Source organism: Culex pipiens, chromosome 2 (assembly GCF_016801865.2).
Source record: "Culex pipiens pallens isolate TS chromosome 2, TS_CPP_V2, whole genome shotgun sequence".
NCBI classification, from domain to species: domain Eukaryota; kingdom Metazoa; phylum Arthropoda; class Insecta; order Diptera; family Culicidae; genus Culex; species Culex pipiens.
The window spans coordinates 17,616,609-17,904,966 of record NC_068938.1 but is presented as its reverse complement, the minus strand read 5'-3'; the positions used below and the strand labels follow the sequence as shown (position 1 = coordinate 17,904,966).

Below are 288,358 nucleotides of genomic sequence, written 5' to 3'. Positions count from 1 at the left end.
CACACTGGAAAGGAAAGTTAGATAGAAAACAGCTGTCTAACCGTCGACTAACTTACATGTAAACAAACATTTCCTATTAGAATTTCAATCAACGACGAAGCTAATGAAAAAAGTACGCTTGTTTCTGCAAGATTTATTTAAAATAATTCGAAATTGAATTAAAATAAAAAACTAACTTAATCCACCTATGTGGTTGATGCCTTCCTCACTTTTTACCAACAATGGGTAATATGAGTGGTTTAGACACATATTTCAGCTATTTTTTTTAGGTCCAGAAAAATAAGTACACAGATATAACTTAAGTGGTCAGAACACGAGACAGGGTTGTCAGATCATCAATTTTATGGACTCGTTAGAAAGGATTTTCGATTACCTAACCAACAATGGGTTGGATGATGGATCCGGACATCGTTTACATGCATTTAAGTGAGATCCGGCTTCAAAAAAGTACATAAATATCACTTAAGTGGTCATAACTCGAGACAGGGTTGCCAGATCTTCAATGATGTGGACTCATTAGAAAGGTCTCTCGATTACCTAACCAACGATGGGTCGGATGATGGATCCGGACATCGTTTACATGCATTTAAGTGAGATCCGGCTTCAAAAAAGTACATAAATATCACTTAAGTGGTCATAACTCGAGACAGGGTTGCCAGATCTTCAATGATGTGGACTCATTAGAAAGGTCTCTCGATTACCTAACCAACTATGGGTCGGATGATGGATCCGGACATCGTTTACATGCATTTAGGTGAGATCCGGCTTCAAAAAAGTACATAAATATCACTTAAGTGGTCATAACTCGAGACAGGGTTGCCAGATCTTCAATGTTGTGGACTCGTTGGAAAGGTCTCTCGATTACCTAACCAACGATGGGTTGGATGATGGATCCGGACATCGTTTACATGCATTTAGGTGAGATCCGGCTTCAAAAATAGTACATAAATATCACTTAAGTGGTCATAACTCGAGACAGGGTTGCCAGATCTTCAATGTTGTGGACTCGTTGGAAAGGTCTTTCGATTACCTAACCAACGATGGGTTTGATGATGGATCCGGACATCGTTTACATGCATATAAATGAGATCCGGCTTCAAAAAAGTACATAAATATCACTTAAGTGGTCATAACTCGAGACAGGGTTGCCAGATCTTCAATGATGTGGACTCGTTGGAAAGGTCTCTCGATTACCTAACCAATGATTGGTCGGATGGTGGATCCGGACATCGTTTACATGCATTTAGGTGAGATCCGGCTTCAAAAAAGTACATAAATATCATTTAAGTGGTCATAACTCGAGACAGGGTTGCCAGATCTTCAATGATGTGGACTCGTTAGAAAGGTCTCTCGATAACCTAACCAACGATGGGTCGGATGATGGATCCGGACATCGTTTACATGCATTTAAGTGAGATCCGGCTTCAAAAAAGTACATAAATATCACTTAAGTGGTCATAACTCGAGACAGGGTTGCCAGATCTTCAATGATGTGGACTCGTTAGAAAGGTCTCTCGATTACCTAACCAACGATGGGTTGGATGATGGTTCCGGACATCGTTTACATGCATTTAAGTGAGATCCGTCTTCAAAAAGTACATAAATATCACTTAAGTGGTCATAACTCGAGATAGGGTTGCCAGATCTTCAATGTTGTGGACTCGTTGGAAAGGTTTTTCGATTACCTAACCAACAATGGGTCGGATGATGGATCCGGATATAGTTTACATGCATTTAAGTGAGATCCGGCTTCAAAAAAGTACATAAATATCACTTAAGTGGTCATAACACGAGACAGGGTTGCCAGATCTTCAATGTTTTGTACTCATTGGAAAGGTCTCTCGATTACCTAACCAACAATGGGTCGTATGATGTATCCGGACATAGTTTACATACATTTAAGTGAGATCCGGCTTCAAAAAAGTACATAAATATCACTTAAGTGGTCATAACTTGAGACAGGGTTGCCAGATCTTCAATGTTTTAGAATCATTGGAAAGGTCTTTCGATTACCTAACCAACGATGGGTTGGATGATGGATCCGGACATAGTTTAAATGCATTTAAGTGAGATCCGGCATCAAAATTCCAGCACCCGATTCGCAACTTTGACACTTTTTTATACGTAACTTTTGAACTACTTATCGGATCTTCAAATAATTGAATAGTGCAGTATGGGGCACCAAACCGGACCGAATGCAACTTGTTTGACTCAAATCGGATCAGCCAGTGCCGAGAAAACTTGGCAAGAATTTTGAGCACCAAGGGGAATACGCACACACATACACACACACACACAGACATTTGTTCAGTTTTCGATTCTGAGTCGATAGGTATACATGAATATAGGTCTACGAGCTGTTTTTCAAAAGTTACTTTTTCGAGCAGGATTATAGCCTTACCTCAGTGAGGAAGGCAAAAAGAAAAAAAATCATGGCGCGCATGTGATTGGGGTGAAATTTCTGCATGGCGAACTTTTAGATTTTCCTTTTTTGATGAACTTCCTCTTTCCCAAGATTCGATCCGACGACTTCGACGACTTGTTGTTATCTCCACGGCAGGTCCAGGCGCTCTTCCGCATTGCTCCACGGGGCTTCATAGTAAATAAGCTGACCTAATAGTCAATAAGAAGGTTGCTGTCTGTTTTGTTAGCTAAAGAACGAAGGCTGTCATTGGAATTGAAGTCATATAAGTTTGTTTCAAGGCAGTTTTTATAACTCCATTGTATAACTTTGTTATAACAAACCGTTTCAACTGTCATTTCGATTACCGTACCACGGAGTAATATTGAAAATCGGTTTGATTTTGATTTGTCGTTTTCTCTATCATAAACTCTATAAGCTGATAATTTTTGTAGCTTTTACCAGCGATATGTTCACAAATGAATCGGTCAACAATCAAAACTATTGTAATCTTCAATGAATAAACATTATTGAAACTCTAAATTCCTCATGTACAAATTTACACCACTATACAACACGCAATGTCAAGTTGAATATGTATGTTGAGCATCAGTTATATAATCTATTCTCCGATAACATTTGTGTAACAAAGCGAGAAAACCTAAAGTTATTTATAGAATGGTTGGCCACGTCCATTTTGCAGAAGATGCCGTAACATGACAATGTTGGATAAGCAGTGAAACAAACAGTGCAATATTGTTTTTATTCAACAAACTGTTTTCGAGTCAAACATTGCGGGAACAGCATCTTGGCATATCAGCACTTGGACGTTCAATTACAGCTCATAAAAAGTGTTTTCGAGTGAAATAAAGTGATAAATAGCTTAATAGGAAGTGAGCAAGTAAGTTTCTATCAAAAGTGTTCCAAAATAAATTGTTTTAATAGTGATAATCAGCAAATTGGATGGAGTTAGGAGCGAGTGCATATTCCCTATGTTGTGTGTAAAAGTTGGAAAAGAGTAAAGTTGACTGTGTTTTAACACTTGTATGGCACACGTCTCATGAGTTACATAAGTCAGTTATACAAGTAGTGATACAAACTGATATTTAACTAACGTTGACATTTTTTCTCGTATGTTGATCCAAAACAGCTGTCTAACTATTATTCAACAGTCGACAAGTTATGAGTGCTACTTGGGCGCGTCCCCGTGGTCAGCGCACTAATGTTGCCATTATTTAATTATAATAACCACGCACCCAAGCACACAAACAGCGACACAAAAGAAATGAAAATGAACATGCAAAAACAAGACAACGCGTTTCCGTGGTCAGCGCACTAATCAAAACAGGTGCAAAAATTTTTTTTTCACAAAAATTCGAAAATTTATTTCAAATAGAAGACTAAACTAAAAACAATTTGATATGCATTTTCCTTTGAGAAAATCTAGTTTTGCAACGAGTCCCACACAACATTTTTTTTTTTGCAATTCCAAAAAAACACCTTTTGAATAGAATTGAATTGAAAAGAAGTCAACCTACCATTTGAATAAAAAAATGTTGAAAAATATTACTTTTCAAAATAAATCCTGAAAAGTTCAAGATGTCAACATCCATTTCAGTGCTAAAAAGTAGCACTTTTCAGCATTAGTTTTGAAAAGTGTTTCTATTCGATTCTGTCTTTTTATGTAGGGAAAACTTGTTCGTCGTTCGAGAATGACTGGAAAAGTGAGTAATTCCACGACGTAATTGCAAAAGTATATTCTTGCATTTAAAATCATATTGCACTCTTCTAGGCATTACACTCCTTCTATTTTGAGACTGCAATTTAAAAAAAATACGTGAAAATTTAGGAAAATGTCTGTCCATGAATTCATTGCATTTTTTTTGGAGTTTCATATCTGTAAAAAATTGTAAACACATTATTTACCTTTCACAATCCTTTCGACGTCAACGAGCCAAGGGATTAAAACTTTAGAAAAAATGGTTTGTACAATTTTTTTAAAAATAATTTGCTGTTTGACTTATTCTAGTTTACTATTGACAGCATTTTTTAAAAGGTCTTAATAAAAAAAACAATTTTTTAATGAAATTTGTGCACTTAATTATTCAACATTTAATTAAGGAATAAAATCGCTACCACCCTAAAAGAATTTTAAATCAAGAGTAAACAATAAAATTTATACTCACCATGAGAACAACGAAAAAATAAATTTTAATTTCAAGACATATTTTTTTGTTAATCATTATTATCAAATTATTTAATTTAATTTCATTAAAACATCATTTAACCAAAAAAATTAAAAAGAATATAATAAATAATGTTTTCAAATTTTTCAATATTTTTTTTGGGAATACATTTTAAAAACATAAAATAAGAAAATAATAATTTGTAGTAAAATTTAAATTTAAAATTTAAGTTGAAGAAAAGAAGCAGGATTTCAGCAAAATATAAAAAAAAACTAAATCTTAAGCCTATGATTTTAATTTAAGGGAGGATATTGACTGTCAATATATTTAACACAATCGCAGCAGCAAAAAATATATTTTTTCATCTATTCTTTGTTTGAAAGATGAGAATATTAAATAAACTTTCAAAATTTTTAAAGGCATTCTTGATATTAGAAGATGATTAGAAGGTGGATGGAACGTAACATTTAGTTAAAAAAAAAATGCTTAGAAAAATTTATCTAATTTCTGAAATAAAAGGCTATAAGAAAGCTTTCTAGACCACTTTGGAAAGTCGGCTATTTTTGGAAAGTCGGAGTCAAATGCATGAGTTTCAAAACCGAATTTTTATATTCATTTGGTGGAAGTCGCATTGAAAAAAAATTTAACTATGAAAATTAAATATTAAAAATATTAGGGCGAAGCAAGTATTTTTCCAAGTTTTTGACCCTCGGACCCTGGCCGAAAGAACAAGCCATAGTTTCAACATTTGCATGGAAAAGGTGTTTTATAATGCATTTTACACTGGTTCAGTTGTTTTGCAATCATTAGTTTTTAAAAAAAGTTAGATTTGACAAAAACATAATTTTAGCGAAAAAAAAAGTTTTTGCGATAATAAATATCGTAAATTTTCAAAAATTCTAAAGATTTTTAAATCAACCCAAACATACCGAAAATTATTCCAAACGCAGGGAAATGCATTTTATTTTGATTTTAGCTGATTGCAGTTCAATTTTTTTTTGAAATTTTGAAGTTTTTTAAAAAACATATTTTTTTGCCCCGTGACTTTTCGGGCCATCTTTGGTGGGGGGGGGGACAAAAACTTTAAATAAAATTTATAACAGCTTAACTTATTTTCATCAAAAAAGGAAAATAAAAAAAAGAAATAAAAGCTCTCAATAGTGCGCAATTTATTGCTTTTTAATGCAATTTATTAATATAAAATACAAAAACAGCGGTAAATGAAATATTGTATAATACATAAAAAACGGAAATAACAATTTTCGTGGGTTCATAATTTTATCGTTGTAAAACGACGTTAATTAATTTCTTGTCATATGTCACTTTTTGTTATTTTGAGAAGCAAATCATTTTCAATGCATCTGCAAGTTGCAAAACGACTATATATTTGTGGTAGAGAGAATTCTGATTATAGAAAACAAGCCTTACCCGACAGATTTCGTTCTGCCTTTTTTTGTTTATTGACGTTTTTTGCTTTGTTGCTCATTCAGCCTCCTTTGATCGAAATTTGATTTTACGTAGCTTTTTCCATACAATTTGCGATGTTCCGAAATCGGTGGCCATATATTGATATAGATTTGATTAGAAAAATGGTTTAGTGCCCTTGGTAGCTTAAAAATTTTCCAACGAGGATATTTTTTTTCAAACAAAATTTCAAATACAACTCTGTCCATCTAGAAAAAAACTCACATATCAAAAATGGTCACCAGCATCCCGCTGGTCTTCGGTGACCATCACGTCGGTCACCACAAAAGCCCCACACCGCCAGCCAGTCAACGAGAGCGAAAGCATAAACTCATGTTTTACGACAAGTGATCAGAAACGGTTCATATCCGAGTGCAATCGATGTTATATGATACCGTTTTTCCTCCCCTCCCCCTGAAAGTATGTTACACACCGCGAGGGAAGGAAGAGGCAAATGTAGTGCAGCATCCAACAACCTCCAGAGTCTGTGGACAATAAATAATGAAATAGAAAGTTTTCCTTCCGTGCATTGAGCGGGGCTCACACAAGCCGCGAAGCAATTAAAGTTGCACCGCCAACCAGCCAGCAGTTGTGTGCATCGCTGCAAGACCACAAAGAGATCGATTGGACTAGCGAGTGAGAGTGAAAACTGGTTCACCCAGGTGTGCAACGCGGTGTGGTCAGTTCTAATTGAATCACCTGGACGAGATGCGGCCGCCGCCGCCGTTGGCCATACTCTCTGGACAAGTGTCCCAAGTGGGGTCTGAATCGCTTCTTGATTGCGCGATACCGCCGCCAAGCCAAGCGCCCTGCCAAGGAGGAAATTCATTCATTAATCACTACGTGAGTTGCGTGGAAGATGCAAAAGTGCATCTCTTAGTTCTTTGGTGGAGCTGGTTTGCGCGGATGTTACGAGGGCATGATTCAACGCACTTGGAGTACTACGAACGTACGCACAGCTTCCAGGTTTAGAAGGACCGGTTTCGGAATCTGTTACAGTTAACGCAAACTGAGGAACCAGTTTCTTTTAAATTAATTAATTCAAATGAATCTTCTGCTTCTTTTTAAGGCATAAACTCCTGCAGAATCTCTTTAATATATTAAATCATACTAAATATTTTTTACACTTTCGACGCAACCCAAACAAAACTCCACGAGAAAATCCATGCTACGACCTACCAAAACAATCAATCTCTACGGCGCGTTATGCCACCTATCGCCCGAGGGCGGCACAGTCTCCAACCCTACGACATGTGGACCAACCACAGTAGGAACCAGAAGCATCATCTGCATCGGCACCACCACCAACTTTACTTCCAAATTCCATTCCCCGCTTTGCTGTTCACCTCACCGACCCCTAATCTAGTTCAATCTTGTGACGGCCTTCCATTAGTCTGTCTACACGACTCATCAAAACAACATAACTCGTTGGCGATGGTGGCGGCCAAAAAATGTCTACCGTGTCTACTACTAAACAAGAGAGAAAAAAAATCAATCAGAAATATTCGACGAAACAGCTCGCGTTTTCAAACCCCACACAACAATCATGGTCTCAGTTGAATAGCTGGTTGACAAGTAATCGCGACTGCCTCTCTCAAGAGGAGCTTTTAGGCAGATCCCTTTCAGGTGACCCACCCGTGTTGACCACAGACTGCAATGAATTACACTAGTCTGTAGAATTTTATATTATTTCCTCTCACAATCATGAAAATTTTAAACATATTCTGAATTTACACTCAAAATAGTGACTTTGAAAGAATTTTTCTAATAATTCAAAAAGTTTATCAGAATTAATAAAAACTAAAAACTAAAAACTAAAAACTAAAAACTAAAAACTAAAAACTAAAAACTAAAAACTAAAAACTAAAAACTAAAAACTAAAAACTAAAAACTAAAAACTAAAAACTAAAAACTAAAAACTAAAAACTAAAAACTAAAAACTAAAAACTAAAAACTAAAAAAAACTAAAAACTAAAAACTAAAAACTAAAAACTAAAAACTAAAAACTAAAAACTAAAAACTAAAAACTAAAAACTAAAAACTAAAAACTAAAAACTAAAAACTAAAAACTAAAAAACTAAAAACTAAAAACTAAAAACTAAAAACTAAAAACTAAAAACTAAAAACTAAAAACTAAAAACTAAAAACTAAAAACTAAAAACTAAAAACTAAAAACTAAAAACTAAAAACTAAAAACTAAAAACTAAAAACTAAAAACTAAAAAACTAAAAACTAAAAACTAAAAACTAAAAACTAAAAACTAAAAACTAAAAACTAAAAACTAAAAACTAAAAACTAAAAACTAAAAACTAAAAACTAAAAACTAAAAACTAAAAACTAAAAACTAAAAACTAAAAACTAAAAACTAAAAACTAAAAACTAAAAACTAAAAACTAAAAACTAAAAACTAAAAACTAAAAACTAAAAACTAAAAACTAAAAACTAAAAACTAAAAACTAAAAACTAAAAACTAAAAACTAAAAACTAAAAACTAAAAACTAAAAACTAAAAAACTAAAAACTAAAAACTAAAAACTAAAAACTAAAAACTAAAAACTAAAAACTAAAAACTAAAAACTAAAAACTAAAAACTAAAAACTAAAACTAAAAACTAAAAACTAAAACTAAAACTAAAAACTAAAAACTAAAAACTAAAAACTAAAAACTAAAAACTAAAAACTAAAAACTAAAAACTAAAAACTAAAAACTAAAAACTAAAAACTAAAAACTAAAAACTAAAAACTAAAAACTAAAAACTAAAAACTAAAAACTAAAAACTAAAAACTAAAAACTAAAAACTAAAAACTAAAAACTAAAAACTAAAAACTAAAAACTAAAAACTAAAAACTAAAAACTAAAAAACTAAAAACTAAAAACTAAAAACTAAAAACTAAAAACTAAAAACTAAAAACTAAAAACTAAAAACTAAAAACTAAAAACTAAAAAACTAAAAACTAAAAACTAAAAACTAAAAACTAAAAACTAAAAACTAAAAACTAAAAAACTAAAAAGTAAAAAGTAAAAACTAAAAACTAAAAACTAAAAACTAAAAACTAAAAACTAAAAACTAAAAACTAAAAACTAAAAACTAAAAACTAAAAACTAAAAACTAAAAACTAAAAACTAAAAAACTAAAAACTAAAAACTAAAAACTAAAAACTAAAAACTAAAAACTAAAAACTAAAAACTAAAAACTAAAAACTAAAAACTAAAACTAAAACTAAAAACTAAAAACTAAAAACTAAAAACTAAAAACTAAAAAAAACTAAAACTAAAAACTAAAAACTAAAAACTAAAAACTAAAAACTAAAAACTAAAAACTAAAAACTAAAAACTAAAAACTAAAAACTAAAAACTAAAACTAAAAACTAAAAACTAAAAACTAAAAACTAAAAACTAAAACTAAAAACTAAAAACTAAAAACTAAAAACTAAAAACTAAAAACTAAAAACTAAAAACTAAAAACTAAAAACTAAAAACTAAAAACTAAAAACTAAAAACTAAAAACTAAAAACTAAAAACTAAAAACTAAAAACTAAAAAACTAAAAACTAAAAACTAAAAACTAAAAACTAAAAACTAAAAACTAAAAACTAAAAACTAAAAACTAAAAACTAAAAACTAAAAACTAAAAACTAAAAACTAAAAACTAAAAACTAAAAACTAAAAACTAAAAAAAAAAAACTAAAAACTAAAAACTAAAAACTAAAAACTAAAAACTAAAAACTAAAAACTAAAAACTAAAAACTAAAAACTAAAAACTAAAAACTAAAAACTAAAAACTAAAAACTAAAAACTAAAAACTAAAAACTAAAAACTAAAAACTAAAAACTAAAAACTAAAAACTAAAAACTAAAAACTAAAAACTAAAAACTAAAAACTAAAAACTAAAAACTAAAAACTAAAAACTAAAAACTAAAAACTAAAAACTAAAAACTAAAAACTAAAAACTAAAAACTAAAAACTAAAAACTAAAAACTAAAAACTAAAAACTAAAAACTAAAAACTAAAAACTAAAAACTAAAAACTAAAAACTAAAAACTAAAAACTAAAAACTAAAAACTAAAAACTAAAAACTAAAAACTAAAAACTAAAAACTCAAAACTTTTTTTTGTTGGGTTGAGACCACTGCGACTAAAAAACTAAAAAATAAACTTTTTGTTTTTGTTTTTGTTTTTGTTTTTGTTTTTGTTTTTGTTTTTGTTTTTGTTTTTGTTTTTGTTTTTGTTTTTGTTTTTGTTTTTGTTTTTGTTTTTGTTTTTGTTTTTGTTTTTGTTTTTGTTTTTGTTTTTGTTTTTGTTTTTGTTTTTGTTTTTGTTTTTGTTTTTGTTTTTGTTTTTGTTTTTGTTTTTGTTTTTGTTTTTGTTTTTGTTTTTGTTTTTGTTTTTGTTTTTGTTTTTGTTTTTGTTTTGTTTTTGTTTTTGTTTTTGTTTTTGTTTTTGTTTTTGTTTTTGTTTTTGTTTTTGTTTTTGTTTTTGTTTTTGTTTTTGTTTTTGTTTTTGTTTTTGTTTTTGTTTTTGTTTTTGTTTTTGTTTTTGTTTTTGTTTTTGTTTTTGTTTTTGTTTTGTTTTTGTTTTTGTTTTTGTTTTTGTTTTTGTTTTTGTTTTGTTTTTGTTTTTGTTTTTGTTTTTGTTTTTGTTTTTGTTTTTGTTTTTGTTTTTGTTTTTGTTTTTGTTTTTGTTTTTGTTTTTGTTTTTGTTTTTGTTTTTGTTTTTGTTTTTGTTTTTGTTTTTGTTTTTGTTTTTGTTTTTGTTTTTGTTTTTGTTTTTGTTTTTGTTTTTGTTTTTGTTTTTGTTTTTGTTTTTGTTTTTGTTTTTGTTTTTGTTTTTGTTTTTGTTTTTGTTTTTGTTTTTGTTTTTGTTTTTGTTTTTGTTTTTGTTTTTGTTTTTTTTTTTGTTTTTGTTTTTGTTTTTGTTTTTGTTTTTGTTTTTGTTTTTGTTTTTGTTTTTGTTTTTGTTTTTGTTTTTGTTTTTGTTTTTGTTTTTGTTTTTGTTTTTGTTTTTGTTTTTGTTTTTGTTTTTGTTTTTGTTTTTGTTTTTGTTTTTGTTTAAATTTTAAACCAGTGTATTTTGTCGCTCAAGTTTTGTCTTTTTGCTCCAAAAATAAAGATTAAAACAAAGAAACAAGTAGTTGCTCGCTCACTGGCTGGTTTATGATTGATGGACCCCAAGCAAAGATCTGTTTTTGTTGTTATTATATTGTGTTACGAAGTCACCGTGTCGCTTCACCCCTCGAAATCTGCTCCAGTTTGCTTTATCGCCTCTGCTGCTCAAGTTGATCGATTCAGAAAGGCGTAGTTGTGAGGGGGTTTCCAAGCCCACGGAGATGGATCAGGGTGGGCACGCGCGTGCGTTGCATCGAAGTCTCCTATCTCCTCTCCTTTGATCTATCGAGTTAGAGGAATCTACAACCCGCACACACCGTGATGATCGCCCAGGGTGTGTACCATCAGTAGTAGTGGTAGTAGTCGTAGTAAAAGCAATCAGCAATGCGACGACGATGACGACAAGGTTGTCCAGAGATGAAGTAATGTGCAACCAAATCGTGCGTGTGTTGTGAAGCGATTTAAAATAGATTGAAAGTTGCGTGTACGAGCGACATTTCTAAGGAGACACGACAAAGCCACCCTCAGGCAAGGAAAGATGAGGTGTTGTCAAGGTGTTTGGAATGCTAGCTAGGATGGGTTTTTTTTTTTGCTGACAGCAGCGTTTAAATATCCATGACTTCAACTCACAATTTGTCTCTTTAATTGCGTTTTTTTAATTTTTATGTATGTTTGAAGTTAATAAAGCAATGTTTAAAATAAATTTGAATGCTTATTTTGTTGAATATTATTTTAAATAAAAATACTTTTCAATGGAAATAACCTCTCACAACATCGATTTTCACATGTTTATTCATTTAACTGCCCCATGAACGAAGAGCAAAAACTCTTTTCCCTGATATATGCAAGATAAATAAACAGCAGAAGCCAAGCCAGAAAAAAACTGCATCACGTTCCTTGGCGCAAAGTTGAGTTCCATCGCGGAAAAAAAAAGTAAAATCATATCTTCAAGGAAAAGTGAAAACTAGAGTAAATTGATAAAAAGGAGAAAAAATACACCCGGTGTTGGCATAAGTGATGATTCCGAGGGAAAAGAAAAACAAGCCCACATGAAACTGGATCAACGCTGGACCAAGTCCGAAGAGATTGTAGATATTGGTGTATGGAGTTGGGCCGCTCACCACCCGATTCCTTATCGGGGCTAAATGCTCACGATTTTTTGGTCCTGTCGACACCTTTTGCACCCAAAAAGCGTTCTCGCACGAAGCAGGGGAAAATTCCTTGTAAAACGTTAAAGCTTATCAGCAGCTATCCCGTGCTGGAAACTCTTCCTTGAAAGTGAGGCGCAAAGGCGTCTCTTTTCCGCCGTCAGCTGTCAGATTAACCCCCAGCCAGTGGAAAGTGAAATCTGCCTCGCAACTAAGAAAATGAAATATTGTAATCAAGCTGAGATAAATAAATAAATAACAGACGGTTGGACGTTTGATCCCCACACAAACAGCACACACGTGAATTAGCAAGGAAAACATCCAAGTCGGGGGGGTTTCGCGCCGTTGAGGTCTCTTCGAGCAACACGTAGCCGAAGCTGCGGAATCAATAATCAATGCAACTTGCGCTGCACATCTTGGCCGGACTCTTCTGAGCTGCAATTCGATCTCCTTTTTGCCAGCTGCTTTTTTTCCTCTCCTCCTTTGAAGAAGAGAGTGATTGAAGGAAAAACTGAGCCGATTGCATCGACCTCAGCTGCCGCTGCTACTCCACTGTTGCAAATGCAGCTTAGCCATAATTTCCTCTTCAGAAGACGGCCGGTGGTGCCAAATGAGGTAGGAGGTTGAACAGAGGATGTCCAAACCATCGTTGTGTTACGCTATGCCGTTGCTGCAAGGAGTTCGATAGTGATCAAAGAAATTAAAGGGTTGTCATTAAAAATATATTTAAGAGATTCAAAATGTGAAAAAAATTCCAATGTTGCATTCAAAAAACTAATCATAATTTCAAAGAAAAAAACGAATGAAATACAAATGTTGACATCCCTATTCCCTAGTTTATAACATCCTTCACGAAGAGAGGAACCTATCCGCTACCTTCTGCCTGCCGCGTATGTGAAACATTGCGGATGAACAAGCAATATCGTATTACGCACGTTGTTGGTGTAATTAGATCAGTAGTAGAAAAACTCACTTTTCAAAGCAATTATACTGCGGCAAGAGGGAAATTATCGACCATCTTGGCCGAATTGAACGTTTGGAAAAAGTAGAGCAATTATGAAGATTTCAATTTTGTATTTCTTATTTCTTTGTCAATGTCGAGACTTTTTGCCAGATTAATTTTTATCTTGGCAAAACGTTTATCTAACTTGATTTAATGCAAAGAAGTAGCTTAGAAAAATATATTTCTGTGAACAACTAAAATGATAAAATATAATAGCAAAACTTCCATACATCAGCCATTTCATATATTTTTATATCCAAACATTCTTTAATCTGTATCATGAGAGCGGAAACACTGATCAATTAGTTTCTTCGGAAAAGACGAGATTTTGGTTTTGAAAGTATAGGAAGACAGAAACATTTTATAAAATATCATCTACCTAGTGTTTTATTTTCATTCAAACACTATTTTTTGCCTTCCACACTGAGAAAAGGCTATAAAATCGCTCCCAAAAAGAACTTTTTAAATAAAACAACCTTCTGCTGGATTAACTAATGCTATTAATTTGAATTTTCCGGTTTCATTGTCCAGATAATAAAATATTACATTTTGCATGTCAATTAGGCCGATGCAAATATTTGTCAAAGCTTTTGCCCCTTGGTGGCCGGGGTTGAGAGGGTTTGGGGCAAAAAAATTAAAAAAAATAAAACTTTAAAATAACAAGAGAGAGAATGTTACTTAAATCACTTATTCAAATATTTTAATTTTTTGGATCATTATCATTAAGCGTGTTAATGTGATTATTTTACATAGAAACACAAAATGTTACCAAAGATCGATATTTTGACACTTTAGCACAATTCTGCACATTACACAGAAAAACAGATAGCTGGACAATTTTAGAATTTTTTAGGGTGGTCCCATATACATTTCCCCTGAAAATCATTCATTTTCAAATTAAGATACAGTGTTACATGAATCATGGTGGTACATCTTTTATGTTAGAAAAAAGGTGTTTGGTACTTTTTAGTTGTATTTCACCTTAACATTTTACACTTTCCAAATATACACATTATTTTTACTGTGTATCTCTAAAAATACCCCTGAAATTTCTCAGCTTTTAAAGTGCCAGATCTCTTTTTGCAAATGCAACCAGGTGTTTCATGTTTGATCTGCACTTTTTCGAGATATTTTAGTTTAAACATTGAATTTGCGGCATTCGGGGAAAATATTTTTAAATTTCTAAGAATTTTCGGCGGGACATTTCAAAAATCACCAATAAACAATTTTTCAACAAATTTGTCATATTTTTTAAGCTTGAAATCATATAATTCGTTAATTACTACACCTTAAAAATATGTGTAAACTTGATAGTTGTAAAATTGGAAAATTTAATATTATTTCTTTTATGATTTTAACTATTTGGAAAGAAAAAGTGTCTTTATATTATTGGTAAACATAAACATTTCAACTGACTTTGAACTCATTCTCAGTTGTAATATTTCCGAGCATGGGTAAATAACAAGGGAAATGCGTAATAATACCTTTCTCTGGTATCAATACCAAATTTTGGTATTCCTGGACCCTTTAAAATTTGTCTTGAGGATTATGCAAGAGCAAAATGTGGTATCATACCAATTTAAGGTATTGTTTTGATATTGCAAAATTGCAGAATTTGTCAATGATCGAACACCACATTTTGGTATTCTTTTGGTATTACAGTATTTTATCAGATTCCTTTGCAACTATGGAAAAATTTTGACCAATTTTGACAAAATAATGAATTTTGCGCTAAAATGATGTCTCAAAGCGAATGCTTTCATTGAAAACCGGAAATTTCAAACTTGATTTTAAACATTTTTGATAAACCCCCTACAGAAATGACTTGAAATTGTGGAAAATTTTCTTAGTCAGGATGGCACATTTTGGTATTATTTGAATATTGAAAGGTTTCATCAATTTTCTCTGAAACTATGGGAAATTTGTTAAAAAAATTTTACGAGTTAATTAATTTTGCGCTAAAATGACTTGAAACCCAAAAATGTTAAAGATGATTTTAAAAATTAGTGTGATATACCCACTAATATTTTTTCAAAAGCGTTGAAATATCTCTAAGTCGGGATAACCAAATACTTTGAAAAACGAGTCAATCGACAGATTAATGAATTTTGGTGAATTTCAATTCAGTTTCATTTTAATAATACTTATTTTTCAATCTTGTTATTTTTCAGAAGCTTCAAGAACTTCAAGCACAGGCCGTAAATCAATGACAAATGCATTCGATGTGTTGAAGAATATCACTAATAACAACATGGAATCATCAGGTGAGTAGATTTGGCTGTTGCATATGAATAATTTCCGTTTTTTCACTAACTGCAACTGCTGCACTAAAAATGGTATGAAAATACCAAATTTTGGTATTACTTGTTCAAATACCAGCGACCATAATGTGCTCTTGGTTGCCCAGTAATAGATGGTAAAATACCATGAAATCATACCAAAATCATGTATGTGAAAGACCACAGAAATACCAAAAACTGATTTTCCAAGGGCGCGGGAATACCTAAAAATAAAACCATGGCAATACCAAGTTTGGGTATTCAAGCAATGTTCAAAAATCCAGAAGACCTCAACTTGGTATTGAAATGGTTTTATTTTGAGGTATTATTTTACCCTTGGAATAACATGGTTTGGTATTGTTGTGCCCTTACACATACAAGATTTTGGTATGATTTCATGGTATTTTACCATCTATTACTGGGCAACCAAGGGCACATTTTGGTCACTGTTATTTGCCCAAGTAATACCAAAATTTGGTATTCCCGTGTTATTTACCCCTGCTCGGGTTACCATGATTTATTTTACTGTTTATAAACTGGTGATGATCTAAAGCAGGGCTGCCTAACCTACGTCCCGCAGGCCGGATCCGGCCCTAAAGGTCTTTTCATCCGGCCCGCGACACCTTTTGGAAACTGTTCAGTGACTGGCCCTTTAGGCCCTTTTTAAAGAAAATACTTGGTTTAAAAAAATATATTAAAAAAAAATAAATAGCATGTAATTTTTTTAACATTAGAATCAAAAATTCTTATTTTCAAAAAATTTAAGTGCTGATGAAACAAATTTTACATAAACTTTCAAATATATTTGAAACGGCCTTGTTACTAATAAACAACGTTGTTTATTTTCGTTGGAATGAAATGTTAAAGCTTTGAAAAACATTCCCAGATTTTTTTTCAAACTAAATTTAACAAAATTGATTGATTTATGCTTATTTATGAATAAGGAATGCGAAGTAAATTTTTATCCATTTTATCATACTCGAGACAACTTTTCTTTGTGTTCCTTGCCTTTTCCGGATCTGTGATCGAAACATTTTTTTATATGAGTTGAAAATTTCCCATTTGCAATTTAAAAATTAATATTGTAATATGTTATTGAAACAGTTTACATTCAATTCGATCAGTTTATTTCATGGATTTCCTAATTAGGGTCTCTTAAAAAAAAATACTTGGAGATGTTTAATATTTATAAGCCTCAATTTAATCTTTTTCACTTCTTCAAAAACATTTTTTTCAGATTCAAATTACAGAGTTATTTAAAAAAATTATTTGTTTGCAAAATACTTGCACACTTGAACTTTCTAGAATTCAACGATGATGTTTTTATTCTAAATTTTAAAAGTGTTTCAAAAATGCTTCATAACTATTTCCAGCACTTGTTTCGAATAATAATAATGAATGTATTAAAAAATAAATATTTTGTCATGTCTTTGATAATTTCTAAACAAAAAAAATGCAAAAAAGAAAATAATGGTAGCAGAGAAAATTCCATCCATTCAATGTAAAATTGTATACAATAATAAATATAATTTGGTGTGATTTTACATACGAAAATGTTTAAAACTATATTTTATTTCCCTCCAAGTCAACTGGGGAAATACTACAGTCTGATTAGGGGTGGTGAATTTTAAAGCAATAAGTTTGGAAATCAGTTAACGACTTTTGATATTCTGTTCCTGTTTTTAAAGAAATGAATATTAATACATTGTGCAAAAAATATACTCTATTAGGTTATTACGAAATTGTGAATTGATTATTTACTAATAAAAACTTATTGAAATTGTAAATATTGAAATTCTATGAAATACAAATTTAAATTTCAACGAAAAAATTGAAGATTCGAACTCGGTTTATTCAAACTAAATGGCATAGATGCATAGTATAAAATTAAGAGTAGGGGAGAGTGGGGAGACTTGATCCCCGGGGACACTTGATCCCAAGCCTGTATGTCGTCAGCATGTGGGTAAAACAATTAGCTTTGTTCTAGAGAGTTGTGCGAAATTAACTAAAACTCATTGTAGAAAACAAAGCAAAAAATTATAAAAATGTTTAGATTAAGTTACACACATTTGTCTAAAAAGAGCTGCAAAAAACTTCCAAGAGATCTTTTTTTCTTTTTTTGATATGCATAGAAAACACTAAAAAATCATTCAAAAAAATATTTTTTATATATGAATTGTTTGATAAACTTATCAACTCCAAAACCCTTACGCATTTGATGTTAAATTTATCGTCATACTATTTTTACAATCAATTGTTTAAAAAAGTGCGTTTAGGGAGACTTGATCCCTGCATTTTTACAGTCACTAGAATCAGCCTCAAGATTAATTAATTGGGCTGGGTTTTCATACATAGTTTCCTTTAGTATAGTTGTACATAACTTACTGCAGTTTGAACTTTTTTTCAAAAAATTTGTTAACAAAAATTTCCAGCTTTTGTAAACATGCTTAATTTTGGTCTAAAAAATAATATTTTAAGTTTTTTAAATATTTTACATACTAAACTTGTTATATTTTGAACACAGGTTTTATGTGAAATTGCTGTAACTTATAGAAAATTAAAAGTTTGGATGAATAAGAAACAGTTTGCTTCAGATTTCTTCAAAATGTTGAAAGGGGGATCAAGTTACCCCTAACATTTTTAAAATGCCGGTTTAAAATATTTTTTTAAACGCTTGGCATGATTTGAAGAGTTTATCTGATGAAATACCTTTTTAGCCAAACATAGATGGTTGTTTAAGATTTCAATTTATGCAAAAAGTTTCTAGTTTTGTGAAAAATAGACAGAGTTATGTGGGATACAAAAAAAGGGATCAAGTCTCCCCACTCTCCCCTACTTGAATCATTCGGATAAGCGAATTACAAACAAATTTTTTTTTCTGGTTCTGCAACCTCATTTTAGTCAAAATTGAATGGTTGAATGACTGTAATATTATTTTTTTTTTAATATTTCATCATCGCCATTTTTGCCACCATCCTTAATTTGAGCAAATTTTTGATCTTTAAAAAGCATTGAAAAGTAGTGCTCTTAAAATTTTAGAAAGTTTTATGGATGGATGTTTTACATATTTAATGTGACTTTGCCAATGTTAAAAAAAAAATTTTAGGGGTCAATCTTGGCAGTGTTTTTTTACCAAAAGTTTCTATATAAAAAAAGTATGCAGTAATTTTTGTAGTGTTTCAGACTATGCTTTTACGCATTTGTTTACAATTGAAATGATAATGGTGCAATTCTATAGCAGAAAATGCATAAAAAAAACAAACTTAAAAGTGACTGTAAAAACATGAATAGGCAAAATGCAATGATAGGAGGAGGTAGAATAATCCTAATACTACCAAAAACAAACGTAAACTAAACAAGATAAATGCAAATTAAAATACTTAAAATTTAACAAGAAAAACATAAAACAAGAAAAGAAAAGATTTTCTTAGAACAACAGTTGTTCAAAATGCCGTCCTGAAAAATAAAAAATTTCGAAAAATAAATCGGACAGTAGTAGGTTAAGTATCATACTAGAACTCAACAATCAAAAATAAGACAACGAAAAAAAACCATGATTCGATTATCCTAAGTGAATTTTTTCCAAGGCCTTCGGATAATCGAGTCTGGACTGTAATCACATTATTTTGCTGAATAAGCCAAGATAATCGAGGGGTATTCTCATATGTTTGGCAGGTTAAGCACTCGCTCCTAACTTCATCCAATTTGCCCTCGATATCAGTCGAAAACGCTTTTTATGAGCTGTAATTGAACGTTAAAGTTTTGATGTGGAAATATTAGGGACTCGATGGGGTTGGATGCTGTTCCACTACATTCGACAATTTTATGCCAAAAAAACATTGTAAAGAGACTCCTGAAGGCAGTTTACAGAAAAAATGAACCATCTATAGTATAGACGCATGCATCCGATGACATCAACGACCGCTGATAAATTCCAGCGAAAATCAGAGCAAAAAAATGCCCACGTCATTGCGGAACAAAGTTAAAAACAAACCATCTATGATTTATGAAATTGCAGGCACCACTTTGCTCTCACAACACACAACAGCAACAACAACACTGTTGTGATGGAACGCGTTGGAATTTCTGCAGTCATCCTCGGCGTAGCTACAGGCAGTTGCAGCTTAGCGGTGCAACGGTAGCACGACCATCGACCGCGCTGCTGATGATGATGGAAGCTAGTTCGCGTCGTCATAGCGCAAAACAAGCCCTTAACAAACATGCGAGAGATCTCCGAGCCATATGGTCCGGTGTATCACGGCAGCGAGGATGTTTCGTCACGAGAGTGAAAACACGGCTCAGAAGAAAAAAAAAACTGGTGCAGCTCGCGAGTACAAGAATCTCGCGCGGTGCAGCCATCTCCAGGGAGCTCACCCTTAACTCCGTGTGTGTACATAGTCCGTGGCACCACCAGCATAATATAAACGTAAAGATAATTACAATGGTGGCTCTCGAAGAAGGTAGGGTAGGTTGGTGGACGATCAGCAGCACTACCGCGAACAACAACTGGACCACGGCGACCAACTGCAAGCAGAGCAGCGTTTAAGAAGAAGTGACTTACATGATAAATTACGTAATCACGCGCGTATCAGCTTAAATAGCATGTAATTAAAAATGTATACACACCGAGAGCGCAGAGCAGAGGTGGGCAAGCAGGGCCAGCAGATCTAAAGAATGGCTTGAAGATTGAAGGCTTGAACACCATCCGTGATTCTGGGGGCCCCCAAATTGAGTGACGTTGATGCGACGAGGATGTAATTTGGGGCTCATGAAAACGGTGTACGGTGCGACGGTCTTAAGTCGTGAAAAGTAACAGTTTCGGTGAGAGGGGGTAATTTAGGCCGGGTTTGGATTGATTTTGTTTTACCCTTTTTCAGGGAAAATCTTGCCGAGGCTGAATCTGAATTGCAATCATCTCGATCGATTCCCTTCGAAACTAACGAGTTTCCAGTTACAATCGTTCCAAGCTCCACGCTGCTGCTGCCTCATTTGGACAATTAAAATACCTCACACCAAAAGGGATCCCGCGGAGCCGTGGATTGAACCTTTTCGATCATTCCAGGAACGGAATTGCCCATCATCTACCCAGCACTGTCAACTGCGGTGCCGCCGTCATTCGTCAACCGCTCCATCAATCAGACCAATAATAATCGTCATCAGCAGGAAAGAGACCCTCTCTGCCTACCTCGTCAACCTCCACGTGACATGGATTGCCCACCCAACCGAGGCGATGGTGCAAAATGAAGCAGAAATCTTAATTATAGAGAAGCGACGCAGCATCTCTCGGACGCCAGGTTTTCTTCCGTGGAAGCCGCAGAAGCTTCAAAGAAAAGTGAAAATGAATTATTTAACTAGCTGTGGAATGCTGTTCCGTGGCTACCGGAAACACGCCGATGACCGTCCGTCCGGCCTTCGACTCGTGGAAAATGCTCGGCCAGTGAAAAGGGCCGTTTTTTTTCTCTCCCCCGTGGAAGACCTATGAAGTCGTTGCTCGTTGGTGTGATGATGCTTGTTTTATATCACGGCCTGAAGGGGGTGGAATTCCGTTTCTCGTTAGCGCGACTAACTGCTGTTTGCCTATTTGTGCGAGCTGTGATGCAGCACTTTGGGGATACAGAGATATTTAGAGATGCTGTGTAGAGTTGCAGCAATGACCCCTAGTTGTAGTGTCATTGTTTGACTTGGCGGGGGACGATGACTTCGTCTTCCATGGCCCTAAGAAAAAATATTCTTATTCATTTCAAACAAATGAGCGATTTACATAAAGTTAAAAAAAACTATTCCAAGCTTTCTTCAATTATAAACAAGCTCAATTTCACGAACATTGCCTCACCATAAAAATAAAATTATTCGCACTCCAAGTGCACTCTCTAACGATGCACCCATCTCCCCGCACTAACTGCGTAAAAACGTGAGAACTCGCACCAATTCAGAGCATTTCTCCGCGCGATCCTTCGCGGCCCAATCAACCGAAAGCGTATCAGCCAGCCAACGCTCTTCAAAAAAGGAATGTCATCACTTTGCACGCGGGTTCGTCGCTTGCAGCCCAAGTCCCTCAAAATTCGAGCCCATTACTCGGGCATGCATTCCACGGTGCGGCCACCTTCAAATAGCAGAATAATGCCTTTTCCTTTCCCGCGCCAAAGGAAGCCATCGTCGTCGATGTCCCCCGGGGGCACCTCAGCCGGGCCTGATTCCGATTCGATTCGATTGCCGACGAACGCAGATCTCCGATCTCGAGCGCATCTACCAACATGTTCAGCTTTCGCGGTTGGAGCTGAAAATCACATCATTATCGTCATCGATTCCGTCGCAGGGAAGTAAAAATTCAGAGCAATGCAGATCAGGCCGCGTCGATAACGAGGTCCCGGGCCGTAACAAGTGTGGCATTTGCTTGGGCACGCGAAAAATGTGCACCTCTGCTATGCCACTTGGTCGTTGAAGTCACCGAAGCCAGCAGGAAGCCAAAAATGTATCAACACGCTGCTGCAGATGTTGATGCACTTGGATGTGGCGGTGATGACGAGTCTTGGACGCGCCAATTGGTGCAATGTGATGATGCACCCGATTGCCTCGAGCAGATGCACTTTGAGCGTGCAGGTACGGATTCAGGAGACATTTATTGTTAAAAAATAATGGTTGATTCATTTTTTTATATAATTTCCAAAATCACGATTATTTTAAATGAAAAAGTTATTTTTATTCGAAAAAACAGATAAATTCAAAAAAGATTCTAGGCCAAATGCTAACTCGAAAACCTTTTCCTTAATACTTAAACATTTTTTGGAAAAATATATTGAAAAGTAGTGTATCTAACTTGTATCTAACCCATCTGAACTAAATTTAAAATAAACTAGCAAAATATCGTCGCTTGAGCGCTATCTTGTGACACGTCTGATGTAAAGAGATAGGACGTATCACAAGATATTTTTTTCAGTTGATTACATTTATGTGAAAACATATTATTTTTGACACCTGATTTTTCGGGTCAATTTTGAAGCTGATAAATAAACAAAAAAATATTTGCATTTAGAATATCTGCTGATATTGAAACATTTATTCATTTTATTATTTCATTAATTAACAACTAAATTTCATTGCTTAAGCCTGATTTTGGAAATTTGAAGGCAAATAGATTAAAAAAAAACTTTTTGCAGGAAAGATCAGATAAATTCATGTGAGATTTATTTTTTGACATTTAAAACCTTGTTTTTTTCCTACTCAAAGCTAGTAAATCGATGCATTTGTGCTCTCTTATAATAAGTTTGCTGGTTTTCCTATCTAGTTAGCATATGAGAGCACAGAGACATCGAAATATTGAAAAGTTGCAAATTTGTCAAGCTCTCAATCTCTCAAAAAAATCGAGTTTCAGAGTTTTAATTTAAAAGTTCAAAGTTAAAAGAACATTCTAAAATAATTTAATCTATAAAAAAACCTTAGATTCCAAAGAAATCAAATTTTTCTGAATTGCATGACAGCTATTTTTAAAGTGCAACTATCTTTAATTTATCAATTTTTTTTATTCAGCTTTATGAAAATTTAATAAAAAATCAATATATTTTTTTGCTCAAAATAATCATCAATTCAGAAAAATGCACGATTTCTGTTGATTACATGTCTATTTCCACTAATTTTTGCACATTATTTTTGTCTCCTGATCTTCGGGCTGATTTTAAAGGAAGCAAAGCCCTAATAATTTTTAAATGCAGATTCAAAGTTATACCTGCTCATTTTGAAGTATTTATCAAATTAAGTTTGATTTTGAAAATAAGCAGGAAAAAACAATTATAAAAGCTTTTTTGTCATTAGAGCAATTCTCTGAGATTTTGGTCATTAGGTTTTTTTTTGTATTTTTTAATCCGGCTGAAACTTTTTTGGTGCCTTCGGTATGCCCAAAGAAGCCATTTTGCATCATTAGTTTGTCCATATATTTTTCCATACAAATTTGGCAGCTGTCCATACAAAAATGATGTATGAAAATTCAAAAATCTGTATCTTTTGAAGGAATTTTTTGATCGATTTTGTGTCTTCTGCAAAGTTGTAGGTATGGATATGGACTACACTGAAAAAAATGATACACGGTAAAAATTTTTTGGTGATTTTTAATTTAACTTTTTGTCACTAAAACTTAATTTGCAAAAAAAACACTTTTTTAATTTTTTTATTTTTTGATATGTTTTAGAGGACATAAAATGCCAACTTTTCAGAAATTTCCAGAATGGGCAAAAAACCTTTGACCGAGTTATGATTTTTTGAATCAATACAGATTTTTTCAAAAAATCGAAACATTGGTCGCAAAAATTTTTCAACTTCATTTTTCGATGTAAAATCGAATTTGCAATCAAAAAGTACTTTAGTGAATTTTTGATAAAGTTAACTGTTTTCAAGTTATAACCATTTTTAGGTAACTTTTTTTTAAAAATAGTGCCCATGTTTGCCCACCTTTAAAAAAATACGTTTGAAAAGCTGAGAAAATTCTCTAGATTTTGCTTTATTGAACTTTGTTGATACGACCCTTAGTTGCTGGGATATTGCCATGCTAAGGTTAAAAAACAAGAAAATAGATGTTTTCTAAGTCTCACCCAAACAATCCGCCATTTTCTAATGTCGATATCTCAGCAACTATAGATCCGATTTACAATGATAAAACATGAAACATTCATGAAATTTTCTGATCTTTTCGAAAAAAATATTTTCAAAAATTTAAAATCAAGACTAACATTTCAAACGGGCCAAACAATCAATATTACGCCCATATGAAATGTTAGTCTTGATTTTAAATTTTTAAAATATTTTTTTCGAAAAGAATTTCACGTATGTTTCATATTTTAACATTGTAAATCGGACCTATAGTTGCTGAGATATCGACATTAGAAAATGGTGGGTTATTTGGGTAAGACTTAGAAAACATCAATTTTCCTGTTTTTTAACCTTTGCATGGCAATATCTCAGCAACTAAAGGTCGTATCAACAAAGTTCAATAAAGCAAAATCTAGAATTTTCTCAGCTTTTTAAACATATTTTTTTCATAGGTGGGCAAACATGGACACTATTTTTATAAAATGAAAAACTGCGACTATTATCAAAAAAGTTACCTAAAAATGGTTATAACTTGAAAACGGCGCACTTTATCAAAAATTCACTAAAGTATTTTTTGATTGCAAATTAGATTTTACATCGAAAAATTTTTGCGACCAATATTTCGATTTTTTGAAAAAATCTGTATTAATTCAAAAAATCATAATTTGGTCAAAGATTTTTTGCCCATTCTGGAAATTTCTGAAAAGTTGGCATTTTATGTCCTCTAAAACATATCAAAAAATAAAATAGTGTTTTTTTTTGCAAATCAAGTTTTAGTGACAAAAAGTTAAATTAAAAATCACCAAATTTTTTTACCGTGTATCGTTTTTTTTCAGTGTAGTTTATATCCATACCTACAACTTTGCCGAAGACACCAATTCGATCAAAAAATTCCTTCAAAAGATACAGATTTTTGAATTTTCACATATCATTTTTGTATAGACAGCTGCCAAATTTGTATGGAAAATTATATGGACAAACTTATGATGCAAAATGGCTTCTTTGGGCATACCGAAGGCACCAAAAAAGTTTCAGCCGGATTAAAAAATACAAAAAATAAAATTTAAGAAAAAAGACCGATTCCGTAGAGAACTGCTCATTACAGTTTTGCTTCTATCAAATTTGTGAAAATTGTTGTCTGCAAAAATAAAGATTTATTATTAAATGTGGCAGATTTTGAGAATTCACCTATGCTTATGCTTATGCTTATGCTTATGCTTATGTGGCAGATTTTGAGATTTTTTTTATTTTCATTCAATTTCAATCAATTTAAAATGAACGATTCTTAAAAAAAGATAAATTATATTTTTTTCTAATATCATGTTAATTTAACTTTTTTTGATGCCGTAAATTCATTTAAATCAAACAAACTTTTGATTTTCTGTTAATTTTCACTCTTCTCACTATTCATAATTGCAAGATTTGATTTTTTTTGTATCGGTACTTGGAAGATTTTTTGTTTTAATTTTGATCTGGAAATCTTTTGCGGTCTCAAAATTTATTTTTAATAGCCAGGACCCGGTGCCTGCAGTTCCCGTCCCAGGTAACATTTTTTCCAGGAGTTCTACAAGAGCTCTTCAAGATAGCTACAGCATAGCAGTTTGGACCGCGGTAGGATAAAACTCTCTTCAAGTACTCTTCCAAACTCCTGAAGAAGTTTTGAAGAGAATTTCATCCTACCGCGGTCCAAACTGCTATGCTGTAGCCATCTTGAAGAGCTCTTGTAGAACTCCTGGAAAAAATGTTACTTGGACGTTTTAGTTTACATTGAATTCCAATAAGAATATAACAGAAAAATCAGGCTTTGGGTCCAGACTGTTATTCAGCCAAATGACAACAATTTAAATATTCATTGGAAAAAGTTGTGAAATCGAATGTAATCTTAAATTCGATTTCACATTATTTTCCAATGAATAATTAAGTTGTTGTCATTTGGCTGGTACACATTTTATTTAATGTTTTTGTCTCCCCCTCCCTTCAAAAGAAGCAAAATCAGGAGGAAAAAAAATATTTTTTTCATAAATCTTCAAAATTTAATTGTAAGTTTAAGTGCAATCGACCGAAATCAAATTTAAACTGCGTTTAGAATCATTTATTGCATCCGTTGAATTTAGGAAAATTTTCGATGTTTATTATCGCAAAAAGATTTTTATCGCTATAATTTTTGTTTTCGTCAAATCTCACATTAACATGAAACCTTATGATTGCATAACAACTGAACTAGTGAAAATGCATTTTCATACACTTTTTCCATGTAAATGTTAAAGCTATGACTTGTTATTTTAATATTTGCATTTTTTATAATTTCAAATTTTAATAACCAGATGAACTTTCAATTTATTACGTTATTTTAAATAAATCAATTTTTATTTCATGTTTATCAAATAGTTACCCCTGAGTTTGTTTCTGCCCTTTTCAGTCATTTTCGATCGGTGCCAGATAAAAGCTCGGCCAAATTGGACCATTGACGACCCGGCGAAAGCGGGAAATTTTTGCCGTTTTGGACCATCTCCACCAGCTCCGGCAGCAGCAGCAGCAGTTTGAAGAGCGAGGAATTACGCGTGCGAAAGCGGGCAGTTTTTTGAATTAAATCAAATTAAATTGTGACCATAAATTCGCTGGATCTGGTCCAGTGCGCAAGAGGAAATCGTCATCGTCGTCGTCGAACGGATGGAAAAAGTGCTCTCGAGCGTGTCTCTAAGATTTTGGAGAGACGACTCAGCTGAGAAAGGTGGACGGAAAAGCGGCAGACGACAGCCGCCGCTCTCTGCCGTTTTGGACGGGATCGTTTGTGCGTTGCGCTAATTTATATGTAAGACAATGATCGTGTTATGCGTTCTGCATGATCATCTCCGGTGATGAATGGATGGATAGGCGAACCGATGCCCAAGTGACAATCAACTGAAAACACTTGGAAATATATTAGTGAAAATCGACGTCGTCGTGCTATCTTGTCGCACCCGCCATTTTGACGATCCGAGAAAAACGCGTTTTAATGTTTGACCTTGAATATACAAAAACGAGAGCACGCAATGTAAACAATAACAAACACGTTTTGTTTGGCTCACCATTCTGTGCATTGTCCCGAAGTTTGGATGAAGTTGGTTGCTGGAGTCCCGAGTTATAATTAAAAATGTTTACGATAGTCTAGCTTGTACGTGCGACAAACGCATCCTGACTTTCCTGGCCTGAAATCCCTTTGGCCTTTTGTCGCACTTACATCAATTTTCATGGAGTGACAAGATAGCACGACAAGATTGAAACGACTTTCATATGTAAAGTGACAAAAATGCACGGAGTTTTTTCGGTTTTTGTTGAATATCTCAGGATTGAAATCGAATTTTGGGGATCTGTGAAGGTCAAAAGGTGAGGCATTGTGAGCTGCACAAAATGGCGTTCTTAACTCAATTTGGCGCAAAATGCACGTACGACAAGTTAGCACGATGGCGACGAAATGGTCAAAATAGAATCCAATTTTAAAAAGTAATTTTTAAATTTTAGAGGAATCATATACAATTTTTTAAAGAAGACATCAGTTTAAAACGTCGTACATTAACTCGATCCTCTCTTCTCATATGGTCATTTTCAAAGCAAATCATGGAGAATCAGCTATAATAAGGCTTTCTGAATTCAAAGATTTGTTTTGATTTTTCGTGGAGAAAGATTCTAAAAGCAGAATATTCTGGGGACTTAAAACTAAGATCTCTACATGATTCACTTATAAGAAACATTTTCATTCATCTGTGGCACGATGTTCAATTTGAAAATTTTCTTGAGTAAACCCCACTGTCCCATCAGCTGATCTCCAACGCACACGACTCGAGTCACCACAAAAACACCCTTCCTTCCTTCGACTTCATGTTTTGCATATCGCCCCAGCTGATTGAAAAGGGAAAATTTATGGATCCACACCACATCTGACTACCATCCCCCTCCTCCCCTTTCCACAGTGCATGGCACCAAGACGCCGCAAAGACGCTCCACAAAGTCTCACTTTCCGCGTTTAATCGATGGAACGCGATGCGATGCGAACTGGTTTCGGTTGATCGGTTTTGCGTCTTCGGTCGTCTCTAATCTCAACGCCGCATCGAATTGCATTTTGCACATTGCTCGGGTGCATAGTTTTTCCTTCGTTTCCTTTGCATTTCTCCCCTGGCTAGCTCTCGGAAGAGAGTCGAACCAGAGCGAGAAAATGCATCTTCAAAGTCGTGTAATTACCAATAATACATCAAATTTCTCCTTTATTTTTCCATTATTTCTATTCGCTCCCATTTTTCTTCCTTCTTCTGTCCCATTTTATGTATTATTTACATTTTCCGCTGTTGGATTGTCCTCCTCGTGGACCACTTCGCCGACTTCGAGCTCGAACATCTCAGGCCAGAGATCATGATTCGTTAGCTCCCATTAGAGATATGTCCTCACTTGCTGTACGGATGTGTGTATTCGCACACAACCTCACAAGAGGGTGAGGGAAAGCTGGCCGGGGAAAAGCGCAGATAAAAATCAGCATTTTTCTATATAAGGTGTCAGCTGATTGTGATGCGGTTTTTGTGTGTTGTAATTTTTTATCGTTATGTTTTTTCTCTTTTTTTCCAAACGTACTTCATTGAGCACATTGATCTGCTAAAGTAAGGTTAGTAGCTGAATGCAGCTCTGCTGCTGACGATCGGTGCAACAGGATTTAGTTGTGCTCCACTTGTGCCCGCTTCTAATGAGCATTTTTCGTTGTGGGTTTTTTCTAGTCTGAATTTGGAGTTCGGTCTGGCAATGCTGCACGTTTCCGGTTTACGGAGTTGGACTTGGGAAATCCCATTCGTAGTTGAACAGTTGGTGTTCTATGATTCAATTTTATTTTTTTTTCTGTGAATATAAAAAATCAAAGAAAAGAGAGCAAAAATGTTTATTTTCCTACCAATATTCTTTAAAATGTACTGTTGAGAATTTCTCTAGAATGTCACATTTTTTGCGATTTATGAATTTATTGAATTCATGAATAAAAATTGAATTTTCAAATTCAGTGTTTTTAAATTTATTTTTTTATTTTTAGGGGATTAAAAAACATCTTTTGAGCCTAAGGGCGAGATGGTGTATTTTAGGAAACATTAAAATATCTGTAAAAAAATATGAAAATCATTTTTAAATCGAAATTGAATTTTCAATCGAAAAAAACTTCACATTTTTTTGGAAATGCACTGCATTTTTTTTTACTGTTTCAATGTTTAGCTACTTTTAGATTTTTATAATTCTTGAAAAATAAAATATTTTTATTTTGAAAGGCTAAGATTTTGTTAATTTATTTCCGAAACTTTGAAAATAGTTCAATACGTTTCTAAGATACAACCCCACAAAGAATTTGAATTGATGATAATTAATTTATTTGAGTGTCATCAAATTAACCTGCAATTTTACAACTGACGATATCTTGTTAGCTTTTGGTCTGATATTCATAGCCAAAGATTGTTTTTTTTTGCGAATTGAATACTTTAAAGCCAAGCTTTACTTTTTTAAAAGTCTGAAAAAGATAAGGAACCCAATTTCATATTTTAGATCAATTCATACTATTTTCAAAATATTTTTATGAGATAATCAAAAAAAAAACGCAATAGTTTAAATATTTACATTGCAAATCGGACCAATAGATTTCGAGATTTCGTATTCCAATTCATTGTGAGGCTGGAACAAATTGCCCGATTTTCAATGTTTCAAAGTTTCTCAGATTAAAAAAGTAATAGTTGAGTTTATTACCTAAAAGTAGCTCTGACTTCTAAACAAATGTATAGTTTTTATCGATTGCAATATTGATTGTGCTTTTTAAAGGGGTTTTAATAATTTTCGTTCAGATTTTCAATATTTTTCAAAAAAAAACATACTATTTTTCAAAAAATCATATTGTCAGATTTTGCATCAACACAAGATTCCGTCCCGAGAATTTCCGAAAAAAAATATTTCCCGTTTCCCGGGAAATTTGTATACAGTCATGCCTCGGTTTTGTACGCCTCGGGTTTGCACTGCCCCGGTTTCGCACCGTTCAGCTGCATCGGTTAAGCACGGCCCAGTGCTTAACTGAAGCACAGAGCTTATGGGTTTTTGGCTATATGGGAGACATTGGCATTAATCTTATGAAAAATCATGCAAACAACCAAAAATTATAGTGTTTTGGTATCGGGATGATGTCAGTTATCCATTAAAATTAGTATTTCATGAATTTTTTTTAACAAAAATACGTATTTTTCCTGTATTTTGAAAATGCATTTTTTTTCTCTAAAGAATCCAAAAATATATTGTTATTGGAATATGGGTATCAAATGATCAGGTTTTTTCATACATTTCGGATATAATAACAAAATTTTTAGAAAATACTCCAAATTTTCACAAAACTACGTTTTTTCGAAAAAAAAAATACTCAAAATTTCAATTTTTACAATATGGGTATCAAACGATCGGGATTTTTCAAACATTTCGAATTTAATAACAACATTTAGAAAATACTAATTTTTTTTACAAAACTACGTATTTTCGAAAAAATACTCAAAATTTCAATTTTTACAATATGGGTATTAAACGATCGGGATTTTTTCATACATTTCGAATGTAATAACAACATTTTTAGAAAATACTCTAATTTTTCACAAAACTACGTATTTTCGAATAAAATACTCAAAATTTCCGTTTTTACAATGTGGGTATCAAACGATCGGGATTTTTTCATACATTTCGAATGTAATAACAATATTTTTTTGAAAATACTCAAAATTTTCACAAAACTACGTATTTTTGTAAAACTTTTCAAAATTTCAGTTTTTACAATATGGGTATCAATAAATCAAATCATTTTCTTTCAAAAATACGTAGTTTTGTGAAAATTTTGAGTATTTTAATTTTTTAATAACTTTCAAAATGTATGAAAAAATCCCGATCGTTTGATACCCACATTGTTAAAACGGAAATTTTTAGTATTTTTTTTTTTCGAAAATACGTAGTTTTGTGAAAATTTTGAGTATTTTCAAAAAATATTGTTATTACATTCGAAATATATGAAAAAATCCCGATCATTCAACACCCACATCGTAAAAACGGAAATTTTAAGTGTTTTTTTAGAAAATGCGTGGTTTTGTGAAAATTTGGAGTATCTTCAAAAAAATGTGTTATTACATTCGAAATGTATACAAAATCCCGATCGTTTGATACCAACATTGTAAAAACGGAAATTTTAAGTATTTTTTTCGGAAATACGTAGTTAAATTAAAAAAAAAATAAGTGAAAGAACTTAATTTAATTTTATTTGATTCAATTTACTGTTCTTATTGAACAAATCAGTTTCATTTCAATGTCATTTCAGATGATTTTTATGGCTGAAGCATTCACAACTGGAAATAGATCTTGTTTATTTATTGGGTAACTCAAAATACAATATTATGGAATGAAAATCAACTAATATAATTTTGATGACTTTTTTTAAGCGAAAATTGCGTAGCGAAAATTCAAGTACTCCTACCTGCCAACTTCAAAATTGAGTTTTCATTTACCAAATTGGTTATTTATTTTTAAAGTGTTCGAGAAATTTCAGTTTAAAGTTAAAAATTTATTTTGCACTAGAGCTATCAAGTGCGAAACTACTTAACTATTTTTTTGCCATGAAAATTCATTTGACCAAAGTCATTTATTAGGTTGAATCACTAAAATATCAATGGAAAAGTACTTTGTATTAAATAAAAGTGTCAAAAAATTAAAAAAATTAAAACGTTACTTTATCCACCATCAGGTGGTTGATGCCTTCCTCACATTTATAGTGTAATGCTAGGTAATATCTAAGATCCGGCCTCCACAAAGTTTATAAATAACACTTAAGTGCTTATAACTTTTGATAGGGTTGTCAGAACTTCAATCTACTGAACTCGTAGGAAAGGTCTTTCGAAAACCTTTCTAAAAATGTATAACATGAAGAGGTTTCTTACAAAAACCACCCTTTTTACAATCTTCCGGACTTTTGTTAAAATTGTTTTTTTAGCATAACTTTTGAAGTACTTAACTAAACTTTATCATTTTCAATAGCGACTTATGGGACCCCAAGACGGATTAAATGAGACCAAAACGGTCCAAATCGGGTCAGCCAGTGCCGAGATAACTCAGTGCAATTTTTTTTTATCAACATCCCACACATACACAGACATTTGGTCTAGGTTTAGGTGGGTCTAGGAGGTCAAATTAAGAATTTCGTTTTTCAAGTGATTTTATAGCCTTTCCTCAGTAAGGTGAGGAAGGCAAAAATAGCTCCAAATAATCGAAAAATTTGGGTTGAGAATGCATAAAAATGGGTTTTCAATTATAAAAGCAGATTTTTAAGGTTAATTCAATGCTTATCTATTTATTCATGTGCTCAAACCAGTATGCTTAGTACTGGAAAAATATTTGGCATGTAAAAAATATTTTCTGCATTATTTTTTTTTCATTTCAACTTAATTCTCGCTTAATTGTTCAAATGGTCCTATGTACTGTACATAGGAAACCAATGGCGCATTAGTGGTTTTGAAAAAGTAATCTAGAATTATCAATATTATTCTTAATTGCATTCTCTCAAACTGGTCACTGTGCAATTTAATGAGCATTGTACATTGTAGTTAAAATAGTAATACCTACTTCTTAAAAAATACTGATAATTATATTTTCATTCTTTGTACGAAGACAGCTTAGAAATTTAGAAAATTTATATTTTTTGAAGTTTTATGATTTTTCACAGGTAGTCAAGGCATTATTGGATCCTCACACTTATTTTGACCATTTTGTGTTGCTATTCTATAATTTTTTTGGCAAAATAAAAATCAGATCCAGGATCAGATCAATTTTCGCTGTTGATAATTTCCCGTTTTCCGGGAATTTTGTAGCCCCGGGAATTTGGACGCTCTAATAATTACTCACTATAGCTTAAATGTAATCTTTATTATTCCTCAAATACAAATTAAAATTGAAGCATTTTCATACCCATTTTGTATGACCAACACCCAAAATTGTTTGAGGATTTGTATGGAGATGATGATGCAAAATCACTTTTTTTGCATCCAAATCTTAAAATGAAAAAAAAAACTCTGTTTCCAAAAATCGATCACATTGTTAGTCAAATTCAGGTCAGTTAAATGTACTTTTGATTCCAGAAACAATAAATGTGTATTGATACATAATGCTTCATGAGGCGTTCAGAGCTCTTATTTTTTATGTTCGATTTCCCATCCTTCCCAAAACGTGTGATTTCCGATGCTCTCCATCCGAAACCAACACATCTCATTACACGAAGCCCACAATAAAGACCCTTATCCCCCGTGATTACAATTTATTTCCAACTCCGCCCCATCTGTGTCGGGCGGTAGTCCCCGGGAAAAATGCCACCATGTTGTCCCTCATCGTCGTCATCTCAAAAGGTACCGCCACACCACGTGTGTGTGTTGTCTCTTATTAGCTCTTCTCATAAACCTATAATAGCACCCGCGCGCGCCATCACCAAGGGCCAATTGCTACTTCTAGGTTTAGGTTGGCTGTACTAGTTCACCCATACACACGGCGCCGAGTACTATAATTCGCTATCATCCGAACGTCCAAGTCGTGTGTGTCGTCCACTAATAACTATAGCACATCTCTCCAGCAGCAGCAGCCCTGCCCTGGCAACCTCCGCAATATCCGCGCGCGCAAATGTGACCTGCGCCTTCTCTCGCTGTCTATTGGCAAGAGATCTTGTGCTGCTGGCTGATCAACCGGCTGGCCTCGTCGTCGATAACGTGCAATTACGTGCATGTGGTCGATCGAGAGCTCAACCTCTCTCGCCCCAAAATCCCCTATCACAACACAGAGGGAGGGCAGGTCGTGAGGTGTTCAGGGGACGAAGCTGGGGCGCAAATTTATTCCACCTTTGATGGAGGGGGGTCTGCGGTGAGACAGGGAGTTATGAAGGGGGTTGACAAACGAGAGCAAAACTCGTCCGCTGAAAGGAGACTCAACTAGGCTAGTTGCTGTGATACTACTAGTAGAGGGTTGTGATTACTAGAAGAGTGCGCTTACACCAATACCGACGAGTGGAAAAGTTTTTCATCTTCTCCTACCACACCCAAGAATGGAATGATGGCGAGTTGCACAGCCAGCTTAGTGAAACGAGTGGTACAGGGAGCCTGAAATTTCAATCACTTGATTTTATTTAAGGTATTAAAAATACTCTGAAACTCTGAGCAAAAATTTAAGCGTTTGGCTTTTCTTGTCAGTGTACCATTCCCAAGAGATCACTATACCAGTTCAATATATTAGCTTTAAGCTTCATCTACAAAGAGTAGTTTCGCTGGAAGCTGCATCACACAGCAAGGATCGTCAGGGTGGTTCCATCACCACACCTCAATACCTCAGAACTAGATCAACAGATGACCACCCTGCTTCAACGTCGGTCGATGACGATGGACCACGCTGCAGGGTGTGGGCCTTTCTGGGGTGAAGGCTGTGTAGATAAAAGAGGCGCATTTTATGCCTGTGGAGCAGCAGCTGCCTTCGTCCCTTCGAGATATTGCACGACCCCTTCCACTTCATCGCGCGGGTTCGTCACTTCACTTTCGCTGCGCGGTCTTTTTGCGTCGTGGACGTGAACACACACTCATGTATGGTTGGTCGTAGTATGATATTACTTGGTCGGCGATTCTGGGCCACTACAAGAGCAGTTATCTTTTGGCGTGGTTCTCCTTTTGTAGGTTGTAAGAGAAGTGGGGCGGAGGAGGAGGAGTTGGTTGGACTTTTCTTCTTTGTTTTTGTTGCTAATTTGCCTGTTTACTTTCGCAAAGCGCAGTCAAAGCGTATGCAAATTGATGACGAAATGGTTTTGATTTGTGCTTGTGATTGTTTGTTTTTGCTATCAATTTTTGACTTCTTTCTTCAACTAGTTTATATGTTGCAATACTTTGCTCTGTCTCAATGTGGTTTTAGTGGTCAAATTGGCAATGTTAGATACAGTAAACTCTCTGGTTGTCAATATCCAAGGGACCGTCGAGGAAGAGAATCATCAGTTTACAGAACGATGCAAAAGGAAGACCCGATTGAAATTTTTGTTTTCTTGATACCCAGCCATGAGAGAGAATCATGGCAACGTCTATCAAACAAAAACAAACTAATGTCAAACACCCTTCAAAGCTTCGTATCGCCAAGAAAAATGTCTATGCAAGCCATGAGAAAGTGAAATTATTGACAACCGGAAGAGATTTTTAAAGCAAACAGAATCCAAGGGACCGTCAAGGAAGAGTTACTTCAAGCAAGGGAAAATATCGAGGAATGAAGATAATTGAAGTATGCAGATTGAAGGGACTGAAGAACCCAAGTAACATTTTTCCAGGAGTTCTACAAGAGTTCTTCAAGATAGCTACAGCATAGCAGTTTGGACCGCGGTAGGATAAAATTCTCTTCAAAACTTCTTCAGGAGTTTGGAAGAGTACTTGAAGAGAGTTTTATCCTACCGCGGTCCAAAATGCTATGCTGTAGCTATCTTGAAGAGCTCTTGGAAAAAAATGTTACTTGGGCTGCCAGATCTTCAATGTTTTGGACTCATTAGAAAGGTCTTACCTATCCGATAACTCGTGATGATTAAAAGCAAACCCCTTATGGTTATTTTTATTTTTTTGTAATTGTCTTATCTACAACTTTGTACAACATTGTTACACTCTAAAAAATAACCCTACAAAATTAGAAAAACAAGAAATTTTAAAAGGAAAAAAAAATGTTCTAGATGAAAAAAAAAATATACCCTTTTGGGTTAATGTAGATTCGAAAAGAACATTAAATTTCCTTTATAATTACATGTTCCAAAAAAAATTAAAGTTGAGTAACGAGAAATGGCTCTGTATTTTTCGATTAAAAATACATTTTCCGGAATTTTGAGTAAGACATCAAATCAGGCGTCCAATTTTAAATAAAAGACTTTGACATAAAATTTATATGTCATCACCTTTTTAAGCTGAAATTATTCAAAAGCATTCCTTTTTTCGCATGTTCAAAAATTGAAGGGGTCGTATCGCCCCTCCGTCACGAGATATCAAGAAACGAACCTCAGATTCGTGATCTGGGAATCCTAAGGACAAAGTTTCACGCAAATTGAAGAGGGGTCGGGGCAAATTTTCCCGATTTCGTGTGAGTTGGGATTTGTGTCCAAACTTATCATATCAGCCATTTTCGAAAAGTGAGGAAGGCACCAACCACATAGGTGGAGATAGTTTTTTTTATTTGCATGGGCATCCAATTTTCCCCGGGTTTTGAATTTTTCGGGAAACGGGAACAACATTTTAAGTATCCCGGGAATTAAAAAAAATGATATTTTAGAAGCTGTTTAAAATCTATGTTTTCATTTTATTTTTATTTTATTTTTCTAGTTTAAAATCAAACTTTTAGCTAAATACTATTATTTGGTTATAATCTTAACAGTAATCAAAAAATTATAGAAGTTTTAAGACAGCTAAAATTAAATTAAAAATGGAATTGTTGTGCTTTGGATTTTAAATGAACCACAATTTTAAATGATTCAAACTCAATAAGTATCTTTTAAATATATATCGTAACCTAGGATGATATTGATAGAATTTCAATTTTAGAAATATTTTCCAACTGTAAAGATTTTTCTCAAGATTATTATTTTTTAAACATGTACTGGGGTAGATCTTACAAAGTCCATGCACTAATTTTGAAAAAAAAAAGTTTTTTTCAATAGTGCTTAAAAAAAGATGCTTTGAAAATTCTTATTTTGAATTCTGGGGTGACTTTGATAGTCATAGTTTTTCTTGTTAAATTCAGATTTAAGGTGTTTAAATTTTATTTTTACGTCAAATATACCATCGATGAGGTTGCTAATATAGCTTCTTAGAAAAAGAAATCAATTTTATATTTTGTTAACCAAGTTTTATAAGCTTTTTAACAAAATGCATATAAATTTTAGGTAAAATTGTTAAAAAGTCACAATTTTGTCTAAAATTCTTTAAAAATAGTTTTGTTTATTAAGTAATCGTTTCCAATTGCATTTCCAACTGAATTCAAAGCACGAATCAAATGTTTCAAAATTTATATAAAATTTGTTCTATTGAAAATACCGTAAACCGGGGTGACTTTGATAGGATTTCAATTTATTTTTGGGATATTTCGCAACTGGCCAAGTTTTTCTCAAGATTATTATTTTTAAAACATGTAGGGTAGTAGAGGTGGGCAAAACCGCTCTTTTTTAGGAGCCGCTCATTTTCGTTCGCTCATTAAAAAGAGCCGCTCTTTTGAACGGCTCTTTCGCTCTTTTTCAGAATATGGATGAAAAGGATATTTTTAAGAATGGTATGATTTTTGAAGCAATTTCACATTAGAATTAGCTTGAATAAAAATATCTAAAAACGAGAAGATGCCCTTGAAAACCAAAGGCCTTAGCAATCTCTATGTCAACATTTCTACTCGAACCTTAACGTTCGAATAATTGAATGGCATCCAAACATAAATCTGGGATTTTAAAGAAATTGCTGTTAACCTTAAAATTGCGTTTATTTCCGCCAAAATTAAAATAATGCTGATATTTCATGAAAAAAAAATTCTGTTAACTCTTTGCTTTATTCTGATTTGATCGATAAGGTCTATAAACGCTAAAGTTTATTAGGGCAAAAAAAAATCAATTGTTTTGTATTTTTTTTCAACATCTCCAAGCTATTTAGTGGATTTTTGGTAATAATTTACAAGCTATTGAGAGTCTTTCAATATGTATTGACGAGAAAGTTTCTATAAACATCTCAATGAAATCTGACGATTCAGCTCTGAAAATATCGGGAAATAGCCCCTCTTTAACCTGCCGTTTTTTATATTAAAGTACTTGAAAAAGTACACCAAGGGACAATGCTGGGATTATTTTTTTATTAGCATTGCAATATTTGAAATTGTATTATCAATTCTCAAAAACAAATTTAACAATACAATTTGTTGGAAATTCAATAAATTTTATTTATAATAAATTTAAAAATTATTCCATATTGGACCGATTCGTTCAAGACCGGAGTTTAAAAAAGAACCGCGGTTCTTTTTTTGTGAGCCATGGTTCGTTCGCTCTTTTTAATGAACCGGCTCTTTGAGCGGCTCGCTCTTTTTTTGCCCACCTCTATAGGGTAGGGTAGTCATCAATGAGACACTTTTGGTTTTCAACTTTCAACGATTTTTCTAATTTTTTTATCAGCGTGTTTTAATGCGCTTTTTATTGCATTTTCTTTCTTTTAATGTGTTCTAATATTGACCAAAATATGAGATCGATCTGACATCTACAGCCAGAGTTATTCAACTGTCTCATTGTAGACGCACTTGTCAGGAACAATGAGACAGCTGGGGAACAATGAGACACTCTACGAAAATCAACATTTTTCGAGTAAAACATCATGTTTTTGTATTGTTCCATTGCAGGTGACTTGCCTTGAATATTTCAGGGCAATTTTGTCAACATGAAACTTTTATTAACAAAAGTTACACTAAAAAGTATTAAAATTTTGTAAAATCCATATATTAATACCAAATATCTTTGTATTGCCTTCCTCACTGAGGTAAGGCTATAATCCTGCTCGAAAAATGAACTTTTGAAAAACAGCTCGTAGACCTATATTCATGTATACGTATCGACTCAGAATCGAAAACTGAACAAATGTCTGTGTGTGTGTGTGTATGTGTGTGCGTATTCCCCTTGGTGCTCAAAATTCTTGCCAAGTTTTCTCGGCACTGGCTGATCCGATTTGAGTCAAATAAGTTGCATTCGATCCGGTTTGGTGCCCCATACTGCACTATTGAATTGTTTGAAGATCCGATAAGTAGTTCAAAAGTTAAGTATAAAAAAGTGTCAGAGTTGCGAATCGGATCTCACATAAATGCATGTAAACTATGTCCAGACCCATAACCCGACCCATCGTTGGTTAGGTTATCAAAAGACCTTTCCAACGAGTCCAAAACATTGAATTTCTGGCAACCCTGTCTCAAGTTATGACCACTTAAGTGATATTTATGTACTTTTTTGATGCCGAATCTCACTTAAATGTATGTAAACTATGTCCGGATCCATTATCCAACCCATCGATGGGTAGGTAATCAAAAGACCTTTCCAATGAGTCCAAAACATTGAAGATCTGGCAACCCTGTCTCGAGTTATGACACTTAAGTGATATTTATGTACTTTTTTGCAGCCGGATCTCACTTAAATGTATGTAAACTATGTCCGGATCCATTATCCAACCCATCGATGGGTAGGTAATCAAAAGACCTTTCCAATGAGTCCAAAACATTGAAGATCTGGCAACCCTGTCTCGAGTTATGACACTTAAGTGATATTTATGTACTTTTTTGCAGCCGGATCTCACTTAAATGTATGTAAACTATGTCCGGATCCATTATCCAACCCATCGTTGGGTAGGTAATCAAAAGACCTTTCCAATGAGTCCAAAACATTGAAGATCTGGCAACCCTGTCTCGAGTTATGACCACTTAAGTGATATTTATGTACTTTTTTGCAGCCGGATCTCACTTAAATGTATGTAAACTGTGTCCGGATCCATCATTCAACCCATCGTTCGATAGGTTATCGAAAGACCTTACCAATGAGTCCAATACATTGAAGATCTGGCAACCCTGCCTCATGTTATGACCACTTAAGTGATATTTATATTTATGACCACTTAAGTGATTTTTATGTACTTTTTTGATGCCGGATCTCACTTAAATGTATGTAAACTATGTTCGGATCCATTATCCAACCCATCGATGGGTAGGTAATCAAAAGACCTTTCCAATGAGTCCAAAACATTGAAGATCTGGCAACCCTGTCTCGAGTTATGACACTTAAGTGATATTTATGTACTTTTTTGCAGCCGGATCTCACTTAAATGTATGTAAACTATGTCCGGATCCATCATCCAACCCATCGTTAGATAGGTTATCAAAAGACCTTTCCAATGAGTCCAAAACATTGAAGATCTGGCAACCCTGTCTCGAGTTATGACCACTTAAGTGATATTTATGTACTTTTTTGCAGCCGGATCTCACTTAAATGTATGTAAACTATGTCCGGATCCATTATCCAACCCATCGTTGGGTAGGTAATCAAAAGACCTTTCCAATGAGTCCAAAACATTGAAGATCTGGCAACCCTGTCTCGAGTTATGACACTTAAGTGATATTTATGTACTTTTTTGCAGCCGGATCTCACTTAAATGTATGTAAACTATGTCCGGATCCATTATCCAACCCATCGATGGGTAGGTAATCAAAAGACCTTTCCAATGAGTCCAAAACATTGAAGATCTGGCAACCCTGTCTCGAGTTATGACCACTTAAGTGATATTTATGTACTTTTTTGCAGCCGGATCTCACTTAAATGTATGTAAACTGTGTCCGGATCCATCATTCAACCCATCGTTCGATAGGTTATCGAAAGACCTTACCAATGAGTCCAATACATTGAAGATCTGGCAACCCTGCCTCATGTTATGACCACTTAAGTGATATTTATATTTATGACCACTTAAGTGATTTTTATGTACTTTTTTGATGCCGGATCTCACTTAAATGTATGTAAACTATGTCCGGATCCATCATACAACCCATCGTTGGGTAGGTAATTGAAAGACCTTTCCAACGAGTCCAAAACATTGAAGATCTAGCAACCCTGTCTCGAGTTATGACCACTTAAGTGATATTTATGTACTTTTTTGAAGCCGGATCTCACTTAAATGTATGTAAACTATGTCCGGATCCATCATCCAACCCATCGTTAGATAGGTTATCAAAAGACCTTTCCAATGAGTCCAATACATTGAAGATCTGACAACCCTGTATCATGTTATGACCACTTAAGTGATTTTTATGTACTTTTTTGATGCCGGATCTCACTTAAATGTATGTAAACTATGTCCGGATCCATCATCCAACCCATCGTTAGATAGGTTATCAAAAGACCTTTCCAATGAGTCCAATACATTGAAGATCTGACAACCCTGTATCATGTTATGACCACTTAAGTGATTTTTATGTACTTTTTTGAAGCCGGATCTCACTTAAATGCATGTAAACTGTGTCCGGATCCATCATTCAACCCATCATTGGATAGGTAATCGAAAGACCTTTCCAATGAGTCCAAAACATTGAAGATCTGGCAACCCTGTCTCAAGTTATGACTACTTAAGTGACATTTTTGTATTTCTTTATTGAGAAACAAGCCTTACCTGACAAACTTCGTTCTGCCTTTTTTCGTTTGTTGACGTTTTTGACTTTTTTGCTTATTCAGCCTCCTGCGATCAAAACTTGATTTCTGGAGTTTTTTTTTGAAAAGGTCCAATAAACCAAATTTCAAGTATTTTGCTTTTTGGGTGTTTTTGAAACCGCCTTGAGTCAGAGGTATTAAAAACATCCAAAAAGCAAAAACTGAAAAATTGGTTTATTGGACCTTTTCAAAAAAAATCCAGCACCTCGATCGGACGTTCCGTGTTGAATTGATTCGCGTTCGAACAAAACCGTCGAAATTTTGTATATATATAGAAGATAGATAGAATTTGTGTCCAAACCCATCACATCACCAAATGTTGGTAAAAAGTGAGGAAGGCAACAACCACATAGGTGGGTCAAGTTAGTTTTTTTGGTTAAATGAAGTTTAAACTCTATAAATATGCCAAAAACCACTTTTAATTCATGTTTTGAAAGATTTACATCGATTTTGAAAAGTTTATCGAAGAAAAATCAATGTGTCTCATTGTTACCCATGGGCTGAAATGAGTGGGGAACAATGAGACAGCCCTGGATTCTGGGCATATTCAAAATTTTGGCCAAATCTAATGAAAGGACATTGTAGCCCAACTCAATCCCTATGGAACGTCGAAAGAAATTTGAAGAAGTATTAGTTTTGGTGTAAATGGTAGCCTACTAGCGAAAAAGTATTTTTTGTCCATAATTTACTTTTACACCCCAAAATCAAACATTTATGAATAATTTTTAAAAGAGCGTTCTTAACTAAAGCCACTAATATGGCAGACGTGTATCCAGTAGACACACCTTTCCCTCAAATATGAGCCTGATTGGTTGAAACTACGATTTGTGAGAGCCATTTTATCATTGTTCCCCGTGTCTCATTGATGACTACTCTACCCTACTGGGGTAGGCCACAAAAAATCAATGCACTATTTCTGAAAAAAAAAGTTTTTTCTATAATGTTTAGAAAAATAGTTACGTTATAAATTCTCATTTTAAATTCCGGGGTGACATTGATAGCCCTAGTAACATTTTTAAACTTACTGGTTTTATCATGGTTCTGACAACCCTCATACGACCTAAATAGGCTTTTATGGCCTACTTAAAACCTAAAATGTTACTAGGGAGTCATAGTTTTTCCTGTTAAAATCAGATAAAAGGTGTTCAAACTTTATTTTTACGTTAAATGTACCATCGCTGAGGTTGCTGACATAGTTTTTAAGGAAAAAAATCGATGTTTACATTTAGTTAATTAAGTTTATAAGTTTTTTAACAAAATTTATAGAAATGTTAGATAAAATTGTTAAAAGTCGAAATTTTGCCTGAAATTTGTTAAATCTAGTATTTTTCATAAAATTATCGATTTATATAGCCGTTTAAACTGAATTCAAAGCACGAATCACAAATTTTCACATTATATATGAAATTTGTTTAACTGAAATTGCCTATAAATTTGGAGATTTTATTGAATTATGTTTCAAAAAAATATATTATTCAATATTTACAAAATTATTTTACCTTCTCCTATTGGAAAATTGTCCAACAAATCCGAAAATGCATTTCATTTTCCGATTCAAAATTATGTTCATTGAGAAAATCATGACACTTTGAGAAGTTTGGAATAATGCCTTTTATCAACATTTCCTTATTATTAGTTAACTAACTTTTCAAACTTTTCAATTTGTTATGAAAAGTTCTTGTTGAGGTACTTTGAGTACTTCTCTACCACGGTCTGTATGATTCCAAACCATTCCGTACGTATTTAATTTGTACTCTTCATTTTGCGGAAAAATCTCAAACCTATCAAAGTCACCCCGGCTATCAAAGCCACCCCGTTTTACGGTACCTATGGGTAATTCTCCGCCAACTCACATAGCAGTTGCCCCGACCCCTCTTCGATTTGCATGAAACTTTGTCCTAAGAGGTAACTTTTGTCCCTGATCACGAATCCGAGGTCCGTTTTTTGATATCTCGTGACGGAGGGGCGGTACGACCCCTTGCATTTTTGAACATGCGAAAAAAGAGGTGTTTTTCAATAATTTGCAGCCTGAAACGGTGATGAGATAGAAATTTGGTGTCAAAGGGACTTTTATGTAAAATTAGACGCCCGATTTGATGGCGTACTCAGAATTCCGAAAAAAACGTATTTTTCATCGAAAAAACACAAAAAAAGTTTTAAAAATTCTCCCTTTTTCCGTTACTCAACTGTAAAAAATTTTGGAACATGTCATTTTATGGGAAATTTAAGAGGAGCGGCCGTGGCTGACTGGTTACGGTGTTCGCTTTGTAAGCGAATGGTCCTGGGTTCGATTCCCATCTGCTCCCAACGAGAAAGTATAGGAAATATAAATCATGAAATTCTGAACATGAACGAAAAATCAGAGTTCGATCCCCCGTCCTTTGGATTGGTAAGCAAAAATGCTAACCACTAGGCCATCGCAACTTGGTGAGATATGACTGGAATTAGGAATACTGTTACTATCAACTATATACGCGCTGGGTCCTTGTCCATTTGACAAGGGTTCGGAAGTTCTAAATAACGTTTGAATCCGATTGATGCAAACGTTCTTCAGGGCGGGGCTTTTCGATAAAGCTAAAGTACCTCGCGCTCGGCTAGCCAGCGTAGAAATGGGCCACCGAAGCTCGGCAGAGCTAACACCTTCCAAATGCCTATGCGAGTTATTTGCATGTATAGAATGTAGATCTAAAAAATACATGAAAACAACTCAATTTGTAAGAAGCGGCCGCGTGGTCCCGTTTGGTTGGTTGCACACACACACACACACACACATGTCATTTTATGGGAAATTTGATGTACTTTTCGAATCTACATTGACCCAGAAGGGTCATTTTTTTCATTTAGAACAATATTTTTCATTTTAAAATGTCATGTCTTTTCTAACTTTGCAGGGTTATTTTTTAGAGTGTAACAATGTTCTACAAAGTTGTAGAACAGACAATTACAAAAAAATTGATATACAGACATAAGGAGTTTGCTTATAAACATCACGAGTTATCGCGATTTTACGAAAAAAAGTTTTGAAAATGTTGGTCGTCATCGATCATGGCCTTTCATGGTCACCCGCGACAGACACGGACGACGAAACAAAGAGAAACGCAAAAAGTAACTTTTTCGAAACTTTTTTTCGTAAAATCGCGATAACTCGTGATGTTTATAAGCAAACTCCTTATGTCTGTATATCATTTTTTTTTGTAATTGTCTGTTCTACAACTTTGTAGAACATTGATACACTCTAAAAAATAACCCTGCAAAGTTAGAAAAAACATAACATTTTAAAATGAAAAATTTTGTTCTAAATAAAAGTATATTAAATTTCCCATTGAATGACATGTTCAAAATTGTGTACAGTCAAGTAACGGAAAGTGGGAGAATTTTTAAAACTTTTTTAGTGTTTCTTTCGATGAAAAATACGTTTTTTTCGGACTTCTGACTTTGACACCAAATTTCTGTCGCATCACCGTTTCAGGCTGCAAATTATTGAAAAACACCTCTTTTTTAGCATGTTCAAAAATGGAAGGGGTCGTACCGCCTATCATAGTCACCCCGTTTTACGGTATATTGATTATATGCTCAAAAAATGTTTTTGAAAACGTTAAAAAATAACCGCAACAGTTAAATTACATCCAGTCAATGCTATATTTTGAATAAATGATGAAGTTGATTTTTAATAAAAAAAATATTTTACAATTATAATCATTAAGTCACTACCGCTGACTGCCAAAAACGGGACTACGATCTGAACAGGAACAGATGATTTTTGAAAATAAATTTGGAAATATTACTATGTTCAGTTTCTGTATTAACCGAAATTAATAAAAAAAAATCAAATCATGCACTGAAATCGGTACATTTGTCCTGATTTCCTTGAAGAAAAATTATAAAATACGATATTTTTTTATATATTTAAAAAAAAATATGTATATAGATGTAATACCCGAATTAAAAAAAAAATAGTTTACATCACAATATTCAAAGCACTAGCAATTTGGTGGATCTCTAAACTATAACTTTAACATTTTCCTTAAAAAAACAAATTAATGCTGATGTATGCCGAATACAAAATTTTATGTAACGATTACGAAGTATTCCACTGTTCATCCTTTTTCACGAACAAATATGAATTTCCAGCCGAACATTTATTTTAGTCTTTTTTTCAAATTTCTAGAAAACCGGGACAAAATATGCAAAATCCCAAAATTCAAGACTTCCCGATTTTGCCAAAAACCCGGGAATTGCTTATAATTTTTTTTTAATAAATGGCCATATCAAACCCAAAAATGTAGTTTTTTTCCCATATTCCATACCACCCTAAACAATGTAGTGATTTCTTGTGATTCTAATAGAGATTTTAACAGTAATTTATTGATGTTTTACCCTCTTGTGCCTTCCAGATTCCTTAAAAATGCTTCTTTAGCCTGTGGAACAGCAATTTTCTTAAAGTGTGCAAATTACCACACATTTCCCTATTTCAATCTTTACTGTTTCTGTCATTCAAATATTATGTCTTTTGCAAGAAATGCAAAAATTTACCATCAAACTGGAATGGATATATTTAATTTATACAACAAATTTTTAAGTATTGTCGATTTTTTACCAAATCTCTACACCAAGTAAATTTTTTTGTTTCAATTTCTAACGTTTCCATTAACATTCCATCACAAATCACCACCCAAATTAATCGCTCCCACCGGAAATGAACCCTTTTTTTCCCCCTGTTAATCCGCTAATCAGCAAATTTATTCCCCAATTTGCAAAGCCAACGCCACCGGCTTTCACTTTCAATTTGCACATCTCCGAAATGTCGGAACCGCGTCGCCTAACCCCGCATGAACTACATTTGCCGTCTTTAGTAACAATGTTGCGCCACCATCCCCTGCCCATACGACGTGACGATCAACCGCGACGGCGGTGCTCACGTGCCAAAACCATTTAGCCCATCAATTGCCTTGGACGGGAAAGAAGGAGGAGGTCTGAAGAACTAATCAAATTCGCCATACATTATTTGCCCTAGGTTCAGCTGCTGCTGCTGCTGGTCTGCAATGACATTTTTCTGGACCCCAGTAGGGAGGTGGCTCGAAGGGGGGGAGTGGATAAAATGCTGTTTCACTAAACCGCAAAACGATTATTCATATTTTTTGCGCCCTGGACAGACGAGGTCCTCCTTCTGCTCTTAGGGTTGCTGCAGCTTTGGACGAGCGCTACGATGGAGGAGGTTGATGATGATGATCATCATCTTCAGTTTCTTTAATTTTGTAAGGTCTGTAAGGGGTGAGTGAGGAGTTGGTCACCGAGGTTCGGATCTTCCAATTACAATTTCCCTGGGCCGGCCCGAGACATCCAACGTCTAAGCAGCGGCGCGTATTGGCTTTATTAGAAATCGTAATGACGATATTAGCTGGCTACCTCTGAAATAGGCTTTAGATAAGTGTGGTGAAGCAGGGAGTACGACAGGGGAAAGACTTTGGATTTAAGAAGACAGTCGAGAGAGGCGAGTAATTCGAAAAGATTTAACAAATTGAGAGGCAAGATGATTAGTCGAAAGAGGATGAATTGGAGGAAGGTTGAAAAAATAAATCTCATAATGATACAGTTTTGAGCAGAGAAAACACACTCTCTGGGGGACCTCCAGCTGGTGAGAGAATGTCCGGCACTTGGTCACTGTTGTTGTGCTGTTAATACGAGAAGTACAGTTACTGCCAGATTATGTTTGCCAGCGCACAGGACAAATTGATTTTATTGACACTAAATATGAGTTGCAAGACCACACAGTGGGTTCGTCGCCTGTCGATAATTAATTTGTTTACCGACCACCATTACAATTGTGCTGCTACAAACATAAACGTAGACAGTTAAAGTCGAACTCAAGGTTCGTTGAGGCGAAGAGGAGGGGAGGAGACTCGTCCGACAATCACTCCACAATCAGGCAAGGTTTGTTATTTCTGAAATTAAACATATTAATTCCATTTATCAACCCCTCGACGGGGCTCCCCTCATCGTTCAGTAACGGCTAGTGGTTAAGAGTTGCAGCTCCAAACTGCAATGTAGGTGCACCTCGGGTAATGTGAAGTGAAGCAAACTTCAGAGAGTACAACCGGCACCGCCCTGGTCAAAGTGTGGGGTGCACTGATGAAATAAATTATTGAGAAAATGGTGTGATTTTTGATGGTGACAAATAGTTATTGTTCAATTCAGACCTGTAGTCAATAATTAAATTTATTAATATTAATTATTTTAACTAGTAAAACAACCAATGATTTTAAGTTTCATTTTCTTGAAAAAGAATATTTACATTTATTTTGGCATCAACTCATCTCTTTTTTTCAAGCAAATTTGTCTAATCTTGAAGGTTCCCTAAAATATCCGATATTCTTTTCACAATGAGCCTGTAACGTCATGATTCGAAATCCGGACACTTAGTAGCATATCATTTTTGTTAAAGCTGACAAAAAACCATGTAATAAGTTGGAAATGTAGAAATATCATCCGGATGTAGTATTAACAGTCAGTTTTAGGAGAATGCATGCAAAATATGTCTTTTCTAACCATTTTTCATCAGAATTTGAAAATTAAAATGACTTGCTGTGTTTCAAATCCCGGACACTGATAAAAGCTGATTCGAATCCGGACACTTTTGCTTCTAATTCCAGACACTCGTTTTTGCTAATGAATTGCACAAATTTGGACTGAAATGTTAGTGAAGGGCACTCTTTAGGTCTTAAATAAGCTGTTAACATTAAAAAATCGATATTTTATGTAAAAAAATGCTTGAATTTAAGGAAATCAAAACCATAAATTTCTACTTTGCCTTCCCGGTGCTTCGGACGCCTATGAAATATTTCACATGAAATGTTTCGCATTTTTGGTAATCTTATAATTTTATTTTATTTAATTGTTTTGACATTAACTACAGCGTTCAAACAAACTTTAAATAAAAGTTGATGTTAGAATTCATCAAATAACCCATTTTTGACATTTATAATGCGAACTTATATCCAAATAATTGATAAAACAAGATGAGGTGTCCGGGTTTCAAAGCGTCCGGGAATTCGAATCATGAAGTTATTTTGCAAATTTTGCTGAGATTTCCCAGATTTTTCATTGCAGTTTTACTTACATGAAAAAAAATCACATTAATACGTATTTTTCCTGTAAGCGGTAGATCGGGGTTCAAATCCCGGCTCGGACCAACACAACTGGTGATCTTTTCCTTTCTGGAATCGATTGCTTAGTAAAGGGAAGGTAGTGTCGTCACAAACTGGACCTTATCACGACACCTTAGGGAGGCGACCTATGGAATGTTAACATTAACCTTAACATGTTAACATTAAGTTGAGAATGAAAATGCCACTGAATCCGCTATGTAAATGCCGGCCCCGATACTCTTCAAGGGTGTTCCCCTCAGGAACAGGGAAAGATTTACTTTTTACTTTACTTTAAAAAAAAATACTCCTAATTTCAGTATTTTACAATATGGGTATCAAATGTTCGGGATTTTTTTATACATTTCGAAAGTTACATCTATAATTTTGGAAACACTATAAATTTCCACAAAACTACGTATTTAAAAAAATACAAAAATAATCAGCATTTTATAATATGGGTATCAAATGATTGGGATTTTTTTATTGATTTCGGAGGCAATAACACATTTTCTTAAATACTTTAAAAATTTCACAAAACTACGTATTTAAAAATAAATCAAAATTGCAGTATTTTACAATATGGGTAGATGTAAACATTTTAAAAATGAAATGAAAAATGCATTTTATAATAGCTTAGTTGTTTTGCAATCATTATTTAAAAAAAAATGATTTGACGAAAACAAAAACAAAACGCGAAAAAAAACATTTGCTGTACTATACAAAAAAAATAAGAAAAAAAATCAAAAGATTTTAAAGTAAACCCAAACATGCTTAAAATGATTATTAACATTAGAAAATGCACTTGAAATTGGTTTTAGCTGATTGCCCTTGACATTACTTTGAAATTATGAAGTTTTTTGAAAAAAAAAAACTATTTATTTTGCCCCTTGATTTTTCGGACTAAGGGGGGGACAGAGGGATGACAAAACTTATAAAAATATTTGTACCAGCCTTATGGTATCATATATATTTATTTGAGGATAAAAAAATAAATTTCAATTAATTCAAATTTATGCCAAATTTGTCAAAATTTTCCTACGGTTCCTAGGAACAATTTATTACAATCCGATGAAACACTTTAAAAATCACAACATGCTTTTCATCCAAATTTCATTTTCATCCAAATTTTGAAAAAGAGCAAAAGAGCCGTTCAAAAGAGCCACTCTTTCTATTGAGTGAGCGAAAATGAGCAGCTGTTAAAAAGAGCGGTTTGCACACCTCTAGTAAAAACCTGAAAATTTTAGTACTTTTGTGAAAGTTTTGATTATTTTCAAAAAAAAAAATTGTTATAACCTTCGAAATGAATGAAAAATCACAGATATTTGACAAAACTGAAATTTTGAGTATTTTTTAAAAACACGTAGTTTTGTGAAAATTTGAGTATTTTACATTTTTTTGTTATTACTTTCAAAATATATGTGAAAATCCCGATCATTTGATACCCATATTGTAAAAAACTTAGATTCGGAGTATTTTTTCGAAAATAAATAGTTCTATGTAAATTTTAAGTATTTTTAAAACTTTTTTTTATTACATTTGAAATGTTTGGAAAAATCCCGATCATTTGATACCCATTCACAAAAATGTTGAGGTTTTTTGTTTTCAAATTACAGGAAAATACGTATTTTTGTGAAAATGTTCATGTAATTCGATTTTACATCGGAAAATTTAGTTAAAAATTGTTGCGAACAAAAGTTCAACTTTTTGGAAAAAAAAAACAGTTTTGATTCCAAAATTCTTAACTCGATCAAAGATTTTGTGCATTTTCTGGACATTTTTGAAAAGTTGGCATTTGATGTCTTTAGGGGACATATCAGAAAATGGATAAAAAAAGTGTTTTTTTTTTTTTGCAAATCAAGTTTTTGTGACAAAAAAATGAAATAAAAAATCACAAAAAAATGTTTACCGTGTATCATTTTTTTCAGTGCAGTCCTTATTCATACCAACAACTTTCCCAAAGACACCAAATCGATCAAAAAATTCCTTCAAAAGATACAGATTTTTGAATTTTCATACATCATTTTTGTATGGACAACTGCAAAATTTGTATAGAAAATTATATGGACAAACAAATGATGCAAAATGGCTTTTGTTTTTGACAAACCGAAGGCATCAACCATTTTCAGCAGGATTAAAAATACAAAAAATCGAATGTTCGAAATCTCAGAGAATTGCTCTACTGTATTTGATTATTCTTAGAAGTAAAGATTTACAAAAATCTTTATTAAGAGATTTCAATTACAAAATTGCTGAAGCTAAGAAAGTTTCTCACCGTGTTTACCCCGATCCACCAGATAAACAAACTGGCAAACCATTCCTGCATCGCGCGCGCGCCTCCCCAGGGCAGCCTGTATCGATACTCATTCCACATGCCCCACCCCACAGCAGGTCGTCCCTTAAATAGATTCTAGGCGAAATAGAAAGTGAAAACCCCGGCGCAGTTGCTGGCCGACGATGGGGCCACACATCCATCCACTTAGTGCCGGGGTATTATGGGGGGGGGGGGGGGCAAGCAAATAGGCGGCTGCCTGGTCCTGGCCGTGGTCAGTTCCAGCGCTCCATCGACAACCTACAAGCGAAAAAAAAGCTACACACATAACAGAGAAGAAAAATGCCCCAGCTGAAAGATCGCTTCGATCGCCGAACGACGACGTTCACTTTGGTCCAGTTTTAATCTATTCCATAAATATATTTGTGTAACTCCCTTTTTTCGCGCTACTCCATTTTCGATTTCGACTGAACCTGGCTCGAGCGCGGAGTTGCCGCTTCGAGCCAAGCTAGGTTGTTTGATATTGTTATCGCGCGCAAAACCGGACTTTGAGAAGGTGGTCGTCCAACGGTGTGGAGTTGGTTGTCTGTGGTGCAAATTCCGGCTTCGAGGGTAGCCCCCATTAGATCAAACATTGCTCGAGAATATGTTCGGTTAGTTGTAGAGAGCCCTTTGGAGCGGACTACAAAACCGCGACTACCTCAACAGGAAAAGTTCCACCACCCCTCGAACCAAAGATACGGATAGTGTGATTGTACACAATTTATGTGTTCTCTCCCCCGCAGTACCTTCAGGGAACCCCCCCGCCCTTAAACTAGCTTGTTGAACCAACTAGGCAAAAATAACACCCACTCCAGTTAAGTTTTGGCTAATATGTTGAAAATGGCCACCAGGTGATGGAGGATATCGCGGGTATTTTCGAGCTCGCGTCGGCTACTGCAGTTAAGCCGGGCTGACTAACTGCATCACGTGTGAAAATGTGATTTGTTTTGCGGTGGAGATGTTAGTGTACTTTATGCTTAGCTGTAACAGCTGCAACTGGAAATTTATCGGAAAATTACGAGGGAAACGGGTATTTATTTTGTAATCGTTTGATATGTCTTGCATAATTTACACTTTAATACTTGATTTCTAAAGTTGCCCGCAAAAAGAAAAAAAAGCTTTTAAACATATACTTCAAAGACAAGGCTAAAAAAATTTCATTGGTTTGTGGCAAAAAATAAATATGCAGAAAAACAAAGCCTCAATTAAAAAAATTAATAAAACATAAATCTAATAATTGACATCTTTGCCAAATTTTATGAAAATTTGAGTAAAAACTATTTAACTTTTCAAGTCTGTATATTTTGAAGATCATTGCTGTCAATTGGTACGGGTTACTATACCTGTCTGGCTAGGTCTTTTTTATTTACTTCGATGAATCGTGATCTTTTTACTTACAACATACCTACTTTTGAAATACTGCAGTTTTTCATATCAAACTACATTGTTTTTTTTTTTTCAGATTGATATGAGTGTCAAAATCTCTTCAAATAATTTATAATTTTCGTTTCTAGGAATAGCTTTAAAGAGGTAACAAGCAATAATTTTAAACAAAGCTATATCAGATCGGTGTGATTATTACTACTGCATTGAGCATGCATTTTAATTTTATTTGCTGAATTTTGCATTTTCTTTTAATTTTGTTGAATTATGTAAGTTTCTTAATTTTCTAGATTTTTTAAATTTCTGGATTTTTCTATGGTTTTTTGAATCCTATAAGTTTTTGGAATAAAATTCATAAACTCAATTGAATCATTTGAATTTAGTCAAATTATTTTTTTTTTCCTGTATTTTTCAAATTTTACTTCGTATCTTTGGATTATATTAAAATCCTCATTTTCAATTTATTTTCCATTTCTCAAAAAAAAAAAAAATCAATAGCATTATAATCTTATTATGTCACATTATATTTTGAAACTTGGTTATTTTCCAAATAATAAAATTAGTTTCCAATGTTTCTTGTCACCGCTAGCTAGAATTACTTTTTGTTGAAATTTCCTGAATTTTTCGGATATTTAGAATTATTTTGAATGTTTCGTTTTAATTTCTTGAAATTTATTAAACAAAATATACCACAAAAAAACCTAGGGGTCGTTTAAGTGGAACTTTGATTCTTCGTAAAATTTTATTAAATTTTCATAATTTTCCGAATTTATAAACAAAAATAACACCTCTTTACAATGAATAATTTGTATTTCATGAAAATATTTAAATTTATCTAATGTCGTCAATCCTTGGAAATTTCAAATTTCTTAAATTTCAATTTATAAGTTTTTTAAGCTCTGTTACTTACAAGCAAAAATTGACCTTTTCGATAATATAATTGAATTCCTTGTTTTTAATCATTTTAATTTTGCGGGTTTCTTAATTTTTTAATAATTGTTTTATTAATTTAATTAATCTTAAGATATAATTTGAATAAATCGAATTATACTTAATTATTCGAATTTCTTAAATTTCTTGAACTTAAAATATTTTTAAATTTCATCAAATTGGCATTTATTTCAATTCCTTGATATTCGAATATTCTTAAATCCTTGAGGGGTTCTTGAGCGGACAAAAAAACTTTTTTATGTTTAAATGTTTAATGGAATTTTTAGTGCAATCAAATTAAATAAATTTAAAATGCATTTTCCACATTAGGAATTATTTTCAGCATGTTTGTAAAATTCAAAATCTTTGGAATTTTGTTAAATTTTCAATGTACATGACAACAAAAAATTTTGTTTTTCGTCAAACCATACATTTTTTTTTTTGAAGATAAATGATTGCATATCATCTGTACGGGTGTATTATGCATTTTCCAATAATTTCGTCACTGAAATGTTGAAATTCGGCACGTTATTTAAATTTTTATACTTTTTTATATTTTTTCCATTAATTTCCATTTTCAATAAAGGTAATAAATAGCTTAAGGGATGTGACCAAACATGTTTCTATTAAAACATTTGAATAATTTGTTAAAATAGGGAAAATTTACGATTTGAGTCTTTAACCTTCCAAACATACAAGAATTTCCCCAAACATACAATTGAAAAGTTGAACTTTTCAGCACTTGTTTCGAAAAGTGACACTTTTCATCATTTTTTGATTTAAACGATTTATTGACAAAATCCATGAAAATTAGACTTAAAATTTCACTCAATCGGTGTTTTTCGGAATAGCAAAAAATGTTGTATGGAACTCGTTGCAAAACTTGATTTTTTCAGCACTCTTCGTATTTATCCAACTCGGTGAACCTCGTTGGATAAATGTACGACTCGTGCTGAAACAATCCTCTTTTTGCAACTTGTTGCATAAACTATTATTTCAGTTAAATATCCGTACGAAAAATAAATCCAAAAAGTATCAGAAAATCAAAATATCACCTATTGAATACTTCGAAAAAGATTTTCTCTGAAAAAAAAACAGTAAATTGATACCAGCTACCCAGAGTCTCAATCTAAATTTATAATCTTCACTATCGGGGGCACCGTGTTGGTGTATATTCTATATTCATGAAACCATTAATTAAAGAAATTGGCATACTTCTGTTTTTTTCTGTTAGTTTTAATTGAAAAGATTTTACAAACATAAAAATCCATAGTTTATAAGCAATCATATTAAAAAAACCGAAATTTGTTATCCAAAATTAAAAAAAAAACAAATCATTTCAAAATTTCAATCTTGTCACTAAGCACTTCATCGAAATTACTTATCAACGGTTGAACTTCATCCAATTCCCTCACAATCACCGAAAAATGCACCTCTTCCGGCTGTCGTTACTCGCAATTTGGGCTACAAATCTCCACTCTCAACTTCTGCCAACTGGCCCTAATTTCACTGTTTAAAACAAACATCGACAAAAAAAAGCACAACACAGCAGCAGCACCGGAAACCGCCAAACGACCTGGACAGAGTGAGAGCGTGAGGCAGTCACACGTCGTTCAAGTGACGAACTTCATTTCTCATTCCTCGGCGCGCGCAGTCAAAACATGGAAATTCGAAAGAAAACCATGCTGTTACGCGTGTATTCCACTGCCATTAGCTTCATCGTTTGGGCAGGTTTTTTTTCTTGCTTTAGTTTCTCTCATTTTTTTTCTTTTTGATGAGTTGTCATATGTGGTCCAAAACGGATGATGAGTTCAGCACCGCGTGGATTGTCTGACCATCAAATTCCATTGTCAGCTTGAGTTAAACGCTTCATTTTGAACTTTTTCAGTGCGATCGTCGTCATAACGATCGCTGCTGGTTTCGAACCAGGTTCGGACATTAACTTCCCCACGAGCATCGTCAACTTTTTTCCCTTCTGTTTTTGTTGTTAATGTTTAACTCAATCGAAGCAAAAAAATTAAACTGTGCTGCTCGCCCTAATCGCTGCTTAAGCGGCTTGGCGAAGCCCAAAATCGGTAAGAGAAGACAATTTCTAACTTCCGTTACATGTCGTTTGGCGGGCAAGCAGTGATTAACCGCACCACCGATGGTTGGCCCTAATTTTGACGCGTTTTTGTTTTGGATTTGAGTGAATTAGTTTCAATGGTAACTCTTGGAAGCATGTTTTATAATTGGAGCAAGACGTTTAAAAACTTAGTGGATTAATAATTTTCGATTTCATAGCAAAACTATTTAATTTCGTTGACTTATTGAAAGCTGAATTAAAATTTCTTTGGAATTTGAGAAAAAATGCTCAATGTTCCACATTTTTAATCAAAATTAACCAAAAATGATTACGGATGGTAGACATATTTTCAAAACATCTTGGGAATATCATAAAAAAATTGCATTTTGTTCTTCCAAACACTTTTTTGCATTCCTTATCTTACTGAGGAAAGGCTATAACATTACGATGTTACAGAATGGATCAATTTTCTGGACATTTAATAAAAGCTAAGCAATATCAAGTTATCCCGCGATGGTTTTTTTGACAAAGTTTTACAGAATTTAATTTATTATTAGATCTCATAAGACTTATTCGTTTGGTGTGTTGATATTAGCGCAATTTTTTTTGACGATTAACCAAATTATCTACTTTCTATGATCCACTAAATCTCTAGTCTTTTTGAAAATGTCTACCAAATAAGCTCAGCGTAAGTCATTTGATGTTCTGACCATTAATGTCAACCAAATAGCTCATAAATTCCGGCCATCTTCCAATTCCAATTGGCTATCTCTGGGAAATACCGCTCCGTTATATTTCCATTACGCCTTCAAATTGCTCTAGTACGTACACCAAGCCGCTAGTCAGAGTGTCCATTACGCTAGAAGTGGGCTTGATGTGGAGATTCCAATTACGGTGTCCATCACGACTCAACCACACACACACAATCTATCTGGCCACACTCTCCAAAACAAGATATCATCAACCGTCAACTCTCTTCCATCATAATCAGAAAGACAGAAATAGTTGATGACATCTCGTGTGTGTGGTGGATTGAGTACCAACCCTGCTGTTGCCACTTTTCGCCCTGATTTTCGCGAAATTATTACTCTATCCTGCTCGTGCTGAAACCCCTTTTTCAAACACGAGAGTGCTATGTGCAGATTAGCTATCTTCATCGTGGGTAATATCCGGAAAAGGCCCCGACGCAAGTCTTGGGCAGCAGTCCAGAGAGGGTCCCACCCAGCTAGTGTATACACCCTGAGCGAGTTTTAACGATCGCGCGCAATATGTCAGGCAGAGGAAATTGAAACTGAACATTTTTACTCTCGTTTCAAACGATCATGTTTGAAGCCATGCCCGAGCAAGGTTCCGCCCGACGATCAGTGCCGAGCGAAAGCTCGTGCCGAACTGAAAATGATAAACCGAGGGCGCAGCATCCCGAGCCGACCGAAGGCGAGAGTGAAAGATGATCGTGGCCGCCGAACACAGCAGCAAGGCAGAACGTGAGGAGTGGGAGAACCTGACTTGATCAAAAAAGCATGCGCGCGTCCGCGACTTGAATCCGCGAGAGGTAAGGAAGAAGCGAGTGATGAGCGATCGCGCGAGAGAAACGTAGTTGTGAGAGAGAATGGAATTTCGAGCAGTTTGGGGGAGAGTAATGAGAACAGAAACTGCTCGAATGGGGCATGATGGGGTCTCTGAAGTTGGAAGTTGGCGGTGAGTGATTTTGCTCTCGTTTTTCTTTATTGATGGTGACTTCCTTCTTTCCATGTATGGTGGAGCGAGTTTTTATGGTAATAAGCTTGTTTTGCAGTGTTGGTGAGTGATCTTGTTGTGATGTGTGAGTAATTTGGCTGCTGAGTGACTGCATTTGAAACGAGTTTGTTGTTTGTTTTGATTGCAATTTATCAATCGAGGCTTAAAATTATGAAAACTTGTTTTCTGTTCTCAATTATCTCTCAGAATATTTTAAGGAATAATGAAATTTAAAGAGATTTTTTAAATCTTTGAATTTTGGAATCTTCAAATCTTCTAATCTTTATAAATTCAAATTTGCGAATTATGTAGTCTTTACATCTTAAAATTTTCAATCTTAAATCAAATTGTTTAATAGTTAAATCTTCAAATCTTCAAATCTTCAAATCTTCAAATCATCAAATCTTCAAATCTTCATATCTTCAAATCTTCAAATCTTCAAATCTTCAAGTCTTCAAATCTTTGAGTTTTCAAATCTCAAAGACCGCAACTTTTTCAATCTTAAAAATCTCTATATTTTTAAAAGTTCAAATTTTCTAATGTTTTAATCTTAAAAACTCCAATTATTTGATTTCAAATCTTCATCTAAGTTGTTGTGGTTGTTGAAAAAAATAGAAATAATAACAAAAAAATGTCTGAAATTTTTTTTATTGCAATGAAAAAATGAATGCAAATGTTTGATGAATTATTTTGAAAATGAGTTTTTTTTTTCGTAATAGGTTTAAATTTGGACTTTATCTCACAACTTAAAATTATTATATGACTCACCAAAAAAATACAAGAAAATATAGTTTTACTAGAACAAAAAAAAATATGCTTAGGCCGTTGCATAAATTTCTTTGAAGTTTATGTCCCAAGACTCTGACCAAAGTCGCAAATAAAGAAAAAAGGTATATAAATTGAAATTACGAGCCACGGTTTAAACATTTTAATGCAAAAAATATTTTAAAATGCAATATTAACTTGTTAAGTTGTTTTGCCATCATTAGATTCCAATATATCAAAGAATTGCAAAAAACAATTGCGAAACAAAAAATTTTTGCGGTGATTTTTATTAAAATTTAATAAAAATTCAAAAGATTTTGAACAGTTGCAAAGTAACCGCCGACCTTACAAGTCGCATTATCAACGCCAGTCCGCAGTTTGTGTGCGCGTCGCCGCTTTTTTTAAAATGTGCACCGTAGACAAAAACAGTGTGGTTCTGGATTTTTGTCAACTCCAAAACCAACCAAGCCCAAAGCTTGTAAAAAAATTTCTCGCAGACCTTCAAGTAAACCAAGAAAACTTGCGAGCATTGCAATTATGCAATAGAAGAAAAATAGCCGTGTTGCAGTTCGCCGACTCAGCAATGGCCTCGTCCATCATCGACAAACCTCTGGTTTATCAGGGTTGCAAAATTCCGATTTACCTGGACAACAACGCTACGGAAGTTCGTGTGCTTGACCTACCTCTAGGCATAAGCAATGACGACGTAGTAAAAGTGATGAGTAAATACGGCGAAATTTTGACCATCGCCAAAGACCGCTGGATTAACTTCTTCCCAGGAATCCCAAATGGAGTTCGGACCCTGCGGATGTTGCTGAAACAGCCAACGCCGAAATCAATCACTGTAAACAATGCTGCTGCAACAGTGACGATTATAGGCAAAAAATCGCTTTGCAAACTCAAAGCAAAGAACAAAAAATGTGCGGATTCAACTAAAAAGGTGAACCAAAAAAGCAGTACACCACCGATTGAACCTGAGCCAAGTAGCAGCAGCAGCAGTAAAAGCAACAACAGTAAACCAGAACAAAATGCAATGGAAACAAGTGAAATTGACGAAGAAGACAACGATGGATTCGAGACCGTGCTTTCTTAGCACACCCGCCGCCGAAAGCGCTTACAGGCATATTTGGACGCGGAAGACGAACTAACAAAAAAACGAAGAGAGATGGCTGCAGAAGAAACAGATGAAGAAGATGAAGATGTCATAAAAGCAAAATATTATAAGAAAAAATGTTGTGAGATAACTTCTAAATCCCTGGAAGAAGAGGACGAAGATAAACTTGAAGAACTTGATAATTCACTCTTTAACACTGGAACGCCCAACGCATGTCCAACTTACACGGACGCCCAAGCCTCCCAAAAAAGTTGGAACGGTAACTTCAACTCGCTGGTTCTCGGGCATTACTCAACCAATCGGGACGATTCTTGTTTCCAGTGATTTGTAAGAATGTCTAGATGATCCTAAAATTTTGCAGAACTTGATTTGAACAAATCTGTAATTTCTGCGACCGAAAACATCGTTCCAACTTTTTTAAAACGACAGCCTCCGCGGAATTTTTGGCGAATTTTTTTTTACACGCGAAAAAAAAAGTTGGAACGATGTTTTTGATCGCAAAAATTACAGATTTGATCAAATTGAGTTCTGCAAAGTTCTAGGATCATCTAGACATCCTAACAAATCACTAGAAAAAAGAATTGTCTTGATTGGGTGAGTTATGCCCGAGAACCAGCGAGTTGAAGTTACCGTTCCAACTTTTTTGGAGCCTTGGGCGTTGGAATGTTAAATATTCCGCTAAATATTTGAAACATAGACAGAAATCGTTAGAAAAAAGGCATGGTAATAATTATTGAAGTGATTTTAAACTCTGTAATCTTTCCTCTTTCACTATCCACCTTGAAGAGATGAATGCACAATGGTGTAAAGTCTCTATAATAATAAAAAAAAAGATTTTGAAACAAGCTCTAAATATGATTATTAATACAGAAAAAATAATTTAAGATTGTTTTCAGTTGATAAGACTTCTATTTTTATGGAAATTTTGAAGCTTTATGGAAAAGTATTTTTCTGCCCTCTGATTTTTCAAACCAATTTTGGCAACGATGAAATTAAATAAAACTTTTTTGTTATTGAAAAGTAAGTTTTTTCACTTTTAAAATTTGACTAAAATAGGATATCAGATCACGAATTTGATGTTAAAAGTAAGAAAATGAAAAATGTTCATGATTCGATTATCCGAAGTCCCATACAAACCTGCGAATATTCGAACATCTTATAAACTAAACTTCTGATAATCGAATTTAGACCTCACCAGAAATATTAAACTTATTTTGTTTGGTTAGAATATAAAATAAGGTTGATTTAAAAAAAAAACTATTGGAAAAAAATTGATGATTAAAACTATTGGAAAACTAACAAAAATATAACAAAAAATGATAATTATGAAAGAAAACAAAATCAGATTCAATATATTTGAAGAACTGTACTGTTCCTGTTTGAAATAATGGAAATACTCGCATAAATACTAACGTAAGAATACGTCCGAAAGATTAGAAAAAAAAGTACAGAAATATCCCAGAAACAATAATATGTTTCAGTTTAGAACATTTTTTCAAAAACTATGTCATGAACTGATTATGAATATTAGGTAGAATGCAAAACACAATTATATATTTGAAACAAGAATAAACTTTTTTAAATAATATAAATTTTATGAAAATATGTATTTTGTTCCGACTTCTCTCTCATACAACATTGTTTATGAATGTTTGAAATAGAAGAAAACCTTAAAAAATATTGTAATGTTTCAGCTTCTTACTAAAAAAAATTAAAAATAGTTTTTTTCAATTTCCAACTTTCGACCTTTTTGACCTTATTTGACTTTTTAACTTACATCTGCGCTGTACGATTTAGAATATTTTTTTTTTGAATTTATTTTTAATGATTTCATTACTTCAAATAAATATTTAAGTGAGGAATTCGCATTGTTGAATACTGCTGGAGAGTTAATGAAACAGATTCTTATCACGAATTTAAAAAAATATTATCTTTTGTAACTCAGTAACTCTAAGTTACACTCAAAGACTCTCTCCCATTATTGCGCGTCACTCTTCTCTTTTGCTCCTCACTCCTCTTTTAAAATCACTATTATTGCGCACAGAGCTTCCAAGGTGGGGGTGGAAGCTTCCTCCTCAAATACACAGTACACACGAAACCGTTCAAGCATGCTCCTAAGGTGGACCCAACACACAACCAAAACATTCAGAGAGCGGGAGAGTTGCGAGAGCGCGCGCATAGGCAAAGAAGTCTTTGCGCGATATCAACGAAACAGCTGCGCGATTCTCTCTCATTTTTGCAGCTTTCCTTTCAAACAACCCGACAGGATCCTGCGCGCGCGCGCACGCTCTCTTGCGAGAGTGCGCGATCGCGAAGAGAAAACTAAAGCACAAGAATCTGTAACGAACTCGCGCGCAGCATCCAGGGCGAGGCTGTTTTAGCTGCTGCTCCTCGCGAAGAAGAGAGTCGCGCGCGGCTATCATCTCGTGCTCTGCTTTTGTTTGATCGTCGTCGTCGTCGTCGTCGGCGATCGGGTCGGGTTCCACTCCACTCTGGATCTGGCGTGTGGATTGGCACAGCTCTGCTGCGTTTGTCGTCCTCAAGCAGCGGGCACATCGCATCGTCTCGTCGTCGCTGTCGGTTTGTTGTCCGCGTTTTGTGTTGCGCTCGTGAGCTTCTCGTGACACGGGGGTCCTCGTGTGTGTGCGGGGTACTTCCTTGACGGTGACGTTTTTTTTTTGTTGCGTTGGTCGCGTCTAGACGAGAACCTCCTCGTTCAATCTACGGAAGTCGAGACTTGAGGAGCTAAACGGTGTCATTATCGTCGGCAGTGACTGTAACGTGTGTGTTCTTGGCGAGTTCTTCCGTGTGGTACCTTCGTGCAAGAAGGAAGAAAACTACGTGTGTGGGTACGAGGTACCCGGAGTACCGGAGCAAAGAGTACGAGAACCTGTGTGGTGCGAGCGCGCGATCGCGCAGAAACTGGATCAGTAGTGACGAGAATTCCTGCACATTCTACCTGTTTCTGTTTCTGTACGTCTTGTCCTGCAGTTCAAGAATTGCGCGCGGGGGTACACGTGTGTGATTGCGCCTGTGAGTGTGTGGCATGTGACCGAGTTCTGGTCAGAACAGAGCGGAACAACGGAATTGAGGGAAGCAAGAATAAAAATCGCAGAGTGACGTACAAACACACACACACTCGTGCGGAAATGGATTAAGGTGATCGCGCAAAGTGGGGATTTGGAGAAAATAAAGGAAATCAATCATACTGGATATTATGATGGAAGTTAATTGAAGGAGGAATAACATCAGTGGAAGAAAAGGAATCAAAAGGTGAAATTACGTTAAAGCTTCTTTGAGTGACATCAATGATTGGAGAAGTGACGAACCCCTCGGAGATTTTGCATGCAAATCAAAGTCGTCGCAAGGATCTTCAACAGTGTTGATTTCAACTAAAATAGACACAGTTTGTGGGCTGCAACAGTACGAATAAATTGAGTTTTGAGCAGAAGTGTTATTTGTGCTAAAAAAAACATGGATACAAAATTTAAAACACAAAAAAAATAAAAAATAACAAAACAGATTTCGTGAAAGTTTCAAAGCATTGAATGTTGGTTGGATATCATGAGCAAATGGAGGTCCACCAATATGGACTGCTTGGCGCGCGGATTTGCAATGCCGACGGAGTTATGTGGTTTGTGCTGAAGTTATATTTTATCAGTTTCCATTAGCAATGTTGTGTATTGTTGATTCTGTTGTTACAATCGATGAAATCTTTGTGTAAAATTAGACATTCAGAAAAATCTTAATTTTTAAGGAGTTTTTTCATAGATTTTTTTTAATTTTCGTGGCAGAACTCTAGTTTTGAATAGTGAAAAGTGCCTATCTGATTTATTTCGCATAATTTTTTGATGGATTAAGGAATTCAAAATTGAGTAAAACTTGAAATTCTGATTGATTTCTTACTAGAAAACTTTTTTTTTCAATTTTACGATCTGTGGTTTTCACTGTTTTTTTAATGGACTGTTCTCTTGATAAAAATTATAACTCACCCAAAATTACCCAAGAGATGTGTTTCAAATTATTTCAAAATAATCAAAAAATGCAAAATATTATCTTATGGAATCGACAATCCTTACAGCGTGGAAAAAGCCACTTAGGGTTCTTCTATTTGAAATTGTTTTTGTTTTGCAATTCACTCTTCGAACAGCTATGTTTTCCAGTTTTTTTTAACGGCAAAACGGCCTAATTTTTTCTTACAAAAATAACAAAATAGAAAAGTCATACTTTTCGATACAAGGGCTGAAAAGTTATACTTTTTAGCACTGAAATAGGTGCTGAAAAGTTGAACTTTTCAATATTTTTTTTTATTTAAACGATCAATTAACGAAACATGTGGCAATTCCACTTAAATTCAATTCCAAGATTATTTCCTGGACTAGCAAAAAAAAATTTCGTCAAATTTTAATGTACTATTACTGAAAAAATCAACTTTTTGCAACTTGTTGCATAAACTACTATTTCAATTAAACTTGATTTTTGAAATAAGAAAATGTTTCTTTGTAACCAACATTATTTTATAGATTTTTACTCAATTCATGCCAATTTTTAATAACGAATTTTAAAAAGCCATTTTGAATAATTTTTCAGTTAGTTCTATAAATAATATCGATCGAGCTTGATTTTTTTTCCAAAACAACTTAGCATTCGATCATACTTTAGTAATAGTAGTTTATGCAACAAGTTGCAAAAAGAAGATTTTTTTCAGAACTAGTTTTACATTTATGTATTTATGGATAAATACGACGAGTGCTGAAAAATCAAGTTTTGCATCGAGTTCCATACAATATTTTTTGCAATTCCTAAAAACCCCCTTTGAGTGGAATTATAAGTTAAATGGTCATGTATTTTGAAAATTAACCGTTTAAATCTAAAAACATTGAAAACAATTACTATTCGAAACAAGTGCTGAAAAAATCAACTTTTCAGCATCCATTTCATTGCTGAAAAGTAGAACTTTGCAGCATTTATCTTGAAAAGTGTTCGATTCTGTTTTTTTTTGGTCCAGAAAAGTAGGCCTATTCGTCATTCAAGAATGACAGGAAAAGAAGTAGTTACATGACGGAATTGCACAAAAGTAATTGCCATACACATATTTTTAAAATAAATTTTGCCACTTCAATATGACTTAAACATTTATAAGAAATACCAGACTGCAGTTTGGAAACAGACATTGCAAAAACATTGTAAATTTATTTAAAAAAATCAGGTAAATCTGCGATCCTATTTTTTCATGAAACTTTTCTACTTACTTGTTATTTATCATTTATTGTTATTAGTTCCTAAAGCAGTTTACTAGAAAACAAATGATTAAAAATTACCAAAGCTGTACACAAAAAACAACATTTCAAATCGTCGAAATTGTAACTATGCAAAAAAAAAAAAACCTTGGTGTTTAATCGATAGAAATTCAGAATAATGGCAAACACGACTTAACAATATTTAGCTATCTGTTCAATTCAAAATTTGAAAATTTGTTTGTACCTCAATAAAAGGGACGAGTTAAAATTTTAAGTTAACAAAAGTTGCAAAAGACAATAAACAGCGTTACACATTAGTGAACACAACATAAATATATTGAATTATTGTACAATATTCATTAGGATGGTAAAATTTCAATTATATTTGAGAATCTTGAAACTATGGCTCGTTATTTAATTTTTAATTTTTCATCAATGATTTTTTTAAAATTTGAAAAAACATTAAAAAATTTTGATGTACAGTCTAGACTCGATTATCCGATGTTTCGATTATTCGAAGTTCAATTATCTGAAGTTTTGTATGGGACTTTCGGTAATCGAATCATGCACAAATTGTGTTTATTTTTTTCTTGCTTTAATAATCAAAATTCTGTTTTGTGACACCATTCCAGTCAAATTTGAGTCATTTCCTTTACAAAATAAAATCTTATCATTTAATAGTCAATCAGCCTACAGATTATTAAAAAATTATAGAACTAAAAAAATCCGGAAACTTTCATTTAGTTGAATACTAACAGTAATAATGAACACTGATTAAAAGTAAAATACACATTAAAATCAGAAATACAAAAATAAAATACAAAAAGCAGGATTTTTTTCGCCGAAAAAGTTGTTTAAATTGACATGGTTTAAATGTGAACAAACAAATATATGTTATAATTCTAAATTTATCAGGTTTTTTGTCTCTGATTGAGGATTTTTTTCATTTTGGATTTGAAACTTATTTGACATTAAAGATTTAAATAGTATCATAACCAATATATCAACTCAGAAAGTATTCTGATTTTTCTCCTCTTTTTTCAAAGGGGTATAAGGTCATTTATAAGATTTGCTTTAAAATTTTAAAACATTTATTTAGTTTTCAGTAATTCTGTAAAGTTGCTTTTTCAAAAAAGCTATTTTTCAAAATATCAATCTTAGCTCATAAAGACTTCATTAATCATACGAAATCATGCGAAAAAATTTCTTCAGTGAAACAAACTGATTTTTGTATGAAACTGATTATTTCATAAAGTAGTTTATTTTGTTTAGAACAAAGTAGAAAATTAGCATGCAACTAATGTTGGCATATTAGCACTTTGACGTTCAATTAAACATTCTAAAAGGCGTTTTTAACTGAAATCGAAGGATAAACATCTCAAAAAGAGTTGAGCATGCAAGTTTCTTTCATTGCATTCGTTGCTAAATAAGTTGTTTAAATATTTGAAATCGGCAATTTGTATGGAAATCGAAATTTATCCTTAATCTGCTAAACAAACGAGATCTTCCCACACTTCTTCAATAAACGTCGCACCAAAAAAACACAAAGCAAACTGCACCATCTGCCGCAATGATTTCGTAATGTTGCAGTGCCCTCAACTGCCTGGCGCCCCCCAAAATTGGTCTTGACATAACACCATCTTTACCCTCGCTATCTCTTCCAGATCGCCCCTCGTCATCTTTACTCCCATAAAAAGGAACTAAACCATCATCGTCAGCCTGTCTGTGGCAGAACAACAATCAAACTAGCAAAAAACAAACCTAGATTTCAATAAAACACACCAGCGCAACACTCAAAAATAAACAACCTGGTCATCATCGTCTTCGTTCCAAATTAGGACTGAAACCATTAAAAAGTGACGCTCGGCGCAAACCTCCTCCTCTTCAGAGAGACTTCAATGTCACTCGGCTTATCACCTGGCGCGCATCACTTGAACAGAGTCAGAACTGTGTTAAGGTCTTAAACGAGAAAAAAAACTACGTCGAACGAAAGTGCAAGTGACCCCACCGGTCGTCGTCATTAGGCTAATTAGGAGAGACTTGAACGCGTGGCGTGCCAAGCGACGAACCGGTGCTGAGGCACACGCATCATCGGGATCATCGTCGTCGGCAGAAGCGACTTCGGAAGAAGTGAAAAAAGTGGACCCCGGGAAAGTGTTTCAAGTGTGGGCAAGTCGGGTAAAAACGCGACAAGTTAGCGCACGATTAAAGATAATGACAAATGATTACCGCTGGGGTGTAGTGAGTGTGTCGTAAGCGAGCGCTGCGTATCAGTGAAGAAAGTGAAACTGTAGCACCGGGGATCTGGTCGACATAGTCGACGAAGCAAGTATCCCACGGTCGGATCCGTCGGATTAAGGTGAAGAGCGTCCGGCAGCCGGTTTGGGATTAAATTATTAAAAAGTTATTGGACGTGGACGTGGGCTTATACTAATTAGCCTGAAGATCGCTGAACATCAAAAACAACGAAGAAGACGCTGACTTTTCTGAGAGAGGTCCTGAAGTGATCGTCGTTACGTGGTCCTGACCTTTGTGGTGATCTTTTGTGGCGAAATTCCTTGCACGCGCAAGAAGGCCATCGAAGAAGGGCAGAAGACATTCAAGTGCGCTCGTTCAAGAAGTGAAGATCGTCTCGAAAAACAACAACGGAAAAAACAAGATCATACCTCGTTCAGTAATCAGCTCACGTCGCGGGACTGACCTTTCCCGGCGATCTCTCGCCGTAGTGTTTCTGTGTGTGTAAATAAAAATTTCCAGTGATCCTCGCGATCGCGCCGCGATCCCGTCGACCTCCGAAGTGACTTTTAGCGATCCTCGCGGACATCCAGTGACATTCACGGACGATAAGCCCGGCGTAACCGGGAGGTCGATCGCCGAAGAAGGCCCACACACCTTGCCATTTGGGCAAAAGTCAAGTGCGCGCGAGGAAGATCCCAGCGCCGAAAGCTCGAGGGTCCCTGGCTGAAGATAAACAACGCACACGAGTGAGGACCTCTCGAAGTGGTTGTGTGGAACACGGCTTGAAGAGTGCGCGCGCGCGCGAGAAGAAACGCGCGAGTGTTTTTAGCTTTTTTCGGGTGTTTCGTCTGGACAGATTTTGGAGCAAGCGGCGCGCAACGCTGAAGGTGAGTAGCAAAGTGTTTGAAAGAGAGTTGGGAGTTGTGATGAACAGAAGTAAGCGCGAAGAAACTTTGGACACTTGAGGCGTTTTGGAGATGTCCGTCCCGACATGTCGGAGTTCATCATTCGTGTCGATGTTTTGTGTTGTGTTGAAAAGATTGTCGAGGCGTTGTTCGACACTGCTAGGTTGTTTGGAGTGATAATATTTGGATTGTTGGAGCGCTACATGAAAAGTGATTGGATAAAGAAAACAGTAGCACGGGGAATTATTCGGACCAGTTGGTCCGGGGCTGAAGGAGTTTTGATTGGGGGATTGGCCCGTGCTGAAATTGACAAAAGAAGCGTTGTTTATCTTGGAGGTTGCCACATGTGGGCTTGGAACTGGACCGTGAGAATTGTCTTTCGGGTTGCGTAAGGAAATGCGTAGACTTTTTAGGTGAGGCTCCCTGTAGGTCTACGGTACAAGAAGAGGTGTTCAGAGACGGTTAATCTTCATTTGAAGGCTCTAAAGAGTTCCTGGATGGCATAGGACACCTAGTTTTCGATGGAAACCACTCAGTGTAGGTTACTGAAGTTACCAGAGTCAAGAATACACGGAGAAAAATCCGCTTCAAAAATCGTCAAAAAACGTTCACGAAAATTAGGACCATGAACACTTTGTTTAAATGTAATGATACGTTTTCAGATAACTTATCATGCAATTTGAACACTTTGTTCATGGTTCTGAATTTCATTAACGATTGTTCACACTTCTGAAAACGGATTTCTTTCCGTGTAGATGATCAGTGTGCCAAATTTTTGGAGGGACTTAACTTTGTGTAGATTACTGAAGTCAATCTGGTTGATACCATGAGGCGAGGTGACCTCCAAGACCCGCGTTTATTGCCATCAATCGACAACTTTCGAGATAACAATTTACATTTTAAAACGACCGGTCGCGGAACTCCGCACTTCCTTACGACCCTCCAATCTGCATCCCAAAAATAGCAAATTGATCTATTTGGCCAATTTTTCGTCCAAAACTAGCTGTCCTCGCCAACTTGGCTGCACTTTTACGACCTGTAATTGAACCTGAACGTCGCAAAAAAAAAAAACTGACTCCGTAACGGATCTAGACCATAAATCAACCTTAAATCACCCCTCCAAGATCAGCCTCCTCTCGCGACGGCCTAATTGATTTGTTCGCGTTGGAGGTCCTTGCCTGGCAGGTGATTGCCATCTCTCGGGTGGTCAATTTCGGCCTTAGACGCGTATCGCGGAGGTAATCGCACCCGAAAAAATGCCAACCTTGGCGCGCAATCTACGGCTCTACATCTGCACGCAGTCGAAATGGTCGCGCCTTTATTAGATTTGGAGGCCTTGTGTGATTGATTCTTCCAGGGCATCTCGCGAAAGTCCACCCGTCCCCACAAAAGCTGAATAAATCAATCTCCTAGGGGGCGCTCGCGCGCAGGTCCCCGACCTGCCAGCGAAAGCCCTGCTCCAAAACGTTAAACTTGATTAATGATTCGCCAATCATGCCCAATAAAACGTTGTCTAATAAAATAGCCATTAATTTCTCATCGCGACGTCGTCGGTCGCCGGTCACCACCGGCGAAGTCTCGGAACTATCTCCCCTGCGCTGAGCGAAACCTATCGATGATAAATCAGATCATTTCATCCCTCCACCCTGGTTCACGGTCCTACCACAAAATATGCAAATTTTACGTTTGAAAGTTCAGGCCCTCGGCCTCGGAGTTCAAGTCCGGAACGGCCGGATCGATTCCCTGGAATTGCAATCTGGAGCGAGCGACTTTTTCGTTCGGATTGGGTTACGCGATGTGGTTCGTCAACTTTGAAGACGGTTCGAGATTCCCGGGGGTTTCGGGTTGCAGTTTTGAGGGGCGCGAGCAAAGACTATTGCATGCAAGGTTTGGGTTTTGGGGCTTGGAATTTTGAGGTTTTTTTTGGATGGCAAGAAGAGACAAGATAGCTTAGTGCAAGGTTGTTTGAGGTTTGAACTTGATTGATTTAGGCATATCTCAGGTATCTTAAAATCATCCGTTTCAATAGTAAACTATTTCGATGTATTCAATCGGGGTTCGATATTAAGGTACCTTAAACCTGGGTGACATTGAAAGGATTTCAATTTATTTTTGGAATATTTCCCAACTGTTAAGGTTTTTCTCAACATTGTCATTTTAAAAAGTAAGTTTTAAATAATATTCAACATTCAAAAATTTCACCTTCCAAATTTATTTTTTTTTACCATGTACCATGTACATTATTTTAATGACAATCTTGAGAAAAACTTTAACAGTTGAAAAATATTCCAAAAATAAATTGAAATTCTATGTTGTAATTTTACCTCAATTTAGACTAAAAAAGTTACATTACACCAGAAAAAAAGTTACATTACACCAGAAATGTGGTAAAATTTCACATTTCCAGAGGTAAAAGACATAAGGGTAATTCTCCGCCAACTCACACAGCAGTTGCCCCGACCCCTCTTCGATTTGCGTGAAACTTTGTCCTAAGGGGTAACTTTTGTCCCTGATCACGAATCCGAGGTCCGTTTTTTGATATCTCGTGACGGAGGGGCGGTACGACCCCTTCCATTTTTGAACATGTGAAAAAAGAGGTTTTTTTCAATAATTTGCAGCCTGAAACGGTGATGAGATAGAAATTTGGTGTCAAAGGGACTTTTGTGTAAAATTAGACGCCCAATTTGATGGCGTACTCAGAATTCCGAATAAACGTATTTTTCATCGAAAAAAACACTAAAAAAGTTTTAAAAATTCTCCCATTTTCCGTTACTCGACTGTAAAAAATTTTGGAACATGTCATTTTATGGCAAATTTAATGTACTTTTCGAATCTACATTGACCCAGAAGGGTCATTTTTTCATTTAGAACAAAATTTTTCATTTTACAATTTCGTGTTTTTTCTAACTTTGCAGGGTTATTTTTTAGAGTGTAACAATGTTCTACAAAGTTGTAGAGCAGACAATTACAAAAAAATTGATATATAGACATAAGGGGTTTGCTTATAAACATCACGAGTTATCGCGATTTTACGAAAAAAAGTTTTGAAAAAGTTGGTCGTCATCGATCATGGCCGTTCATGGTCACCCGCGACAGACACGGACGACGAAACAAAGAGAAACGCAAAAAGTAACTTTTTCAAAACTTTTTTTCGTAAAATCGCGATAACTCGTGATGTTTATAAGCAAACCCCTTATGTCTGTATATCAAAATTTTTGTAATTGTCTGCTCTACAACTTTGTAGAACATTGTTACACTCTAAAAAATAACCCTGCAAAGTTAGAAAAAACACGAAATTGTAAAATGAAAAATTTTGTTCTAAATGAAAAAATGACCCTTCTGGGTCAATGTAGATTCGAAAAGTACATTAAATTTCCCATAAAATGACATGTTCCAAAAATTTTTACAGTCGAGTAACGGAAAATGGGAGATTTTTTAAAACTTTTTTAGTGTTTTTTTCAATGAAAAATACGTTTATTCGGAATTCTGAGTACGCCATCAAATCGGGCGTCTAATTTTACATAAAAGTCCCTTTGACACCAAATTTCTATCTCATCACCGTTTCAGGCTGCAAATTGTTGAAAAACACCTCTTTTTTCGCATGTTCAAAAATGGAAGGGGTCGTACCGCCCCTCCGTCACGAGATATCAAAAAACGGACCTCGGATTCGTGATCAGGGACAAAAGTTACCCCTTAGGACAAAGTTTCACGCAAATCGAAGAGGGGTCGGGGCAACTTTTCCCGATTTCGTGTGAGTTGGTAGAGAATTACCCATAAAAGATGTACCCCTCTCCAGATGTAATATTTCCATGATTTATTTGCTGTGTAGGCTACACAAGGTCCATGCACTAACTTAGAAAAAAAGTTTTTGAATAATGCTTTTTTAAAATAATTCAGTTGATAATTGTTATTTTAAATACCGGGGTGACTTTTATAGTCATAGTTTTTCTTGTTAACATTAATAAGATGTTTTTATTTCTATGACAAATTAACCATCGCTAAGGTGGGTAAAATAGTTTTAAAGAAAAAAAATCTATTTTTATAATTATTTAGCTAAGTTTATAAACTTTTTAACAAAACACATATTAATTTTAGGTAAAATTGTTAAAAGTCACAATTTTGCATGAAATTTGTTCAAACAAGTTTGGTTTATAATATTATCAATTCAAATTGCATTTTAAACTGAATTCGAAGTACGAATAAATTTTTTTCACATTTTTAAAAAATAAATTGTTTTATATAACGGCCTATTGATTTGACGATTTTTTTCAATTATATTTCAAAAACACATAAAATTTATTAATTACAAACATAACTTAACCTTCTTCTAATGGAAAATTGTCCAAAGAATCTAAAAATGCATTCCGTTTTCTGATTCGAATTCATGTTCATTGAGAAAATCATGACAATTTGCTATTCATCAATAAGCTGAAAGTCGATAAGCTGAAAAAACTTATTTTTTAAAATAAAAAAAACACAACAACTAGATCCAGAAGCATTTAAAACTTGCCAGTCTGCCAATTAATAACTTAAGTTACTGGATCCAAACGTACACATTTTTCAAAAATAATATTTTAAAAAACATCCAGGTGTTTCCAGATTTGATTCCGCAAATATTTTGTCTAATTTTGTTTGACAATATTTTAGTTTTTATTTTTTTCAGAAAAATCATAATTTTTTTACCAGATTATCGGGAATTATTTTTTCAGTAATTTCGGGAATTATTTTTTCAGTAATAAAAAGTAAAAAAACGAGATTTAGAGCCTAACATTTCAAAATGGCACATAACTTTTGTAACCAATAGTGTATCCCTTTCACTCTAATGACAGTTTACATAAGGTGTGAAAGGGACACACTCTTGGTTAAAAAAGTTATGTGCTCTAATGAAATGGCAAGCACGATTTGTCCCTGTACCTTACACTAAAAACGTACAGACAAAGTTCCATCTAAATAAATCAAAATGATCGTAAAGACAAAAATAAATTACAAAAAAAATGCGGAGTAAAAGTTGTAATTGTCAAGTTGATTTCAACATCAGTTTCTGAAAATTAATCTTTGCTTGCAGCGAAGTGAAAAAATACTAAAAATATTTTTGAAATTTGAGGAATTCTAATAAAAAAAAACCGTGCTCAAAAATATTTTAAGTGAATGGCTTGATGAAAATTCAAAGAAGATGTAGTATGGCATTGTACATAGTTTTTTCGCAATCTTTGTGTAACACTCTTATTTAAAATGAAATAAAATTAATTATTGATAAAATATAATGTTGACAGAAATTAAAAGATTAAACGAATCTTTTTCAATAAAAAATTACTTCATTAACTCAATAATAACTTGAATTACCCCTTTACTACTTTAAATTACCACAATTTATAAAAAAAAACTAACTTAATCCACCTATGTGGTTGGTGCCTTCCTCACTCTTTTCCAACAATGGGTGATATGTAATATGATGGATTTGGACACAAATTTGATCCAAAAAAACACACATATCACTCAAGGGCTCATAAGTGGTCAGAACTCGAGGCAGGGTTGCCAGATCTTCAATGTTAGGGACTCGTTGGAAAGGTATCTCGATAACCTAATCAACGATGGGTCGGATGATGGATCTGGACATTGTTTACATACATTTAAGTGAGATCCGGCTACAAAAAAGTACATCAATATCACTTAAGTGGTCAGAACTCGAGACAGGGTTGCCAGATCTTAAATGTTTTGGACTCGTTGGAAAGGTCTTTTGATTACCTAACCAACGATGGGTCGGATGATGGATCCGGACATTGTTTACATACATTTAAGTGAGATCCGGCTACAAAAAAAGTACATAAATATCACTTAAGTGGTCAGAACTCGAGACAGGGTGGCCAGATCTTCAATGTTTAAGACTCGTTGGAAAAGTCTTTTAATTACCTAACCAACGATGGGTCGGATGATGGATCCGGACATTGTTTACATACATTTAAGTGAGATCCGGCTACAAAAAAGTACATCAATATCACTTAAGTGGTCAGAACTCGAGACAGGGTTGCCAGATCTTCAATGTTTAAGACTCGTTGGAAAGGTCTTTTAATTACCTAACCAACGATGGGTCGGATGATGGATCCGGACATTGTTTACATACATTTAAGTGAGATCCGGCTACAAAAAAAGTACATAAATATCACTTAAGTGGTCAGAACTCGAGACAGGGTTGCCAGATCTTCAATGTTTAAGACTCGTTGGAAAAGTCTTTTAATTACCTAACCAACGATGGGTCGGATGATGGATCCGGACATTGTTTACATACATTTAAGTGAGATCCGGCTACAAAAAAGTACATCAATATCACTTAAGTGGTCAGAACTCGAGACAGGGTTGCCAGATCTTAAATGTTTTGGACTCGTTGGAAAGGTCTTTCGATTACCTAACCAACGATGGGTCGGATGATGGATCCGGACATTGTTTACATACATTTAAGTGAGATCCGGCTACAAAAAAAGTACATAAATATCACTTAAGTGGTCAGAACTCGAGACATGGTTGCCAGATCTTCAATGTTTAAGACTCGTTGGAAAGGTCTTTCGATTACCTAACCAACGATGGGTCGGATGATGGATCCGGACATTGTTTACATACATTTAAGTAAGATCCGGCTACAAAAGAGTACATAAATAACACTTAGGTGGTCAGAACTCGAGACAGGGTTGCCAGATCTTCAATGTTTAAGACTCGTTGGAAAGGTCTTTTAATTACCTAACCAACGATGGGTCGGATGATGGATCCGGACATTGTTTACATACATTTAAGTGAGATCCGGCTACAAAAAAAGTACATAAATATCACTTAAGTGGTCAGAACTCGAGACAGGGTTGCCAGATCTTCAATGTTTAAGACTCGTTGGAAAAGTCTTTTAATTACCTAACCAACGATGGGTCGGATGATGGATCCGGACATTGTTTACATACATTTAAGTGAGATCCGGCTACAAAAAAGTACATCAATATCACTTAAGTGGTCAGAACTCGAGACAGGGTTGCCAGATCTTAAATGTTTTGGACTCGTTGGAAAGGTCTTTCGATTACCTAACCAACGATGGGTCGGATGATGGATCCGGACATTGTTTACATACATTTAAGTGAGATCCGGCTACAAAAAAAGTACATAAATATCACTTAAGTGGTCAGAACTCGAGACATGGTTGCCAGATCTTCAATGTTTAAGACTCGTTGGAAAGGTCTTTCGATTACCTAACCAACGATGGGTCGGATGATGGATCCGGACATTGTTTACATACATTTAAGTAAGATCCGGCTACAAAAGAGTACATAAATAACACTTAGGTGGTCAGAACTCGAGACAGGGTTGCCAGATCTTCAATGTTTAAGACTCGTTGGAAAGGTCTTTTAATTACCTAACCAACGATGGGTCGGATGATGGATCCGGACATTGTTTACATACATTTAAATGAGATCCAGCTACAAAAAAGTACATAAATATCACTTAAGTGGTCATAACTCGAGACAGGGTTGCCAGATCTTAAATGTTTAAGACTCGTTGGAAAGGTCTTTCGATTACCTAACCAACGATGGGTCGGATGATGGATCCGGACATTGTTTACATACATTTAAGTGAGATCCGGCTACAAAAAAGTACATAAATATCACTTAAGTGGTCAGAACTCGAGACAGGGTTGCCAGATCTTCAATGTTTAAGACTCGTTGGAAAGGTCTTTCGATTACCTAACCAACGATGGGTCGGATGATGGATCTGGACATTGTTTACATACATTTAAGTGAGATCCGGCTACAAAAAAGTACATAAATATCACTTAAGTGGTCAGAACTCGAGACAGGGTTGCCAGATCTTAAATGTTTTGGACTCGTTGGAAAGGTCTTTTGATTACCTAACCAACGATGGGTCGGATGATGGATCCGGACATTGTTTACATACATTTAAGTGAGATCCGGCTACAAAAAAAGTACATAAATATCACTTAAGTGGTCAGAACTCGAGACAGGGTTGCCAGATCTTCAATGTTTAAGACTCGTTGGAAAGGTCTTTTAATTACCTAACCAACGATGGGTCGGATGATGGATCTGGACATTGTTTACATACATTAAAGTGAGATCCGGCTACAAAAAAGTACATCAATATCACTTAAGTGGTCAGAACTCAAGACAGGGTTGCCAGATCTTCAATGTTTAAGACTCGTTGGAAAGGTCTTTCGATTACCTAACCAACGATGGGTCGGATGATGGATCCGGACATTGTTTACATACATTTAAGTGAGATCCAGCTACAAAAAAAGTACATAAATATCACTTAAGTGGTCAGAACTCGAGACAGGGTTGCCAGATCTTCAATGTTGTGGACTCGTTGGAAAGGTCTTTCGATTACCTAACCAACGATGGGTCGGATGATGGATCCGGACATTGTTTACATACATTTAAGTGAGATCCGGCTACAAAAAAGTACATAAATATCACTTAAGTGGTCAGAACTCGAGACAGGGTTGCCAGATCTTAAATGTTTTGGACTCGTTGGAAAGGTCTTTCGATTACCTAACCAACGATGGGTCGGATGATGGATCCGGACATTGTTTACATACATTTAAGTAAGATCCGGCTACAAAAAAAGTACATAAATATCACTTAAGTGGTCAGAACTCGAGACAGGGTTGCCAGATCTTCAATGTTTTGGACTCGTTGGAAAGGTCTTTCGATTACCTAACCAACGATGGGTCGGATGATGGATCCGGACATTGTTTACATACATTTAAGTGAGATCCGGCTACAAAAAAGTACATAAATATCACTTAAGTGGTCAGAACTCGAGACAGGGTTGCCAGATCTTCAATGTTTAAGACTCGTTGGAAAGGTCTTTCGATTACCTAACCAACGATGGGTCGGATGATGGATCCGGACATTGTTTACATACATTTAAGTGAGATCCGGCTACAAAAAAAGTACATAAATATCACTTAAGTGGTCAGAACTCGAGACATGGTTGCCAGATCTTCAATGTTTAAGACTCGTTGGAAAGGTCTTTTAATTACCTAACCAACGATGGGTCGGATGGTGGATCCGGACATTGTTTACATACATTTAAGTAAGATCCGGCTACAAAAGAGTACATAAATAACACTTAGGTGGTCAGAACTCGAGACAGGGTTGCCAGATCTTCAATGTTTAAGACTCGTTGGAAAGGTCTTTTAATTACCTAACCAACGATGGGTCGGATGATGGATCCGGACATTGTTTACATACATTTAAATGAGATCCGGCTACAAAAAAGTACATAAATATCACTTAAGTGGTCATAACTCGAGACAGGGTTGCCAGATCTTAAATGTTGTGGACTCGTTGGAAAGGTCTTTCAATTACCTAACCAACGATGGGTCGGATGATGGATCCGGACATTGTTTACATACATTTAAGTAAGATCCGGCTACAAAAAAAGTACATAAATATCACTTAAGTGGTCAGAACTCGAGACAGGGTTGCCAGATCTTCAATGTTTAAGACTCGTTGGAAAGGTCTTTCGATTACCTAACCAACGATGGGTCGGATGATGGATCCGGACATTGTTTACATACATTTAGGTGAGATCCGGCTACAAAAAAGTACATAAATATCACTTAAGTGGTCAGAACTCGAGACAGGGTTGCCAGATCTTAAATGTTTTGGACTCGTTGGAAAGGTCTTTTAATTACCTAACCAACGATGGGTCGGATGATGGATCCGGACATTGTTTACATACATTTAGGTGAGATCCGGCTACAAAAAAGTACATAAATATCACTTAAGTGGTCAGAACTCGAGACAGGGTTGCCAGATCTTCAATGTTTAAGACTCGTTGGAAAGGTCTTTTGATTACCTAACCAACGATGGGTCGGATGATGGATCCGGACATTGTTTACATACATTTAAGTGAGATCCGGCTACAAAAAAAGTACATAAATATCACTTAAGTGGTTATAACTCGAGACAGGGTTGCCAGATCGTCAATGTTGTAGATTCGTTGGAAAGTTCTTTTAATTACCTAACCAACGATGGGTCGGATGATGGATCCGGACATTGTTTACATACATTTAAATGAGATCCGGCTACAAAAAAGTACATAAATATCACTTAAGTGGTTATAACTCGAGACAGGGTTGCCAGATCTTCAATGTCATAGACTCGTTGGAAAGGTCTTTCTATTACCTAACCAACGATGTATTGGATGATGATGTTTGGTTCAGTTTACTGCCATTTATTCATCTTCCGAAAATATGCGAAAACACATTTTTATACATAACTTTTGAACTACTTATCGAAACTTCAAACAATTCAATAGCACCGTATGGGACCCTAAACCAAGTCGAATGCGACTGGTTTGGTCAAAATCGGTTCAGCCAGTGCTGAGAAAACTGAGTGACATTATTGGTCACATACACACACACATACACACACACATACACACACACATACACACAGACATTTTTTCAGTTTTCGATTCTGAGTCGATATGTATACATCATGGTGGGTTTTCGAGCTTTTAATAAAAAGTTCAATTGTAGAGCAGGATTATAGCCTTACCTCAGTGAGGAAGGCAAAACAAAGCGACGAAAAACAAAAAAGCACTGTAATTATTAACTTATTAAATGAAGCCAGAACTAGTGTTACATATTTTTTCATCAGTTAAAAAGTCGAATATGTTGAAAATCTGGCAACCCTGTCATCAATCATGAGTTTCATAAAAACTTACAAAACAATGTATCGAAAACCTTGAAAAGAACACTGAAAGTTGTCTTATTTAAAGAAGCAAGAACTAGTTTTAAATATTTGTATGAAATAAACTGTCAAACAAGTAAAAAATCCGGCAACCTTGTCTTAAACAGAGTTCGGAAAACCACTCACACTCACAAATTGAGTAGGCTTCCTCTCGATACTCATCGTGACTCTTAAATGATGAGTACTTTGCATGAAAACTAACAAAACATTGTACGGAAAGTCAAAAAGCGCTCTGGAAATTAACTTATTTAAGAAAGCAAGAACTAATTTTAAATATTTGTATCAATTGTACCCTAAAAAAGCAAAGCAATCCACTTTACCCACAAACAGGCAAAAAACTGGCAACCATGTCTTATGTTATGAGCACTTTAAATGAAAACATACAAAACAAAGTGTTAACTTATTTAAGGAAGCAACAAAAAAACTTTTGCAAAGTTGTATCAATTTAATTGTCAAACATGTTGAAAATCTGGCAACGCTGTCTTAAATTATGAGAACATTTAAGGAAAACAAACAACTAAAGAAAATAAAAAAAAATCTTCAATTTTGCTTTTCCAGCAGTTGAATGTGCATCTTTAAACGAGATTTTTGAAGAATATTGCAGCATTATAATTCAAGAAGTATCAACTCAGAAGGGTTGGCAGCTCTTCTTAAACCTTTCGACATAACTCAGATTTTCATTTTTTTTTTTTTTATAATTTGCAAAATCATATTCCTGCACTAGTTGACGAATTGAATAAACCAATGAAGACTTCCATTTTGCTCTTCACTGTTGGTTAAAAGTGCATCTTTGAACAGATTCTTTGAAGAGTCACTCAATGAGTTATGATTTCAGAAGATCTGGCAACCCTACCATTACCTAACTACACAATTCAGATTCATTTGATTGTTTGAATGAATTGCATAATCATATTTCTGTACACGTTAGCTAATTGAATGAATTACTTACACATCAATTCTGAACCTTTAGAATCTGAAATTTTGACGATGTTTCCGAAAAAATTCAAATCCTTCAAATGTTGCAAACGCGGATCTTGCAGGTCTCGCCCAACCCGGTTACATTTTTCGGCACCCCGTTTTTACGACCCCCTGATTGATGATCTGACACGACGATCCGGCAGCAGCAGCTGCAATCTGAACCCCACATGGGTGATGTGACGGGAGACGTTTAGGGCGCTAATAACGTTATCAACCTTTTTGCAATCAGCTCAAGTTTTAGAGCTCATCCGAGAAAAAGCTTTTAGAGCTGCTGGGGTGGTAGCACAGCTCCACTTACGCTTTATGGCTTGATGGTTTGATTGGCGGCCGAAACAGTATGGTTTTGTGTTCAGTGAAAGTCTTGCCCCTTCTGCAGCTGCGCTGCATCTTCCCCCGGGGGCATCTCTAATCGGGCGGGAAGAATCATGCGAGGAGACACCTCGGTCCAGATTTATCACTTTATGGGCGCTGATTTTGAAATGTCAATATCGCGGGGCTAGGGGTTATAAAGTGCAAAAAAATGGTTGTGCAGTTTTTCGGATACGGTTTGTTGTGGGTTATTAGGGGTTCTGAACGGTGAACGGTTGTAAAGTCATCACTGGGAGAGAAGAGCGCATGTTTTCGAGCGCCACGGCGTTGATTGGATTTTTTGCGGAGTTTTAGTACATGCAGTTTGGGGTGGAATTGGGTCATTCGGGCAGGTTGATGACTGTTCGGGCAGATGTCGAATAACTGTGGTTTGGGATTGAAGAACTTTGCATTTTATGATGGTGGGTTATTTTTTGCTGCAGAATTTTCTAATCAAGCTTTACTAAGTTATAGGACATAACAATACAAAGTGAGATTGGCCCAAATTATATGACTTCAATATTTATGTTCTGCCATTTTTTTCGATTTTTTTTTATGAAATTAGTGTCCCCAACAATCTTGAAGAGTCTTCAAGAGTTTTCAAGTGTCTTCAAGAGTCTTCAAGAGTCTACAAATGTCTTCAAGAGTCTTCAAGAGACTTTAAGAGACTTCATGAGTCTTCAAGATTCTGCAAGAATCTTCAAGAGAAGAGTCTTCAGGAGTCTTCCAGAGTCTTCAAGAGTTTTCAAATGTCTTCGAGAGTCTGGAAGAGTCATCAAGAGTCTTGAAGAGTATTCAAGAGTCTAGAAGAGTCTTCAAGAGTCTTCAAGAGTTTTCAAGTGTCTTCAAGAGTCTTCAAATGTCTTCAAGAGTCTTCAAGAGACTTCAAGAGACTTCATGAGTCTTCAAGATTCTGCAAGAATCTTCAAGAGAAGAGTCTTCAAGAGTCTTTAAGAGTCTTCAAGAGTCTTCAAGAGTCTTTAAGAGTCTTCAAGAGTCTTCAAGAGTCTTCGAGAGTCTTCAAGAGTCTTCAAGTGTTTTCAAGTGTCTTCAAGTGTCTTCAAGAGTCTTCAAGAGTTTTCAAGTGTCTTCAAGAGTCTTCAAATGTCTTCAAGAGACTTCAAGAGAATTCAAGAGAATTCAAGAGTCTTCAGGAGTCTTCAAGATTCTGCAAGAATCTTTAAGAGAAGAGTCTTCAAGAGTCTTTAAGAGTCTTTAAGAGTCTTCAAGAGTCTTCGAGAGTCTTCAAGAGTCTTCAAGAGTCTTCAAGAGTCTTCAAGAGTCTTCAAGAGTCTTCAATAGTCTTCAAGAGTCTTTAAGATTCTGCAAGAATCTTTAAGAGTCTTCAAGAGTCTTTAAGAGTCTTTAAGAGTCTTCAAGAGTTTTCAAGTGTCTTCAAGTGTTTTCAAGAGTCTTCAAGAGTTTTCAAGTGTCTTCAAGAGTCTTCAAGAGTCTTCAAATGTCTTCAAGAGACTTCAAGAGAATTCAAGAGTCTTCAGGAGTCTTCAAGATTCTGCAAGAATCTTTAAGAGAAGAGTCTTCAAGAGTCTTTAAGAGTCTTCGAGAGTCTTCAAGAGTCTTCAAGAGTCTTCAAGAGTCTTCAAGAGTCTTCAAGAGTCTTCAAAAGTCTTCAATAGTCTTCAAGAGTATTCAAAAGTCTTCAAGATACTCCAAGAGTCTAGAAGAGTCTTCAAGAATCTTGATAAATCTTGAAGAGTCTTCAAGAGTCTTGAGAGTCTTCAAGAGAAGAGTCTACAAGAGTCCTCCGAAGTCTTCTAACAGGCTGTCTATCAACCCAGAACGGAAATAGTCTTTGATCTCTGAAATTCCACCCCAGCTCTTAACCCTTATCATCACGCGTTCAAGCACCCCCAAAAGCTCCACGTGTTCACCCCAAGATGCCTATCGTGTGCACGTCACCTTGTAAAAGCTGGTAGGCTCAACCGGGGGCCGTAAAAACCGAAACTGCTACCGCATTTTTCCTCGAGAGCCCCAGTTTATTTCTACCATGTCGATCTTCATCAACCCCCTCGAAAACTGGCCCACGGGGTGGGCGCGGGGGGGTGGGATGCCAAACGACGCCCCGGAGACAAGTGATTGTAGTCTGACAGGTCGCGTCGGCCCCAGTTTTGCGAGCAACTCTGTTTGAGGAACAACAAAAAAAGGATATCGCGCGATCCAAGGAGAACCTGAAGCGCGCGCGTGGCGTGGCACATTTTTAAAGACTCTAAAATTAAATTAAGCGAGACGAGTTTCGGGGTGAACATTTCTGGTTTAAGCATTTTATGGTCATTCTTGTGGGTCTAAATGGGGGTCGTAAAAATGGTTTGGTTTGGTTAGCATCGATAACGCGACCATTAAATCATCGTGGTTAAGCAGATTTGAGGGCAGCAACAAAAAAAAAATGACATCGAAGATCAGGTGACGCTGAAATCAATCACCCGATTTTTGCGCGCCAGGTTTAGAAAGTTTTTCGCGACACGGCCTTGTCGCGCGGTGAAAAACTACCCCACAATTTCTCCACCGGCGAGAGGCACGTGCGCTAGGGCCGAATCGATTTCACACTTTTGGTTTTCAGGCGCATTTCATAACCTCTGCGGCATTTGTCGTGGTAGCCTCTAATACCGGTGATTTGCCTGAATGCCTCCAGATTTCCCTGAGCGCAGACAGAGAGAGACACTTTCGGTTCGGTTTGTCATTGTCGGTGAAGATGACTGTTTTCAATTTTGAAATCAAATTACTGTGACGGCGATGCAGACGACGCGACGGATGTCGTCGCTAGTTGGTGGATTGTGGGTTAGATGGAGACGAAAATTGGTCAAAATTACTCACAGTTGAACTATTACGATATTTGAACTCGATCAATACCGAAGAATATTGCACCCAATTCCTCAATTCAACTTACCGGATCTTTGGAAAGGACTATTCTACAAGTTGAACTACTGAGTACATCGATTAGTTAAAATTTAAACTTCAGGTCGAGATTGTAGACAATTTTAAGTCGCTTGAATAACAAACGTACTCCACACCTCAACTACTAACCACTAGAATGTCCCAAATAGTTCCAGATATGCTCGAGAGCTCTACCGAGATCCTGAGTACTCAACCACTTCATTTGATCAAACCCCCTTCGATATTGATCGACTTTACGAAGAAGACGCCCAATATCTCAATCGCAAATTTGCCCAAATTCCACCCGATTTCCTCCAACAGTCCACCTAACCGCTCGAGCGGCCTGATCATATTGGCAATGGTGTCTCCGCTCCACTCCGCAGCCACCGGTCGATCTTTTTGTAGATCACGAGCCACTGACTATGGCCGAAGACGACGACGGTGACAGTGATTCGCGGTAAATTGAATAAATTTGACAAAAATGCCTTTTCGTCGCTGGAAATTGATGGGTTCGCGCGACCGGCCCGGCCTAGGAGGATGGACACTTGAAAGATGCTGCTCTGGCTCGAGGGTCTGCTTCTTTTTTACGACCCGGGTAATGTGCCGCCGAATTGTGGTGGAGGAAGCAATAAAAAGCTGGCACGTACGAGCCGATCGAGCAGCAGTTTTGTATGGAACGGATCAAAGGTGGGCTCACGTCAATCAGTAGCCGTGTGGTGGCCGCCCGAGACGATCGGATCGGGCGTGCTCGATATGTATCAGCTGGCTGATTATGTAAGATGGAGCGGGGCTTCTTTCTTTTAGGGGGTTGGAATTTTCGTGTAAAGAGCTTGTTTTGGCAGCAGCAGTTTGATCTACCGCTTGGGGGTAAGGTTTAATTGATGTGATGGGTTTTGAGATTTCAAGTCTCAGGCAGTCTTGTTTTTAAGATTCTAGACATTCACGATATATCTGGGAACCCTGCTCAAAGATTGGTACTGTTGTCAAATTTAATAAAACGATTTCACTGAGATGTCTCAACTTTTCATTTGAACCACTTGTACCTGCGATGACCACATCCCGAACTGTTACAATTCGCTGCCGCTACCAGCTCAGCATCCGGGTTCGTCGATGTCACCATCTTGGTCAATCGCTTCGTGCCCTGAATCTGTAGCAGCGAAAGACACTCTTTCTCTCGCAGAGTTCGTCCGACATGTGCGTGCTTTTGGCCTGACGACGTCCACGCACGTCATACCTGCCCGGTATCTGCGATACCTTCCACGGTCATGTTCATGCTTGTTCACACCACCGCCGTATCTTCACTTTCGGACGCAGTTGATGAAAGGTTTCACGCAGCTAACAAATCGAAATCATTGTTTCAACCTGCGGACTTCCGCCATGTCAACAGCACACACGAGTGACAGCCGCCTTCGGAGTGAGATAAAGAGCACGGGTCGACAGGGAAGAAGTGTTCGGAGGCGCTCTCTTTTTCGGTCGAGATATTGCGCGCCGTGTCATAAAAGAAATTCGGGCTCTCTGCCCCGATAGTGAAAGGTTTTTTCGCGCGCGCGTCCAAACTTTCATGTCGCAACCGAACCAGATCTTGCGCAGACCCGGCCATATCTTGACCAACATTTCGCCGCCGCCACCGAGCAGCTCTTGTTTCCTTATTTTATGATTGTTCAATAATCAACCAATTTATGGGTGACTGCATTTAGCCGGTCGCGTCGCCATCAGAAAAGGGAATTATCGTCAATCAGTGACTTCTTCAACCGCCGTGTGCTGCCGTGTGTGTGGACTAATTGGATCCGTAACGAGAGATCTTACGGAGTTGCGCTGCAGAAACTTTGCTCAAGTTTCTTCAGCCGAGCACCGAGGACAACTTCACGTTCTGCCAAAACGGCCATCGGTCGTCATATCCGACGACGATGACCACAACAAACTTTACATTCGTAGCGGCAGCAATCAGGAAAATCAAGTTACACAACTCGCGGTGGCGGCGGCTTAAGAGCAGTCGTAATGCCCTTTCGGGCACGTCTTCGGTAAGGGAAGAGGTTCGCGCTCTTAATTTTCGATATTAATCGTCCTTGTGCGGCAACCAAGTTGCAGTGCTCAGTGGGGCTTGGCGGGACGTTTACTGGTGTGACCCAGATTCAAGTTTGTTTCTGTCAGGGATTTTAAGTTTAATTTTACTTTGTTAAAGTCAGGTAGAATTTTTCTAAATCTGCAATTTCAAAATTTTAACCATAATCGTTATTTTTTAAACATAAACATATTTTGTAGTTTACTTTTCAAAATTATGAAATAATAAGCACTAAATTTAAATCAAACTATGATTTGATTTTTTTTTATACTTTAAATATTGGTAGAGGAAATATACCCATTTTAATCACTCTAAGCCGTTCGATCAATTCTCATCACTTTTGCCGTTTTCCGCTATTAAATCAACATTTTCAGAATTATCAACAATGGAGAGTTGCTTGCTCACTTTTATTTGAGCTATTTATTACTTTGGAACAGTCAAGAACGCTTTATGATAGCTGTAATTCATGATCTATGCTGATAGGTCGATAATAGAAATAGGCTGAAAAAGGGTATATCAAGCAAAAAATAATAAAAAGGAACAAACCTTTAATTTTTGAATTGACTCCACATTTGACTAAAATTCGAGAAAAGGTCTTTATAAAGTACTGAAAGAATATTTAAATTCAGTTGAATCCTAAAATTCGTTCGATATTACTAACTTATTTTGCTAATTAATTAAATATTAGGGTAGGGTAGTCATCAATGAGACACTTTTGGTTTTCAACTTTCAAAGATTTTTCTCATTTTTTCATCAGCATGTTTTAATGAGCTTTTTGTTGCATTTTCTTTCTTTTAATGTGTTCTAACATTGACCAAAATATGAGATCGATCCGACATCTACAGCCAGAGTTATTCAACTGTCTCATTGTAGACGCACTTGGCAGGAACAATGAGACAGCTGGGGAACAATGAGACACACTACGAAAATCAAGATTTTTCTAGTAAAACATCATGTTTTTGTATTGTTCCATTGCAGGTAACTTGCCTTGAACATTTAAGAGCAATTTTGCCAACATGAAACTTTAATTAACAAAAGTTATACTAAAAAGTATTTAAATTTTGTAAAATCCGTATATTTATACCAAATAACTTTGTATTTTTGGTTAAATGAAGTTAAAACTCAATAAATATGCCAAAAATCACTTTTAATTCATGTTTTGAAAGATTTCCATAGATTTTGAAAAGTTTAATGAAGAAAAATCAAAGTGTCTCATTGTTACCCATTGTTACCCATGAATAACTTTTCAAGAAAGCGTCCATAACCAAAGCCACTATAATGGCAGACGTGTATCCAGTAGACACACCTTTCCCCCAAATATGAGCCTGATTGGTTGAAACTACGACTTGTGAGAGCCATTTTATCATTGTTCCCCGTGTCTCATTGATGACTACTCTACCCTACTCATTTTACTCTGTTTTGTTTAATTAGGAAACAATATGTGTTGACTACAATTCAATTTAATTGAAAAATAAACCATTTATCATTTGAGTTTTTATCAAAAATTTTGAAATTTTCCTGAGTTTATTTTTTTTTCTATTTTGATAAAAAAAATCCGTGCATTCCCTGTACGAAATAAGCCATTTTGGATCATTAGTTTTCCAAATAATTGAAATATATTTGAACAACATTGGAACAACTGTGTTTTGAGAAGAGATAAAAAAAACGTCCCAATTGAGCTCTTTTTTCATTCTATTTTTTATGACTAACAGGGTTGCACTTCCTTTACACTATTGCACTTTTCATAAATTGCAAAAAACTCAGTAGATTTATTTTGAAATCCCAATACTTTGCTGAATGTTTTGAAAAATGCAGAAAATCAAAGAATTTTTAATTCTAGAAAAAATCAAATCAAAATCAAATTATTCGCTCTACAGCATTGCCTTGGCGTTCTCGATTACGAGATTCCTACTCGAAACTAAGTGTCCAAAGGCTTGATTGTTGAGACAATCGCAAACCTCTTTTTACACCTAAGCTTCCATCCACCCAGGGATTCGAACTGACGACCTTTGGATTATTAGTCCAACTGCCGACCAGCGACTCCACCGAGGCAGGACCCAGGGAGACGACTCCTACACCTGGAGTGAGCTAACGACCTAACCTTTTTAGGTTAGTCCGGGGCCAACATTTACTTCCCGTCCGACGGAAGGCGTGATCAGACAAATCTCGTCTCGAAAAATGCCACCGGGACCGTCTGGGATCGAACCCAGGCCGACTGGGTGAGAGGCAATCACGCTTACCCCTACACCACGGTCCCGGCTAGATATATATTTTATTAACTTGATATCAAAGAGGTGTTCATATTGAATATAAACAAAACCTTACAGAAATGAAACAACTTTTTTTCTAAAAAATGTAGAAAACATACAATTGTAAGTAAAACAATCTGGTAAAAATGTTTTTCAAAAAGTTGTTAGATTTCAAAGTATGCAATACATGTGAAAAAATGTTTTTTTTTCATGCTTCTTTGATTTTTAATGAGTTATTCATGATTAAAAGAATACAAAAAAATCAATAAAATCTCTTTATGTTATTCAAAGAACTTTTCACAGATTTTTTTTTGTAGAACAATTGAATTACTCAAAAATACATAAACATCATATTGAAATAATTCACAGCACTGCTCATGATATAGTAAATGCAAAAAATAAAAGAATTTATTTTCTGAAAAAAAAACCATTTTGTTAGCAATGAACTGTTCATATGGAAGAATCAAAAACTCTCAGATTTTTTTTATTGAAAAAGCTGATTTAATAACTGAAAAATAAAAAAAAACATCATTTTCATAAGTTTTAATGAAAGCAAAAACTCTTAAGAGTTATTATTTTGAAAGTAATAAATTTTTCTAGAACTGCTTTTTTATGGAATATTAAATCTTATTTTAATCTATTTTATTTTAACTCATTGATTTTCTTTTAAACGGTTTATATTCAAAAATGTGGTCATGTTTTAAAAGATTCAGAAACCTGAAATGAATAAAATCATTTTTTTTTGCAATAATAATGCTTGAAAGAATGTAAAAACTCGCAAAAAATATATTTTTAACTACCGGCAACTGAGGAGACACTGGTTCTAGAAAGTGAGATTGAGGTAAAGTGATTTTTTAAGATTTTTGCAAATTCTCTGATTTTTTACAATGAAACTTTATTCTGTTTGAAGGGTTGTGATGGGGACATCTTTAGGAAACTTTGCTGAAAAAACACATTTCTAGAACAAATTCTGCAATTTTTCAGCCATTTAAATAAGAGGTACGTTTCGACCAAAAATTTCCTCACGAAAAATCATTATTTGAATTTGTGTTTTTTAATTGTTCAAATGTATAACCTCTTCAAGGGGGTTGGATTGGGTAGATTTTTAAACAATTGGCATTAAGGCAGGATTCATCAAACTTCAACAAAAACATTAAGAACCCCCTACTGACGGACGGTGCATTTATTTTTAATTTTTTTTTTTCAATTTTTTCCCATCCGGTGAAATGACCTTCGACTAAAGTCCCATTCAGCAAAATGTCCGTTTGGTGGAATGAATTTAGGTGAAATGTCCCTCACACATTTGAAAATTTATTCAGGTTTCAAATTTGATTAAAAATCTCAAAATGAATTTTTGAAATTTTTTTGGCCATTTGTTCGGTATTTTCCAAAAAGTTCAAGTACAGTACATATATAAATTGATAAAGTTTAGATAATTTCTTTGAAAAAAATAAATTTTAATTAATAAAAAGTGAATTAAAAAAATGAGAAATTGTCTTCTTACGGTAACTGTTTAACTGAAAAGTCTAATCATAACCTACAACTTAGCCAAGTACACCAAATCAATTAAAAAATTCTTTTTCAAGGTTCAGATTTTCGCATCTTCACTACCTTCTTTGTATGAACAGTCTGAAAACTTATTTGGAGACTTCTATCCAAATAAAAAAATAATAATAATAAAGTCGATTTCAAAAACGTAGATGATTACACAGAAGTAGATTGTTCAATCGTAAATTTTGAAACAAGTTTTTAATTTGGAAAACAAATGCATAGAAAATCGTATAATTTTAAGACATAACAGTTTGGCAAATGACCCGATTCTTCAAAATTGAACTTTAGATTTTATAATTACGATTGAAAAATCAACCACCTAAACCACTGAAACTAAGTTTCATGAAAGTTAAAGTGTGTTTTATAACATAAAAAATAGAAATTTAGGTATGCATACTATCAACTGATTGTGGTGGCATTTCATTGTTCATGGCATTTGTTGTTCTAATTAGACCCCCCGCTCAACCACACAACTCACCAAACCAAACTAGCGCCGCGCAGCGTGGGCGTGTCCTCTCGCACCGGTATTGACCCTCTTCCGTTATACCTGTGCAAGTCTCCCCAAACCGAGAAGGGGCCGTCCAGTTTTGAAAATTGCTACCTTTGGCACATCCGGAGTTGGACTCCCCACCAGCTCTTCGGTGTAGGTGATGAGTTTCAATTTCACGCCGTGTGCCACCAAATTAGATGCCTTGAGGGTTTGTAGGTTTTTTTTTGCGGGAGTGGCAAGTTCGGTGACTTCCGAACGCTGCAAACCCCGACGAAGATTCACCAAGAAGGGTGCCACTTATTAGGCGCTTGTGCGAGCGCGCGCACACTCGGATAATTGTATAATGGTTTCCCGAGCTCGGGTGAGGTTGGGGGAAAAACCGCACAAATATAAGGAAGGAAGAAGAGGGCGAATTGAATTAACAATCCGGCACGTGCTCATCATTTGGAACCCCATTCATCAGAAATCGCGCGCCACGAGCCGGGGAACGAGCCGAGAGCATAGAAAAGCAAAGAAAAACGATGAAAACGAAAAGAAAAATAACAACGAAGAAGAGTGGCGAGGGGCGCTATGTTATTTCAATTACTCGTTTGGTGTGGATCTTCCTTCTTCGTGTACTCACCCCGACCACAAACGATCGCGAGCCAGAGAGGAAGCAAACAGTTAGAACGGTGACTTCAACGTGCAGAAGACGAACCCGTCGCCGGAAGGGATCGATCGCGTCTAGGCGTTCGACGGTTGGTCGGCAAATTTCTCCAATTGGTGGTGGATTATGGATCGGTAATTGGCGGCGGCGGCGCGATAATCGTTCGATCAACCACTGATCGGGCCCATCGATGTTGTTTATTTTGTTTGCTTGTTTATTCCGGCGATTTTGGGGTCTTGTTTGTTTACGCGCCGAGATCGCCGCACGAGCAATTATCGGACGCTTTTGTTGTGTAATGAAGTCGAGGTTTGAAGTGGGGGGAAATTAAGGAGGGGGGATTTCCCCCCTCCCCCTTTTTGCGCCAATTGGAGACTCGCTCGGCTGGCAGATTGGTGCTTTGAGATAGGATCGTGCGCGCAGTGAATAACTTTATTTAAAATCAGTATTTTATTGCTGGAGAGGTGACCGTGTTTTGCGCACTGCTGAGCTGGTAAGAGGAGGGAACCGTTTTGTAAACGAGCGATATCAGAAAGTGATAACTAAATTTTTGAAAGCTTTTAAAAAATGGCTCGAAAGTTTGTTTCTTGCTGATTAAATGATAAATGAATCTGATTGGTAACAACTTTCACCAATATTTAAAAATTTAAACTTTATTCTTTTTATAAACTTTGACCTTGTACAACAGCAAGCATAAATTCCAAGTTTATAAAGTAATCATTAATTTCCTGTTCCATAACTACAATTTGATGAGCATGCAGCTCACCTTGAGTCCATAAACGTTTCCAAATCAAAATTATATCAATCATATTATTATTGTTTTGAAACATCATCGTCTCTACTAAATTGTGCGTTCATCGCTTTACTGCATCAAATCACAACTGGAAGTAACTCGCTGGATTGGATCATACCAAATCTGACTCACTCGATTATGGGTCTCCAAATGCAATTTGTTTGCTCATCATCGTCGCCCGTCCAGACCCAAATTGGCACGTTAGTCAGCCCATCAACTTCGTCATCTGGCCGCCCGACAGAGTTTGGGCCACGCTCAACCAATTATTAGCCGAAAAGTGCAACATCAAAAGCTTGCACACAATACGACGAGATTTATTTATTTTTACGAATGTCATCTCGTAAAATTTCCAAACTGCTGCAGCGTAAAGTGACCATTAGGTTGACGACCGTGTCCAAAGTCGCAGCCCCGCGAGAAATCGAATGTTCGCAACTGCTTAAAGCTCCGGAATTACCGAGGGCTTCCTTTTACATCACCGACAACCAGCTCAGTCGGAATGCGACCACGGTGACAAAAACCAATTTCGGTTGGATCAATCACCGCGGCGTGACCACGCTTGGCCAAGTGGAAAGTTGTTGTTTTTGCTTGAGGATCCGTCGGCCAATTTGGGGCCCCAACCATTGACGAACGCGACCACGACGTTCATTCATAAGTGAGGGTCTCCAGGGTTACGCGACATGCTCTTGAAAGCGAAATTACCACGACCGAAATAGCTCTCTTGAATGGCCCCAAAAACTCGGAGGTGAGCCCCCGAGGAGTGGGACATCGGCTCTTGAAGAATCGCGGGTCCAGCTGGGTGGGCGCGCAAGCGATCGTCAACACTCGGGGAGGTACAATACTTGGAGTCCACTTTTGTCAATGGAAGTCGTCTGCTTGAGCCGCGTCAAGCTCATTGTCGTCATAAACAAACTGGGAGCGTCTCAAAAAAGCTCATTTGAATTACCTACACTTGGGGAGCCAACCACCAACAACACCTTCTTGGACCTCCTCATCGTACTGGAAGAGGTTTGGACGCGAAAATCGTTTTCAGAGATATCCAAAGTTGATTCTTTCAGAATGAATCTGATAGATGAATGTTTAAAATGATGGAGAATTCAAAAATCGATCAATAACGTCTACTTGTCTGTGATAACAGTCTCAGTGGATTGTTCTTCTCTGGAAACATTAAAATTCATGTTGAACAACTGGATAAGAGCCAATTTTCAACACAATTTCAATTGTGTCAGTTTTTTTTTAAAACGGAAAGCAAACTTGTGCGCTTTTTTTAACACTTTTTTTTATTTTAGTATTGTCACTAATCTGATTTTTAATCATCCAATATTTTAAGATTTTACCTGAGAGCAAATTAAAAACAAAGTATGCTTTTTATCAATTTCATTTTGTAACCTCTTTTGACTGGGAATGTTTTGAAGAAATGGTTAGAATGGTGAAAATAATGAGTAGTGCGGTGCCTGTGTGGACGCGCAGTCCTGTTTTTTTTCGTGTTATTTTCCGTCTGTTTTGTGACGCTATTTGTGTACATGGGGTGATTGGATTTCTTCTTCTTCTTTTTTCATTTATTTTTTGTTCGCGCGTTTTTTGGCCGATGAATTTTATTTTTGTTCTCTTTATATAGTTTTCGATAGAAACGATCCGATTTTTGTTTTTTGAGACAAGCAAATCGTATTGCTGGATTAAGTCCTTTCCATATCATCGAGGACCGGAAGGCACGTCGACGGATGTGTTTTAAGGCTTATGATATAAAATAATTTTAATGAATGAAGCCCTTCCTACATCACCGTTGATCGGAAGGCACGCCGACGGAGAATTTCTGGAGAATCGCGGTCAAATTAATACTATATTTAAATCCCTAGATAGGTATCTTTCCGCAACCGGCTGCCTAAGATTTTTAAAATTTCAACCGATAAACAAATTGCTCATGGTCGCATCACCTACCACAGTGAATCCTGACCTCATACCCATCTTACTAACCCCTCAAAACTCATGTGATACTTTGTCGGAGACGCAGTCGATTTGGCGGTCCCATCACTCAAGTATCGGCTAACATTCCCATCCACTTCCCCGTGTCTTACCACTGGTCGTGGCCGGCGTCGGTATTGATCAGCACGATAGGGACCTTTGAAAATTGCGAAGGGGTGATGATTGGTTCCTACTTTTCATCTGTGGTCCACGGAGCAATGTTTGGGGGTCCTGGTCAATAACGAAGTAGCAGCTACGGGTAGACACCAATGCTATGCTAATGGTTAGAATGGTGAAAATAAGTTTCCAAATCAATAATTTTAATTTATTATTTAAATTTTTAGGATAAAAATATCAAAATCTCGAGCAGAGGCAGAAATTCAATTGGGTCAATGTCAAACATAATTTATCGATTTAGAAAATTGTACATGAACAATACTCCACTAAAACCGGAAACGGATGACCAAATAAGCCTTTTGGTCTTAATCTCTGCTTTGCCCATAGAAGTCCTCATATAGTTTAAACAGCTATTCATACAAAAATTGGTATGTATCATTGGATGAAAACTTCTTTTTTAACGAAGTTGACTTTATAGCTGTCGGCCACCGTTGCTAGTACCATCCACTAGTGTCTTCCTTTTAACTACAAGGAGTTCGCCGCCCTGGGCTCCTATGTGTTTGAGTACGGCACGGAGCGACGGCGCCGGATACCCATATTTACACTTAGAGTTTTGAGCTTCCGCCACGGGATTCAAACCAGCAACCTCTGGATTGTGAGTTCAGTACGCGGTCCGATTGATCCTCACGGGCAGTCTTCAACCATTTATAAAAAAATATTAAATATTTTTTTTATCACTAAAAGATTAATTAAAAAAAAACTTTTTTGTTTAAGTTGCCCAAAAATGCACTAATTGAGCTTCAAAGAATTATGATCTAAAAATTAGCTACAGAGTGATTATGTTTTGAGAAACAAAATGAATTTTATGAAAAACTAAATTTGTTCTGTAATTGTTTATGCATACCGTAAAACGGGATGACTTTGATAGCCGGGGTGACTTTGATAGGTTTCAGATTTTTCCGCAAAATAAAGAGTACAAATTAAATACGTACGCAATGGTTTGAAATCATACTGACCGTGGTAGAGGAGTGTTCAAAGTACCTGAGAAAAACTTTTGATAATATTTTGAAAATTTTAAAAAGTTAGTTAACTATAATAAAGAAAAAGTTGATGTAAGACATTATTTAATACTTCAGAAAGTGTCATGATTTTCTCATTGAACATGATTTTGAATCGGAAAAACAGAATGCATTTTCGAATCCTTTGGACAATTTTGCCTTCCTCACTGAGGTAAGGCTATAATCCTGCTCTAAAAATGAACTTTGTATAAAAACGTCGTAGACCCACCTTCATGTATACATATCGACTCAGAATCGAAAACTGAACAAATGTCTGTGTGTATGTGTGTGTGTATGTGTGTGTGTATGTGTGTGTGTATGTGTGTGTGTATGTATGTATGTGACCAACAAACTAGCTCATGTTTCTCGGCACTGGCTGAACCGATTTGACCCGAACCTGTTGCATTCGACTTGGTTAAGGGTCCCATAGATCGAGTTTTATAAAGATTGAAGTTTCGATAAGTGGTTCAAAAGTTATGTATAAAAATGTGTTTTCACATATATCTGGATCTCACTTAAATGTATGTAAACTATGTCCGGATCCACCATCCGACCCATCGTTGGATAGGTTATCAAAAAATCTTTCCAACGAGTCCAAAACATTGAAGATCTGGCAACCCTGTCTCGAGATATGTCCACTTAAGTGATATTTATGTACTTTTTGTAGCCGGGTCTCATTTAAATGTATGTAAACTATGTTCGGATCCACCATCCGACCCATCGTTGGTTAGGTTATCAAAAGACCTTTCCAACGAGTCTAAAACATTGAAGATCTGGCAACCCTGTTTCGAGATATGTCCACTTAAGTGATATTTATGCACTTTTTGGAAGCCGGATCTCACTTAAATGTATGTAAACTATGTCCGGATCCACCATCCGACCCATCGTTGGTTAGGTTATCAAAAGACCTTTCCAACGAGTCCAAAACATTGAAGATCTGGCAACCCTGTCTCGAGATATGGCCATTTAAGTGATATTTATGTACTTTTTTGAAGCCGGATCTCACTTAAATGTATGTAAACTATGTCCGGATCCACCATCCGACCCATCGTTGGTTAGGTTATCAAAAGACCTTTCTAACGAGTCCAAAACATTGAAGATCTGGCAACCCTGTCTCGAGATATGGTCACTTAAGTGATGTTTATGTACTTTTTTGTAGCCGGGTCTCATTTAAATGTATGTAAACTATGTTCGGATCCACCATCCGACCCATCGTTGGTTAGGTTATCAAAAAACCTTTCCAACCAGTCTAAAACATTGAAGATCTGGCAACCCTGTCTCGAGATATGTCCACTTAAGTGATATTTATGCACTTTTTGGAAGCCGGATCTCACTTAAATGTATGTAAACTATGTCCGGATCCACCATCCGACCCATCGTTGGATAGGTTATCAAAAGACCTTTCCAACGAGTCCAAAACATTGAAGATCTGGCAACCCTGTCTCGAGATATGGCCATTTAAGTGATATTTATGCACTTTTTGGAAGCCGGATCTCACTTAAATGTATGTAAACTATGTCCGGATCCACCATCCGACCCATCGTTGGATAGGTTATCAAAAGACCTTTCCAACGAGTCCAAAACATTGAAGATCTGGCAACCCTGTCTCGAGATATGTCCACTTAAGTGATATTTATGTACTTTTTGTAGCCGGGTCTCATTTAAATGTATGTAAACTATGTTCGGATCCACCATCCGACCCATCGTTGGTTAGGTTATCAAAAGACCTTTCCAACGAGTCTAAAACATTGAAGATCTGGCAACCCTGTTTCGAGATATGTCCACTTAAGTGATATTTTTGCACTTTTTGGAAGCCGGATCTCACTTAAATGTATATAAACTATGTCCGGATCCACCATCCGACCCATCGTTGGTTAGGTTATCAAAAGACCTTTCCAACGAGTCCAAAACATTGAAGATCTGGCAACCCTGTCTCGAGATATGGCCATTTAAGTGATATTTATGTACTTTTTTGAAGCCGGATCTCACTTAAATGTATGTAAACTATGTCCGGATCCACCATCCGACCCATCGTTGGATAGGTTATCAAAAGACCTTTCCAACGAGTCCAAAACATTGAAGATCTGGCAACCCTGTCTCGAGATATGTCCACTTAAGTGATATTTATGCACTTTTTGGAAGCCGGATCTCACTTAAATGTATGTAAACTATGTCCGGATCCACCATCCGACCCATCGTTGGTTAGGTTATCAAAAGACCTTTCCAACGAGTCTAAAACATTGAAGATCTGGCAACCCTGTTTCGAGATATGTCCACTTAAGTGATATTTTTGCACTTTTTGCAAGCCGGATCTCACTTAAATGTATATAAACTATGTCCGGATCCACCATCCGACCCATCGTTGGTTAGGTTATCAAAAGACCTTTCCAACTAGTCCAAAACATTGAAGATCTGGCAACCCTGTCTCGAGATATGCCCATTTAAGTGATATTTATGTACTTTTTTGAAGCCGGATCTCACTTAAATGTATGTAAACTATGTCCGGATCCACCATCCGACCCATCGTTGGTTAGGTTATCAAAAGACCTTTCTAACGAGTCCAAAACATTGAAGATCTGGCAACCCTGTCTCGAGATATGGTCACTTAAGTGATGTTTATGTACTTTTTTGTAGCCGGGTCTCATTTAAATGTATGTAAACTATGTTCGGATCCACCATCCGACCCATCGTTGGTTAGGTTATCAAAAAACCTTTCCAACCAGTCTAAAACATTGAAGATCTGGCAACCCTGTCTCGAGATATGTCCACTTAAGTGATATTTATGCACTTTTTGGAAGCCGGATCTCACTTAAATGTATGTAAACTATGTCCGGATCCACCATCCGACCCATCGTTGGATAGGTTATCAAAAGACCTTTCCAACGAGTCCAAAACATTGAAGATCTGGCAACCCTGTCTCGAGATATGTCCACTTAAGTGATATTTATGTACTTTTTGTAGCCGGGTCTCATTTAAATGTATGTAAACTATGTTCGGATCCACCATCCGACCCATCGTTGGTTAGGTTATCAAAAGACCTTTCCAACGAGTCTAAAACATTGAAGATCTGGCAACCCTGTTTCGAGATATGTCCACTTAAGTGATATTTATGCACTTTTTGGAAGCCGGATCTCACTTAAATGTATGTAAACTATGTCCGGATCCACCATCCGACCCATCGTTGGTTAGGTTATCAAAAGACCTTTCCAACGAGTCCAAAACATTGAAGATCTGGCAACCCTGTCTCGAGATATGGCCATTTAAGTGATATTTATGTACTTTTTTGAAGCCGGATCTCACTTAAATGTATGTAAACTATGTCCGGATCCACCATCCGACCCATCGTTGGATAGGTTATCAAAAGACCTTTCCAACGAGTCCAAAACATTGAAGATCTGGCAACCCTGTCTCGAGATATGTCCACTTAAGTGATATTTATGCACTTTTTGGAAGCCGGATCTCACTTAAATGTATGTAAACTATGTCCGGATCCACCATCCGACCCATCGTTGGTTAGGTTATCAAAAGACCTTTCCAACGAGTCTAAAACATTGAAGATCTGGCAACCCTGTTTCGAGATATGTCCACTTAAGTGATATTTTTGCACTTTTTGCAAGCCGGATCTCACTTAAATGTATATAAACTATGTCCGGATCCACCATCCGACCCATCGTTGGTTAGGTTATCAAAAGACCTTTCCAACTAGTCCAAAACATTGAAGATCTGGCAACCCTGTCTCGAGATATGCCCATTTAAGTGATATTTATGTACTTTTTTGTAGCCGGATCTAACTTAAATGTATGTAAACTATGTCCGGATCCACCATCTGACCCATCGTTGGATAGGTTATCAAAAGACCTTTCCAACAAGTCCAAAACATTGAAGATCTGGCAACCCTGTCTCGAGATATGGCCATTTAAGTGATATTTATGTACTTTCTTAATCCGAATCTAAAAAATCGATGAAATTTGTGTACAACCCCATCAAATCAGCCATTGTTGGTAATGAGTGAGGAAGGCTCCAACCACATAGGTGGATTAAGTTAGTTTTTCACTAAGATAAGGCTAAATAAGTTTGTAAATAATAAATAATATATGTTTTTGAAACACAATTAATTAAAATCTCCAAATTTATGGGCAATGTTAGTTAAACAAATTTTATGTTAAATGTGAAAACTTGTGATTCGTGCTTCTAAATCAGTTTAAAATGCAGTATTAATCAATAATTTTATAAACAAAACTAGTTTTAACGAATTTCAGGAAAAATTTCGACTATTTTACAATATTACCTAAAATTTATATGTATTTTGTTTAAAAGCTTATAAAGTTATATAACTAAATACAAACAATATTTTTGTTTTCATAAAATCTATATCACCAACCTTAGTGATGGTACATTTGACGTAAAAATGAAATTTGTACACCTGAAATCTGATTTTTAAAGGAAAAATTATAACTATCAAAGTCACCCCGGATTTGAAATAAGAATTTTTAACGCAACTATTTTTCTAAACACTATTGAAAAACATTTTTTTTTTCAAAAATAGTGCATAGACTTTGTGTGGCCTACCCCAGTACATGTTTTAAAAATAATAATCTTGAGAAAAACCTTACCAGTTGAAAAATATTTCAAAAATAAATTGAAATCCTATCAAAGTCACCCCGGTTTACGGTAATCGAATTTGCAATGAAAAACACTCTTTTGAAAGAATGCAACTTTTTTCTAAATTACTAAATCTAAATTCGATTATGAGAAAAAAAAAACTTCAAATTTAAGTTTTTTCGAAGTTCACAGTGTTGACTATCGCATTCATGAAAAAATCAAATGTGCTAAGAAGATATCTTATAATTTGGTCTGAGGAACATAGAGAATTGATCTTTTCGTTCCTCAAACACTACCACTTGAATAGAAAGAAGTAATAAAAAATTGAAGTTGTATCAAGTGTCACCATTTTGCATTAATTTTCAAAATCAAGTTCAAATTGCAAGCATTATATCAAAAATCATGAACAAAAATAAAATAAAATGCTTTAAGATTGAAAACAGTCAAGTTGCTGTTATAAGAATGATTTTATTTAAGTCGATAAATTATGAAAGATATAACGTTCTTCTAGGATCTGCTGCTTCAAAATCCATATGCTAAAAGTTTAAATTCGGAGTTTCTTTGAACAGGTCCAGTAAGCAAAATTTTCATTTTCTACTCTTTCGCTATTTTGAAACCACCTTGAATCAGAGGTATGTATTAAAATCACCCAAAACCTTTTAAAAATAAACTCAAAGAATGCAAAAATATCCGTTCTACATTTAATTAATAATGGCTTACAATCAAATTGTACGTGTTTTCTCTGGATCATATTTGTTTTGCAATTGAAAAGACATGGCAAGAGCTTGTACAACTGATTGTAATCTATTTTAAACACATTGTATTTAAAAAAATGATTTTTTTTAATATAATCATTGACATTTTGCTAAATTTTGGAAGTAGCAAAATTGTGATAATGAAGGGATTGTTTTGTGATACTATCTGCATTAAAATTTTGAAAGCCGTGCTTAAAATCAGAAATCAGTTTTTTTTAAATAAAAATTCCTTTCTTTGAAAAAATAAACAAATTTTACGACAAATTTCTTCTGCTATTGTTCTGGCAGATTATTAAAACTCAGGCTGGAAATAGCATGATCAAACTTTGAATATTTTTCAAATCAGAATATGAAATTTTGTGTTGAAAATAGAAAAATATGGCTTAAGACATATTTATCTTTTTTAACTGTGCCTTCGGAAATTGAAGTGAACTCAACTAAAATCAATTTTAAGTACATTCCCTTGCGTTGAGAATTATTTTTAGCGATTTTGGGTTAATTTAGAAATATTTTGAATGATTATGAATTTTCGATGCTAGAACTATTTTTTCCCATCATATTTTGTTTTCGTCAGATCTTTCATTTTTGAAATTTAATTATTGCATATCAACTGTACGAGTGTTTAATGCATTTTCCAATGGATTTTTAATTGATCTTTTAAAATTCAGGTTTTTTATTTCAATTGTTATATTGTTTCAATTTTTTTTGCCCTCTTCGGCCTCGGCCTGAGCCGAGGGACTATTTTTTTTTTTAATATCTGCATTATCCTTATTCAAATATCATTTCGTCATCATATGGCCATTCATTTATTTGAGTTGTAGCAACTTTTGTTTAAAGTTAATGTCCATTGATTCTGACCATATCGAAGGGGGGCTGGCAAAAAAGATAAAAATATATGCCTCCCTGGTTTTAACTTTCAACATTTAATTGAAATAAGTGTAAAATGCATGTTTTTTTGCAATCATTAGTTTTCAAAATATGTAAGCATTGTCGTACAATTTTTGTTCGCGAAAAATATTTTTTTGCGGTAATGTACATTGCAATTTCATATTCTTTTAAAATATTTTTCATCAATTCTTGACATGATTTTTACCGCAGTCTGAAAGACTTCAATAAAAATGAGTTTTCTGTTTTTTTGCCCCTCAATTCTTTGCACCTACTGAGAGGCGACAGAAACTTTAATAATTATTTAAAAGTTTTATAAAAGTTTTGAAACAGTAAATCAAAGATATTTCTGAGGTTTTAAACATTCCGTCTTCCTGCCCAAGAGTTGCACTGCCGCTCAATTCCAACGTGAAGAAATAACAGTTTGCCGAATGCTTGTCTCAACTCCTTCACCGCGAGGCCTCGCCGGCAGAGGTACTTGCAGCTCGAGCTCGTTTTGATGATGAGGTGATGAACTGAGCCGCCCACGCGCGCGCGCACCTTCAAAAAAGCAGATCTGCTCAAATAATGGTCCGCACAGACACACGACTCTTCATGCACTTCCAAGCCAAAGTTGGGGTGGATATTAAGATGATTACGACTGGGCGCTGGTGCTGCGATGAGGACGCCCCGGGCGGATGTCGAGTGATATTTGAGAAGGTCTCTTCTTGGCGTCGCAGCCGCGCGATGTGCTCGTTTGTTTTCAATAAACTGCGAACGCGATGGACCGCGGTGGACGAGACCGGGGTGACCTGGGCAGCTCGCAGTCAGCGACGAGAAGACCTTTTGCGAGTGTTGCACTTTTTCGGTTGAGGGCACAGTGAAAAATATGAAATTCAAGATGAAAATAGTTTTAAAAATTTAGACACATGAAAAACAATTTTTATTTTTTAGCAGTTTTTTCAGTTAGTCATGCTTGTTTGTTTGTTGTTTGGGTTGAGAAGAGAAGAAGACGGGCTTGTGTACATGTTCCGGACGCGTTGAGTTGGGTTTGATGCGCCGCGTGTGTGTTTGCAAACAGTTTTGCGCGCTTCAAGAGTGGTTTGTTTGCATGAGTAAATCCTAATAAGATTTGACTGAGGTGGTGGCATTATTGTGTTGACTTTTAAATTTCAATTTGATCAATTGAACAGACATTTAGATTCGTGAAATTTTTAAATGTTCAATTCAAAATTCTGACCTGCATCAACCACCGACAGCAACCTTGCTCCAAAAGCTCCGCACAATCCATTAGAAGCGCAACCGCGTTCATCCCTTCGAAAATCGCGTGGAATGCACCCTCGGCTAGGAATGTTCAAACGCTCTCCACGCTCAACCTCCAACAACCCCTACATCGAAAGAGTCTACTTCTAGTTCGCGAACACGCGCCCCGGACGGCGGTGCTCCAACATAAATTTAAATACATCTTGCCGAGTCGACGAACGAATTTATCAATTTTTCGCCAATCTGGGCTGGCGAGCGACCTCCACCGTGGAATGTGCTCCACTCCTCCCGGGCCCAGGGTTCATCTATTGGCCGCGGCCTCGACCAGACACACAAACTCACATTATGTATGGAATTTTTATTCAATTTAGATAAAGAGGTTCCCTCTCTCTCCAAGACGTCCGAAAGAATACGCTAAATAAGGTCTCTCAGCTACTCAAAGAGTCCAGCGCAGCAAAAAAAAAGCTAAAATCTTTAAGGTAGCGAATTGATTGATGAACACGAAGGAGCAGTTCACCGCCAGGCCAGGCGCGGGCAGTCCGGCGCGTTTTCGGCCATAGATATGTAAATGTGTCCTGGGTCGAAGGAGGGTTGAAGTGAGACGCGCGGGGCGTCGACCAATCCCATTAGATATTGCCCATAATGCATCGCGGTCGTCCCAGGGCGTCGGGACTCGTGTTCCAACGTGCCGCGCGAGCCGTGCAAAGTTTTTGCGAAGTAATTTCAGCAAAGTACTGCCCTGGCTGGGGTGTTCTCTGTGAAAATGAACAACGATGTATAACTTTGGATGTTGTTGATGAAAAGTTCAAAAAATTACAGAGTTTTATTTTTGTTTTTTAAAGAGATATGTGTACAGTCTAGACTCGATTATCCGAAAAAATTAGAAAAAAAAAATCACTTCGGATAATCGAATCAAGAAAACAAAACAAAAAACGTTGCAATATGTTTTTCATCGAGCTTAAATATGACCTCTAAATAACGTTAAAGTGATTTATAATTTCTGAATTCAAGATGGCGGCAAAATGGCGATGATAAAGTAATTAGAAATGCATTTTTTATTTGCCTTTTTGTCATTTAATAAGCAATCAACTATTCAAATTTAACTGGAGTTGGGTCGCAGAACTCTAATTTTATGTTAAATACAAAAAAATAAAAAATCGAAAGTTTTTTTTCGTGATTTGATTATCCGTAGTTCTATACAAATCTTCGCAAAAATGAGTCTGGACTGTATTAACGAATATCACGAAAAAAAAAAATTTTTTATGCTCTCTAGGTATAAACAAAACATTGACTGCATAAATTGTTGTTACACTTGTTAATTTTCAGTATTTTTCATGGTTTTCATTGTGTTTAATCAAAGACTAGTTAGAAAAAAGAAATTTATTGTCGATTAAAATGCACCTTATTACTAAAATAAAAGATAAGTAATAAAATATGTTGAACTCACAACATAATGGATATCAAAATAGTAGTTTATGCAACAAGTTGCAAAAAGAGGATTTTTTCAGCACGAGTCGTACATTTATCCAACGAGGTTCACCGAAAAGTTCTACCTTTCAGCACTCAAATGGGTGCTGAAAAGTTGAACTTTTCAGCACTTGTTTCGAAAAGTAACACTTTTCAACATTTTTTTGATCTAAACGATCCAAACATTCAACATTTTTTTGATTTAAACGATCCAAAAAAACACACACTGAGTGAAATTTTATGTCAAATTTTCATGTATTTTGTCAATAAATCGTTTAAATCAAAAAAATGTTGAAAAGTGTTACTTTTCGAAACAAGTGCTGAAAAGTTCAACTTTTCAGCACCCATTTGAGTGCTGAAAAGTAAAACTTTTCAGAAATTATTTTGAAAAGTGTTGCTATTCGATTCTGTTATTTTGTGTACAGAAAAGTAGGCTATTTCGTCGTTCAAGAATGAAAGGAATAGTAAGTGCGAATTGCAAAAAATACATTTTTTTAGCCTGAAAAATGTTCAAATTGCTATGTTTTATTTGAATTCATTTATTTATCTTATGTTTTCTATCCACAATTTTATTACTTACAGAAAATTACACAATTTTTACATAATTTAATGTATTTTTATTTTTAGCTGATGGATAATCATGATTATTTTGCTCAAAGATTGTTAATTTTTGAGCCTTTTCCGTAGCATTCAAAAACAAAATAGTTAAAAAAATAATTCAAAGAAAAACTATTATTTTTGCAGCTTGTGTTCAGCAACAGGGTTTCTAGCATTTTTCATATTTTTGATAATGTAAACTTTACATTTGCACTAGCCACTTTACTTTATTTTTCTTTGTATTAGTAATTTTGCAACGTAATCATCATGATAATAATTCAAATTGTTTTGGATATTGTAATGCTTGCCCTAAATCCCATTTTGATGTTTTTGTTCCCATTTTTTTAACAATAGATTAAAATAGAGTCAAAACAAAAATGCTGAAAAAACATGCCATTTTAATATACTTTAAATCGTTCTTGTTGCGTAATAATTAAAAAAAAATTTCAAATAAATATCTACTGATAATTTACTATATCATTATTTTTGGGATGTGATAGATTTCTTATATATTTTTTCAAGGAAAAACTTTAAAAATACTTTTTTTTACTGACAACAAAATTTCGTGTTGTTAAATGGATTGAAAAAATAAATTAAAACCTTTTAAACTCGAACTGTAATTCCTTTAATTATTAAAGAATATTATTAAAGTAAGCCGATAACAATATAAAGAAAAATAAATTAAAATTTAGGTCAAACATTATTTAAACATGTAAAAAAGGATTGTGCATAAAATTATTAATCATGGAAGCATCAAAATCTTCAAAATATTTGAAATATATTAAATATTGATGTTGCTTTTTATGCTTTTATCGATCCGTGGTCCCAAAATTTAAAATCAATAAAAATATTAAAATATCTTTTTTTTATCAGAAACGCATAAATAAGTGTTGTGCAATGTTTTATAAATAGTATACAATCAATTTTGCAAGTATTTAAATGCACCTTGCAATCTAATCACTTATTCAGTTATATCCTCTTTGATTTTTTTGTGGAAATTGCTTTATCACAAAATGCTTTATACATTATTACAGTAATGTAAGTGTCATAAATTTGCAAAATATCCATTTCTGAAAATATTGTTTTTTTTTCAAGTTTCACGTCTATTTTTGAGTAGTTTATTAGATATTAAATGCATTAACAATCGTTATGCAAAATATTACAAAAAAAACAGTCAAATTGGGCCGTTGCAAATATTTTTCAAGGTTTATGTCCCCACCACCCTTCAAAATCGGCTCGAAGAATCAAGGGACAGAAAGTTTTTTTTTAATCTTCCAAATGTTTACGGAAATAAGTCCAAATAACAGAAAACAATTTAAAATTATTTTTTCTGCGTTTTCAATAATATTTAGAATGTTTGGACTCGTTTTAAAATATATCAAAATTTTGTAAAATTCCAATGTCGGTACCGCAAATTTTTTGTCACGAAAACATTTTTTTTCCTCAATGCTTTGATTTTTTAAAACCAATGATGGCAAAACAACTGGACTAATTCAAATTTTTTTTTAGCATTTTGTTCATCCAAATTATAAACTATGGCATATAATTTCATGTTTTTATTATTTATTTTTTTTTTAGTATCAAACAGTGCAAAGTCTTGTATAGATTTTATTTCATAAATAATATTTTAAATTTAAATCAATACACAATATCATTTTTGTGATTGTGATTATTATAAAAATTGGAAACTTGAATTTAACGGAAAATCATGTTATTATTTCTTAAAATTTTGAATAAATTTGCATCATACATATTAGATTTTTACTATAAAATTGAGAAATTGTTACAAAATACCGTATTTTTTATATATTCGCATAATTAAATATATTATAAATGTGCCTTACTGAACAAGAGTGTATTTGACAAACAATGCATTTTCAGTGCAACTTTGTAATTTTGCGTTGTTCAATACCCATATTTCAAATCATGAAAGTTGAGTGATTATCTGTATCTTGGGAAGTAAACTGTGTGAAACTCTAACTTAGTGATGGTCGATACCAGATTATGCGTCATTTTACACCCATATACAGGGTTACCAGGTCAAAATTTGAAAAATCTGGCAAAATATCGATGAAAAATCTGGCAGACGAAAATTTTACAATTGTGAATGGCGAAGGGGAGGCAGGATATGAATTGATTCAAAATTTTGTAGAAATCAATTCAGAATTCAGGTATAACTGTATTTATGACCTTAAAAAAGTTAAATTTACACCTTCATTTTGTAAAACATATTCTACTTTTATTTGATTTTCAATTAAATACGTTCATTTTAATCAAAAATGTTGTATAAGATAGGCATAAAGTGAAAAATCTGGCAAAATCTGTCAATATCTGGCACAGAGAATGGTAAATATTTATTGTGGCTGACGCTTGAAAAATCTGGCATTCCCAGATTTATCTGGCAACCTGGCAACCCTGCCCATCTAGCAAATAATAAAAATCTGAGTATTTTCGAAACAATACGATAATTGTGATATTTTTAGTTTTTTTCACCAAAAAATGTAGGAAAGTGTAAATATTTACAACAACAATTTTGAAAAGTCCTTAAATTTCAACTGTCATGGAGTGTCTTTTGCTAATTCAAAGAAATAAATAGCTCAAATAAAACCAAGCAACTCTCCATTGTTTATTTATCGGAATCGGAAAAACTGCAATAGCAAACGGAGATTAAATTTATTATTGTGATTTCCCAGCGAATTTCCCCCTTTTCTGCCAGAATCGAACTCGGGGCAGATGTTGAATACCAGGTGCAGTCGTGACCAGTTTGACAGTCCCTCGAATATCTGCGCTATATGCGCCCGGTCGTCGTCGTCGTTTGCCTGATCTATTGGCGTCGCCAAAGTCGTCGTCGTCGTCGTTGGGTGGTGTTCACCCCTCTCTACCCCACCCCACCCCAAACTCCCAGCAGGGGTGGTGGTGGTCCCCAGGACTACGCCGTGACCCGCGTGTGCACTTCGGCGATGGTGCTCCGGCCAAAGTATCTACTCTAGATCAGCACCCAGATTTGGTGTTAATTTAATCAAATGTCGCCGCGGGTCATTGGAATGCGTCGCGGGACCCCCGCATGATGCTGCTGTGTGTGTGTGTGTGCTAACTGTAACAGATATGAGTGCTCGAGGGGTTTGAAGCATTATTAAATAAAAGATTCCATCGCGCAGATAAGTGTGTCGGTTGGTGCACCTTAAAGGTTAGGTAACGTTACGGCGGAGTGCGCGATATTAGCTGACCACCTCGCGTCGTCAACTTGGACTCTGGGGATGGAGGGCGTCGGTTGTTTCGGGTGCCCTCTGGGCAAAATTGCCGGCTGCTCTGGTATGCTGGTTGATGTTTCCTTGATCAAGTGTCTGTTTACGGAGTGGAGGTCCAGCCATTCACTCCCGGGACATGTAGTGAGAGCAGGAAATGAGATTTGAATATTACTCTACGCCAAAGAGATTGATTTTGCATGAAGAATGTAGAAAATCTTTACATCGCAAACCAAACCACTAAATAACCTCTAAATTGTTTTTCCTTCGCAACACAACAATATCACGTGTCTCCCAACAGTGTAACTAATCCGACCCGTGGTTAACGCCCCCACAAGACACTGATATTATTATTAGTTTACTATTTGCATATAATTATGTTTCACGCCCGCTCCACCAACACCACACACAGTTATGCACTCCACCATCTAGGTAGAAACAAAAAAAAAAAAACTCGTCGTAACTTTGGGGTGTTGACACTTTGAGGTCTCCCCAGAGATTATGCAACCCTCGGGAGGAGGGTGCTAATCGTCGTCTATCCTCGCGAGAAGAATTAATTGAGACTCCTCGACAAAGTTTAAGGACGAAGGGGGTTGCGGGAAAGGGGGTGTAAACATTTCTTAATGGTTCACCCCACGCCAATACGTGACTAGGTGAAATCTGGGTCCAAGTTCTGCGCGCGCGCGCGACTCAAATGCTCGAAACCTCGAGTGTTTCGTTATAATAATTCAATTATTGTTATACAATGGAGTGAGCCTCAACGAAATCTATGCTGAACTGCGACGAGCGACGAAGGTGTCAACCGAAAACAGACACAAATTTAAATTTAATTAAATTAGGTAGATGGAAAAAAGGCACCTTAGCTGCAGCAGCAGAGGAAGCACAGACCGAGTCGAGTGCCATAAAGAGCTTGCTAGCACTAGTGCTAGTGCTTCGAAGTTGTCGCCTCGTGTGCGGATCATGAAGTCTCGAGCGTTGATGCGATGTGCCGACTTGGTTGTCGTTGATGGAGTTCAAGAAGACGAAGAAGGACGGGGAGGGGTGGATATACAATTTAATGTAAATGTAATGCAATAAATGTCATCATTTGTTAGGTGTCACTTTCATAAAACTTTATTACTGTTGCGGAATTTTTCGTTTTGGAACGCGCGAGCGCGCTTAGACGCGGTTCTAGCTTTAATGATTGTTTGGTAGAGGAGACTTTTTTTCGCGTTTTATTATTTGTTGTTGATGGGCAGATTTGAGTTAGGCGGTGCTTTTTTTTCGTTTCCACGTATGTGATGATTTGACTAACGATCCCGCTGACAGCTGCTGGCAGGTTTTGCTAACAACGAGTTAAGGCATTTTTATGGTAACACTGCAATTGGGAATTCGTATGCAAATATTTGTGGCTTGAATTGCAGACTAATTCTGGGCTGCCAATGATGCTATAACCGAATTTGATAGAGAACATTTAATTTTGACTTTTATTTCTTCAATTTTCCACGACATTCAATGATCAACAGATTTTTTTTCTAGCATTTTTAAATCTCTTATGTTGTTCAATTGTTACTTCCATTATTTACAAAATATTTTTTCTCTCTTTATTGCAGGTAATTTCAAGTACTTATTACGCACAAAGTAAGTTTACTTTCATTATGTTTGTAATTAAAAACTAAAAACTAAAAACTAAAAACAAAAAACAAAAAACTAAAAACTAAAAACTAAAAACAAAAAACAAAAAACAAAAAACTAAAAACTAAAAACTAAAAACTAAAAACTAAAAACTAAAAACTAAAAACTAAAAACTAAAAACTAAAAACTAAAAACTAAAAACTAAAAACAAACTAAAAACTAAAAACTAAAAACTAAAAACTAAAAACTAAAAACTAAAAACTAAAAACTAAAAACTAAAAACTAAAAACTAAAAACTAAAAACTAAAAACTAAAAACTAAAAACTAAAAACTAAAAACTAAAAACTAAAAACTAAAAACTAAAAACTAAAAACTAAAAACTAAAAACTAAAAACTAAAAACTAAAAACTAAAAACTAAAAACTAAAAACTAAAAACTAAAAACTAAAAACTAAAAACTAAAAACTAAAAACTAAAAACTAAAAACTAAAAAACTAAAAACTAAAAACTAAAAACTAAAAACTAAAAACTAAAAACTAAAAACTAAAAACTAAAAACTAAAAACTAAAAACTAAAAACTAAAAACTAAAAACTAAAAACTAAAAACTAAAAACTAAAAACTAAAAACTAAAAACTAAAAACTAAAAACTAAAAACTAAAAACTAAAAACTAAAAACTAAAAACTAAAAACTAAAAACTAAAAACTAAAAACTAAAAACTAAAAACTAAAAACTAAAAACTAAAAACTAAAAACTAAAAACTAAAAAACTAAAAACTAAAAACTAAAACTAAAAACTAAAAACTAAAAACTAAAAACTAAAAACTAAAAACTAAAAACTAAAAACTAAAAACTAAAAACTAAAAACTAAAAACTAAAAACTAAAAACTAAAAACTAAAAACTAAAAAACTAAAAACTAAAAACTAAAAACTAAAAACTAAAAACTAAAAACTAAAAACTAAAAACTAAAAACTAAAAACTAAAAACTAAAAAAACTAAAAACTAAAAACTAAAAACTAAAAACTAAAAACTAAAAACTAAAAACTAAAAACTAAAAACTAAAAACTAAAAACTAAAAACTAAAAACTAAAAACTAAAAACTAAAAACTAAAAACTAAAAACTAAAAACTAAAAACTAAAAACTAAAAAACTAAAAACTAAAAACTAAAAACTAAAAACTAAAAACTAAAAACTAAAAACTAAAAACTAAAAACTAAAAACTAAAAACTAAAAACTAAAAACTAAAAACTAAAAACTAAAAACTAAAACTAAAACTAAAAACTAAAAACTAAAAACTAAAAACTAAAAACTAAAAACTAAAAACTAAAAACTAAAAACTAAAAACTAAAAACTAAAAACTAAAAACTAAAAACTAAAAACTAAAAACTAAAAACTAAAAACTAAAAACTAAAAACTAAAAACTAAAAACTAAAAACTAAAAACTAAAAACTAAAAACTAAAAACTAAAAACTAAAAACTAAAAACAAAAAACTAAAAACTAAAAACTAAAAACTAAAAACTAAAAACTAAAAACTAAAAACTAAAAACTAAAAACTAAAAACTAAAAACTAAAAACTAAAAACTAAAAACTAAAAACTAAAAACTAAAAACTTAAAACATCATAAATTTTACATTTTACATTTAAATTTTACAAAACTAAAAACTAAAAACTAAAAACTAAAAACTAAAAACTAAAAACTAAAAACTAAAAACTAAAAACTAAAAACTAAAAACTAAAAACTAAAAACTAAAAACTAAAAACTAAAAACTAAAAACTAAAAACTAAAAACTAAAAACTAAAAACTAAAAACTAAAAACTAAAAACTAAAAACTAAAAACTAAAAACTAAAAACTAAAAACTAAAAACTAAAAACTAAAAACTAAAAACTAAAAACTAAAAACTAAAAACTAAAAACTAAAAACTAAAAACTAGAAAGTCTTTTTGACCATTTTGATAATTTTGTTCATTTTGGTCATTTTGGTCATTTTGGTCATTTTGGTCATTTTGGACATTTTGGCCAGTTTGGTCATTTTGGTCATTTTGGTCATTTTAGTCATTTTGGTCATTTTGGTAATTTTGGTCATTTTGATCATTTTGGTAATTTTGGTCATTTTGGTCATTTTGGTCATTTTGGTCATTTTGGTCATTTTGGTCATTTTGGTCATTTTGGTCATTTTGGTCATTTTGGTCATTTTGGTCATTTTGGTCATTTTGGTCATTTTGGTCAGTTTGATCATTTTGGTCATTTTGGTCATTTTGGTCATTTTGGTCATTTTGGTCATTTTGGTCATTTTGGTCATTTTGGTCATTTTGGTCATTTTGGTCATTTTGGTCAGTTTGATCATTTTGGTCATTTTGGTCATTTTGGTCATTTTGGTCATTTTGGTCATTTTGGTCATTTTGGTCATTTTGGTAATTTTGGTCAAATTATATAAGGAACCATCCATAAACCACGTGGACACCTTAGGGGGGGGGGGGGGGGTTGCGATTGTCCACGGTTCATACAAAAAAGATTTTTTTTGTATGGACAATTGTCCACGAAGGGGGGGGGGGGGTTTGAGATTTCCAAAAAAGTGTCCACGTGGTTTATGGATGGTCCCTAAATAACCATAATCATAAAAAATTGTTCGACAAAATCTACAAAGAGTGCCAAAAAAGTGATCTAATAAACTCATCAATATCAACTCATCAATAAGCAGTTGATTTATCCTTCCTCTAGAATAAATTACCAGTTCATCTGCCCTGTTATATTAACCCCAATGATCCACCCACCACCGATCCTACCCAAAAACAGTGAACATCTCAATCAACACACACGACCTATGACCAAAACTGGCCACCCGACCAGCCAATCCCAACTCATTGGAAGAAAAATTTAACGTGTGATTCATGCGATGTCTATAAAACACACGCAGCGCCGTCCATATCGAGAACGCTACAAATGTCTCGGCCCCCTTAGAAACAGATGTCTCCATCGCGGCCGTCTCGTCCATCGCCAATTAACCACGCGCGCGGTATTGTATTCAAAACCAGCGAGCCCTTTTTGTTTTGGCTTGTTTGTTTACCCGCCTGCTGTCGCTCAAATAAGGCATAATGATGCTCCCCCCTCATTTAACGTATTAATTTATTAGCGAGCATATGCTTAATTTTTGCACAAATTATGCAAATAGCGGGGAGCGCTGGATGTGGAGGGGACGAGATTTGTGCAAGGATAAGGTAGGTGTACTTTTGTATGCTTATCAATATGTTGCTGATTTTTGTTGATTTTTGTTAATTTTTGTTGATTTGTTAATTTGGTTGATTTTGTTGATTTGGTTGATTTTGTTGATTTCGTTGATTAGGTTGATTTTGTCGATTTTGTCGATTTTGTTGATTTTGTTGATTTTGTTGATTTTGTTGATTTTGTTGATTTTTGTAGATTTTTGTAGATTTTCAGATTTTGTTGATTTTGTTTATTTTGTTGATTTTGTAGATTTTGTTGATTTTGTAGATTTTGTTGATTTTGTTGATTTTGTTGATTTTGTCGATTTTGTTGATTTTGTTGATTTTGTTGATTTTGTTGATTTTGTTGATTTTGTTGATTTTGTTGATTTTGTTGATTTCGTTGATTTTGTTGATTTTGTTGATTTTGTTGATTTTGTTGATTTTGTTGATTTTGTTGATTTTGTTGATTTTGTTGATTTTGTTGATTTTGTTGATTTTGTTGATTTTGTTGATTATGTTGATTTTGTTGATTTTGTTGATTTTATTGATTTTGTTGATTTAAATGATTTTGTTGATTTTGTTGATTTGGATGATTTTGTTGATGTTCTTGATGTTATTGATTTTGCTGATTTTTTTGATTTGTCGATTTAGTTTTTTTTTTATTTTGTTGATGTTGTTGATGTTGTTGATGTTGGTGATGTTGTTGATGTTGTTGATGTTGTTGATGTTGTTGATGTTGATGATGTTGTTGATGTTGTTGATGTTGTTGATGTTGTTGATTTTGTTGATTGTGTTGTTGATGTTGTTGATGTTGTTGATGTTGTTGATGTTGTTGATGTTGTTGATGTTGTTGATGTTGTTGATGTTGTTGATGTTGTTGATGTTGTTGATGTTGTTGATGTTGTTGATGTTGTTGATGTTGTTGATGTTGTTGATGTTGTTGATGTTGTTGATGTTGTTGATGTTGATTTTGTTGTTGATGTTGGTGATGTTGGTGATGTTGTTGATGTTGTTGCAAAATTGCAAATTTTCAAGATTTTTTTAAATTTAATTTTGATGTAATGACCAACAACAGACCCCTTTACCCTACCCTAAGATATGTGTGCACTTTTCGCTTTCACGATGCAATTACTAACAGTCGCAGAAAGAAAGATACGAAGAAACGGTGCAGAAATCGCACACAAAAAGAAGAGTCTCATTAGCATTCTGCATAATTGGAATAATGTCATTAGGAGGACGGTCGCCGCGGTCCAGCTTGCAGTGTTGTGCAGGTCGTGGCGCGCGCCAGCTTGTAAAAGCTCACTGTCCACAAGGAAGAGCATCGTTGGCTCCCTCTTCGGTAGGTACATTCGGTGGTCATTAGATTGAATATTTCATCTCTGAAGGTACCCGGGTCCCCGTCCGTCCTAGGTATTCCGACATGGTCTCCCAGGTCTTGTTTTGTGCCGAGGCATCCCGCTGATTCGAGCGCGATTGCCCAAGAGTTGAACAGTTGGGCGCGCGCGAGCCGCAGCTATTTAACGATATTTCAAAAGCGTTGTAGTTTCGTGAAGAAATGGTAGCAGCTACACAGGCTTGGCCGGGTGCTTCTGAACTAACTAATAGGGAAGCATTTTCAGCAGATAAAGACGAGACAGTAGCGGCACGAAAACATAAAAAAAAATCCCCAGGAATTTGCTCGACTGAACATATGCACGATCAAAGTCTAGTTTGCCCTGGCCAACTTCTGTCCAATATTGTGCAGACCACCCACGAAGACGGCGAACAACGAGACTTGTACTGCCAACTGAGGGGACTTTGACCGATCACCGGGCTGAGCAGATATGGCGTGAGCATGGCCCCCGATTAGCATATTAGTTGTAACACCTGAAAAAAAACGCCAGCGCGCGCAGTCGACGAGAGTCCAGTTCAGGGGGAACCACGATGAGCAATCTGATTGGTTGAAGATCGCAACCCGAAGGCGGACTTGGCCAATAATGAGCCGCCGAAAAAAAAACTGTCCTCTCATAGGAGAAATCTAATACCACAAGATGTGGTCAACCGCTGGGAAGAAAGGCCCCGTGATGTCTTCGGTTGAGCGTGTGCGGGGGATACCTTAAGTGAGTATGCAAATATTTAATCCGGGACTGGTCGTCGCGGCCAGAGCAGATCAACCCGAGACACGCACCAAACTAATATATGTTGGAGGCAGTGGCCGAAAGTGGTCTAGCTGGTTCGTTATTTAAATTTGTATGGAGATTTTGATTGGTTTTGGTTACGCCCGCTAAATTTGGAGACGACCGGAGAGTGGACAACTGAAAGAACTGCGCAGTTGGTCTCCACCAACTCTTCGTCGATAGTCAGGGTAGAAGAATTACGTAATTTAATGACCACCCAGTTTTTCTCTAACGAAAATCTCTTAATTGACAATTTTCATCGATCAAGAACCATGAATCAACCAAGAGACAATCCCCCTTAACCTAAAACTTTCCATTTTCTCCCCACACACGTGCGCGTGCGCACATTTCTCAAACCCTCTGGGAGTGTCATCCTAGATTCTCGATTAAAATTCACCACGAAGTGTCGTCTAGCGCGAAACACCTCTTTTTTGTGAGCCATAGACAGGAGACAATGCGAATAAATTTGTCACCCATCATCGCCTCGCACTCCTTCAAACTGCATAACCTTAAAACAATAGGCCTCTTCCTCTGTTGATGTTGATGCTGGGGAGTGTGACATTAATTTCTGGCAGACGACGACGACGAGATGAAATGGGCGCGATGGAACGTCTTCAAACTTGAGTTTTCGGTGGGTTTTGTGAGGGGGACTATCAAAGATCAAAGGCGTCTTCTTCGTTGCAGATACACCGGAAGAGAGCTTCGCAAAAAAAGATGGCGTGAAGTCGTCACGTACCAAACCATAACCTCTTTTTCAACTCTACATTCCTAGTTGTTCTTGGAACAACTTTAGGCAATCGTTGAACAACATTGTCTACCTAATACAAACTCCAACCTGCAGTGCACTTCCGATCACAATCTTAAACAGTACCTCAGATATCGCGCAACTCGCGGTGATAATTGCCGGTGAAAATGACGCGGGGCGGTACCGGAAGATCATCAGCAACAAACTCAAACCGGCCTGCCCATCAACTTGCTGCAGATATGGATCTCGCAATCTCGCGCGCCTAAACGTTCGACATTAAATTTAACGTTCAAACAATTCCAGTTTTCCACGGCACGGAGTCCAGCGCCTGTCGTCAGCTCTCTTTCCAGAGAGGTACAACAAGAAGGAAGTCACCCAACAAGAGAGGGAAAAAACGCCAAACACCCCTCCGTGACAGGCAGTGTAAGCAAGGCGTAAAAATGTGCTAAACTTGTAGTAATCTTCATAATTACGGTGGGAACATTGGCAAAGACCCCAGAGTGGCGCCGCGCCGTGTGAAGACCCGTTGATGAACAAGCAAACAGGTGCGCGGGAGAAAGACAAAGTTGATCGACGATGGAACGGAAATTGACAGACTAAACAGACCGGGCGCTTTGTGTGTGTTTTGTGTGGAGCAGTGCGGTCAAGATGAAAAACAAAGAGTTGAGAAGCGGGGGGAACTAGGCTTAACACATCAAATCGGTAATGATTCGCGCGAGTTGCACTTTGTTTCACTTTTTTACGCCGCAGAGGTGTGAAAATTGTCGGAAAAAAACGAGGGGGCCAGAGGTTTTCCTGTCGCGAGTGTTTACGCGCCCGGCGAGAGGAAAAGTGAAGCTGGGAAAAGTCACACTTTGAGGTGAGAATGGTGAAGACGGTGTGGAATTGGAGTTGGAGTCAGTAGAGTCGAAACTTTTTGAGGACGCGATCAAACTCAGTTGAGTTTGATCCTTAAGCAGGAGTTGAATTCAAGTTCGAAGGTATCTTATGTATAATTTATAATTTTTTTTCGGCAATCGACCTGAAATTGAATATTTTTGAAGATCTTAAGGAGCAATTCTCTACGAAATCAGCCGATTTCGACCATATTTTTTTGTATTTTTCTATTTGGCTCAAAATTTGTGGGGGCCTTTCTTATGACCAATACAAGTCTCCAAACAATTTTGGCAGCTGTCCATACAAAAATGGTACGCAAATATTTAAACAGCTGTAACTTTTGAGTGAATTTTCTGACCAATTCTGACCAAGACTCCAACGCCAAAGTTGTAAGAATTTCAAAAAAATCTTTAGAGTATTTTTCGATTTTAAATTCAATTTTACATAAAAGATTGAGATCAAACTTTTTATTTGTTATAAAATTTCGAATTTTTCCAAAAATCACTATTTTTTTTAAATTTTTAACTCGGCGGAAGATTTTTTGACCATACTTCTCCATAGCTCAAAAGTTGCGGGTTTTTGTCCTCTAAAACATATAAAAAAAACTCGAAAATCATAAAATACTTATATTGAGTTTTTGTGAAAAAAATGATAATAAAAAACAGCTAAAAATAAATTCCGTGTACCTATTTTTCTCAATAGTCATCAACAATACCTACAACATTGCCGAAGACACCAAATTGATCAGAAAATTCAATCAAAAGTAACAGCTGTTTAAATATTTACGTACAGCTTGCTTCTTTGGTCATAGGGAAGGCCCCCACAACGTTTGAGCCAAATCAAGCTTAATTCTATGTTTGGACGGTAAATAAAGTCGGAGTCGAAGTTGAGAAATTATGAGTTTTTTTTGAACCAGCAGGGTTGTACAGTCAAAATCAGTGAAGATAGATTTTTTGAGGAAACGGAGTTTGAATTGATAAATTTTAAGAGGTCATCAAGCTTAACTTAATTTTATATTTGGATGGGAATGAAAGTCGGAGTTGAAATTGACAAATTTAGTGTTTTTTTCGACCAGCAGGTTTTACAGTTAAAATCAGTGAAGTTTGAGTTTTTTTATGGAACTGAAGTTGGAGTTTAAAAATTGTGGGAAGATTAATTTTATACTTGACCGGGAATCAAAAAAACGGATTTCAAGTTTACAAATTTTAAGATTTTTGAACCAGCAAGGTTATACAGTCAAAATCAGTTAAGTTCGAGATTGTTTAGGAACTGAAATTGGAATTGACAAATTTTGCAGAAGCCTCCGAGCTCAGTTTATTTTGCCTTCCTCACTGAGGTAAGGCTATATTTTCTCCAGCAGAGTTGTACAGTCTAATTGAGAATCTAGAGGAGCAGGAATTGGAATTGTCAATTTTTGGGAAGCCGCCAAGCTCAGATTATTTTTTTTATTTGGACGGGAATAGAAGACGGAGTCAAATTTGACAAAATATAAGTTTTTTTTAATCAGCTGAGTTGTACAGTCAAAACCAGTTAAGTTAGAGTTTTTTGAGGTACAGGAGTTGGAGTTGACAAATTCTGAAAAGCTACTGAGCTCAGCTTAATTTTATATTTGGTCGGGAATAGCTGGAGTTGATGAAATTGAGATTTTTTTTAATTTGAAGTCTGAAGTCAGAATTGATTTCATCGAAATATTTTGCCCAGCAATCAAGATTTCATAGAAATGGCCACCAAAGGGTTAAACGCCCCCTCACGAAAATCAAGAAAACGCTCACTAAACGCTCCGTACCGTGACCAGTTAAACGTCCAATAAACGGGTCTCTCCAACGCCGAGGTGAGAATATGAAGCCATCGCGATGAAGCTCATCATCGCCGCCGCAGAGAGGGGGTTCAGAGGTGAGCGGGGTGCGAGAGAGGTGATAATTACCCGGACGATTAAGCTTCACTTTCGTCTTGATGGTATCAAAGAGTCATTAGCGGGGTTCGTCGCTTGATGGCGAAGAGCGGGCTGGAGGGTAACGTTTTTATGGACGTGTCATTTCCGCCTGAACCGACAGAGAGAGGGGGCCAGTATAAATAATAAACTTATTATTAACCTTTTCGGGGGGGATGCCGACCAGGTCGCACAACACGATCGCACTTCATTAGCGAGCGCTCAGGGAGCGCGTTGATAAAGATGGTAGCGTTTTTTTGTTCGGAGCTAAAGGACCGGAAAATGGTTTTATGAGCTAAATCTCGCGCGCGCGGGAGCTACCGAAAATGAATTAGTTTATGATTAATTGTTAACTCTATGCAAATAGACCGCGCGAGCGAGCGGATGGGATGGGAGATAAAGTGTGGCGACTTGGGCGCAGCAGGTTCGTCGCTTCTGTCTTTTAAAGAAGGGGGAGGTAGGGGTCGGGGAGGTGTTAAATTACACAACTCCGAACGGAGAAGGACGGTCAGCGTGGGAACAACTTGGTAGATTCAGCGGGGAGTTGGAAGTGCATGCTGTACAAAGTGACTCATCTGCCATTGGCGTTCGGTAGCGACTTCAACGCTGAAGATGGACAGTTTTCTGCAAAGTCAAGGTCAGCGCGTGTACGATCTGGTGGGCGCGGTTCCAATTTCGTGAAGTTCAGCGTGGCGTTGGTTGACTCATCAACCGGTAGCGGACCAAGCCGTGTTGTAACTCATTTGACGGAAGCTTCGCTACCTTCCATTTTTGGGACAACGAGATATGAGTTATTGAACGGTTCGCGTGGACCCCGCTGGGCTTCTACCGTCGCTGTCATCATTTCGGACAGGCGATTGAGTGCGAGGTCAATTTTCTAGCTGGTGGGATTATCTATTTCCACGGCACCAGAGGAGCCTCATTAATTTAGGCCCCCTAATATCTTCCCCTGCTGGGCCTGGGCCGACCGTCGTCCATCATTGACGTTTGGGTGCGAAAAATTCCGAGGTGATCGGATTTTCTCACGATGGTCACCGCCGCTGGAGGGCTTCTGGCGTTACGCGATGGTTTCGAGGATTGGCTGCACTAATATTGTAACTTTACGTGGTAACAGCCAGTGGTTCCCATGAGTTAAGGTTCAACCTTCGATACGGTATCTTCGAAACCTTCGTCGAGACAAAGTATTCGCGTCAATTATGTCACCCCAAAGGCACCTACACACGCCCGGCAAGGATTTCTAGCCCGCAAGGCATCCCTCAAACCCGTACTGCACCAATTTCGACACACCAACAACCGCGCTCAGAAACTCCAATTTCCGTAGGAGTGTCCAATTATGCAAATCTCTCGGCTGACACTTACCGCGTCAACTCACCGACTTCAATTCGATAGAGTTTGGTCGGCACCTTTCATCCTTCGAGCTCTAGTTAGCTTCAATAAAACGCGCCGAACTTCAGCCTGATTGATTATATTTGCTCTCCAAACTCCACCGACGGGTTGTCGGTCGGCGCACACGGTGGCGTGAAGTATGCTCATTAGATACTCTGGCGGCCACCAAGTCAAATACCCAATTACCGCGTGGACATTCGCCGAATCTCGAGAGGCTCTTCGAGCACAAAAGAATGTAACCGCGGGCGCGAGCTCGCGCTCGCAAAGCATCGGAATTGGGTCAAAAGTAGGAAGATCATTGTCTAACGGCTATGAAATCGAAAACCCGAAGGTGTTCATTAGATGTCGTCGTCGTCGTTGTTCTATTGTAAACGGAGAGTGATCAGAGATGTAAACAGCAGTGTCTCGGTGTTCGATTTCTCTTTCCGACAAAGTTGACGAAGGCGCGAAGGTTGAAGAAAGAGATCTGTTGTCGCACGCGAGTTGTTTGATTTGAGGTCTATCATAGTTGTGAAGCATGTATCAATTATCTTCCTGGGTAATCTTCAATGTAGGTTCGGTGAGCTTTTCAGCTTTTGTGGATACTTTATGAAGATGGTACAAATTCCAGTTGAAGAACAATTTGATTCTGAGCGATTCTCCTTTGCCAAATTGTTGGAAAATAAATTTTACATTTTTTTAAGTTGGATGAAAATTTCTCTTGTACTTCGTTCCGTAAACCAAAAAAACAATTTTAATCATCATTTTGTCCAAATCATTTACCATACAAATTTAGCAGCTGTCCATTGAAAAATGGTATGTGAAAATTCAAAAATCCGTATCTTCAAAGGAATTTGGTATATTTGGTGAACTCGGCAAAGTTATAAGTATGGCCATTCGTAAAAAAATGATACACAGAAAAATTGCTAATTTAAAAAGCACTTTTTGTCACTATTGATTATTTTTAATGACATAAAATACCATTGAAACATAAAATCAGAATCAGAATCAGAATTGAAATCTTTGATCGAAACATGATCTCCAAATAAAAAATCGAGGATAACCTTCTGAAAGGGCCAAAACACTTATTTTTGACATTTAATGTTGGGGCGTATTTAAAAACTTCAAAACAATTTTCATTGAAAAGAGCAAAAAAATCACAAAATTTTCACTTTTTAAGATTAAAAAACGAACCAATAATTCCCAAGATTTCAATAATCAAAAAACGAGATCTTATTTGGCAACACTGAGAAAATCTCATTTTCCTATTTTTGGATTATTTTTGCAACCAAAGGCCGTTTTAACAAACTTAAAAACATAAAATCTTGCATAAAATTGTATGTTATTTTCTCAGCTTTACGAATATTTTTTTGATTGGGCACAATGTCTAAAAAATCAAAAATGTGAATAATTAAAAAAAGTACTTGTAGATTGCCAAATTAATTTGAAATGTTAAAATAAAATCAAAATTTCTTTTTCAGTTTTCTACTTTTCAGCAATCAAATGGGTGCTGAAAAGTTGAACTTTTCAGAACTTGTTTCGAAAAGTAACACTTTTCAACATTTTTTTGATTTAAACGATTTATTGACAAAATACATGAAAATTCAACTTAAAATTTCACTCAATGGGTGTTTTTCGAAATTGCAAAAAATGTTGTATGGAACTCGTTGCAAAACTTGATTTTTTCAGCACTCGTCGTATTTATCCAACTCGGTGAACCTCGTTGGATAAATGTACGACTCGTGCTGAAAAAATCCTCTTTTTGCAACTTGCTGCATAAACTACTATTTTTAAACTAAAAGTGATTTGGAAATTCAACACACAAAAAAATCAGAGTATCTTTTTTTTCAATGTTGATTTCATACATCCATAGTTGTAGACTTGTCAAAGAAAAATGGTAAAGTTTTGGAGCTTTGCTGTTTTCAGGAAAAATGTTTCAAAAAGAATGGGACAAATTTTAAGTTTGTTGAAAATGAGGGTGGCTCACGATAAATTTTTTAAATATTTTGTTTTTGTTTTTTTTAACACAGCAATTTATGATAAAGTTTCAAAGAAAAATTAAGATCAGACCACATTTGAAACCCAAAACAAACGTTTTTAATTTAGTAAAAAACAATTTTGTACTTAAATCTTGTAAAAAATCGCGAGACAAATTTTAAACGTCAACCTACATTCAAAAAAGGAGATCTGGCAATACAAACGCTTAAAGTATCTCAAGGGTATTTTTTATTATCTTGGGATATCCTTTTTTAAAATGTTTAAATTTCAAGGAAAGAGTATAAGGTACCACCCTAATGAAATTTTAAAATTGTCAAACCTTAACTTTTTCCATGTAAATTTGACCACAGAAATTTAAACTGCCCTCAAAATTTATGGAGATAGTAAAAATATCGTTTTTTTTTCTTCATATTTTGGGTCTCTATGGGTAGATATGATTATTTTACATTAGGGTGACAAGAGAAAAAAATTAAATTTAGGAAATTCTCAAGAGATACTCCCTGGCTTTACGATTAGGGAGTTTAAAAATCCAACTTTCGAGGAATATTTTTGGGATTTTTTCTCTCCTGGAAAGTTGTATGTACAATAGGGTGACAATAAAAACAAAAATGACATCAGGGATACCCTCTGACTCGATTGTTTAGGCAATAATATGTAACTGTGTCAATTTAGAGTTTCACTGATTTTCTGAAAATCCATGGTTGCTGTGATACCACTTCTGAAAGAAAACCAAAATGATAAAAAAAGATCTAGAGCTTAAAGGGCCTAAAATCATTTTTTGTTTTGTTTTTGAATACCTCTAACTCAAAAAAAAACGAAGTTGACTTTATAGCTGTCGGTCACCATTGCTAGTACCAACCACTAGTGTCTTCCTTTTTATCTACAAGGACTTCGCCACCCTGAGCTCCTAAGTGTATGAAACTATGGCACGAAGCGACGGCGCCGAATACCCATATTTACACAAAGAATTTTAGAGCGCCCGCCGCTGGATTCGAACCTCTAACTCAAGGTGGTTTCAAAAACACCCAAACAGCAGACATTTTAAATTTTGCTCAAAGGACTTTTTCAAAAAAAATAGAGTCGAATTTTTATGTGACATTAACTCAGCAACCAAACGTCCTTTATTTTATGTCTTAAATGCAATTATCGTGAAATTTATCGAACATCATTAGGCTTAGTGATTTTTCACGCTCGAAAATTGAAAATTTCACGGGGACCTCTATTTCAAAACACTCAATTTCACGCAAATTTCGCGGAACGTGAAAAATGTTAAAATAACTCTGAAAATCTTATGTTTAAATCACAGAAACTACTTTTTATGTTTCATTATATATTATTCTTCAATAAACTAAAATATTCTTCACTAGATTTGAACGTGACACCACAAAATTCTCCTAATTTTAGAAAAAGTTTCCACCTGGTTTATGGATGGGCTATATAAACATATATTTTGAAACAAAATGTAGGGCATACGTATTCTCATTTACTGAACTGCTTTTTTAATATTCGACTAATAAAGCTAAAAAAATTTCGCTGATTTGCTTCTGTTACATCATTTTACATTTTAATGAATTTCATGTCAAAACAAGATTAGACAATCTTGTAAAGCCAAAATGAGTAAAATAACGGTTTAACGGTTTTCATCACACTTTTCATAAACTTAATGTAAAATCAACAGACTAAAGTAATATGATTTGTATCGAAATCTAAATTTGTATTCACAATGAGATTTTTTTTTTATTTTCACGGGAATCATTCACCCAAATAATCAAATATCGTTAAAATTAAACAGGACTCAGAAAAAAAATCTGAAATGTTTTTAGAAGGTGAATTCAGAGATAAAAAATACTCTTAATTTTACCTTTCATATAAAATAGCATTAAAAATTGTATTACAGCGAATGAAAATATTACTAAATTTAGTTGGTTTCTAATAACACCTGAAAAATCTTAACAATTCTTCAAATGGTTCATATCAAACTTTTCAATTGAAAACTAATAAAATTACTTAAATAGTCTTTAGGCATGAAATATTTTTGTGTTGATCCACGAAATCGTCAAAAATCACTATTCCTATATTAGTGATTAAACCATGGTATTTTTTCGCTTAATTCTACAGTCGTTCTTAGGATTGTTTTTATTCCTATTTGAGTTTGATAAATTATTTTGAGAAAAATCGTTACAGTTTCACACAAACATAAAATTTCACGGGATTTCGCGGAAAAAGCCAAATTTCGCGGATTTCACGATGTCCGCGAAATCGTGAAATTTCACTAACCCTAAACATCATCAATAAATCTTGGAGCTCAAATATCACCTCAAAAATGCATTGAAGTGATCTGGAAATTTTTACGTTTTATTTTTTAATTTTACTTATATGGGGTCGTTGGATATAAATCCAAAGCTCATCTGATTCTACAATGTTCAAACACCACCAGTTCCGGTCTCCGTCATAAAAGAGGACAATTCCGGTCGCGCATACCTAACACTCCTAACAGCTTCAGCCTCCAACTGTGCCACAAACCTTGTCAAAACCGCCAAGTGCCCGCTTTTGAACACCATCCTGATGGTACACCGACAAACCCGCCGCAACTTCAACCCCATGCTAATGAGCAAATCAAACAATATTTTGTAAAACTTGCACGAGTGCGCGCGCACATACTTACCGTCTTGAAACAATAGCTGATTGTGTCTCGTTTGAAGAAGCAAAAAATTCGATCCTCCCACGGTCGTTATTAGACGCGTCTGTCGCAAACCTCGTTTATGCTTGCTGGAAGTTATGCTAAATGGCCTCAACACTGGGGCATGTCATGTATTGCATCAGGATGGATGTTGCTACCGAGCGCTACAACTTGACATTCAAATGAGCGTTGTGACGACCTAATAGTGCGCAATTTTTGGGTCTGCGGAGATTCACGCGCGGAAGATGAGTCCGCGGGGATGGGTCTTCGTTTTGTTTCTCAGAGCGTCCACTCGGAGGTCGCGCTGAGGCTTATCTCGAGCGTTGGCCGTGGCCTTTTGGGGCGAACGCACGCTTTTGGATCTACGCGATGAGCGCGAGAACGTGGTTGATGGGTTTAACGCAGAGCGGGTTGGGATTTACATGACGGATGACTTAATGTCACGCGGGTGTTGACTTTTGAAAATCTCTGAACATGTGTGGCATTTATTGAGACATTTTGGGAGCGCGTGAGGTGCGCCCAAAGATGGCATTTCGAACTTGATCTGGATTGAAGACGACTTGAGAACACATTCAAAAAGATCACCCTTATTGAAGAACTCTTAGTTTATGAGAGATTACCAGAGATTCTGTATGAAGGACTATTCAGTTCTTCAAAAAATACTCCACGAATGTTTCATTGAAGGTCTTCAACTCATTACACTTCCTCCAAAGAGCAAGGCCATCTCCTTCGGAAAGTGCCTCCTCTCAAAACCTCTCAAATAACTAGTTCGCCCTTATCGTCTGTGACGCATCTCGAACATGTCCAACGGACTGTTGTTCAACAACATCTATCAAAGACCTCCAAGTCCCGCCGAGATCTTCCTGGTTTCCTCGCTCAAGATGAACACGAAACGGCCAGATCTCCTTCGTCGTCGACGATGATGTAGTTGTTTTATTCTGCAAGATTCGACGACACCCTGGCCCCCGAAAGCCTTGATATTAATTAATCACTTTTTCAGATCATATTATAATCATCCATTCACACTGGCTCGCGATCGTAGCCCACAAAAAAAAAAAACCTAAAAATAAATGTAACTTCAAGCGCGTAGACCTAAAACACTGACCACCTCCCCCTTCTCTCGTTCCGCCACAGATTCGGACACCAGCTCTGTCACTCCAGATATCATCATCGGGCCTTGCAAAAAAAAAAAAACTGCTTCGCCATCGCCGCCGTTGGTGGAACCTTGAAAAAATCAATCAACCGCCAACCCCCAAACAACTGCCGTACTGACCAGCTACAAAAAATATGAATCTACTCTAATCTCGCCCAAGCTGGAACAAAACAGGCCGTAACGAGAGACGGTGATCTTAATTTTTGCGGTATTGTTTCTACTGCTACGAGAAGCTGGCCGGACCTCACCAAGCAACGCAGAATTGGCCGAAGGTGAGTTGTGCTGCGACAAATTTGATACTTCTTTTTTGTGTGTGTGTTGTGGTTACGGGACGAAGATTTGGTTCTGCTGTCGCAGAATCTCTTAGAAGTGCGTGGGCTTTTGGGGGATTGCCGAGTTTGGAACGAAGAGTTGACGGTCCCCGAGTTGGAAGGGATGTCAGTTGTGGTATGATTTGGGTATTCTCTTAGGGATTTTTTATGGAGGACTAGAGGTTTGAAGTAGATCATATTCACTTTACGAAGAAATATTCAGATCTAAATGAAGAATTCAAGGTATAACTTTGAACGAGGACAAGAGGTACTCTTTGAAAAGGATTCAACAAGACTTGTTTATATGTATGTATGTGATATATGAGAATTCTATGAAGACCTAAAAGTAATGAGTTTGATAGGCCTTAGGAACTTTATATGAAGAATATCATGGACTTTATTTCGATATTTCTATCGGCGATAATCTTATCGCCGATAATGGACGATAACTCATTTTTAAAATCTTTCTAAAATCGGCTATATTTTTTGAAAATTTAGATAGTTCCCAAGTATAAATATGTACTCAAAATGTTAACAAAATACCGTTTTATTTCAAAAATACTCAAACTTTCATGATTTTCAATATGGGATCAAACGAAGCGAAATTTTGTATGCTTTTTATTTGAGATTTTTTTCGGAAAATACAAAACATTCCACAAAATATCGTAGTTTTTCGAAAACACTAAAATTTTCATAATTTGCAAAACAAAAACAAAAATAAGCAACATGAGTATCAAACGAATCAAATTTTGGTATGTTTTTTTTTTTACTCTATAAAAAAAAATAATGGAATTTTCACAAAATATCTTATTTTTGCGAAAATAATCTATTTTTTATAATTTGCAAAATGGATATTGAAAGAAACCAAATTTGGTATGCTATTTTTTGAGTTTTTTTTAAACACTAAAATTTTCACAAAATACCGTATTTATTCGAAAATACTCAAATTTTCATAATTTGTAAAATACAAAAAAAAATCAATTTGGGTTGCAATCGTAGCGAAATTATATATGTTTTTACACTTTATTAATGTATTTTTATAAAATACTAAAATTTTCAAAAAATACCGTTTTTCTTCAAAAATACTCAAATTTCATAGTGTGCAAAATACAAAAAAAATCGCATCATGAGTATAAAACGTTGCGAAAGTTTTTTATAGTATTTTTATAAAATACTACAATTTTCACAAAATACCGTTTTTATTCGAAAATACTCAAATTTTCACAATATGCAAAACGGGTATCAAACGTAGCGGGATTTTGCATGCTTTATGCAAACATTCAAATTGTGTATGCAACATTTTGCTTCGTTTGATACCCATATTGCAAATAAAAAAATATTTAAAAAAAATACGCTATTGTGTGAAAATTTCAGCATTTTACAAAAAAAAAACTCTAACAAAGTGAAAAAGCAAAAAAAAAACGCTTCGTTTGCTATCCATATTGCAATTTTTAAAATTTGACTATTTTCGTAAAATTCGCTATTTAACGATTTTTTTTATATTTTACTGAAAAAATACCTTATATTAAGCATACAAAATTTTGCTTCGTTTGATACCCATGTTGCAAATTGTGAAAATTGTAGTATTTTATAAAAAAAATACGTTATTTTGTGATAATTTTAGTATTTTTAAAATAGAGATGTTAATGTGAAAAAGCAAACAAAATTTCATTTCATTTGAATTTATACTGCAAATTATGAAAATGGAAGTATATTCTTATAAAGAACGGTATTTTGTGCAAATTTTAGTATTCTACAAAAAAAACTCTATTAATGTGAAAACGCCAACCAAATTTCATTTCGTTTGATACCTATATTGCAAATTATGAAAATTTGAGTACTTTCAAAAAAATACGATATTTTGTGAAAATTTAAGTATTTAAAAAAGCTTTCAAAAAAGCAAACAAAATTTGGCTTCGTTTGAAATACATATTGCAAATTATGAAATTTTGAGTATTTTCGCAAAAATACGATATTTTGCGAAATTTTTTAATATATTTTTTTAATAAAGCGAAACAATATGGAAAAATTTGCTTCGTTTGATATTTATATAGCAAATTATTGTATTTTAGTATTTGCAAATTTGATTTCAGTTATTTCGAAAAAATATGCTTTTTTGTGAAAATTTTAGTATATAAAAAAAACTTTAAAAAAACAAAATTTCGCTTCGTTTGATCCCATATTGCAAATTATGAAAACATTAGTAATTTAAAAAAAAGGTATTTTGTAAAAATTTAAGTATTTAAAAAAAGTCTCAAAAAAAAGAATACAAAATTTAGCTTTGTTTGATATCCATATTGCAAATTATGAAAATTTGAGTATTTTCGCAAAAATACGGTATTTTGTGAAAATTCTAATTTTTAATATTTTTTTTTAATAAAGTGAAAAAAACATGTAAAAATTTGCTTCGTTTGATACCATATTGCAAATTATTGTTTTTTTTTAGCATTTGCTGATTTGGAAAATTTTAGTATTTTCGAAAAAATACGCTTTTTGTGAAAATTTTAGTAATTTAAAAAAACTCTCATTAAAACAAAATTTTGCATTGTTTGAAACCCATATTGCAAATTATGAAAATGTGAGTAAAAAATATATTTTGTGAACTATTTTGAGTGCATATATTACTTTGAAGCTTACTAGATTTTCAAAAACCGTATTCTTAGTGAAAGCATTGAAAATGTAACATGATTTTGTTAAAATTAAGTCGATTTAGAAAGATTTTAAAAATGAGTTATCGTACATTATCGCCGATAGATTTATCGAAATAACGATAACGATCGATCGAGCCTCGATAATTTTATCGTTAACAACCTTGGTTTATATGAAGAGCAATTTTAATATATTGTTATATTATGAAGAAGATTCTATACGATTGATTACATGGAGTGCAACAAGTATCTAGCTTGATATGGATCAGGACATTATATGAAGAAGATTTTGGACTCTATTAGATGAACTACCTGAGGATTACATGAAGAGCAACAAGTATTCAAATTGATTTGCTTCAGGAACATTTCATTCTCTTTAGGATTTACTACCTTAGAATTACATAAAGAGCAACAAGTTTTGATATGCTTCAGGAACATTAAATATAAATTTTGCTGTGATTTCAAAATTCTTCACTATATAAGATTCGCATGGATCAAATCATGTAAACTCAAACGAAACTATTCAAGACATCCCGTTACATCGCCCCACTCGGACATCACTCAATCACTGCCGGACTCATCCGGCAACAACGATTTGACATGTACCGGGGTGGTTGATGTTCATCGCAGCATCTCCCACAACCCCCCACTCCGCTTACTTCTTTCCCCACACCAACCAAACCAAACATCAAAAATTCACTTTTATTTGTTAATCTGGTTTGTCTGATTTTCGCGGGGACCCTGCTTTACATTCGATGATGGATGATGGGTGATAGATTTGGACACACCGTTGCCAGATCCAGTTTCGGAGAGAGACTTATACCCGATGGCTAGCGGACCGCGGAGATCTTCACCGCAAAACCGGAACGGAATTGGAGATGGGCGAAGATTTTCGGTTTAAGATGACAGATGACGTCGTTGTTGTTTGCCAGCGCTGCTGTGATTCGATACATATTTTGAAGGCTGTTTGAAAGATTTAATTAATAAGAGTTCACTTTTTCTCCCTTTGCGAGCGCGCCCACAAGATCTTGGCATTGGCGATTGGGACGTCTCGTTCGATCACGGACGCTTTGACAGGGGCTTGTGGAGGCTCCGGCTTTGGTTTTTGTTGTTGTTTTGCCGATATGAGAACGAAAGTGGGAAATGGTAATGTGATTAGAGAAGCTCGGTTGGAGAAGCCTTAGATGGGGTGGTTGTGTTCAGGGATGACGAGGTTGAGCTTCATGAGAAACAAGATTGTGAGTAATGAATTGGTTTTGGCGGGAAGATTATTGACCGTGGAGTAGCTCTTAAGATTGTTAGCGGACTTGATAATCAGGTTTTGGGTACATTTATGATCATTGTATGAGAAAGATCATGGACTCTAAAGGAAGGATAATATGAAGAACAACAAGAATTAAGTTTGATGGGCTTTAGGGACATTATATGAAAAAAAAAACTTCAAGTGTTCCAAAAACTCATTACCATTTGGTCTCATGCAAACCATCTGCATCAATCGGACACCACATATTTTAACCGTTACCAGAGTCTGTGCCACCTCCCTCGATACTTTCCAGTATCACCCCAATCTTCCGTGTTACGGCTCGGATTTGGCTCCAAGCAAACTTCGTGTTTCGAAACTCCAGCATCCAGCGTTCAAATCCACTGCAAGATTTACGATTCCTGGACCACGGCTCGCGCCTCGCGCTTGCGCTCTTTAATGAATGAAAATTCCCTTTCGATGACAGGCTTATATTTACTCTAATTTGTAGCTTCCATTTTAATCGTTATTTTGTACCAACTCCTTCCTCCTCTTCTCTTAAAAAAGTGATCCGCATTCCTGCTCCGTGTTTCAAAACCCTCCACCCCTCGACCTCACAATAGAGCGAGACACGAAAAGCCTCACGGCGCGGACCGAAAAACCCGAGCGCAACTTTTCCTTTACGACCAATTTCAACTGAAGATGACAAGTTGAAGATACGCGCGACCGTCCCGGGACTGCTGAACCGTTTTCTCCGAGGTACACCACCGCCGACGATCGACTTTAAAGTCCCAACATGTGGTGTACGGACGACGTAGTTGAGTCGCGACTTGACTCGACGTGCTTGAATTGAAAGTAAAATTAAATTTATGTATCACTTTAAGTTGCGCGTCCCCCGCGCAAACCGCCTCCTCTCCCCACCGAGTTCATCTCAGCTGATGATTGCTCTCGTTTAAAAAAGCTATGTTATTTTATGTTTTATTTTTATTTGCCCTCCAGCGATATATGCAACAAAAGTTGTGCGCACCCGCGAAGGCCTTTATGACAGAAAGGAAAAGAGGGCTATGTGGTGGTGTCTTGGCGTCTTGGTGACAGTGACACAATTCCACCGTTTGGGGTGGGCTAAAGTTGAAAAAATATAAAAAATAAACGAAAAATTTTTAGATAACCAACAAATCTTTACCAATGAATTAATTTAAAAGAAATATTTTACGAATATGAATATAAGTTGGTTTTTTTTTAAATTTTAAAAAAATATTTATTAACAAAATATGCTCAATAAAAAAAATCATTCTGCTTTCATTTTGAAAATGTTATTTGGCATGCATGCATTTTTTACAAAACATACAAAATCTGACCATTAAGAAACAAAATCATAACTAATTGACGATATTTTGATAAATATAATTACATAAAAATGGTCAAAATTGAAGACTATGTTAGAATATCGAATAATCAGCATTAATACTTATTACTATAAAAAGGAAAATCTAATCCAAAATTTATTGCATTGTGAACTTTCGGTTATGATTTTGACTTCTTCCTATTCCCTTAATTTTGGACTGTTTCTTTTGGATTTGTTTGAATACTTGGAATAAAACTTATAAAAACTTAACACATATTTAATTTTTTGGAACTCATTATATTAGTAAAGATAACCAATATTTCAATCTTTCAACCTAAATATTAGAAAATAAAAAAATACGTTTCAAAAAATTGCAAGAAAAAATAATCCAAAGGAATTGTTGTCTTCTTTTCCAAAGTAATAAAATTTACTAACCCATTCCTGCAACAATATGTTTGAAAAATTAGTTAAACTTTGTTATGAATAATTTTGTAGACAATAATTTACGGGATGCATAAAAAATGCAACAAGTTTAGGAAATAACATCAACAAATTGCTAATCAACATTGGCAAATTGAATTTTCCAATTTTCAGTAACAAAAAAAACAATGCTCAGACCTATTTGAAGAATTGATGTATATTACTGAGGAGAAAATACATTTTTTTTTTCAATTTTTAGACTGCCAAATTCTATTTCAAGTTTTCTCCTTCACCCTTTTTAAACTTTCCGGATAAAAAATTATTGCTGTATTTTTTTAAACCAATTGTAAACTATTTAATATATTTTGATGAATATTATTTTTTGCATTTGAATCAACTTAGGGTTTTTTTTTAATTTGGGTTCTGGGACATTGAAAATTAGTAGTTCGCTTTATTTTCGTAAATTATTCCTCGATTTTAAAATTTGTATTTTGTTTTTAATAGAATTAAACTATGTCCATACATTCCCTTTGTCAAAAGGAGCAATTTTGCATCATTAGTTTTTCATACAATTTTGCGTGCAGGTCATACATAATGGGTACGTAAATATATGAAAATCTGTATATTGATTTCATAACTTATTTCTTATTAATTTTTTTTTTAACAAAAGTTGGATTCCCAAAATTTCTATTTTCGATTTTTTATAGGTTTTATAGGACTCAAAAAGAAAAAAAGTCAAAGTAGTTATGTCACAGACATAACCGGAATGGCGTAGACTTACGTAAAATTTAGATATGTGGACATGTGGGTTTTCCATATATTAATTTGAAGAATTAGCTATATTCTTTAAATAGATTTACGGAATATGATCATGAATGGGAGATGGAATTCAGCTAAGGGCATTATTTCGGGGTGGTAGTGTTTGGTGGGAATGATGAACAAGAAGAACTCTTTCGTGAGAAAATTGGTGGCCCTAAAAAGGACCGATTAGAGTTGGATGGTGGCGTTGGTCGCAAGGCTGCAGCCGGGAGATGTTCTGTCCAGATGGGTGATAGGCCGCGGTGGATGCTGCAGGTGCTGGCGTTGTTGATGGATGCGAAACCGACAAAGTTGTTTAGGAAAGCGTGTAGTATTTGCAAATGATTGTGGTGCGAAATTTATATTAGGCTGGTGTATCAACCAAAGTCAAAATCGGCCGATGATAACTAAAATACGAAACATACCTTCGTGACTGTGTCAGAACATTTCTACCAAAAACAAGGTCAAGGCATGTGCGCCCAAAGGATTGGAAAGCAGATCAAGCTTGAGGTACTCTTTTGTAGTGGGTCAACACATGTTTTGTGCCAGTTTTTACTGACTCATATTACAAAGTTGAGGCAGAACAATTATTTATGTTCTACTTCTTGGGTGACCTACTTGTCGCCCAAATTCAGTAACACGATCATCAGCAGAATACTCGTTTCCTTGTTGATATTTAACACTGACCCTCTTTATGGGTACCAGATGTTGAACAAACAGGCACCGAGCATTCGGCTGTTTACAAGTTACCACCCGAAGAGTGCTTCGAGGTAAATAACTTGTATGACTGACTCTCGCCATCTCTTTCTGTACGTTATGTAGATGTAACGTGAGTACATTATGATTATGTAACTAGACTTAAGCAGGGTAGTTTAAGTCCATGACAAAAATAAAGAGGCATTCTAAAACTGGAAGTCGAGCTGGACAGATTTCTTTTATCACCGCCCGCTCGTAACATAACATGGCGATCCTGCCAGCTCTAACAAAAGTTTTTCTTTGTCGGGAATTCAAAGCTTAAAGTGAAGACTAAAAGTGAATGAAATATTCACAACAGTGATTTATGCCAGTGTAGTGAATTGTAAAGTAGCAAAAGCATTAAAATGAGTTGGTTTAGCAGTGAAGTGAATACTGTTAAAATTACAGATCATGTAAGCGCCATCGCGCTTGTGGTACTAGCTGCAGCAGCAATAATTTACATGCTGGGTAAATTTTTTGCCAAACACGTGCAAAGAACGGCAACGGCCGCCGCGAGTCGTGAGACTAGGTTGAATAATATCGCTACGCAGCGATAAGTGAACATTGATTTAAACAAAGAGAAGAAAGTTTGTGAATAAACATTTAAAATCAAATTGAAGAAAAAAAAAATCTGTAAAAAAAAAAAAAGCATGATGAACATGAAGAGTGAAAGTGAAAAATTGAAAATTAATATCTAAAAAAAAAGGAAGCAGGATGAACACAAAAAGTGAAAGTGAAAAATTGAAAATTAATATCTAAAAAAAAAAATTTTTGTGATGATGTTGATGACAAAAAATATCACAACAGCAAGAGGAGCGTCGGTTGTGAGTACGGTCCGTACTACCACAATCCGGATGTAGACTCTATCCTGAAAACAAGAGAAATAAAACAAATCAGGGAAGCGCCGGTTGTGGGAACGGTCGGTTCCGTCACAACCCGGGTTGCAGGCCCTTGGCAATTCAACAAGCATCAAACATCAAATGAGCAGGAGAGCAATGGTTGTGAGAACGGACGGTTCTGACACAAGCCATATGCAGATCCTCAAGGCGAACACCATCAATAACCAACCAACATCTCATCGCAGAAGGGAAGCGTCGGTTGTGGGAACGGTCGGTTCCGTCACAACCCGATAAGCAGGCCCTGGGAAAATGATTGGATCAACTGGAGATGTATGTCCGAATCATCAAAGCGTGAGAATACTTTAAATGGAACTACATTTTGAAAAATTATCAAAAATATTAAATAATTTATCAAAAGCCCCAACTAGGAGGTATAGAAATAGTACATTAATTGCCAAATTACACGAGGCTAAACAAGTATATAATGCAGCAATAATCGAGATAGAACTCTATAAGGAGTCGGAACAATTACAATTATTGAAGAATTTAAGATATCTCTACGGAGAAGCATATACAAAACTTACGGCACGGCTCGATAATAATATTGAGCCGCTTTCTTTTAAAAATTTAGTGAACGTAATACTAACAATTAATAAGCTATACAGAAAGGTAAAAATGGCGAATACATTAGATTTGTCATTAGCTATTCGCGTCGTGGGTAAATACGACGGCGACGCAGCCGAGTTGGAAAACTGGCTCAACGACGTGACGGTTCTCCGAGCGGGGCAACCAACTGTCGATGAAGCGGTGTTTGTTCAATTTATGAACAACCGTTTAACTGGTGCCGCCCGCGGTGAGTTAACGGGAATAGCTACCATTATAGAGGCACGGAATACTCTAAGATCGCGATTTGGGATTAAATTAACCCCAGTTGCCGTGACAGCCGAGTTACGGGGGTTGAAACAAAAAGGCAAATCTTTAGTCGATTTCGGGAATGAAATCGAGAAAGTGGCAGCTAGGTTAGCCGCAGCGTGGGTATCGAAACAACCACAACTTTTCCCAACTGAGGCAGCCACGCGGCCCATAGTCGAACCAATTGCTGTAGAAGCTTTTATAAATGGTCTTAAGGATCAATCGAAAGTATTGCAAATGCGGTCAAGAAATCCGGAAACCTTAACCAAAGCATTGTCGGATGCTCTGGAGATACATGCGCAGCCCATGCCCGAGGAAGTCATGTGGACCTATGCCAGTTATAGTAACCCAGGTTTCCGAGGCCGAGACCGAGGAAAACGTAATAAAAACAGAGGAAATCGTGGTTATCAAAATAACCAAAATAGAAACTATGAACAACAAAATGGTAATCAGCAAGGTTACAATAACCAGCAGCAGCAAGGCTACAACTCGAATCGAGGCCACCGTGGAAATCGAGGTTATCAACATAACCGAGGAGGTGGTAATCGAGGAGTTGCTAACGTGGTTCAGGAAGATCCGCGACCCCAACAGCAGCAACAACAACAACCTCAGCAACCACGTGAAGAGGTTAATGTAGGCGAGTTTTTTCGTGCATAGTTCAAATGCCGAAAGAGCCCTACGCCTAAAATTTAAAATTAATAACTCGGAAATTTCGTTTATAGTAGACAGTGGAGCATCTTGTTGTCTACTAGACATAAATTATTTACCCCAAAAATTTCGTGAAAAAATCAATGCTACGCAGTCCATAAAGGTTCGTGGTTTAAACGGAGTTACGCACACTCTTGGCACTGTATCATTGTTTATAGAATATAATGGTTATGAATACCCCATAACATTTCATATTGTTGAAAACCTATCACCTTCTATAGTAGGATTGGTTGGAATGAATTTTTTAAGAAAGTTCGGAGCAGTAATAGATTTTGAAAATTCTACTATGATTTTACGGGAACCATTGTTCCATGAAAACTTCGTTATACCCGCAAGAACGGAAGTAGTAACATTTATTGAAACAAGTTTTAAGGAGGATTTAGTTATTTTAAATCAAGAAATAGAACCTTTAGTTTTTATAGCTAATGCGTTAGTTTCTCCAGTCAACGGAAAGATTCCGGTTAGACTGATGAATTTGAAAAATAAAGCCGTAAAGGTAAATGACTTGAAACTTTTGGCCAAACCTTTTAAAAATTATGATTTGATAAAAATAGGTAGTGCTTATCCTTATAATGTGGACAGAGCAAACAAACTTTTATCAGAATTAAATTTTGATGGAATTAATGAAAAAGATAAAGTTGAAATTACTAAACTTTGTTTGAAATTTAGTGATATATTTTGTTTAACAGATGACAAAATAACTGTTACAAAAATTTATCAGCCATCTTTGAAAGTTAAACCGGATACACAACCAGTGTATACCCGTCCATATAAGTTACCACAATCACAGCGTGATGAGGTACAGAGACAAGTTGATAAAATGCTAAACGACAATATAATCGAAGAGACTGTATCAGAATGGAATAGTCCTTTGTTATTAGTTCCTAAGAAATCAACTGACGATAGTAAAAAATGGCGGTTAGTCATAGATTATCGTAAGTTAAACAACGTTTTACAGGATGATAAATTTCCACTTCCAAATATTGAGGAAGTTATAGAATCTTTAGCAGGAGCAAAATATTTTTCGCATTTGGATCTAACTCAAGGTTATTATCAATGTGAGATAAGACCGGAGGACAGATCCTGTACTTCATTTTGTACTAATAGGGGACAGTACCAAATGACTCGTCTACCTATGGGTTTAAAAAATAGTCCTTCAATTTTCTCAAGATTGATGACCGTTGCAATGGCTGGTCTCAATATGGAAAGGTGTTTAGTTTATCTTGATGATATAATCGTCTTTGGCAAAACACTTGAAGATCACAATCGAAATCTTTTTGATGTTTTCGAACGATTACGACAAACTAATTTGAAATTAAACCCGTTGAAATGTAACTTTTTGAAGAAGGAGTTGATCTATTTGGGTCATACTGTTTCTGAAGAAGGTATCAAACCAGATCCTTCGAAAATTGAAATAATTAAAAAATGGAGCAGCCCTAAAACGGCTGATGAAGTAAAGAGATTTGTAGCTTTTTCTAATTACTATAGAAAGCACATCAAAAATTTTGCCAAACTTTGCAGTCCTTTAAATAGACTAACAAGAAAAGGTGTAGATTTTGAGTGGTCGGAAGAATGTGAAAACAGTTTCCAGCATTTGAAAAATTGTTTTATTACTCCACCAATATTAGATTATCCAGATTTTTCGGATAAAAACACATTTACTTTACACACAGATGCATCAGGAAAAGCTATTGGTGCTGTTATAAGCAACCAAAATGGTAGACCTATTGCATTTGCGAGTAAAGCATTGAATAAAGCTGAGATAAACTACAGCACAATTGAAAAAGAACTACTTGGAGTGGTTTGGGCAATCAGACATTTCAGACCATATTTGTATGGGAGAAGATTTGATGTTTATTCAGACCACCGTCCTTTAGTTTATTTATTCACATTAACTGACCCTTCGAGTAGATTAACCAAATTTCGGTTAGCACTCGAAGAATATAAATTTGATGTCATATACAAAAAGGGATCAGAAAACGTGATAGCGGACGCGTTGTCACGTATTTCTATTGAAGATCTCCAGGCACTTACGCCTCAAATAAATTTTGTGTGTACAAGAGCACAAAATAAAAATAAAATTAAATCAGCTGAGAAAAATGAAGATAAAAGTGAGGTTGCAACAGATTACATACAAATCCAAATTGGAAATAATGAAAATGAATTTAAGATTGAGGATGGAACTCTGATTATTAACCCTAAAACGTCAATATCTCACCTACGGGGAGTATTGAAACGACTAGTGGTGTTTACAGAAAAGAATCCGATAAAAGGCCTAGTCGTGCAAAATACGCAGACATATAAAAAAATAAAAGAGCAAATAGAAGCTCTAAAAATAAATGGTATGCCACCTATCATTGTAATAGGAAATGAAATAAAACATGTTGAAAATAAAGATGAGCAACAACTCATCATTAATAATTACCACATATTGCCAACTGCAGGGCATGCTGGTATAAAACGAACACAAAATACCATCAAACAAAGATATTACTGGAAATCCATGGACCAGGATATCTCAAATTTTATTAAAAAGTGTGTGAAATGCCAACAAAATAAGTCTTTCCGCACAAAAGTACCTATGACAATGACAAGCACAGCAAAAACTGCTTTTGAAAAAATATTTTTGGACATTGTTGGTCCATTATTACCAGACGCCTACGGGAATCAGTACATACTGACTACCCAGTGCGATCTGTCAAAATTCATAACTGCAACGCCAATTATTGACAAGTCAACAAATGCAGTGGCCAAAGCATTTGTTGAAGCAATAATTTTAAATTATGGCGTTCCCGACCAAATATTGACGGACAGAGGTACAGAATTCATGTCCTCTGTTTTCACAAAAATTTGTGATATGCTGAAAATTGAGAAACTCAATTCAACAGCATATCACCATGAAACAATTGGAGCGTTAGAAAATTCGCATAAAGTGCTTGGGAATTTTCTACGAATCCAAACAAATAATTCTTATGGATATTGGTCTGCTTGGGTGCCGTATTATAAGTTCGCTTATAATACTACGGTACACAGCGCAACTGGAAAAACTCCATTCGAATTAATATACGGGAAATTATGCAATTTACCCTCAAGCATACAAGAAGAAACGGAAATTAGTCCAGTCTACAACATAGACGACTATTCCGCTATTCTTAAATTTAAATTACAGACAGCTCAAAAGCAAGCTAGAGAAAGTCTGTTAAAATTTAAAGAAATGAGAATTGCTAAAAATACCGGACATGACGATAAAAATCTATATAAATCTAAAGATCTAGTACTTATTAAAAATGAAACTGGTTCCAAGTTGGAACAGAAATTTGAAGGACCATATGAAGTTCTAGAAGATTTAGGAAGTAATCTAAGAATAAAAATTAAAGATAAAATAGATACAATTCATAAGAATCGAATACGAAAATTCATCTAAATAAAAAAATTTGAAGGAACAAGCAGAACAAGCAGTAAATATATAAAACCACAATACACCATTATAACATAATACACTACACTTACATATATTATAACATCAACACATACTTACATATAGTACTTAGATTAATTTTCAAATAGTATTAAAAATTATCACTATAGAATAATTTTTAATTTTTCCCAGAAGAGGCGTGTAGTGGGTCAACACATGTTTTGTGCCAGTTCTTACTGACTCATATTACAAAGTTGAGGCAGAACAATTATTTATGTTCTACTTCTTGGGCGACCTACTTGTCACCCAAATTCAGTAACACGATCATCAGCAGAATACTCGTTTCCTTGTTGATATTTAACACTGACCCTCTTTATGGGTACCAGATGTTGAACAAACAGGCACCGAGCATTCGGCTGTTTACAAGTTACCACCCGAAGAGTGCTTCGAGGTAAATAACTTGTATGACTGACTCTCGCCATCTCTTTCTGTACGTTATGTAGATGTAACGTGAGTACATTATGATTATGTAACTAGACTTAAGCAGGGTAGTTTAAGTCCATGACAAAAATAAAGATTCATTCTAAAACTGGAAGTCGAGCTGGACAGATTTCTTTTATCACCGCCCGCTCGTAACATAACACTTTCATAATTCATAAAATCAACAAATTTCAAATTTTCCGGTTTGAGGATATCAATGTAAAAATCCCCAGCCACAACAATGCGGATGTCCTGCTTTGCATACCAGAACAAATTCCGGATCAAGAAAGAAATTTTCTGTTTGTATGTTGCACTTGGCGAAATATACACAACAACAAACAATGTTTGAATCCCATTTTCTGAAACTTTTGTGGCACAAATATCCCCAAACGAATCAGCCTCGAGTAATATTGGATCATGTTCCTCACTTAACTGCTCAAGATCGTGAGGCATGGTCGTCGAAGAAGACGAACGAACGGCAAAGAGAGGAAAGAAAGAGACGAAGGAATTTTAGCGAGCCGAATGGGGGGAGGGGGAGAGGGGGCATAGGGGTTGGGGGCGAGAGCAGCCTCAGAAAGCTGTGCAATCCGTCGCCCCCGAAGACCAAAATTTGTTCCTGAAATTTAAATTCAAATTAGCTCGCTGCCTCGTCCCGGGTGAGACGAGGGCAACTCTTTCAACACTAGAATTTGATGAGACGTAAATCTTTCAGAAGCGCTCGCCGCGAATGCGACGAGCTAGTTGGATGTCCCGATTGTTTAACAACCAAGGCTTGACCCACGAGAGGCTTTTCGGCGGAAGGCAGCAGGCGCGCGCCTCATCTTGTTGATGTCTCGTCCCGGGTGGGACGAGGGATGGGGATTGAAGCACCTCCGAACCACAGCAACCACGAAAGATCCTAACGGTCCGGCCATCGAGAGGCAACTGGCTGACGGTGACGACGAGAAGGCGATGCGCACTTCTTTTCCAGTTCTGGTCCCTCTCTCCTGCTGCTGCTCTGGTCTCTCTCCTGCTGCTGCTGCTCTGGGCTGAGCTTTCCTGCTGCTGCTGCTGCTGCTGCCGGTCCGACGTCTGAGACGTGAATGATGGAATGGGCTCTGGCGCGCGTTCTTATGTATGATTTCGGCCCGCTACTTCCCCTCCTTTTTCGCGACCGACACTCGGTCGCGTTGCTCGGATGATTTTCCCCTCAAAATAGGTACTTGACATTCCCGTCCGTGAGTGGGAAGCGCTCATTTTGCTTGCAAAATCTCTGCATTTTGAAAACATTTTAAAACATTCAATTGTTTCAATAGTTAAACTATTTTGCCAACAATGAAAGTTTTATAGCAAATTGCTGAATAATTTTCGAATCGAATGGCACATAAATCGTGTCGATTCGATTAGAGGGAAGGAAGATATAAGCGTTTGACGGATGACGCAGTAATCCAGGGCCTTCGGCCCGGGTTTTTTGGAATGACACCCCAGTACCTTCGACAAAGACGTAAGTCTACGTCAAAAATTCCATAGATGTGAAATAAAAAAAAAATCAAACAAAAAAAAATCAAAAAACTTTTTTTTTTTATTTTTAAAAAAAGGATGAGTGAAAAAGGTAGAAAGACATCAGGCCAGATGGACAAAAGGTCGAATGTGGAAAAAGTAAAACAAAAGTCTGTGATATTTTGGTGATTTTTTATATAGAACACAAAATTTTAGACTTGTGCAGAAATAGGCAGATTTAAAGAAAGGGATTCGTTTTCCAACAATTGAATCCGTATTTTTGTGAAAGTTTTTTCATTCTTTATTATAAATAGTTCTGTTCAATCAAAAGCATTACTTAAAACTAAAAACTTTTTGAGAGTATTTCCACTGCTTAAACAATGTTGTAATCATAGTGAGAGCTTCATTCATACATGAGTAGTTCTTTAAAAAAGAAACAGTCTGATTTAAAAAATAAAATGTTCGAAGTTTTCCCAATCAGTAAAAAAAATATACTTCATGGTTGTAATATTCATGTGATTTTTCCAAACAAATATTAGCAGTTTATTAAAAAAAGTCAAACATCTATTTGTCACAATTTTGTATTTTTTGGAGATTTTTTTTAATAGAAAAAGTTTTACTTTTCAAAGTATTTTTTTTTTTCATTTAAAAAATATAACTGCTTGATGAAACAAATTTAAAAACAAACTATTTTCAATCTGTGATGGTCGACATATATTTTTTTAAATTTGACTTCTAAAATATATTTTGAATGTTATTATATCCCCTACCTTTCAAAAATGTCTCTTAAAATCCGGGGAGATTTTTAAACAAATGACCTCTAAATTTCAATGAAAAAAGAAGTAAAATTAACTAAAAGCCATTCAAAACTCCTTTTTATAACAGTTTGTCTTTATTTATGCTTATAAGTTAAATTACAGTTTTTCTTGAAAAAAAAATTATTAGTCTATCGAACTTTCGGCATTCGACCTTTTGTCATATACTTGGCCTTTTTAAAATCTAAATCAAATTTACAACCGGAAATGTAACATTGTAACAATATTTGTTTAAAATAAATACTTTATGATGGAAGGCCAACCCAAAAATTAAATAGTTTAGAGAAGCTGAGAAAAATTACAACAACTTTCTTTATGACACTTTTAAAATCGGAAAATAAGTTTCTGAGATTGAAAGAAAGAATTGGAATCGATGAAAATCAGTTTAACTGAAAATATATAAAAACTTATAAAATAAATAGAACTGAATTAGTGAAATTTTCAGATCACAACATTTTTAAAATTTGGTCTTGAATATGAAAAGTGGATTTTTTTATTTGTAGATCTTTTAAAAAAAATATGCTTGATTTAATTTTTTTAAATTATTTTTTTGGAAATAATTTAAAAACTCACAGCGTTTAGGAAAAATACGACCACTATTCTCCGGTTCAGAAGTAGTCTGAAATCCAACAAAATTTTGCTCCACAATCATCTCCGAGGTGCACCACTCTCAACACCAGACTCGTGTATAATTAACAAAAATCGTTAATTTACGTGAAAGTTGACAAAACTTTATCTCTCCGTACGATTACGATAACTGGTGCGACACTTCTTTCCCCACACTGCTGCTGCTTTTTCCAAAAAGAAAGAAAAAAATAAAATAAAAATGAGCACCTCTTTCAAATTGTTACAATTTCGAGCGCCCAACTCTCCGAGCTTGTTTTAATTTATTTTCATTCAACGGCAGGCCTCAAGCCCCATTCATTACGGTATTGTCGGCCGAACGCTAGAGTCGTTGTAAAGAAAGGGAAGGGAGGTTGGTGGTGGCGGAGGTTCGCCGTGATTGGCCTGTCATATATATACAACAACACACTTGCTTGCTCGGCTGCTTAAGTGCTCCCCCTCGGAGGGGAGCTTCTTCGTATGCGGACGGACGTCAACGGCGACGACGACGCCAATGAGACGACGCATGGCTTTTGCCCATCTTTGGCAGATGAACGTGAGCAGCCCTGGCGCGTGAACTCGAGCACTTCTGGAGGCTTGTTGAGGGGTGTTGTTTTGAGGTGCAAGGTGGATTTACATAACAGACTTGAGGGTGACACTTGGTTTCAAATATTTCAAATTTTATTTTTATTTTTAAATGGGTCGATATAACATGGTTTTCCAAAATGTTCATGTTTTTGAAAAATTATTCCAAGTTGGTCTACTTTAAACCCACCGTCAAAACACCTGAGCTTTCCCGTAACCGAACTGTCACAATCATTCAGCCTGATCCATTTTGATGAGACAAAGATCGTCCTCCTTCTCCACCTCCTGAACCTGTCCCGCTGTGCAGAACCTACTGGACGTAAGCGATTCATGATTCCATCCACTTGCGCAAGATCGTGATTCCACGGATCTATAAAGCCTGTCAATTAAGACCCTCGACCGCGGCAAAATGATGTTCCCTCGGCACATATTTTTTCGGGGGGCAGCTTTTAATTTCTCAGATTGTTTCTGGTGCCGCCGAATCACTTACCGAGCGGACTGAATTCCTCATCCGACGTGGAAAGAGCTTTTCTTTGCTCTCGAAAAAAAGCATCAGCAAAAAAACAGGTTGAATAATCCTCCTCTTTGGATGGGCTGAGCATACGTCACGGCATCCCCGTACGCACCCAAACAATTGAGAGACCCCTTGTGTGAGAACCACCGAAAAGTGGAGCCATTAAGCCGTGTATGAGGAACGACGACCGTGAAGAGACCTTAAAAGCTTAACTCTTGGTTTTTTTTGCGAGGAAGATGGATGCCGGATGATAAACGTGACGAAATCGGCGTTAAAAAGAAAGGGATCTTCGCACACCGAAACAAGAGAGCTTCTTCTTTTGGGGCTTCGGTTTCGGCGATTCGGGGTCATTTTCATGGGTCTTAAGCTGATACGCCGATACCCAACCTGCTTACCGGTCATGTGTGTAACGAGAGTGCGTTTTTTTAAGGGGGGATTGTTTGAGCTAAATTGGGCGGCACAGAAAGTGGTGGATCTTTTCTTGCTGCGAAGATTGGTAATTAGAAGATGTTAAGGAGGCTTTAATGAGAGCATCTTCTTGAAAGATGTGTTGTGGAGAATTATAACTTTTAATGCGTGTAGTTAAATTTTCTTTTGTTTTGGACGTGATTTAAGACAAATTGAGGTCAACACTATTAAAAGCTGTTTCAATTCTAATACGTCATTCAAATTCTTAATCTTCTAGTTCCGATATTCAATTATTCGGATAACAAACATATCCAAACGAAAACAAAATCACCATTGTAAGCCCTTGTAAAATGTCAATCGTGGTTTTGATTTTCTGATACAAACCTTAATGTGAGAAAAATTTCACAAAGGTTTTATTTATAAAATTGAAAATCAAATCAACAGTCGGATCCAAAATATTAATACATGATTTTTTGAGTTTTTTCACAAACTGTTCAAAAATCAATATTTAAATTATTTAAATTAACAAACTCCAAAATTGGAACTTTTAGCTCACATATTTATAAACAAAATCGACTTTTGTCAAAATCAAGTTATTGTGAAAAATAGTTACAAAAAATTGTGTATTTTCCTTAAACACTTTATTAAAGTTATAATCATAGTTGTATACAATGAATAGTTGTAGCTAAGTAAAGTAAAGTAAATCTTTCCCAGTTCCTGAGGGGAACACCCTTGAAGAGTATCGGGGCCGGCATTTACTAAGCGGATTCAGTGGCAGTTTCATTCTCAACTTAATGTTAACATGTTAAGGTTAATGTTAACATTCCATAGGTCGCCTCCCTAAGGTGTCGTGATAAGGTCCAGTTTGTGACGATACACTACCTTCCCTTTACTAAGCAATCGATTCCAGAAGGGAAAAGATCACCAGTTGTGTTGGTCCGAGCCGGGATTTGAACCCCGATCTACCGCTTACGAGGCGGAGTTGTAGCTAAGCCTAATACAATAATTTGATAAGAAAATTCTTTCTCAAGATACAGAATTCCGAATTTAAAACGTTACTTAATCCACCTTTAGGTGGTTGGTGCCTTCCTCATATTCATAAAGTCAATACATTCAGTAAAAATAGCAACATTCCCCCTTAACATGTTTAACAAATCAACTTTATTACTCATTTCTTTTGATATGGTTCGCAGACCATCAATATTTCTGGCTCATCAGCAAGGTCTGATAAAAAAAAACCTATCCAACGATAGTTCGCATGGAAGATTCAGACAATATTTTTATCACAATATCTGAAATCCAACCTCTAAAAAGTGTATAAATAACACTTAAGTGCCAATAACTTTTGATAGGGTTGTCAGATCCTTGATGTTTTATGCTCATTTGAAAGGTCTTTCGATTATCTAACTAACGATGGGTCGCATGATGGACCCGGACATCATTTTTACTGAAATATCTGAGATCCGGCCTCCAAAAAGTGTATAAATAACACTTAAGTGCCAATAACTTTTGATCGGGTTATCAGATCTTCAATGTTTTGGGCTCATTGGAAAGGTCTTTTTAATACCTTTCTGAAAATGTATAACATGACAGGGTTTCTTACAAAAACCACCCTTTTTACAATCTTCCGGACATACGCCAAAATCGTTTTTTTAGCATAACTTTTGAAGTACTTAACTAAACTTGCTGATTTTAAATAGAGACGTATGGGACCTCAAGACGGATCGAATGAGACTAAAACGGTCAAAATCCGTTCATCCAGTCCGGAGATAATCGAGTGACAATTTTTTTGTCCACCCACCTACACACATCCACACAGACATTTGCTCAGAACATGATTCTAAGTCGATAGGTATACGTGAAGGTGGGTCTACGAGTTCAAATTAAGAAGTTCATTTTTCGAGTGATTTTATAGCCTTTCCTCAGTAAGGTGAGGAAGGCAAAAAAGAAACATTTGCGCAATTTTCTGATCTTTCCACTAAACATAATTTCATAATTTTAATATCATGCTTAACTTATGAAATGGATTACAAATTCATAATTTTTCCAATTTCATAGTTTAGACTTAAAATTTGTATTGAAAGGATCAGAAAATTTCAGAAAAGTTTTATTTCTTATCATTGAAAATCCGATCCGAAATATTGTCAGTTGAAAATTACAGACTAATTAAGTGACAATCGTTCAAAATTCATTTTCATCGATTTGAAATGTTTGAGAGGCTGTATCTCAGAAACTAATTGCCCGATTTGAAAAATTTCTAGAATGAAAATTATAGAAAAGTTTCTGAGCCCAGCAAAAATATTTTTTTCTAGGTCCTTTTCTTTCAAGAAGTATTTTTAAAAATAGAAAAAATCGAAAAGAACTCGATTGATTATTCCTAAAAGTAGCATTAACCTGAAAACGGCAATTTAAAAAAAATATTAAATAAAGTTGTAAAGTACTTTTCTAGTGCAAATTTGATTTTGCTTCAAATAGTTATTTTTGATATTTTTTTTTGTCCAGGTTTTAATATTTTCCAAAACATACTATTTTTTCAAAATAAAATATATCTCCTTAATAAGATTTTGCACTATCACGCATCGTGATTCAGAAGTTGTCTTTTTTAGTCCCCTAAAACATATCAAAATAATCCAAAAATTCAAAAAAATACTTATTTTGAGGATAAATTCTCAAAATAAGGGTTTGTTTTTAAGTAGTTGAAAGTCGAATAAAAAATCGAAAAAAATTTACCATGTTACTATTTTTCCGGAAGAGTCCTAATCATAACCTACAATATTGCCGAAGACACCAAATTGATCAAAAAATCCCTTCTTTATAGAATATCATACATTTCCACACCCATTTGCTATGACCGGCCCCAAAAATTGTATTGAAACTTGTATTTCTTTTGACACAGGGAATGCATAGATAAAGTTTTATCCAAATCAAAAAAAAAAAAAAAATAAAAAAATCTTGAAAAAAATGCGAAGTCATAGAGAACTATTCAGTTCCAAAACACGAAATTTAATTAGTAGTTAGTTTGACACCAACATTGAAAAAAGAAAAATTAAATTGATAATTCATCATCGATCATTGAACATTGAACATTGAACATTGAACATTGAACATTGAACATTGACCATTGAACATTGAACATTGAACATTGAACATTGAACATTGAACATTGAACATTGAACATTGAACATTGAACATTGAACATTGAACATTTAACATTTAACATTGAACATTGAACATTGAACATTGAACATTGAACATTTAACATTTAACATTGAACATTGAACATTGAACATTGAACATTGAACATTGAACATTGAATATTGATTTTTGGGAATTGATTATTGAAAATAAAACAGTTAAAATTAATTGAAATTCATTTCAAAGTTTTTTAAAGGAAGCTAAACAACGTACTCAAATACCACACTTTTCCTCTGATTTCAACGTTTCACAATCGAAACAATTGTTTCTGGCAATGACCATTATCTTTCAACTTCCGCCTTGCTTCAAACCCCCCACAATCCAGGTCAAAGTACAGCTCAATCATGCACGCGTGTCCACACAACAGTTTCCATACAATGTATCGCGTTTCTAACGTTCCAAAGCTACAATTTCACAATTTTCGGAGCGCCCGCGCTGCATGCATGCTCTATACCCCGGCAAATTACCCCCCCATTTGAGAATCATTAAGCGACGAACCCCCCTTTACTACTCCCGGCAATGGTGGGAAACTCCCACCGAAATTTCAGCAATCGATGTACTTAGAGCGCGACTATCAAAGCGGGTTTTGTTACGGCCTAATGGAGGTAGAGACCACACACATGCAACGCGCCACATATGATTAGGAAATGTCCTGGGAAGAACCCGCAAATCATTTTGGATCTCCCTCGTGCATTCTTGCAGATGGATAACCCAGACCTCTCGGGGTTTGCACTTGAACATCATTTTGGCGCGCGCGTACTTGGAGTATCTCCGCGCGGATTGCAGTCCAATTGTTCCGAATGCTCCAGTTGTAGCGGAGAAGTTCCCACATGACGATCGGTTGGGAATTTCAACAGCTGGCAGCGACGAACCGGCCCGCAAGAAGTGGAAGAGTTTGAAACGATGATTAAATTTTAGTCTTATTGTTTCGTTTTGCTGCTACTCTCGCGGGCTCTCTGCGCTGTTTATTACTATAATTAAAAACGTTTTGTAATGGTTTGCTGTGCGCGTTTCGTTCCTCCTCGGAACAACTTTGGAGCTTATTGTCGAGGGGGTGGTATCGTGGTATCAAAAGGAGGGGGGAGTTGAGCAGGCATAAGAGATTAGATTTGAGCGCACGAGTCGAGAGCCGTTTTGTCTGATTACGAAAGGTGTTGAATGGATTGTTTTGCCTGGAAATGATGAATTTCGTTTCGTTTCGTTTTGTTGTCTGGGGTCTGTCTTGTAGAGTAGAGATGAAAGAGCCCAGATAGTAGCCGTCTGTTGATTGAGCTGCTCGCGTGCCCCCGTCTGTTTGTCTGTGGGGTGTAAGTTTAAGCTACAACAGCAAAAAATGCAGAGGAAAAACGAGCGCTAATTGAAATCACTGTTATTAATGCGGAATGGTTTGTATGCTTTTGGAATTTATGGGATTGCAACAAGGGGCTTGCTGAATTCGGTTAGGAAGGTGTGTAATTTCTTTGTTAGGAGCATTGAATTGGTTGCAAAATTGAGGATAAACAGTTGAGACGTCAATTGGATGATTCATTTAAGATAACTTAGATTGATGATGATGATATCTAATACATACTATGTGACGTAAAAATAGCGAACTCTGTCCTGTTTACTCAATATTTCATCTGCTCCACATTCAATTCAAGCCATTAAACCTCAAAATTGCACCACTGACCTTAGCTGCTCCATGGCGGCATGGCCCAAACACTTCTGACCACGATAGCAAATTTCGCGCTAATAAATCAGCTCAAGGCAACCAAAGTCCAAGTTTTAACGCTCTGAACACTACAGTTAGTGCGCAAAAGCACTCATTACTGCATCCTCCCCCATCGTGCCGGTCCGGGGCCACATTCCAGCAAGGAAAGCAGATCGCGTCTCCATTACAAGTCCGCATGGTTGCAAAGTCAGGTCGTAGAGAGAGAGCAGCGCGCGCTCAGGAGACTTATGGTTCACCTCGGTAACCCGAGCCGCAATCATCATAATCTTTTATTAGCGAAAGCACTTCTGTGTCATTCCGAAAAATTTTGACCGAGTCAGGAAGAATTGCATGCGAGGTCAGCGCAAGTCAAGTCTTGATTCAAACTCGAGCTACCCAGTGCGCGAAAAATGACCAAAATGAGCTACACTCTAAGCGAGTGAGTACACAATCGACCTGTGGTGACCTCCTCCCCACTGCTACTCATTGGGTTAATACGCATCAAACACGTTAATAAATATTCATAGCACTTTTTCAATCGCCGCGAAGACCCTCGATAGCTACCCGTCTATTGGAGTTCGAAAAGAGGAGCCACTTGGGAGCCCACTAGCCTTCGAACCTGGTTCAGCAGAGGAAGCGTCCGCGTGAAGATACTTGTTTTACAAACTACCTACCTATACCTCCTCTCGAGTTCGCGCGAAGACCTCACAAATCACAATAGGGAATAGGGGTTTGAGGAAGAGCAAATGACACACACACATGAATTTGTGGTTTAAACTCATTCATTATTTTTGGCTGCGGTCATTAATAATGCAGTGTTGTTTTCTCTTTTTAATGGCAATTTCCGGTGGTTGAAAGTGCTACTTGAACTGTTGTTTGTTGGTGTTTAGCAGGTTTGATGTTTGTCGATACAACATTTGACAAAACAATTTGAGATCTCAGTATTAACTTGCTAATGATTATGAGCCAATTTAGGTCGTTTCTAATATATTTTTGAAGTTTATGTCTAGGGCTGATTTTTCGCGATATCACGGAAGCCGCGTAATCCGTGAAATTCGCACCTGTCCGTGAAATTTGGAAAATATCGTGAAATGCCGCGAAATTTGAAATATTCAATTGATAAATCGCTACTCAGTGCATTCAGGCTTTATTTTTTTAATTCAAACATTTAAAAAGACTTTTAACAAGCATTTACAAATAAAAAAGTATTTCATATCAGATCTACAATTTTTTTTGAAGATATTGTTTATTATAATCTTCAACAAAATGTAGATAGCTTTTTTTTAGTCAACAAAATTCCAAAAAGATCAATATTTCTTTAAAAGAAAACGCAAAAAATAGCAAAAAAATTGCATTTATTTTTTTTTCAATATAAATTATGTGTTGTAATTCAATTGATTTGTAAAATAATTCATATTGAAATCATATTTGTTAACCATTTTGCAATGTATTCTATTTTCTCTTGAATTATATCAATAAATGTAAAAACTGCTTTTAATGAAGTTTTGCCTGGACTTTATTAAAATACTAAATTTTTCCTATTGTAAAAATTAAGGAAAGCAAAAACTAATCTTTATTGCACTTATTTTAATCATTACAGTTTTGATGAATAAGAGGTTCAGGACGTGCTTCGTTTTGGAGGTATTAAGCAAATCAATTTTATAAAAAATAAATAAAATTAAATCAGCTGGATCATAAATTCTTGACTTTTTTTTATCAGGTCCTATAAAAAAATGTTAACATTGAGTGTGTCCCTTTCAAACCTTATTTCATTTAATTTATTAAACCGCCTCCATCCAAAAAAAATGTCAAGGTTCATTGGAGTACATTGGATACACTGAATGTTAAATTTGTTTGTAACCTAATAAAACAATCTAAAATTCAAATGACAGAAATTCTTCAAAATTTCCCAAGATTAATCCAAAACTCCGTTTTTTAAACAAATAATTTGTGTCAGGGGGTTTAATTTTGTATCTAGATATACTGCTATTTTTTATACTCTTTTCTGTGAATAATTTTGCTAAAAGAGTACATTTTTACGTTTATTTTGAGCAGTTTTTAGAGTACCGTGAAATTGCCGTGAAATTTCAAAGGTTTTTAATTGGCATGCCGCATAATTTCGATTTTTTTCGCCGTGAAAAATCACTAGCCCTATTTATGTCCCTCAACTCCAACCAATGTCGAGGGGTGCAAACAATGAAAATTGTAATATTAAATATTAGAATCAACTTGTTCCACAAACTTTCGTCAAGGTCTTCCCCTCCGATAAGCGATTTAACCTAAAATCTAATAACCGCTCATCCTATAAATAAGCTTAATCGAAGCATCCTCATTTTGCTCGTTCGTTCTACCCAAAAGCCCCGGACCCATCTAATCGATTTGATCCGAGACCTGCCGCGCCCATCGTGCTACTTCTTCGAACCCCTTTGGACCGAGGGCGCTTCGCCAGGGTCCATCTCGATCCGTAGGAAGCGTGATTCGTCCGTCGGCGATAGAGTGCAGATTGCACATTAGAGTGCCGCGCCAGGCCGTGCAGCACATCTGCAATCAACTCGACCTCCTCCCACCCCACTTCCAGAAGTGCACTAAATTGATCGGCTTCTGCACTAGGCCCGTTTGGCGGACCATGGTTGGATCGATTGCCTCCGGGTCATCCGCGCGCGCGCGAGCCCCGTTGATTGCATTGTTCTACTTGTGGTATCTGAAGACTCTTCCGAAAGGGTGCCTCTCGCGTGTTGCCGCTGAAGCTTCTGCTCGTTTCGGGTCCATCGACCATCGGGTGTGCAGACGACGACATAGTGCTGCAACAGCAGCATAAGTGCAATTACCACTCTGTTTTTTTTTTCAATTTCCACATCTTCCACACTTCCCTGCCCGAGGGGGCAACTACGGCAGCAGAAGTCAAAGATCTGCGGCAGATTGCAGGCCCCGCATTTTCTAGGGCATCTCAACGTGTTGTTAGAAGTTGTTGCGCAGAGTTGCAACACTTCGTGCGAGAACATGCGGCTTGTGTTGTTGCATTGTCAGCAGCAGGTTCAAACTAGAACTAGAACAATCATGTGAACCCCCTGCTGCTGGCAAGTGACATCAACCGAACTTGCAACCACTGAGGAGTCGTCATCTTCTGGTCGGACGATTATCTGCAATGATAGTGTGTTGGTTTCGCAAAACGGTAGGGGAACTGGGGTTGGCCAACCCGGGCACGATCTGCTGCGATGACCACCGTGGCGTGACCGACTCGGAACAGGGCGGTACCGGTATTAAGGGCAAAGTGCTGCTCCACCTACATGCGGTAAACCATGCATTTGAAAATTGGATGCATCAATGTTGCAAGTTGCCTTCCGGGGATGGTTCACTGAATTGAATGTGGTAAACTTATGCACTTGGGAAATTGCTACTTTTATTACTTATGATTTACACTTTTTTCAGACTGTTGGGATCAGCAAGACATTTCACAGTGATTACTTAATAACCGGGGATATTTTCCAACTCGAACCTCCAAATTCAGATCACTCAAAAATCCCTCGAGTAATAACCAAATCCCACCGCTCCCGCCGGTTTAGCTCAATCAAATCTAGATCACCACCGGAGCTCCCAAATCGAGTCTCAATCGAAACCTCAAACCCGTGGAGACTTGAATGCTCGCTCCCCCGCGACAAGACACGAACCTCACCAATCTCGTTTGATTGACAATCTGTGATACTCCATTTTCGCTGCTGAATATTTTGGACGCGAGCACCCAATTTGAGGGTCTGTGGTGAAATTTGCCAATCCACAACAGGTAGTGGTCGTCGTCGTCATTAGCTTCAATCAAGTTACGCGCGCTGGTGACATCAGAGATTTGCTCGAATTAGGCGCAGATTGTCTCTCTGTGTAAAGGAAATTAATTAGGAGGATTTTGGTGGATTGGCGCGCAGCCGGGAATGCCCAAAAATAGTCTACAACGAGCGTGCGCACCACGAGTGTGGTTATGAATGAGAGTTCTTTAATGTTTTATTTATGACTTCGAATCAGCGCTGAATCGGCTGAAATCGAAATTACCTTTTGTGGATTGCGGTTTATGTCACAGCAGCAGCAGCTGATCCGAAAGTCGTCGTCTTCTTCTGCCGATGCAATTCCGCCGAGCATTGATTTATTTTCTCTAATGAGCGTGATTTGATTTATATCGCGAGCGATAGTTTCAGGCTTCATCATCAGTCTCTGGCTCTGGCTGTCGCGTCAGTCAGTCAGGCAGGCAAACAAGTGGCGTTGAATCGCTGGAAACGATCCGCGCGCAGCTGGATGGCCAAATCTGCTGCCGTCGAGTCAAAAGAGCTCCGCGCAAGATTGGTATCGAGAAAGGAAATGTCGCTTTTTTGCGACAAGCCAAACAGAAATCAGAGATTTAGCAAGAAATGATGGATCTGCTGGTGATGGTGCACAACACTCGGGAAGAATTTTTGCTCGTGAACGGGTTGCAGCCGGAAATGAGCGGTTGATTTGAATTTAATTTGGGATGATTGTCCTTAGTTGGAGCATTCAAAGATTTAATCAAGAAACGGAATTTATTTCTGTTTGGCAATAAAGATGTTAAATTCTTCAAAATTTTCTCTTGGTTCGTTTCTTGAAGATTTTTTTAAATAGAACACATTTTAACTTTATCGTCAATAATCTTATTGTCTGACGATAATGCCATTGGTTATCGTTTTTGACAGGAAGATCGAATTATCAGAACTGTTTGCAGAATTTCAATTTAAAAAAAGACCAAATTTCATGAAAACATTACAGTTTTCATAATTTTCAATATAGGTTTATTTTGTATGCATTTTCTCTTTAGTAGAGTTTTTATTTGCAATATGGAGTATCATAATTTATTTATAAGAGCATTATTTGTTAAATACTCTTATTTTTACTAAAAAAAATACTTAAATTTTCATAATTTTAAATTTGGGTTCATCTCTTAAATATTTTTAAGTCGCTTTGAAATTGATTGAAAAAGTTAAACATCAACAGTGTAGAGAACTTAAATAATTTAAAGATTATTCTTCAAAAATAATTAAATTAACGGTTTTTTTTTTTCATTTCTATTTTCAGGTACGTTGCTTATTTTTTGGATCTGAAATGGTGAATTATGGTAAATAAGATTGATATTACATGATATAAAGATTTACCTGATTTACCCCGCCGTGAGGTTCAAGTTTTTTTTTCGTTTGATTCACATTTTGATGAGTCCAGAACTTTCTCGTTGGGAGCAGACCGAATATTGTGGAATTTAATCAACTCTACCTAAAATGCCAATGCCGATGAAACTAAAATGATACTCAAATACGAAGATTTGGTAAACACAAACCATCCAACAGTGTTTCTTATTTCAGGGAATCGTAATGACATGCTACAATGTTTGAAGAATAGATATTTAAACATTTGGGTACTTTTTGAGCAATTAAAAAAATATAAACAGTTGATTGACTCATCAACTTTAGACTGCCAAAATGACAGGATTTGTTCTAGGAACGGGATTTTTTCAGCTATGTTATGTTAACCCTCTACAACCAAACCCCGATTCTTGGCAAATTTTAATGTTGGAAGTTTGTCTTGTTTTATGTGACTTTGCCAATGTTTTTAAACATGATTTTTTTTTCTGGGATCAACTTTGGCTGTGTTTCTTTCTAAAAATTCCTCTATATCGTGTAAAAATAAGTATGCAGTAATTTTTGTAGTGTAAACAATTTAATAAATAATTGTTTCATTCTAGAGTTGAAAAATGTAAAAAAAACATGCATGAAAATGTAAATGGCTGTAAAAACATGAAAAAACAAGATAGCAAAAGTTAATGATAGGAGTTGGTAGAGTAAGCTTAATACTATTAGAAACAAACATAAACTAAACAAAATAAATGCAAGTTAAAATACTAACAATGAAACAAGAAAAATATAATAAACAAGAGAAGTAAATGGTCCCCTTGAACAAGGGAAAAATAAAAATTTTCAAAAAAATGTGGGCAGTAGAGAGTTAAGATGTATCTTACACAACCCTTTTAACAGAATTAAGTTTCATTGTGAAGAACCTGAGGAATGTTATAATCCGTTAAAAACACCCCCCACTGACGATAGCAAAAAAAATAGCTATAAAAGTTACCAGGATGTGGCACCTTACTGTTTCAAAATTTTCAGTTAAAACTTACCCTAAGCCTTTGTAGAATCATGCGAACTTGACAAACTTGTCAAATAAAAAACTTTGAACTTGTCAAATAAAAAATGATACTCAAAATGACAGAAATATAGTCAAATTTTACCAAAGTGTGTACCGTTACAAAAACCATATTGTCAATAACTTTTATTCTTTACATAGTTTACGTCAGCAGTGTATGCTCAGATCTTTAATGATAAAAGTGTTTTTGTGAAAATCTTTAATTGACATCAACTAATAAAGTTTTGTTGTCTTAAGGAATACGTTGTTTAAAATTCAGTTTTATTTTAGAAATTGTTTGACTGAAAAATGAGACTGACACTAAGACTCAAAAATCAATGTTTACGCATAAATATGGCACAAAACCAAAAGAAAATTGCCATCGGTTTTGGAATTATTATTTTTTAGTTTAGACCACTTACCATCTTGCGAATAAAGCGAATAAAAATCACTGGATTACCTTTAAATTAGAATCTTTAGTATTGGACTATTCTCATGGAATAATTTTATATTTTTTTCCTGTTCTTGGAGTTGTTTTTCCTGCACATATTAGGTGAACCTTAAAAAAAAAATCAGATGCTCAAATTATTTTTCAAAAAAGTAAAAGTATACACATTTAAAAAAAAATAATCTAAAACTAACACCAGCCAAACAACCCCCATAACCCTCCAAAAATTACAGTCATTTCAAAACTCAAACACTCAACCCACTGTTTTACGTTCCCTTCCGACTAATAACAACCGTCCTCCTAGTTCGAAAAGTAGATCACAGTTGATGTTCGCTAATAACTGACCAGCGCCGTGTGTGTCACGTCTTTCAGACAGATCTCCCCAAAATTACGATTATTCAATCGCCAAACACATAATTTCTGCTCGTTTCATCCACTTATGATGTGAAATCCCTCCTCGAAAACGAAAAAAAAAATCCGGGGGAAAACAAACGACTGCGAAAGCTTCCAAAAAAGGTTGACAAGAGGGGAAGACAACGCGCAAAACAACCTGCTGCCCGACAAAAGCCTCGGACGACCCAAACAGATATAAATTGAATTAAATTAGTGTAATTCCAATTAGTCGGAATTATGAAAAAGACATGTAATTTAGCCGTGAAACCGGGACGGGACCAGGGGAAGGTAAAATATATGATAATACGGGTATTGTGTGCGGGGAGGATGCGACCCCCGAAGAAGCTCCCCCGTTTCATTGAAGAAGTTCCCAGCGCTTCTTTTGTTGCTGATCTTTAACTCCAAGTTGGGAGAGAGCGGAGGTACAGGTGGATCTAACCGTTTTTCCACTCGAGAGAGCGTTTCAAAACGGGGAGGGAGAGCAAAAATGATGAACACATATCCCCGCACTCAAGTTTCATTCATTCATCGGTTTTACGATTTGTATTATGTTTTTCTGCCATAAAAATGTTCAATTAATTTACTGTAATGGTAATTGACGGGTTGCCGAGTGGATCACCCTCGTCGTCGACGACGGCGGGGTTCGTTGCCTGGCCAAGTCACTGCTCACTGGGTTGAAGTTATTATCGGTCGAAAAAAAAAAACGCAAGTACCCCCAAAACTGACCACACTGTCCGTCCGCGGGAAACTTCGAATCGATTACTATAATTGGATAATTCTATACGCGAATTTGTCTCGGATCCGCGCGCTCAATTACGATGACCGCCCACGGTCTCGCTCGTTCGAGCCCCAAAACCGACCGAGGATGGTCCCGAAAATAAGGTTCAGGGAGAAATTAAGCCCGAACATCATTTCAATTCAATTTAGATAGCAGCACCGTCGCGAGAAGTGAGCCCGTATTTTGGGGGTCTAAAGTATGACAATAACAATAACCGTATAAACTCACTGCTCTTTTTTCTTTTTTTGGCTTGTGAGGCTCGAAAAAGGAGCGTTTTCTGGCCGGAGACCACCCAGCGCGAGTGACACTTTCCGGGGGCTTCTTCACGCGCGCCCGATTTCTGGGGGCAGATCTTGGCAGTCGTACAGGTCAAAGTGTGTGATTACGATTTCACGGTTTTTACGCCGGAGGTACAGAAGGAACGCGTGATGATGTATTTAAATGTTGTTTTAATTTGTTTAAATTTGGGGGTTTGATTAAACGGATGTTTTGGCTACCGAAAATTAAGCAAATGGATTGTCTGCTGGTTGATTTTGTGAATTGGTATAACCTTGGCAAGAAAATTTATTAAAAAATTAATCACAAATTCAGATTTTCAGAAATAATGAGATGAGATCTCAGAACTCACATTTCAAAAAATCATAAATCCAGTAGAAAAAAAATATTTCACAAATTCAGATATTCAGAAATAATGAGATGAGATCTCAGAACTCACAATCTAAAAATCCATAAATCCAGTTGAAAAAGTTGACATTTGACTCTGGAAAGTTCTGATTTGAACAGAGTTGCCAGATCTTGGATTTCTTTCATCATTTTTTTAGGTTGTCAGATTATGAACCCTATTGACTCTCCAAATTCTTCACTTTTCAGAATGATGACTCCATTGATATTCATCATGTAGATTTGAATTAATTTAGCTTTCCAAATAAGTATCAATATAATGTGTCAGTGTTGCCATATTATCAAATTCAAAGATTTTTCTTATTTTCTAGTGAGGCAAATAATTAAGACTACTTGAATAATTTTCAACGTGATTAACGACCTAAACGAAAATTTCATTTAAGTTCACAGAAATTCAGGCAAGGTTGCCAGATCATTATTTGTATTTATTTGAAAAAAAAAACATAAACTCGCGAGGACAAATGCTTCAAAATAAGATGAATCTTTTTAATTTGTTGTTAGAGTTGACTTCAAATAGTTCATACCCAAGTAATATTTTTTCCAGGAGTTCTACAAGAGCTCTTCAAGATAGCCACGGCATAGCAGTTTGGACCGCGGTAGGATAAAACTCTCTTCAAGTACTCTTCCAAACTCCTGAGGAAGTTTTGAAGAGAATTTTATCCTACCGCGGTCCAAACTGCTATGCTGTAGCTATCTTGAAGAGCTCTTGTAGAACTCCTGGAAAAAAATGTTACTTGGTTAGGCTCTTCTTTGTTTTATGAAACACAATTTCTCAAAATACTTGTCTTTGTTGCCCATAACTTCCGTACATCTCCAACCCCTTTCATCTCTTCTTCGGACAAATATTTACCCAAAAAAAAAAACTTTCTAACCTGCAAACTTCAAACCCGTGCGTCTCGCGTAATTTGTTCCAGTAACACCGCGCACATCCATCCGGCGAATCCTCCCCTCTCAGTCCCACAAACGCGTTCCCCAAAAGCTCAAACAAAACGAAACCCGAAAAAAATGATAAATGACCATATTTCGGGATGCCCCCGGCCCCGACCCAGCTCGGCGCGGAATCCACACAAATCATACAAGGGCACCGGGAGATCCATCACTTGTGGTTTTCCAGCAGCCCCCGGTCGTCGTACAAACCTCGGGTTGATCTATTTACCGCTTGTTTGGCTTGTTATGCCATTAATATTCTACGCCACGGGTTGAGTCGCGCCGCGACCAAGAGACGAATATAATGCGCCGTTTGATGACTTCTCCTGAAGCGAACAAGATTTGTTATGGTTGCTGCTACCTTTTCCGAAAAAAAAACTGTTTGAAAAGAAATGTCGAGCAGGACGGCGCACACACACACGCGTGGACGATGAGTTCGTAAAGCGATGCCATTGTCAGAGCTTCGTTTTGGGGGAGGTTTGGAGAAAAACGAGGTGGCTGGAATTGGATTATGATGAGATAGATGAGCTTTGATGTGGTTTGCGAGATAAGGTCGCGCGCGGATCAACGAGCGCGAAGAGGTTGAGAAGAGCGGGTTGGGGCTGGTTTGGTGTGTGCGAGTCATTTTGTTGACCTATTGTGTGTGGAATGTTTGTTAAATGTGATCCACTTGGGTATGTGAGGAGAAATTGGCCGTTGGAGACTTGCTTCAGGAATTCCCAGGGGGTTTTGGTAACGATCGGTGAAGCTACCAAGTATGCAGACTTGTTCAGTGAAGGCTTGTGGGCATGGTCCATGATCGAAATCAGCTTACAAATAGCTTGTTACGGTGGTAGATCTATAGATCTTAACTCTAAGGTGTCCTTGGGTTATCTAGAACACCTAGGAATGATCATGAACATTACATCGGAATTCAGTGTAGCTCTATGGACATGATCCGACCCCAAAAATCGTTTGCCAATAGCTCGTTAAGGTGGTTGATCCACAGATCTTAACTTCAGAGAGTCCCTGGATATTGAGAATACCCAAAAAAATTACCTATTGGAATTCTATGTACCAATATGGACTCGATCCGACCCCAAAAATCGACTACCTCTAGCTTGTTATGGTGGTAGATCTATAGATCTTAACTCTAAGAAGTCCTTGGGTTATCTAAAACATCTAAGAATGACCATGAACAATACATCGGAATTCAGTGTAGCTCTATGGACATGATCCGACCCCAAAAATCGACTACCTCTAGCTTGTAACGGAGGTAGATCTATAGATCTTAACTCTAAAGAGTCCTTGGATCATCTAAAACACCTAAAAATGACCATGAACAATGCATCGGAATTCAGTGTAGCTATATGGACATGATCCGACCCAAAAAATCGACTACCTCTAGCTTGTTACGGTGGTAGATCTATAGATCTTAACTCTAATTTGTCCTTGGGTTATCTAGAACACATAAGAATGATCATGAACATTACATCGGAATTCAGTGTAGCTTTATGGACATGATCCGACCTCGAAAATTGACTACTTGTAGCTTGTAACGGTGGTTGACCCTAAGTTCTTAACGCAAAATTGCCACAGGATCACCCAGACCATCCAAAAATGTCAACATACCACGTAGCGTAACTCCAACCTACAATGCGGATATGACCACACCAAAAAAAGTCACCTACCTAAACCTCATTACGGCGGTAGACCTGCAGGCCTCGGCAAGCTGCAATTTCCCCGAAACTATGCCCAGGCACTAAAGTAGCCCAATTTACGCGACCCACCCCACAAAAGCTCGTCACATTCGGTGGCCCCGAAATTTCCGCTTTCTTTATTGATCTGCAAGACCTGCGTCGATCTCCCAATCACCCACCAAACATTTCGCTTAATTAAGGTAAACCACCTTCCACCCGGCCCCCGGCCGGTCGTTATGGAACGTAGTAATTTTTAAGACTTAATTAATGCCGGATATGCCGCGTTGCCGAGCCGACCCAAGTGCGTGGTACGCGATCGATTAATTGAGCAAACCATGCCAATTCGATAGCGATCTCCGAGCGAGGTGACATCGGCCGGACCTCAACTCACCAGTATGCATGCAAAAAGGTTCATGTATTGAGGGTGGCCCCTCGGGTCGATCGCGCAGAACTGGTTTTGCGCCAATGATCTCATTCCAGCGCTGATCGACATTCCGCGATCAACCTGAAGTAGTGGCTCAATCCGAATTCGTCGTCGCGCGTTACATGCGTTATCTTCGGGTGAAGATCATCATCGCGCGACGTGTGACTAATCGCTAGATCAGCGGAAAATCACTCACAGCTGCTGATCGCGGTTTTGTGTCATTCTACACGGGGAAGATGAATTCCACACGCCTGGACGTACCTCCCGCGACACGGCAATTAGCGCGGATCTACAACATAGTAACGGAGCCTAATGAAAACATCACTCGGGCTGCTGCACACGACGCACTCATTACTCATCGACAGCTCAAGCGATCATCACATCATTAACATCGATCATCTTCACAAACGAGCGCGATCAACCTCTAGAAGAGGACTGAATAGTGACAGATTTGCACTCGAGATGATTGAAGGGGGGAAACCCACGTGAGGGCCGTCTAATCGGTTTGTAAATAATTGAATCGTTACGCGGCCCCCGTTCCGGGCAATCGGAAGGGGAGTTGGATCAACGTACTGCCGTAATTATTGGAAATTGTTTTCCTGACCAAGTGGGGACCGCCAGGGGAAATCGAAAACAGAGGCGTTCGAGGATCTCTTGAGATCTCTCGCGTGCAACAAAGTATCCCGAATCGCAAATCCACATCGAAGATCTACACAGCTACCGTAGATCGCGATCGCAGAACTTCACACTGACACGTGAAATCCAGAGTCATCGCTCATCTGTGATCGTACGCCATTAGGAGGGCAATAAAAATTCAATGGCATGTATTCCAGTGCCACACCGCTGCTGTTCGCACATTAATAACCCACATATCCAGCGGCGCGTTGAGACGTTACCAGTTCGCGGAAAGATGGTATGATCGGTGTCATACCGATGAGAGCTGCAGCTGCAGCTCGTAGGGAGTCGTGGGGTGTCCTGGTATGTCAATAGAGGCAATCCAAATAGTCAGATTTATTCAGTTGATCAATCAGGACATGATCATTGCTTTGATATCAACTACCTTAAATGCTTTCAGGACTTAACTTCAAGAAGTACTAGGATGTCCTAGATCTACGAACTATACTCAGTGAAGTTCTGTAGAAATCAACATCTACTTCATTCTTCATATTTCCAGTAGTAGATCCCAACCAATCCCAATGCACCGTACAAGTACTCAACACGTCAGGATCACCAAATGACCCTACAAATCCCCAGCCCGACTAGACTGTGTGCGGCTGTCATCTCGCATCAACGATGAATTATACTTACAAATTAGCGCACATTTCGTGCGGTGGGAATTTTTCTACGATCCCAACCAAGCTGCTACCCACTGATCACGTCTGAAGATCGACCCCGTAATCGATATGACTTCTTCATCCGACAACTCCAAGTGACTCTTGAGTCCTTAAATAGCATTTCTTCCAGCAGTAGCGCGATCGTGAAGTCCTTGCCGGTTCTAATTTCCGCATTGATCACCGCGCTTCAACCTGTCACCAGCAGGTAGCAGCAGGACGTCCCGTTGCGATGACAGGTTCTGGGCGTTAATCGGGGCAGTCTCCGCCTACGGCGTGAAACTACCTTGGCCCTTTAAACTTTTCCCACTGGCTGAGCCGTCCCGTCTCGCTGACACGAGGAAAGATCTGTCGTGATTTGGATTGAGATAAACCGGGACGGATCAGCGCGCGCTAATCATGACCAACCGCGTCGCAGGGGTCCGTACCTAATTTGCATTAAACCGGGGGGTCGACGTAATGGACGGATTAGTGAAGCCCCCCCTCAGCCCGCTGCCCGGGTAATGAGGTTCCATTATCACGGACGACGAGTGTGAAGAATTTACTGCTCCAAACTCCCTCGCGCGAGCTAATTCAATTAGCTATTGGACGCCCTAGCGGTCCTCACATCCACCTGAAGATCGTCAAATGGGTAGGTAATTACCCGCGAAATGTCAAACCGGTGAAGATTTAAGCCGAGGGGGAGCTACCGGTTATAACGATCGCCACCACGCGTATAAATTTCTCACAAATGAGACGACATCATAAATCATGGCTCTAATGGGTGCTTCACACCGCCGTGGAGTTGTCGCAGGTCCTCAGGTGACACAGTGGAGTTGACGGTAGCCGATTCGTTTGAGATGTTGTTTGTGATGACGAGTGGTGCGGTTATGGCTTTTTTGGGGCAGATCGGAAGGAACCTCTAAGTGGGGTGTTGATGATCACTTTTTGAACTCGATCAATATCGAAGCCGGAAGGGTTGCGAGGTCTATTAGGGTGTTGATTAGCGTTGTAGAGGTATCTACTAAGCTAGGGTTTAAGAGTTTCGGTGATCTACACCATAGGTATAGGTCTAGAGGAGTAATCTAGTGACGATCAGCGATCAAGCCGAAACTACGGCTCAGATCACCGTAACTCGGATTGCACATTGTAGCAGGCACCTCTCCGAATCTATTTAATACAAGGGTTGACCTAACCTAACTCCCAATTTCGATATTGATCGAGTTCAAAAGCTGATCATCAACGACCGCGCATTGTTTCGAGCTCCAAATATAGATCAATTTCCATAACAAACCCCAGCGCAGCGTCAGCAACCTCGAAATCAGCTGCGGGGCGCCATCGACGCCATCCTCAACGACCGAGAGTCAATTCGGCTGCCGGCTAATGAAAATTGACATAAAGTTCAAAGCATTAACAGCCCCAACAATCACTCTTCTTCAACCGCCAGCCGCGACGCGCGGCAACAATTGGTCAGATAGATACGAGTGGCCCGATAAGCTCCAACCCCTCAGCGAGCGCCGCTCCGTCCGCGCCGACTGTGGCAGATCGTTGGTTGGTCTCTGCGGTGAAGTGCAAGGTTAGGCCGGCCAAGATCGCACTCTCCTCTACCACCTTAACGAGCTCCGAAATGATGATCCGATATTGCTGGGTTAATCTCAAATTATAATTTCAAGTACAGCTTAATTTCAGGCTGCGCCTTCTCTGTGGGTCGTTCTTCAACGCTCCGGTCGGTTGATGATGATGGTGATCTTGGCTTTGAACGCGCTGACTCCTCGTCGACCTGGATGAGCTTGGTGAAGTTCTGCGGGCGGGCAGGGCGTTACGAAGGTTACGCGCGGATTAGATAACAGCGCTGCGCGCGGGTACACTCCCTGCTCTTGGAGATCATTTCTTGGTGGAGGTGACCGGCTTATTAGCGCATCGGGGTAACGAGAGTTGAGCCGATTTCGGGGTGTGTTTTGGAGTACCCTGGTTGGAGTTGGACGATTGGAAGCGTTGCAACGCCGATGGGGTGCAATTGAGATCGCTATCGGGATGATCGGAGCGAGTTTTGAACATAATTTTCAATCAAGGGTTTTGGACGGTTTGGGATGGGTTGCTGAGTGACGTTTGGTATTGAAGTCAGTGAAGAGTTCCTTGAAGATTATGCCAGGTTAGTACCGTGGTCGTTGGAGTTTGACTCTATGCCATAACCGCATAGCTTCAGTGAGTAGGATAAATCAATTTACTGATATGTTGGGATGTACTATGATATCTAAGGACTCTCTGGAGTGAGGACCTGTTAATCTACCGCCGTAACAAGCAAGAGGTCGGCCAATTTTGACCCTAGATCATACCCGCACAGCTTCAGTGGGTATGGTAGACTGTTTTTTTTTTTTTAATGTTGAGGTGTTCTGTGGCATCCAGGGACTCTCTGAAGTGAGGACCTGTAAATCAAGAGGTCACTGATTTTGACCCTTGATCATACCCGCATAGCTTCAGTGAGTATGGTAGACTACTTTTTTGGCTTTTTTAGGTGTCCTGGGTCATCCAGAGACTCTCTGGGGTTTGGACCTGTTAATCTACCGCCGTAACTACAAGGAGGTCGACCAATTGTGAGCCTAGATCATACTCGCATAGCTTCAATGAGTATCGCAGACTACTTTTTTGACACGTTGAGGTATCTCGGATCATCCAGCGACTCTCTGGAGTGAGGACCTGTTAAGCTACCACCGTAACAAGCAAGAGGTCGGCCGATTTTGACCCTAGATCATACTCGCATAGCTTCAGTGAGTATGGTTGACTACTTTTTTAGCATGTTGAGGTGTTTTGGGTTTCCAGGGACTCTCTAGGGTTAGGACCTGTTAATCTACAGCCGTAACAAGCAAGAGGTCGGGCAATTTTGACCCTAGATCCGAACAGCTTCAGTGAGTTTAGTAGACTACTTTTTTTGAAATGTTGAGGTTTCCTGTGTCATCCAGGGACTCTCTGAAGTGAGGACCTGTTAATCTACAGCCGTAACAAGCAAGAGGTCGGGCAATTTTGACCCTAGATCATACTCGCATTGCTTCAGTGAGTTACGTGGACTACTTTTTTGACATGTTGAGGTGTCCTGGGTCATCCAGGGACTCTCTGTAGTTAGGATATGTTAATCTAACGTTTTAACCAGCAGGAGGTCGTCCGATTTTGACCCTTGATTATATCCGCATAGCTTCAGTGAGTATGGTCGACTACTTTGTTCATATTTTGGAGTATTTTGGGTCGACAAGGACTCTCTGAGTTTTAGTCCTGGATCAATGTTCAAATTGGAAAAGCTATTCAAAAATAAATGGTATTTCCATCCTTTCCATAAATACCACCGCTTCAACCGGTGTTCCTACATCATCATCACCACTACCTTTTAGCTCCCGAGCATCCAATCGATGACCCTTTACTCCGTTCGCTGATGATGATGTAGTTACACTGACGTCAACCCCCCCATGCATCCAACAAACTCCGGACGATCGCTGGAAGCTGATAAGGCACGGCGTCCGCAGCCATTTCAACGCCACTTCACCAACAATCAGACACGGCTTTGCAAGCTGCACCACGAACGGTTGATGCCCAACGGCTCCGTCCGTCGTTCACAGAGTCAGTGGATCTCTATGATTCATGCGCGCGGAGTTGCAGTCTAATGCCGCCGCCAGTGGCAAATTGTTTCGCGCGAGTCTGATGATGGTAATTTCTGTGTTATGCTCGGGATTGCGCTCCGGGGTGTCCACGGCCCAAGTCGTAGTCGATTCCGGCCGGACAAAACCTGACCTTTGGGTCGCGCATCGCGTACCATTCGTTTAATCTTAATTAGTATTATTTTATAGCAATCTTCCTCTCCTGGGTCTGCGGCAAGAAGACAAGGGTGTCGAGCAGAGGGGCCACATGTCGGTACATTTGGGGCGTTATGTTGTTAGGGCGAAGATCATCACGGCCTCCCCCGGACTCGGAGGGATAAGGTCAGAAGATGCTTCTCGGGACGCACTTGCTAATGGCGAAGCTATTAGCGAGGGCGGGACCCACGAAATGTCACGTCTAAGTGCACGTTGCGCTGTAGAACGACCACGTGTTTTGTGTGCGATTGTGTCGTGAGGATCCATCATCAACGTAAATTTCCAGAATTCCAATGTAATGCCCCGACTAATGGATGTTTCCACAATTTCTCCCTCTCTTTTCCAGGTAAGAGAGATGCTTTCACCTACACAGTAAGTGCTAACGCCATCACCGCAAACCTCCAAGTCATCTTCAATTTTCGCTGCGGAACATGGATTAGTTTCATCTCCCGTCCCCGTTGCTGGGACGATCTTCAACGAGGAATTCCCCTTCAATGAGTTCACAGCTCTTTCATTACCTGCTGACCATCCGATAAGCCACCACCCTCACCCCAACCCCCACTCTAAAACACCAAAGCCAATTTAAAGATGATTAAAAGCCTAGCTCAACCTCATTGAACCACGCGGAACAATATCGACTTCAATCGATCGATTCCGCGCAGCCTCCTCTCTTCTTCACCACTTAGCAGCTCCGCACCGCACCAACTGACCAGACCTCATAGATCGTCTGAAGAAGCCTCCACCTCCTCCCCCCCCTCCCTGCTCATAATTTTCCGCTAATTTAAAAGCGAGCTAATAAAGCCACAAAATAACTAGCGAGATGAATGAAGCCACCTCTTCAGCTGCAAGCTAAACGGGGGGATGATAGAAAAAGCTCTTTACTCCAAGCAAAGCTGCTGCTGCTGATGGTGGTTTGATGAGCACGAGCGGCGCGAATTGCGAGTTTTTCGACAAAGTCAGCTGCACAGTTAAGAGTAAATGGGGGGGTAGAAAATCGGAAGAATGTTTGAGAAAATTGTTTGAGGGTGAGGAGCAGATGGGGATCTGGAAAGCAAAAAAAAAAAGGTAAAGCACGTTCCAAATGTTCTTGAAATCTTTTTAATATTTGCATTGAATAATTTGACCAAAAGGTCAAATTTGATTTGTTTTTCCAGTTTTAAATCATGGAGCTCATTTCAAGCATATTTTGTTCTCTGAAAACTTAATTTTAAGGATTTCGTGCTTATCTTCTGTCATAATCAATATTTTTATAAGCACTTAACTTGTTTAAATCTTATTTTAATTAGGTTTCTTTTTTAGAATTGTTGCTATTAAATCATCTGCGTTTCGGATGCAACAAATTTCTTTTAGCCATAGTCTGACGCATAAGATAAATCCGCATTTTTTTTTATTTTATCACCAAAAAAATTGGCAGTGTTGCCAATTTTATGGATTTTTTTTTTTTGAAAATATGAGGAAACGATCGATGAATATTTTACCAAAACTTTAAACTCAAAACTAAAAATTGAAAGGGCCCTAATTGTCATCTTAAGGTGAAGCCGTTGATCATTTTCGAAGAAATTTGATCATCACTATAAAATATTCTGTATTAAATTCAATTTAACGAATTTTAGCACCAAAATGAATCAGCATGTGCCGGTTGTTGCCATCTTGAAGCCACTGAAGGAATTTTTGATCTTAATCAATTGTGCTTCAAAATTTATATAATTTTGTGGCACAGTCATTGACGTCCTAGTTGGCAATCATTGATTAATGACGATTTCCATAACTTTACAAGGAATGGGATAATCGTTACCAAAAGGAATCAGCATGTGTAGGGCACTATTCTAAACAACTTGTTGAAGAAATTTTGTCAAAATATTGAAAGTGACGCAAAATTTATATCTTTGAACGAAAAATCATGACAATGATGGAAGTCTTCACGTTTAGCCCTTTTCAAACATTATTATTTAATTGAAAAATCTGATAGGTGATATTTTTTGTCGGAAATATCAGAACATTTTAAGAATGTTAAATTTTTTGACATTGAAAATCATATCAATAGTAGCTTAGATATCGAAAGCATTCGAAAGTTGAGTAAAATTTGTGTGAAAACCAACAAACCTTTTGTTTCTTTTTTTCGATTTTCTTAATCAAATAGGTATAAATAAAATTGTCTGAACTGTTCGAAAAAAAAATTTTCAGACCATTGAAAAAATCAAAAAATGAAAAAAATCTCAAAATAAAACTTAAGATCGAATAACATTGGAAACGGTGCACTTTATCAAAATTTATGGTAAGTACTTTCCGTTGAAAATCTGTTTTTTTTTTTCAAAGATTTTAAAAAATAAATTTTTGCATCTCTGCCAAATATTTTATTAAATTATTACTCAAACGTTGTCAAAAACATGTCAATAAATTGGAATTTCCATAATTAATTTATTTGCACAAGCCGATCTGTTGCGTAAATATGTAAAATACTAATAATGCATTACTTTTGATAAAGTGTAACTATTTTTTCCGAAACTTTGCTCAAGACACCAAATCATTAAGAAATTACGTTCTCAAGATACAGATTCTAGAATATCTAAATAGAAAGAAACCACTTTTTACGCGGTGCGTTTCTTTTTTCTGAATTTTCGATTTCTCTGGAATGACGCAATATTTTTGCTATATTTCAAAAGCAATTTGTAGGTTTTGTTCAGAACTACAAAACGCTTTTTGTTTTAAAGAAATTTACGAAACAAAAAGCGTAAAACCACCGCGTAAAAATAGGTTTCTCTGTACCATTTCTGAATGGACAGTAGGGTGACAATAAAAAAATCAATCTCAATTCAATTCATTATGCAAAAATAAGTAACTGTTAAAATTTTTGCGAAATCTGTTCCAGTTGAAGGGTCGCTTAAGATCGTTAAAGTTGATGAAAAAAAAATCATTCAAAAACGTCTTCTTTAAATCGATAATATCTCGTCAGGGTAAACTCGGATCGTTTTCCAGTCTTGGACAAAGTTGTTTTTCATCAAATTTTACATAATAATCTCACACTTGGCAATGATTCGATACATTTAACGCCACCTTTTGAAATTTTTGCTTTTCTCCATAAATTTTTGCGAATTTTTGCATACAAACTTCAAAAAGCGACCTTTAAATCTTAACCGAAATAAATAGGCACAGTTACTTTTTTAAAGTATCTCTTAAGATTTTTCACAATTTTCAATTTTTCTTGTCACCTTAATGGACAGTTGTCAAATTTGCATGAAAACATTGATCATGGGAAGGCTCCTTTGAAGGTTTTAGCAAATTTAAAAATAAAGAAAAATAAATGGAGATTTGCTCTAATGTGACTTAGCTAAAGTTTAAAAAAAATCAGTTTCTCGAATATTCTCTACGTTTTAAATAAAGAAGTAAGCAGGAATAATTGTTTCCTGTCCCAAATTGTGCTTTGACAAACTTTTTTGCGACTAAGACTTTGTTGATGCTTACAAAAATGCGAAAAACATAAAAAAAATCATAAAAATCAGGAATTAGGCAAAAGTAAACGATTGGAGTTTTAATACCAATGGTGAAACTACCAAAAAACAATTAAAACTGAACAAGATAAATGTAAATTGAGTTATTAAAAATAAATGAAAAAAATTAAAATGCAACAGCTGTAAAACATCGTAAGTGCTCAAAATAACTAAGGAAGGTGAAAATTCGTAATGTTTTATTCCTGGTTTCTTTTTTGAAAATTATGGGGGAAATTGTATGAATTATTATTTTTAGCATTGCAACTTGCTTCCAATAATTGGAAAGAAAAAACAAACCAAAATAGATTCTCGAAATATCAATATTTCAACAAGGTGCAGCTCAAAATTGTGCAGAAATTTACTATAAAAAACAAATTGAGCTATTTTGGAAAATAAATGTGAAACATTTAAAACAGTGAAAAGCTGTTCCTCTATCATTGTCGTTATGCTTAAATATTCAAAATACAATGCCATTTTGTGTTTTGCAACTTACTTTCATTCCAAAAATAATTTGGAAAGGTTGTCCTATAATTTGTTAAATGACTACTGAGCAATTCTCTACGAAATCGGTCTTTTTTCTTCAATTTTAATTTTTGTATTTTTTAATCCGACTGAAACTTTTTTGGTGCCTTCGGTATGCCCAAAGAAGCCATTTTGCATCATTAGTTTGTCCATATAATTTTCCATACAAATTTGGCAGCTGTCCATACAAAAATGATGTATGAAAATTCAAAAATCTGTATCTTTTGAAGGAATTTTTTGATCAATTTGGTGTCTTCGGCAAAGTTGTAGGTATGGATACGGACTACACTGGAAAAAAATAATACACGGTAAAAAAAATTTGGTGATTTTTTTATTTAACTTTTTATCACTAAAACTTGATTTACAAAAAAACACTATTTTTAATTTTTTTTATTTTTTGATATGTTTTAGAGGACATAAAATGCCAACTTTTCAGAAATTTCCAGGTTGTGCAAAAAATCATTGACCGAGTTATGAATTTTTTAATCAATACTGATTTTTTCAAAAAATCGAAATTTTGGTCGTAAAATTTTTCAACTTCATTTTTCGATGTAAAATCAAATTTGCAATCAAAAAGTACTTTAGTGAAATTTTGATAAAGTGCACCGTTTTCAAGTTATAGCCATATTTAAGTGACTTTTTTGAAAATAGTCGCAGTTTTTTATTTTTTAAAATTAGTGCACATGTTTGCCCAGTTTTGAAAAAAATATTTTTGAAAAGCTGAGAAAATTCTCTATATTTTGCTTATTCGGACTTTGTTGATACGACCTTTAGTTGCTGAGATATTGCAATGCAAAGGTTTAAAAACAGGAAAATTGATGATTTCTAAGTCTCACCCAAACAACCCACCATTTTCTATCGTCAATATCTCAGCAACTAATGGTCCGATTTTCAATGTTAATATATGAAACAATTGTGAAATTTTCCGATCTTTTCGAAAAAAATATTTTCAAAATTTTCAAATCAAGACTAACATTTTAAAAGGGCGTAATATTGAATGTTTGGCCTTTTTGAAATGTTAGTCTTGATTTGAAAATTTTGAAAATATTTTTTTCGAAAAGATCGGAAAATTTCACAAATGTTTCATATATTAACATTGAAAATCGGACCATTAGTTGCTGAGATATTGACGATAGAAAATGGTGGGTTGTTTGGGTGAGACTTAGAAATCATCAATTTTCCTGTTTTTAAACCTTTGCATTGCAATATCTCAGCAACTAAAGGTCGTATCAACAAAGTCCGAATAAGCAAAATATAGAGAATTTTCTCAGCTTTTCAAAAATATTTTTTTCAAAACTGGGCAAACATGTGCACTAATTTTAAAAAATGAAAAACTGCGACTATTTTCAAAAAAGTCACTTAAATATGGCTATAACTTGAAAACGGTGCACTTTATCAAAATTTCACTAAAGTACTTTTTGATTGCAAATTTAATTTTACATCGAAAAATGAAGTTGAAAAATTTTTACGACCAAAATTTCGATTTTTTGAAAAAATCAGTATTGATTAAAAAATTCATAACTCGGTCAATGATTTTTTGCACAACCTGGAAATTTCTGAAAAGTTGGCATTTTATGTCCTCTAAAACATATCAAAAAATAAAAAAAATTAAAAATAGTGTTTTTTTGTAAATCAAGTTTTAGTGACAAAAAGTTAAATAAAAAAATCACCAAATTTTTTTTACCGTGTATTATTTTTTTCTAGTGTAGTCCGTATCCATACCTACAACTTTGCCGAAGACACCAAATCGATCAAAAAATTCCTTCAAAAGATACAGATTTTTGAATTTTCATACATCATTTTTGTATGGACAGCTGCCAAATTTGTATGGAAAATTATATGGACAAACTAATGATGCAAAATGGCTTCTTTGGGCATACCGAAGGCACCAAAAAAGTTTCAGTCGGATTAAAAAATACAAAAAAAATCGAATGACCGAAATCCTAGAGAACTGCTCTACTGTGCTATAGTTTACTTTTTAAAGATTTTTTTTTATTGTTTGCTTTTTGTCTCTCTCTCAATAAATTTGAAATTTCAATAGAAGATAACTGAAACAATGTCTTAATCCGGTAATAATAATCATATACAAATGTTTGTTAGAAATTTGCTTGTCATATGCATTCAAGCGTTGCATGTTTTAACTATATTTATTTATCAAACAAATATAAAAAATATAAATAAAACCAAACATTTAAGGTTTGGAAGAAAAGGCAAAGCATAAATTCTAGATTGGGATTTAAGTGGCCAGACTGTATTCGAATGATCAAATTTATGCAAAGACCCTCAACTCTGTATAAAGTTATGAGTACTTTAGTGGAATGTTCTAACTCTTTTTCGAAAATTTTGAAAAAGATTGATACCAAAACTGCCGTGCAATAATCGTTTTAAATTTATTTGAAATTAGCCATCGTAGAAACTCTATGAACTCAACTAATTGAAAAAGATAAATCATTTTTTTACTGTATGGAAAATCATTTTATAAACGAGTTTTTTGTACACAACTCAAAAATCTGTAGCTCTCAAAATAATGTTATAATTAATTAATTTATTTAAAAAAAAACACAGTTTCTCCAAATTCATTCTGTATTCTAAAGATTAAACTTTTGATCGCTTGCTTCAAAAAGTGCGACAAACCTCTTTATTTTCCCATTTTCAAGCCCAATACTGCATGCCAACATCAGCAGATCAGTTCAGATCTCAATCGCTGCGAGGAAAGCAAAACTTTCTTATCTGGTGGTGGAAATCGAACCCCATGCTCAGAAGCGTTCAGTTTCACCACCTACTTTTCCGATGCTCCAAGCTGGAGGAAAAACTGATGATCATGGCAGGATGTTGGATCTGGAGTTGAAGATCTTGAACGCGCAGATCTAAACATTGTTTCAGGGTTGGAACGATGCCTGCTATTGATGAGTATATCTAGGCTAAAAGATGACTGAACTACAAAGTCTAGACTAGCACGTTTTCGACATTTTGACAAAAAAAAAAGTCGCTTCGCAGCGGTCAAAAGTGTGACCACGCGATTTGCAGTAGCCGATGCAGCTGAATTTGGGTCGACCAACGCGCTGAAGACTTCTTCCATCCGAAGATGCCGCACAGTCGTAATGCGACATCACCTTGAAAGTCACTCAAAACAAGACCCCGCGCGATCAATCAACTTGATCCGCAAAGAAGCCGTAATTCGGGGGCGATCCTTGAAGAGTCTGCGCGTGCGCGTTAATCTCAAGACCCCGCAGGGCTAATCGAACGGCGACACACCCTCTCTCTACCCGCACGAGTTGTCCTTGCGACGCCTCATTAGCTATGGCTTTGATTGGGAAATCGTAGGCGCAGACTGAGATGATTAGCTCTAAATACGCGCGTCGTCATCGGAGCTCAGGACAATGTAATCAATCAACCGCGCGATGACGGCGCGGCGCGCCGGTGGGGTTGATCTCAAGTACGAAATCGGAAGTGGAACTAGTTGAGCTTGAACTAATCATATGCAAAACGGCACGGGCAGGTTGTCGATTAGTGGCGGCGTTGAAGTTAAGTGAGCTGTGCGCACCTTAACTGGAGCAACTGCTGAGCGAAGAGGAAGCCCGCGGAAGGTCGTCAAGTCTGGGTCAACCGCCGGGGGTTCAAGTGGGTCAACTCATCTTTCGCCTTATCGCGCAGATCAATCGGGGTCGGCATTACGTCGGCAAAAAACGGCAGAACTTTCAAACCCCCATTAGATGGTCACTGGCGTGACAGCGAGGTCCTGCTGCGACGAGACGGTGTGGGAACTAGTCCCCCATCCCTCCGTCATCGGTATTATAGTAATCATCGATTGGATGCGACCACTCAGAAGGAGATCGCCGCGGAGATGACGGCGCAAGAATTCTTCTGCGGCAGCCCGTAATTACCGCCAAGTTGTGGTGACCTAGTAAGACACTTCCACGCGGCGGCTGCGGAGCAAAACAAAACAAGTGAAGATGCTGCCGTGATTCCCAGGCCCAGGGGAAGATTCTGCTCTATGACCGCTGGAGCTTGGGAAGAGTCGCGACACAAACAATGGCTGGATGACGACCTGGTGGTCGTCATTACCGTCATTAGCTCTGCAGGTTGCAATTATTGGTGGGGCTTCAGAAGTTCAAGGGGGTCGTCCCGGAAGCACGTAGACTTTTGTATCTGTTTTGGTGACTTGAAATACGACGACTCTGACAAGTAGTTTATGAATGACCCACGAAGGCGGCTTCTGTTAGACCCTTTATGCAAACAAAAAGATCGCCCGTCTCGCGATGGGGTGCGCCCGCGAAATTAATAAGTTCATTAGAGCGCACGGTCTAAAGACCGGTAATGACAGACCAAGCGCCCAGACCCATCTCATCTGTTGATATGATTTAATTACGCAAATAATGTTGGCAGCCGCGGTCTGTCCTTGCCCCAGGCTGGCTGCTTCTGCTTCTGCCAATCTAAACTGAAGCGGCCTCCATTTCGATGATGATCTCGATCTCGAGGGGGTCGTTCGAGATGTAATTCATTCAGTGCAAAACGATGACGACGATCGCGACGGATTGCGTCAGGATCTCCACGGGAGGGGTGGGGGCATCCCCCTCCCCCTCACACTATCAGAGGGTAGAGTGTCAGCCCCGCTACACAATAATAATGATGATGTTGATGATGATGAGTCTCTTTTGTACCGCTCGAGTGGCGGTGTATGACATTGTAAGCTGGAGCAGCGATAAATTGCACTACCCCAGAGCGGTGGAATCTGCCTCTTTGGAATGCTGGCCCAGACCGGGCAGCCAATTGTTGTGTGATGGATTCCAGCTGGCGCGGTCGCGGAGATTATGCAAAGGCCGCGCGAACAGCTGCTGCTTCTGTGGAAGACACTCTCACTTGTTGGCATCAAAAAGGCTGGTGAGCTATGCGCGTCGTGATTGATCGTCCCCGGGTCAGAGATTACCGGGGGAACGTCCATTAAGGTCCCGCTGGTCGTTTTGGAGAAGATTAGCAACGATGAGGCAAGGGTGTTCTCGATTGAGGTGATTTTGCTATTAAAATGAAACCGGTTTAGTGGATGACCGTATACAAAGTCCTTGATCGAGTGATCAGGGCGATGGCGGAGAGTTGGTGTGAGTCACCGAAGGTACTGTATTTGCTAAGATTACTGAGTTGTACAATTTTTGAGCGATGTGAACTCTGAATCTGTCCATAACCTTAAACCTCGATGATCTGATGGACTTACCGAGTGCATTATGAACAATCTGTCTCAAGTATAGTTCAGAGGAGATTTAACAAACCATTTTTTGAGTCAATGCCTCAGTTTTTCACCTCCGTTGATCTGGTAGATATCCAGGTCATGACTTTCGGGAGTTCCTGGATGACCCAAAATAATCCAACATATCGCAGTTTAGTCCACTGAAGTTACCTGAAGCAAAATCGATGGTCAAAATACTCATATAGACACCCGTTGATCAGTTAGACAGCTAGGTCATGACTTTCGGGAGTTCCTGGATGACCCAAAATAATCCAACATGTCGCATTTTAGTCCACTGAAGTTACCTGAAGCAAAATCGATGGTCAAAATACTCATATAGACACCCGTTGATCAGTTAGACAGCCAGGTCATGACTTTCAGGAGTTCCTGGGTGACCCAAAATAATCCAACATATCGCAGTTCAGTCCACTGAAGTTACCTGAAGCAAAATCGATGGTCAAAATACTCATATAGACCCCCGTTGATCAGTTAGATAACCAGGTCATGACTTTCGGGAGTTCCTGGATGACCCAAAATAATCCAACATGTCGCAGTGTAGTCCACTGAAGTTACCTGAAGCAAAATCGATGGTCAAAATACTCATATAGACCCCCGTTGATCAGTTAGATAACCAGGTCATGACTTTCGGGAGTTCCTGGATGACCCAAAATAATCCAACATGTCGCAGTGTAGTCCACTGAAGTTACCTGAAGCAAAATCGATGGTCAAAATACTCATATAGACCCCCGTTGATCAGTTAGATAACCAGGTCATGACTTTCGGGAGTTCCTGGATGACCCAAAATAATCCAACATGTCGCAGTGTAGTCCACTGAAGTTACCTGAAGCAAAATCGATGGTCAAAATACTCAAATAGACCCTCATTGATCAGGTCAAAATGGCCATTTGGCCTGTAAGATTTCTTGATTTGAAATGATCTAAGTGATCAACCAATAACAAAAACACTTTAAGTTGGTTGGGTAGACCTTCCTCGAACTTCACTGAAACAAATCTATCGAAGAGTACAATATCTTAAGCTTATGAGTTCTCCAAATCATCCCCGAAATCATCATTCTCAAATAAAAGAAGCTTTTAACAACTTCCCCGAACCTGCCCGAAACCATTTTGACCGCACTTAATCCCCCAATCACTCCCGAAGCCTTCACCTAATCTGGAGCATCCCATCAAAGTTCCGCATGTCCGCCCCATCGTGATCATCGCCCCGCAACCCCCCCAAAATGGATCCTCTCCCCGCGAGGAAGAAGACATGCAAAGCGGCGGCTGATTTGCTGTCAATCACGACCTGCCGATCGACAGGCGGAAAATCGATCCCAAAAGAGTGCGATCCCCGAAGATCACGCCAATTGTTTTTTACTCCCTCTCGGAGTGGTGAAGATCAGCGATCCCTAAAATGGCCATAGTGGCGGTCAAGTTTGACACTTTGATTGAACTGCTGGGCTTAAGTCACGCGCGCACTTATGGCTAGAACTTGCGTGAAGGTCGCGCCAGCGGATGTGGTCAACGGCGCAGGAGTTGATTGAGAAATTATCTTCAAACTCAATTAATGGACGCGCACGTGGGTTGTACCGCGAGGGATCACCTACGCACCTGGTTCGCACGTCACGCTCAGTTGAAGTGTCCGACGCTGCACCGCGCAGCGGTGAGTAGCAGTAGATCCTGAGGTATGTTTACGTTGAAAGTAAATAAAAAGGGTTTTCAAGTCGCACGTCAAAGCTGCAGTGCAGCGACGTCTTCGGGGGTTTTCCTCAAAGTCACTCACCGAGGTGACCGGCGGACGATGGAACGTGGTAGATGTCTTCATCGTGACGTTTTCCGACACTTGAGAGTTTGTTGAGGTGCGTGGGTTTGAGTTGCTGCTCAATGTTGCAGAACATCTGGAATCAACCGGTATTGTTCTATTCTACACCCTTTACTTGCACGCGCGTCTCTGGTGGTGAGTTGGGGAAGCTCACTAGCTTGCATGCAAGTTGATTAAGAAAGTAGCTCAGAGGTGAAATCAATATAAATCATCTTCGAACCTATCGCGATCTTCGGGGTCACTGCTCCCCCTAATACCGCAACTCATCGAACCCCGTAATAAGCCACCGAAGACTCCTCAAAGCGCCGCCGATCACGTCGCTTGATGAACGGCGCATCGATCATAACCCGAGCGACATCCTATCCATCACGCGGCGACTCCTCGGTGATTTAATGCGCTGCTACACGGCCCGAAATCTGTCCGACGACCCCGCATTGAAACGTCACTTGGCCGCTAAACAAACTAGACCTTTCTCCGAGCGTTGGGTCGCGCCAGCTATTAAATTCCTATCGCGCGGGACTCCCGGACTGGCAGGGGGTCCGCCAGAAACAGATCCACCAACCATATGGGCTTCTGTTTCCCCTCACAACTAAGTAACGAGATGTTTGCTGAAGTTGAGGCCGGGACTCATCTCCCGGGAGTTGATAAGTGAGAGTCGCACCACATGAAATGTCAATCTTCGCGGGGTTTTGAAACCGTGGTTGAGAGGGGAGCCACTCAGGCGTGCCATGGCTGGGGACGGAACATGTGGATTGATGGGAGTTTGGGGAGGTGGAGGAGGTTGGAATCGTATTAATTCCTAGAGCTGGTAGTGACGGGTGGTTTGATCGAATGAAGAGAGAAATTAAAATCCGGGTGATAGAAGGTATGCAAATAAGCTACCGAAGAGTGGAAGGGTTGCCAGATTAGTTGGTCTTCATGGGGTTTTATAAAAAAAAAAATTAACAGACTAATTTGACAAAACAGCTCCGAAACCCCTTTGATAAGAAATGGATTAACCTTCACTTATTGTGATTTCACTACTTGACACCAGAGGTGCTGCTGATGAAAAACAGAAAACACTTCATTTTCGTCAAGGTATGATAGATTTAGGCTCCCTGAACAAGCTCCATTCGACAGTATTGAAATTTAGTGAATTTCCTGGCACAAAATAAAATTGTAAATTTTAAATGACCGTGTGTTCAGAAAGTCAAAATCTATCATACCTTGACAAAACTGAAGAGTTTACTGACATCTAATTCAAAATTTTTGAGTTGTTTTATAACTATTTCAATCCATTTTTATGATTTATTGCAAGGTTGATAGAACCATCGTCAAAATATTAGAGTCAAACGATAGCGATAATGGTTATCTTATCGACGATAACAGACGATAGCTTATGGTTATAAATTGAATCAATCAATCAATATCATGTTAAATTCAATTCTTTCACAAATAATACATTTTTTTAGATAATGTAGTAAGCTTTTGAGTGTGAATGCAAAAAAAAAAAATACAAAATACAAAAAAAAAAGAAAATACTCAAATTTTCATTATTTGCATTATGGGTGCATCGTGCATTGAATGCATTTTCACTGTCTCAAAGTTTTTTTATACAAAAAAGCGATTTTTTGAAAATATTGAAATTTTTATAATTTGACATATTCGTTTCAAACGAAGCAATTTTGTATGCTTTTTCACTTTTATTGGTGTTTTATTTATTAAAAAAAAACTTCTCAAACTTTGACAAAACACCGTATTTTTCTGAAAATACTCAATATTTTATGATTTGCAATATGGGAATCAAACGATTTGAAAATTCGTAAACCGTGAAAATTTTAGAGTTTATTTTGTAAGCCACTGAAATTTTAACAAAATACTGCATTTTTTTCTAAATACAATATAGGTATCAAACCAGGTAAAATTTTAGCAGATTCTTTCACTAATATTGTACAGAATTTTTTTTATTGTTTTACAAAAAAAAACTCTAATAAAAGTGAAAAAGCATATAAAATATCGCTTCGTTTGATACTTATATTGCAAATGATAAAAAATTACAAAATAGTAAGGCATTTTGTGAAAATTTGCGTATTTAAAAAAACTCTAATAAAAGTGTTACAGTAAGCAAAATTTGGCTTTGTTTAATACCCATATTGCAAATAATAAAAAATTTAGTATTTTCACAAAAATACGGTATAATGTGATTTTTTACGGGTTTTACAAAAAAAAAATCTAATGAATGTAAAAAAGCACACCAATTTTCGCTTCCTTTGATACCCATATTGCAAATACTGAAAATTTGAGAATTTTCAAAACAATACGGTATTTTGTGAAAATTTGAATGTTTTACAAAAACCTCTAACAAATGTTTAAAAAATGTATGCTTTTCGCTTCGTTGAAAATTTTCGAAATAGTATGGTTTTTTTTATGAAAATTTGAGTATTTCAATAAATTTCTTATAAAGGTGTAAAAGTAAACAAAATTTTGCTTTGTTTGATACCCATATTGCAAATTATGAAAATTTTAAGTAGTTTAAAAAATACGGTATTTTGAGAGAATTTAAGTTTTTTACAAAAAAGAAATCCAATAAATGTGAAATTGCATAACAAATTTTGTTTCGTTTGATACCCATATTGCAAATCATGAAAATTTGAGAATTTTCAAAAACAGTACGGTATTTTGTGAAAATTTTAATGTTTTACAACAAAAAGTCTAATAAAAATGTAAAAGCATACACAATTTCGCTTCGTTGAAAATTTTCGAAATAGTATGGTTTTTTTTGTGAAAATTTGAGTATTTCAAAAAAGAAATCTAATAAAAGTGTTGAAGTATACAAAATTTTGCTTTGTTTGATACCCATATTGCAAATTATGAAAATTTTAAGTAGTTTAAAAAAATACGGTATTTTGTGAAATTTTAAGTATTTTATAAAAAAAAAACTAATAAATGTGAAAAATCAAACCAACTTTCGATATCAAACCCATATTGCCAATTATGAAAATTTGAGTATTTTCAGAAAAATACAGTAATTTGTGTTTTTTTTTAGTATTTTAGCTCGATACTTACTACATTATCAAAACATTTAGTGAAAGCATTGAAAAATTAGCATGATATTGATAGTAAAGTCAATTTAGACAGATTTTAACGATAACCATCGTTATCGTTATCGAATTTCGATAATTTTATCGTTAATAACCTAGATTTATTGATTCTTGAGATTCTGTATTCTTTTTAAACTTGGCGTAGGTGTTTGCGAAGAGAAACTGTATTTATACGTTATCAGTCAATACTATTCAAAGATGATTTTTTGAATACAATTTCGAGATTATTTTTTCCAAACACTGGATGAGCTTTTGCTACTCGCTACCAGAGGCGCTATTGATGGTAAAGAGAATTTTGTCAGTTTACTAGAACAATTCGCGATTAAAAGCTCAATTATTCCGACAGATGGCGCAAAGCATCGAAGAATGACGATTCAAATTTTTGCTGTTCGGTTACATAGGAATGCAAACTTAAAATGAAATTTACATGGGTAATTCTCTACCAACTCACACGAAATCGGGAAAAGTTGCCCCGACCCCTCTTCGATTTGCGTGAAACTTTGTCCTAAGGGGTAACTTTTGTCCCTGATCACGAATCCGAGGTCCGTTTTTTGATATCTCGTGACGGAGGGGCGGTACGACCCCTTCCATTTTTGAACATGCGAAAAAAGAGGTGTTTTTCAATAATTTGCAGCCTGAAACGGTGATGAGATAGAAATTTGGTGTCAAAGGGACTTTTATGTAAAATTAGACGCCCGATTTGATGGCGTACTCAGAATTCCGAAAAAACGTATTTTTCATCGAAAAAAACACTAAAAAAGTTTTAAAAATTCTCCCATTTTCCGTTACTCGACTGTAAAAAATTTTGAAACATGTCATTTTATGGGAAATTTAATGTACTTTTCGAATCTACATTGTCCCAGAAGGGTCATTTTTTCATTTAGAACAAAATTTTTCATTTTAAAATTTCGTGTTTTTTCTAACTTTGCAGGGTTATTTTTTAGAGTGTAACAATGTTCTACAAAGTTGTAGAGCAGACAATTACAAAAAATTTGATATATAGACATAAGGGGTTTGCTTATAAACATCACAAGTTATCGCGATTTTACGAAAAAAAGTTTTGAAAAAGTTACTTTTTGCGTTTCTCTTTGTTTCGTCGTCCGTGTCTGTCGCGGGTGACCATGAACGGCCATGATCGATGACGACCAACTTTTTTAAAACTTTTTTTCGTAAAATCGTGATAACTTGTGATGTTTATAAGCAAAACCCTTATGTATATATATTAAAATTTTTGTAATTGTCTGCTCTACAACTTTGTAGAACATTGTTACACTCTAAAAAATAACCCTGCAAAGTTAGAAAAAACACGAAATTTTAAAATGAAAAATTTTGTTCTAAATGAAAAAATGACCCTTCTGGGACAATGTAGATTCGAAAAGTACAATAAATTTCCCATAAAATGACATGTTCCAAAATTTTTTACAGTCGAGTAACGGAAAATGGGAGAATTTTTAAAACTTTTTTAGTGTTTTTTTCGATGAAAAATACGTTTTTTCGGAATTCTGAGTACGCCATCAAATCGGGCGTCTAATTTTACATAAAAGTCCCTTTGACACCAAATTTCTATCTCATCACCGTTTCAGGCTGCAAATTATTGAAAAACACCTCTTTTTTCGCATGTTCAAAAATGGAAGGGGTCGTACCGCCCCTCCGTCACGAGATATCAAAAAACGGACCTCGGATTCGTGATCAGGGACAAAAGTTACCCCTTAGGACAAAGTTTCACGCAAATCGAAGAGGGGTCGGGGCAACTGCTGTGTGAGTTGGCGGAGAATTACCCACATCTCTTAGAACAACTTTTGAGAAATAATTCAAGTAGTACGATTGTAAACTTTTTGCCCTCTATAAATTAACGAAAAAAAAAAGATTTTGAAAAAAAAAATAATTTTGTTGTGTTGTGTAAAATGATAGAGCATCAAAAGTTTACATAGGATCAGCTCGAATTTTTGCTCAAAAGTTGTTTTGAACGCTAAATTTAACAAAACAGAATTCGCATACATAACCTCAAAGGGCGGAAATTTCAATCGACATTCTTCGCTCTGTTCTGCCACTCAACACCAGGTGTCGCATATCGTTTGGCTCTTGAACGCCAATAACAATTCAATTTATGATCGAATCAAGATTCAATTTCAACAAATTAAAAGACCAAAAATCTGGCCACACTTCCATCGACCTGCTCGATCTCCTCAACTCCCCACGGAGTGACCGATCTCCGGCTCATACATCATCATCAACCCACAACCAAACGGCAGAAGCATCAACCACAACTCTCACATCGTCACGAGAAGGATGCGAACCCTTCTGTTTGCCCCCAAAACACCGGCAGGGGGTCAAAACTCACCGCCCGAAAAAAAGAAATGAGGCAAAAAATAAACGACTTTCAATTTAATTTGATACCAGAAATTAGATACACTCGCTGTCAGCTATTCATCTGACCTGCTGCAGCAGCTCCAACTAGTCAACCGGCCAGACGGAGATGTCCATCATTCCATCAAAAGAGGTAGATTTTTCCGCGCTGTATTTCTCCGGTTGTTGGTTAAAGTTCGCCGCAAGATATTCGCTTCTCCCTCGTCCTCCAAGCGTCACGTGGTCGATCAATTTAGTACAAATATTAAATTGAGGCGAAATTCTTCCTCCCCAGCAGCGGCAGCCGCCGCGGCAATTCGGATTGACCCGAAACAACTTCTGTGCGGGACAACCGTGGCACGCCCTGGAACTTCCACCGGGTACATTAGAAAAAACTAGGCGGACCCGAGTTGCAACCGTGTGCCATAAGCGAGCACGACACGCGATGTTTTGAGTCCGAACCAGTTGCGAGAGACGAGGGGGCTTTGAGTTCGTTTGGCCAATTAGTCGTGGCACCACCAGGCAAGCGGGGAAACACCCGACGGCCACAATCACAATCACCACCGCGGCGAGCGGAAAGTCAAGTCGTGATAGCCACAATCAACCTCGAAGGGGCTAATCGATCTGCAATGGATGCGCCCTTTTCTGTGGCTTTTCTAAGTGCTGGTGCTGGGGGATGTCGTGTCGTAGGGGACTTGGACAGGAGCTAGATATTGGGAGAGAGAGCATGACGGCTGCGGGACTAGCGGGGAGTGTATAGCAGCGACGTTTTGCCTAATTGAACGATGAGTAGCTTTGGGTTGGGAAATTGGGAGGGTCAGTGGGGTGGACTGGACTGTTGAAGATCATTTTACTGCATATTTTGTTTTACTTTGTTAGGATGACAGAACTTTCCCTACTCGCCGCCGAAGGCGCAGTTGTTGGCAAAGAGACCATGCATTCTAAGAGCAGTCACAATGTTCTGTTTGACATTGTTTGTAGCTGAATGTATCAGGTAAACCAGATTTTTTTTTTATTTTTCATATGAATTTTGGAACCTTTTTTCTCCGTGTGTCTATAACACATGATAATACACAAAAAAAGGTTCTTAAAATCCTATCCAAAAATTTCCTAGAGTTTTTAAGGTCCAATAAGTTTTTTTACGGTCCAATAAACCAAATTTCCAGTTTTTGCTTTTTTTGAAACCACCTTGGGCCAGGGCTATTAAAAATACCTAAAAAGCAAAAACTAAAAATTTGGTTTATTGGACCATTTAAAAAAAAAAAAAAGCTCCAGAAATTAACAATAATAACCTAAAGCAGGCTAAGTAAAAACTTTTTTTGTGTTCAAAATAACATGATAGTCAAAGGAAAAATAAACTACATCCATACAACATTTAAGAAATTAAAAAGTTTTGAATTTTTAATTAGATTTAATATTTTTAATATTTTAATATATTTATTTATTTTTTTATTTTTTTTTTTATTTTTTTTATTTTTAATATATATTTTTTTATATTTTAATATTTTTTTGCCCCCTGACTTTCCGAACCGATTTTGAAGGAGGGCGACATGAATTTCAATAAATATTTGCAACGGCCTTATTTTTGGAGAAAAAAAATCCAGCATTTTTCGCTTATAAAATACTTTTACTTTATACTTTATAAAAAAATAAAATAAAATGTGATATGATAACAGTGGTATTTTGAACTAAAGCAAAGTTTTATTTTTTTAATAAATTGAAATGCATAATTCTGCGTTGAGAATTATCATATCCGAGTTTATTAAAAAATCTTTTTAATTATAGTACCCTTTCGATGTACTTCGACATTATTATTAGTTATTTATTATTTATTGGGCTGGTACGAATTTAATTTAAAGTTTTTAACAATCCCCAAACACCCTCCCCCCTCTTCCATCAAAGTAGGTCTGAAAAATCAGGAGAAAAAAAATATTTTTTTAACTTAAAATGTCAACGAAAATTTAAGTACTAGCTAATAGCAATTGAAAAGCATTCCTCTAAGATCAGGCTAATTTTCAGCATGTTTGAATTTGTTCAATAATCCTTAGAAAATTTTAAAATTATCTTTTCGTCAAATCTAACATTTTTGAAAACTTATGATTGCAAGAACACTAAACTAGTGTAAAATGCATTAAAAAAAAACTAATTTTATTCAAATGTTGAGACGATGATATCTTTTTTTTATTATTTATTATTTATTATTTATTATTTATTATTTATTATTTATTATTTATTATTTATTATTTATTATTTATTATTTATTATTTATTATTTATTATTTATTATTTATTATTTATTATTTATTATTTATTATTTATTATTTATTATTTATTATTTATTATTTATTATTTATTATTTATTATTTATTATTTATTATTTATTATTTATTATTTATTATTTATTATTTATTATTTATTATTTATTATTTATTATTTATTATTTATTATTTATTATTTATTATTTATTATTTATTATTTATTATTTATTATTTATTATTTATTATTTATTATTTATTATTTATTATTTATTATTTATTATTTATTATTTATTATTTATTATTTATTATTTATTATTTATTATTTATTATTTATTATTTATTATTTATTATTTATTATTTATTATTTATTATTTATTATTTATTATTTATTATTTATTATTTATTATTTATTATTTATTATTTATTATTTATTATTTATTATTTATTATTTATTATTTATTATTTATTATTTATTATTTATTATTTATTATTTATTATTTATTATTTATTATTTATTATTTATTATTTATTATTTATTATTTATTATTTATTATTTATTATTTATTATTTATTATTTATTATTTATTATTTATTATTTATTATTTATTATTTATTATTTATTATTTATTATTTATTATTTATTATTTATTATTTATTATTTATTATTTATTATTTATTATTTATTATTTATTATTTATTATTTATTATTTATTATTTATTATTTATTATTTATTATTTATTATTTATTATTTATTATTTATTATTTATTATTTATTATTTATTATTTATTATTTATTATTTATTATTTATTATTTATTATTTATTATTTATTATTTATTATTTATTATTTATTATTTATTATTTATTATTTATTATTTATTATTTATTATTTATTATTTATTATTTATTATTTATTATTTATTATTAATTATTTATTATTTATTATTAATTATTTATTATTTATTATTTATTATTTATTATTAATTATTTATTATTTATTATTTATTATTTATTATTTATTATTTATTATTTATTATTTATTATTTATTATTTATTATTTATTATTTATTATTTATTATTTATTATTTATTATTTATTATTTATTATTTATTATTTATTATTTATTATTTATTATTTATTATTTATTATTTATTATTTATTATTTATTATTTATTATTTATTATTTATTATTTATTATTTATTATTTATTATTTATTATTTATTATTTATTATTTATTATTTATTATTTATTATTTATTATTTATTATTTATTATTTATTATTTATTATTTATTATTTATTATTTATTATTTATTATTTATTATTTATTATTTATTATTTATTATTTATTATTTATTATTTATTATTTATTATTTATTATTTATTATTTATTATTTATTATTTATTATTTATTATTTATTATTTATTATTTATTATTTATTATTTATTATTTATTATTTATTATTTATTATTTATTATTTATTATTTATTATTTATTATTTATTATTTATTATTTATTATTTATTATTTATTATTTATTATTTATTATTTATTATTTATTATTTATTATTTATTATTTATTATTTATTATTTATTATTTATTATTTATTATTTATTATTTATTATTTATTATTTATTATTTATTATTTATTATTTATTATTTATTATTTATTATTTATTATTTATTATTTATTATTTATTATTTATTATTTATTATTTATTATTTATTATTTATTATTTATTATTTATTATTTATTATTTATTATTTATTATTTATTATTTATTATTTATTATTTATTATTTATTATTTATTATTTATTATTTATTATTTATTATTTATTATTTATTATTTATTATTTATTATTTATTATTTATTATTTATTATTTATTATTTATTATTTATTATTTATTATTTATTATTTATTATTTATTATTTACTATTTATTATTTATTATTTATTATTTATTATTTATTATTTATTATTTATTATTTATTATTTTTTATTTATTATTTATTATTTATTATTTATTATTTATTATTTATTATTTATTATTTATTATTAATTATTTATTATTTATTATTTATTATTTATTATTTATTATTTATTATTTATTATTAATTATTAATTATTTATTATTTATTATTTATTATTTATTATTTATTATTTATTATTTATTATTTATTATTTATTATTTATTATTTATTATTTATTATTTATTATTTATTATTTATTATTTATTATTTATTATTTATTATTTATTATTTATTATTTATTATTTATTATATATTATTTATTATTTATTGTATAACCACTTTTGTAGTACTTTTCAAAATATTATCCACTATACAGCGCAGTATTAGACGCTAAATGAGTTTAATAAGTCCGGTTTGACTTAAATTGGATCAGCAAGTGATTAGAAAACAAGGAAAAAACAAGGTCTCTATTCAAACTGTAGTCCTGATTCACCCCAATTGTCGGTACCAAAAAATAGCAGTTTTTTTTTATTCTGAAGAGAAAAATTTATTGAGTCTTAGCGATTTGATTTTTGAGAATATTTTGATTTTGGATATTTTAGTTGAGTTGCTATTTTTTTATTTTTACCAAAATCGAATTGCATTTTTTGGATCACCTTAACATGGCCTAGGTCTTCTAATGGCCAATCAAAAAAAAGGGACAACTTTTTTTAGAATCATGCAGTTTTCGTGGAGATTTGCTGTATATTTCTTCATGATACAATTAGTAAAGTGCAAAGAAAAACCTTTTCACAATTTAAATTTATTCCGAAAGCTTTTCCCCTTACTGAACATTGTCTCGCCGTCCTGCCTTTGCTATTTTATTACTTTCAAAACAAATTTATATCAATTTCATTCTGCGCGCCCTTACCTCAACCTCAAGCCAACAGCACCGCTCGCCTATCCCTCAAGACTTCCCAACGAAACGATGATGCCTTGCAACGGCGATCCGAGCACGCTTCTGCTATTTATTAAGGGTTTATTAGATGGTACTTTAGCCTCATAACTAAGACAGACTCCCCGACATGATTGCAACTCTTGCTTGATCGGCAGCGCGAATTGTGCAACTTTCGGTTGCGCGCGCGCATGATCAAATTAAGTGACCCCCGTTGGTGACCCCTTAACTCAACGCAAAGTTGCATCCAATTGGGTTTGGCATCACCCTAAACAACCAATAAATCGGACCACTTTCGACGGGTTCATCACTAAACGGTGAGCTCCTAAGAAGCGGCCATAAGTAAGACCTCTCTACCCGCTTATCGCCAACTGGGGATCAGTTTTCCTCCTTAGAAAGAGTACAGAGTACAACAGGGCAACATCATCCGGACAACAGCAGCACAAAAACCGATTCAAAAGAGACCCCTCTTTCTCCGGGTCTTGTCTAGTGCGCGGGAGACAAGACCTTTGCGCCATCCTGCCTGTCACAACATTGGCTCAAATTGAAACGTTATAAATTTAAGCCCGTCGCGTAATCTACGCGACCGCTCCAAGATCTGGATTAGGCTGGCGTGGAGGTCCGCAATGCTTGGAGCCTTAATTGAATCATTAATTTCCGGCTCGAGTGGATAAATCTTACGGGAGAGGGGGAAGGTTTTTCATCCTGCTCGGGGAAAAATCGGAGGAAGATCACAATCGTCGATGGCATGACTCTTGAATTCGTAAGGGGGGAGGGGGGAAGAGGACACAATTCAGCCAATTAACTTTTCAGCGGAAAGTGTCCCCCCGCAATCGGTTTCGGTTCGGGTGCTTTTGGTCGTGAAAGTGAAAAACAGGTGAGTTTGCAGCAGGTCTCTAGGATGAAAAGGGGGAAGAAATGTAGCCCGCGACAATGCGCGGTGTCTACCCGAGGAGGAGGTCGTGGATATCTCTCAGTACATGGAACTTTTGAACTGGAAGATCGATAGCTGGATGTCGTGGTTGGGGACAGCGCTGTACATCCGCTTTTTATTTTAGTGAATGGAATTTCTTTCGTTTGATTTGGGTGTAAGGAAAAGGAGGAAGAAACTGAAGACCTTCAAGAATTAGCTGAAATCCTCGTGATGTTGGACACGTGCCAGTATTTTGAATGGAACTTGCATCAAGAAGACTTGTAAATAAAAAAGGGCTTAGGTAGTTTCTTCTTAAACAATATTTATTCAGATTGCCATATTATTTTATAAGTTTCGTTTTTCTTATTCAATCAGTGTCAATACATTTTAGCTTCCAAGTTAAACACATGTTTCACTGCGGTGGAAACTGATCTGACGGTATCTTTTCTCTAATCCAATACCGGTAAAATCCTACCGTTGCTTTTTCGTGTTAATATGGCTGAACTCATAAAAACTATTCTCTCTTACTCAAAGCAGTTATTAGGGCCATTTTTCTTAAGAAGCTCTTGTACAAGAAACTTTAAGAGCTTTGTTTCTTGCGAAGCTCTTGTTCAAGATTAAGCAAGAACATGTAGACTGCAGTGAGCTTTAAGGCGATTTTAATCAAGAGAAATGGCGTAGTACTGCGACCGTAGCGCATGCGAATTTTAGTTAGCAGGAGGTAGATCCAAAACGTTTTTTATGGTTATTTTTGCATCGTTGGATAAAAAACAAAATACATTTTTTTCATATTCTTTATTCATTTATTTGATTGGGATCATCATAAGTTTTCCTCGCATAAAGGAATTTACCGACGACACAACAACACTGATTTTAATAAACAACACTAGACCAACGTTAAAACACTAGCACTCCGCGACGAATTTATCCGCTTCTCGGAACGCCTTGTCCAGCTTATCCTCGAAAGGCTCTGACGGACAAACGGATGGCTTAACTGATGATTTGTAGCTTGTCGATTCTGCGCGTTGGCTTCACGGTAGCTACGGAATCGGCGCCCATGATGATTCTCGTGTTACTCAATCAACACGTGCCGGAAAAAAAACATCTACTGCCCATGCATGTCAATGGACCAAATCGGCATGTACTCGATCACCCTCGGATAGGTGTACTCCGTTACATCCGCGCTGGAGCCGGAAACGGGCGAAAAGTATCACTTGTTTACCGGGATCACAAGTTTTGGTAAAAGTTTCTTTGACACTAATCCGACCGACTGTACAAAAAAATGTGATTTGACAGATCAAGTTCAAATAATCTAGAAATATGCTTTCATAGAACAGAGTAGTTTTAATTTAGTCTCAAAGCAGTTTTGACAATGCTTAAAAGTCTTATAAATAACCTCTCTGGGATAGCTTTAAGAGAAACAATGAAGTGTGATATAAAACTATGTTCCATGCTCTTAAAGTATTCTTAAAGATATTTTTAAAACTTTCGTATCATAAACCCAGCAAGTTTTGATCAATGTTTTCATAAAACAGAAAAGCAAATTTCAAACCATTCATAAAACCTGTTAAGAAGTAAAGACATTTTGCTTGTTACTTGGGCAGCATTCAACATCACATGCCAATGTACGTTTCCCTACACGCTAACGATTTTACTAGAATCAAAAAGCAACATTGCGCAAAACGATACAATTTTGTATGGGTAAAAGCTGTTTTTTTTATCTTTATATTTAAAAAAATCCATGTTTCACGCTTATTGGAACCGGACTTATATCAATCACGAAAATCACGTTACAGACCAGTTTTGAGGACCGGTTTAAATGTAGTATCAAACGTGGATTTTTAAAATATTAAACTCAAAAAAAGAACCCCAAAAGCAATCCCTGATGCCACATTGAATTTCTGGTGAAAATTTGATTAAGCCGGATTAAAAAATACAAAAAAAAATTAAAGAAAAAATACCGATTCTGTAGAGAACTGCTCCCATACAATAAGCTTCCAAAACAATGCTCTACATTCTAATACCAACATAAAATTATAAATATTATAAAATTTTCTGTATTTTACGAAGTTTTGGTAATTTATTTTTAGTATTTAGGAAGAAACGCACTGAGAATGGTTCTGAAACTTATAATCTAGATCATTTGAAAAAACATCAGGAAATAAATCAATTATTTTTCCATGAAGCAAATCAAGTTCTAAAGGAAAGTATAAAATTTACTGTAATTCACGTAGTTTTGGTATTTTTTTGTATTTAGGAAGAAACACACACAGAATGATTCTGGAACTTATAAGTTAGATCATGTGAAAATTTTTCATAAAATAAATAAATGATTTTACCATGAAGCAAATAAAGTTCTAAAGGAAAGTAAAAAAATCTGTATTTTACGTAGTTTTGGTAAAATTGTGTTGTATTCAGGAAGAAACACGCTCAGAAAGATTCGGAAACTTATAATTTAGATCATTTGAAACATTTTCATAAAATAAATCAGGAAATCAGGAAAAATAAATCTAAAGGAAAGTAAAAAAAAATCTGTATTTTACGAAGTTTTGGTAAAATTTTGTAGTATTCAGGAAGAAACACACTCAGAATAATTCGGAAACTTATTATTAAGATCATTTGAAAATTTTTGATGAAATAAATAAATGAGTTTACCATGAAGCAAATAAAGTTCTAAAGGAAAGCATACAATTTTTTGTATTTTACGTAGTTTTGGTAAAATTTTATAGTATTCAGGAAGAAACACACTCAGAATGATTCGGAAACTTATAATTAAGATCATTTGAAACATTTTCATAAAATAAATCATGAGCATGAGCATGAGCATGAGCATGGTTGACTGCCAATGAGCTGCTACTCCGTTATTGACAGATCAGCTGAAGTTAAACAATGAATCAAAAATGATCAGTGGGAGCCAACCATTCGTTCACTGTTTAACCTCTGAAGATCCCTACTTTATTAGTCAATACCGGCACCCTCCCAAGAAGCCTGCAGTTCAACGAAAGGGAGGAATGTTAGTCCGATAGTTGAAGTTGCAGACTCATCAAGCACACAGTTTTTCGCTATATACTTGTTGATACCGCTTGAGACCGTTGAATCCACAGCATCTCCTTCAAGCATCACGTGATTATTATTTTTTTTGGGTTAGTAGGATAAGGTATTGGCTTTTCGATGCCTCCCGAGCTACGATGCTATGGGGAGGACTTTCATAACAGACCCGTCGGCGAGCCTTCCGAGCAACGATGCTATGGGAAGGTCTTTTTGGTTAACACACAAAGTCAGTCACACACAATTATTTCACTCCACTATTAATTAATCCAAAATGTCAGTGCGTCTTTCGATCATTATATAGAAATGGCTTTTTCACCATTAAAAATAAAACCTTATTCAAAACATTATACACAATTTACCAGACGCCGTGCCTTCCGATCAACGATGATATAGGAAGGGCTTAGAAAATCACAAAACAATTAATTAAGATCTCAAAAAAAAAAATCACAAAAAAACACCAATTACTCAACGAAAATTACGCTCAAGACACAAATAATTCAGTAAGTCATGCTATTATTCGATCACCACAATCACTCACCCCTAACGAACAGCGACACAAAAGCACACAAAAAAATAACCTGCATAATCACGATTTCGCGTCCCCACTTCCAGCGCACCAATGATGCTATTATTCGATTAGCACAATCACTCATCCGATACGAACAGCGACACAAAAGCACACCAAAAAATTAACCTGAATAATCACGATTTCGCGTCCCCACTTCCAGCGCACCAATCAAACATTTTCATAAAATAAATCAATGATATTACCATGAAGCAAATAAAGTTCTAAAGGAAAGCATAAAATTTTCTGTATTTTACGTAGCTTTGGTAAAATTAAGATCATTTGAAATTTTTTGATGAAATAAATAAATGAGTTTACCATGAAGCAGATAAAGTTCTAAAGGAAAGTTTAAAATTTTCTGTATTTTACGTAGTTTTGGTAAAATTTTGTAGTTTTCAAGAAGAAACAAACTCAGAATAATTTGGAAACTAATAATTCAGATCATTTTAAAAAATTTCATAAAATAAAACAATGATTTTACCATGAAGCAAATTAAGTTCTAAAGGAAAGTATAAAATTTCCTGTATTTTACGTAGTTTTGGTAAAATTTTGTAGTATTCAGGAAGAAACACACTCAGAATGATTTGGAAACTTATAATTTAGATCATTTGAAACATTTTCATCAAATAAATCAATGATTTTATCATGAAGCAAATAAAGTTCTAAAGGAAAGCATAAAATTTTCTGTATTTTACGTTGTTTTGGTAAAATTTGTAGTATTCATGGAAGCAACACACTCAGAATTATTCGGAAACTTATAATTTAGATCATTTGAAACGTTTTCATAAAATAAATCAATGATTTTACCATGAAGCAAATAAAGTTCTACAGGAATGTATAACATTTTCTGTATTTTACGTAGTTTTGGTAAAATGTTGTAGTATTTAGGAAGAAACACTTCCAGAATGATTCTGAAACATATAATTTAGATCACTTGAAACATTTTCATAAAAAAAATCAATGAAATCAATGATTTTGCCATAAAGTTCTAGTCATAAAATGAGGCATTTTCATTTTTCTGTAGTTTTACGTAGTTTTGTGATTTTTTTGAGAAAATAATGGAAATTTGAGAAGCTCATCATAATCCTGAGATCATAACGGAAATTTTGATATATAATTTATGGGTTTTGCTAACATTTTAGCAAAGTTATTGTATTTTGCAGCGTAGCAAAAATGTTCCTGCTTGAGTCGCTTTTCGGAAATACACGCGGAAAAAAAGTTGCTCCGACTAATTTAGCCGTAGTAATTAGAGGATTTATCAAATCGAGATCTGCAAAGTTCTAGGCTCATCTGGAGATCCGTACAAATCTCTGGGAAAAGGAATCATCCAGATTGGTTGAGTTTTGGCTGAGAACCAGCGAGTTGAAGTTAGCGTTCCAACTTTTTTTCCGCCTTGGACGGAGGAGTGTTAAACTGTGTAAAGTTGTTTTAAAATCTTTTTCGAGAAATGATTCTTACCACCGTGAAACATCACTAAATAATTGCTCAGAATGAACGCTACAGCTACGATCCATCTCAGACTCATTTTAATTCCGTACTGTCGATAGCACTCTCAAACTCAATAGCTCCAAACAACGGCTAACACTTTAGCTCCTACACAGTAAAAAAATCATGGTAATATTACGTCTGAGAAGGGGTAAAAAATTTTATGTCAACAAAAATGTGTAATTTTACCTCGGGACCATCCATAAACCACGTGGACACTTTAGAGGAAGGGTGATTGTCCACGCTTCATACAAATAAGATTTTATTTGCATGGAAATTGTCCACGATGAAATACAACAGACATGACAGGGTTTGTTTTTACAGGACTTCTCTTCGCTAGGAGACGGTGTTTTGTTTTTGGGTTTGTTTTTTGCAGGCCACCAATTACCTACGTAGCATTTTTTAACGAATATTACCAATGCTGCATTTGGTCACAGATCATGAATGAAAACCTGTTTTAAAAAAAAACGTAGTTTGCTGAAATTTATTGAAGTTCTAAACCGCTATGAAGATAAATCTTTGAAATGTCCTAGGCTTATCGTGTGTTAAATTGAAGCAAATTTTAACAAACTGTTTTTAATTGATTTCAATTTCCTATTCTTTTTCTTATCCCCCTAAGTTATGCTAAGTTATTTGTGAATAGTATTCAATAATTAAAAGTATGATAAATTCACAGCCATAAAATGTGTGAATTTGGAAAGTGTAATATTACTTCAATTTAAACTGAAAAATTGGTAAATTCTCCCATTTTTAAAGGTTAAACTACAAATTTTCTGACATAAAAGATGTACACATTCCCAGATGTAATATTACCATGATTCTTTTTACTGTGAATCTTAATAAGCTTATCGCCTGAACAGCTTTGAGGAATGTTTATTCCGTTAATGTATGTCTTATCTTAAAACATGCAAGATCAAATGACAGTCATATCGATCGCTAGGCGAATAATAATTATAAAGAAAATAATATTTGTCAATAAATAAAACATATCCCCCTATCTAGCATCTTTATCTTACGATTGGAATCATATTTGAGTTTTTTACTGTTTATATTGAAAAAAGAAGAATAATCTAAACAGCTACTTGTATACAAGAAAGAAACATTACAATCCATTTAATTATTTGTTGATCCCGTCCTGTAAAATATTTCCAAATTGCACTGATCGTTTCTTATTTTGTCTTGCAATTTTCAAATTTGCATGACCCTTTTCCCCCAGCTCCTGCAACTACCCGAAGAAAATAGATTGAAACGTGCAATCAATTCACAACTGGCCATAACGCCACCCCACTACCTAATGGGCACGAGCCAACCTTCGCTAATACCAAACCAATTTGATCATCGTTACCCCGAACATACTCCGTGTGCGCGCGCTCGCGCAGTTCCTAACAAATCATTACGACTCCAAATCCGACCCCGGTCTAGCCACCTCTTGGCCGCCGCCGCCGCTTAAGAGAGTCTTCAAAAATTGCTTCAAAAACCACACCAGATAATGATCGAGCATCACGATTCCATTTCTGTGGGTCTCTCGGTATCACGCGCCCAACAACAACAACCGCCGAAGACGACAGCGGCGCGGAATCACGGAAAACAAACATGTACCCCGACCCCCTTAACGGTGGAGGGCGCCTCCAGAGACATGACCGCGCGTGGCGAAGAATGATCTCCATTATGCTGTGTGGAGCTTCCCTCCTCCCCTTGAAGCTCATCAGTGTCCCGTGTCGAGTGGTCTGCAAATAGCGGAGAGTCGGCACACGCGGCACAAAACTGCACTAAATATAATTTTCTTCTAGCAGGCTGCGACTTGTGGGGGGGGGGGGAGACACCCACGTGCCATCGTTTATGCAGGACGGGGGATTACCCCCTCCTCTTCTTGATCCGAAGTCTGCGAAATGGCAATCTAGGGTGAAACCTAAGGTATTGAGCGCAGCAATTGAATATGGAAAGCAGCGATAGCAGGAGATGGATTTATGGGCGACGTTTAGATCTTCCGCGAGTCGAACCCCTCTGATCTGAATTTTTCAATTTTCAATTCAAACAAAGATTTAGTATGACTTGGTTATGGTGATGAGCTAATCGGAACCGTTTTTGTCTATCCCATTTGAAGTGCCAAGGTGCACTTCAAAATATCACAACTTGATGGCTATTTAAACATTTCTCCAACAAATTTCCTCTAAGAATAAACCCTTTGTACTGAATGACCCAATTAACGATTGCCTTCTCTCCCTCCAACTTTCCAGACTCTAATCCGGGGAATGCCATCGCCGCCAGCCGCCGACATCCAGTGAGAGCAGAAGACGCCTGTTTGCGAGAAGATGCGAGAAAAGGATCACTCCCCGCGAAAGATGCTTCCCAGTCCCAAACAGGGCGCGGTCTACCCGCTGCTCGGCCTCGGTTCAACCCTGTCGGCGCAGCTTCCGTTTGACTTTTCCAGCACGGGGGGAAGCGGCGGCGGAGCAGGGTCTGGCAATCGGTCGTCCTCGTCGAATCTGCTGCACCAGCAGCAAAGTTTGCTGGATCAACCGCTGGATCTGCGGGTAGATCATAAAAAGTCGAGCAGTAGCTCGACGTCCGATGAGGAGGATCAGGGGCAGCGATCGAGTGAGGAGTTAAAGTTCCAGGATAACAACAACAACCAGAATGTAAACAACAACAACAACACGGACAGGAATACGAAGAGTCCGAGTCCGATAAGTAACAATAACAACAACAACAGTGTAAAGTACACCAACAATAACCACATCAGCGTGAAGGATGAGTTCCGAATATCCAGCATAGCGAATCACAGTCCACCGATCTTCCCGCCGCCCGGCATCAACCCGTTGATGCTGGAGGCGATCGCGAAAGCCGGCTTACCGCTGCCAGGTTACCGAAATTCCTTCCTGCCGGCACGATCACCCGTCCCGTACGACCTGCAGCGGCTCAAGGAGCGGGACGCGATCGCGCAGAGCTTGCTCCGGCAAGGCACCAACGGCAACGGGATCCCCAGCAATAACAACAACAACAACAACTCGAACAGCATCAACCACAACCTGCCACCGGGAGCCACCAAGAACAAGGATCGCTACTCGTGCAAGTTCTGCGGCAAGGTGTTCCCACGATCCGCCAACCTGACGCGGCACCTGCGGACCCACACCGGCGAGCAGCCCTACAAGTGCAAGTACTGCGAACGTTCCTTCAGCATATCCAGCAACCTGCAGCGCCACGTGCGGAACATCCACAACAAGGAGCGACCCTTCAAGTGTGCCCTCTGCGAGCGGTGCTTCGGCCAGCAGACCAACCTCGATCGGCACCTCAAGAAGCACGAAGCGGACGCCGCCGGGCTCGGCCTCGGCCTGGACGAACGTCTCCGCGCCGCCCGGAGGAACTCCCGCGGAATCCCCGAAGATTCCTACTTCGAAGAAATCCGCTCCTTCATGGGCAAAGTAACCCAGTTACCGATCCCCCTCCGGATGCAACCTCATCACCACGCAGCTGCCGCCGCCCAGCAGCAGCAATCGCAACTGCACCAGCAACAGCTGGCGGCAGCGGCCGCCCAGCAACACCACGCTCAACAGCTGGACCAGAGTTCGTCCCGCAGCTCGTCGCCGGCCGGCTCGGAACCGGCCTCGCCGGCGGGCAGCTCGCACAGCGCGTCCGGCCACCTCGAGATCAAGATGGAGGCCAACGACGAGGACGAGGACGAGGAGGGCGAACAGGTGCAGGTTACCTGACCGGGTGTGCTCGGGTCACGACGGCACGTTACGCAATGTACAAGTTAAAGAAATTCCTGTTAGCACTCGGTAAGAACACTATACTGGAGAGTTGCGGAGGTTGCGGGTTGCGAGCGGGGTTGAAATTGGGTTATCTGGACAAGAAGGTTACAGAGAAACCTCTCTTTTTACGCGGAGGCGTTACGATTTTTATTTCGTCGATTTCTCTTGAACCGTAGAACATTTTTGCAAGCTTCAAACAATGTTTTGTAGATCTGAACAAAATCTAAAAATTGCTTTTAAAAGATTGCAAAAATATTGCGTCTTTAGTGAGAAATCGACAAATCAGTAAAACGTAACGCATCAAGTAAACAGAGGTTTTTCTGTATTGCTTTTTGCATAACGATTAGGAAACGACATTAATTCCGTCAAAGTTATGAGTCTTGAAAATGCTCAAACAATTAATTTTGGTAACACCTTTGTGACGTTACAGACGTCTCGATCCATATAATTAAAAAACAGAGAAACCTCTTTCTACGCAGAGGCGTTATAATTTTTATTTTTTCGATTTCTCCTCAACCATAAAGTATTTTTCAAGTCTCAAAATACGTTTTGTAGATCTAAACAAAACCTACACAGTAAAAAATTGTGTAAATTTGGAAGTTGTAATTTTGTAAGGCTGAACACAGTTAAACCTCGCATAGTGCGCAGGCGTTACGCTTTGTATTTCGTATTTTTTTCAAAAACGACACAATATTTTTGCAGTCTTTTTGAAGCAATTTGTTCGTCTTGTTCCGTTCTACAATTAGCATAAAAAACATTACAAAAATATTATGTCGTTGTAGAGTAATCGAAGCAACAAAAAGCGTAACGCCTGCGCACTATGCGAGGTTTAACTGGATCACATCTTCAATGATATAATTTTACCTCAATTTAGACTGAAAATGTTGAATTACATCAGAAAGGAGGTAAAATTACACACTTTCAGAGGTAAAATTACACCTTTTTTCTAACATAAAAGTTTTCCAGATGTATTAGTATAATTTTTTTTACTGTGTAAAAATGGATTTTAAAAGACTGCAAAAAAAAATTCGTTGTTGCAGAGAAACCGACAAATTGGACACAATTAACGCATTGCGTTAAAAGAGGGTTGCCTTTAAAAAATAGTAGACATTTTTAAACCTTTTACGTTTTGTCTTTTAACTCAGATAACTCAATCTTGATACAGTGAAACCTCTTTTTACGCAGTGCGTTACGTTTTTTCTAATTTGCCGATTTCTCTGGAACTACGCCACTTTTTTGCAATCTTTTAAAAGCAATTTGTAGGTTTTGTTACGCTTTTTGAAGCTTGCAAAAATATTGTATGGTTTTAGAGAAATCAACGAAATAAAAAGCGTAACGCCACCGCGTAAAAAGAGGTTTCTCTGTACAGTGAAACCTCTTTTTACACGTTTGTCGAACTTTTTTGGAACGACACAACATTTTTGCAATGTTTTAAAACAATTTTTAGGTTTTGTTCAGATCTACAAAACGTTTTTTGAAGCTAGCAAAAATAATGTATGGTTTAAGAGAAATCTAAGAAACAAAAAGCGTTAAAAAGTTTGAAATCTAATTTTTGATTAATCCTTTAATTACTTGAAAAAACTTTGAAGGCTGAAGTTTTTTGGTTTAACTTGAAAAAAAGTAATAAAATGATACAAAATGTACAGAAGAAAGACAAAAAACAGCACAAGTGATGGCGTTACGTTTTGTATTTCGCCGATTACTCTGAAACGACACAATATTTTTGCAATCATTTTGAAGCAAATTGCAGATTGGAACAAGACGAACAACTTGCTTCAAAAAGATTGCAAAAATATTAAACAGTGTTTGATAAATACAGTTAAACCTCGCATAGTACGCAGGCGTTACGCTTTGTATTTCTTCGATTTCTCAAAAACGACACAATATTTTTGCAGTCTTTTTGAAGCAATTTGTTCGTCTTGTTCCAATTTACAATTAGCTTCAAAAACATTGCAAAAATATAATGTCATTTTATAGAAATCGAAGAAATAGAAAGCGTAACGCCTGCGCACTATGCGAGCTTTAACTGTAAACAAGCGTAATGCCTAGGTACTATGTGAGGATTAACTATATGTATTTGGCCAGTTTCTTTGGATTTTTTCATCTTTTCTACAAACTTACAAAGTACGTTTCGTGTCAATTTAAAAATTGCTCAAAGTAGTTTACAAAAATGGTTTCACGGTACACAAAAAATATCAAAATTAAAATCGTAACGCCTAAACTTTAAAATGGCATTTTCTTCAAATTTTCAAGTTGTTTATTTGTAAAACTCAAAATAAATTCGTTTGTCCAGATATCCATCTTTAAGATCCATTTAGTAACTCACCAAGCCTCCCAACTCCAACCACTACTTCTCACAGACAAAAAACAAAACAAAACGAAAACCGCTGGTTACACCACGTTACTGTAGATTACCAACTTAGTCCTTGTAAGCCACCGTCAACGCGGCCGCCTCCCTCTAGTTAGTTTCGTAGGCTCTGTTCTCGTGTTTTTCCCCTCCTCCCAGATTTATTGTAAATTGATGACGTTAGCGTTTAGACGATACATACAAAATACTCGTTTTGCCATATGATCTTTGTTCTCTAGCTGTAGCTGTAAAGTGTAGACAATTACATTGTTTTTTTTCTGGGTTCGATAGTGACAAAAAAGAACGAAATGAACAAAAAAACACAAACGACACACAAATGTATGAAATGAGAAAACTGTTCAACCAAAGCCAAATACGCGATATTCGTACTAAAATTAATGCAGTTGTGTATGTGAATGTAAAGTATTACTTTTTAAACAAAAGAAACGATAGCAATCACGTTTTGTAGAGCAAAAATAAAGTTTGACTAGTGTTGACAAGTATTTGTTAAAGTTTATCATTGGTTAGTTGATTAGGTTCGATTTTTATTATGTCTTTGTTAACTCACTTTTACCTAACTAGTTTAATGCATCCGATTTTTTTTACTCAAATATAGTCCCTAGACAAGCAGAGCACATCACAAAATCAAGCACGGCTATAATGAATCAATTTTAAATAAAGAAATAAATGTGAAAACTTTGTGATCTGAACGAAAGTATTGTTACAACTCTGAGCTTTTAATGTTAAACAAAAAGGTCAACAAACCAGGCTACACCACAAAACAGATACAATTCACAGAAAATGTGTTCCTTACAGCGACGAATGAGCACCGGTTACAAGCGAGAAGATTTAGTTACCATTTAACAATAGAACGTAGAGATGAACTATTTTACGCAGCGAGAAAAAGAGATCAAACAGAAAAAAGAGTGCAGAAAGCGAAAAAACAAACAAACAATTTACCATTTACACTAAAAGCACCTAACCCTAGAAAAGAAGAAAAAAAGTCGACCCTATTCCGTCCTAGTGCCTTACACCTAAGTTAATCGAGTCGTTTACTTTTCACACATACTCCTTGCAAATCATTTCCTCGTCCCTGCTCCCACTCACTGAAATCTCCCTCACACACACAAAACCACATTGTTTAATTGTTACATTAGATAGAATCGATGTCGTCGCACACGCAAATCCTTAGTCTAAATTTGAAATCACATTGTGCGATGTACTTGTACAGGAAAAAACAAAAATAAGTAAAGCACTCAAACAAACTCACACAAAATATGAAACAAAAAACCGCGCGATGACCGATGTCGAGCGACTTATTTGTACCTTTTGTAATGAATAAAGTGATTAATTAAACTCAAATCATTTGGTTTTGTGTCTTTTCTTACATAATTTATGATGATAATTTTCCTTACTAAATAATTAAATAAGAAACGCCTCTCACTATTTCAACAGTTTTAAAAAGATAATACATTATAGGGTTTCTTATCAAACAAACTGTAATTTTAAAATATGTTTTTAAAAACTCACTTGAAAACGATAATGATCCTGATTTTGGATGTGCAGTGTCATCTCATGTTGGGAAACACGATTTTTTAAAGATATAAAAAATACTTAAAAGTTTTAATATTTTTACAGCACAATTTTGGCAGCTGTCCATTTAAAAATGATGAGTAAATATTTAAAATCTGTATCATTTAAAAAGAGTTTTCTGATCAGTTTTGTGTGTTTGGCAAAGTACACAGCAAAAAATTGTGTAAAAATGGAAGCTGTAAAATGGAATGTTTAAAAAAGGTATGAGTAATATTACATCTGTTTTAGACGAATTGCAATAGAAAATATTGCCAATCATTTTATACTCTTAAAATGTTTAATATTACGATGGAAGGTGTAATTTTTCGACTACTTCGATGCAATATTGCACACAACAGTGTTTCGAACCATACTTTCGAAACATTCGAAGCGGGGTTGACTTTGACAACTGTCAACTGTTTACAACTGTCAGACTTCAATTCAGCGATCGATTTGATGGTAAGTGGTGAGAAAAGGACTTTTTATGGATTGTTTTGGATTGAAAACGTTCAAACAGAAGTTATTATTTCAGTTATTCTCTGGTTTGGCGTTCTGGTGACTTCATGGATTTGCAGGAAGGAGTACTTTTTACGATGTTTTTACGACGGTAAGTCTGTTACGGCAATGTTCCGTCTTGAAGCAGCTCATAATCTAACAGAAATTCACGAACCCCGCGTCTAGGCTTATCCAGAACCTGTTGGCTGAACCGTCACCAATCCTCTCGACGGCTCTTGACAACAACACGATGATGCGCCCATCGGGGAAAGACGACTTTGCTGTCCCGCTGCACGGACCGCGAATCATAGCTGAGCGATTTCCAAGTGAGGAAACCGGCGCAACTATTCCGGACACGATTGTTTCGTTCTCTTCGCCGGACAGTCGCAGAAGCTGCAGCAAGACGGCAAGTGCTTGGAATGGCCAATAGTACTTGTCCGAACAGATCCGGAATCATTCCGCCGCCGCCGCTTGTTTGCCACAAGGACTAGTAGATTTGAAAAGCCGAAGAAGTGATTGGCACTCGTTGGATGATGACCGTGGCACGATTTGAAGAGCTGGATTTGCGTCACGGATTTGGGCCTCGATTTGATCTATCTAACTAAATTCTTCCAGCAGCGTGAACAGAAGAAGTGCGGCCACCAGCACGATCTCTTGGGTAGTTCATCGTCAGCGATGGTTTACGCGATCGGTTCGGCAGGTTCCAGGCCACCGCGGTCGTTTCGTCGGTTAGTTCGACACACTGCTTTGATGATTCGCGAAGGAACTATACGTTTAGGTGGGTACTGGTGTCTCTAATCACAAGTACGACGTGAGGTTGTTTTGATTGAGTTTGTAAATGTTTTAACTTGAAGATGATAACAAATTTTCGACCTATTTGTCGCGCAGATCTCCCACGTCATCAACCACGGATGCCAGGCCAGTCCGTCCATGATCGCTGTTTTCAACCATTAGCTGCTCATGTCGCTAGCTTGCATCAGGAGCGAACCGGCGCCGGATTCCGGTAGTGTTGCTCCTGCTGGTACCGTCGTTGGCACTCCCGGACAGAGTTTGGAAACGCTCAACGGAGAAGGCGCAACATCACAAAACAATCGCGTCTAACTCCACCAAGATTATCGGATAATTGGTCCGGCGTCACAGCAAAGCAAAGCGATTCCAGTTCCGGTGAAGTACGACGAGAACTACGAAGGCGGTAAAGAGTGAGGCAGCGGAATCGACGACTTGGAATACTTTTCGGTGCTGCTGAAAACGTAAGTTCAACGCTAATCTCATCACGGGCCATGACCAACCAACCCAACCCCGGCTCGACATTAGCTGGCCGCGGCGTCAGCTACGGCACATTGGGCATCACCGGAAACTCGCTGCTCACCCACCCAAAGTAGAAATAAAAAGATGAAATCAAAAAACTATTTGTTTACGATCTTCTAAATTGATGACAATTCTATACCTATCCCCACATCCTTTCAGCTTCAAATTAAACCATTTTAGATATAATATTCAACATTTATAGGTAAATTTCTCTCTTTTCTGTGGTAAATTTACACCATATATGAAGTAAATTTTCATCATATATGAGGTAAAATTAAACATTTCTAGAGGTAATATTAAACATTTTTTCTGACATAAAAGATGTACCCCTTCCCAGATGTAATATTACCACGATTTTTTTTTCTGTGTATAGGTATCAACGAGAACTATTTAGAAAAAAATGAACAATGATTTCTGTTGTCGGATTTAAAAAAGTTTTTTTTATCACAAAAAAAAAACAATTTCCTAAATCCGCATTTGAATGTTTATTTTTTTATTTTTTTTTTTGTTTGCCGAAATGCCACAACTTTTGAGTTCAGTCAAATTTTTTGTCGTTAGGCTTTGTTTCTATAAAAGCCAGAATTTTGGCTACGGGCCTGGCTGGATCACATATTGTTCATGTAAGTTTTTTCAAAAAGGTTTTTTAAAGTGTACTTTAAATAGTTATGTTGAAAAGTGTTTTTTTTACTGATGTGGAGTTGATAGTCACTGTGTATCTTATAAATTTCAGCCCATAAGTGAGCAAATTGAATTTATCATGTCAATTTGATTATTAGAAAGGTTTCTTTTAATATCTCATTTGATTTTTTTCTCTAATATGTTTGTTAAGAGCGAGTCCACGAACAGGGCATACCCCTTTGTATGGGACGTCGTTTGGACCTCACCAATCTGCCTGAAATTTTCAGGGGTTGATTGTACATATAAAACTAGCATCTGGTCAAAATATGAGCACTCTAGGTCAACGGAAAGTGGGTCAAATCGGGACACAAAATTTGAAGGTTCAAAAACGTCAAAAATCTTAAAATGGCTATAACTTAGGCAAAATTCAATTTATTTTCAAAATTCAAAATGCATCTGAAAGGGCTTGAAAATGCAACAAAATGCAGGGTAGAGCATCCCTATTGGTTAAATCTAGGGGGAGTTATTGGCATTTAGTGAAAAAAATAGCATAATTTTAAAACTTAAATAAAAAAGTGTTCCATCCAGATATCTACTCGGTTCGACCTTCATCTTGTAGGGGACATCTGGGACTACCATCTGAGACTGAGAACGCTTTGGGTAAGGCAGTTTAACTTATTAAAAAGACACTTTTACTTTTAGTGATGTTTTTGGTTGTAAATTTTTGCTCGGGTTACCCCTTTGATCCCATTTTCTGGTGATAATTTTATCATATTCGTGTTCCTGAGACAATTTCACAATAGAAACATGCATCGAAATTTTTATTTTGATACATTTTACCCCTTTAAAAAATGAGAGTTAAAAAAATAAGAAGCTGCTTTTTTCTGGTGTCATCTAGTATCCTTGGAAACGAGCGTGATTTTCAATAAAGGTGAAACTATGATGGAACATTTTTTTATTTGAGTTTGAAAATTATGCTATTTTTTCACTAAAATGCCTATACAGTTAAACCTCGCATAAGAGCGCCTCGCATATGCAACTTTGCATATACGAGTCATTCCACCTGATTCGGTTTTGTCGCAAGAGTTGCAGATGCGAGGTACAGGGCTTATGGGATTTTGGCTATATGGGAGACATGGCCTATATTGTTAAAAAAAATCATCATAACTATGCAAATTTATAGTGTTTTGGAATCGTTATGAAGTCAGCTATACAGCTACACCAAATTTACAAGGTTTACGATATTCTAGGTCATCCGAAACTTCCTCAAGTTAAGGCCTATGTGTTCACCGCCGTACAAGTATGAGGTATGCGATTGTGACTGTGGTTTTTGACCTCAGATCATATCCGGATAGCCTCAGGGAGGTTCAAGGACTAGTCTACCGATGTGTGGTGATGTTCTGGGTCTCCTGTAGAGTCCTAGAATTTACGGCCGATGGGTCTACCGCCGTAACAAGATAGAGGTCAGTGGTTTTTGACCTCAGATCATATCCAGATAGCCTCAGGAAGGTTCAGGGACTAGTCTACCGATATTTGGTGATGTTTTAGGTCTTCTGTAGAGCCCCGGGAGTTACGATCGATGAGTCTACCGCCGTAACAATATAGAGGTCAGTGTTTTTTTAGCTCAGATCATATCCGGATAGCCTCAGGGAGGTTCAGGGACTAGTCTACCGATATGTGGTGATGTTCTGGGTCTTCTGTAGAGCCCCGGGAGTTACGATCGATGAGTCTACCGCCATAACAAGATAGAAGTCGGAGGTTTTTGACCTCAGATCATATCCGGATAGCCACAGGGAGGTTCAGGGAATAGTCTACCGATATGTGGTGATGTTCTGGGTCTTCTGTAGAGTCCCGGGAGTAACGTCTGATGGGTCTACCGCCGAAACAAGATAGAGGTCAGTGGTTTTTGACATCAGATCATATCCGGATAGCCTCAGGAAGGTTCAGGGACTAGTCTACCGATATGTGGTGATGTTCTGGGTCTTCTGTAGAGCCCCGGGAGTTACGATCGATCAGTCTACCGCCGAAACAATATAGAGGTCGTAACTCCCGGGATCTTAAAGAAGACCCATAACATCACCACATATCGGTAGACTAGCCCCTGAACCTCCCTGAGGCTATCCGGATATGATCTGAGCTAAAAAACCATCGACCTCTATCTTGTTACGGTGGTAGACCCATCGGTCGTAACTCCCAGGACTCTACAGAAGACCCAGAACATCGCCACACATCGGTAGACTAGTCCCTGAACCTCCCTGAGGCTATCCGGATATGATCTGAGGTCAAAAATCACAGTCACAATCGCTACCTCATACTTGTACGGCGGTGAACACATAGGCCTTAACTTGAGGAAGTTTCGGATGACCTAGAACATCGTAAACCTTGTAAATTTGGTGTAGCTGTATAGCTGACTTCATAACGATTTCAAAACACTATAAATTTGCATAGTTATGATGATTTTTTTTAACAATATAGGCCATGTCTCCCATATAGCCAAAATCCCATAAGCCCTGTACCTCGCATATGCGTGCTTCGCATAAGAAACCCCCATATGAGTTGCATATGCGAGGTTTAACTGTAACTCCCCCTAGATTTAACCAATTGGGATGTTATACCCTGCATTTTGTTGCATTTTTTAAGCCCTTTCAGATGCATTTTGAATTTTGAAAATAAATTTAATTTTGCCTAAGTTATAGCCTTTTTAAGATTTTTGACGTTTTTGAACCTATAAACTTTGCGTTGACCTAGAGTGCTCATATTTTGACCAGATGCTAGTTTTATATGTACAAACAACCCCTAAAAATTTCAGGCAGATTGGTCGATGCGAGGTCGATGATGGGTATGCTTTGCTTGTGGACTCGCTCTTAAGTTTATCATTTTTTTTACAAAAAAGTATTAATTTGTAGATCTGTAAAAAAAGATTATAATTTGATCAAAGTTCGTTAGTAAAAACTTAGTTTTTTTAGTTTTTTTGCAGTCACCAAAATTAATTTTTTAACATGATTCCTATCTATAAATAGCAATATATAAAAATATATTTTTTATTTTGTATTTCAATAACACCTAAGCCTTGTAACCTAGAAACTAATTTTAGCTCTTCTTAGTGTTAAATTGTCTACAGAATCTGATAACGCAGTTCGTTTTCCAATTACAACTCAATTTAATTTCAAAAAAAAATGGCACATTGAAAGTATGTAAATAATCTTTTGTATCAATGTTAAAATATGGGTAACTTACTGTTGAAACATTTACAAGTTTATTGTAAAGTACTTCTTGAGATACTTTCAAAAATTATCTTCCAAGATTAGTACGATTCCATACCATTCTGTTTGTAATTTTCTTTGTGCAAATTAATCAATGTCACCCGTGCAATCAATCTCACCCGGTATTGAGTATGTACGTGTAAAAATGGAAAACATTCTAATTTTTGGAGAAACTCTCGTTTTCCTTTACGAAATTGTGCATTTCACTGCTTAGATTGAATCGAAGATGAAATTAACTTTAGAAAATTTGTTCTGCTATTTCCTTCAATCTAATTTCATCTGTTTTTTTTGGAAACGTCATAGTATAATATGGTAGGGGATCTAAAAAAATATATTTGTTGGAATCCTTATAAGTTATAAGTAACTTTTCTTTGAAATTCTCTTTGTTTTGCACTGTTTAATGCTCTAATAAATATTAGTGAAATCTGTTGATGCAACTGTATAACACATTCAGCTTCAGTTTTTGTTGTTATTTCAAAGAAATCTAGCAACCTGATGTATTCAGTCCGGTATCGGAGACTTTTTATTTGAAGTCAAATAGTGGAGAAATGTTAAATCTCTCTAGGCATGTTTTTAAGCAATTTGTTGATTATTGCCATAATGTCATCGATGGCTAGCGATATGTCTAAAAAAAACCTGGAAATCGAAAAAAAAATGCTTCAAAAAGTTGCACTGGACCCTCTGACAAAACATTTAGTTTCTTTGGCCAAAAATTCGAGAAAGATGCTCTCTTTCATTTTGCGAAATTTCAGACTTGCCATTTTTTTGTTATTTTCAGTTTGTTTTACGATTTACGTCGTGAGTGAAATAATATATATAACTTAAAAAATCGAATACAGTCCAGACTCGATTAAACGAAGCTTCGATTATTCGAAGTTCGATTATCCAAATGTTAACTAATAAGCTTTTTCTTTTTTTTTTCTTGTTTTTAACTTTAAATTCGAGTTCTTCGACCCCGTTATAGTCAAATTTGAATAGCGTAGTTTGGGATCATACTTAAGATCGACAATCAAAAATAAGACAACGAAAAAACATGTTTTTTCTTGATTCGATTATTAGTCAAGGCTAAAAACCCAAAAATAGCATGTCTAACGGCAAATCGTGTAACAGGCCAGGTTTTGATGGATCTAGGCTAAATCGACCCTGCTGAGTCCGAATATCGCGGTCACGAAGCCCGATTCCTTAAGGGAAGCGAGATATTCAAGATGGCGACCAATATGGCGGCTATATAGAGAAGTCAACAATATCACAGTATGAAGGTTGTCGACGTGTCGATTTTAACTAATTTCGGGTCGCTGAATCCGAATATGACCATGAAAATCGGTCACGGCGATCCAGAAGCGTGTAATCCAAGATGGCGTCCAATATGGCGAATAGTGAATCTTCAAGTATTTTTAAACAACATGTAACAGGCTTGTGACCGATCAAATTTAACTAATTTGGGGTCACTGAACTCGAATATGACCATGAAAATTAGTCACGGCGACCCAGTAGCGTGTAATCCAAGATGGCGTCCAATATGGCGAAGAGAGAATCTTCAAGTATTTTTAAACAACATGTAACAGGCTTGTGACCGATCAAATTTAACTAATTTGGGGTCGCTGAACTCGAATATGACCATGAAAATCGGTCACGGTGACCCAGGAGCGTGTAATCCAAGATGGCGTCCAATATGGCGAAGAGAGAATCTTCAAGTATTTTTAAACAACATGTAACAGGCTTGTGACCGATCAAATTTAACTAATTTGGGGTCGCTGAACTCGAATATGACCATGAAAATCGGTCACGGCGACCCAGGAGCGTGTAATCCAAGATGGCGTCCAATATGGCGAAGAGAGAATCTTCAAGTATTTTTAAACAACATGTAACAGGCTTGTGACCGATCAAATTTAACTAATTTGGGGTCGCTGAACCCGAATATGAACATGAAAATCGGTCACGGCGACCCAGGAGCGTGTTATCCAAGATGGCGTCCAATATGGCGAATAATGAATCTTCAAGTATTTTTAAACAACATGTAACAGGCTTGTGACCGATCAAATTTAACTAATTTGGGGTCGCTGAACTCGAATATGACCATGAAAATCGGTCACGGCGACCCAGGAGCGTGTAATCCAAGATGGCGTCCAATATGGCGAATAGTGAATCTTCAAGTATTTTTAAACAACATGTAACAGGCTTGTGACCGATCAAATTTAACTAATTTGGGGTCACTGAACTCGAATATGACCATGAAAATTAGTCACGGCGACCCAGTAGCGTGTAATCCAAGATGGCGTCCAATATGGCGAATAATGAATCTTCAAGTATTTTTAAACAACATGTAACAGGCTTGTGACCGATCAAATTTAACTAATTTGGGGTCGCTGAACTCGAATATGACCATGAAAATCGGTCACGGCGACCCAGGAGCGTGTAATCCAAGATGGCGTCCAATATGGCGAAGAGAGAATCTTCAAGTATTTTTAAACAACATGTAACAGGCTTGTGACCGATCAAATTTAACTAATTTGGGGTCGCTGAACCCGAATATGAACATGAAAATCGGTCACGGCGACCCAGGAGCGTGTTATCCAAGATGGCGTCCAATATGGCGAATAATGAATCTTCAAGTATTTTTAAACAACATGTAACAGGCTTGTGACCGATCAAATTTAACTAATTTGGGGTCGCTGAACTCGAATATGACCATGAAAATCGGTCACGGCGACCCAGGAGCGTGTAATCCAAGATGGCGTCCAATATGGCGAATAGTGAATCTTCAAGTATTTTTAAACAACATGTAACAGGCTTGTGACCGATCAAATTTAACTAATTTGGGGTCGCTGAACTCGAATATGACCATGAAAATCGGTCACGGCGACCCAGGAGCGTGTAATCCAAGATGGCGTCCAATATGGCGAAGAGAGAATCTTCAAGTATTTTTAAACAACATGTAACAGGCTTGTGACCGATCAAATTTAACTAATTTGGGGTCGCTGAACCCGAATATGAACATGAAAATCGGTCACGGCGACCCAGGAGCGTGTTATCCAAGATGGCGTCCAATATGGCGAATAGTGAATCTTCAAGTATTTTTAAACAACATGTAACAGGCTTGTGACCGATCAAATTTAACTAATTTGGGGTCACTGAACTCGAATATGTTCATGAAAATTAGTCACGGCGACCCAGTAGCGTGTAATCCAAGATGGCGTCCAATATGGCGAATAATGAATCTTCAAGTATTTTTAAACAACATGTAACAGGCTTGTGACCGATCAAATTTAACTAATTTGGGGTCGCTGAACTCGAATATGACCATGAAAATCGGTCACGGCGACCCAGGAGCGTGTAATCCAAGATGGCGTCCAATATGGCGAAGAGAGAATCTTCAAGTATTTTTAAACAACATGTAACAGGCTTGTGACCGATCAAATTTAACTAATTTGGGGTCGCTGAACCCGAATATGAACATGAAAATCGGTCACGGCGACCCAGGAGCGTGTTATCCAAGATGGCGTCCAATATGGCGAATAGTGAATCTTCAAGTATTTTTAAACAAGATGTAACAGGCTTGTGACCGATCAAATTTAACTAATTTGGGGTCACTAAACTCGAATATGACCATGAAAATTAGTCACGGCGACCCAGTAGCGTGTAATCCAAGATGGCGTCCAATATGGCGAATAGTGATTCTTCAAGTATTTTTAAACAACATGTAACAGGCTTGTGACCGATCAAATTTAACTGATTTGGGGTCGCTGAACCCGAATATGAACATGAAAATCGGTCACGGCGACCCAGTAGCGTGTAATCCAAGATGGCGTCCAATATGGCGAAGAGAGAATCTTCAAGTATTTTTAAACAACATGTAACAGGCTTGTGACCGATCAAATTTAACTAATTTTGGGTCACTGAACTCGAATAGGACCATGAAAATCGGTCACGGCGACCCAGCAGCGTGTAATCCAAGATGCCGTCCAATATGGCGAAGAAAGAATCTTCAAGTATTTTTAAACAACATGTAACAGGCTTGTGACCGATCAAATTTAACTAATTTTGGGTCACTGAACTCGAATAGGACCATGAAAATCGGTCACGGCGACCCAAGAGCGTGTAATTCAAGATGGCGTCCAATATGGCGAATAGTGAATCTTCAAGTATTTTTAAACAAGATGTAACAGGCTTGTGACCGATCAAATTTAACTGATTTGGGGTCGCTGAACCCGAATATGAACATGAAAATCGGTCACGGCGACCCAGCAGCGTGATATCCAAGATGGCGTCCAATATGGCGAATAGTGAATCTTCAAGTATTTTTAAATAACATGTAACAGGCTTGTGACCGATCAAATTTAACTAATTTTGGGTCACTGAACTCGAATAGGACCATGAAAATCGGTCACGGCGACCCAAGAGCGTGTAATTCAAGATGGCGTCCAATATGGCGAATAGTGAATCTTCAAGTATTTTTAAACAATATGTAACAGGCTTGTGACCGATCAAATTTAAATAATTTGGGGTCGCTGAACCCGAATATGACCATGAAAATCGGTCACGGCGATCCAGCAGCGTGTAATCCAAGATGGCGTCCAATATGGCGAAGAGAGAATCTTCAAGTTGTCGACGCCATCTTGGATTACACGCTCCTGGGTCATCCATGACAAGCCTATTACATGTTGTTTAATAATACTTGAAGATTCACTATTCGCCATATTGGACGCCATCTTGGATTACACGCTACTGGGTCGCCGTGACCGATTTTTATGGTCATATTCGGGTTCAGCGATCCCAAATTAGTTAAATTTCATCGGTCACAAGCCTGTTACATATTGTTTAAAAATACTTGAAGATTCACTATTCGCCATATTGGACGCCATCTTGGATTACACGCTACTGGGTCGCCGTGACCGATTTTCATGGTCATATTCGGGTTCAGCGACCCCAAATTAGTTAAATTTGATCGGTCACAAGCCTGTTACATGTTGTTTAAAAATTCTTGAAGATTCACTATTCGCCATATTGGACGCCATCTTGGATTACACGCTACTGGGTCGCCGTGACCGATTTTCATGGTCATATTCGGGTTCAGCGACCCCAAATTAGTTAAATTTGATCGGTCACAAGCCTGTTACATGTTGTTTAAAAATCTTGAAGATTCACTATTCGCCATATTGGACGCCATCTTGGATTACACGCTACTGGGTCGCCGTGACCGATTTTCATGTTCATATTCGGGTTCAGCGACCCCAAATTAGTTAAATTTGATCGGTCACAAGCCTGTTACATGTTGTTTAAAAATTCTTGAAGATTCACTATTCGCCATATTGGACGCCATCTTGGATTACACGCTACTGGGTCGCCGTGACCGATTTTCATGTTCATATTCGGGTTCAGCGACCCCAAATTAGTTAAATTTGATCGGTCACAAGCCTGTTACATGTTGTTTAATAATACTTGAAGATTCACTATTCGCCATATTGGACGCCATCTTGGATTACACGCTACTGGGTCGCCGTGACCGATTTTTATGGTCATATTCGGGTTCAGCGACCCCAAATTAGTTAAATTTGGTCGGTCAAAAGCCTGTTATATGTTGTTTAAAAATACTTGAAGATTCACTATTCGCCATATTGGACGCCATCTTGGATTACACGCTACTGGGTCGCCGTGACCGATTTTTATGGTCATATTTGGGTTCAGCGATCCCAAATTAGTTAAATTTGATCGGTCACAAGCCTGTTACATATTGTTTAAAAATACTTGAAGATTCACTATTCGCCATATTGGACGCCATCTTGGATTACACGCTGCTGGGTCACCGTGACCGATTGTCATGGTCATATTCGAGTTCAGTGACCCCAAATTAGTTAAATTTGATCGGTCACAAGCCTGTTACATGTTGTTTAAAGATACTTGAAGATTCACTATTCGCCATATTGGACGCCATCTTGGATTACACGCTACTGGGTCGCCGTGACCGATTTTTATGGTCATATTCGGGTTCAGCGATCCCAAATTAGTTAAATTTGATCGGTCACAAGCCTGTTACATATTGTTTAAAAATACTTGAAGATTCACTATTCGCCATATTGGACGCCATCTTGGATTACACGCTACTGGGTCGTCGTGACCGATTTTCATGGTCATATTCGGGTTCAGCGACCCCAAATTAGTTAAATTTGGTCGGTCACAAGCCTGTTACATGTTGTTTAAAAATACTTGAAGATTCACTATTCGCCATATTGGACGCCATCTTGGATTACACGCTACTGGGTCGCCGTGACCGATTTTCATGGTCATATTCGGGTTCAGCGACCCCAAATTAGTTAAATTTGATCGGTCACAAGCCTGTTACATGTTGTTTGAAAATACTTGAAGATTCACTATTCGCCATATTGGACGCCATCTTGGATTACACGCTCCTGGATCGCCGTGACCGATTTTCATGGTCATATTCGGGTTCAGCGGCCCAAAATTAGTTAAAATCGACACGTCAACAACCTTTATACTGTGATATTGTTAACTTCTGTATATAGCCGCCATATTGGTCGCCATCTTGAATATCTCGCTTCCCTTAAGGAATTCGGCTTCGTGACCGCGATTTTCGGACTCAGCGGGGTCGATTTAGTCTAGATCCATCAAAACCTGGCCTGTTACACGATTTGCCGTTAGACACACGAAAATGAGCCCTTTTTCGATTTCGTGCCTTGACTATATCCGAAGTGAAATTTTTCTGAGCCTTCGGATAATCGAGTCTGGACTGTAGTTTACATGCTTTAGAATCAAACTGCATCATCATCTAAACATTTTCGCAATTAAATTGCTCCAGTTCACTAAAACGATGGGTAGCAGATAAAGTTTAGCCAAAACTTTGAATTTCTCAAAGAGGAAGGAAAAATCAAATGTTTAAATTGAGCAAGCTAGTCTTATTTGTATATTGATTTATTCATTATTCATTTCACCGACCTCGAATGCATTAATATCACAGATTACAACTTAACGGTACATGAAATGGAAATTAAGTACAAAATTATGCTTTGTAAAGAGTTTCAGTTAACATTTTGTGCACATTTGTTCTTGTGGTGATTAAGTCTTCTTACTGTTAAGAAAATATCAAGTCTGTTTAGTAATAACCGTCGGAATGGCATAATATCTTACGTAATGCGTAACTCAGATCCATCGTAATGAAATGCTTCGATTTTCGAACGAACTCGGGGTGCTCTCTGCGATGCGTTAACTAGTGCTTAAAGGGAGGAGGTTAGCAAAAGAAAAAAAAAAACCCGGTCCCAGCTCACTTCCACGCCACCGGAAAGAGCATCCACTTTTGCAGCTCGTTCCGCACGTCGCACGGCTGCAGAAACACCTCGAACTTGTCCTCGGAGTCGTCGCCCCGCACCGGGACCATGCCCCGCTCGAGGCAGTCCTCGGTGTTGAGGTTCTTCAGGTGGTACGTGTCCGTCTCGTAGACCCAGCGCTGAGCCCGCTTGTTGCTGCCGCAGGTGACCATTTTGGTTTTCTTGGCACCCTCGATCAGCGCCTCACCTTCGACGGTCGTCTTGCGGTACGAGTCGAGGCAGACGCCCTCGTCGGTCATGATGCGACCGTAGTCGTCGATTACGAACTGCTCGTCGAGTTGGTTGATCAGGAGGGAGCACTTCCGGAGGAAGGACTGGCCGAAGGGTTGCGTGATGAGGGAGTTGGTTTTGGGCTTTTGGAGGCAGTACGAGCTGTGCTTGGCGGCCTTCATGGAGTCGCCGATCTTCTTAACGTTTTCGGTGAGGTACTTGATGAGGAACTTCCACTTGAGCTCCGGGTTGAGATTCTTGACGATCAGGTTGATCTTCTTCATGAGGGTGATGTACTCCTGGTGGTCGAAGGTGCTGAGGTCGATCGGTTGGATGCGGCCGAAGAATTTGTTGGCGGCGGGGAAGAAGTTCTGAGGCCACACCTTGCGCAGGTACCAGTCGAAGGACTTGCAGTTGAGCTGCTTCTTGAGGGCGACGCGGGATGAGACGTTCTGGAAAAGGGTTTTATTAGCTGGGTTGAAATTTATGGGTGCAAAGAGTCTTACCAAACTTTTGAACTCTTCCGTGCCCTTGTTGAACTTGAAGAAGAATTTCGACCAGTCATCCATCCACACTAGAGCTACTCGCGCAAGATTTTCATTGAGAATCTAAAAAATCGTACTTGTTATGACAAGTTCTTTATCATCAAATCAGTTAACTTACCCCACTGACCCCGCCCGGGAACGTGTACGGCGAGCTCTTCCTGAACAGATGACCAACGTGCGAACACGGAGCGATCTCGATCTCTCCGCCGCACTGCCAAATCCGGAACGACATCTCCAAGTTGTCCCCGCCCCAGATCTTCAGCCTATCATCGTAGCTTCCCACGTCGAAGAAGTACTTCCGGTCGATCGTGAACAACCCTCCGGCCATCGCAGGCGTATGAAACGGCAGCGTCGTGTCCTTGCGACGTTCCGCCAGCTCTTCATCGCTCAGCGTGTACCACCGGAAGTGCATCTGCCAGTTGAACGCTCCCCAGTGGAACTCGAAGCTCTTGATGTACGAGAAGTTGTCGTCGGAGATGATGTCGATCACGGGACAGACTACCTTTTTGGGATTTTCCTTGATTCGTGCTAGGAGGGGCTCCAACCAGCCCGGGGAGCACTCACAGTGGGCGTCCAGGAAGGTCAGCGTGTCTCCGGTGGCCACTCGGGCTCCCATGAGACGTGCCGCGACGAGACCTTCCCGTTTGTTCAGTCTTAGAATGCTGACTACGAGGGGCAGCTTCTGGACGTAGTTCTCCAGATCGTTTTTCAAGAACCTCCGATCGCTGGCGTCATCAACTAGCAGAATCTCTTTGATTAGATGTTTCGGGGATCGGATGATGACACTCCACACGGTCCGCAGCAGCACGGACCATGCTTCGTTGTGGAAGACGATTATAATTGACGTCGTTGGCAGCTTGGTAGGGTATTCTTTGCTCACGCACTTTGGCTTGCGAACATCCGGAAGCGTTCGATTCAATGCGATCCGATCGCTTGCCAGTAGATTGTATCGGTTGATCTGGAATAGCTGCTGCATCTGCAGCAGGTCCTTTGCTTGCACCACCACCGGATCGCCATTCTCGCCCACGCCCGGAACCGGTGCAAAGTTGTTGGTGTTCAGGAAGTTCTTGGAAATGTTCCCAACCGAACCCACGCCCACGTAGTGTCCGACGATCTGCGGTATCCGGGGACGATCCTGAAACTTACTGCTCCTAACATTGCGCTGGTAGTTGATAAACTTCTCCACCGAGTACTTGGAGATTAGGTAAAACAGATACACCGACAGGGCGAACGAAATCAGGATGTAGATGTAGAAAATTTTGACCCGCAGTCGAAACATGTTCGAAATTACACACTCGCTTAAACTCTAGGGGAAATCTGATATAAAATAAGCATTTAATTGCTCCGCTTTTATTGACTTTCACCTGCTGCTCCTTGGCACTGAAATTTGGCCCCCGAAATTGGCCCCAATTCAAACTGGAACTGGTTCAACCGTTTGCGGCAACGCTAAAATTCTACGCGGTTTTGTACGATTTTCACGCGGTTCTACGAATACATCGTGCGGCGGAAGAATTACTTTAGTTTCAGAATGCAGCGGTGATTGCTTTTTTGTCCTCTATCGCGTGAAAATTATTGTTGACATTCTGAACTAAGCTACCCACGAGCTGTCACTTGCGAACTGAACTCTCTCGCTCTCGGTGATAGCGAAGAACGCGGTCGAGAGAGCTGAGAGAGAGCATGCAGCGATAAACAGAATTCACTGGAAGCGTGAGTGAAGCCGGTGTCGTACCCGTCACTGAAAATGACACAATTCGGTTTTTGGATGAACGTGGAGGTATACCTTTAGGCGCATTGTTTTGAAGTTGATGATTCAATTATTTTACGAAAATTACTGAAACTCAAATATTAAAAAAAATCAATCTAAATTGAATACCTTATGCATCGTAAAGAGAATTAGTCAAGATTATAAGGTTAAAGGCTTGAACCATCCTACGATGAGTTCATTTAAGATTCTGGTCTGACAGCGATCGGATGAACTTTCTCTACCTAAGTCACTGCATGAACTCGAAGTCATGTTGGACATTTAACTAGACAGACTTGAACCTGCTCGTTCTTAATCATCGAGTTGCACTTAAATATTGTAATACGCACTCAAGTGTTTTTCAGTAGAGATAGCATAGTTGTAGAGTGTTTGATTGACAAAATTGTAGGTAGGTAGAAGCTCTTGGAAGGATCATTTGAGAAAAATCAAATTTTATTCATCAGTTTAGTTGCAAAATGGATTCAGTTCACAACAATATTGAAGATGGAGATCCTCCAGGTCGTGAGTTGGCACCACAATCGACCATTTCTCCACAAGAGGAAGCGGGTGCCATTAGACCGGTTGAAGTACCGCCAGAAGTAGTACCAGCAGTAGTGCTGGAAGATCCTTGCAGCACTAACGACTTGAGCAGATCAATCTCCGGCAAGCGATCAACTCAAAGGGTAAAACCGAACATTGCTTCCGCCCTCAACCAACATCCAGCAGAGACAGAACCGCCGAAGCAGCCGCGGCCGAAAAAGTCCAAGGAGCTGTTCAGCGCATGTGGGACGCAGTGGATCCGACGCGAATATCCGACGGCGACGACGCGTAGGAAGATCGATCTCCTGGGCCTGTCGGCTCGCTTCCGGTACGTCACCATAAACGTCAAGCTGCACGACGAAGGATGCATCATGGCGACGGACGGCAACTTTGTGGCGCAGGTCCGGGTTGATGATCCGGAGCTGCTGGATGGCATTGGGAGCTTTGAGGATGCCAAGGAGGTGCTTTTGGAGCAAATGAGGATCGTCAAAGTTATGAGGGATGACCTGCGGGAGAATCGGGATGGGATGCGGGCAAAGCTGATTCCTGTGATAGGGGAAGCTTTGAAGGAATCAGCCTTCGAGTGGGAGCACGCAAGAAACTGTGTGAAGCTGATGAAGCTGAGGAAAGATTTGATGGAAAGTGATCGCTTGTGCTATCGCAGGCTGTGTAGAGAAATAAGTTAGTGTTGGGCAAGATGCGGAGTCGTGTGATAGATTGGGAGCCGATCGACGACCGGATGTGTAGATTGAGGATTAAAGGCCGTTTCTTCAACTATCACATCTTCAACGTACATTGCCCACACGAGGAATCATCCGATGCCGAGAAGGAAGCGTTCTACGCGAAGCTGGAGCAGAAGTTCGACAGCTGCCCGCAGAGGGACGTCAAGATCGTCATCGGAGATATGAACGCCCGCATAGGAAGGGAGGAGATGTACAAGCCGGTGATCGGGCCGAACAGCCTGCACACCGTCACGAACGACAACGGCCAGCGGTGCATCAACTTCGCAGCCTCCCGCGGTATGGTGGTACGGAGCACATTCTTCCCCCGGAAAGACATCCACAAAGTCACCTGGACATCGCCTAACCAACGAACAAAAACACAAATCGACCACGTCCTCATCGACGGCCGATTCTTCTCGGACATACGGAACATCCGCACGTACCGCGGTGCGGACATCCACTCGGACCACTACCTGGTGGGTGCAAGCATGCACTCAAAACTGTCGACGACGTATCACCGACGACGGAGCCGGCTCCCACCGCCGTTCAACACCGAGCGGCTGCAGGACACGGCTGCGGCTCAGCACTACGTGCAGCAGCTGGAAGCGAGCCTGCCAACGGAGGAGGAACTCGGCGCTGCCTCGCTCAACGATGGATGGAGCAGAATATGCTCGGCCATCGGCAGTGCCGCTGAAGCCGCGCTAGGTAGTACGGTCCGAGTTGGAAAGCAGCGCTGGTTCGACGAGGAGTGCCAGCGGCTACTTGACGAGAAGAAAGCAGCTTATGCGGTGAAGCTGAGAGCTGCAACTGATGAGAACGTGGCCAGATACAAACAAGCGCTGAAACAGCAGAGAACGGTCTTCAAGCTCAAGAAGCGCCAGCTGGAAGATCGCGATCGCGCCGAAATGGAGCAGCTGTTCCGGCAGAACGAGACGCGTAAGTTCTACGAGAAAGTTAACCGGTCCCGCAAAGGCTATGCGCCGCAAGCCAACACTTGTCGGGACGCCGAGGGAAACCTTCTTATGGACAAAGGCGAGGTGTTGAACAGGTGGCAGCAGTTCTTCAACGAGCACCTCAACGGCGATGTAGCGCATGGAGACGGCTTTGAAGCCCAACTTGGACCGCCCGCTGCCGACGAACAGTTCCCGGCACCTGATCTGGAGACGGTGAAGAAGGAGATCAGGCAGCTGAAGAACAACAGGGCCGCCGGTAAAGATCGGTTACCCGGTGAGCTCTTCAAATATGGAGGAGAGCAGTTGGCGAGGGCGATCCACTTGGTGATTTCTATGATCTGGAGGGAGGAGAAACTACCAGCAGAATGGATGGATGGTGTCGTGTGCCCCATCTACAAAAAGGGGGATAAGCTGGACTGCGGCAACTACCGCGGCATCACGCTTATCAACGCGGCCTATAAAATTCTCTCCCAGATCCTCTGCCGTCTGCTGACACCGTACGCACGGAGGTTCGTGGGCCCCTATCAAGCGGGGTTTACTGGCGCTCGGGCCACCACGGACCAAATTTTCTCGCTCCGGCAGATCCTCGAGAAATGCCGTGAGTACAACGTGCCCACACATCACATCTTCATCGATTTCAAGGCAGCGTACGATACAGTCGACCGCGAACAGCTATGGCAGATCATGCACGAGAACGGTTTTCCGGACAAACTGACTCGGCTGATCAAGGCTACCTTGGATCGTGTGATGTGTCACGTGCGAGTGGCAGGGGAGCTAGCGGACCCCTTCCAATCGCATCAAGGGTTACGACAAGGTGACGGCTTATCCAATGCGCTGTTCAACATCGGACTTGAGGGAGTTGTGCGAAGAGCGGGTATAGACACGAGAGGCACGATTTGCAACAGGACAGTCCAACTTCTTGCTTATGCGGACGACATTGATATTATAGCGAGAGACCTAGAGACGGTGAAAAGGGTTTACACCGCCTTAAAGACGCAAGCAGGACGAATTGGATTGGCCATGAATACGACGAAAACAAAGTACATGAAAGGGAGGGGCTCAAAGGACGTTGACCCCCCAAGACTCACCCCTCTAGCTGTGGATGGCGATGTGCTGGAGGAGGTGAGCGAATTCGTGTACTTGGGATCGCTGGTAACGGCCGACAACGACACCAGCTTAGAGATCCGGACTCGTATCCACTCCGCGAATCGCGCCTACTTTGGATTACGGAAAACCTTGACATCTGATCGAGTGCAACGCGCCACGAAGCTGACCCTGTACAAGACACTGATTAGACCGGTTGCCCTCTATGGCCACGAGACCTGGACGCTGCGGCAAGAGGACGAACGAGCCCTTGGAGTTTTCGAACGGAAGGTGCTGCGAACGATCTACGGTGGAGTACGTACAGCTCAGAACGAGTGGCGAAGGCGCATGAACCACGAACTGCACGCGCTGCTGGGAGAACCGACCATCGTCACCCTGGCGAGAATCGGGAGGCTCAGGTGGGCCGGTCATGTCGCGAGGATGGCTGAAGACCATCCTGTCAGGATGCTCTTTGACCGCGCGCGACCGGATGGCGGCACTGGCCGAAGAGCAGGAGCGCAGCGTGCACGATGGGGTAATCAGATCGAGGCGGACCTAAGAAAGATCTGCAACCTAGGAGACTGGCGAGCTGCAGCCCAGAACCGAGCAACATGGAACAACCTTCTTGATACAGCACGGGCACCGCGTATGGTGTTCTAAGCTGTTTGGTATGGTATGTATGTAGAGAAATAAGTACTGATCGCACCTTTTCGGAAGATTTGCGAAAATACACTAGGAGACTGTTAAAAATTGAGGAGACTTTGTTAAAGCGGTCAATTTGGCTGGATCGATTTGGGATAGAATCAACACAGTCGTCGTCTGAAAATCTTAGTGAAGATTTGAATAAGGTTTTGAGGAACGGATTTATTAATCATAGAAAAGAGTTGATCCTACTAGCTCCTGAATACTTGAAAACAATATTAGAAGAGGCAAATCAAAATCAAATTATTTTGATCAATTATGGTGACATTTTAAGGTTTCAGGATTTGTTCTGCAATCTAGACCAAACAATTTTCAAGAATCCTATCGAACATTTCACACAGAATTGGATAGATTCAATCCACGAAAGTCATTCGATCGAGCGTCCTAATCTAACAAATTCAATATTTTTCCTTCTATGCCAAAGTCTTGGAGAGTTGATTGGTGAAATAAGTGCCAGAAGTGAAAACACTTGCAATGAGTTGCTATTCTGTGACTCTTTTGGTTGGAAATCAGCTGATTCAATCAAATGGAAATATCAAAATAGTCTAACAACTTGCCTAGAGCGCGAGTACCGCTATATCTTTAAATTACTGGATCATTTTAATTTCGCCAAACGAAACACACAACCGTTTCGTTACTATCCATTGGTGCTCAACAGGTTCAGTAAATCTGCCCACATAAATGAAACAAAAAAGCTGATAAGGTATCATTCCACGCACAAGAATCCCTTTGACATTCCCGACGAAATTTACATTTGGTACTGCATGGTGGACGTCGTGTTGTCCGAAATGTCTGTGGCGCAAACCCAACCCTGGGGTAAGTTTGACCGATTTGGCCCAATTTTTCGATATTACACGGAAATGGTTCAAACCACAACTATTTATGAAGTGAATGAAATACGCAAGATCAGTCATGCTTTAGTTCGTTACATCGTTCTAAACGATCAGGTTAGTAACCAACCACTGAGCAATTTGCAAAACGAACTGACAAAAGAGTTGTTCAACATTAACAGTGACTTGGAAAGATGGTTAACAAGCAGAAATACAATGTTTTGCTTCTGGGTTGAAGGTCTGGCAATGCTTCAGAAAATTAGCCACTTGCCAGAATTTAAGCCATTATTTGAACAATTACTTGAATTAGATTCTATCATATGTAACATGCCGTTGAGCAAATTTGAATTAGTTGATTTATATAGTGAAATCAATATCTTTGTCAAGGGAATAGTTGATTTGCAGTTGGAATGGTGCAAAAATGAGCCAAACAGTGAAAATATCTACTGCGAAATAGTGAATAATTCATGTAAACCCATCCATCAAAATATATTTTTTCTCTACTCAAATGCCCAAAAAGAATACTGGAAAATTATAGCAAAGCACTATGAGTTAAAGTTAATCAAAAAAGCTTCAAGCATAGTACAACAACTGCTTCTACTAGATCGGTGGCCATCGTCTGGGGAAGCCCTGCCAAATTTAGACCAACTTGCGTCAGCAACACTCCTTCTGAAGATTGTTAACAGGACAATAAAAAAGCTTCCAAAAACTGAAGACATCACAACGTTTGATGTTTTCTACAAGAAACTCATAGAACCGCTTTCCAGGGCGGTCGGAAATGCCACTTCAGTCCACAGCTTTCTGGTTCGAATCGAAGAAATCGAAAACAATTTCCCAAAGATTCCAAGCACACAAGAACCTTTACAAACGTTTAAAACAGGAGAATCTGTTGGAAACATTTTCTGGGCAATGTTAAAAATGTTTTTGAGTCTTTTAAAATTTTTTGAACGATGTTTTATAAATTTTGTTTTAATGGGAGTCAATGGGATTTTGTTTCTGTTAACAATTTTGATGCTCTTTCTGTTAGGAGCTCTCGTTCAGTATGGTTCAAAAACTTATGTTTGTAACAGCAATGATTATCGTTACACTTATTGGAAACTGATTTTAACATTTTTCGGATATTGTTCAATGGAAACTGAGGAAAAAACGAATCCGGAAACAAAATGGTTCAATGGAAGATTCTGGGTTTGACCTATAGAAGTACTATGATCGGATTATCTTATGCGTTATACACAATAAAACGTATTTTCAAATCAATGCCTTTCAATCAAGTAATTCACATCCTCGAAACTCAATTACAGAAAAAAAAATATTGTATATTTATAGAATGACTATAAATCTAGAAAAAAAAAAACAGAAAATCAAAATAATAAATTGCGAAATTATGCCAAATCAGGTTTTATAACGTCAAAGTTTGAGACTGTCGGACCAAATTTAAATTTCAATGAGACTGTAACAGGAAAAATTTGGAATATCATTGTTTTTGATTTTTAATCAACGTTACCACTGTATTAAAGAAATATCAATCTTTTGATGCCCATGTGCTCTCTTGTACTAAGCTTGCTGCGATTCCTGTTTAGATAGAACAAGAGAGCACACCGACATCGATTTGTTAATGTTAATGTTTATAGTGTTGTTGAATTTAAAAAGAAACATTTTTTTAAAATAAAGGGTGATAAAGTATATTATGTTCGCAGAAAATATTTTTTTTGAAGAACTTCTCGAAAAAAGAATATTTCAAAAACTTTCAACAAATGATCGAAATGGTTTTGTATTTCTAAGTCAACTGTCATTTTACCTGTTTAAAAAAAATCGGATATTTTAGGACCCTCTAAAGCATTTTAACGAAAGGCTGTTGAACATTGTATCACTCTAAAAGTAGCTTTGCATAGTTACAAAACACGTTCTGAATGAAAAATGCCCTTTCTTGATTCATAATGTTTCGAAAAATACAATAAATTTGCCCATAAAATGATATGCCTTCTGATTTTTTACTCATAAGTATCCAAGAGATGGTTTTTTGCTCAAACTCAATCCAATTCAAGGATTCAATTTTGTGGTTAACTTTACGCAGCTGGTCTGGCCGTTTAGAAAAGAAGAATGTTGGAATTAAACAGCCCAGCGTTTGTCCAACGATTGATGTGTTTTGTATGGAAATTGTCCACGAGGAAGGGAGGTCTGATATTAAAAAAAATGACCACGTGGTTTATGAGGGTCCTCAATGCCATTAGTTGATTCTAATTCCACATAACCGCCATAACGACGTAAACGCCACGGGAGATAAAATTGAATGAAGTTTTTCAAACCATTTGTTTTCTTATAACGTTTGGAAAGCACAAAATAAGGCTTTGGGTTTGTTTTTGTGTTAATTCTATCTAAATGATATTTTTTCAACACACAGTAAAAAATGTGTAAATTTGGAAGGTGTTTTTTTGGAAGGTTGAATATTAACTCCTTTATTATGTGAGTTTACCTCAATTTAGACATAACACCAGAAAAGTGGTAAAATTAAATTTTGTGGCAAGTGTACCATACCAATTTTTAGAATAAAATAAACAAATTGTTGCAACAACACAGTTTGTTGGAAAATAAATACATAAGCTTGCATCAAAACAAAAATAACAAAAAGTTATAAAAAAATATACATCGCAAAATATGATGATATAATGAAAATTTATCATGCATTTTCTAAAAACTGTTAATTTTTCGAAAAAAAAACATTCAAATTATTTGTAAGAAATTACTATTTCTTCTAAAAACGAAAGAAACGTTCTAAACACATTATCACCTCTCGAGCTTGAGAGTGTAGGTGTTATAATTTTATGTTTCCCAGTGATAACTATTCAACTGTTAGCAAATAAACATTATTGTTCAAGCATTGTTCCTTTTTCCCCAACGGGATGTTCGTCTTGCCACACCTAGTTGTAGAATGTGATGAAAAACAATAATTTAAAAATTGTTTTTTTTATGGTAGAAAACCGTTTTTTTAACTCGTTTTAACAAAGTCTTAGTTAAGACCTGAATTAACATTAATATCAAAAAATCCGACTGATTTTTTTACGTTTTTTCCTGGTTTTTACGAGCATTTCCTCTACACGAAAAAAATATGATTTTTGAATATTTTTTTTTGAAAACAAAAAAATTTTTTACAATCATCCGATTTTTAATGTTGAATTCTTTGTAGATTTCCTATTTTACAAATTTTACAATGGTTTGATTTTTGATGAAGAAACAAAATATTGTAAATAGGTGACACAGCGAAAATGTTTCACAAAATAAGTACTTCAACAGACTGAGTATCTCAGCAGATTCGTTTGATCAACAAGGTAAAGAAAAGAAATTTTTCGGAAATGTTCGCAGTTCTTCAAAAACATTTGAATACCTTTTTCCTTCTGGGGCAAAAACTACCTTTTTATATATTTTTTGAAAGTTTCAAATAAAACAAGCCCTACACATTGTTAAAGACCTGTTTTTAGTAATTTGTTGGTTTATTGGATACGACAACATATTAGTTTACAGTGTTTATCAGGTCAAGGAAATTTAGATAAGTTACAGAGGATTCAAAAACTTTGTCTTAAGGGGTAACTTTTGTCCCTGATCAAGAATGCGAGTTCCATTTTTTGATATCTCATGACGGAGGGGCGATACGACCCCCTGAGCAATTCTCTACCAAAACCGGAAATGGTTTTTATTTGTATTTTTTGATTTGGCTCAAACTTTGTGGGGGCCTTCCCTATGTCCAAATTAGCTATTTTGTGTCATTGGTTCACCCATACAAGTCTCCATACAATTTTGGCTGCTGTCCATACAAAAATGGTATGTAAATATTCAAACAGCTGTAAGTTTTGAGTGAATTTTCTGATCAATTTGGTATCTTCGGCAAAGTTGTAGGTATTGTTGAGGACTGTTGAGAAAAAAATAGGTACACGGAAACAAAATTTGCAGATTTTTTAATTAACTTTTTTTTCTACTAAAACTCAATTTTCCAAAATACATATTTTTTGATTTTCGAGATTTTTTGATATGTTTTAGGGGACAAAAATCCGCAACTTTTGAGCTATAGAGAAACATGGTCAAAAAATCTGCCGCCGAGTTATGAATTTTTGAAAAATATTGATTTTTGGAAAAAATTGAAGTTTTTAACGAAATTTTTAAATTTTTATTCAGAATCAGAACAGAAAACAAAAAAAAATCTTCCACTTTCACCCAAATAATCAAAAATCGTGAAAATCAAACAGGACTCAGAAAAAATCTGAAGTGTTCTAAAGTGGTGACTTTAAAGATAAAAGTATTATTTATTTAATCTTGAATAAACCAAGCTTGAATCTTTTAATTCCTTTTCCATCACGAGTTATCGTAATTTTACGAAAAAAGTTGTCGGAGAATGACACAACTCATTATTGTCAGTTGTTGAAAGGTATGATTACAACTGCATCAATGTAATTGTGCGAGCGACGTAACTTATGAAATTAAAAATGTCCGAAAATTGAAAAAAAATAAAGGCCAAAATTAAAAAAACGACGTTCTTTATGAACAACCCCCCCAGTCAGTTTCTCAACCAGATGCTGTTCTAACCCACCCCACCACCGAGGGGACCCCGCGTCGTTCGTGCCAATTTCGTGTGCGTCACCCACCGTCATCGTCATCAGCACACTCTCGGCACTGACCAGCGACGACGACGACGACGCGTGTCACGAAGAAGCCAGAAGAACGTGGTGAAAGGACCCGACGCCTTCCAGCACGTTCCAGTTGGGGAGCAGACTCCATCGAGAAGCCGGTCCGGGATGACATGGTCGGGAGTTGGTCGACGTCGCGATTGCAGCAGCCTTATTGCGTCGTGGCTGTTGAACTTTTCCTGAAGGCTCGGTGAACGTTCCGGAAGAGTTTTGAAAGTTGTTTCGTGGAAATCTGTGTAAAATTTGTGTCGACGTCCCGTGACAAATTCCGGTGTGAAAAGTGTCATCCCTCAGCTCCGGTTGGGCCTCCCCCGTTCAACCCCCTCAGCTATCCGACGATATTCTCTAGAACTTGAGAGAAGCTCTGGCGTAGACTTAATTGCATCAGCCTGACGTGTTTGACGAGTGTTTGCTAAACGACTCAGAAGCAAACCAGAAGTGGTGTGGAAAAAGTGCTTCAAAAGTGGTGTAATTTAATTGAAAATCTTAAAAATCTACAACACTACAGTGAAACCAGCAAAGTACAGGCCAAAAGTTGTTTTCTTTAAAACTTGTTGTTTTTGTTACCTTTAGCCGGATTAGTTCGGCTTGGAGTCCTTTCCAGAGAGGATTAAACAGCACCACCTCGCACCCCCTGGGGGTGTAACCGGCAAAAAGGAAAATCGAGCGAAAATTTTGCCCCCCAGCGAAGCAATCGGTACGTAATAAACCCCGTTGAACCCCCCCGCCACCTTTTACTAGCCCGAAAAGGGCTATTTTTAGCGAGCGTCATCTTGGTGTGTGATGTTGGAAACTTTGTGATGAAGGAGCAGTAGAGAATTATTGTTATTGTCGGCACCGCGCTGAGGGAGGGGGGTCGGTAGTAAACGAGATTGTGGGTGGTGATTATGCCCAATATGGGTTTGGTTTTCCTGGGCAGGGGAATTGGAAGTTTTCGATTGGGAGGTTGGCTGGGAGGTCGATGGGAAACTATGGTTTGTGTTGAAAGTGGGAGAAAATCGAAGGTTTTGGAATAATCTTAAAGAAGAGAAAGCAGGGAGTGCGAAAGGAAGAGTGCTTAAGTTGGAAAACCGTGAAGTGGGAGGGCTTTGGCTACAATGGATTGATGCCAAAGTTAATGCACATGATACAAGTCTCTGTTAAATTAATGATTATACAAAACAATGATTACATTCCGATTTTTTTATGAAGAGTCGAGTTTTTTATCAATGTTCGTATGAAGAATAAGTGTAGTGCGCTCCATGTGCAAATTTCATGCAATTTTTTTGTTGTATGCAACTGTGATTATTTTATTTTATTTTTTTAATTATTTTTTTAGGGAGGAGTAAATCTCTTCCGTTAAAAAAAGTATCATTTCCAATCTAAAATTTTGTTGAATTACCACTTTTTCGTGGTAAAGCAGCTTTTTCAGTCTATATCGAGGGAATATTAAACCATCCATTTTTTAACATTTTTAACTGTTCATATGACTCTGAAGACCTTCTGCTTTTTTATATTAAAATTTTATTTATTGAAATTCATTTTTTTATTTTTGTCAAAAGGACCCACAATACCTCGCAAAAATCTCATTTTTTCAAATGTGAAGTAGAAACGATAATGCACAGTGGTCCAGATCGCAAAATGAGGTGGATGTTCCGAAGAACTGTGAAGCTTTGGAAGTTTGGTGTTTTCAGAAAAGTTGTCTTTGTTGTTTTCAGAAAAGTTGCAAATGGGAAGGGAACACTTTTGGCTTGATTTAAAATTAAGGATGTTCACGATTCGAATGTTTTATAAAATCTAAATTTCCAGGCATGTCAATGCAAGCAACTTTGTGTAAGATGCTAATCTAGAAATGTACGCCTTAACCGACTAATTTAGCAAAATTTACAAAAAAATTTACATAGCATTTTCAGTCCGTTTTTCAAAAAAAATACCCCTGAATTGCTACGTTCAAGAAACTGATTTATGAGGGATTGCTCAGATGCTGTCAAAAAAAAAAAAAATAGATCGTATTCTGAGATAGCAATATAAAATATTGGTGTCTTCGACAAAGTTGCTTGAGAAGAGAAAAAAATCCAAAAAATATTTTTGAAAAGTTAGATTTTATAAAGTACTTTAATCGTGAACCAACCTAACTTAAAACAGAGCTAAAAGTTTCATTCTCTCTTCTGAAGACACAAGAGCTCCAAAACTTCACTTTTCCACTTGATTATGAAAAAAAAACACTGTGCAATGTCAGTGACTAGACCAAATCTACACAGTAAAGGAAGTGGGTAATTCTCTACCAACTCACACGAAATCGGGAAAAGTTGTCCCGACCCCTCTTCGATTTGCGTGAAACTTTGTCCTAAGGGGTAACTTTTGTCCCTGATCACGAATCCGAGGTCCGTTTTTTGATATCTCGTGACGGAGGGGCGGTACGACCCCTTCAATTTTTGAGCATGCGAAAAAAGAGGTGTTTTTCAATAATTTGCAGCCTGAAATGGTAATGAGATAAAAATTTGGTGTCAAAGGGACTTTTGTGTATAATTGGACGCCTGATTGGATGGCGTACTCAGAATTCCGAAAAAACGTATTTTTCACCGAAAAAAACACTAAAAAAGTTTTAAAAATTCTCCCATTTTCCGTTACTTGACTGTAAAATTTTTTGGAACATGTCATTTTATGGGAAATGTAATGTTCTTTTCGAATCCACATTGACCCAGAAAGGTCATTTTTTCATTTAGAACAAAAGTTTTCATTTTAAAATTTCGTGTTTTTTTTCTAACTTTGCAGGGTAATTGTTTAGAGCAGCGATTCTCAACGGGGGTACCGAGCCTACTTGATTTACACGGTAGGGGGTACCAGCCTAGAAGAAGGTTGAGAATGGCTGGTTTAGAGTGTAATAATGTTCTACAAAGTTGTAGAGCAGACAATTACAAAAATTTGGATGCATAGACATGAGGGGTTTGCTTATAAACATCACGAGTTATCGCGATTTAACGAAAAAAAGTTTTGAAAAAGTAGCTTTTTGCGTTTCTCTTTGTTTCGTCGTCCGTGTCTGTCGCGGGTGACCATGAACGGCCATGATCAACGACGACCAACTTTTTCAAATCTTTTTTTTCGTAAAAAATTTTGTTCTAAATGAAAAAATGACCCTTTTGGGACAATGTAGATTCGAAAAGTACATTAAATTTCCCATTAAATGACATGTTTCAAAATTTTTTACAGTCGAGTAACGGAAAATGGGAGAATTTTTAGAACTTTTTTAGTGTTTTTTTCGATGAAAAATACGTTTTTTCGGAATTCTGAGTACGCCATCAAATCGGGCGTCTAATTTTACATAAAAGTCCCTTTGACACCAAATTTCTATCTCATCACCGTTTCAGGCTGCAAATTATTGAAAAACACCTCTTTTTTCGCATGTTCAAAAATGGAAGGGGTCGTACCGCCCCTCCGTCACGAGATATCAAAAAACGGACCTCGAATTCGTGATCAGGGACAAAAGTTACCCCTTAGGACAAAGTTTCACGCAAATCGAAGAGGGGTCGGGGCAACTGCTGTGTGAGTTGGCGGAGAATTACCCAGGTGTAATTTAGAAATTTTGAATATTTCCGCTTTTATGATGTAATGTTACATTAATTTTGAATGACAATTACATTACACCAGAAAAGTACTAAAATTACACATTTCCAGCGATAAAATTAGACATTTTTGTGACATATGAGATGTACCTCTTCACAGATGTAATATTACCATGATTTTTTTAAATGTGTACGTCATTTTTTTAATTTTATATAATTTTCATGCTTGTCTACAATTTTCGCCATTTTGATAGAACAAGTCATCGGAGTAAATCAAACATGACCATGCAAACAACTAACTATTTGTTGGTTGACGTATATTATAACTCTCTAAACTTAATGTTTTGACTATAATTTAAAATAGTGAAGATGAAATAGAAATATAGATTTGTCACCTAAACCCTTATTTTATTTTATTTGGTTTCTTAATGTCTAAAAGGTTGAGGCAACGATACATTTTCAAATAAAAATGTCTTATTTTGTTTTCTTTATTAATAGCTTTGTTATGCAATTCACATTTCTAGAATCAAATCTAAATTTGAAGGGCTACTGAATTGTAATTGAAACATAAAAGATTCCGTATATTCAATGAACTACCATGGAAATTGGTTGAAATAAACAAAAATAGTAGTTTATGCAACAAGTTGCAAAAAGATGTTTTTTTCAGCACGAGTAGTACAGTTATCTGATAAATTTGACGAGTGCTGAAAAAATCAATTTTGTAATTCCATACATTATTATTACAATTCACTGAAATTATAAATCAGTCATCCATCTTTATAAAAAAAAAAAGTTCAACAGTATTACTTTTCTAAACAAGCGCTGAAGTGTTGAGCATCAATTTCAGTGCTCAGGAATTCTAGACTTTGTCTCAAGAATAAACTGTTAATTTATAAACAAATTTTCAGACCTGCCATGCTTTATGCTGTGCCGATCTGGACAAGCTGTTGCTTAACCAGGAAGAAAAAACTTCAGAGGATTCAGAACAAAATTCTGAAAATGATTCTGAAACTTCCTCCCTGGTTCAGCACCAGTGAACTTCATCAATTAGCCGAAGTTGACACTTTGGATGTTATGTCCAATAAGATAATTGATGCATTTCGACAAAAATCATTGCAGTCTTCAGCTGCATTGATCCGCTCTTTATATAGTTTATAAGTTAGTTTTAAGGTATCCCTTTTCCCTTTTGTACATGTAGGACCTCCTACATTTGAAATCACTGAATAGCGAAAGCTACAATATTTCATGAATAAATGAAAGTTGCTAGTATTTAAAATTGAGGTGAAAAGTCATCGATTGTGATTGGACACTCAATAATATTTTAACTGAATGAATGTACATGGAGGAGAAAATCAAAATAAATATAAATTAAAAAAAAAATCAATTTCAGTGCTGAAATGTAGAACTTATCAGCATTTATTTTTTAAAAGACTACTATTCGATTCTGTTAGTCTTGGTACAAAAAAGTAGTATTTTTCGTCGTTCGAAAATGACAGGAAAAGTAAGTAGTTTCACAACGAAATTGAAAGAAATGATGTTTTTAAACTCCAAACTAAACATACCTATGTGATATTTAGAAACAAAATGTTGAAATTATTTTAGTAGATTTAGGCTCTTACAAATTTTATTTCATGTTTTTGTCCCCCTTCCCGAAAAATCAGGGAAAAAAATATATGTTTTCAAAAAACATCAAAATTTCAATGGAAATTTAAGTACAATCAGCTGAAATCAATTTAAAATGTCTTCATTTACAATCGTTTTTAGCATGTTTGGGTTGATTTTGCTTTCGTCAAGTCTTCCACTTTTTGAAAACTAATGATTGCAAAACAACTGAACTACCGTCAACTGGGGCGAATCGGGACACATGGGGCGAATTGGGATAGCAATTTTAACCATGTTAGAGCACAATATTTTGATTTTTCTGGTTGGTTTCGGATAGAACAGACTCAGACCAATAAAATGTGTACATCCTTTTCCAAATTTAGAACCATTAAGTGCTCTAAACACTGCTGTCCCTATTCAGACTGTAGTCCCGATTCGCCCCAGATGACGGTAGAGTAAAATGCATTTTAAAAAACATTTTTTTCATTCAAATATTGAGACTTTGGCTTGATATTTCATATTATTTTTTTTGCGCAAACCATCGGATAATCGAACTTCGGATAATAGAATCTGGACTGTATCACATACTTTGGCTTTAAAGCAGTTAGGCCGTTGCAAATATTTTTTGATGTTTATATCCCTCGACTCTGACCAAAGTCGAGGGGGCAAAAAAATAAAAAAAGGTAACAAATTGAAATTACAGGCCACGGTTTGAATGAAAAAAGTTTTTTTTTTTTAAATGCATTATACCTGTCCAGTTGTTTTGCAATCATAAGCTTCCAAAAACATTGACGAAAATTTTGTTTTTGTGAGAAAAAATGATTTTGCGGTGCTTAACATTGTAATATCGTAAAAGTTCTAAACATTATTATCAATACAGAAAAAGGCTTACTAGATTGTTTTGAGTTTATTAGACTTCTATTTTCATTGAAATTTTCCAGTTTTATGAAAAAATATGGTTTTTGCCCCCAGATTTTTCGGACCAATTTTGAAGGGGCTCCCCCCGATGTTTTTTTTGTCACTAAAAAAATATTATTTGGATGAAATTGCATTCAAACGGCCGGGACCGTGGTGTAGAGATAAGTGTGGTTGCCTCTTACCCAGTCGGCCTGGGTTTGATCCTAGAAGGTCCCGGTGGCAAATTTTGAGACGAGTCTGATCACGCCTTCCGTCGGACAGGGAAGTAAATGTTGTTCCCGGTCTAACCTAGAGGTTAGGTCGTTAGCTCAATCCAGGTGTAGAAGTCGTCTCCCTGGGTCCTGCCTCGGTGGAGTCGCTGATAGGCAGTTGGACTCACAATCCAAAGGTCGTCAGTTTGAATCCCGGGGTGGATGGAAGCTTAGGTGTAAAAAGAGGTTTGCAATTGCTTCAACAATCAAGCATTCGGACACCTAGTTTCGAGTAGGAATCTCGTAATCGAGAACGCCAAGGTAATGCTGTAGAGCGAATAATTTTTTGATTTGCATTCAAACCCACACCATCTCACAGTTGCAACACGATATCCACACAGAAAGTGGTTGCAAACAACACACCATCAAGCTAATTTAGTATAGCCCCTCTCTCTTTCTCTTTCTCAAGCATATGGATTCGCTGAAATAGTGTGGATAGTGGTAGATTTTCTTCTTTGGCGCTGGCTACTTAGCCTGGCCTCGATCCCGATGGCTTGGGGAATGGGGGATGTTTTATAGTACACGATACACGGTATAATGAACCTCGTCGCCGCGGGAGCTTGGACGGGTTGGTATTTGTAATTAGGCAGCGTGAGCACAACAATATAAAACAAAATGTAATGAAATTCAGGGTCGAACCTTTGCTGGTTGGTGGTTGGGGGTGCAATTTCGCAACTCACGAAATGGGGGAATAAGCACTTTTGTCGCCACGAGTTAAAGGTTACGACTTTGATTACGAACCAAGAAAACATGGTGGCGTATAATTTAAGGACCAAGCTAGTTAAGGTTCACGTTAAATTCATTAGAATAGTAAAACAATAACGTAAATTTTATTCTGAATAAATAAGACGATTCACGAAAGGAAATTTTGATCACGTTTTCAAACTAGACTTTAAGCTATCGAACTAATTCCGAATTCTCAAAACTCTCACTGGCTGGGGCTGCCGTTGGAGGTGATGGCAGATCAACGATACAGACGGAATCCTCTGCCCGGTTGCAGGCCATCGTTAGAACGTCGAAGATGAGTCCTGGGGCACATGTTCCTGGGAATGGCTGCTGGTTGATACAGATATAGAATCGGGTGCAATCTTCTGGATTTGGCACATTCTGAACGGTCATTATTCCCAGACACGGATTCACGTACAGTGGTTCTGCTGGGGCACTAAGGACTGCGGTGGTCACTTGGAGGACTACCACAAAGGACAGGATTTTAACTAGGAAAGGAAGATTGTTTTTTAATATTTTTCTTAAATTGTCGAAATCACTGTAAAACTCACTGTTCATTTTTTTTATAAGTCACTATCGATTACAATTTCCCACTGTTCAACCAATAACTGAGCTAGAAGGTCGGCAACACCTCTTCTTTTATATCTTAAACTTGACACTGTCAACCCCATCAATCACTGTTTCCCGTGACCAACTCGAAATTCACCAAACTCCACCCCAGCACTGATAACGGAAATCGATTCCACCGATTGCCCCCCAATCAGACCAGATCGTAGCGCGTCATCATCGGAAGTGATAGTGTCAAGATTGGGCGCGCAATACTTGACTGATGGGCTCACTTCCTGCATGACCACGACTTGCACACGCTTATTTGCAGAGGACAAAGTCCGGCAAACGACCGCAACCAACAGCTGGTTGACGTGCGCCGTCGTACGGTCTGGAGCGATATCTTTGTTGTCGAGCTTTTTTTTCTGGAAAATTTATCGCGAGCTGGTTCCGAAGGTCAGCTGAGGCTGATGATGATGGAAATGATGTAAATTTTGAATAATAATATGAATATTTCAGCAGGCAAACTGCGGCAGATCGTGGCTGGGATGAACAATAAGCTTGCCTGAATCGTTAACAAATACTTTTTAAATATGGCGGGTTGTTGTTGAAGATTTCACGGCTTGCCAATCACAAAACATACAAATTTCGCAGCATCCTGAAAAATGTTTTGTACAATTACAATTACAATTACAATTACAATTACAATTACAATTACAATTACAATTACAATTACAATTACAATTACAATTACAATTACAATTACAATTACAATTACAATTACAATTACAATTACAATTACAATTACAATTACAATTACAATTACAATTACAATTACAATTACAATTACAATTACAATTACAATTACAATTACAATTACAATTACAATTACAATTACAATTACAATTACAATTACAATTACAATTACAATTACAATTACAATTACAATTACAATTACAATTACAATTACAATTACAATTACAATTACAATTACAATTACAATTACAATTACAATTACAATTACAATTACAATTACAATTACAATTACAATTACAATTACAATTACAATTACAATTACAATTACAATTACAATTACAATTACAATTACAATTACAATTACAATTACAATTACAATTACAATTACAATTACAATTACAATTACAATTACAATTACAATTACAATTACAATTACAATTACAATTACAATTACAATTACAATTACAATTACAATTACAATTACAATTACAATTACAATTACAATTACAATTACAATTACAATTACAATTACAATTACAATTACAATTACAATTACAATTACAATTACAATTACAATTACAATTACAATTACAATTACAATTACAATTACAATTACAATTACAATTACAATTACAATTACAATTACAATTACAATTACAATTACAATTACAATTACAATTACAATTACAATTACAATTACAATTACAATTACAATTACAATTACAATTACAATTACAATTACAATTACAATTACAATTACAATTACAATTACAATTACAATTACAATTACAATTACAATTACAATTACAATTACAATTACAATTACAATTACAATTACAATTACAATTACAATTACAATTACAATTACAATTACAATTACAATTACAATTACAATTACAATTACAATTACAATTACAATTAAGTATTTCGATTCTTAAGGGGTTACAAACATGTAAATCGGCAAAAATGTCAAAGGCTGGTATGAACACAAATTTAAACTTTTTTTTTTATTCTGTTTTCAGGGTATTAAAATATACATTTTCATCTGTTAACAAAATAAATTTGAGGACATTCGGTTCTTTGCTGAGATATAGCTATTTGAAGTAATCAGTTTCAAAAAACGGGTGCCACGATATCTCAACACTGCTTTGACCAAATTGGCTTAAAAATTTAGGTGAAGACTCGTTAAACCGATCCTGAGCGCATTGCGAAGGCCGATTTTCAAAAACTTAATTTAAAAAAAGATAAAAATATTTTTATGTTTTCCATAAAAAAAAATTCAAATCGGGCTTCGTCATGCACAAGGAATATGTCTTGGGAGTCTTCTCTCCAAATTTCAGCCAATTTGGTCTATCTCATCTCGAGATATCGTGACACCCGTAAATCAACTCCGTGTTTAGAGAAAAACGTTCACAAAGTTTGACAGTTCGCTTTGCGCATGGCAAAATTGTAAACTTAAATCGTCTCTTACTCAGTTTAGTCACGAAATATCTTCATGAAACTTTCAGGACTGATTGAAAATTATCTTTTGACTGGATTTAGTGAATTTTCTGTGATATAAAATTTTGTGATTTTCTACCTGCATGTAACCCCTTAATCACGAATCCGAGGTCAAATTTTCGAAAAAGGTGTTTTCCAATTATTTGCAACCTGAAATGATGAAGATTTGGAAATTTGCTGTTGAAGGGACATTTATGTAAAATTAGAAGCCCAATTTAAAAGCGTACTCAGAGTTAGGGAAATAACATAGTATTAATCGAAAAATAAGGTTCAAAAATTCAGTAATTTTTCAATACCCAAGTTTAAAAAAATGACAGAAACATTTTATGAGAAATTCAATGTTCTTTTCGAATCTGTGATGAACTGTGATATTTTTTCATTTAGAACAAAAATTTACATTTCAGAATTTCGTGTTTTTTTTTTTTGTAACATTGCAGGGTTTTTTCTTACTTAGTCACAATATTCTACAAAGTTGTAGAGCAGACATATACAAAAAAATTATATGTATTAGTTTGGTTGTAACCATCGCATATTATCTCGATCGAAAAAAAAAATAAAATGTTTTTACACCACGGTTGTCAACGATTAAATTATCAAGACTTGAAACGATAACGATAATTCTAGTGATATCGCTGTTACGATAATTCTATCGGCGATATGATTATCGAAAGATCATTTTTAAAATCTACTTAATTCAACGATATTATGTTAAATTTTCAATGCTTTCACTAAGAATATATTTTTTGAAAATGAATTAGGTAATATAAAGTATTAAAACTTAAAATTGTTCACGTATTTTTTTTAATGTACTTAAATTGTTATCAAACGAAACGAAGCATTGGAGTTTTTTTTAAACACTAAAATTTTCACTAAATACCGTTTTTTTCGAAAATACTCAAATTTTTATAATTTTCAAGAAAGGTATCAAACGAAGCGATATGTCGTATGCTTTTTTTACTTCAATAGAAAAATACTAAAATTTCCACTACATACTGTTTTTTCGAAAATACTCAGTTTTTCATAACATACAAAATGGGTATCAAACGATGCGAAATTTTGTATCAGAGAATGGTTTGTATGCTATTTAACTTCAGAAGATTTTTTTTAACTGCTAAAATTCCTACAAAATTTCGTGTTTTTCAAGAATACCAAAAAAATACAAAAAATCTATATGAGTATCAAACGAAACGAAGTATTGTTTGCCATTTCAACTAATTAGATTTCTTTTTGAAAATACTTAAATTTTAACAAAATACTATCTTTTTCGAAAATACTTAAATTTTCAAAACATGCAATATGGTTGGTTGATGAATTTGATGTGCATTTTCGGTCTATGAATGTTTCTTTAATTAAACACTGTTTTTTTACAAATTACTGTATTTTTCAAAAATACTCAAATTTCAAAAATTCACAGAGGTATTTGGTATTTTGCGAAAATTGTAGTATTTTTCAAAATAAAACATTAAATATGGTGAATAGGCATTCAAAATTTCAAAATTTAGTAAATTATCAAAATTTAAGTACTACGAATATGGTATTTTGTGATTTTTTTTTTTCAAGAAAATTGCCCATCCTCTTCTGTTGCTTTCTGGCAGTTGCCTTATTTTTGTTCATTTAAAATAATTTACAAAAAAAAAAAATAAAATATGTTTAAGTAATTTCAAAAACATATTTTGATTTTATTTCCTGTCCCAAAAATATTTGTTTGCAAAATTTCTAATAGTCCCATACAAATAAATATTATCCAGAGTATTTTGAATAATTTACAATGACTTGTGTAATTTTTTTGGAAAAAAAATTCAATTTTCGGCAATCATTTTTGCTCTCTGTTTGTCGAAGAATTTTTAAGGAAAAAATTACATCTGCAATGGCCTTACTTAAAATTAAAAAAAAACGTCAAATTATGTAATAAGTTTCCAATAGATTTAACAAAACTAATTATAAAAAAAATCTACATTTTGGAACAAAAAACTCAAGCAGCTCTTGACAACAGTCCCAGTAACGATCCCACTTTGAAAGTATCAAACCGTGAATGGCACAGAAGAAAAGAAAAATACCCGCTGAAAGCGGGGAAAAACCAAATTAATACAAGAAAATAAACACATAACCGTACTTTATGGCATAAAAGTGCTGCCCAACAAGCCGAGGAAAGCTTTTTTCTTTCTTCTTGCTCCCACTGAGCTTGAGCTTGATTGAAAATGCCCACATTTTTTTCAGAACGTTCTCCATTAAACGGAGAATGACAGAGAAGAGGATGAGCGGGGACGAGGGACGAGGGGGGGGGGGAAACTATTTTCCCGGGCAACATCATCAGTTTGCCACGAAATAGGACGAAAGCAGGCTGTCGCGCTGTAATTGAGCGACCCCCTTGACTTGAGGAAGGAAATAAACGGAATGAAGTTAAGGACCTCGGTTTCCTCTTTTGGCTTGCTCGATGGGCTTTATGAAGCACGAAATTTGCGCAATTATAACCGTTGGTGAATAGGTTTTTGGGACGGGCAAATTTGGTTGGAGGAAATTGAGTTGAAAATGGTTTTGCTTTGCTGAAATCGTTGAGGAATTTTATCTTTTTTTATGCAAGTACGTCACCACCAAAAGAAGTAATTGACGCTCCTCAGGAAATTCCTCACAAAAATTCCCACCATAACAAACGCGTATGGAAACGTATGTTGAGCACGTGTACCAGTTTGTCACTCCTGTCAGGCAGTCCGGTAAAACATGATAAGAAATCACACACGCGAATTTGTCGAACATAATTTCCTGAGTCACGTAGTTTCCACAAATCAACCTTGGCTAAAGTTGTGAAACTCGAGAACTGGCTCAAGATTATGAGGGGTTTGTATCTAATGGCAAATTTTGAATTTGAGGTGATTCTTCCGATATGATATCGAATCGAAGGAACATTTTGGTTATCGTTGGGCCACCCTTCATTACGTGAACCATGATTGATGGTGCCAACGATTGACTTTTAATATAAAAGAAGCGAATGGAAATCGAAATGAGTAGTATTCATTTAGCTTTCAACTTGGTGGGATAAAAAAACTGGTTTAGAGAAGTTTAGCTGGAAATTAACATGAAAAGTGAGTTTTTAAAAATTTCTAAGAGAAAAAAGCAAGTTAAATATTTTTCGATTATTCTAGATAATTTCCCAAAGCTTTGGTTAGCAGTTTGCACTGCGGCCTCAATTGTTGGCCTTGCCAGAGGTCAGTTTGGTCCTTGTTACGGAATTACCGGTGTTGTGAACATCCCTGATCCGGCCGACTGTACGCGGTTCTTTATTTGCGTCAATGGCCAAGACTTCCCCAACCAATGCTCCGAGGGGCTTATCTTCGATGTCCTAACCGGCCAGTGCAATCGCGCTGAGGATTCGGTGTGCATCGTAGACGTTCCTACGATTCCAACGGCCGGTCCTGGCGAAACAACCGTGGCACCTGGACCACCTCCCGGTCCCGAAGAGCCTACTCCTGCTCCCGTAGATCCCACTCCAGGACCAGGCGAGACGGAAGCACCCAGTGAAGATCCAGGTGTTACAACGGTGCCAGTTCCAACGGCTCCCGTGGAGACCACGACCCCAGGCCCAATCCCGACGGCACCAACCGAGCCCGGAGTCACCACCGCAGGACCTGAGATCCCTCCTCCTGGACCAGAAACAACCGAAGCGCCAGCAGCTCCAACACCCGGACCAGCACCCACCACCGAAGCCCCAGCCGCTCCTACTCCTGCCCCGGCAACGACCACCCCCCCTGTAATCACCACAACCCTCGCTCCAGTGACAACACCAGCCCCACCCGCACCAACTCCAACTCCAACGATCGCACCCCCAGTCACTACGACCGAGGCTCCGCCCCCTCCCGTAACAACCACCGTAGCTCCACCCCCGCCAGTCACCACAACCGTAGCTCCACCCCCACCAATCACGACCCCTCCACCACCACCGCCCGGACCCACCCCGACCTGCAACGCGTGGGACGACTTTTACGCGCCCCACCCGGACTGCACGCGGTTCTTCCGGTGCGTGTTCGGCACGCTGCACGTGCTCAACTGCCCGCCGAACCAGTTCTGGAACCAGGCCCGCCTGTACTGTGACCACCAGTGGAACGTCGTGTGCCCCGCGAGTGGTTGAGAGTTTGGTAGAATGCTGAGGAATATTAGAGTTTAAATTTTTGTATGCAATCATTTTTTTGCACTCGTCATGTTCGGGCCACAAAACCAAAACCTTCAATAAATAACTTATTTTCATTCGGGTGCAAATCACATTTTTTTCGTCATAAAATTTTGTCTGAATAAGTATTTAATGAATTTCTATAGAATCAATTTGAAACATCCCCACCTGCATCTCTTGATACGGTTGTAACACCATTCATGGGTTGTTTATTTTGGCAGCGTCGTCGCGAGCAGGGCACCCACCCACACATGATACACCGACGCATCGAACGACTCTCAGCTAAAAGGCATTTTCCACCACCCACACGCCGTCAACCCTTTGCACCATAACATCTACGAACAACAATCGATTGTTGGCTGAGGAAACTCGAAAACAACAAAACAACAAATTTTATCGTTTTCGCTATAGCAACGGCACGCGCCGCCATCGGTGCTCACGGTCTTCACGGTGAGTTAGTGAGTGCTACACCACCACGATTGTGAGTGAGTGGTCAGCTGCCGATGTGAGTGCGAGTTTTATTTTTGTCACGATGTGCAGGTTTGTTGCAAAGTGGCTGCAAAGTTTTGTCAGTGTGTACGTCGGAAAACTATTTTTTTTTTTAAACTTTTGTCGTCCTATCATGACACACACTGAAAATTGCTGTAAGGGTGACAACTGGCCATAGGGATTATAGGGTAGAACGCGTTTGGCACAAGTACATTCTCGACTACCGTAAAGTTTCATAAACAGTATTCTGAAATATGATTTTTTCGAAAATAAAAACAGGATTTTTCGACGCGCCGAACGTAAAAACGGAAAAATGAAAAAAAAAAAAACGGGAAAAAAATTTCCGCGGAAACTGCAACAACTTTAAAATTTATGCTATGACCTATACTTTTTTTTGGTTGATTGCCTATTACATAACCAATGATATTTTTTTCAATATTTCAATACCGTGGTGACTTAAACCATCCCGAATTTTGAATGTCTAAATTACTTTAGAACATTATCCAAAGTTATTTTTTTCCGAGGACTCCAGAAAATTGAATCTAGATTGCAAAAACTCCATTCATTGTTGCCGAACATAAGTATAACTAGAGAGCAATTCTCTGAGATTTCGGTCATTCGACTTTTTCTGTATTTTTTAATCCGACTGAAACTTTTTTGGTGCCTTCGGTATGCCCTAAGAAGCCATTTTGCATCATTAGTTTGTCCATATAATTTTCCATACAAATTTGGCAGCTGTCCATACAAAAATGATATGTGAAAATTCAAAAATCTGTATCTTTTGAAGGAATTTTTTGATCGATTTGGTGTCCTCGGCAAAGTTGTAGGTATGGATATGGACTACACTGAAAAAAAATGATATATGGTAAAAAAAATTTTGGTGATTTTTTATTTAACTTTTTGTCACTAAAACTTGATTTGCAAAAAAAAAACACTATTTTTATTTTTTTTATATGTTTTAGAGGATGATGTTTTTTTATGATTTTTTGAATCAATACAATTTTTTTCAAAAAATCGAAATATTGGTCGCAAAAATTTTTCAATTTGATTTTTTGATGCAAAATTGAATTTGCAGTTAAAAAGTACTTAAGTGAAATTTTGATAAAGTGCACCGTTTTCAAGTTATAGCCATTTTTATGTAACTTTTTTCAAAATAGTCGCAGTTATTGATTTTTTTTAAATAGTGCCCATGTTTGCCCACTTTTGAAAAAAATATTTTTGAAAAGCTGAGAAAATTCTCTATATTTTGCTTTTTCGGACTTTGTTGATACCACCCTAAGTTGCTAAGATATTGCCATGCAAAGGTTTAAAAACAAGAAAATTAATGTTTTCTAAGTCTCACCCAAACAACCCACCATTTTCTAATGTCGATATCTCAGCAACTAATGGTCCGATTTACAATGTTAAAATATGAAACATTCGTGAAATTTTCCGATCTTTTCGAAAAAAATATTTTCAAAAATTTTAAATCAAGAGTAATATTTCAAAAGGGCGTTATGTTGGATGTTTGGTTTTTTTGAAATGTTAGTCTTGATTTTGAATCTTAGAAAAAAATTTTTTCGAAAAGATCGGAAAATTTCACGAATGTTTCATATTTTAACATTGTAAATCGGACCTATAGTTGCTGAGATATCGACGTAAGAAAATTGTGGGTTGTTTGGGTGAGACTTAGAAAACATCAATGTTCTTGTTTTGAAACCTTTGCATGGCAATATCTTAGCAACTTAGGGTGGTATCAACAAATTCCGAAAAAGCAAAATATAAAGAGTTTTCTCAGGTTTTCAAAAATATTTTTTTCAAAAGTGGGCAAACATGGGCACTATTTTAAAAAAATCAATAACTGCGACTATTTTGAAAAAAATCACATAAAAATGGCTATAACATGAAAACGGTGCTATTTATCAAAATTCCACTAAAATACTTTTTGATTGCAAATTCAATTTTACATCAAAAAATCAAATTGAAATTTTTTTGAAAAAAATTGTATTGATACAAAAATTCCCATTCTGGAAATTTCTGAAAAGTTGGCATTTGATGTCCTCTGAAACATATCAAAAAATAAAAAAAATTAAAAATAGTGTTTTTTTTGCAAATCAAGTTTTAGTGACAAAAAGTTAAATAAAAAATCACCCAATTTTTTTTACCGTGTACCATTTTTTTCAGTTTAGTCCATATCCGTACCTACAACTTTGCCGAAGACACCGAATCGATCAAAAAATTCCTTCAAAAGATACAGATTTTTGAATTTTCATACATCATTTTTGTATGGCCAGCTGCCAAATTTGTATGGAAAATTATATGGACAAACTAATGATGCAAAATGGCTTCTTTGGGCATTCCGAAGGCACCAAAAAAGTTTCAGTCGGATTAAAAAATACAAAAATTAAAATTTAAGAAAAAAGACCGATTTCGTACCCGAGCAGGGGTAAATAACAAGGGAATACCAAATTTTGGTATTACTTGGGCAAAAAACAGCGACCAAAATGTGCCCTTGGTTGCCAAGTATTAGATGGTAAAATACTATGAAATCATACCAAAATCTTGTATGTGTAAGGGCACAACAATACCAAACCATGTTATTCCAAGGGTAAAATAATACCTCAAAATAAAACCATTTCAATACCATGTTGAGGTCTTCTGGATTTTGAACATTGCTTGAATACCAAAACTTGGTATTGCCATGGTTTTATTTTTAGGTATTCCCGCGCCCTTGGAAAATCATATTTTGGTATTTCTGTGGTCTTTCACATACATGATTTTGGTATGATTTCATGGTATTTTACCATCTATTACTGGGCAACCAAGAGCACATTATGGTCGCTGGTATTTGAACAAGTAATACCAAAATTTGGTATTTTCATACCATTTTTAGTGCAGCAGTTGCAGTTAGTGAAAAAACGGAAATGATCCATATGCAACAGCCAAATCTACTCACCTGATGATTCCATGTTGTTCTTAGTGATATTCTTCACCACACCGAATGCATTTGTCATTGATGAACGACCTGTGCTTGAAGTTCTGGAAGCTTCTGAAAAATAACAAGATTGAAAAATAAGTATTATTAAAATGAAACTGAATTGAAATTCACCTAAATTCATTAATCTGTCGATTGACTCGTTTTTCAAAGTATTTGGTTATCCCGACTTAAAGATATTTCAACGTTTTTGAAAAAAATATTAGTGGGTATATCACACCAATTTTTAAAATCATCTTTAACATTTTTGTGTTTCAAGTCATTTTAGCGCAAAAATAATTAACTCGTAAAATTTTTTAACAAATTTCCCATAGTTTCAGAGAAAATTGATGAAACCTTTCAATATTCAAATAATACCAAAATGTGCCATCCTGACTTAGAAAATTTTCCACAATTTCAAGTCATTTCTGTAGGGGGTATATCAAAAATGTTTAAAATCAAGTTTGAAATTTCCGGTTCTGAATGAAAGCATTCGCTTTGAGACATGATTTCAGCGCAAAATTAATTATTTTGTCAAAATTGGTCAAAATTTTCCCACAGTTTCAGAGGAATTTGATAAAACACTTAAATACCAAAATAATACCAAAATGTGCCATCCTGACTTAGAAAATTTTCCACAATTTCAAGTCATTTCTATAGGGGGTATATCAAAAATGTTTAAAATAAAGTTTGAAATTTCCGGTTTTCAATGAAAGCATTCGCTTTGAGACATCATTTTAGCGCAAAATTAATTATTTTGTCAAAATTGGTCAAAACTTTCCCATAGTTTCAGAGGAATTTGATAAAACACTTTAATACCAAAATAATACCAAAATGTGCCATCCTGACTTAGAAAATTTTCCACAATTTCAAGTCATTTCTATAGGGGGTATATCAAAAATGTTTAAAATAAAGTTTGAAATTTCCGGTTTTCAATGAAAGCATTCGCTTTGAGACATCATTATAGCGCAAAATTAATTATTTTGTCAAAATTGGTCAAAATTTTCCCATAGTTGCAGAGGAATTTGATAAAATACTGTAATACCAAAATAATACCAAAATGTGGTGTTCGATCATTGACAAATTCTGCAATTTTGCAATATCAAAACAATACCTTAAATTGGTATGATACCACATTTTGCTCTTGCATAATCCTTAAGACAAATTTTAAAGGGTCCAGGAATACCAAAATTTGGTACTGATACCAGAGAAAGGTATTATTTCGCATTTCCCTTGTTATTTACCCATGCTCGGGTAGAGAACTGCTCTAGAATAATAAAATATGTATTTTTTCATGATTTGATTTTTCAAGGCCTCTAAAGAAACTCGGATAATCTGAGTTTTGGATAATCGTGTGCGAACTGTATTAAAAAATTGGGCAACTTTCAATTAATAATGAACATCTTAAGGCCATTGCAAATTTGATTTAACTTTTTGTTACCCCCAACCTTTCAAAATTTCCCTGAAAACTTCATTGATACTTTGCAATTATTTGATAGTTGCTTAACTGTAATGATGGATAAATCATTTTGTGATACTTACCGCCTATTTTTTCTGTTTATTTCATAGCAATTTTAAGTTTTTTTTCCTAAATATGGACATTTTTAAGGCAAATTGTTATCACATTAAACCAAACATATGGAATTTCAAATATTTTAAAAATTATGATTTGCTTTTGACACTTGAAAATGTTTGTTTCAGAAACAAAAAAAAATATTCACAAAAAAGTTACTTTTCAAATTTAAATAAATTATAGAGAATAATCAAAAAAAAATAAGAGACATATTTTTTTATTCCAGAATAATGTTTAACTAAATGTTGGAAATATACCTTTCTTTAGTAAGAAAGGCAAAAAAATATTTATCAAGATGAATCTATTGTTTTTCAAAACGAATTTGAATTGAATTTAATATCAAGCATAGAAAACCAGAACTTTTCGTTATGGGTTTCTCGGGATAGACACACCAGTTAAAAAATATTTATAATAATTAATTCATATTTTCAAGAGAAAAAAAAAGTGTACACAAATTGTCATAAACGTGTGGCACAGTTAGCACAACAACATTTTTGATGATTTAACACGCAGAGTTGTACATAGTAAAAAAGTAGAATTTCGGAAGTTTGTTGATTTGGACGGTTGGTATTATTAGGGCTAGTGAATTTTTGGCGATTTCACGGAAGCCTACGCGGCACCATTTGGCATGGAAAAAGTGTTTTAAAATGCATTTTTCACTAGTTCAGGTGTTTTGCAATTATTAGTTTTCAAAAAAGTAAGATTTGGCTAAAATAAAAATTTTAAGCGAAAAAAAACATTTTGCGATGATTTTCAAAAATTCAAAAGATTTTAAACACTTGTAGCACCAACGGGGTCAAATCATACGCGAAGCACCAAGGGGATCAAAAAGTTGGAAATGCAACTTCAACCGTCTCGGCGAAAACTCAACCGATTCTTGTTGTATTCGATCCGGAAGAATATCAAGAATCACCTCCAACTAGGTAGATCCAAACAGATGCGTTTACCTTAAGTTATAATAAAAAAGGCATTTCCAACTTTTTTCTAAGGGTTGTTTGAGCAGGTGAAGTTGCATTTCCAACTTTTTTGACCCCTTGGGGGCTACAAGAGTTAAATCAACCCAAATATGCTCAAAATGATTTTAGAACTGCGTTTAGACGCAGGGGAATGCATTTTAAATTTATTTTAGCTGATTGCAGTTCAATCTTCATTAAAGTTTTGAAAGTTTGTTGAAAAAATATGTTTTTGCCCCCTGATTTTTCGGGCCACCTTTGGAGGGAGGGGAGACAAAAACTTTTAAAAAAAGTTGTGCCAGCCTAAACAGGTTGAAAAAAAAATCACCTTATGACCGAATAAGATGAAATTTAAATTGAAGGCAATAAACGAGCTTACTGCTAAATTTGTGCAATTCATTTAAATGTTTTCGAGAAATTTCAATTTGAAGTAAATATTTAGTGATGCTCTGGTGCAATAAAGGGCATGAGTGAATTAACATTATAGAATTTAATTTTTCTCATGTTGGAATTTAAATCACAAATATTCACCCAAATTTTGACAACATCTCCCCCTCTCAAGTGTTCACAGCAAAACGGAAAATGGGAAAAATATCACTCATCCTTTCTTCCACCCTTTTTTTCTACATATCAGGTGTGGAAAATCATCCCCAGTCTGCTGGGGTCGGCTCTCATAGTCACAACGCTGACGCTTGTGTGTTGTGTTTGTTGATTTTACTCTCGATTCTCGACGGAAAAACCTCCTCTTCCTCCTCACACCCCACACGTCGTGACTCGCGCCTCGCAGCTAAATTGCAAATTTTCCTCGTGTGCATCGTGAGTGGGTGTGTGTGTGTGTGTGTGTGTGAATGTTAATCACCGTCGTCGTCGTCGTGTTGCTTTTCACAGTCAATCTGCTGCTATTGCTGCTGCTTCTGGCCCTAGACTCGAGAACGCTGACCGTGGAAGCGGTTCAGTTTTGCTTCTGCCGTTCGACGGAGAGTTACGTGCGAATCGAAGGGAGGCGTTTAGCTTTTTTCTTTTAACATTGGTCGAGTTGGTCATCATCATCATCGTCGTCGTCGATTTGTCCTAAACCTCTTTACGAGCGGGTCGCGTGTGTGAGTTGTGGTCGTGAAAATTGTGAAAAATACCACCCATGAGAGGGGGGATCCGGTGAAAATTGGATGATTTATGAGCTGCTTTTTTGGCGTGAGTGTGTGTGAAGGTTTTGGGTTACGAAAGTGGAAACGACGGTATTAGGAAGCAAATTAAAGTCTCAAGTGCCATTAGTGGGGAAAAGCGAGGCGGCTTGGTGTAAAGTGTTTTAAGGTGATCCACTCAAATTACAATCAGGAGCGTCTCGAGAGGAGTAACTCAGCGGAAGCGGTCCGAAAGAGTTCGTAAGCGGTGAAATAAAAAAAAAAAAGCGTCAACATGTCGTGGAGATATGCGGTATGCAATATTTTTTATTAGACTTTTCCGTTTTTTTTTTCTTTTTGTGTTTTCAGTATTTCAGCATTATTGGAAAATTTCTGAACTTTTCGAAGAAATTATTCTCAAACATGGGCACCTTGAAAAAGGGATAGCAAAATTTTCGCAAAATCCAACTTCAGGGAAATTTACATCGAAAATTGTGCACTTTATCAACATTTTTGTACAGTAGGGGAGAGTGGGGAGACTTGATCCCCTTTTTTGTATCGAACATAACTCTGTCAATTTCTCACAAAACTATAAACTTTGTGGATGAATTGAAAGCTTAAACATTCATCTATGTTTGGCTAATAAAGGTATTTCATCAGATGAACTCTTCGAATCATGCCAAGCGTTTTAAAAAATATTTTAAACAGGCATTTTAAAAATGTTAGGGGTAACTTGATCCCCCTTTCAACATTTTTTAAGAAATGTTAAGCAAAATGTTTCTCATCCAAACTTTAAATTTTCTATAAGTTACAGCAATTTCACATAAAACCTGTACGTTTGTGTTCAAAATATAACAAGTTTAGTATGTAAAATATTTAAAAAACTAAAAATATTATTTTTTAGACCAAAATTAAGCATGTTTACGAAAGCTGAAAATTTTTGTTTACAATTTTTTTGAAAAAATGTTCAAACTGCAGTAAGTTATGTACAACTATACTAAAGGAAACTATGTATGAAAACCCAGCCCAATTATTTAATCTTAAGGCTGATTCCAGTGACTGTAAAAATGCAGGGATCAAGTCTCCCTAAACGCACTTTTTTAAACAATTGATTGTAAAAATAGTATGACGATAAATTTAACATCAAATGTGTAAGGGTTTTGGAGTTGATTAGTGTATCAAACAATTAATATAGAAAACATATTTTTTTGATAATTTTTTAGTGTTTTCTATGCATATCAAAAAAAGAAAAAAAAAACCCTTGGAAGTTTTTTGCAGCTCGTTTTAGAAAAATGTGTGTAACTCAATCTAAACATTTTTCAAGTTTTTTCTTTGTTTTCTACAATGAGTTTTAGTTAATTTCGCACAACTTTCTTTTTTTCCATTTCAAATCGTTTTTCTCATCTTAAAATGAAGTCGAATTTAAAAAAAATATGCTCCAGCCCACTTAGGAGTCCTAATGTGAATCCTCTAGAAAAATTATGAACAAAACTCAATTTTCTATAATAGAGAAAAAATAGGTAATGATTTTCAAATACATTGAAAAAGAATTCATATCACAATTCAATTTCAATTTCTACTTAATTTAAACTATCTATTTAGAAACAACTATGCTAAAAATACCAAATATCAGAAAGAACTGTCCGAAAGTAGATTCATGAACCATCCCCGGTATTGTTTATAAAATTTCACAATCAAACTCAAATCAAAACATCAAATATGGGCCAAATTTGGGATCAGTAGATAAAAGCAAAGTATGGCCTGAACATTTTTAAGAACTTATTTTCAATAAAAATAAAAATAAGAAATTATATAGATCAAAAAAGCGTACGAGCTACATTAAAATACATCTGATGAAATGAGGATTTTTTTTCGAATTTATTTTAATTTTACGCAAGATTTTTCTTCTAAATTTATTGTTGCCACTCAAAAATGCAGTTAATAAGGGTTTTTTTTGTTATATATTGAAAATAATTGAATCGATATTCAACTAATTCACAACAAAAAAATCGGGACCCGTATTTAAGCCTTTCAAAGATGTTTAACTTTTTTGTAAATTATTTAAAACCTTCAAACAGATACTGAAAACTTATTAATACAGCAATGGTTTCGATTTATTTTTCACCTAAGATTTTGCCTACATGATTGAATTGATGGGCATTTTATCTGATAGTAGCAGTGTTTTAATCACCGCACGTAATGTTTCTATTTGTGAAATATTGAGTTTAGAAATGATTAAAATGGAATTGGGAACTTAAATTTTTCGGTTCAATTTTATGATTGTAACAAAATTAAAAAAAAATATATCCAGCGCTCTTTTAGCTTGATTAAAACAAAACATCTTTTGAACTTGTTTAACAAAAAACACTAATTTTATGTATCAAAGCATAATCTCGATTAACTTAAAAAACAAATCATTGAATTTTTTTTCTAAGGTCCAAAATTATTGTTTTTGCAAATCTTGATTTACAAATTTTGTTTTTAAATTTCATTCAATAAAAAAAAAAGTTAAATGTCCAAGTGTCAAGCCAAACAAAAATAAAAAATGATTATTTGCCAAAATAAATCAAAAATTAAAAAAAAATAAGTTGAAATAAAAATGTTAAGACGTATAAATGAAAAAAAATATTTTTGCGAAGGATTTTTTTAAATGATGTAATGTGGAACGTAGAACATTTTTTCAATTGGTTGTGAAAGTATATTTGGTGATGAATTTTTGTATTAGGCAAATAAAAAAAATTAAAAATATTTGAATTTGAAGAATGTAACAACATTTTAACTATAACTAACCATTTATAAGATCAATTCAAAAGAAAGTTAATAAAATCTTCGATAAAATATGAATGATATTTTATTTATCCACCTCAGCTAACCCTCTGCTACAGCGGATGTCTCCTTGATGTGATATTATAATAAGAAATACCTTCTTCCTTTAACTATCCCTTGTCTATTAGTAATTTCGAAGGTTATTTTGTAACTTTTTTCCTTCCCCTGCTCAATTTGTTCTCCCGTGTACCAGTAAACTCTAACACCGTTTGAATTAGTCAGCTGTTGAAAGGTACCGTAAACTGGGGTGACTTTGAATGCCCGGAGTGACATTGACAGAAATTTGATTTGCCTACTTATTTTGATATATCCAATGTTACAGTCATATTTTTGCATATATGTTCGATAATAAGCTATCCCTTAATGCTTACATACTTAAAATTCTCAAAAATATTTGGATATTAATTTGACGGGCATTTGAAAAACCTATCAAAGTCACCCCGGGCTATCAAAGTCACCCCAGTTTACGGTACCCCATATCTCAGCTTAGGTTAATTACTGCACTGATGTTTTTGCCAAAACAATCTAATAAATGAAATGAAAAATATTTTATCTATTTGCAAAATTTCTTCTTATTCTTATATTCTATCTCTTTATTTTTAAACTTAACAAAAATCAACAGCCTTTGATCATTTTCTTTTTTTGAAATGTAATGAAATACACAAAAAATTTAATATATTTATTTTTTATGCAACACATAAAAAACAACAGCCCAAAACTAAGATATTGCAAATAGATTTCATCAGTCAAATTACAGCAATACAAAAAAAATCATTTTTAAACTTTTTAAATCTCAAAGTTGTCTAATTTTACTTATATTTTAAAAATAAATAAGTAACTTTTGATTGCAAAAGATGTTCCAATAAAATTAATATTTTTGATATTATTTTACGAGATGAATGAGGCTTAAACCTCAAATTGCATTGGGCTAACTTCCGTAAAAATGGACTATTTCTAGTTTGTATATAACATTGCATTACAAACCCTTCCAGGCGAAACGAAACTATTGGCACTACGCCCCCCGGGGCATGGCCTTCCTCTAACGTGGGATTTCTGCTCCAGCGCCTCTGACGAGACAGGAGAAACCGGGACCGACGTTTTACTTCACCATCCGATAGAAGCTCAGTGGATAAGGCGGGAATCGAACCCGCGTCTCATAGCATCATCGGGATCGGCAGCCGAAGCCGCTACCCCTGCGCCACGAGACCCACATGGCCTGAATTTTGAAAAAATATATATATTTTGTTGTTAATTATGAGAAAAAAAAATCTAACCACACAAATATTATAAGTATGTTAAGAATATTTTGATTTTTGGGGTCAATATGACTCATCTGGCCTAAAAAGGGTTAAATTAAGATTATAATTTCATAACAGTTTTCTCATATGATCAGAAACTCTACCGGCTCGGAAATGGATCCATGCTAGATCTTTCTTAAATAAATACAAATTCCTGATAAAAAAAAAACAAACAAATAATAAAAAGATCACTTTGAATGAATAAAAATCATATTTCTAAATTTAATATATCATCGATGTTTTATTTTGGTCTATTTTGTCCCTGATTTTTTTTTTAATTTTATTTTTATTAAAAATATTACCAGCTTAACTGTTATTGAAGCAATTTTTCCAACGAGGCCTCAATTCTTTCTTAGGTTGGTTACCGTAGAACTAATCAAAATAACACTTTTTAATCATAATTTTGAAAATAATATGTTTTTTTTTTTAGTTTAATCGTGATAATTCTTATTCAAATATAAACAAAGAATCATAAATTTGATGACCATTGGAACCGTTAACAACATTCCAAAACCCACTACGAAATTCCACTGACACTGACAGTGACACATAACTCTTGCTTTCTTATTCTCGCATGACTTTCCACTTATAAATAAACCGTGCCGCGATTTACGACCATCAAACAGGTCCGTAACTTATCCCTTTAACCCCCTCCTCTTCCCCACGCGTGAAGGGGAGAGGGGGTTTATCTCACTCACAACAACGTGAGGATGATGTTTCAACCCAATACCCAAACGTCAGCCACTTGCGAACCAAACTGAGGTCGCTAAAAATAGCCTAAACCGCACAACTCTAGTCGCGTCGCGCGCGTCTACCTGCTGCCAGTTTCGCGACCGTCGGTGCCAGTGACCTAAAATCGTTGACACAAACCGCGGGCAAAACTTTTATCGTTGAATGACTATGACTTTTTTTTAGTTTGTTTGGAATGACAGCGAGAGTGACGTTTTTGGCAAATTATTTGGGATAGTTTTGATTAATTTGTGGTTAGATTTGAGAAAACTTCTGTTTCAATCATTGTCTTGATTGATTTTTTTGTAAAGTGCCCTAATGAAATGTGACTTCCCAAATACAATCTCTTTCGTGTCTAATTTTGTGCGCACGAGACCTACAGAAATTCACGAGCATGGTTTATTATCTCGGTCTGTCCGAGCCGCACTCGGACAAGCTGCTTAAATTTGACACTTGCGACGCATATTTTAGAAAGAGGGAGTGGAAAACGGGGAAATGTGCGAAGAGTGTGTGTGAGAATGGGAAGTCAACGAAAAATATTATCCCCAAGCGCGTGTGACCGTCGCGATGCTATTCAGTGATTCATCATCACCTTTTGTGTGTGAGATGAGTTTTCCTCACCTTACTTTTTTGTTGGGCGGTCTATGAACCTTCGAGTGTCGTTTATTGTTTTTAAATTGTTACACCCAAACGGCGGTCGCATGATTGTGATGCATGGCGGCATGAAAGTATATCAGAATCTGCATGAAAACTGTCCTCATGCATTTTTTGCGATATAGGGGTATGACATTTTTGCCCGTTACCGACAATTATCGACATTACCGACGGCTTTTTGGTTGTATTTCACAAAAAAAAACCCTTAACAGAACGAGGATTGAACCACCAACTTCTTGGTTATTGATCCGACACGCTACCACCGCGCCATGGACGCTTGATGAAATGTGAGTGAAAGAGCACCACAATATTTTCTTCTCTTTGGAGTGTTGCTCGGGGACGGGCCAGCATTATATGTGTTGGTGAGAACTGCAGATCGCTGAAATGTTTACACGCGGGCAAAAATGATCTACGGGCTTGCTGCAAAAAATGTTATAAAATGTGACATTTTCTGCAGCAAATCCACTGTTGCAGATTTTGAGATATATTTTTCCTTTGGGTGTATAAAAGTCAAGAAAATTAATTTTTGGTTAAAATTCATTACATCACAATTTATTACATTTGCTATCCATTTTTAATTAACTTTCGAATAAATTGTCCTTTGGACTTAATTTAGTTAAGGACGCAATTTTCTGCAGTTTTCAAAGCCTTACCCTTTTTAACCTTAACAAATCCCGAAAAATCGAGATATTCAAAATTTTTGTCCATGCAATGTTGTTACTCTTCATATGAAATGTAGTTTCAATCGAACCGTGTATTTTGCCATAGCCTGAAATTGCGACAATTGAAGAAGAAGAATTTAACCTTCTTTCCTTACACAGAAAAAAAATATGATAAGATTCATCAGGAAATATTGACAACTTTTGTGTGAAAACGAATGTGTAGTATAACATCAAAAACTGGTGAATTCACATCACTTTATGATGAAATTCCGTCAGGTTCACATTTTTACACATTTTTTAGGTAAAACTACTCGAAAAAGAGGAAATATTAAACTAACCAAACCTACAACCGTTCAAAATCATTTCATTCTTTGTGTTGACAAAATATTAATGAATTTAAATCAGATATTTTTTTGACAATTTGAAGAACAACAAATGTATAGTTTATTAGGTTTTTGTTGAATTTATTGCCACCACACAATAATTTCGATATTAAAAAAAAAATCGATTGTTTTTTTTGCCGTAAATTGCTTTTAATGTTTTCATTTCATAAAATTATTGATTGATTAAGAAAACATTAAATTACATTAATTTTTTTTTTTTTTAAATAAGATTTTTTGCAGTAAATGATTGTGCTGTTTCTATACACAATTTCAAATTTCAAAATTAGGGGTTTTTTAAAAAAAACGTAAGAGTCCAACATAAAGTAAAAGTTCTGCTGCTGGCAACAGTAATACTAAATAAATCATATTTCATTAAATATGTTTTAGCTTGTTTTTGAAATCTATGATTTGGAAATTCAATTCAAATCATGCTTATCATGAATTGAAACTTTCATATTATTTTCAAAAAATAATTTTGATTGGCTTTAAAATTTATAAGAACTGTTTTTTTTTTCACTAAAACTTCTAGTTTTAAGTTCTAAAAATTATTTTTTTGTTGGCCGTTGGTTCTTCGTTTGCTTGTCCTAAAAATCTAAAATGTCAAAAAATACATTCGAAATTATTAATTTCATTTTGCCATTTTCCCTGAAGATATTTGATACAATTTGAATAAAAAAAAATTCTGACTCAAAATGTATTTTTTATATTGTTTTGTGAAATTTTTCTTGTTATTCTTCTTTAAGTATTAAATCTCGTTTGCTTTCAAGATTATTTGTATACTTTATAAGTTAGCTATTTCTATTTCAATTTTGCTGATAAAAAATCTGTTTCAACGTCATGAAAAAAGTTTTTGTCCCTTTCCTTTGAACAATAATCATAAAGAAATGAAAGTAATCAATATATATTGCAAGATTAATCGATCGTGTGTTTTAAACATAAGTATTATTTTTATGGCAAATAATACTGATATTTAAAATTAATATATAATAATATTTAAAATAATATTTAATTTTGAAAATTAATCAGTACAGAGATTATTATTTGTTAAATATCTGTTCTGATGTTTAAATTTTCCCACTCATTTTGATTAAAAATTTATGCCATGACTTTAACTTACAATTCAATTTCTATTTTATAAGTATATCAACAAAATATGAATAAACTCAAAATAGTGGGGGTGTGTCACACTATTATTGGGTAACAATTTCACGTGAAAATAGAAAAACGATTTGTATAATATTATGATTTCAGATTTTTTACAACCTTATAAAGAAATTAAAATTGCATGATATTTTAAAAAACAACTTTTATTTGTTTGGCATTTAAAGTTTGTGAAACAACTTGTTTATCAAAAAAAAATTACCTGGGTTTTGAATTTGATTAAAAATTGCAACATTTTTGATAAAGATTTACAATATTGTTCATTAATTTCAATCTTGACTTGAGGGTTAACGCATCTTTCGCCTCTACTTTATTTTTTGCAAACCCAAGTCTATTTTCAGATTTGAGTTGGAATTTGCTCTCGTGGGACTTCTAGCTAGCCCCCTCGTTATGACGGGATCGGTGCTAAAGTCGTAAATTTTTACTGCCTGGAGTGGATCGTGAGTGTGGCGGAAAACCGTTTATTGTTGTTGGCTATTTTTTAGCACTTTTAGCGTGGTGTGAACGAAAGTGAAAATTTGATTCCCACTTTTAAGTGGAGACGCGCGGTATTTCGTTCCAATTTTGTCCATGACTTCATGATTGCAAATTCCACACTGAAAGAAGAGTCCCTTAGGGGGAAAAAACGTGCAAATTCAAGTGAAGAAAAAGGAGGAGGAAAAAGTAATATATTGCATGTTTTCATCGTTTGTCAGCGCTGGAAAGGGGAGGGGGATTTCTATTTTCAGCAGAATGTCCCATGTACGATTAACGATACTGGATTAATATTTGCACCCTTGACATTTGAGGCACTGTTGACCTAGGACAGAACGGAATATGGAAAATGGAATCGTGTGCGATGAGTAATATGGCCGCTTGCCAAGTAAATATTGATTTGACTTTTTGGAGTCAGCAAATAAACTTGAAGCTTTCCTTTTTCGTGAAGATTCTGACATTTTTAAAGTTCAAGCCATGATAATATCTTATGTTGAACTCTTCCAAGTAAATTTTTGGTTACACAATGTAGCATTTCCATTGTTACAACAAACCTGAAACATATTTGCACACCAAAGGTAACTTGATTAGCGCCAATCAACTATAAATAAATCGAACTCATAGAATCGCTGCTGTCTTATTCATCCCTCCAAATGGCGTTGAGTGTTGTTTGCCCAAAATAGGTCAACAAAGAAGCGTCAAAACAACAAAGATGGTGTCTCTCAGAAAGATCGGTCAGAATTAAATTGGAGCTTGCAGACATTGTATGATTTGTTTAATTTAAAAAAAAAAGTTTGAATCACAATCATTTGAAAATTTTCCTCCGTGCCACCAAAATCTCACTCATCGATGGCTGGGAAAACTTCGACAGCAAAACCAATCTCATCACAATCAATGAAAGCATCAGCTGGGCGCTAATCCGTGGGCTGCCTCACAAACTTCCGGCCCGGAATCTCTCACGCTTGAGTTGCTTAACTTAATTGAATCTATTTTCCGGGCTCAGCATGCGATATCCCTGTATCGAGGGCTAATGGAATTGGAGAGTTATTTTTATTATTTAAGCAAAAAATTAAAACAAGGAAAATCCTTTAACAAGCAATTTCCTCAAAAGGTCAAGTGATTAATTTCTCGCTTAGCCATTCATTCTGCAAAGTTCAACCGTACTTGCTGCATTTCTTCAATTTTGCCCCGTTCGATGGGGAATTCTAATTTTATCAACTTATTAGCATAACAACGCGAGCCGGGCTATTGACAACCAGAGAAGCCAGCCGCGAGGTTCACGGTCAAGCCCTGCTGGGTTGACAACCAACGCGATTGTGGGTGGCGGCGGAACGCTGAAAATGTGCGACGCATTCTGAACGCTGAAAATGCACTGCCTCTCTTGGTGACTGCTTTACTTTTTGCACTGCCTGGTTGACCGTAGTTTTATCGGTTAGGGGTGTTCAATATAGTTTTCTTATATTTCTACGGAAATTAATTATGTTTACAAAGCTTTTTTAAACAAAACTCTTGATTTTTATTATGAAATCAGTATACGGAATTTCTAGGAATATTCTCAATAAAATTATGTTTTCTTTAAACTGGACTGTACATTTCAAAATTGTCAATATTTTTTTTATGAAATTCTCTGAAACTTAAGACAACGATATATTTTTGTATTATTGATTTAGAAGAAATAAGTATGCGTTATTTATCTAACTTATCTTTATCAAAAAAAAAAATAACATCATTAGTTCGTCCATGTCAGTTTGCGAATACTTTTGGCATAAACTTTAAAAAATATTTGCAATGGCCGAAAACTCTTAAAAAAGCTTATTTTTAAAGTCTAAAGTTGAAATGCACAAATGCACAAATGCAGCTAAGGAAGAAGCTTGACAAAATTTATTTTGCAGTTATGTCATTTTTTTTAAATCATGGTTTTAAAAGATTGTTGAAAAAAAAGTCGAAAAATAGTTACTCTATGTTTGGATTTCAAATCATTTTTTTTCATGCAGTCAACCATGCTCATGCTCATGTTCAAATTTAAAATCATTTTTTAATAGTTTTTTTCTTAACAAAAATGTCGATACCGCTAGCCACCAAATCAAAAAAAAAAAAAACTCAGATTTTTATTTTGCAGGTAGAAATCGAAAACAGGCTTGACCATTCCCGAAAAAATAATCAAAATGTCCAAAAATTCTTAAGAATAATAAATAAATATATCCTGTACTTTTCAGATCATTCATATAACAATATTTTCAAAATATCCAAATTTACTCTAATATGTGAAGTAATTTAATATAAGTTTATTTGGGCCTTTTAAAATGTTTGGCCTGATTTTGATTTTTTTTTATTTCTGTACAGTAATTTTCGATTGCAAATTGGATTTTCAATCTAAAATCAAACATTTTTTGCACAGTTTTCGGAAAAAAAGTTTTTGTGTAGTTCATTTACAACACTTTCTGCCATTGAAATTTTGATTCTTTGGCTTACATTAGAGCTTACTTTTTGGGAGGGGAAACCTTTTTCTCGGTTAGACTTAATGGTCATGAACTTAAAAAAAATATACGCAAAGGCCAAATTGAAGAAAGCAACACCTATCGAAAACAGCACGATTCGAAAAAGTTTGCCGATCGGGCTAGAAATTGAAATTGGGATTCCCTGGTCAAAATAATAACATCATTTTTTTTGCCATTAGGGTGTCCTACGCCGTATTAAAGTGGCCTGATAGAATGCCATTTTCGTAAATTTTCGATAAAACCAATATTTCTAAAAAAAATCCTTAGAGAAAATTAGGTTGGAGTTTTTAAATTATGTATTTGAAGTCATATGAAAACTTGAAATGCTCAAATAGCTCATGTTTTAAATTATTTTTTTCTGAACCCTTAGAAAATTCCACATTTTTTTGAAAAATTTGAAACAAAAAAAAGGGCTAAATAATTTGTTGGAAATTGCCGTAAACATATATCTTCTACAATTAGGCCAATGCGAATGACGTTAAAATTTTTAGAAAATAAGATGTCTTAATACTGGCATAAATTTTGTATGATGTTTTTAAGACCTGAGTGCATTAGAAAGGCTGTTTATGTTAATTAATACTCAAATTTCCAAGCTAGCTAGGCGATTAGTTTCAAATTCGATGTCAAATTGATCATAATTTGGTTTTTGTGTATTAGTTTTAAAGAAAACATCTGACTAAATTCAAAATATAAAGCAGAGAAAACATCTTACAAGTAAAATACCCATTTTGAATCTTTCCAATAAAAATAAATAAAATTTGTGAAGGCCTCACTAGTGAAAAAACGGTTATTTTAAAAAAAATATTAAAATTTATCTACACCGAAAAAAAATGATGGTAATATTTATCAGGAAATGGTGACAGATTTTGTGTCAAAAAAAATTATTAATTTTACCCCAGAAAATGATGAATTTTTATCAGTTTTTGATGAATATTCATCAGGTTCACATTTTTTATGTAATATTACTCAAAAAAGTGATAATATTCAACCTACCAAATTTTCAACATTCCAAAATTCAACTTTTTTTTCTGTGTAAGTTATTCTACACCAACTCACATAGACCCGATCCCTCTACGATTTGTGTGAAACTTTGTTTGAGAGGATAATTTTGGTCCCTGATCACAAATCCGAGATCCATTTTTCGATTTCTCATACGACCTCTATCACTTTTGAAATTAAAATATTGTTGTAAAATGTATTTTTTTTAATTCAGTACAACAAAAAAATTATTGTTTTTTTTGTAATTTTGAAGAATTATTTTTAAGAGTTTAATAATGTTCTACAAAGTTGAAGAGTACACAATTTTAAAACTTTTGGTGTGTCAACTCGGACTCGAGGTCATTGGTCAAATATGCAACGAAAATTAGTCTTCTCAAAATCTCATTATGTGCTGAAATAGCTCGCTGAATAAAGTATAGCTCAAAACCCTTTCAGCATCAACGCAACCACACTTTTGCACATCCATGGCACAATCGCCGGAAGTGAACAGAGCTGAGTTGGGCTGATGATACCCTCTTCGCCATCCGAACTGATCTATAAATGGGAGAATAATAGAACTTTGCAGCTACGAAATGGAAATTTAGGGCGTTTTGCGATGTAAGCCGATGTTTGTGGCGTGTGTGGTCTTTCTAGGTTAAGCGGTTTCCGGAGAGGATCAATTTTTGATTGATGGCGAATGCAATCAAACTCGAAATGAAATGATTGGATTTTTTTACGATTTTAGTGGTTTTCCGGTTGGGACTGAAATAGCATTTTTGTGGTTTATGGAATATTTGAAATCGTTTTATAACAAAGATCACAAGTTCAAGGAACCCACCTTAGCCATCAACATCAAGCTGTGATACTAATTAAACGCCCAGCAAAACCCGCTTGACACGCTATCAATTTCAATCAATCGCTCGAACCATCCCCTGATCGAATGCATTCGAGCCAAATGCGCAGCACACGCGCCCCGGGCCATTTTGGCTTGAGCTCAGAAACAACAACAACGACGACTCGCGTATTTACCGTGGTGGGTGCATTTAAACACACCCACCTTAATGCAACCAACAGAGCAGTCAACTGAGGGAGCTGCTGCGTCTGGTGTGCATCGCAGTTTGTCACGTGTAGCAGTGAGTTGTTTGTGATGAATTTGAGCAAATAATCGAAATTGACCCGATTTGAACTGTGATAGTTGAAAAAGAACAAAATTTGTTATTTTAGCAGGAAAAAAACTAATATGTTTTAAGTAAGAACATAAATTGTTTATTCGGATTCAATGACTTTCCTTTTAAGATATATAATTTTGGCAGAATGAAATTGTTTGTGAAAAAGAACAAATCATATTATCAAAACTTGAACAAGAGCAACACTAAACTCAAGATCAGCTGCATTTTCATATTAAGTTCAACGTTTCTTCATTTTTGAATAAATATCAAATTTCTGCAAAAAATCTATAATTTTAGCAAATTCTGTTCTTTCAGCGTTGTACCTTTCAACTCGGCCCAAGTTCACGGCCGGTTCACTGCCTTCCCATATCAACGTGCGCACACGTATTTTTCTCGTCGCTCAGCGTCAAACCAACAATTATTCACGCTTGATTTGGTGCTGATGGCTTCTAGGGCTAATAAATACCCTCCCCCGCACACACACACGGTGCTGTAGACCAAAAGTGTTTATTTTATGGCCATATTTTTCCGTGTGGTTGCTTTATAGCGATAATGGGGGAGGCATAATCGATTGTTGAAAATAGGCGCGCGCGTTCTCAAGTGGAACCGTTTTCAACAACTGCCCCGGAAGGGGAAGGTCACCCTCCGGGTTGCGTGAAAAATCATTTGGTGGTGAAAAGTTGTTTCTCCTTCCAGGTTTGGGTGAAAAGTATGCACCAACGGAGCATAGTTGCACTTCGATGAAGAATTCACATTTTGAGCAACTAAAGGGGGAAAAGAACAGTTTGTGGTATGGATTGCTGGTCATGCTAGATTGCGTTTTTCGATAGTTGAGCTGGCTGCGGTTGGATGCGGTTATTTGGAAGAATTTGAGTGCAGTTTTCGTGAGAGAATTTGTTTTGATTAGGGAAAATGTTTGAGTGAAATGCAATTGTTTTGTGGTATTATCAAACGAATATTTAGTAACTATTTTTTTTCTCGAGTATAAATACCAAAGTTTTTTTTGAAAATATGATTTGCAGCTTCCAAAAGGCTTATAACACATTTAAATATTGAAATCCCCAGAATTGACCATTTCCCAGAATGCCATTCATCAGAAATCCTATCGTCAGTATGTTTTGACAAAAACAAAAACAAAAACAAAAACAAAAACAAAAACAAAAACAAAAACAAAAACAAAAACAAAAACAAAAACAAAAACAAAAACAAAAACAAAAACAAAAACAAAAACAAAAACAAAAACAAAAACAAAAACAAAAACAAAAACAAAAACAAAAACAAAAACAAAAACAAAAACAAAAACAAAAACAAAAACAAAAACAAAAACAAAAACAAAAACAAAAACAAAAACAAAAACAAAAACAAAAACAAAAACAAAAACAAAAACAAAAACAAAAACAAAAACAAAAACAAAAACAAAAACAAAAACAAAAACAAAAACAAAAACAAAAACAAAAACAAAAACAAAAACAAAAACAAAAACAAAAACAAAAACAAAACAAAAAACAAAAACAAAAACAAAAACAAAAACAAAAACAAAAACAAAAACAAAAACAAAAACAAAAACAAAAACAAAAACAAAAACAAAAACAAAAACAAAAACAAAAACAAAAACAAAAACAAAAACAAAAACAAAAACAAAAACAAAAACAAAAACAAAAACAAAAACAAAAACAAAAACAAAAACAAAAACAAAAACAAAAACAAAAACAAAAACAAAAACAAAAACAAAAACAAAAACAAAAACAAAAACAAAAACAAAAACAAAAACAAAAACAAAAACAAAAACAAAAACAAAAACAAAAACAAAAACAAAAACAAAAACAAAAACAAAAACAAAAACAAAAACAAAAACAAAAACAAAAACAAAAACAAAAACAAAAACAAAAACAAAAACAAAAACAAAAACAAAAACAAAAACAAAAACAAAAACAAAAACAAAAACAAAAACAAAAACAAAAACAAAAACAAAAACAAAAACAAAAACAAAAACAAAAACAAAAACAAAAACAAAAACAAAAACAAAAACAAAAACAAAAACAAAAACAAAAACAAAAACAAAAACAAAAACAAAAACAAAAACAAAAACAAAAACAAAAACAAAAACAAAAACAAAAACAAAAACAAAAACAAAAACAAAAACAAAAACAAAAACAAAAACAAAAACAAAAACAAAAACAAAAACAAAAACAAAAACAAAAACAAAAACAAAAACAAAAACAAAAACAAAAACAAAAACAAAAACAAAAACAAAAACAAAAACAAAAACAAAAACAAAAACAAAAACAAAAACAAAAACAAAAACAAAAACAAAAACAAAAACAAAAACAAAAACAAAAACAAAAACAAAAACAAAAACAAAAACAAAAACAAAAACAAAAACAAAAACAAAAACAAAAACAAAAACAAAAACAAAAACAAAAACAAAAACAAAAACAAAAACAAAAACAAAAACAAAAACAAAAACAAAAACAAAAACAAAAACAAAAACAAAAACAAAAACAAAAACAAAAACAAAAACAAAAACAAAAACAAAAACAAAAACAAAAACAAAAACAAAAACAAAAACAAAAACAAAAACAAAAACAAAAACAAAAACAAAAACAAAAACAAAAACAAAAACAAAAACAAAAACAAAAACAAAAACAAAAACAAAAACAAAAACAAAAACAAAAACAAAAACAAAAACAAAAACAAAAACAAAAACAAAAACAAAAACAAAAACAAAAACAAAAACAAAAACAAAAACAAAAACAAAAACAAAAACAAAAACAAAAACAAAAACAAAAACAAAAACAAAAACAAAAACAAAAACAAAAACAAAAACAAAAACAAAAACAAAAACAAAAACAAAAACAAAAACAAAAACAAAAACAAAAACAAAAACAAAAACAAAAACAAAAACAAAAACAAAAACAAAAACAAAAACAAAAACAAAAACAAAAACAAAAACAAAAACAAAAACAAAAACAAAAAAATAAGAATTGAAGATTTGAAGATTTGAAGATTTGAAGATTTGAAGATTTGAAGATTTGAAGATTTGAAGATTTGAAGATTTGAAGATTTGAAGATTTGAAGATTTGAAGATTTGAAGATTTGAAGATTTGAAGATTTGAAGATTTGAAGATTTGAAGATTTGAAGATTTGAAGATTTGAAGATTTGAAGATTTGAAGATTTGAAGATTTGAAGATTTGAAGATTTGAAGATTTGAAGATTTGAAGATTTGAAGATTTGAAGATTTGAAGATTTGAAGATTTGAAGATTTGAAGATTTGAAGATTTGAAGATTTGAAGATTTGAAGATTTGAAGATTTGAAGATTTGAAGATTTGAAGATTTGAAGATTTGAAGATTTGAAGATTTGAAGATTTGAAGATTTGAAGATTTGAAGATTTTAAGATTTGAAGATTTGAACATAAATTTTCTTGTACTTCAACATTACTATCGAGTCTGGACAGTATTTCTCATATCAAATACACAAAAGATAATAAAAGCACCATCTATCAAATCATTTTGCAATCTCAAACATCAAAACAAATCTCTTATGTCTGCTCTCGAAATTTTCATTTCATCCTCCCATTCATTTAAAGTCATCAATCTTGTCTAGTCCAAAGTAACCCCCATCGTATAAAAAGCGAAACCTATCCTCCCAGAGATGACCTTCCACTATAGCTCCACCCTTCCGTGCGCCAATCCGTCGCCACCAAAAGTCAAAAACAACAACTTTTACGATTTGCCCTTGCCCATTCAGCTCTGTCCACGACATTCGATCCTTGACACAGGAAAAACTTCTTTTCCAAGGAAAATCTGGGCTTAGTGCCCAAGAACGAAGGGAAAAGTGTTTTTCCTCCACGGTTAAAACATCAAGTGAAAAGCGTCAAAATGGAAAAGAAAAAGCAAAAGCCCTTCAACATTTTCTAAACTGTCTGTCCTTTCTCCTCCTTTCAGTGGGAAAAGCATTACAAAACGGGGGAAAAGTCAACAACTCCGGTAACCATTCATGGAAAACTGCAACAAAAGCAAGGGAGGGAAAATTCTGTGAGAGAGAGAAATGAAAAATGCAACGCCACTCACAAAAGAGGGGTTTGCTGACGGGTTTTGAGAGAATTTTTCTCTCACTGATGGTGAGTGACCAAAACACGATGATGAGAGAAGTGTCAGCTGAGTCACTCACCCAGTTGGGTGGCGGGGAACGATTCGGAAAGTGAACCAGAATCGAATGCGCTTGGCCTTGCCCTCATAAATTTTACGATCAAACAAAGTTACAGTGCGGTTGAATTTGGTACGGAAAATTGATTCAATTTTGACGTCATATTTGAAACGTTAGTTTTATTAAATTGAAATCAAATTTAATTTTCAGTAGCAACACTGAAAAGTTCGAGAAAGTAAAGAAAGAATCGATACTTCATCCATCCCAACATAACTCAATTCAAAATTTAAATTCCAAAGTTGATGATGTATCGTTTGCATAAAAAGTCAACCAGGATGGAAAGAACAAACTGCAGAAGTGCCATCGTATAACTTTTAGGTTTCGACCTGCGCGCTTTTTGCCGAGGGGCTACGTTTGTCAAGGTTTTTCCCTGCAACTTTTTTTTTCTCATTTCCTTCTATGTTTGTGACTTCCACCTGCAAGCCGCGTGTTGTTTACTTTTAGCGCTTTTATAGGAATGATTATTCCGATGTTTGTTTTGTAGTTTTTGTGTTGTAGCCTTGGTGGTTCAGTTCAGCGAGGGAAAGCGGATGAAGGAATTATGATGAGTTTTGTTAGCTTTGGTGATGGCGATGGAAATTTGAGACGATGGTGAAATGTGAAAAGATTATTTTATCAGTATTTTGTGACAAGTTTATGTAATGGTTTGTAAAGTACATTATATTTCATATATTTTTTAAATCAAAATAGTCATATCAAAAAGGCATAAAGTATATCACGCTCTAGGGGGAGGGGGGGGGTCTGAGCAAGTGTGAGATTGCGTGTTATAAGCATAGGAAAAGTGTGCCAAAAGGGGGGAGGGGGGGGGTAAATTTTGGCTGATTTTAGCGTGACGTACTTTATGGATGAAGCCAAATGTCATTTGATATTTAATGATAATACATTTTAAGTACATTTATTTTTACAAAATATGTTTTATTTAAAAGATACTGATTTGAATTATTATAGCGTCTAATTTAAATTTCTTTTTTTTTTGTAAATTATCCAGGAAATCCCAAAGTTCGAGTGGAAGTATAATTTTCCTCCAATTTCAGTTCTAGTCAAAAACACATTCACACCTCTGAGTGCCTTATAAGTTGATTTCATTGTATCAGAATTTGCTTTTTCGATTTCGTAATCATTGTTGAATTTTATTAATTTTCATCATTTTTTGTGTCTGTTTTACTTCTGTGAGTTTTACCATTGTTAAAATATAAATCATTCTTGCTTCAGTTAATTTTTTTAATTGAGAGCTTTTTAGTTTTATCAATCATAAACTATTCTTTAGATAGTGTTTTAATACATAATTTGAAAAGAAATATTCCATCTATTTAATATATATTTAAATCATTTATTTAATATTTTTGTGAGCTTTTAAATTGTTCTATGTAAAACTGTTTTTGCAGAAATATTTGTTATTTTGTGATTTTTTTAAGTTCAATTTTTCTGAAATCAAGTTTTTTTTTTAATATGCTTTCAAACAAATGTATTCTTGTTTCAGAAACATTGTTAAGAGTTTAACATACCTTTGAACGTAAGCAAATCTAAAATAAAAATAAAGTAGTAATATGAATTGGAAAAAAATTTGAATAATTTTGATATTTTTCAAATAATTTATTTTTGTTTCTATTGTAGTTCTAGTCTAGTTTTTAAAGCAATATTCCTGTTAGTAAAAACAAACTTTCAAGCATTAATAGTTTTTTTTTTACTATTTTAATTATTTGTTTTCAAAATCCAAGCACAATTTGTTTGATTTATTAAATTTTTTTGATTGTGATTTTTTTTTCTTTCTGTAACGTAATTAATTATTTCAAAAATGAGCAGATCTATGAAAGGTTTTCTGAGAAATAAATAATAAAAAAATATATTGGAATATTCTTTTAAAATCATTTATTTTTGTTTAAGTGGGTTTTTCTAGAAAAAATAATGATTTTCAACACATTTTTGAGATTTTTTTTGTGAAACAGTGAGATTTTTTTCGGTTTGGGATTGGTTTGCTTGTCTGTAAAAAAAATCTGTTCATATTTTCATTGTACTGTAGCTTACTAAGACATAATGCTCAATTAAAAAAAATGTTATTTAGTGCTTTCGATTTAATCCTATTCGACCTTTTGTGTTTTCGATATATTGTTGATTTGACCTTTTGTCATACATTTCCATTATATTTTCGTTTAATACTTCCTTTCAATTTTTCACAGGTTAAGGGCCATAAAAATCAATGAACTAAATATTATGAGTAACCCATCAATTTTATATTTTAATAACCTTTTAGAAACTTTGTCTTTTTTAACGAAAAATAAATTTAAAAAATTATTACTGCCACAATAAAATATGAAACGTATTAAAAAAAAAAACTTTTTACATCCAAAATTCACTAAAGCTCAAGATACTCAAAAAAAAATTCAAACGAATACTAAAAATGATTTATAATGCCGGGGAATGCATTCTAAATTGTTTTCAGCTGATTGCACTTAATTACGTTGAAATTTTAAAGTTTTTTTTTGAAATTACAGAAGTATTTCGTCGCCATCGTGCTAACTTGTCGTACGTGCATTTTGGGCCAAATTGAGTTAAGAACGCCATTTTGTGCAGCTCACAATGCCTCACCTTTTGACCTTCACAGATCCCCAAAATTCGATTTCAATCCTGAGATATTTAACAAAAACCGAAAAAACTCCGTGCATTTTTGTCACTTTACATATGAAAGTAGTTTCAATCTTGTCGTGCTATCTTGTCACTCCATGAAAATTGATGTAAGTGCGACAAAAGGCCAAAGGGATTTCAGGCCAGGAAAGTCAGGATGCGTTTGTCGCACGTACAAGCTAGACTACCGTAAACATTTGTAATTATAACTCGGGACTCCAGCAACCAACTTCAACCAAACTTTGGGACAATGCACAGAATGGTGAGCAAAACAAAACGTGTTTGTTATTGTTTACATTGCGTGGTCTCGTTTTTGAATATTCAAGGTCAAACATTAAAACGCGTTTTTCTCGGAACGTCAAAATGGCGGGTGCGACAAGATAGCACGACGACGTCGATTTGAGCTAAAAACATCATGAATTCCATCAAACTTAACAAAATCGATCAAAACCGGCTGAAGGTCACCAAATCCAGCTAAACCCCATCCACCACCCATTCCAATTAGTCTTGAAATGGTCATAATAATTCATTATCACCACATCCACCCCCTCACCAACCCTCACTCCCACAACCCACGTCACGTTTCCACGAAAACCAAAAGTCATCACCGCAAACAATTACCGATCCCCGCGCGCGCTCCTAATGGCCTCGTAATGCCGCCGATGATGATGACTTGCCCGGGTCAACACCGGCTCCGGCCTCTGTTTGGGTCTGGACAACTTGGCCAGACTTGGTCGCCGGTCGGTCGTTGTGGGTGATAAGAGTGTAAAAGCTACGTAAATATTTACTAGACCTCGCTCTCTCGCTAGTCAGCTTTGACCATAAACTAATTTCGTGTCTAATTAATTGAATCACTCGCATCAGTTCTGGTTCTTCCTTACGGTTTGCTTCCCCACTGGGAATCGGGAGGGGCGAGAAAATGTCCCATGAATAAATTATCACGCACAGCTTATTGATATGCCACTCGAGTAGTCGTGCGCGTTAAATCTGCGAAATTGAGCTGCGTCTTGGCGGAGGAATTTTCTTCAGGGTTGAACTTTAGACCGAGTACAGCCCTGAACAAACACATTGTAGACTTTGGAAGTAATGAAATCACGTTTCAGACATTAGTCTAGACTCTGGTGGAGCGAGAGCTGACCGGATTGTCACACCATTTCGGTTCGCTACTTTCACAGATCGTTGAAGAAATGGCCGAAGGCAATGAGATGATGTTGATGTCGTCCCCCCTCCTGGTATAGTTATATCTACAGGAAGAGAATTGTCAGCGTCTTGAGACTGGGTGGACGGACTGACTATACGGTCGTCAGGTTTAGTCGAATGGACGAAAAACAGAAGATAACACCAAGAAGGCTAATGTGTTTGCGATGATGTCTCGACCGGATCTTAAAGGAGATGTGAACAAGTTTCAGCTTTAAATTGTGTGTCAAAATCCTTTAGTGCAACAATTTTAATAATTTCCTTTTAAAGCAAACCCATCCTAGCAACAGAGCGTCCCAAGAAGGATCAAGCCCAAACCACTACTACTAGCTGTACAAATGCCACGATGTGGTTTCTCGGCAAACAGAAAATAATCCTCCTCCTGCTAGCAGCACATTTCTAGCCTAATGCCATCTGCTAGCTAAATCGTTCCTCTGCGCTTAAAAATTTCCCCCACATGTATGCAAATCAGTACCGCAAGCAGTAACCAACCTTCTTCCACTCTGCTCCTTCTCTGACTGTGATATCAAACTGAGCCACAAAGAGCTTTTTCTGCGGCCATATTTGCGGGTAGCTTTCGTTTCAAGTTTTCCTCCCACTTCTTCATGCTTATTTTGAAGAAAAGCAAGAAAACCCCGCGTTACTTTAAAAAAAGAAGCTAAAGGTTGCATGCATGCGATTTCTGGGTCACTGGACTGACAGCTGACGGGTTGCATTACCGGAGTGCATACATTCAGGGGGACTTACACCGCAAGCATTCCTGGTGGGGAGCTTTGCCGGGAGGATCAAACGTTTTTAAAGTTATGCTTTTTCAGCACGATATGGTGGAGGTTGGGAATGTTTGTTTACCGCAAATTTAGACCAACTGATTCGATTTTGCAGCAGTAGATTGTGGGTTAAAAATTGATCAAATTGATTAGAGACATGCAATGCTTTCCCAAGAATTTTACACAACAAAGTTTTAATAATTTAAATTTATAGATTTTAGAAAGAGTAGCTATACAAATTTGCTGAGTAGAAAATATTGAACCTCAAAATATATCATTAATTTTCAAGTTCACCCCCATGTACAAGAATCAAGCTTGTAAATAAACTTTACAGAACAACTCCTCCCAGCAAACTAACCCCAATGAATTTTACATAACGGTTGTTCCCCATTTACCACTACTTTTTTCCGACGATTTTGAATTCGATTCGGTGCGTAAATAGTTGATGAGCGAGGCACAATCAGCTCTCAGTTTTGCAAGCAGACCACCACTAGGAAAAAACAGCTGAATAATGAACCGAAATTGGCCCCGTCTGAAAGGCACGTCCAGAAATGGCAACAAAAAGTTCAGGGAAAAGTCACAAATACACGTTTCGAGAAATCAGCGAAAGCGAAAAAAAAAATCCATTTGAAAGCAGTTTTCCCCGACCCCGAAAGAAATCTTGGTGTGGTGATAGTTTGATTGTGCTGAAAATGGAAGGAAAATTCCATGAAAAGGGGAGAAAATCAGCGACAAGAAACACCATGACTGCGATGCAAATGGAGTTGAAATTCATGCTACTTGCGGCACAGCAAGAAAAAACTTAAACTTTATATTAACGTCGTACAAATAAAAATGGATCAGAAATTGATGATTTTGTTATCATCAGAATTTATTTGAATTCATAGTGCTTTTGTCTATTTTTACTGTGTGCAAATGATAGTGAATAAAAGAGCTGGAGGTCCGTTCGAAGTCATGGCCAGACAGAATTCCCTTATTTAATATTCATCACTACGAAACGGTGTGCTCATGGAAGCATTTTCCAAAACATTGCAAGACATAAGCATTCATATCTGGAGTTTTTTTTTTTTTTTTTTTGAAAGGTCCAATAAACCATCTTTCCAGTTTTTGCTTTTTGGGTGTTTTTGAAACCGCCTTGAGTCAGGGGTATAAAAAACACCCAAAAAGCAAAAAACTGAAACTGGGTGAAGAATAGAACGAATGCGTAACGTGATTTTCGAATGATCCCACTTTGTTTACATCTACAAAATAGGAAGCTGTTCAAGCACAAGCATGACATTTTTTAACTGGTAAATGAGCTGTTTTATAATTAGTTGTTTGTGTTTCATTTTGGCTAGTTTTTGATATTTTTGCTGGAAAATTGTGTGTGTTTTCAAGTTTGATCGGTTAGAAGAGGTTTTTCTTGTTTACGGATGACGAAGAACTACGGCAAGAGTGTGATTCTGGGATGTCGCTGATAAATTCCCTGGCTGATTTTGGAATCCTACAGCTCTTCCTGGTCCAGTGAAAAACATCGCTAATTTTAGCGAAGCTGATCCAACAGCAGAGAAGATTCTCACTAAACCAGTAGGTTTTCAAACGGAATCAAATTAAGATTAAGATGGATACAACCGCATCGACTCCATAAACTCTTCCATTCATAATTATGAATAAATCACAATCTCGCCTTCAACTTTTTAAATATGTCTTGACTTTAACTCCTGGTCCTCGAAAGACACAAATTTTTCATTCTTGAAAAAAAAAACAATTTTTTAATGATTTGTTCCACTTTGACAGTTCAAAATAGAGGCTGTTTTGCGAACCACTATTCAGCACTCAGATTGGACCTTTTAAAAAAAAAACTCCAGATATGTTGAAATAAAAGATAATAAGATTGATTTTCAAAACACAAAAACTTGTTTTCAATCAAAAATCCTTTTTAAAAAAATAAACTGAAACTCTGCCGAATACGAGTGTTTTTTTGGAAATTTAATTTTAGTTTTTTTTTTATATTTTGATGGAACTTTGTGTGTACTTTATTTTGACCAATGCCTTTTTTTTAAATAAGGGAGCGTTCTTTAATAACGTAACGTAGATTGGAGTAGGGGGGGGGGGGGGGAATTGAAGGGCGTGTTACGCTCCTTTTTTTTCAAATTTGTGTGGAAATTTTGTAACGAGGGGGAGAGGGTCTAAAATTTCGATTGTTTGCGTTACGTAGTAAAAGAACGCTCCCTTAGTTAATTCCATTAAGTTATTTATTTCAAGAAAAGTGGCCAAAATTTTTTATCTTGAGAACGGGTTTTCTGATCGATGTGGTGTCTTCGGCAATGTTGTGAACACAACCTTAAAAAATAATATTTTTTTAAATATGACTTTGCACCAGGAATGCCACATGGTTTTTTTTAAATTTCTGTTAAAAAGTCTGTGTCTAAAATCCAATATATCAATTTACAGTCATTTAAATCCATCAGAAATTGCGTTTTTAAGCATTTGAGAACTAACTAAATAAGTTTCGGTTAATTTTTTTTTTAAGTCTGTGTACCTCAAAGAATGTCTGACACAAGCCCAAACAAATCTGTGCATCTAGAATCCTTGCTTTGCACAAAAAATTGCGCAAAATAATCATTTTTGAAAACAAAAAATAATGGATATATTTAAAATGCCAAAAATTGTCATCTTTTGAATTATAGCACAAGTTGATCAAAATTCAGAAAGCAGCGTTATACATTTTTTGAAAAATTTATGATTTTTGCAAAACTTTTAAGCGACCTAGCCACGTAGCCCAGTGGTAACGCTTCCGCCTCGTAAGCGGTAGATCGGGGTTCAAATCCCGGCTCGGACCAACACAACTGGTGATCTTTTCCCTTCTGGAATCGATTGCTTAGTAAAGGGAAGGTAGTGTATCGTCACAAACTGGACCTTATCACGACACCTTAGGGAGGCGACCTATGGAATGTTAATAGTAACCTTAACATGTTAACATTAAGTCGAGAATGAAACTGCCACTGAATCCGCTTTGTAAATGCCGGCCCCGATACTCTTCAAGGGTGTTCTCCTCAGGAACTGGGAAAGATTTACTTTTATTTTTTTTACTTTGCAAAACTTGGGAAAAAACAAAAAAGAAATATTTTGCTACATTTTTAAGATGTGAAATTTAATTTGCAATCAAAAATTACTATCTATAAATTTTGATGCTGGGCACCGATTTCGAGTTGAATTCACAGATTTTTTTTTATGATAACGTATTTTTAACCTTTGAAAGTCTTGACCAAGCTTAACCTTCCCCTTTTTATAAAAAAATAGTCAGATAATATCTTTTAAATTTGTTTACCAAAAAATCATTGAATTTTTTAAGTGATGATTACTTAGCGAAAACATATTTTGTATATTTTGAAATCATATACAAAAATATCTATTTTTGACATTTTGCATATTTGCTGAGTCATTGCACAGTGGGCCAGATCGCAAAATTAAGTGGAAGATTGATTTTCCAAAAAATGGTGACGTTTTGGAGCTTTGGTGTCTTGAGAAGAGTTGTTGCAAATGGAAAGGGGCAACTTTTGGTTTGGTTGAAAATTAGGGTGGTTCACGATTAGGGTGATTTTGAAAATCTAACTTTGCAGGAATATTTTATGGAATTTTTTCGTCTTGTAAAAAGTTGTTGGGCTTGCCAATGCAAGCAACTTTGTCGAAGACACAAAAATTTTATCTCGTAATCTACGCCTTCTATGACCAAATTTACAGAAAGCATCTGATCAATCCTTCAAAAATCAGTTTTTTCAACGTGGAAATTCAGGATGAAGTTTTAGAGAAAAGTGATATTAGGTACACTTTTAGAGCTCTAAAAAACAAACATTTTTTTTTTTGACATATCAATTTGGACTTAAGGGTCAAATGCTATCTATAAATTTGTTCATAGAAGGCGTAGATTACGAGATACAATTTTGGTGTCTTCGACAAAGTTGCTTGAATTGGTAAGCCCAACAACTTTTTAAAAAACGAAAAATTTCCCAAAATTATTCCTGGAAAGTTAGATTTTCAAAATCACCCTAATCGTGAACCACCCTAATTTTCAACCTAACCAGAAGTTGCCCCTTTCCGTTTGAAACAATTCTTTTGAAGACACCAAAGCTCCAAAACGTCACCATTTTTCGGAAAATCAATTTTCCACTTAATTTTGCAATCTGGACCACTGTGCATTGTGTGTGTGTGTGTGTGTGTGTGTGTGTGTGTGTGACATTTTTTCCAGGAGTTCTACAAGAGTACTTCAAGATAACTACAGCATAGCAGTTTGGACCGCGTTAGGATAAAATTCTCTTCAAAACTTCTTCAGGAGTTTGGAAGAGTACTTGAAGAGAGTTTAATCCTACCGCGGTCCAAACTGCTATGCTGTAGCTATTTTGTAGAGCTCTTGTAGAACTCCTGGAAAAAATGTTACTTGGGGAACTAATGATCCAAAAATAATTTAACATTCATTCTTGAAAAAAATGTAAAAATGGCAAAACCAAAAAAAAAATCAAAAATTTAAAAGATTTTTGAACAAACCCCAACATGCTAAAAATTATTTTTAACACAGGGGAATGCATTTTAAATTGATATCATCTGATTTGCTTCTCGATTTTTCAGGCCGATTTTGAAGGGGTGGGGAGGGGGGTGACAAAAACTTTTAAAAATATTTGTACCAGACTAATTAAAACTTATATAAAAAACTTAATTAGGGGAAATATACCATTTCTCAGCCTATTTCTATTATCGGCCTATCAGCACTTTGATCATGAATTACAGCTTTCATAAAGTGTTTTTGACTGTTCCAAAGTTATAAATAGCTCAAATAAATGTGAGCAAGTAACTCTCCATTGTTTTTACATCTGAAAATGTTGATTTAATAGCGGAAAATGGCAAAAGTGATGAGAATTGGTCGAACGGCTTAGAGTGATTAAAATGGGTATATTTCCCCTAATCCTTTTAAAAATGTTAGTTTGCGTGTTAAAGAGAATTATATTCAGGATATTTGGAAAAGTAGGTAGTTTTATTTGATGAAATTGCGAATAAGCAAAGGCAAATGAAAATTTGTATTAAAAAACTGAAGGTTTAGCGGATGCTTTCGAAGAATATAGTTTTAAACATATAATTAATATAGTTCATAATCTATTGATTGTTAGTAAAATTTCAGTGAAAAGTGTTTTTGATTTCCTTAAATTCTTACTCAACAGAATTTTTACAATTTCGTTACTTGAAAATGGTTGTGAGAAATAATCAACTTTTATTTTTCCTATTTTCTTCATAATTCTTCTAAATTTTTTCTAATACAAAAAAACTGAACTTAGTTCAAGAATCATCCCACCGTTTTCCCGCAGTCAGAGCCCTGTCATGCTGTTCCTTTTGACACCCTGAGGGAGGATGTTTATTTCCTATCAGTTAAACCAAGGGACATCGCCACAACTCAGTTCAATATAATAAAAACCCGTCCTTTATCCTTGCCCTTCGCGCCCTTCAGCCCTCCCCCAACACAACTCAACTCGCTTTCGTTCGATCGCGCCTCACCACAAAACATAAAAACTCGAGTCCTGAAATGCAAACTAGCCTTCGCTGTCTCGCTCCCTCCAACTGCCCTGTTGAGCTGTGTCCCCACTCCCTCCCAGTAGTTGTATTGGCAGCCGCGAGGACAGTTGATGAGCCCCTCCGGTCGGGGGCTCCCGGTTTTTGTGCCAGTGTGTGTGGTCGGGGGTGGCCCTTTTTTTCGTGGTTTGGGGTGGGCTTCACCTGGGCCGTCTGCTGACAGCCGAACTCATTCGTGTCCTAGGTGTTGTTGGTTCCGGTCGATTCGACGGTTGTAGTTTTAGTTGCGCTCGGTGAAAGGTCCAAGGGAAATTTCCAGTTGATTTGGTTTTGTTCTTTCGGTGTTGGTTCAAATTTTCAAGAGAGAAACGTTAAGCTGCCGCAGTTGAACCACCGCGTAAACAGTTGGAAAGTTGAAAAAAAATTTTTTGGTGACATTTTAAATTTCCTGGGAAGTGAGACAACCAAGATTAATGCCGGAAAAGTGTAAAGTTCACTCCCTTAAGAAACAGGAAGAAACAATACTAATGAGCCGGGTGGGAGAGATTGTGGCTTCTGGATAATTAAATAAGCCAAGATTTAAAATCTCAACGCAACACAGGAAGGGCAGGAAACTTTTCACATAAAACAAGTTGGTTTGTGAAAAGGGGAAGTGGGAAGAAAGTTTGAATAAATATAAAGTGTGAATTTCATAACGTTTGTTAATTTCAATTAAAAGTGTTGCAGAAGCAAAGTTAGCCCTGTGAGAAGAAAGTGCATTTTTATTTGGATTAATAACTGAAATACTAAAGAGCTGCTGCTATGGCCAAATCATTTATTAAGGTATTACAGTGTTTTCAATAAGATCTATTAATGACATATTTGAAGGAACGTTGTTGTCTTATTATTCCAAAATTGTCCAACTTACGGACCCAATCCTGCAACAACGGGATTGTATAATATACTGTAAATTACATTGTGGACAGCACTCTAGGGGATGAATTAAAAAATATGTCGATAGTTCCCGTAGCTTTGAAGATACTAAAATGTCTGGAACAAAAATCTGGGTGCAAAAGCTCTGATCGATGTGCACCATTCAACTGAGGCTTTTTCTATAACAGTGAAACTTCTTTTAACGTGGTGGCGTTACGCTTTTTATTTTGTCAATTTCTCTTAAACTTAAAGATTTGAACAAAACCTATAATTTGCTTTTAATAGATTGCAAAAATGTTGAGTGGTTTAAGAGAAATCGACGAAATAAAAAGCGTAACGCCAGCGCGTAAAAAGAGGTTTCACTGTATTTCAAATTTAAGTATTATTAATTTTTCAATATATGTATCATTTAAATAATTTTAATGATTTTATAACTTACAAACCAATTTTTTTATCGTTAAATAAACATGGGTGTTTTTGAACACTCCTAGCTCAAGACGGTTTCAAAAATTCCATAAAAGCCAAAATCTAAAATTGTGTGTATTGGGCCTTTAAAAAAACTCTAGAAATGTTCTCGAGATTTTCCTAACAAAAAAATGTGTAAAGCCAGTTTCAATGTTTGAAATAAAAAAATCCAGTAGTGTATAACATTTGCCTTGTAATGAATGATGACTACGCAAAAAACTATACGCTGATTTTTTGCTGTTTTTTCGGTTACAAATGATTTCCAAAAAATAATTTGTTTTATTCACGCTTAAGAGAATTTAAACAGCATCCTTTCAAAAAATTTGGAATAAGCCAAAAATCCACATTAAATTTGCTTTACCACAAAATCGATTAATTTTTGACGATTAATTTACCATTAAAAATAACTGCAAAATTTCAAAAGGTCCAAATATATTTATTTTTGATCATTATGGACAATTTCAGGATTAGTTTGAAAACTTTGAAAATATTTTTTGCTGTTTTTGAATTGTTTTTTCTGTTACTGAAAAATATTTAAAAACAATATTATTGTTTAAGAGAACCTAAATAGGTTCTTTTAAGAAAATTTCAGAATAAGCCACCAAATCATGATTTAAAAAATGTTTTTCAAATAGTGATTACAAGAAAAAAAAAATTCAAAAAATACAAATTGATTTTAAGACATCATATTTCGAGTAATAGTCAAAAATTTTGATTGATTAAGTCTACTGTTTTCAAATAATAGATATTTTTGTGTAACTTTATTGATTTTTTTTTTAATTTTTGAAAAAAAATATTTTCAAATAACTGAGAGGATTTCCAACATTTTTCTGTTTTGATTTTTGTTGATACGGCCTTTGGTTGCTAAAGGAGCCATTACACTACCACAAACAAACAAACAAACTCGCACTTTTTCGTGTTTGACAGTTTGCCTAACTCGCAAACTCGCAAACAAGGCAAAATGTTTGCAGGCTGACGTTTGTAGCAAACTGTAAAAAGTGCGAGTTTGTTTGTTTGCCGTAGATGCAAAGATAATAAACGAGAAAAATGAGATTTTCTTATCGTTGCCAAAATAGCTTTCAATTTTTGATCACTGAAAAAATGGGCATAATTTTTTTTAAATTGAAAATTTGCAACTCTTTTTAATAAAACAAAATCATTCAGAAGTGGCTATAAATTGGTTCATTTCATAAAAATAATAACTACAGTTATTAAGATTACTTAAAAAAAGCCGTCAAACATAAAACTAGCCTTTTTTGTTGTTTTGTTTTATTTGCTATTTAAAAAAAACATGATTTGATAATTTTGCTTTAATTTTTAAAATTTATGAAAAGATGGCATATTTGCCTCTTAATTATAAAACAATATAAACAAAATGATTTTAGGATCAGTTTCATAAATTTAATCAATTTCTAGTGACAAAAAGGCAACATATAACAAACAGACAACGTACACCCAAAGTTAAAGAACGAGGGGATAATCCTCACGAAAAGAAACGTGAGGAAAGTGCTTTTTTGCGAGAGTATAGTCCTCTCACGTATTCATTCGTTCATTGGAACAGTTCATCCTATTGAGTGGCTTATATGGACACATGACTGCCACTTAGTCACCAAACCATGGTGGCCCATACGGCAAAGGCACGGTTCAATATGCCGAAGGTCTTGGGTTCGAGTCTCGGTACCGATACTTTTTTTTTTTTGATAGATGAACTTTTTTTGAAGATGAACCCATGAGTAAAGTAGTCTCGGTAATTTCGGGATTTATCCCCTCAGTCCGCACACAGTACCATTTTACTACCGAATCGTGCTCTTTTTTCTCTCGTATGCCAATGCCCAGTTCTGGGTGTATTAAACATGTTCTGAACTGTTTGGTCATAAATTTTATGGTTTGTTTTTTAAACGAAGCTCAAAAAGAAATTTTTAAATATTGAAGTTATATGAAGTTTAAGTGCGTTCTTCATTTAAATTTTGTATGCAGATTTTTTAACCAAAATTTTGTTAAAATTCTGCTAGATTGATAAATAAAAAGAAAACATAAAGAGTTACATACACACAGCACTTTCTTTTTTTATGTTTCATGATTTCTATTGGAGTTGGAGTTAGGAAGTAACAAACAAAATTTGTCATGTCAACAGAATTCTAAGTGAGTAAGAAATTTCAAATGTTTAACATTTCATTTAACTATGCTTAATATTATAAAAAATATCAGAAGACAGCAGTCCAAAATTTATTGAAGAATGCAAAAAAAAAATGGAAGATATTTTGAAAATAAATCATATAGTTCTGGAGTTTTTTTTTTTGAAAAGGTCCAATAAACCAAATTTCCAGTTTTTGCTTTTTGGGTGTTTTTGAAACCGCCTTGAGTCAGGGGTATTGAAAAACACCCAAAAAGCAAAAACTCAAAATTTGGTTTATTGGACCTTTTCAAAAAAAAAAAACTCCAGAGTTTATGAGTTGCGCAATTTTTAATATTTTTCTTTATTTTCCCAATTAAAAACATTTATTTCGCATTTTTTTCTGGAAGTAATCTGCATACGCTGCAGTCCACTTCTTATTTTATGTATACCGTCAACAATAGTTTTAAAAGCTGAAAGCAAGTTTCAAGGTTTTGAAGAACGAAAATTGGATGCCAGATGGAATCAGGCTTGCGAGATAAATCTATGAATGCCAGATTTTTCAAGCGTCAGCCAGAATAAAGATTGTTTATTATCTATGCAAGATTTCATCAGATTATGACAAATTTTTCATCTTATGCCAATTTTGAACAAGATTTTGATAAAAATTAACGAGTTTGAAAAAAGTAGTATATATTTGTTTTAATGAAAACAAATATTCAAATTTTGAAGCTGAAAAATCTATTTGACCATCTTAATTCTACAAACTTTTGAATTAGTTCATTTCCTCCCTCTAAGATTTTCGTCTGCCAGATTTCGATCTGGCAACCCTGGATGGAATACATGATTTCCTTTTAAATTTGAAGTCATTTATTAAGAATCTTTTCATAATCTATGTTCTTCAAATGTATTAGAACAATTTATGCAAATGATGTTCACTCCCAAGTCACCATGCAAATTCCACTCACCGTACAACCGCACCGAGTACAAACCACCAGCCGACTATGCAATTCGTTTTATCCCCCTGTCGTAGATTGCATTGCATCATGAAAGTGTCGTTCTTTATTAGCAAATCTGTTACGGTGCAGTTGTGCTAGGGCCACCAGGGAGCAGCGCATCAATTCGGGGCCCAGCTGTGGTGCAGCAGTATCAGTTCAACCGACGACCGTTTCGCGAGCAGGTCACACCATGAAGTTTGCGTTGTAAGTTCAAGGTTGCTGAATGGGAGGGGATTTTTGATTGATTTGAAGATTTTCTTTAGTGTTTTACTTTGGTGGACAACCTCGGCCGGTGCCTTCAAGTGGAACTGTTTGTCTGGACCTAATTATTCGCTAGATCATTGGAGCGATGACAACGGAGGACCGATTTGCGTGGTGGAGAATGTAACTTTGGAAGATTTACAATCGAGTAAGGAATTGGACGGATCAACGCCGAGTTCTGTCTTGTTGGACAACATTCTAGCAGCTCCGGAAGATCTTTGGAAAACGGAATACTTCAACTCAGTGAATCATCTCTTCATAACGAATACGAATACATCGCGGATTTTAGTTCCACCAACGTTGAAAAAGCTAACACTGTTCAGCACCAATTACGACCAATTTGTACTCGAACCCAACGTAGAATACCAGCTGGAGAAGATCAGCTTGTACGATATGCAGCTGGAGGAGTTCCCAAAGGACATGCATCTGCTGCGGAAATTAAATCTAATCACCGGACATCGTGTAGCGTTGAAAACCTTAGATATGTCCTCACTAAGTGGTATTACCAACCTCAAGATCATCAAAGTTCCCGAAGGGAACATCTCCTCAGTAAGACTGTCGGGATCGGTAAATCTTCCTAGCTTGACCAACCTGGAGCTTCCCAACAACAAACTTGGTGAAGTCCCCGACGGCATGCACAAACTATCCGCCTTAGAAGTGATTGACCTTTCGCAAAACCGAATCACATTCCTGGAAATGAGTTGCTTCAACGGATTAGAACACCTCCAAAAGCTAGACCTCAGCTACAACCCCCTCACTCGAATCAGCTCTCTGGCAACAGTGAAACTTCCCAACCTCGAAACCCTCTCCTTCATGGCGTGTCACCTGGACCAACTAGACGTGCTACATTGGGAGTTGTCCACGATGAAGGTGCTCAATGTCGGTGGTAACAACCTGCACCAGATCGAGAACCTGCAGGGTCGTTTCCGCGAGGGACTGGAGCTGCACGTCGGCATCAACAACTGGGACTGCCAGTGGCTGGAGGAGAACAAGATCGGACTGCTGTACAAGGGTGGGGAGCAGCAGGATCGGTTCGGGAGGTGTGACTTCCGCATTGAGGGAATTTGCTGCCGCGAAAGTGAGATGAAGGTTGAGCTGGGGGAACTGCTGGAAACGGAAGTGAGGCAGCTTAAGAACGAGAACTTTGCGCTGAACGCCAACCTGTTGAAGCTGCAGAAGAAAGTTGATGAAGTTGGTGAAACTATCAAGAAGGTCTTGACGGAGATTGAGGACTTGAAAAAGTCATGATCCATATGAAGCATTATAGAATTTATCGATTGTAAGAAAAATCAACAAACATAAAATTATTAATAATTGTAGGAATTGTGTTCCAGCAGACTAACCCTCATTTGTTGAATAAATAATTTAGAAAATTTCCAACCATGTTTACTAACAAACACACTCCCCGCAAGCCTTGTTAGTCTAATGCATTCATGAAACCAAACAACCCCACCCCACGCTGTTGTTTGAACACTAACTGTAATTGGGAGGGCTCGCGTTCATATATAATTAACAATGCGAGGAACCCGTACAACGAGTGGAATAATTTGGGGCTTGCGTTGCCCACGAACCGTGGACGGTAAATGAGGTCCTACCCTAAATCTGGGTGCTTGTCACGCAAGTGATGGTGCACAAAACTAGTTTTGCTTTAGTTTTTATCGCTTAATTTTACTTCCCAGAATTTTGTTTATTAAAAATGAAACTCATCATCATAATTTACCGGAAAATCCTGGGAAAAAATCACACAATTTTTTTATACTTTGAAAACATGAGAATAGTCTTGTTTTTTTTTTGAGATTTTACGAAAACTGATTACCTTTATTCTAGTTCTGATAAACTCGAGTTTTGATAGAGAAACTCCACTTATATTTTCTCAAAAAGTTAGTATGATATTACAAAATCTGTTTAGAACCTTTCACGAATCACTTAGGCAAATAAAAATTTATCCTTCGACTAAACTTTGCCCTTAAACTCAAGAAGAATGAAAAAGTTATTGATCAACCCAAGTAACAATTTTAGTTTTGTAATAGTTTCAAAGAGATTCTGTAGAGTTCCCAAGTAAATTTCAACGAAATGCCATTTAGTCCTACATGCTGAGTTAAAAGCGAGTTAAATCAACATTAAAACCAAAATGGACTATTTTAGGAGGTTGTCCAGAGTATTATTGAGGAGCATCATGAGACGTACAAATTTTATTGTGTGTTTTATTAAAACTTTATTGATCTCTTCAAAACAAGAGTAAAACTGTTTGGTTTGGATTAAGGTTTTCTTGTAGTCTGTGCGCATTCTTGAATCCTTCAACAAAACAAAAAGCATTTATGTTTCGGTATTTGTAGCAAACCAAAAAGCCTTCGTGATAGACTGAGTAGTTTTCTTATTTACTTGATTGAAAGCAATTATTCCTACATGCAAATGCTGATAGCAGATAAAAATTATTTGACTTCAAATTATTAATATTTGTATTAATAACACAAATGAGTTGAGTTTCAACATAAAATGAACCGTGATAGTTATGCCAACATAATTTCATCGAACAATTTTCACAGATAGCTCGAAAAACTAATATGCGCACTTTCGATTCACTATAAAAAGTCAAGATTTTTTTCAAAAAAACAATGTTTTTGCATATTGTTGCTCCTAAATTCAATATGGCTACGCTTTTCGGCTGCTCGCACCTTGCAGCAACATGGCGAAGTTCATGAAATATAAATGTTCTTGATTAAATCTACATTAAATCCATTCCTTCTTGAACAGGAGTGGCTCAAAACTTGCCAAGACTTACAAGATTTATGAAAGTTTTACAACGGCTTTAATCAGATCCAACAAAATTTATCATGGCTTTCATCAAGATCAAATCGCACAAGGCGGGGACGTAGCGCATGCGTGTTTTCTCAGCTGCAAAAAGATCGCCATCGGTGGTGGACAACTTGAATTTCAAAATAACTGCATAAATAAAACACAGGCTTGCATTTCAACGGTATTTATTTATTCGAATAACTCATCCAAAATTAAAAACACATCTGGTCACTTGATGAATAACAAACACAACTTTTTTCATGTAGGTTGATGAACGCTGTCCAAATCATCACTTTCACATTGTAATCACCGCAAACATTTACCAAATTGTGTGTACTTGTACCTTTATCTCACCAGCACATTAGACAGAATATAACAAATAGTAATGTTAATAGATTTAAACAATTAATTTCAGAAAAAATAGGGAACACTTGCAAAGAGCACAAATTAATCTTCGAGCGCAACTGTCAATGATTATGCGTAGCAATACTTAAAATAAAACTGATGGGTTTTATTCCAGAGAAATTTAAGGTGTTAAAGTTTTACTGATTGCTTTTCGTATACCATGAACATTTATATCAGTATTTGTTAAAACTCAAAAGTTTTTCACTAAGAAATGTCAACCAAGCATGAGGACGCCCTCATTAGACGCCATTCCGTCCATTTCGACTACCAACTGGTTCAGGGTTTATTCCGACGTTCATTTCGATACACTCCGATCCGTTAAAGCTGAGGAATGGAACCTGCACCTCGGTGGCCACCGCTTTCACCAACAGTGTCTTCCCACTCCCAGGGGAACCCAGCAGTAGAGCACATTTTGGAAACTTTGCCCTTAGCCGATCCGGTGCCTCCAAATAATCGACAAATTACATCATATCTTGCTTCGCCTCCTGAAGACCAGCGACGTTTTTGAAGATAACACCCTGACCTCCATTCACTGGATCCACCGCGTAAGCTTGGCTCGCTTCATCTGCTTGAAGCTTATCACACTGATCGTTTCCGGATACCCCTCATTCAACTCAACAGCTAAATTATCACTCCCGTGGCCACCAGCGTAAACAGAATCTTCCCACTAATGTCCCCGCTCCGTTTAACCTGCACCGAATCCCCATCCTTAATTCCCAAATGCGCCAAAACCTGCCTCAGTTTCTCCTCAAACTTGTCCACGTCCGCCACGGCAAAAAAGATGGTGAGTTTTGCACGTCGATGAGTCAAAGTGACAGTTTAAATCTAACAGGAATGTATAAATGCTATTTGAAGACGGAACCGATTTAAAGCAGGCTTCGTTAAAGTTAATAAGCAACACAATAATCTCTTCAAGATAGCTTAAAGTGTTGCGAATAAAACCGAATTAAAACTCTACAATGAATCCTTAACATTATCTTGAAGAAATCTTAAACCTATTATTAAGTGTTGTGTCAGTGAAACCAGTAGGTTCTAATAAAAGTCATAGTAAAACTTTGTAGCATTTTTCAAAACTATTATAAAAATATATAAGAATATAAGGCATTTCACTTGCTACTTGGGAAGATAACTACAGCAAAGAAATTTGAACCGCAGTAGGATAAAACTCTCTATCAGTATCCTTCGAAGCTTTTGGAAAAGGTTTAAAGAGAGTTTTATTTTGCCACGGCCCGATTTTTTTTATGATCTCTTGATCTCTTGAAAAGCTTTTGTAAAACTCCTGTTTTTTTGCTACTTGGACATTCAATAAGAACTCAGCCGATAATAGAAATTGCGTGGGCTCCAATGCAGCCTTGTTAGACCATATTAGATTTGGGAAATATTTTTGTACAATGCTTGTAAAAGGAATTGGAATAAATTTTAGTAAAAGTCAAAATAAACAGAAATATGCACAAAAATGCTGCTCTACTAATTAAAAACACTCCATATTATCCAATATCATACAGACACGACCGCTTAGTAGGATGGATATAGGTGTATTCTCCATAAATTCAGTCACAATAATATCTCTGCAACTAATTCCGATTACTAATGTTAAAAAATGAAACATTCGTGAAATTTTCCGATCTTTTCAAAAACAAATATTTTCAGGAAAGGACAATCATGGACACTATTTAAAAAAATAATTAAAAAAAAAACTGAATTTAAAGGGCAAAATTCAACTTTGAATGGCTATAAAATGAAAACGGTGCACTCAATCAAAAAAAAAAATTAAAGTACTTATCGATAGCAAATTTCATTATACTTAAAAAAGAGGTCAAACAAATTTAACTACGGCATTTCAATTATTTACAAAAACCACTATTTGAAAAAAAATTGGTCCATACTTCTGAATAGATTAAAAGATGCGGGGCTTTGTCCTACATATAAAAAATTAAAAAATTCAATAAGACGGCAAAAATATAAATATTGATAAAACAAGCCATAGTTTCAATTTTTGCATGGAAAAAGTGTTTTAAAATACATGTTGCATTGGTTCACTTGTTCTGCATCATTATTTTTCAATAAATGTAAGATTTCAAGAAAACAAAAATTAAAAAAAAAAACATTTCCCGATAAAGAACATCGAAATCTTTCAAAAATTCTAACGATTTTTAAATCAACAACGCTTAAAATGATTTTGAACGCAGGGGAATACATTTTAAATTGATTTCAGCTGATTGCACATTTGTTGCCATTGAAATTTTGAAGTTTTTTGAAAAAATATTTTTTCTGCTCCCTGATTTTTCGGACCAATTTTGAAGGGGGGGGAGACAAAACCTTTAAATAAAATTTGTACCAGCCTTAACCATTATATTATATTGTTGTAACATTGCGGGGTTATTTTCTAGGGTGAATCAATGTTCTACAAAGTGGTGAAAAAATTGTATTCATAAACATTAGGAGTTTGCATGTATTGTTCACGAGATATCAGAAACATACGAAAAATATGTTCTGTTTTTTTTTGCCAATTTTTCAACGTTTTAAGGGGTTACATACATGTAGAAAATCACAAAATTTCATATTACAGAAAATTTATTGAAACCATTAAAAAGATGATTTTCAATCACTTCTGAAACATTCATGAAGATATTCCATGATTAAACTGAGTTAGAGACGATTTTAGGCTCAACATTTTGCCGTGCGCAAAGCGGACTGTCAAACTTTCTGAGTGTTTTTCTCGAAACACCGAGTTGATTTACGGGTGCCACGATATCTCGAGATGGGATGAACCAAATTGGCTGAAATTTGGGGTAAAGACTCCCAAGACATATCTCGTGTGCATGACGAAGCCCGATTTTGAAATTTTACTTTTTAAAAAAATACAAAAATCAAAAACTGACGATTTTTTATATGAAATACAGAAAAAAATATTTTTATCCTTTTTTAAAATAAGTTTATTGAAAATCGGCCTTCGTCATGCACACAGGACTGGTTTAACGAGTCTTCACCGAAATTTTGAGCCGATTTGGTCAAGGCAGTGTTGAGATATCGTGGCACCCGTTTTTTGAAACTTCCAACTTCAAATAGCTATATCTCGGCAATGATACAACCAAATGTCTTCAAATTTGTTTTGATAATAGATAAAAATGTATATTTTAATACCCTGAAAACAGATTTAAAATAAAATTAAGTGTGTATTCACACAAACCTCTGACGTTTTTGTCGATTTACATGTATGTAACCCCTTAACTCTATATATTCATTCGTGTGCTCTTGATTGTATTTTATTTCAAGAAAGTTCATTAAATTTCCGAAAAAATACTATTAAAGTACACGATTGACTTGTGTTTTTGCTCATGTCTCTTAATTTTTGACAGTTGAGTAACGGGAAACGAAAGCGATTTTAAAACTATTTCTCACTAAAAATTGTGTGATTGAACTACGCATCATTTGGTAGTCAACAAATATTGGTTATCGCGTTATTTAAAGTTATCACAGTTTTAGTGAAAAAAGTTCAAACATTTTTCTGCCTAAACGTGGTGTACAGCAACCAAGGAAATTGTTGTCGTCTTAATCCAAAATTGTGACCGACCCAATCCTGCAACAATCCGATTGTAAAAATAGACAAGTTGTGATGTAAATAATTTTGTATGCAGTATTCTAGGGGATGAAAACGAAATGAAATCAATGGTTCTTGTATTCTTCAAAATGCTAAAAAAATGTGTAACGAAAATCTCGCTGCAAAAGCCCTGGTTGATGTGCACCGTTAAATAAAGGAGGTATCGGACTATGACAAACAAACAAACGTACTTTTTGACAGTTTGTCAGTTTGACTGCATTTGTTTGCAGAAAATTCAGCCTGCATTCATTATGCTTTGTTTGCTAGTTTGCCGCAAACAAGTATGCAAGTTTGGTCAACTGCCAACCACTAAAAAGTGTTGTCCTTGTCTAATACCTCCTTAACACAAAAGGGTTGATACTCAAGAATAAACTCTGCAACTTTTCCAACGAAAGAATGGTGCTATCTTGCTAATGTCAACAGATCCAGGGTACTAAAAACTGTTCTAAAATGTGATTTTCACACTTTAGACCAGTTATGAAAGAAAGCACAATACTTTCTTAACGTTAAAATTTAAGAGCATATTCTCTGTTTTAACCATATCGTGTTCGTTATTAAATATCATAAAAAATGCCATACAAACTCCTTTACTAAAATCAATAACTTTGTGCCAATCGAGGGCTCATCGAATCGCTCACAAATTTTGAAAACTTGTTTTAAACCCAAGTAAGAATTCAAAAAAATGATGCTGATTTTGATTCTACCCTAAAGGGCCATTCCACTCAAAAATTATCAGCACTCGAACTCTTCCAGATTAGTGAACTTAGTGAAGCTTTTGATGCGAGGAACCAGGCCAGAGCCCCGATTTTCATCAAATGTTTTGGTACCTTCAAACACAAAATTTTAACTTTTTGTGGAAATTGTAAAAAATGTTCTGGTTTTAAACTCATTTTAAAGACCAACATCAATTATCGAGATAAGGTGCATAGATTTTTTTTTTAAATTTTAAATAATTACAAATTCAGTGAAACTTTATTATATTTAGTCATTGTTACCAAATAGATTTTTTTTGTCACAGCCACATGATAAACTTTAGTCAACTCATTTAGCATTTTCTTGTTTTACTCCTTCCTTCCAGTATCTGACCACCTACCGGAATAACGACAAAATGTCCGACCAGACCACAGGTCGGCAGCTGCAGCGGATCCTGCACTACTCGGTGACGCCGTGCCGGCCGCTGCTCGGCCTGCGCCGCTCCGAATGTGCCCTGTACGACGTCGACTGTGACGAGGTGTACCCGCGGCTGTACATTGGGGATGCGTGAGTATTTAGTTTGATACAAAGTAAGGTAGAAATAGAAAAATCAATCAAATTTGATTGTTCCATTGTTGGGGGGACGTGTTTCACGCCAGGTTGTCACACCGCCGCGGTGATCGATACAAACTTGCGTGATGATAATTTCCACCTTCCAAACACGAGTTCACTGATTGCTTGACCTGACACCCGTTGATTTCCCCCGCGACAGGTCAAACGGCATAATTTGTTCGATTTTATCGGGGGGCTGTTCGTGTTCCAACAATTAAACTAATTTCTCCTCCTCCGCAGGGCCTCGGCGCGAAACAAGCAGTATTTGCGGCTGATTGGCGTTACACACGTGCTCAACACGGCCGAGGGCACGCGGTTCGGCCAGGTGGACACCGGTCACAGCTTCTACCGGGACATGTCCGGGGTTAGGTAGGTCAATCAATGTCTCAGCGTACCATGTTGAAAAGTTGGTAGTTTGAGCTTTTGTTTCCGTTTTGTTTGGAGAAGCTTCCAGCTTGAACACCACACCAAAATTTTGACCCCCCAAATTAGGCAACCATGGAGCACTCGATGCACGCAGAAATTACACGCACTTGCACTTGTTCAATTTTTAAGTTTCTTTTCGAGAATTGACTTGGCCAGTGACCTGACGTGGGACTACGCGTGGTGAAACCTGATTGAACCTGTGACTTTAAAAGTGATCCCACGTCAGGACGCGTGCAGGACGAGTTCGGGCCGCCACCGGTTGAGAAATTTCAGTTGCACTTTCAGGTACATGGGCTTCCCGATGGTGGACCAGCCGACGACGGACATCAGCCGGTACTTTTACATCGCGTCCAAGTTCATCGAGAACGGCATCAACAGCGGGGGTGAGTTCAAGTCACAAAGCCGTGACAACATTTTCTAATGGTCGATCGTCTTTCCCCTAGGCAAAGTCCTCGTCCACTGCATGATGGGCATGTCGCGGTCGGCGACGTGCGTCCTGGCCTACCTGATGATCGCCCGCAAGATGTCCGCCGCGGAGGCAATCCGGACCGTCCGGATGCACCGCGACATCCGGCCCAACGAGGGCTTCCTGCAGCAGCTGGCCGACCTGGACAACGAGCTGCGGCGCGACCGGATGTACTATTGACTCGAGTGTGGCCAACGCTTCCGGAGGAAATAGCGCTCGGTGACCAACTGAATTCGTTCGTCCCATTTTCCCCCTAACCTTCCTTCCCTAACCTGTGAAAAAGGGGTTTTCTGTTTTTTTCCCTGACATGGTCACGTAACATTTTTAAACATTTAATCAAAAACTCACGTAAAAATACGCGGTGATTCGTTGCTGAGATACAAGGTCAAAGGCTCGAGGCTCTAGATTAAGGGAAAGAGATTGTTAGTAGAGAATGTTACTAGTGAAGAGATAAAGTGTAACGATCTCAGCTGAAGGAAAACAAAGGAATCAGATTCACTACCCCTCTATATATTTATACATATTGTTAACGTGATTTATTTTACTTTATCGGAATACAACACAACGTCCTTTTGAAGGAAAGGGGACACAAAACTCATCACATGGCAATGAATAGAAATTTATCGCAAGAAACGAAACATAACGGGCACACATCACATGAACAAAAAGGCAGACAGTCACTCTGAAAGGGTGGCAATTTTTCATCGGAGCTGAATCCATTCAATTGACAGACTTTCAGACTGTTTGGCGAATAATAAGCCCCGATGAAAGGTTACCTCCCCCCAAGCCGCAGATGGTAGTATTTTATCGATTTCAGACAGTCACACATGTCTGAGTTGTTACGTCGAATGCTATAATTTATAGTACGCACCAACCCCCCCATAACCTTGCACCAGATTCACCATTTCGTGCACAACATTACGACAGTTACGATTATAGAGAGAATGAACACATATTTTGGTACAACTATCAACTCTTCCTTCGAGAAGATCCGAACAATTTCCAGGAAATCTAACCCGATCAAAAAATCATAGTTACAATAAAACGGTAGAAAGCACAGAGTTTAGTCAACAGCAGAAGGTATTCACAAAAGTATATATTTTTAAAAACAAGTAAACAAAAAGTGCTGAAGTCTGAGGACGAACCAAAGTTTCAAGTTTTGCTGTTATCTCGGTTTGAAACCACACCAGTGTAGCAATGTTTAGTGAAGAGAGGACAAATTCGAGCGTCGTAGCACACCAACATATATATTACATTATATATAAATTATACTATACTATTTGAAGCAAAAGTGAGAGATTTAACAACAAACGACACATACACAAACACACATAAACACACACAATAAACACTAGAAAGCGGTAAGGCAACAAAAATAAGAAACATTTATTGGAAATAAATCATAATGAATTTTACTAGATCGAATGCAAAGAAAATGAAAAAAAAACTATAACTTAAACGATTAACAATAGCCTGAACAAAACATTGAAAAAAAGAAGCAAAAAATAAACACTCACACATACATACACCGAACAAGAAAAGCAAAAACCCACAAGCTTTCTCACGAGAACGTTGAAAGAAAGCCCTGTTTCATTGTTGCTGCAAACATCCGCGAAAAGCGAAGCACTAAGACCATCGATGCGTGTCGATTGGCTCGGGAAAAGCAGACAAAGGGAGGTATTGAGTGGAACCGTTGAATGGAGTGAAAATCATTAAAACAAAAATTTTGATAAAAAATTAGTACTAAAAGCGATTACACGACAAACTGAGACAAAGTGAGACAAGATTGAAGCAAGAACAAAAAAAACTTGTTAAAAGGATTCTTTGAAGACAAGACTGAGACAAGACTGAAACATGACTGAGACAAGACTGAGACAAGACTGAGACAAGACTGAGACAAGACTGAGACAAGACTGAGACAAGACTGAGACAAGACTGAGACAAGACTGAGACAAGACTGAGACAAGAATGAAACAAGAATGAGACAAGACTGAGACAAAACTGAGACAAGACTGAGACAAGACTGAGACAAGACTGAGACAAGACTGAGACAAGACTGAGACAAGACTGAGACAAGACTGAGACAAGACTGAGACAAGACTGAGACAAGACTGAGACAAGACTGAGACAAGACTGAGACAAAACTGAGACAAGACTGAGACAAGACTGAGACAAGACTGATTCAAGAATGAGACAAAAATGTGGTAATAATGAAACTGAGACTGAGACTAAGACTCGAAAATGCTCAAATTCTCCCTGGCTTACGGTACCGTTGGCTCCTACGCAGTTTATCGGGCAATGAAAGCCGCCAAACAATTCATCCTTCAGTCATGACGAGACGCCGATAATGATGATGGTGATGACGATGATGACGACGGTGATTGTGATATGTTGCCAGAATGTTCGGCTTTCAACACGCGCGCAATATGCTGGGAAAGTTTTCCTCGCAAAGAGGAAATGTGTCTGATTTGGAAATTATTTTTCATGGAAATAAGTTAAAAACTTAAAGTTAAAGAATTTTGAAAGAAAAAGAAGTGTCTT

At 36.1% G+C, this 288,358-nt stretch overlaps 7 protein-coding genes across 14 annotated transcripts; 5 read left to right on the top strand and 2 right to left on the bottom strand.

Annotated features, from left to right (window-relative positions):
• The first annotated feature begins 61,369 nt into the window (after window positions 1-61,369).
• LOC120419466 (MDS1 and EVI1 complex locus protein EVI1-B-like) lies at window positions 61,370-198,274 on the top strand. Of its 2 annotated transcripts, none has more exons than XM_039582151.2 (4): window positions 61,370-62,152; window positions 65,784-67,244; window positions 123,651-123,941; window positions 193,353-198,274. In XM_039582151.2, exon 4 carries the CDS (start codon window positions 193,428-193,430, stop codon window positions 194,823-194,825), a length of 1,398 nt encoding a protein of 465 aa, XP_039438085.1. In that variant the 5' UTR covers window positions 61,370-62,152; window positions 65,784-67,244; window positions 123,651-123,941; window positions 193,353-193,427; the 3' UTR covers window positions 194,826-198,274. The 2 variants fall into 2 exon arrangements, with proteins under 2 accessions (XP_039438085.1, XP_052563678.1); XM_052707718.1 differs by lacking the exon at window positions 61,370-62,152 and adding an exon at window positions 62,191-62,513.
• Window positions 198,275-211,497: 13,223 nt separating this feature from the next.
• On the bottom strand, window positions 211,498-214,185 carry LOC120419464 (polypeptide N-acetylgalactosaminyltransferase 3). The gene is made up of 3 exons (XM_039582148.2): window positions 212,684-214,185; window positions 212,527-212,628; window positions 211,498-212,472 (listed from the first exon to the last, which is right to left on the bottom strand). The coding sequence occupies exons 1-3, from the start codon at window positions 213,842-213,844 to the stop codon at window positions 211,747-211,749; spliced, it is 1,989 nt and encodes a 662-aa protein (XP_039438082.1). The 5' UTR covers window positions 213,845-214,185; the 3' UTR covers window positions 211,498-211,746.
• A 385-nt stretch (window positions 214,186-214,570) lies between these two features.
• Window positions 214,571-215,532, top strand: LOC128092819 (uncharacterized). 4 transcript variants are annotated; one of them, XM_052707587.1, is made up of 2 exons: window positions 214,571-214,715; window positions 214,771-215,532. In XM_052707587.1, exon 2 carries the CDS (start codon window positions 214,783-214,785, stop codon window positions 215,530-215,532), a length of 750 nt encoding a protein of 249 aa, XP_052563547.1. In that variant the 5' UTR covers window positions 214,571-214,715; window positions 214,771-214,782. The 4 variants fall into 4 exon arrangements, with proteins under 4 accessions (XP_052563547.1, XP_052563548.1, XP_052563549.1 ...); XM_052707588.1 differs by having other exon boundaries at window positions 214,575-214,711; XM_052707589.1 differs by having other exon boundaries at window positions 214,590-214,715; window positions 214,776-215,532.
• An 8,270-nt stretch (window positions 215,533-223,802) lies between these two features.
• LOC120419460 (dual specificity protein phosphatase 3) lies at window positions 223,803-287,175 on the top strand. Of its 4 annotated transcripts, none has more exons than XM_052707383.1 (5): window positions 223,803-224,509; window positions 284,699-284,880; window positions 285,166-285,294; window positions 285,625-285,734; window positions 285,795-287,175. In XM_052707383.1, exons 2-5 carry the CDS (start codon window positions 284,729-284,731, stop codon window positions 285,995-285,997), a joined length of 594 nt encoding a protein of 197 aa, XP_052563343.1. In that variant the 5' UTR covers window positions 223,803-224,509; window positions 284,699-284,728; the 3' UTR covers window positions 285,998-287,175. The 4 variants fall into 4 exon arrangements, with proteins under 4 accessions (XP_052563343.1, XP_052563342.1, XP_052563341.1 ...); XM_052707382.1 differs by lacking the exon at window positions 223,803-224,509 and adding an exon at window positions 244,723-245,217; XM_052707381.1 differs by lacking the exon at window positions 223,803-224,509 and adding an exon at window positions 272,735-272,891.
• LOC128092781 (uncharacterized) lies at window positions 230,934-231,585 on the bottom strand. Its single transcript, XM_052707384.1, has 2 exons — window positions 231,403-231,585; window positions 230,934-231,339 (listed from the first exon to the last, which is right to left on the bottom strand). The coding sequence occupies exons 1-2, from the start codon at window positions 231,407-231,409 to the stop codon at window positions 231,023-231,025; spliced, it is 324 nt and encodes a 107-aa protein (XP_052563344.1). The 5' UTR covers window positions 231,410-231,585; the 3' UTR covers window positions 230,934-231,022.
• LOC120419459 (uncharacterized) lies at window positions 236,648-237,943 on the top strand. Its single transcript, XM_039582141.2, has 2 exons — window positions 236,648-236,733; window positions 236,794-237,943. Exons 1-2 carry the CDS (start codon window positions 236,727-236,729, stop codon window positions 237,774-237,776), a joined length of 990 nt encoding a protein of 329 aa, XP_039438075.1. The 5' UTR covers window positions 236,648-236,726; the 3' UTR covers window positions 237,777-237,943.
• On the top strand, window positions 276,610-278,198 carry LOC120419458 (leucine-rich repeats and immunoglobulin-like domains protein 2). Its single transcript, XM_039582140.2, has 2 exons — window positions 276,610-276,761; window positions 276,821-278,198. Exons 1-2 carry the CDS (start codon window positions 276,748-276,750, stop codon window positions 278,064-278,066), a joined length of 1,260 nt encoding a protein of 419 aa, XP_039438074.1. The 5' UTR covers window positions 276,610-276,747; the 3' UTR covers window positions 278,067-278,198.
• Window positions 287,176-288,358: the final 1,183 nt, after the last annotated feature.

Excerpts from the sequence above, each read along its gene's own strand:
- LOC120419466 (XM_039582151.2), top strand. The coding sequence starts at position 193,428 with ATGCGAGAAAAGGATCACTCCCCGCGAAAGATGCTTCCCAGTCCCAAA.
- LOC120419464 (XM_039582148.2), bottom strand. The coding sequence starts at position 213,844 with ATGTTTCGACTGCGGGTCAAAATTTTCTACATCTACATCCTGATTTCG. Across the intron at positions 212,629-212,683 it reads TCCCGGGCGGGGTCAGTGGG|ATTCTCAATGAAAATCTTGC; the intron begins GTAAGTTAACTG and ends ACGATTTTTTAG. Across the intron at positions 212,473-212,526 it reads CGGAAGAGTTCAAAAGTTTG|AACGTCTCATCCCGCGTCGC; the intron begins GTAAGACTCTTT and ends ACCCTTTTCCAG.
- LOC128092819 (XM_052707587.1), top strand. The coding sequence starts at position 214,783 with ATGGATTCAGTTCACAACAATATTGAAGATGGAGATCCTCCAGGTCGT.
- LOC120419460 (XM_052707381.1), top strand. The coding sequence starts at position 272,871 with ATGGCCAAATCATTTATTAAG. Across the intron at positions 272,892-284,698 it reads TGGCCAAATCATTTATTAAG|TATCTGACCACCTACCGGAA; the intron begins GTATTACAGTGT and ends CCTTCCTTCCAG. Across the intron at positions 285,295-285,624 it reads CGGGACATGTCCGGGGTTAG|TTGCACTTTCAGGTACATGG; the intron begins GTAGGTCAATCA and ends GAGAAATTTCAG.